General features: G+C 41.9%; 3 protein-coding genes across 3 annotated transcripts; all 3 read right to left on the reverse strand.

Moving 5' to 3' along the window:
* Nucleotides 1-16,173: 16,173 nt before the first annotated feature.
* On the reverse strand, nucleotides 16,174-66,528 carry jag2b (jagged canonical Notch ligand 2b). Its single transcript, XM_084001286.1, has 26 exons — nucleotides 66,185-66,528; nucleotides 65,190-65,507; nucleotides 46,778-46,832; nucleotides 40,051-40,308; nucleotides 38,765-38,825; nucleotides 35,848-35,978; nucleotides 33,468-33,587; nucleotides 33,073-33,186; nucleotides 32,843-32,956; nucleotides 31,000-31,116; nucleotides 30,480-30,526; nucleotides 30,215-30,388; nucleotides 26,584-26,746; nucleotides 26,317-26,478; nucleotides 24,707-24,820; nucleotides 24,452-24,565; nucleotides 23,966-24,079; nucleotides 22,559-22,675; nucleotides 21,981-22,008; nucleotides 21,256-21,341; nucleotides 19,722-19,835; nucleotides 19,509-19,624; nucleotides 18,922-19,179; nucleotides 18,692-18,823; nucleotides 17,966-18,116; nucleotides 16,174-17,838 (listed from the first exon to the last, which is right to left on the reverse strand). Exons 1-26 carry the CDS (start codon nucleotides 66,251-66,253, stop codon nucleotides 17,312-17,314), a joined length of 3,774 nt encoding a protein of 1,257 aa, XP_083857412.1. The 5' UTR covers nucleotides 66,254-66,528; the 3' UTR covers nucleotides 16,174-17,311.
* Nucleotides 66,529-84,352: 17,824 nt separating this feature from the next.
* Nucleotides 84,353-107,416, reverse strand: nudt14 (nudix (nucleoside diphosphate linked moiety X)-type motif 14). Its single transcript, XM_084000639.1, has 5 exons — nucleotides 107,282-107,416; nucleotides 95,646-95,689; nucleotides 88,999-89,063; nucleotides 87,588-87,891; nucleotides 84,353-84,661 (listed from the first exon to the last, which is right to left on the reverse strand). The coding sequence occupies exons 1-5, from the start codon at nucleotides 107,360-107,362 to the stop codon at nucleotides 84,412-84,414; spliced, it is 744 nt and encodes a 247-aa protein (XP_083856765.1). The 5' UTR covers nucleotides 107,363-107,416; the 3' UTR covers nucleotides 84,353-84,411.
* A 13,402-nt stretch (nucleotides 107,417-120,818) lies between these two features.
* On the reverse strand, nucleotides 120,819-243,180 carry ptprk (protein tyrosine phosphatase receptor type K). The gene is made up of 38 exons (XM_084000341.1): nucleotides 242,867-243,180; nucleotides 236,133-236,156; nucleotides 192,946-193,068; nucleotides 184,043-184,203; nucleotides 182,938-182,989; nucleotides 182,783-182,841; nucleotides 177,662-177,743; nucleotides 175,958-176,073; nucleotides 174,841-175,015; nucleotides 166,630-166,742; nucleotides 166,048-166,228; nucleotides 155,778-155,960; nucleotides 155,510-155,629; nucleotides 155,260-155,369; nucleotides 154,949-155,150; nucleotides 154,724-154,829; nucleotides 153,880-153,952; nucleotides 153,488-153,610; nucleotides 152,243-152,317; nucleotides 152,010-152,046; nucleotides 145,639-145,774; nucleotides 139,639-139,799; nucleotides 135,561-135,748; nucleotides 135,163-135,250; nucleotides 134,301-134,377; nucleotides 132,867-132,884; nucleotides 132,265-132,301; nucleotides 132,050-132,147; nucleotides 131,582-131,698; nucleotides 131,202-131,356; nucleotides 130,954-131,089; nucleotides 129,902-130,051; nucleotides 129,280-129,453; nucleotides 127,525-127,656; nucleotides 126,672-126,797; nucleotides 125,812-125,975; nucleotides 125,146-125,281; nucleotides 120,819-123,698 (listed from the first exon to the last, which is right to left on the reverse strand). The coding sequence occupies exons 1-38, from the start codon at nucleotides 242,937-242,939 to the stop codon at nucleotides 123,645-123,647; spliced, it is 4,335 nt and encodes a 1,444-aa protein (XP_083856467.1). The 5' UTR covers nucleotides 242,940-243,180; the 3' UTR covers nucleotides 120,819-123,644.
* Nucleotides 243,181-252,082: the final 8,902 nt, after the last annotated feature.

Genomic DNA, 252,082 nt, shown 5'->3' on the forward strand with positions numbered 1-252,082 from the left:
AGTGATACCAGGGAGTTTCAAGCCAACAGCTGTTGGCAGTCTTACAGCCAAGACATCACTCGCTTGGAATAAATCCAAAAATGTTACATGCACTTGTTAATGACATTTCATTTTTCAATTTTCATTAAGTTTTATCAGTACGGTCCATGAAAATCACATTATAAAGATTATGAACATTACAATTTACTTGATACTTTGTTGGAATTAGAGAAATATTTTATATACAGTCCGCACTCTACTTAAATAGGCTAAAATGCCAGAGGCCATGTTAAAGATCAAGCCCTTCTCTTTTCAGTGTTTATGGTGATTTCCCTGTAACTACCAGTAACTAATCCATTATGTGTGCATTGTATACCACCTGCAGGAGAGAGACCATCAACCAAGGTGCCTTTTTTTTTTTTTTACCTCATCTATATGGAGAGATTACAAACCAAACTGATGCGGCTAAAATCCCACGACAAGCAATCTGTATTAGTAGATGAAATGCATTTCTTCAGTGCAACTCAAAACATAGATATTATCATGTTTTAAAATGTTATCCCAGGCCACAGTTTAAAAATAAACCAGCTCTTTCCACCTCTGTGTGTGTGTGTGTGAGAGAGTGAGTAAAGCAGAAATCCTTCCCTCCTCCCTCCTTTGGCTATAAACTTACTGACCCTCTTTGCTGCAGCAGTAGTGCTCATCTCTGCATTGACTCCCTCTGTGGAGGAAAATCAATAAGCACGGGTCAAAACAGCCACCGAAGGAAGGAGTATTGGTAACACTATAAAACCATCAGTGCAGGATTTACTGAGGATGTAACTGTGCTCTCAGCACAGAGCAGCAGGCCTGGTGTGATTTTTACTTGTATCTATGTTTATTTGAACACGTATGAGCTACCGTACTAGCAAATGTACCAGAGCACAAACACAGGTTTCTAAAGATTTGTTGTTGTACTACTGATGCTGTGTGTTAAAAGGGAGAAACATGAATTCTTTCAAGGTGTGCGATGCTCTCTTCAGGGTTATGACTAAAGCTCCGTCTTTTTCTTAACTGTCCTTATCCTCCTCTTCAACAAAGAGTTTGTCGTCCTTCCCTCAAGCCACCAAAGAAGTCCAAAATAGACACACAGCATCTCAGACTCTGCTTTATTCCTATGGCCACTGAAAAACCGAATCTGGGAAACTTGCATGCCTACATTTATGTTACTAATAGGAAGGAACCTCACTTTATTTGACTCTGTCTAACATTGGTCTCAATTAGCTTGTACTTTCTGAAGAACATGATGGTAGTGGTTATTTTTTCCCTTTGACTTCATCGCTTGCTGTTTTAATTCTGGTATAAACCACATAAAGGTATATTTAATCTAATGTATCTTAAATATTGTAGTTCCAATATTGTACTTGATTTGATTTACATGGGTTTGTTCTTTATCACCAACAATGGATTATTGCTTCTCACTGACAAAGTCAGAGTTTTCCTGTGATCTGTACGTTACCCCTGTTATTTTGAATATTAAAAACAAGTAACATTTGGATAAAGGTTATACAGTAGGAAGATGAGTAAACACATTAACATACACAGGAAACCTCCAATAGGCTCAGTGTGAAGACATCGGCCTTCCTCCTCTCCACACGTCTCTCACCTCTCAGCACTCTTGGCCTTCATCATCAGTGTGCCGCCACAGAGTATCTTTGGCTCCACGCCTGCTGGTGTCCATGCCGCGCTCCTTATCAGGTGTCAGATGTGGGTTTGGTGTCACTGAAGTCCTGTCCATTTCCCTTCACACCCTGCTTTTTGAGCTTTATTGCCGGACCTGAGGAACACAGGGTTATGGCACTCATCACTTTTCAGGACAGGGGGGCAAATAGCAGCCTATAGGTTTTGTCACTGTGTCGAGCAAAGAAATCTGTTTGGATGCCTGTTCAGAAACACGGCAGAAAGTCAAATTAAATATTAACAATTTGTGTCAATTTGTTATAATTACTGTGTGACGTCTTAAACCTTGGCTAGAAAGCACTTTGTGATGTCACCGTGACCTCAGAGTTTGACCTCCAAAATGTAATCAGCTCATCCTGGAGTCCAAGTGAACATTTGTGCCAAAATTTGGAGAAATTCCCTCAAGGCCTTCTAGATATATTGCGTTGGCCAAAATCATGTTTTGTGTGAGGTTGCCATGAGCTTAACCTGTGACCCTTTGACCTTTGGCCTGCAAAATCAAATCAGTTTCTCCTCGGGTGCAGGTGAATGTTTTTACAAAATTTGAATAAGTTCCCTGAAGGTGTTATGAAGATATTGTGTTCGCACGGCCAAATCGTTTTGTGAGTATATCATGACCTTGACCTTTGACCTTTGACTCCAATCACTTTATCCTTGAATCCAACTGAATGTATGTGTAAAATATAAAGAACAACAACAGTCGGACATCCCAAAAGCAATGGGACTCTGGCTCTGGTCTTTGGAAATAAGATCAGGTGCATTTCTTTTGATCATTTTGGAGATGTTTCCACACTTAAATACGAGTTTACCTGTTGTCCATTTGGGTTTTGGCAGGCACACCTGTCTACAGCAGGTAAAAACACATTTCTGCAGCACATTGGCCTCCATCATTTTTAAATGGAGCAGGACTCTTGCTCCAACTAGCCTGTAAAAGAGGTCACTGTGGCTGAGCTCCAGACATCCATCTCTACTCAAATGTTATTAAAGATTCAGAGGTAGAGGCGACACATCATTAAAAATGTTGTATGTAAAAGGCTGAAAGAATCTGGGTTGAACAGGCCTGATCCACATCTAAAGTGGAAACTAAAACTGTTGACCTGTTTTGTAGGTCAAGCGAACGCTAGCACAAGCACACTGAAGTTGTCCCATCCTGAACTGTCTGCAGAGTTTGGAAAGTCCCATATCACATCGTGGGAACGTAAGACATGAAAGCCAGAGGCTCAACACCAGGATAAGGGCTTGAAACGGTTCAGATGCAATGTTGTCTCCTCGACATTATTGGCAATTAGTCGCTGATAAGTGGACAGGAAAGGCTGCAGACAGTGTGTGAATGTCATTAGGGCTTGGGTACATGGCGGTTTCAACTGAATAAAGGCTCAAAAGAAATACGTAACCTTTAATAGAAACTACCAAAACATGCAGAGTGTTTTCATTCTTGTTCCTCAGCCACTATGACTCTTTATATTTATTTATAACTCAAAAGGCCGACAGAATATTAAGAGCCAAATCATTTTTGAGCACTTTAAGAATAATGGACACATTTCAAAGCTACGCAAAGACAATTTTGAGTAAAAAAAAATCTGAGGCAGAGGCAGAGCTGTGCAGCAAAACACAAGAGGCTACAGCTTGTGCCGACAACTGGAGAATGAGCAGAGAAGAAAATGTTCTGTATGACTGATGCAGCTCAAATGCATTAAACTTATCGGAGACATCTGTGGGTTTGTGGGCAGACCCGCCATCCATAATCTCATGACAGCAATGAAAAATCTGGGAATGTACCAAGCTCTGTTATCAATATAGATGGACAAACAAACAAATGAACAAATGTGGAACTTTGATCAGAAACTGCACAGAAACCTTCTGCCGGAGCCGGAGGGCAACAGGGCCCATTCGACCTCAGGTTTACACCTTTAGTATCGCTACTTGTCGGTGCAGGTCCATTTTTTCTTGAGAACATATGAGTAAGTTCATTTGCACAAACAACTTCCTGTTGTTTTTTCAAACGACTTACTCACAGTTAAGTATCAAGTCAGTCTTCCTGAGAATCCGTCAAGGTGATTTAACTCCAATTATGGTAGGAAAAAAAGGCAGAGAGGCCACGTTGTCCGGATGTGATTGTTTCTGTGGTGGTTATGACTTTATTTTGTGTTTCCTAATCATTCTGGTGAGTAGGGGTTAGCCTAGATACCGGGATGAGTTACAGTACTGTCATGAGGAGCATTCTGGGACTTGAGGCCTAAAAAAGCAGTATAAAGATACTTACAAATATTACAGATGGAATTTCTATAAAGTTATTTATTATTGATATGTTTCAGTGTTCAAGCTGGCTGGAGCGAATCAATGCTACCATCTATAATAACGCATCTTATTTTATAGAATGATGTCATTCTTTGCCCATTAGCTGTTGAATGAATGTACTATAATAAATGAAAGTACAACATTTTCTACTGAATGGAATGAAGTCAAAGTATTACTTAGAATAGACTAGAGCTTCAATGGAGTAAAAGTACCAAAATGTTGTACTAAATGACAGTATTGATGATAAGGATGCAAATAAAGGTATAAAAGTAAATGTTATTAATCTAATGGCGCCCCTCCAGTTATTGTCCTAAATGATATGACGTCATATTTCTGAGTTAGGTTTCACGTTGGGTTGAAAGTCAGGTCTGACTTCAAGTTTTGTTTGAAAACACAAGTCTAAACCCCTGAACGCAGATAAACACACACAATTCATCCCGGCTGGGAATCTTGATCATCGGGTGGAATTTTCTCCCTCCCTTTGATGTTTCTCTGACTATTTATACAGCCACCACTTGTTGTCTGGAAAGTGCGAGCCTCTGCTGCAGCGTAGATCCCCACTGTACTCAAGCATATAAACACGGCCCGGGCTCACAACGCTGCCCTCCTTATCGACAGGAACCCAAAGTTCCTCCAGTGGAAATGTCTTTGTTCCCCCTCGGCTGCCACACAATGAGCGCGACTCTCTGGAGTCGGCTGAAGGCATTGCAAGCGAAGGCCTCGGCTCATTCCACGCATAGCACGGCGAAGGCGCTGACCTTGGCAAGAAGCTATTAAAATTGTTCTCCAACGGACCACACATACGTACAGTCACCTTGGCATATGAAAACACGCTCTCGTACGCAGCAAAACACATTTCACTAATAGCTTCTAGGTTAAAAACAAAGGAGTGGAAAGACATAAATTACACTTAAGACTAGGGGAGAATTTTCTATTCATCTATGTAGAGCTCATGTCCCTCTGGCCTCTGCCAAGTATGAAACCTGATCTACAGTTCCATATTTATTTCATCTAAACGGCAACTTACAATTGCTGTTATTTCAATCAAATAGTCTGCTGAGACTGTTTTCTTAAATATCGTCCTTCAATGTCAGACAATAATGTTAAATGCACAATAGAATTTCCAAATTGGATCTTCAAATTGTTCATCCAACCACTATAAGAAATCTTAAATACATTCACTTCAATGTCACATTTGATAAAGAAAAACTTGAATTTCTTTTGATACCATCAATTTCTGGAAATAATTGAATAATCAACTCTGCTATCTGCAAGGAATGCATCAATCGGACTACTGAGTCATTGCAGCAGGATATTTAGTGCCACAGCATACAAACAGAATTTAAATTTGGGAAAAGAAAGTAGTGGTATCACATCAGTAGGTCTTGACTGATCCTAAGATGATTAATAAAATAATTATGAATTAAATATCTACATCAACCTATGTCCTGAATCAACCAGATACTATTCCTATCTACCCATCCTATTCTTACCTATTTTATCTATTGAAGTTAGGACACAGGCACCTGGCACGACATTTGTGACCTAGTGTCGTGCACAAAGTGAAAAACTGCACAACAGATTCAACCAACTGAGACTCTTGAGAATACAAACCAACCTACTTACAGTTTGGGCACAGCCACAGAGGCACACAAACACGCACACCCAAACACACACTCCCACACACATGGATTTTCCCTAATGACTTGCCTCACGGCAGCAGTCAGTCGGAGCTCCACAGAGGATGAAATCCTGTTACAGCTGGCTTTTCATGATGCCTTTAACCGCATTACACTCCCCTCTCAAGTCTAGATCCAATTTCCCTATCAAACAAGCTAACACACACACACAGCCTCACTGTGACAAGGCTGCCTGCTTTTTAATGTCGTCAAAAACAAAGTGTGTTTTTCTTCTGGCAGTATCTCCAGTGGCTGTGGGCTCTCTGGGTAGATGGGAACGGGAACTCAGTCAGACAGACAGGGGACGAACGGAGGAGGACGGAGGGAGGGAGGGGGGATAACTCAGTTGGACTCTGGTGGTTTGCATGCGTGTGTTGTTCTCATGATAATAATAGGTAGCCGACTGAGGACACTGTGTTCATTAGCTTGTTTAGGATTAAGTTGCATTATTGGTTATTATAATACAGGATGTGAATTAGAAGTAAATTAGGTTAAGGCGTGAGAATGGGCCTGTAATGAAGGGGTTAAAGGACTATTTAACCATTTAAAACATGTTAATCTTGCTTTAAAATCTCTGACAGACGTTTGTGGTTTTATTGTTCTCATCTAGCTGAAATGATTAATTTAATACAGTGGCCTAATGACAGAAAAATGTGATCCACTGAACTGATAACGCAGACGTGAGGCATTTAGCTTTTGTTTTTGTTTTTTCTTTGAGGATAAAAAAAAGTAGAGCTGCTCGGTAGTTGGGATGAGCAGTGGAGAATCAGCACAATCAGCTTTACTGACAGCCAGTGATCTTTAAGGGAAGGAGGTGGGTCCATAGGAGGTCACACACACACCCACCCCCTCCACCCTCCAGTCTAGCAGCAGAGAAACCGTCTGTCTGTTAGAAAGGCTGCTGCAGCATCGACGACACGTTCGTCTGGATAAAAGGCCTTCCTTATTAAGTCAGCTGTCACATCGGGCACCTTGCCAAGCGGTACATCCATCCACTTGCTATTCCCAGCTGTGCCCTTATTGCTCTACACACCAACTGCCGACTCCTTGCGTGACCTCAAACAACCTCCAATGAGAGATTTTTTTTTTCTAGTCTCGTTATATTTTTCCCACATTATGATTTTCCACTAAGGCAGATGTTCAAATAGCTTCCCCCCCACTTGTCTGGGCTGCTAATCAGTTTGAAAGGAAAGAAAAAAGCCCAATTATTGTGCGTCCATGCTCGTCTACACTAATGAATACCAATAGTTGCAACCAAGTGTAACTTCAGCATAAGATCCCTCCTAGTCCTAATGAATGAACGGGATCATTGGCCTTAAAGAATGCAATCAATTACCATCACGTGGGACTCCCCGCATAACTTTCAATTATCCTTTCATTTAGTCATTGTAATGGAATTGATTGAGTACAGATGGAGTTGACCCCCGATCAGCTTTCTAAGGTCACGCCTGTCAAGTGTCAAGTTGAGAGAATTGATTAAAGGATCGAATGGGTTTCTGATTAATTGATTTTTTTTTTCTGGAGAGTGTCCCTTTCACACCACCTTCCCATTAACACAGTGAGACATTTAGATGTTCACAGTCTTCTGGCTCGCAGGCGGACAATTTCTTTTAGAGATGGGGATCTTAACATTTTCCTGGTTCATTAACATTTTCGATTTCTAAATCATAATTAAATCGTGCCCCGAGTTCATTCATAGCAGTGAATTTTTCACTAAAGAAAGAGAACATGGTTATTTTGTGGCAAGAGAGAGCAGGGAGTTCAAGAGTTGTCTCTTCCAATGAAATGTCTTTAAGCAAGGCATCAAGCCCCTGCATGCTGTGGTTCACCTGCTGACTCACTAGAAAATAAGAATTTGGGGAAACTTATCACTGCATGAAACTTTTGTTTTCATACTCTCTATGTTCTGGAATAAGGGCTCAATAACTGTAAAACATTTGAATGTGAATCAGAGCTGAAGTGTTTTGAGTTTCACTATGTTGAACATGCTCAATCACTTTCTCTCCTGCATTATTCTCCAACACCCTCACCTGTACTCGACATGGCTCAAGGCAACATGTTTCTGTGACATGCCCGAACCAACTGAGGAATGTGTAATATTACAAAATCTTTTTTTTTTTTGTTCATTCTGGGCCAAGTGAATCAAGGCTGAGTCATACAGGAGTGCCAGTATGAAGAGATCGGCAAAATGGACATACCTAACCCCCGCTCCAATGAATACAGTCAAAGGTATCTCCACTCAAGGTCCACTTAATCATTTGTTCATCATCAGTAGTGGGGGATTACTACTTTGTGGTGTAATTGTGGATTTTTTTCAAAGTAACTTAATGACTTCTCTTACATCATAGTTCAAAAGTTGAGCTTATTGGCATACTCTTGGCCCAGAAACAGCTGTCGATATCACAGAGTCCACTTGTGAGCTGTTCGTTTGATCATATCACAAGATCTTTAATGGCAAGTGAACCACAGCTTTTAACAGAAGTCTGAACACCTACATCTGCTGACAAAAGTCACGCAGCATAATCAAAAGCTCCAGAATACTATACATGAATAGAAATAAAAGGCTTGGGTGTGATATGACAGTAAAATTGTTTCTTCTTTCTGATGTCTAACTCTGTTTTGTTCACAAATGAGGTGTAAATATGTGACCTTTTAACCTGTGTATGAAAGCATGTGCATGTCAATGTTTCCAAATGATGCTGGTATGAATTACAGATGAATGGTTATATGGATCAGGCTTGAGTCATATTTACAATCTTTAACGTCATGCTTAATCAGTCATGAGTCAACTTCACATCCTTTAGGCTAAGTCATACTAATGAGGACAAGTTATCCAAGAGCATTAAAATTTTTGATTGACTTAACGTTACATCTCTAAAACCAATAGCCTATATTAAATCTGGGGAAGACAGATCTACAGTATACCCTCACCTACACCAAGATCATTCAACTAGTGTAGAGATATCTGATACTTGTCAGATTCATACTATAACTTCAAAACCTAATCAAGTAACAATATGATTTGTGCCCATTAATCAGCTGGTGATGCCTATCAGTTGTAACAACACTACTATTATAGTTCAGTATTGTATAATACTCTGAAATGGGGCATTCATATTTTAGGCAGCACCGTAAATCAACACCATGGCAGCATAACAATACAGAAGAAAAGTAATTTGGGCCTTTGAGGCGAGCAGCCCACATTAACATGACTAAACAGAACCAAACACAGTGACTTACAGAGTGCAAGTTAACACAAGCAGCATGTACTCACAGCTGGTGAAGAGGAGCTGTAAATCCTTGGTGAGGACGTTACAGCGGGACTTTACAAAAAACTAGCTAACCGCTAAAAGTAGCTAGCTAGTAGCTACTAAGCGATTATATCCTCAACAGAGCTGCCCTGAAGCGTCATGTCCGCAAAAAAAAAAAAAAGCCACCGAAACAGTGGCAGCAATGGTCACAAAAGTAAGTTTTTACAGATGTATTTCCAGGACGGTTAGAAGACGAATAACGTTGTTGTTGCTCATAGCAACAAAAGAGAAGGTGGGCAGCGACCATGGCAACCACCTATCTGCGACCGCCATATTTGTTCTTCATTAGATGTAAACAAAAATCGTAATAAAGGGTGCGTTTTCTTTTAATACAGTCTATGGTTTGACCTACAGAAAGACTGTCTTGTGAAAGTGTAAGGTAGCGGTTATTTATATCTTCATATTTTATAACACAATATATAGCCAATACACTCTATCCATGCTGCAGCCTGTCACAGTATTGGGTGGTATAATAATAATAGTTATTATTATTATTATTATTATTATTATTATTATTATTATTATTATTATTATTATTATTATTATTATTATTATTATTATTATAAACAGACTGGTTTTATATAGTGCTTTTCAAGATACCCAAGACAGATTCATTCATTCATTCATACATGCCGTGGTGTTGGGCTACCTCTGTAGCCACCGCTGCCCTGGGGCAGAATGACCACCATCAAACATAATACACATTTATTCACATTCACACAAGGCAAGGTGGGTAAGGGATACCACAGGGAAGGATCAGGATTTCCAACCATCAACCCTCTGTCAACCCTGCAGTTATTGGCCAACCCTCTTTACCTTCTGGCCAACTCTCTATAGCTCCTGGATGACCCTTTCTGTTTTCTGCTTTCTGCGCCACCGTCATCTCCAATATGAAAGTCTGTTTGTGTGATTATTTGTGACTTTGTTTTATACATGTATTTTAATGAAACTACATGATAAGTTTAAAGATGAAATGTTTCTTTCATTGAACTACGACTGATAGGCCTCTGAAACTTAATACACGGTCTCCACTGTTTTTCTTTTTAAGGGGTCATGATTGGGAACCACTGCCTAAGTTCAATCGTATTCAGTAGCGTGTAATTTTGTTGTACTGTACATACTGTAACTTACTTCAGAGTAGCTCCTCAGGGTATTTCACACTCACTAGTGTCACTCAGACTGGGAAAGGTGCAAATTGACCTTGCATATCACTGTACATGGTGTTGGGTTGCACTGCACACCGTCACTTGAGCATGTACAAACAGACATGCATGGAATATGTGGAAGCAGACGGAGGAAGGAAAACTACATGCTGAAACCTTTAAAATGCTCAGTCTCTCTTTCTTTTCCTCCATTGTACAAACAACTAACATATTTGAATGTGCATGAATATGCGTGCAGTATCAGTGTGTGTGTGTGTGTGTTGTACAAAAGGATTTCTGGCCCTGAGGTATGGAAGTAGATGCAAATTCACAGTTTGTTTACCCTCCTTTGACCTTTGACCTTTCTCCGTGCCCCACAAAACCCAACATGTGTTTTGTATGACATCGATGGCTGCGATCTCACTAAGGTACAGCAAAGGAAGGAAACAAAGCATAGACCATTAAAAGTGATATTTTTTTTAGATATTATAAAAATATGTCCAAGAATATGCCCCCCCTCACATATGTAACCACTTATCGCTGATAGAAATGTATCTGTTACAGCTTCTCAATTGTATTTTTTGTCGTTGTTGAATTTCCTGCAGCTACATATGAAATATTTACATTCCTAGCTCAAATATTTGACCATCATAACAGTATATAATTTAAATTCAAGCTCATATATAGGCCTACTTACATATATCTAGTTACGCCTCTAAGTGGACCCACCATGTTTACCCACAAATCATTTCACTGTCATCTCAACACATTTGTGTGTTTTGACACATGCACACCACACACACACACACACACACACGTTGAACAGTTGTCCCAGAAAAGCTGCTATGGCACCGCAAGACACTCTGTTGCACTCCCCTCCCCTCCACCGCAGCCATCCCCTCCCCTCTGCCAAGTTATTGCCCCCACCCACCAACCCACCTCCTGGTGCAGTGGGTAGCTACATGTGGGGGGGGGGGTTACTGCAGAGGCAAAACAGACCTGCAGTGCCAGCCAACAGCGCACAAACACACACAGAGACACAGTCAGGACACCGTGGCTTGTTTCTCTGCCTCAGTCAACCCACAATGCCAGCTGCAGCCCGCTGTCCACCAGCACGTGCCAGCTTGATATCCCGTACGGGCCATGTTTGGTGTGTGTGTGTGTGTGCATGTGTGTGTGTGCGTGTGTGTGTGTGTGTGTGTGTGTGTGTGTGTGTGTGTGTGTGTGTGTGTGTGTGTGTGTGTGTGTGTGTGTGTGTGTGTGTGTGTGTGTGTGTGTGTGTGTGTGTGTGTGTGTGTGTGTTTAAAGAGACGAAGGGCTTAGCCTAAAATCCTGTCACCCAGCTGCCTCCACTGTCAGATGGTCCCAGAGACCCACATCAACAGATGTACAGAGCAGCCACAGGGAGCAGAGCACACACAAAATACCATCTCACAGTCAATCATTCTGCTGCAGTTTGCTCGTGTGTATACAGACGACACATGCACATATAAAACAGCCTACAACCTTTTTTTTTTTTTTCCCGCTTTAACACCGTCGGATAAATGAAACAGTCACGGCCGCCACAATGTAGCTGAATGCTTTCGGCCATTTTGAGCTGGGTGGTAGTACTACGTGTTTACAAATGCAGCGCACCGAGATGTCCTTGGCTGTTGCAAGGAGCCACTTTTGGAATCTGGTGTCAGTTTACTGATGCAGTCTGGGATCGGTGGGGGGTGCATTGATGCTGACAGGCACAAAGGAAACTTGGCATCACACTACTTCTACTACTACTACGACTACTACTACTACTACTACTACCCTGTATCAACACTTGTCAATTAATAAATGTTTTATCTTGATTAGCAGATGCTGCAACACAATGGCGAAACCAAAACATTATCTTAAAATGTTTAACTGAATGGGCAGAGGATGGGATTAGAAACAAAAGGAGGTTAAATTCAAGTTAAGTCGAGGAGGTTTATTTTGGCAGTGTCTCTGGAGAGAGCGTGCCATGTGCTACAATGATTGCAAAGGCTTTTTTTTTTTTTTTTTTTTTTTTTACGACAGTCCAGTTTCCAGTTCACCATAACCTTGGGTTTTTTGAATGGTGGGAAGAAATTGGAGCAACCAGATTAAAAACACATGGAAGGGAGGGAATATATCGCTCATTATCCATGTTGAATGTCTGTCTGTTGGTACAGTGGTGCAGTGGTTATAGTGTTGCTGCTTCGTCTCAGCAGGAATGTTCTGGGTTCGATTGCCGAGCTGGTGGCCTTTCTCCGGTTTCCTCCCACAGTCCAGAGCAATGCATACTAGGTTAATTGGCAACTCTGAAATGCCTGTCGGTGAGCGTGTGAGGTTGTTTGTCATGTCGGGCCTGAGATGGACTGGTGATCTGCCCAGGGTACACCCCACCCTCACCCCAGTGTCTGCTGGGATTGGCTCAAACCTCCAGCACCGATAATATATGTAATATTCTAATCTATTTTAATCTAGCTGGACTCTAACCGGACACACAACACAACCAAAAGTATCTAGAGACCTTAACAAAGTATGCAAACATACCACGACTCAGTCCAAAACCACAGGCACTGATGTGCTCGACACTTCTGGGAAGGATTTCACTTTGAGTTTGGAGGCCAGCTCCGGGCATTAGCTTCATTCAGCTGCAAGGGCTTTAGAGGGCTTGACCCCTGATGTGGGGTCATATTTGGCCTGGATCACAATTGGCATTACAGTTCATCCCAAAGGATGCATGGGGTTAAGGTCATGCTGGTCATATTAACCCAACTGTGGAAACCATTTCTTTATGCACTGGAGCACAGTTGTGTGGAAAAACGAAAGGGAAAGTCTGCGCTTATATGAAATTACTCTAATACGTATTTGATTTCCACCATATCTCTTAATAGGATCAATCAAGGCCCAGACAGTGTGGCCAACCCCTTCTTAAAGTGATTTTACAGTCATTCATAAGTTAATACACCCATAAACATTATCAGCTCCCTTCCCCTCTCCCACCATGACTCCAGCACTTCCACAAAGCTCTGTAAGTCGATCCGGCCTTTCCGACAACGGACCGGTCCCATTAGCGCCAGCCATGGGCACCCATGGGAGTCCGGAGGAGAAGCGTCCCCCCCCCCCCCACCACCTCTGCCCAGCATCATAACATTACTCATGAAACATTCACATCTTTATGTGGCCAGGATGATCACGCCAGCCTCCCATTGGCGGAGACTGGATCGGCCCAGAGCAGGAGACGAGGTTCTATTGGTGTGGTGGGGAGCCAGACTGATGGCAGGACGGCGAGGAAACTGGATCGATCGATCAGCCCACATAGACGAGGGCAAGGGCAAGTGCTGTGCTGTGCTGCAGGGTTTCAGAAGACTGCTATTCTCGTGCAAACGACAACAGTTAGAGGTTGAAAGTAGAGCTTGATCTGATTTGAAGTGTGGACATTAAAATAAAAGATTGTTTGAGAAGTTTCCCATCAGCAGAATTAACAGCTATAAGGCTGAGCAGTGCTAAATCTATCTGGAAACTCCTTGTAATGCTGTGGTAGGCAGCTGTGTGGGTAGTTTTGCTTTTATTTGCACAGCTTTTTAAAATACATATAGTTGAGATATCTGTCATAGCCCCCATAGTGCTAGGTTGTGAGACTACGTTCTACTCAAGAAATGGCTGCAGCGAATTGAGAAAATGTGTTGTTTCAACTGTGATCTAACCAGCAATGTAAAGCATCATTGTTTTTTATGAGTCATTATAGTTCATTGATTTATGAACAGGCAGTGAGTAGGTTTACTTGCTTTAAAACATTAGCATTTCGGTTGACTCGCTGCTGATCGTTAGCATCAAAAATAGCAGACTGGCTGCTGTTCTGTGTTAGATGAGGTAAGTATAATTAATAAACCATCCCTTTATGTCTGCCTGGTGCTGGAATAAGCTTCATAAGATCATTTATCACCTTTAAAACTACAGTAATGAAGATAAAGGTGCTAAACACGCCACTGGACTTAGCCTATAAGGGTTGGGTGGCCCTTCTCTGTGGGTCGACGTCTCATCTTTCATATAGTCATTCAATCCATTGTTAGTATAGAAAATATTGATTTTGCAGCATGGTGACACGACATTCAGAGGTCTACTGGTAATCAGATAATGGTTATGTTTTCATTTTACAAAATTGTTGTGTAAATTAACACTAAAAAGCAATCACTACATTTGAATGGCTGACTTCTTAAGGTCATAAGGTCAAGAAGAGACTGCCCTTCTGTTAAAAACAACACCAACAACACGAGTCATCTGTGAAGCTGCTTATGATCCATAGTTCACATTAGGAGGGAGTGGCAGTCAATGAACAGGTCGATAAAACACAGGCCTGAAGATAAGTACTTCCTTAAGGTTGGAGGATGTTCGTCTCACCATGTTTGATGTTGTAACTGCGGCAACAAAACTCCGCTAATCTTATACATGTACTTAATTTAACCCATACCACAATCTTCTCCAGTGTCTTTTATGTGTTAATTGTTGTTACCATGACAATGACAACTGACCGACCTCCATCGGTTCATCGAAGTGTGTGATGCAGGTGGGTGGACCTTTCGCAAACCAAATATTACAAGCGCGATCAAGATGTGTCAAAACTGCTTTTAATAAATAACTGGGATGATTATTTAGAACAATTAAACATCCACTAAAAGAATGGAAACTTTTGTCCGCTTTGTACAAAATTACCTTACGTCCCTTGAAGAATAAAATGTATACAATATGTATTATTCAGCTTTTAACACCAGCAGTGACGCATCTTTAATTATTTATTTTTGCTGTGTCCCATTTACAGAAAATACAATGGCGTTTTGAGACAATGACATGATATGAAAAGGGGTAAAACTTTTGTCATTTTGAAATGAGTTGGTAACTTAAAAAAAAAAACACATTTGCATGGTCGCAAAAAAAAAAAAAATGCATCAGCAAATATTGTTCCCTTCATTAAAGCCTTTAAACCAAACATGAAGCTAATGCATGATGTCCACATTTGACCTACTGACATCCACATTCATGACACTCAAAAGAGTCATGGTGGACATCTTTTCTTTTTTTCTATCGCCTCCATCAGTGTTTTATTCCAGAGATCTCCATGATAGCAAAGTGAGATAAGGAGAGCACTTTACTCAGGCGAATAAAACACGCCACAATACACCACACAACGTTTTAAAGAGTTACTTTCCTTAATAGTGAAAACAAACCAACAACATAAAAAGATGACCATTGATTACACAAAATAGCATTACTCGTTACATTAAGGCACCTGAAACAAAAGGGTTTGTGACGGGTTTAGAAATGGTTTGATGTGTTGTGGAGGAAAAAAGCTATTTAAGGCTATAATATCAGCAGCTGTTCAACAATGCCTGATGAAGTTTTTTTTTTTTTTGCATCTGATCCTGAACAACGAAAAACGGGCGACTAATAAAGAAAGAATCGAGAAACAACTGAAGGTTATAAGGAAAAGCAAACACTGGGATCAAAAGATGTTTCCAGATTACGGCTGGAGTAAATTGCACTTTAGCCACGCCCCTTTTTGCGACATCACTGATAGAGGAGCGGCCATGACGGTTACATAAATCAAAAGTTGGTTAGTTGAAACCAGTGGTTTTTACTGGTGATAGTAAGAACACATAAATAATTTAGACATTTTAGATACTGTAATTGAAGGGAAACTAAGTGCAAAATAATTAGGATGTATCTGCATGAAAAAAAAAAACATAGCTACCGTTACTAACTAAAGACAAAAGAAGAGATTCATTTTGCGCAAAAAGGTAGCATCATAGACGACTTTGTAACATCTGATCATATTTAGAAAAAAGAAACAACCTGTGCTTGATCTTATTTCTACGATCACAGCATCATGATTATATATCCACCGATTTATTTTTCGTAACTAAAACTCACTAAAGAAAATAACCACACCTGCAGGTGTGACTGTTGCCAAAAAAATTAAAAACTAATGAGGTGTGTCCCCCCCCTCCCCCCCTTGACAAACCATTTATAAACCCGTCAGAAATTCCCTCATAGGTGGTACCTCATTGTAAAGGTTCTTAACTGTGGGACTCTGGATATGAAGTGTTATAAAACCTGCCTATTTCGACTGGCATAAATAAAAGGAATGGCATTGTAAAAAAAATAAAAATAATATTAATCATAATAATAATAATAACAATAATAATAATAATAAAAATGTGTGACTTGTCTTTAAGTTACTTATTTCAAATATACACAGCGACTCCTTTAGTATTTACACATATGTACAGAGTATTCATTTCTGTTTTGATCAAATACCTTGTATGGCGTTGCTGTGAAATTGAACTCTCTAAATGTACACTTATATCCCTTTGAGATTTGAGAACAAGGAGGTCAAACTGGGCAGCGCGACTTGGAGCCTCGACACGGCTCTTAGAAAGGCACTTGCTACCAACTCAAATACTGCAAAAAATCCTCAAACAAGAGTTTTTCAGCCAAGACAACTGAGAGACAGGAGAAAAAAAATGGAAGGCCACATAGTAGGCACTGGGGTTTCTGTCCCCTCTCCCCCTCCAGGCCAAATGTTTTGGTAAGGCTGGCGCATGACGGCCACAGGTGGATCGGTGGGCAAAGCTGGACGAGAGACAGAGCAAAGGGAAGGTTTCCTCTGTTGCCGTGGCTGCAACAGTCCATTTCCCCTCAAAGCCCTTCCTTTACTGTCCCTTTAACGTGTCTCAGCCCCTCCCCCACAGACACTGAACAGGAGCCCGCTGACAATTCAACAAAATCATAATCATCTGTAAACAAAAAAAGAAAAAAGAAAAAAACAGAAAAAATCTTTATACAAGTTGTTTTTTCTCCTTTTTGATGATTCATCATTTCTTAAATGGTACAATTCCATAAACAAAAATCGCAGAGCTTCTTTTGCCTCCTGAAAAAATCGTTACGTTTCAGCTCCTTCTGTACACAATTAAAGAAAAATAAGTGAACAGAAGCAAAAAAGGATGTTCACTGTGCTCTAGTCTCCTGAATTAAAAAAAAATATTTCAGGTGACAGTGACAAAAACATGAAACCAAAGCAAAGAATGGCTTATTAAAACACAAAGCCTTTTTTTCTTTCCAAAAGTAGTCCCAAAATAATAGCAGCTGCGTTGCAGCTTCTCTCGCTTCCACATTGCGAGTCCTCTGTTTAAATTTCTTGCACACAGTGGTCTCTGCGGTCTTTCCGACCGGTAAAGACGGCACTGACATTTTTCCAGCGGTTGTCTTTGGGGCTGTAGCCTGGGGTCCGGTGGGGCGCTTTGAGGGATGAACTGGAGCTGTGCAGGGTGCAGATCACACCCCCACTGGACTGCACTGTAGTCTTAGAGTACTTATAACCTGGCTGCTTTCCCGCCTCGGCTCCGCCACACTCCTCGTCGAGCTCAAGCTCGCCTTCCGTCTCCTCCTCCTCCTCCCCATCGTCACACGTCCGATAGGAGGGACCCATGAGCTTTTTGCGCTCCTGCTCAGCCTCCCTGTTGCTTTCTTTCAGCTGCTGCTGACGTCCCACAACGAGAGGGAGGGGCTCCCACTGGTTGTTCACGTTGTCGTCTGCGGCGGATCGTGCGTTCCTCTCGCGCTCTTTTCTCCGCTTGCGCGTCCACCAAACGCAGACAATGATGCAGAAGAGGCAGAGCAAGCAGAAGACCACACACACTAAAGGCACCAGGTAATCTGTTGACATGAAGATGCACACAGAGCGAAGTTAAAGTCAGCTTCAGAGAAACCAGTGGATTACTCAGGAACTGAAAGGGCTCCATAACGAAACCTTGTGGGACACCTTTGTTAATTTATAACTTACCCACTGAGGGGGGCATGACCTGTGTTTCCACTTTGACCTCAGTGACTGCCAGCATTACAGTGCTGTTGTGCCGCCTTGACAAGGAGCCCTCAATGGCGCTGGCTACCTTCTGGATCATAGTGTGGTCTGGTAGATCCTCTGGATGGAAAGACTGAGAAACAAATCAGAGAACAGGGAAGAGATGAGACAAATGGAACAAGAATCATGCTGCATTATAACCTTTTTGCCAAATGAATGAATGTGGACATTTCAAAGTGTGTATAAGTAGTTTTTTAAAAGTCATCCAAAACAAAGGAGGAACAAAGGAGGTGGTGGCTGGGAGATTAGAAAAAGTTAAATTAAGATATGCGTTGGCTCAAGATACAAGCTCATTTTAAAAGGTCACCCTTCGTCTTGAGTTAAGATTGTTTAGCCACCAATGACAAAATGTGTCTCTTTGACCCAAACTTTTGGCAAACTGAAAGAAAAAAAAAAAAAGATTTAATAGGACAGCTTTTGTGAGCAACTGTGTGGCTGTCTGCACAAGTGGCCAAAGAGCAGCTCTAGTTGTTCGGGTATTTGGGTCCCGACCAACTAATTCTGTGCCAGACAAGCTGGGAATAAGAACGAATGACCTCCAACGCTGTGCTCCTTTGCTGAAATGGGGAAGTTTTAATGATGCTGCACGCAGAGAAGTGAGAGAACAGAGGGCACTGTGAGCATCCAAGATCTGGATCTTTCACTTACTATAGCCACCTCTACAGCATCCTGGACTGAATGAGAGAGGTCACAGAGCAGGAGAAGGGCATGGTCTTCTGCCAAGCCTCGGATGTCGGGAAGATACCTCAGCTCGTAGCAGATATTCTCCACCGTTATTCCCTGCACATTCACAGAAACACACACACACACTGATCAGCAAACAATACGACTGGGCGTCTGGAACAAGAAACATTATACGCAAAAAAGACGTGACTCACTGTTGGTACTTTGTCTCTGATGAAAACAAGTGTTATGCGGATGCAGCTGTTGTCCAAATGCCCGCTGTTGGGCTGGCACTTGGTGGTCACTTGTGGAGGTGGGGGTACAGCCATGGCGCAAACCCCCCACTGATGGCATGGTGGAGAGAAGCAGGTGAGGAAGCTGTGCTTCAAGCACTCGCGTCCGGCCGGGCAGGACTGCTGCCCCTGGTCCTGGTCCGACGCCTGGAGCAGGCAGGGACGACGACCACACAGCACCTGGAGACACAGGGTCAAAACTATCACCTTCATGTTACCCCACAAAACTATTTTTTTCTTGTATTGTAATAATGTAATGGTGTTGTTTTTTTAACATGTCATAAAATGCTCAAAATGGACAAAAACAGAAATTGAAATTAGCATATATCACTCTTAGCATATATGTGACTACATCTGGGGCCATTAAGACCACTGTATTAATCACTTGCTGATTGGACATGGGGAAAAAGATAATTAACTAGGTTTAGATAGAGAAACAAATACCCAAACTGACAGTCAAATATAAAGAAGAAGTTTCTAGGTAGCTCTAGTTAGAAAGTTTGTGTTACCTTTGTACAATCCACTTTGCCGTTGATGCAGTGGCAGTTGTTGCACTCTTGTTCCCAGCGGCTGCCATGGGGAAACTGCAACCCACCATAGTGACACGTCTTCCCAACACCTATGACTATAGATAGACACATGTTGATGAAGGTTGTCCGACTCCGCATTGATTATTGACTGAATCAAGTGAAAACAGCAACAACAACAAAAAATCTATTTACACTCTTGACATCTGGTTCCTGTTCGACCGAGCGGGCAGATGCATCGGAAACCATTGATCTCGTCGATGCAGGTGGCTCCGTAGGCGCAAGGGGAAGACTGACATTCGTTTATGTCTGTGAAGGAGAGAGAGCATCGACGTTAGCTCGGACAGTGCTGGCCGACTTTGTTTGCACCCTTCATAACCAAACTGCGACACGGTTAGTGCTCACAGAGCTGGTTGGTGAGCTACTGTAGCTATAGCCGGCTGGAGCATGCTTGTATTTAGTCACAATAGTTTCCTTGCTAGCAGCTAGCTAACTGATAACAGCTTATATTTTCGCCTTCTCTTATATTCTCCCTCTGTGGATCTGTTTAAATGCTGACATAGTGGTTGGGGCTACATGGTGAGAAAAAAAATTCACCTTTTTGTCGTACATTTGCGACTAAAAATTCACCAACCCCTCTTCTGGCTCGTTTTTTAAAAATACAGTGGATTGAAAAAGTATTCATACCCCTTGAACTTTCCACATTTTGTCACATTACAAACTTTAATGTGTTTTATTGGGATTTTATGTGTAAAAAATCTTGAACACCATATATGATTTTCCTTCCACTTAACTGTCTCACTTTGTGTTGGTCTAGCACATAAAACCCCAATAAAATACATTTACGTTTGTGGTTGTAATGTGACAAAATGTAGAAAGGTTTAAGGGGCATGAATACTTTTGCAAGGCACTGTACCTACAATGGCCTTGAGGCACAGCCATAAATCACAAATTAACCTTCTGATAGTTTATTTTGAGTTCTTGAGATCTTCAAGAGGCTTTAAATAGTAAAATGTAACTGTATTTCACAAGAAATCGAGCAAATCTTTGAAAAAAAAAAAACCCCAAAAGGAATAAATCTAATGACCTTTTTGGTCAATCAACCCATGGCTGCCCAGATTTATTTGATGGATCCCATGGGGGAAACAGCAGCCAGTCAAGACCAAAAACCAAAGGCAAAGCAAATTAACAACACATAAATAGTGCACATGTTTAATGATCAACCTCTCTGTCATTAGACCAGCTCTTTGAAAGACATGTGTCCCTCTCCACCACAACCTTTGAGGAGCCCGACCATTGTCACCCAGATTTCACATGAACACGGCCTGGATGAGAATTCTCAAATTCAGGCCTGACAGCAAAGGTGAACGCTATCCGGCCGAAACAAAAGCAGCAGAGAAGAAGAATTTCAGGGTCACTGGGTAATTTGTCTTCAGTGTGTGTTTGTGTGACTGTGTGAGTATGGAGGAGGGACGACCTCTGACCCCCCGAGGCGTTAAAGGACCGAGAAAAAGGAGAGGGCGGCGTCCTGGTCTTGCATTTAGGTGTCAATGTGTCCACCCCCACTGCACCCTTTCTCCTTGGCTCCATCTTCACATCCTCTGAAGGTTTTTTTTATTTTTATAAAAAGGAGTATTGATTTTATATGTGCAAGTTGGGAGGTTTTGCACTTTTGCACTGGATTGAAAAACACGTTAAGTGATCAAGCGATGTTCGTATCAATACTCACTGATTCTGCAGTCAGGTCCAGCAAAACCAGGAGCGCATTCACATCGAAACCAGTTCACCCCGTCCACACAGATACCGCCATTGTAGCTGAGAGAGAGAGAGAAAGGACAGATGTAGATGTATATATATTTTTTTTAAACTGTTAGATGAAGCTGCACAAGAGCTGCATCCTTTCCAGCTGCGACAAAGCCACATCGTTTTGTGTGTGTGTGTGTGTGTGTGTGGAGGTGGGGGTCACAAGGCTCAATTCATCTCATCAATACCAGCCTCCACCTTTCAGATGCTAATAGGCGTGTCCGGCCCCTCCCCTCCCCTCCCTCTCATCATGCCTCTCCTCCAGTCCTCCTCAAAGCCCCGCTCACCCCCGCCCAGGTTGCACGGGAAGAATGGACATGCAGACCCCCCCCCAGCACTCCACCCCCCACCTGCATTCACCATGGGGTAGGTGGGACTCTTGTTGCCCCCCCCACATCACAACCCCAACCCCAAAACCTCTCTCTCTCTCCCTGTTCCTATTCAATCTCAGAGTCCCCCCTCCCCTTGTGCTGAGAGATGCCCCTTTGAGGCTTGATTTAAGCACAACTTCCACTGCTTTTAGCCCCCCTCCCCACTCCCCAGCCTCAATCCTCACCCCCCGCGAGGTCTGTGTGAAGTGTGGAGATGAGGGAGGCAGGGACATGGATATTGGGGTCAGGGATGGGGAGGGGGGCAGGAAACGATACTCACCACGGATGAGGGTTGCAGTCGTTTGTATCTGTTGAGGAGAAAAAGGGAAAAAGACTCAGTGATCGTACAGTTTAAAGAAGCCCACTCCTCAAAACACTGTTAAAGGGATAGTTCAACATTTTGGCAAATTGGCCCATTGCCATAATTGCAATAGTCATAGCAGTAGGTTCGTTACCTTTATTTGTCGGTATAAGCTATTTTTATTTAGATTTCTATTATCTCATAGTGTGGTGAATGTGCAGGTCACAACTTGTCCACGACAGCGTTTTGGAGTTGCTCGATTGTGTATTTGATGAGTTTGATGAGGGAAACCAAGAAATCCCATTAGCCTCCGTAGCCTAGCTCTGAGCAGCTCGCGGCTCTGCTCCGCCATTCTAAAAACAGTTTGCACCGACAATTAAAGGTAACGAACCTACTGCTATGACTATAGCGATTATGGCAATGGGCCAATTTGCCAAAATGTTGAACTATCCCTTTAAAACAGAGTGTATCTGCCTCAAAATGCATTGTAGCAAAGAGCTTTAGGGTGTTTTTTTTGTGTGTGTCAGATGTGTGAATAGTGATGAAGAGGAACTGACTCTGGCCACAAGTGGGGCCTTCCCAGCCTTCCTTGCAGATGCAGGTGAAGGCGTCTCCTCCTCCCACACAGGTCCCACCGTTGGAACAAGGACTGGAGGCGCATGTGCTGTTCTTGGCTGTGGAAAGAGAAAGAGCCAAAGATCACAAAGCTGCAAAACACTGTCAAACAAACAAAACAGATCACACAATAAAGGAGGCATGAAATGTTTATGGTGCTGCAGGAAAACTCAAATACAACTTTGCAAGACATTCTCTGACCTCACTTCCCCTTAAAGTTTTTTGATTTATGCATTTGACTGAGACCCGGACATCTAAACACAACCAACGTCATCTATTTACGATAACGATGGATAGTTTGATTATTCTATATGTAAACTGTACCATGGAAGAAAAATCCTTAATCTGAATTCATCTGAGATGATTTAGGAGCCACATTCTGTGTGGACAGTCCACTTGAAAATGTCATTAATATTATTCAGGCTTTTAATGCAGCTTTAGCATCTATTAGCCTAAATATGGGTCGTTCCCAGGCCTCTGAAGCCATCGCTCATGTCTCTGGATTTAAAACAGGTTCAGTGTTTAAAATAGGTTTGGCCCATAGATGGACATTACAGACAGCTGGAGAAACATCTCAGCAGCTATCGACCTAGCTAGATTTGTTTTAAAAAGACAGCAAAATAGATAGAAATAGTGATAGTAAAAATCATGAAGTATGGTTTACAAAAACATGGCCTCTCTTCCCAGAAGACATGAACACGAAGAAGATAAAAAGCTGAACACATTGTTTGTAATTCCTTCTTTCTCTTTGTTATCTTAAAGATAATGAACATAATTCTTTACTCTTATTCTATCCCTGCTTTCAACCACTCCCTCTCCTCCATTTTCAGTGTAAACATTACCCATTACTTCCAGAAAAGGTGTGTAAATCGTCTCCAGTGTGCTTGGGTTCTGTTCTAATTAAGTATATATATATATATATATATATATATATATATATATATATATATATATATATATATATATATATATATATATATATATATATATATATATATATATATATATATATATGTGTGTTTATATGTGTATATACTTAATGTATATATATTTCTTTACCTTTGTGTATTCATATATACAAGAATGCATGAGTGTGACAATGTATGAATGGTCTCAGTATACTGTATGGGAAATACATAGGCTTGACAGGGCGGAGGGGGTTTGAGTTCATATTGTGCTTATTGTGCTGTTATTATTGTATACAAATGAACAGATGTATTATGTTTAAAGCAAAAAACAATAAAAAAGATGAGAAAGAAAAAGATAATGAACATGTGATATTTACACGTGGCAGATCCCAAATTTAGGTTTTTATTTGGATTCCTATGCACGTCAGTCTGAAGACTCACCTGTGTTGCAGGTGTTGCCTCCCCACCCGGATGGGCAGGCGCAGCGGAAGGCGTCTCCATGGTCGTAGCAGGTGCCTCCGTTACTGCAGGTGGTTGCGTCACACTGGCTCTCACCTGGCGGGGAAAAGAAACCAACACTGAGATCACGTATTGTAAGAACACACACACAGATAGAGGAGTCTTTGTACCTACAGCCATTGGGCTTTTTAATTCTTCTGCAAATGGTGATGAACTGACAGACAAATGCATTTCCCTTTAGGGATTAATGAAGTAATTTGTATTCTTATTCATATACAGTACACACCCTCCTAATTCAATGCGCTGTTATCTAAATTAGTAAGACAAGGCTGATTTGTGTGATCCGACATGTTGAAACCGTGCGTCAGGTGTCAAAACATACACAGACGTATATCACGGTGGAGTCCAGGAGGCACTGTGAGATATGAACATAAACACGCACATTAACACAGAGTCGACATAACTCACGGGAATGGCAGGTCTTGCCCTTCCACTTGTCGGCGCACTCGCAGTAGAAGTCGTTCACCAGGTCGACGCAGTGTCCGCCGTTCTTACAGGGGTTGTGTCTGCACTCGTTGACGTCTGACAGAGAGGGAGGATTTATTTATATTTAGAGCAAAGAAACAGAGAACACAGCAGCAGATGGGACTTTTTTCTTTTTTTTTTTTGTTTAAAATGCTGTAGAAGGAGGACGAGGGGAGGGGAGGGGGGCGATGAACTCACTGTGGTCGCACAGTCGTCCCTCCCAGCCGTCAGGACAGAAGCACTGGAAGGAGTTCACCAGGTCGATGCAGGTCCCTCCGTTTCTACAGGGGTTACTGACGCAGTCGTTTATATCTGAAATAGCAAAGTGGAGGAGGTTAGATCGATGGATTGAGTTCTGTTTGAGCACTTACAAGTTGTATATGATAACTTTTTTTGCACATTATCCATTTGTTAACCACATATCTGGAAATAGTAAGTGTTCATTTTGTATGTGTCAATACCTCCTTATTTGTTCATCTGTAATAATTAAAGGGATAGTTCAACATTTTGGCAAATTGGCCCATTGCCATAATCGCTATAGTCATAGCAGTAGGTTCATTACCTTTAATTGTAGGTGTAAGCTATTTTCAGTACGGCGGAGCGCAGCAGCTGGCTGCTCAGAGCTACGCTATGGAGGCTAATGGAATTTCTTGGTTTCCCTCATTAAACTCATCAAATTCAACATCCCAAAACTCCACAGCGCTTTTGTAGACAAGTTGTGACCTGCACAACCACCACGCTATGAGATAATGACGGAACGATACGAAACGGAGCTGTTTTCGAGGTAAATACAGGGTAAATACGGAGACTGCTTGCTGAAAAACTGTCCCTGAACGCAACGCGCATCAGCGGTTTTGTATGAATTTACCTCGAAAACGGCTCCGTTTCGTATCGTTCCGTCATTATCTCATAGCGTGGTGGTTGTGCAGCTCACAACTTGTCTACAAAAGCGCTGTGGAGTTTTGGGATTTTGTATTTGATGAGTTTGATGAGGGAAACCAAGAAATTCCCTTAGCCTCCATAGCGTAGCTCTGAGCAGCCTGCTGCTGCGCTCCGCTGTACTAAAAATAGCTTACAATTAAAGGTAACGAACCTACTGCTATGACTATAGCAATTATGGCAATGGGCCAATTTGCCAAAATGTTGAACTATCCCTTTAAGGGTGTAAAACTTTAGGAGGAAAGGAAAAAAAACTTTAACTGTAATTTGTTAATTCAAGAGTAGGTTTCCTTTATTAAAGGACAATTCCAGGCAAATTCAACCTGGGGCTATAGTTCCCTTCTATTTTAAACTGTAAAGTGTCTTTGAGCATTTGTAAAAGCGCTTCTAAATAAAATGTATTATTATTATTTAAATATACACTGAGGGGTTTGTTTACTTCAAGCAAGCGGACATGTTTGTGAACGGAGCTATAATAGAAAGTCTCGCGGAGTCTCGCGAGAACTCACGAAGTCTCGCCTAAGAGTCAAGTTGACAGCTAACTTAGTTTACAGGTTGTCTGAAGCTCTCCTGTTCGTTTTATCAATTGACAGCTCTAGTTATTATATATAAACATTAGATATGTTTAATGCTACCTTCAATTATGTGTATAGAACTTTCTTTAATGTGAATGGTTTTAACATTATTATAACACACATTAAGGATTTAACCGTGTTGAGAAATTTGTTGTGTACATTTTCACTGAATTGGAAAGCCGTAATTTCATCATCCAAAAACTAATATCTGAAATTTTTTTTAAAAAGTGACGTCATCGTTCATTGAAAAAAAGTTTTGTCCAACTTCACACTAGTTAAAATCTCTCCACTCACTCTCGTGACAGTAGATGCCACTGAAGCCCGGGTCGCACACGCAGGTGAAGTTGCCCGCCGGTTTGCTGATGCAGCGTCCTCTCGAGCCGCAGACGTTGGAGGAGATGTGTCGCACGCCGGCCGAATCGTTGGTCGCCACGGTAACGGTGCAGCTGTCGATCGCTGTGGGGAAAATAGAAATATTGGTTTTAAATACATAATAATAAAAGCTTTTTTTCTCTCTTTTTCTTCCCAACACATCACGACGCAGCGTGCAGCTCCACTCACCCTGACACGGAGGCGTCGGGCAGCTTTCTTTGAGCCGCTCGCAGGTTTTCCCCTCGTAGCCTTCGGGACAGGCGCAGTAGAAGTCCTGGTAGATGCTGTGACACTTGGCCTCGTTCTCACACGGGTTGGGATCGCAGGCGTCTGAGGGAGACCAGCTGGGGACCTGCAGAAACCAAAGAGAGCCGATATATAAAACTAGACTAGTAGCCGTGTGGAGCCAGCATCACTTTACTGAAGTGACTTTTTGGCGATTAGAAAAGACAGTCAATTAAGCAAAGTGAATTTAAATGAGCAGCGGAGAAAGGAGAGCTCATGTCTGTAGGTGAGAGGCTTAGCTTGGCTCAAGCCACCGTCACCGCCACCGCCGCCGCAAACCGCCGCTGCTCCTCAGAACAAATGGTAAGGTAAGTGCACGAGTGAAGTAAGCCTCAGAAAACTTTCCCCTAAGCTCATCAAGGGGATCCACGCTTTTGGTTTTACATCTCTTGTCCCGCTTAATCTTCAAAGATTACTCCGAGACAAGACGCCTGGCAGAGGAGAGGGAAAGTGAAACCGAGCAGGAGAGAGAGAGAATGATGAGCCATCCGTCGCTAGGGGCAAATATTGACTCTGGTCCAACATCCCGCAGAGACAGAGCGAATAATGTAATAATGATAAATCATCCGTCATACCACCGTGACACAGGGAGGAGGAGGAGGAGGACTGGACGAGAGGCCGTGTGCGGTGGTGACATCTTTTGCCATTTCCACGCGCTGCGATGCAGAGGTCGGAGTGAAAATCTCTCACTTGGTGTAAACAGAAGCCGGCTGGGCATAAACTCTGGGTTGCACCCTTCTCGCCATTTAAGGAGCTGAGCAGAGGAGTCGGCGTAGGGCAACGCGCTGGTGAAGCCTGTGGTCACACGCTGTTTATTTTACCCTAAGTGTCGAGGGCCAGATACATTTTATTTTTTTTCCCCCCTTTACCATTTTGCACGTGTGTGGTCAAGGGAGGGGGAGAGGGGGGGGGTTCGCGTCTCGGGGCAAGTGTGTCTATAAATCTTCAGCACATTAATGTAGTTGTGGCGTGGCTCAGTGCAGCCTAGACAGGTTTTTTTTTTCTCACTGCAGCAGCAAGAGGACGGGAGTTCAGCTGTGGCGGAGGCAACGTCAAAGAATGTAGCTGTGGACGACCGCAAATAAATTCTGCAATAAAACAGACTTGTTGTTGTTGTTGGTGTCATTAAAAGTGACGTTAGTGTCTTTCACAACACGGATATTACAGGATGTTGGAGACATCACTCATCATTAAGTGCTTTCCTCCTTTTCATTCGGCTCCATTTGAAACCAAAGTCGCACTTTCTTTCTTTTTTTACGCTTTTATCGACTTTGAAAGCAGCTTTTTAGGACGAGGTTGATTTGTAACCGGAGAAACGGCGGCAGCTGAGATTTCAACACAAGGTCCATTTAGTAGCATTTTGGTTTCATCTATCGCTTGATCTTCATAATGCAAATGCACTCGGAGACATCGAGGAGCGACGGAAAAGGGTTCATCAGCAAATTCGAGTTGATGCTTTCATTTTCTTTTTGAAGCTCATGCGATATGATCAAAAGCTCCACAACATCTACTAAGTGAACTTTGCAGTGAGATTGTTGAGTCAACACATTAAAAAACAAAATGCTACCAAGTAAAGAAAAGAAAAGTGCATGGCTGCTAAGGTTAGCGTGTTGCTAATTAGCACAAAACACAAAGTGGATTATACAAGTGGACAAAAAAGGACAATGGGGGAGATGAGTGTCTGAACCAAACTTCCATCCAATAGTGGAAAATCAAATCTTTTATAAATTTGTCTGAACTAAGAGAATAAATCTCATCTCGATCTCTCTGTGTGGAGTCTTCTTGAGTATTTCCACCGGGACCCAAATTGCCCTTATTTCTCCTGAAGACATGAATCAAGTCGGGATCGGGCAGAGCGCTATTACACAATCAAACTTTTATAGATCTAATCAGAGAAATATGATGCCGGAGGCGTCGTGGTTTTTGGCACTGCACGGCAGGAATGTACACCGTGCCATAGCAGGCATCAGAGGTCTGTAGTATGTGGGCAGAAATCCAGCGTCACCTCATTCAAAGAGGCTCATATTTATAGTAGAGATGCTAAATCAGGATTGGCTCCTGACCAGCAATGTCCTCCATTCAGGGCCCAAGAGATGCAGTGGAGTGTCGGTTTCCTCACTGCTAACCTACTTTAGCTTCAAACACACACTTCAAATATAAAAAGCGACGACTGCAGCTGGGACACTGATATGTAATAATGAATAATAAAAAAACATTTGAATTACAACACAAGTTTGCCATAAAAAGCTGGGCTGGACTTGACGGAGAGCGTAACACGACCTTTAGATAATCACAGCAATGATGCGGCTCATTGAGGAGTCTGCTATGGACAGTTGGCTCGGATCACAGTGTTGTAATGGTAACTGCAGTTTGTGCATTAGCATGGTATTACAAGTGTGTGTGTGTGTTTTCCAGAATCCAAATGGCTGCCAAGTGAGTATTAATAATCTTTACACAGTATTATCATCACAGTGGTCGGCCCAGAGCTTCAACACAGCTTTCTTTACATTGTGCTGTGTTACTGACATTCGACTAATATCACTAATATAATATATAATATATCACTAATATCTGCCCTTTGTTGGCAATGAAAAATGAAACTATTAACATTGAAATGACAGGTTTTTATAAATCTCCATTTCTATAAACAACACCTCCGTGAAGCTGCTAATTTTGCCCCTTTTCCTGCTGTAACACCTACGAGCACAGACGCTGTAGTTGGACCCGTCACCTGCTCAGGTGCTGCTAAACCGGAAAAACAGCAACTTTCACTTCGCAAGATTGAGCAGCAGCTTCAAAAATAAGTTTGAAAAACACGTAATGACACAGATGGAAGCATCTCAAAGAAAGGCTTTAACACCTTGTCGGGGGCATCGAGCCCTGGGGATGAAATGTGCCGGATCTGTTTTAGCAGCATGAACAAGAAAGTCAAACGTGACTGGTGGTGAAAAAGGGGTCAATCAACTTTTATTACCACCTTTTAGGGGCTTCAAAACCCCAATATGCTGATTATAATAGATAAAGGGTAAATTACTGATGAGTGAAGGGCTGGAAAATTAAGTAATATCTACATCATGCACTGTGTTCTCTTTGGTCATGGACATAAAAACTTTATTTATTTAGTGTTATCATTTACTTAATTTTTTTTTCTATTTTTCATTTTCTATTTCTCTACCTCGCACAAGGTATGTTAATGTAATTTCTTTACTTTGTTTAAATTATTTGTTAGGTCAAGGTGAGGTCATGCTATAAGCCTTTCGGGTTTCCGACCTCACCTGCACATTTTCCGTATCTTCCTCCCTATTAACAGAGATATGTAAATGTATTTGTTCTATTTCATATGTGCAAATAAATAAAGTCTAAAGTCTAAAAAGTCTGTGGTCATGGACACTTTCCTAATTAAAAGAATTTGGTGAATCCATAAAAAAAAATCCTCTCACAGACGAAAAAGCAAAGTTTAAAAATGTTTTTGCATGAGCCTCATTGTGTGTGTGTTCAATTACTGGGATTATTACTGGTGGAACCTGAGACTCACCTCACACAGCTGTCCGCCAAACTCCGGTGGGCATTCGCACACGAAGCCGTCCAGCACTGTGTGGCAATGGCCGTTGTTCTGACACGGTCCGCTGTCGCATTTGTTCCTCTGGATCTCACAGTGAGTGCCCACGAAGCCCGGGAGACACTGACAGTGGTAACTCCTCTCACCCTCCTGGAGCAGAAAACAGAAATACAGGAGGAGTCAAAAAGGATGCAGATAGCGTCCAGATGATAAACTTAAATTCAAATGAAATCCTCCGTACCTTGCATGTTGCTCCATTCAGGCATTGACCATGGCAGCCATTGATTTCTGAAGAGGACACAGGTATTTAATATTAAAAAAAAAAGCCAAGTTCCCATGTAGGAATTGATTCCTGTGCAGAATATAGTTTCATCTTTTGCTTTAGGTGAAATCTACAATGGAAGATGTGCACAGATTAAGTCAAAGCTTGGAAAAAGAAGTAACTAGTGAAGCCAAGGAAGTGCCCGATAGACCTCGTAGATTGTAACTGGGCATGCAGTGGATCCAGAGGGAGGAATTGGACATGCAAGTTGAGTCATGATTGCTGCAGAGCTGGAGCTTCAGTTTCAGCCAAGACCAGGAAAAAAAAGAGGAGCGGGTTACCACATGTGAGGGAAGTGACGCTAAAAAACACCTATGTTGTGTTTCCAGGAAGTGAAGGGAGTTTTTAAAAAAGAGGGAGGTGGGAGGGGGGTTGAGGGAGGCCAGCAAGGAGGAAAAGATGATTTTCAGAGAGTGACTTCTGAGGAGGAAATACTGACTCATGTCACACTTTTGTCCGAACCATCCCGGAAAACAGTTGCAGTGATATCCGCCAATCAAATTTTTGCAAGAGTGAGCGTGCCGACAGGGCTTTCCTGCTGCACACTCATTTGTATCTGTGAAGGCAGGAGGTGAGAAGGAGACCCAGTCCGTCAATTGAGACAAAAAAAAAAAAAACCAAGGAGGGAGGGAGGAAGCACAGAGGAGGAGGAGGAGGAGGAGGAGGAGGGAGAACAGACACTCAGCCTTTGAAGCCTCACAAAAAAACACAACAATGACAGAAATGACACCAAAGCTGAGCCCACATCATGAAGCGACATGCTACTGACAAACATGTTCACTGGTTAGAAGTGACAGAAGCAGCTCTGTTTACTTCTATGGGCTTTTAACCTGCACTTTTTTATTTTTTTTAACTTTATTTAACCAGATAAAGCTTACTGAGATATAGAATCTCTTTTTCAAAAGCGACCTGGCCAAGAGGCAGCAAAATTAAAAGTACAAGCAGTAATACAAATAAATAACAATAGTTCAATAAATAAAAATGAAATCATCAGGGATAGATTGAAGGAAGTGCAACATCTGATTTAAAAACAGTGACAGAGCCCAATGCTTTCCAGTTCCAGTTCAGAATCTTAACAAAGTTATCAAGAGGGATCAGGATCGACAGTTTTAATTTATCTTGCAGAGGGAGCAGCAAAATGAAATGCCTTTTTTTCCCCCCACCAAAAGGCCACCTCCACAATTTTACACTTTACACGTTTTTTTTGCTGCACAGTGTCTCCTGTGGCTGTTTACATAGGCTGGACAAATATGAAAATAGTACATTGCGTCTAATTCACAACCTCCACCTTTATTTCATTCACTACAGATGAGATGAATATTTCAGTGTAGAGTGAAACATCAAATAGAACATTTTTTCTCTCTGAGACCCTTCTCTTTTTTTTTCAAAGCCTTTTGTTGCCATAACAACCACAACAGCTTTTATACAGTGTCAAACAGCAGTTGACATTAAATAAAAAAAAATGTTTTCATTTTCAGTCGTGAACGTTCAACCACAAGTGTGACAACAAAGAAAACCACTGCTGCTCAAATATTCAGAGGAGCGGTGGTGGTGTGTGTGTGTGTGTGTGTGTGTGTGTGTGTGTGGAGGGGGGGGGTTACTCCGCAGGGAGTCCTGCTGTACACACACACACACCTGTCCTCTCTCTCTGAAACCCAACACCCCCCCTACACACACACACACACACACACACACACACCAATCGGCAGGTAAGACAGGAGGCCAATAGCCGCCTGTAAACTGAGATCTGAGCTGGTAAGACGACACTGAACTCCTGGGATCTCTTTCCGATCTCCTCCTCGACACACGCACACATGCACACATGCACGCACGCACGCTCGCTCTCCGCCATCCACCCCACCCCAACTTTGTTTACCAGTCGTAATCCATTTCCTGGCTTCGAGCCGGTCACGTCCGCCTGTCGGGGACGGGGCCGCGATACAGAAACTGAGAGAGCGAGTGCCACCGCCAGCGACAAACAAACAGCCGCATATAGACACACACACTAGTAGCTCATAAAGTCATTGAGGGGAAGAAAAAAAAAAAAAAAAAAAAAAAGCAGTAAGGTGTGGGGGGCAGCTGCCGGCTCGTCCCAGATATTGACAGGTTGTACTCTGGCCATGAGGCTCAGGTTGCTGTGCGCCAAATTTAACTAATTATCCAGAGCAGCGAGCGACTTTTATTGACATTTGTTTGTTTTAGAAAAAGACAGTTTGCCAAAAAACTAAATATTAAACATAAAAATGAGTGTTTGTGTTCATATACTGCGGTAGAAAACTCACCTATCTGACAGGTCTTCCCCTCCCACTGAGGCGGACACAGACACTCAAACCCGTCCTCACGGTCGATACAGGTCCCACCCCGAGCACACGGACTGGACGCACACTCGTCCAAATCTGAGAAAACACACACACAGATACACACACTCATTTAAAGACAGGCGTGACGAGGTATGTCCAGGACGCGAGACATGGGCGTGTGTGTGATGATCGGCAGCGGTGCAGAGACTCACTGTTGGCACAGGTCAGACCGTCCCAGCCGGGCGGACACTGGCATTCGAACCCTGTGGGAACCTCGTGGCATGTCCCCCCGTTGGCGCAGGGACTGGACACACAGGCGTGTTCGGCTGGAGACGGGAGGGCGGGAAGTAAAGGTTATCTCAGGTAAAGGGGTTACAAAAAAAAATGAATGCATGGTTCTGTGGAAATGATATGTAAAGGATAATATGTGGTCTGCTTGAACTTAATAAAAAGAGAATAAAATAAAATAAATAAATAAATAAATGAATGAATGAATAAAACTCCTCCTACATATTCTGCATTTAAACCCTTTTTGAAATGGAGGTAACACTGGGAATAAGAAACTGAAACCTAAGTGTTTTAGTTTGATTCGACGTCTCTCTCTCACCTATCTCACAGGTCTTGCCGGAGTAGCCCTGTGGACAGGCGCAGTAGTACTCATCCGGCTCCGTGTTCATGCAGGTTCCTCCGTTGACGCACGGCTGGTGGCGGCCGCAGTAATTCAGATCTGAGAGAGACCAGGACGAAGATACAGTTAGAGATGATAAGACTGAGTTTATAATCTCTACCCCCAGACCTCAGGTCAGACCCCCGGCTGCACCCGTGCATCATGAGTGGCAATGTGCAGCTTCTTTTTCCCCCTTACAAACCCTATGTGTGTTTTGTTGCAACACTGTGTTTTAACAAGGTGCAACTGGAGCTCAAATCACAGTGTCACTAAGTGAGACGCTTTCTTCCATCATCCTGTATCCTGACTATATCGAGGCTGCTGTCATTTTCATAAATCGAGATTTCTTTAAAAAGGAGAATTTCGGCCATTTTTGACCCCTAAATCGTTTTCCTGATGGTCACCCAGTGTTGGGGGGAGCAAAAAAATGTGACTAAAAATAAACGGTCAAGCAGTGCAGTGGTAATGTCCATAATATCTCCGACCGTTTATTTTTGTAAAGAAACCACCACAACAAGGAAAAAGTGTTTGTTTCTGTGGCGAGGAGAGCAGGCGCTCTGCGATCGGATAGTAATGTCTTTCCAGGATGTTTCAGAGTTCGGCTATCTGAGGTGAGTGACTACATGCAAAAACACAAAGTGTATAGCCTACTGTTTATACTGTACACTATATGAGTTCAGTGGTGTGTCATAAGGATTCCAGTCATGTACCATAGATATTTGATTGATTTTTAAGTGTTTGTTGTGGTTGAAAGAATTGCCCCCATAGTTTAGCGTTGTCGCTATCGCTAGCGCAGTCTCGCCATGGTGTAACTCTGGTTTGCCTGCATCAATTTTAGTCGCGTTTTTTGCTCCCCCCAACACTGGGTGACCATCAGGACAACGATTTAGGGGTCAAAAATTACCGGAATTCTCCTTTAATGTTGTTTCTTGTGCACTTTGCACATAAAAAACTAAATATCGTTCACCCCAGCTTGATAATACCACAGAAAAGTTGCAATCAAAAGCAGGCTAAGATGATAATTTAGCAGTGGAATCATAAGAAACAAAGACACGCCCATATAAACACACTATAAAACCTTCTGATGCATCCAGGTGGACTTCCCTGGAAGCTTGAAGGCAGCCGTCAGCTCTGACAGGAAGTACAGTGTGTTATCGACCACCCTGCTGTGGTGGAGGTATTTACAGGACTCAGCCAGGTGTTAAAACCGGTCTCACTTTCAGTTCTCATTCAGCTATATATGAGTACCGTATGTACTGTATCATATCCACAAATACGCACAGAAATGCGTCATCTTCCTCAGTTTTTTTCCACGCCGCGCTCAAACTAAACCCTACTTGATCCCTGCAGCAGCGTCCCTCAGGCTAAAGGCCAGGTCACCCTAAAGGCTGGTAAATAAATGAGCAGGGATCTGTCTCCACTCGGGATCTTAGGACCCGTTCTCATCCCCTGAAGAGCCCTCGGTGACGAAGGGATGTGGGGGGATCGAGTGTCTGCGCTGCTGCTCGGATCACATAGGCAGTAAAACTATCCAGCTGCTGTTCTTCTTCTTCTTCTCCTACTTCTTCTTCAGCGTCTCAGGGAGAGAATGAGGAGCTGAGACCATTCAGGTGAAGGTGGTCTCTTTAAAATGAATTTAAACTGGAACACACCCTTATGTTTATTAATGAATCCTGTGTCTTTGATGCATAAATCAATCGTTTCAATCAATCATTCTTGCAAAATACATATATTCACACAGTTTTAATAGTGTTTGATCCATTTTTGAAGCAAGGAAAGGCAAAATATCCTTCTTTAGATGATCAGTTTTCTTAATTGTCTCGTCTACAAACTGTAAAATCATATGGAAAATGCCCATTGTGATTCATGACTATGTGACATTGCTTTCTTACATGAAATCTCTGGTTGAAAAGCCACAAAATGTACGTTTTAATGTCATTTACGAAAAGGAAAAGTGGCCAAATCTGCAAATAGGAGATGCTGTAGAACTAAGTGATAATAACCAATGGTTTTACAGTTTGACTGATTCAAAGAGCAACGCTGCAGACGAGGGACCACCTTGTCCGCCGATGAAGGCGTGAGCGGCACGACTGTTACTGTTCTTAACGTGATGATATTTTGCCTTTTCTTTTTCCACTTATTTCTCTCCGAGCAGCTTTTTAACCCGTGACTCATCAAACGCAGGCAGCTGGAGCCGGAGGCGACGTGCGGGATCAAAGTGAGGAGGTCTGTGCCAGCAACTTATGTGGGAGGTGATGAAATTACAAAACCAAGAAGAAAAAAGAAAGGAGGAGAAAAAAAAAAAAAAAAAGATCCATACCTTTATCGCACAGCAGGCCACCCCAGTTCCTCTCACAGTTGCACTGCCAGGGGATGTTGCAGGTCCCGTGAACGCATCCCGGGTAAAGCACACATTCATCACAGAATTGGCCCTGCCAGCCGTAGTTACACCTGTCAAACACAGCAGCCGTCATTCATCATGGTTTCCCGTCCTGTATAATCCCTTCACTTGCTCCCACTCCTTCTCCTTAATGCTTTTTTTCTTACACGGTACACACCCCTAAGCACTTAATGACAGACGGATTAATGTAAATGCGATGACAGCTGGACATTATTTCTGTGTTCTTATGCTTTGAAAAATGTTTCATGTTCTCTATTGAATCAGGTTTAAAGGAAAAGTTCAGTGGATTTATTAAAAAAAAACACTCTAGGCTTCAACATGTCCGTGGTTTCTGCTGTGAAATGACAAGACAACTTTAAAAGAAACTCATTAAAAAGGGAGGATACAATCTTTTCTTATTTATAAATAAATAAAAACTTCCAGTGTCGACTTGGACAACATTTCTGCCCCGATTAAAGACGTAAACAAAAGACGCCTGATCTGTGACGTTCCATTTAATCAGTGAAACATAAACAATCCTGTGGTTTTCCTGTTTTCTGAAAGCAGATCATCCTGTATTGTTTAGTTTTTTTTTTTTTTTTTTTACTCAAGGTCTAAACAGAGTTTCTCCCAACCCGAACCCGCCCAGGCCGTTCCCACTGTTTGCACCTTTCACACAGAAACAGAAACAGAGACAGCGGCGGTGGTGGAATAACGGCGCTGCATTCCCGCCTTGAACAGGGAGCGATATAAAAAGGGGGCTTTGGTGGAGGGTGACATTCCAGGGCAGGAGGGGTTAAGAATACTTCCAGCGGCTTCCGTGCTCGGGGGGTTCGAGTCCTGGTGGGTTGGGGGTGGGGGGGTCGGACTATGAGGGTGGCACGGTGGCTCTGGGTGCAAGTGGCTGGAGACGACGGTGTGTTTACAGTGTTGTATGTGCACACGCCTGCAGCTTCATGACAGCGCCCGGCTATTCCAAGGCTGCGGTGTCGTCGAGCCAGCTGTCTTGTCAATTGACTGCTATTTTGAGGCTTCTCGCAGACGGCACCGCTGCCTCTCACCGAGAAAGAGAGAGACGGAGAGAGACGAGAGACTAGAGACGGAGAGAGAGCCTTCAGAAATCTCTGCCATTCTCGGGGGGCTGGAGAGGTGGAGGGGCGGAGGGTTCAGTGGGGAATACTTGTCATGCTTCTCTCACTGTATATGATTATAGCTTCAGAAGGTCTGACAGCGCCGCGGTGATAACACACACACACACACATATACACAACAGAAAAAAGCTCGAAGGAATCAAACAGCAGGAGATTAATCCTTTGGCCCTATTGATATCATGACTCATCAAACCCTTTACATGTGGAGGCAGGATGCTGCTTTTCACTCCGGATTCCTGCACTCGGGCACGTTGACATGTTGGAAAAGGTGCAAAATGTTCAGAGCAGTGAAGAAAGAAAAAAAAAAAAAAAAAGAAGAAGCGTGCTACACTTCTTACCCAAGTCATCCTTGGGACACGGCAAGCCTCTGACAAATATGCAAGAACAAGTCGAAATGTTTGCTAATAAAAAATGAAAAAAAAAAAAAAAGCCTGAATGCACAATCGTAACAACGGGCAAGTAGCAGCTTTTGTGTTTCTTAAATAAAAGCCAGTGGTGAAGAAAAAAAAGGGGCTCGGCCCATAAAAACAGTGGGGGGAATAAAAAAAGGGAGAGAAAGGAGACAGTATGGGGGGATTTAACGCCAGCTCTCTGTGACCTGAGGCTTCATTAAATTCATGCGGCTGCAGGGAGAAGTCTTTACTGCCGCTGCTCTATTCATGACACTTTTCCTGTTGACTGCAACTTGACATTTCATAAGAATAAGCCTCTTCCCTCTTGTGTCCGCTGACTGGAATAAGGATGCAGCCCGCTGATCGAGGAAGACACAGGGAAAAAAAAAAAAAAAAAAAAAAAATCAAGTTTCCTAAAACTGGTCATCCCCTGTTATTCCCTGGCTCCGAGTCAAAACCTTTAACCTAATAATGGCAGGCAAGTGTCTCTTTGCATCCGGCAGGTGGAAGGAGGAGGAGGGGAAGGTGGGTTTTCCTTTTTTTTCCTTCTTTTTTTTTAACGAATGATGACGGGATGTACCACATCCTGAAAACGCGGAGCATCGGGGGCCATCCCACGTCACTTTATCTTAACTCTGGTTTCCACTTTGGGAAATGTACATAACACAGTGGGATATTCATTTCCTGCGCTGCCCCCTGCCCTTCAAGGAGGACTGCAATGCGGATGGGGAGGGGATATGACAATTCCCAGCACGTTTACAGTGGTCAAACTCACACACACACACACACCGACCGACAGACAACTCTTCCCCCCTTTTCCTTTCCTTTTTTTTTTTTTTTTTCGGGGCCGAGCCGACGAGATGCTTGGTATTCTGCGGAGGATTTCGGGGTGGCTAAAAATACAAGGAGGCAGGCATGGCGTTGCCCTTTTCTTCTGAACCGAGGTGGAGATGCCCACGAGGGAAGGAAAGGCTGACACACACACACACACACACACACACACACACACACACACACACACACACACACACACACAACAGGCTCCGACAAGTGAAGGTGCCTCCGTTTGGCTTTGGAAATCCATCACTCTTTGCACGAAATTAGGTCTAAAAAACATCCCTGCAGCTGCATTTTGGACTTTTCCATTACAAGCAGAACCTCCTCCTCCTCCTCCTCCTCCCCACCAAGGTAAAACAAGGTGCATGAACATTATCAAGGCAGAGTGTTTCCCAAGAAAAAAAACAATACAATAAAAGGATCCTGCAGAAAAAATAAAGTCACATTTCTCAGTATGAAAGATAGAAATCACCGTACTTGCACTCCCCAGGGACGTGGCAGCTGCCGTGTAACAGGTTGCAGCCCTGCTTGCAGATCGCTGGAGAAAAACGAGAACACAAAGAGAAACAATAGGTTGATATTTAAAGCAGAAGTCAGCGATCTGGTCGTTTTGGCTAACTTCTTGTCAGCCGATGGAGTTAGCAGTCCCCGCTCTCGTCCCTACGTCACCACATTCACGCGCATCCCTTGGCTGCACACACAGAGAGGACCGCCCCTTTATGCTGTTCTCTCTCCTCATTGGATAAAAGGTTGTAGGATACAAGGAAAGTTTTCTCCTCGGCTTACAGCAGAGCAGAGTGACTGACAGACCCGTGTTTCAGACCAAACACTCTATGTAAGTGATTGCTGTCGGAAGATACCACTATTTAAGACTTATATTGACACAAATATTCCGCTTACTTCTGCTTTAAATCTCATTTAAGTCTCATGAAGACGTTTTCTGACAGGAGGTGACGGTGCAGAGGTAACAGGAGGAGGAGGAGGAGCTTGTTTGTTTGCCATCTTTTCTAACAAGTGCAACAAGACGTGAGAATTCATGGCACCCTGACCAGGGGGGGTCGAGGGGGACAACTTTACAGCCTTGCATGTACAACACTAACCCCTAACCGCCCTCCTCCTCCCCTCCCTACTTGCACCCTCTTAAAAGCAACCCAGCCCCACTTCTCTGCACTCCCCCCCACCCCCCTCCTTCTTTTCACCCCTTCGTCTCCTAAGGTCAGTTGGGTGATTTATGGAGGCCCCCCACTCTCTCCGACACCACCCACCAGCACCCACGACCCCGACCGACGCTGCTGCATGTTAACATCAACGAGCTGAGCTGTGTCTCCACCTCCACCGTCGTTCCTTAATGGCACTTGGACAAAGACCAAGTAACATACAGGCTTTTAATAACATAACTTATAATGTATAATTAGCAGCAAATAGTCTGATCCCTTGGCACATGACAGATTTACAAATAGATGTATATTTAATGATCTCTTTAATTAGATAATCTACTGATTATATTTTCAGATTGACTGCAAAATCTTGTCCAGTTAAAATGTAATACATAAACATAAAATCACCATTTCACAGAATTTAAAGGTGCCATATTTAAAATCAAAAGTAAAAACAAAAACTGACAAATTTACAGTTAAATCAGCAAATGTTTGTAAGTGTTGACTTTAGTTGATCAATCATTTACATTTCTATTGAATAACTATCAATATATCATTTAAGAAATAGAAATAGAAACTGATAAGACTTTGAAAGATGAGGCTCACCTATCTGGCAGTCGGGGCCCATCCAGCCGTCCAGACACACCTGAGCCCCCGACGGCTCACAGCGATAGTGTCCGAAGTAGTCGTCTCGAGGGACGCACAGCTTGTTGCACTTGTTGCCGTAGTAGTTTTCGTCGCACCGGACCCGGATGCGGTACACGAGGCGAGCCACGGGCCCGTCGTGCATGATGTTCTGCCAGGGGTCGCCGGGGTTGATCATGCCGGCGCGGATGCTGCGTTCGATCAGCAGCTCCTCCTCGTCTGAAACAAAGACGACACAAAGAGGCAAGTGAACATTCTGGTCTGTTTACATCTGTATCATTTCCTCTTCCGCATGAAAACTTAAACATATGAAGACGTATTTGCCTTTTTAACTATCTCCATAGTGGTCTATTAAGTTTAAACAGGCCTCAATCTACTCAAGGGTTTAAGGACAGTCTGAATCCTGTGAAAAACCACAGTCTAATTGTTTGATTCATGGGTTATGAGTGGTTTGATTAAGAGACCAGAGGTTAATGTAACACTGTGAGGTTTCCCTGCAATGACAATTGAAGGCTCAGTCAGTAAGACCATCTTTTTGCACATACAGTACCGTTAAAAGTCACAACCTCCGTTTTCTACCGTCATTAAGGTCCAACCAACTCATTCAAGTCGTCACCCAATCACAGCCTGACATAAAGACCTTCAGGCAATCACCTGTAAGCTGCCAATTCAGCACTGAGAAGAATCCATGACCAAACCAGACCATCTCCAAACCATCCAGTCAGGAGTTTCCCCTCATGAAGACGTATGGTCCTAAAATATTCCAAAAGCACTTAAATCTGCCTCAGTGGTGCTTCCTGCTGCAGTTGGTGTCTCCATGAAGGTGAAGACATCACCCACCAGACTGACAACAATCACATCTAACAAGTCATTCAACTAAGCAACCAGCTGCTTCTCAGCTAAAAACCTGTACTCGGCACCAAACGGCAGATATTTCCCTCAGGAGGTGGTGGAGACCAAACATGGAGCTAAAACAGAGGAAATACTGATCTTATTGTCCACCAGGTCGACAAATTAAAGTTAAAGTTGTTTTGAATGTTTTCTAATAAGTTCACCACTTCAGTTTAAAAAGCCATGACTTCTCTGTGTTCACAACTTGTTATTGAAATTAGGGAGACCCTGTTTGATCAGCTGCCAATCACTACTGGACGATTTTCAATACAAATATAGGACGATTGGTGGTTTCAGTGGCAAAAAATACCCAGGGCGTCATTATTGAAATACATAAAATCTATCGTTTTAGTATCGCTTCGGCTTGCTCCAAAAAAGTACCAGGTACAAGTGGAAAAGCAAAGAAAACGAGTAGAGCAATGCCGTGCTGTACTGCGCTAGTGGAAAAGCACCAATAGTGTAACTTTTGCTTTGTACGGAATTGATGTGGATATGAATCAGGATGTGGGTGGGTTTTCATCTTGATTGAAAAAATTGTAAAAACAAACAAACAAATAAATCACAGTCCATTCATGAACATGATTAATTAGGTTCACACAAACCGTCAGCTGCTGTTTGGCTCAGAAGTTTCCCAGCAGCCACTGCATTAAGTGCGGTGATAAAATGTACTTATCTGAAACACTGACACTGGACAATGATGTGAACTCTCCTTTACTCTGCTGTAAAGTCACTGCCTCACCAGACAAAAAAGCAGTGCATTGTTATTCAGCAGACAGACGCTTTGATATCACGTTGAGTGTGTGTGTGTGTGTGTGTGTGTGTGTGTGTGTGTGTGTGTGTATGTGTGTGTGTGTGTGTTGAAAGTACTGGCTGAATCTTAAGCATGCGATTGAAATTCATCGTCTGCAAATTGATCCATTTTCTGGTGACGGCACACATTACCGGCGTCCCCTCGGCTCTGTGCGTGCACCGTCATGCCGGGAGGTAGGATGCTACCGTTTAGCCTCTCGCACGCCAAACGCTTGCATTAAACACAGTTTGCCTCCGCGGCGCTCTCTCTCTCTCTGCAGCGCCGGCTCGCAGACAGAAAGCAATCTTTATCACAGTGGGATCGAAGCTGGCAAACAATCTCTGTGGAAATAGGGGGTCTGTGATTTCCTTTTTCTTCCACGGCTTTGGACTGCAATGCACCATGGACATTTTGAAGTGAAGTGAGCAAGCAGGAACGCACACACACAAATGCACACACATACACACACACACCTTCCTCTGCTGGGGACTGACACAATGTCAGACAGAATTAAGCAACAATAACAGAAATAACCCCCGGCAGTTGCCAGATAGAGAACAATGGGCTGCGGGCCCAAGCCGGGCTCTGCTACCTCGGTGTCTAAACACTGAGCCCGGCCACCGAGTCCACTCCACTTCCTGCTCGATAAACACAAGGAAAACAGCCGGCTGCCTTTCCTGAGGACACACAAGGGGGAAGGGGGAGAGGAGGCACACCGGAGGACGTGACGCTGGAGGTGAGGAATCTCGGTGACCAGACCGAGCGCGGCGCGGTGGTCGACTCTTACGTAGGACGAGATGCTGCTGACTCAGGTCCCAGGACGAGCGTCAGTCAGTGTCCGACAGATACACACAGTCATGTATTTCAACATCTTATTTCTCTTTGTGCACAATAGAAAACCTCAGGGGGTTTAATGCAATGTCGGTTCACACATACGCAATGTCGATTATTCCTCCTGTTTGAGGAAGAAGGATGGCGGATAAAAGCTCAAGTTGAGTCAAATCTGGAAACATGACACTGCATCTATAACGCACAACAGATTACTGTGCATCTCCACTTCCAGTTACCCATGACCACCTATTACTCAGGATATCACATCTCTGCAAAAACACAGAGTCCCCCCAAAACAGGAGAAACTGTATGTAGGCACTAGGACCATGTAGAAACATATGCAACTTAAGCCAATGGTTTCCTGATCGCACCGCTCTTCTGTCGAGCTCATTCAAACAGCAAAAATAGCAACGTCCAAGACCCTCAACTACCAAAAATGGAGGATTTAAGGAGTTATGTCTTCATGTAGGAATGTAATATCACTTTGTAAACATCTCTGTCTGTCAGTCTGACACCTACTGTACAGTATCGAAAATGATTCTATTGTAAAAACTGTTCAAAATATATGAAGATTTATAAATATGACTCCTTGAACTGTTTGTTCAGGTCCAAATGCTGTGTATTAGGAGCTACAAGGAGGGATCCGTCCTCATCCAGAGAGGAAACACTTCAACATTAACCAAATTTATCCAAAAACCACATGTTCAGGTTCTGGACCTGCAGGTTTCTGTGTCTGGTGGACGTCCAGGTTTCGGTGCCACTGGATATTTAACTAAACATCACATCAGAGAGATAACATAACATAACATAACTGCGAAATGAAAACACAGTCTGTTGTAATGTGATGATGAGGGGAAAGGATAAAACGGCATCCTCTCCAGGTTTCTGCAGCAGCTCCATCACATAACACCACTTCATACCAAAACCTCCACTACACCATCACCACCACGTCCTATAAATAGAGTCCAGAGGCTCAGCTCTGCCTCCTCTCCTGATACCTGATGCCGCCCTGCATGGATCTCATTAGACTCATTATAACGTAACATAACGTGGCACTGGAAACACAGTCAGCAGACTGTTGGGACTAAATCAATCAACTTTAAACTTTTTCTTTAAAAAAAAAGGCATTGACACAGGAACTGTATGTGAAGCACTGATCCAACTTTAACGGTCTCACACAAATTGAATTCAATATCATTTGTAAAGAACAAAATCATGTAGATCACCTGGAAGTGCTTTACAAGATAAAAAGGTCAAGTTCTGATTTTATAAAGAGAAGAACAAGAAGAAGAGTTGTACAGGTGTTGTGTCAGGTAAAAGCTTCAGTCACTGTGACCTCTCAGATGTTTGCGAGTACGAGTCCTCGTCCTGCTCAGAGGTTGAAAGCAGCGTTTGTTCCTTTGCTCCTTGAACCCGTGACATTAAGGTTGAAGTCAGCTGATGCCTGTGGCCTGACAGCAGCTCAATTCAGCTTTTTTTTTTTTTTTAAAGAAAAGAAAGAAACCACATACCAACACCAACACACAGTGCACAACAAGCTGGCTTCAAACAGGTCAGTTTGATTGAGTTTTCAGAAGTTTGGCTTCACGCTGAAAAGAGCCAGTCTGAGCTGAGAATGTGTCTTTCTTATATCCGTCACACTTTACACCCAGAAAACATCTAATTTTTCTTCTTTATAGCCACTTGGCCCGAGACTAAAAGTGCTTCTCGCTGGCAGGAAATCAACCCGGACGAGTAACTGACAGTGTATCAAGCAGAAACATCAGAGCTAATTACTTGAAATGTGCACAATTACTGGAGAAACAGGAGACGACACAACAGTCTAATCAAAAGAGCCATGATGTCAAAATCTATTTCTTCTCCATTGTGTGGACGCGCAAGTGGAAACGCGTTTGATGTTATGGACAAAACAGGATGTGATGACCTCATATAAATAACCACGCAGGTTTGGATTACAGGGGGACAGACGGTATGGGACGGACGGCGTATACGGACACATTCAAGCCCCATGCACCGAGAGGTATTCAGGACTCGTGTAAAAAATGCCATCGAGTCCATCCAGATCAAAGCCACACAGACACACACACACAGACATTTCAGTCCTCAGTGGGTCCTCTTCCTCCCAGACTGGGCTACTGCTCAGACGGGAAAAAGGGGGTTGTCCAGGAGTCCACCCAGCGGACATAAGCAAAGGAAAACAGGATACAGCTGGTCAGCGCCGAGCGCCACAGCCATGAAGAACCAAGGCTCGACTTCTATAGAGGAGGAAGCTGTATGGAGAACAGCATATGCATATTCTACCTGCTGCCTACAGAGATAATATAAAGTAGCAAGACGTCTTCTCACAGAGGCTCAGAATCCAGAATTTAATCATGACGCATTAATATTTCTAATACATAAATGACCATCAGTTTACATGGTTAGTGCCAAAATCCCATTGGCCAACTTGTAGGGTCAATATTGGGGTTATTGTACTGCTGATACCAATACTAATAATTGATTAGATTGGTGGATCCACGGCCGATACTGATGATTTTTAACATGCATGGCAAATGGCGAATGTTATATGTTTCACACACTAGTGTTGTGACGTTCACGAACGAACCGATTCTATTGAACGGCTCGTTAACATGAACGATGGGAACCGAGTCACAGCTGGGAACCGTTCTTTTTTTTCTTTTTTTTTTACATCTCTGTGTGTTCATAACAGTCAATTGAAGCTGCTCCATTGTCTACGTAAGTGGCGTGCAAACTCAGATATTAGTGGGATATCTAATTTTGTATTATTTTGTTCCAAATCTCACCCCATTATTTCCAAGATAGAATGAGTTACCACCAGGCTGGCTTCTTAAAACGTAATAAATATTTAAAAAATCAGTCAAATGAGCCAGTTTTTTGAACGGCTCTTTGAAAGGAACGGCTCACCAAGATCCGGCTCCCCTCAAAGAGCCATAAATCCCATCTCTATCACACACTTTGTAGAAGTTCTACACTTGCAACATGTTGTTTAGTTTGGCCTGTTGCATGGTGACGAAGTGAAGAAGTTGGGGGGTAACTCTGATCTAACTATTATGTATATTTAAAGCAGAAGTGAGTGATATATTTGTGTTAATATAAGTCTTAAATAGTTATATCTTCCGACAGCAATCACTTACATAGAGTGTTTGGACTGAAACACGGGTCTGTCAGTCCCTCTGCTCTGCTCTGAGCCGAAGAGAAAACATTTATCGTATCCTACAGTTTTTATCCAATGAGGAGAGAGAACGGCATGCAGGGCTGTGTGTGCAGCCAAGGAACGCCGTGAATGTGGTGACGTAGCGACGAGGACTGTTATGGTGCGTTCAAGGAAACTCGTATTTTTCCGACCGTGAAGTGGTACCAGTTCGATCTGGTACGAGTTCACCGGTCGGAAGTTACGAGTGGCCGTTATAGTGACTTTCACCGGTAAAACAGGTCGGACAAACACGAGTGGGTTGCCTGGAACTCTACAAAGTCGTAAGTTGTGACTTGAAGCTGTAATTTACGATTTCAAAAGCCTGCCTGGAACGCAGCATTAGCGAAAACGACCGGATCACTCACTTCTGCTTTAATGTAAATCAGATGATAATTATCAGCACAAGATCAATCAGGGCATCCCTAGTCTAAACTGTCTTTCTGCAGACATTTTATAATCAATGTGTGTCACATAATGAATCTATCTGAGGAAGAAACAGTCTATTAGAAAGTTTATTTTATGTATATAATAATACTACTTTTTAAAATATGTATTCATTTGATAGGGGCAATTTCAAAGCAACGGTCTGATACTTATGTGTTGCACCAAGAGTTTATAGCTTTATCTTGTTCTCTAATCAGGCTTTAACATGTGTCATATACGTAGTTAAGACGGTCAAAACAGATAAATATAACTTATCTCTACAATAGCCACTCTGAATATACAAATAACAGCACAACAAGCTTCACATATCCAAACAGAAAGAACGCATAGCCTTCAGCCGGTAGCTAACCTTCATTAGAGAGAGTGAGCTACAGTTGGTGATTCGCTCTATAAAATAAAAATACACTGATGAATAAAGTCCAGTGTGCCCTGAGGAACTTGTCCTCTGTCTAGATGCAGCTTGTAGGACACAAACCGCAGCACTGAGTGAGATGTTGTGTGTTGAGTTCAGGACTTACTGCCTCGTGTAGCGTTGTCCCAGTCCCAGGCCTCCACAATCAACGTGTACGTCCTCTGCAAACACAAAGACAGGAGGAGAAAAAAGAAAAACAGTCAGGTGACATTGTGGATAAAACAGCATCTTTTTTTTTGTTCCACACTACAGCCATAAAACATATCAAGAAAGCATATCAAGGTGCATGTGTGTATGTGAATATATCTAAGGCAGAATATTGATCACAAAAAAGGTCATACTGACACATGCACCACACTACAACAACCCTCACACCTGCAGCTCCTCTACAAACATCACACACACACACGATGGTACAAAAATCGATTTCACTGTTACTACAGAGTCCTGTAACTTTGCTCCGCTGCCCGGACGTGCTCTTGAGTTACGCAGCCGCTGAAACCCGAGGATTCAGAGATGAAAGAGGGAGATAGAAGAGGATGGAGGTGAAGAGAAGCTGGAGAGGAGAGGATGTGAGGGAACCTGATGTGATATCATGGAGTTCAAAGGCCACGGATACACAGAGAGTTGTGTTCAAAGTGAAAGTTAATTAAAGCTTAATTACTTGCAGACTGTTTTTGTTTTTTTATCCCTGTGTGTGGAGCCTTAAGCTGACTAGATACTGTGTGTTTTTATTAATCTTGTGTGATTTGTTAATTCACACTATAGGTTTTAATCAGCTTTGCCGCACAGCAGAGACTTCAATGTACAGATCATCACACACGGAGCGAGCAGGGAGGCAGGGAGCTGTAGCTTAGCTTGTGCAGGGAAACAGCCTGGATGTAAAAGTGCAAAACTGTGGTTTAACTGAAGGATTTGTGCATGTAAGATTGAGGTGATGATGACATCTCAGTGTGGATCTGTTGCATGTGAGAAATGTCCCATGTGTAAAGCTGCTGCATCAAACAATGCAGCTGTTACCTGACGAGATGCTATGTTTGGCTGCAGCAGATTATGGTTCTTACTGAGACCCAGACGTGATGGTTTTACGCTCAGACCACCGACTCGACCTCGACCTGTTTTCTCAAACACACTCGAGTCTCTTCTATTCCAATTTTTTTTTGCTCTTTTATCTGAACAAAATGAAGAAAAAAACAACAAAAAAGAAACGTTAAGGAGGGGAAAATGAAAACTCCCTCCATAAAGGGGGTCGCTGTGCCAACATGAGCTGCGACATAAACTCTGTCTGGCTTTGTCCTTGGTTGTCAGACAGGGAGGTAAATCAGTAGCTAAGGGGATTATCTGGTTTCACACCAAGTTATGCTGCACTGTCCACCAGCACGACACAAACAGTGCATTGATGAATGTGAACTCATCAGGACATTAACCAACAACAAGCCTAATGATCTATTGGATTTTTGTAAATGTTAAATACAAATTTCAGCTTTTCTATGAAGTCATCTGTATTGACCTTTAGTAAAACGCCATTAGCAGCAACTAACAATCTCAGATACCAATTAACCTGCTGATTATTTTCTCAATTAATCAAATTTTTAAAACCTGTCAGACTGAGTAAAAAAAAAAAAAAAAATCCACATCTCAATTTCCTGAAACCTCAGGTGACATATTGAAATGACAGATTGTAAAAGTGGCTGCTGAGGTGACAGGTGTCCCACTGACCCCACCGGACGGCCATCTTTAATTAGCAAGTTCTCCATCAGGTCAGATCTGCACTGAACGACACAAACCAATGTCAGATACAGAGAGTGTGTTTGCGTTTTTAGTTTCTGATGTTCCTACTGTTATTATGTGTTTTATAGCGTTTTTACAGTGTTGTGTGTTTTATTTTATTGTATATATTGTTGAATTGGTGCTTTAATCTGATCTGGGTGTAATACGTTTTCCCGCATGGGGTTAATGAAGTAAATCTAAATCTTATTTTAATTGATCAAAAGTCTTTAAACATTACATTTCTGATCATAAAGGTCATAACTAAGTATCATTTAGTCACATTTAAGAAGACAGACAACTTACCGGTACTATAAGGTGTTGTTGGAAAAATAACCCAGAAGATTTATCGCGAGTCGATTCTCAATAATTGATTGACTATTCACATTACCGGATTTGTTATTACTGTGTTCAGGCTCAGAATGGACTAATTCATTTAAAATCATGCAATTGATGAATATAACAAAATATTTGAATGCAACAAGCTTTTATTATGTTAATTTACGATAAAAAATTAATTGGCACTTTATGTAACCGGAGCTTTTTGCACAACTAGTCCGTGTAAACAACACACACTCACGCACGGAAACTAACCAAACTAACCAGCATCACAGGAGTAAATCTAGCTGGTGTGCTGCTCACTGCTAGGCAACCAGCTGACCTAAATAGCATTCATTACGTCATCAGCAGTGACAGTTGTAGTAGCCACAGTGTGACTGCTGTGACCTCCACTGTAAAGTCATTGATAGGACGTTGTTGGTCTGGGAGGCGGCGGAGGAAAGACGAAGAAGGAAAAAAAAAAAAAAAGCATTAGGCGAGTAGTGGAGGGAGTTTGCGGTTGAATGAAGTGGGAGAGAGAAATCACAGGGAGGAAGGGGGGGGGGATTGTAAAATGTGTGTATGTGTGTGTGTGTGTCTGTGTTGTTGATCTGGGGGACCAACAAGCTGGTAGGCTGGTTGCTGCTGGGCTGTGGGATTAAGTAGGCTTGTCTGGCTGTGGGTGGTGGTGGTGGTGGCGGTGGCGGTGGCGGGAGGAGGAAGGGGAGGGGAGTGTTATTGTGGAAGACCACGGGTGACAAGAGAAGGGGATGGAAGATGACGGGACAGGGGGGTGAGCTAAAAGGGATCGGGTCAGAGTTTGGACGACGGCGGTGCAGGCAGACGTATGAGACTGTAGCGGAAGGAAGGAAGGAAGGAAGGAAGGAAGGAAGGAAGGAAGGAAGGAAGGAAGGAGGAGGAGGCAAAGATGGAGAGAGAGAAAAAGCGAAGTTAGAAAGCCTGAGGGACTACCTATAACATCACAAATACATAGATTTATATGTAATTGTATAAAATTGTGTTGTACTCTACAAAATATGAATTGTATTGTAATATGTATGTAAATGTTTTGTAAATGCTTTGGCAACAACACATTTTTGTTCATGCCAATAAAGCTGTTTGAATTTAAATTGAGTTGAATTGAGAGAGGGGTGAGGTAGAGGGGAGGCGGTGGTGGTGGTGGTGGCTACGGGGGTGATGATGCTCGTGCTGCTGTTGCCGGAAGCTGTGCCAAACCCGTCCACCAACCGACCGACCCTCCGACTGCAGACGCACAACAGATGCGGCCTCAAAGATGAGATTATTTGACATGAACGTGGATCATCCCACGATATGTAGCTCGGCTTCTGACCTTTCCACCCATCCCCCCCTCCTCCCCCTCCTCCCCCCTGCACCACCACCACCACCACAAAGGGGTGGGCTAGCTGGCTGCCCCAGTCTGAGCATGGTGGTTTGTGTGTCTATGCCAATGCACACAAGAGGAACTACCGGGCGGTGGTCGGTGCACACATGGCTGGAGGTCTCCATCTTTTAAAAAAAAAAAAAAAAAAAAAAGGGGATGATGTCCGTCTGTGTCGCAGACAAATCTCATCAGATAGAACAGGTGGCCAAATTTTATTGTTGTTAAAAGTTGTTATTTTTTTCTATTGCTATATTTTATTGTTGTTTTTAATCTTCGTGCATTAGTCTCCATGTTACTCTACACACTTTTTCAATCAATCAAAAATGTAAAGCACTTTGAACGGCATTTATTTGCTTTGAATGGTGCTATATAAATACAATTTTATTGATTGATTGATATTGTAACCTGCACTTTTTTTTGGAGGGGTTTTACCCAGAAGCCCCCTGGTCGGTCGGTCCGGTCGCTCGCTCGCATGCCTACATGTTGTAAAATGTTTGGTTAAATAGTCCCCTGAGTCATTGTGTGTCGGGGCTCGAGCAAAGCCACGGACTAGTCTGGTTTCCCACAGACCATCCCAGTCTGTGATTAGCTGGATTAAGTGACAGCTGCCCAAATGGTTGGAACAAGATAGATGGATGGGCAAGGGAGGGGAGGGAGGGGAGGGATAAAGGGGAGGAGTGGGGGAGGGAAGAGGAGGTGGGGGCTACTGAACAAAGACCCTTGTCCCAACACGGTAACTCACCCCCAATCCCAATCAAAACCATTGTCCATGAAGAGACACAGTCAGCACGGGGACAATTAGTGTCAGCATGTGTGCGACCGAGCCGACAGTCGGTTACATGACTGGAGTCAAAAAAGAAAAGAAAAAAGAAGCAGAAAACAAAAGCAGACGGTTTGTTCCCGTGGTAGGAGCTTCTCGTCTTTCATCTACCTGTGGAAAAACTTTATTTACCTGCTTTTTTTATTGTTTTTTTCCCTGTCAATACAAAAAAAAAAAACACGTCAACAACACCATCAGAGACTACGAAGAATCCTCCGTCAGTCAAATCTCTCTCCAAAACCCAACCTGGCCCTTCCTCTGGTGGATTAGAGGATTTACCAAGAGAAATCCTAGTTTTCCAAGTGGAGCAGGGGGGCACGGCGGAGAGAAAGAAACTGGATGTTTATGTGTCGGGCGCCGAAGTGAGTCCGTGTCCGTTTGAAATGACGCAACACGCTCGACTTTTATCTTTCAAAAATGCACCGAAAACCTCAGATCTTCCTTTAAAAAAAAAAAAACCAGGTGAAGAAGGAGACGATCTTCATGTCGGTGGAGGATGATGGTGGTGATGAGCCACAGGTGAAGGTTCCCACGCCTGGTGAGCGAGTGGAAGGTGGACTCTGATTGGGTGGAGGGGTGGAGGGGGGTTGGGGGGGTTTTTGGGGGTAAACAGGGAGAGGTGGCAGTGGGAAGAAGAGGAAAGCTGGGGTCACTAAGCCTGGGATCTGCACGCTTCCTTTTTCAAAAGAGGGGTCAGCCCCTCTGCATGTGGGGCGATGTGCGCGTTTGCATTCGAAGAATACCCAAAGAATGTGAGATCCAGGCCTGGTGTGTAATCCCAGGCCTGATCCCAGACCTGGCAACAATTCGGCATCTGCACCGACCGGCCCAAACTCAGGTTTGATTGACTCATTCCAAGGAGGGAGGGGACGGGGGGAACGTCAGGATGGAGCTTTGGGAATTTTCTCCCTCCGACAACCTCACAGATGAGCTCTCTCCCCGTGAGTAACCTTGAGCCGTCGGTTTCCCACGTCACTGAGAGGTGACCCGAACGCAGCACCTCCCCGTTTCCCAGCTCCTCCGCTGGGATCTCCGCTGACATCTCCTGATTTATTGCCTTCTGATGGGACGTGAGGTCATCACGATTCATCCCGTGGCCAGTAATCACCGCATGTAATCTTTCATTAATCTGTGATGTCAATCCCAGCTTTTGGTTTTACTTGGGCTGAGTCTACGCTATGTTCCAGTGAGGGGCATCAAGCTGTGAGGAAGGAAAGAAGGAAAGAAGGAAGGGGTCGCCGAAACGTCCACCATCCTCAGACACCGATCTTTAAAAAAGGAGCGGAAAAATCTGGATGAAACCCAGCGGCACTCGATCACTCCTAATGTGGATTAATGGGTAATGGTCGTCTCAGTGTGAGGGATGATAGAATGAGAGATGGCGCCATAAAATTAATGAGTTAATCAACTCTGAAATGCCCAGTCGCATCTTTTATTCGAATTAGTCGTTAAGGCTAAGTGGAAGTGAAATAATTAAGCGTCATTAACTCCTAATGATACCCAGGGTCATTAATGCACGGGACCAGGAGGAGGCTGAACGTCACAAAGATGTAAAATCTCTCCTGGTCCAGCTCCTCAATCTGTTCAGAGGCGAAGATCAAAGACCTCCGGTTGGCAAAACGTGGCCACCATGTTGGCAGACGGAGAAGAACAAGTTGGACGGGTTCTGACTCTTCCATACATCCACACTGAGCATCGCTGCTCTGATTCTACGTTATGAAGGTTTGCTGGGTTTGTCCACCTGGATCCAAACTATGAATCTGTGCAACATCATTTAGTCTCATCTGTCAATTTTCCATTTCTCCTCACTTCATGACCTGAAGCTGGAACTTTATTGGACCAATGAGCCGCCAAACGCTGCAACAGGATCAGTTTTAGATCTGTACTCTGCTTCTATTCATATCATCACTAAGTTCAAACATTAGTTTCACCTCATAATCAATGCAAATAATCCGATCCAATGATTGTGTTTGATGGTGAAAGCAGGAAAACATCAACATGCCGCTGACTTTTCCAAAACTACAGTTATTTTCATCATTAATCCACTATTTCTGTTATTCTCTAATCATTCTGACATAATAAAGTTTCTAAAAGAAATAATCATAATAGTAGGAAAATCAGCAAATAATCTCATTAGAGACACTGTAAACTGTTCATTTCTGACAAATGTAGGAACAATTTCAATTTCAGTTCCTTATAACGATATTCGATATTTTGCAAAAATGAAACTAAGAAAAAGATCAATTCCTCTTATTTGAGAAGCTTGAATAAGTGCATATTTGGTATTTTTGCTCAACAATCAAAACTAATGATCAAAGTGATGTACAGTATATAATTAAATCTGCAGACCTCCACCTCCTGCAGCTGCACCGACTCTTCCTCTCCTCCCCTCAACAAGCGCAGAGAGCAGCGCTGGCTCTCAGGTATGCACCAAACTAAACACACACATCTTATTTACAGCAGCGTCTCCACCTCGTTAATGAACCTCTGCAAGACGAGTCCAGTCCAACGCAGTCCAGCGCCTCTGACCTGTGACCCCACAAGCGCGAGGCCGACTTCCACTACTACTACTACTAATACTACTACTACTACGGCTTCATGTGTGGCTGAGCAGGCAGGTTACACACAGTCATATCTCTGCTGGGTACACAGGGAGCGAGGGCTGCACACAAGCTGCCTGCCAGAGCCCAGTGCCAAGAGATGTCGCACTGAAGGCAAGGCATTTGGCTGGCTGGTGTGTACCGGCTGCACACACACACACACACACGGCCCATTGAGCATGCTGCTACTATGCCAACAAGGTCATTACCCATGCACTTCCAATTCAACAAACCCCTCCCCCTCCTGGTGCTAATTAAGCAGCATGATCCAAGACTATGCAACACGTAAAACAAACACCAACACATTTGCATAGAAAACTAAATGACTTCACATGAAACAAACACACACACACACAAGACGCATCAAGAGTCGACATCACACACTTGAACACAAACTGAAGCCGCATGGTGGCGACAAACAAAGACACTGAACCGAGCTCGGGTTCTTTAATAATTAAACAGGGTGAAATAAAAAGCACTTTATTTATGCATTTGTTGCGTTTTATGTGAGAATACAAGGCCAAAGCATGTGACATGAAGGTTAAACCTCGCACATATTTGTCAATGACTTTCTGAGGCGGGGCGATTACGGCAATCGACGTGCTTCAGAAACATTAACGGGGCTAATTCCCCGATCCAGAGCAACAGGGCGCCTGACTGCAGAGCGACGCGGCGGCACCGCCTCTGGCTGAGCCCACCCCATTATCATTTCAAACAGGTTCAACAGAACAGTGACAATTTAACTGCCCATGTAATGACATGCTTTAATTACCCCCACAAGGAGCCTCCAGCACCTGCACACCATTCATTTAACAAGAGGCAGGGGACGCAGCGGACCACAGCAACGCCGCACCAACACTGTATTTAAAAAACGGAAACGCGGACACATCTCGCTGCTACGCACGTCTGGTGCACAGGTTCCAGCTTCAACCTACATTCTGAGATCACTGCATTTACTTTAAAGCCAATTAGGTGACAATATACACTGTTTTTAAATAAAAATTAAACATGTTCAAACCAGCTCTATAACTGGTGCTTCTTCTGTGATATCAACCAGTTGTGCTGCAAAGTAATTGATACATTATATTTAAGAGGATGTCTCAGTTTTATATTTAATGTGCACGTGTCAGGGTGCACTAGTGGTGATATTAAAAGGCACCAACATGATGTTAAAGCGTCCTCAGTTTAAACCCAGAGGCCACTGTTGTGCATCTTTCCCCCTCGTCATTTCCTGTCATTCCTATATTTTACAAACCGTTAAATAAACAGCACGCAAAGCCCAGAAGATTGCGTGTTAAAAATGTTCCCAACAAACTCTGCATGGGAAAAACAACGTGATTGCAGAGATCCTGCAGAGATAAACACACAAAGTGGAGCTTTCGTGTGGCGCCGGAGTTCAGACTCAGGAGAGCCAACTCAGGGCAGGTGTCTTTTTTATCACGCCTGCTGCGACTGCACCCACAGGAATACCTGCAGCATCACAACACGCTGGCTGTTCCTGCTAGAACAGACAAGACGAGCCGTCCTCTTCAAAACACTAAGGCACCGAGTCGTCTCATTATCAACATGACGGGCAGATTCAGGTCATATGTTGCAGATTTCTACTTGGTTTTCACAGCACCACTATGTGCAACCAGCAGCGTCCACACGTCTTAACGACTAGAGCTCAACTCAATCTGATGGCGGCGTCGACACCAACAACCTACGTCACAGCATCTTCCTTAAAATCCTGCCAATGCAACAAACTCATGCACAAGCCACACCTGTGAAAATGTGCCAACAGCCACACAACACATTATTTTCTTAAACCAGCCAGCACATTACATCCAACTAAGGTCTCCATGACACCCGCAACACATTTAAATGTTGGTTTAAACATTGAATGAAACCACACGCGCCATGACAGGCTCCTCCTTTGTTTAAACTGTGGTTTGCAGTGAGGCACCGACCTGAGCAGGAATAATGAGTTTATTTTCATACACTGTGGCTGCAAGCTGCATCTCTCTATCGAGGGCCGCCACTAACAATTATTTTCATTATCGATTCATCTGACAATTATTTAAACGATTAATCGATTACCATAGTTGTTGGGTCAATAAAATGTTAAAAGTCCTCAAATGTCTTGTTTTGTCCACAAACCAAAGAGATACTCAGTATATTGTCATAAAGGAATAAAGAAACCAGAAATATCCAGCATTAAAGAAGCTGAAATGAGAGAATTTTGGCTTTTTTCCCTTATCAAAATAGTTGAAGATTAATTTAATAATCGATTTTTGTTGCAGCTCTAATCTCATCCACTTCAGACAAAGACTTGTGGGTACGATGCAGATAGAAATCAAGGTTGTAAAAGCTCCACTATAAGGGTAACTATAGAGAACAGTGTTGACATTATAACTCATTATGTATTGCATTGCTGAGGTTAGCATACTAACCACTAGCAATGAACAAGTCTTAACTGAGTAGATTCTTCTCTCTTACACTACATCGTATTGATTTGAAGTATTAATTAGACAGGTGACCACTTCTAACACTTTTAAAATGAGACACGCATTGGGCTGATTATTGTATTGTAACAGGTCCAAGTGTGTGATGTGTTCCCACGGGCAACATCATCACCTATCATGGCAGACGGGTCTGGTTGGCAGCGAACGAGGGGATTAAAGAAACTCAGATAAGTTTCTGTGACACGTCTGATCTTAAAGCAACTGTTGATTTCCATGAAGTTGGGAGACGCAGTTTGGGATGAACAGCTCTGCTTGTTATCTAGGTAAGGAGGCCAGTACCGCAGGGAAACTGGTGCATTTTGGCCCAGACAGAGAAAGTGTGCCCAAAATTAGCAGGAAAAAGTCACAGGAATCAAAAACTACCAGGCTGAGCATGAACACTGAACCTGCTCTGATTTCCAATAGATGGTTTGTTTGGTTTGTTGACCCACTAATCACACACACACACACACAAAAAAAGGGCAAATTATTGTTCCAACTAAAAAGATATCGTAAAACAAAATCATCTCCCCGAGGCGACGTTTATGAAAAACAGCTCTTAAAAGCTGTTGCGTCCCGTTTGTACACGCTGTGCCTGATGCAGAAATCACAGCGTGAACAAAACAAAGTGTTCTCGGAGGAAATCCCTGCTGCCTCCTTCCACCGACACGACACCGCAACAACACAGATCCATTTAATATTAAAATAACGCGGTCCGAGTCGGACTTGTGATGACAAGAGTTCAGTCTACGCAGGGTTTCCAACAGGGCAGCTGTCCAGATCGCACAGTCCCACACTACACTGCATCTTTGTTAATGAGCGAAGCAACAACACAGACGTCTGTCAGACTTGTAAACTCCGGCGAAAGGAAGGACAGAAATGTGCAGTGTCTGAAGGGGGGGAAAGGTCGTCAGGGGCATGATGGTCATCAGTTTCCTACTACTACTACTACTGCTACTGCTACTACAATTGTTCCCAGTATGAGGTTGCACAAGCGCAATAATAATTGTACTATAACTTTTAGTACGTTCCATTACCTTTATGTTACAGATGCTGCGAGCAATTCTCAGTGTGCGTAAATCAGTTAGTCAGTGTGTGTTTGTGCAGAGATCAGAAGCCAAAATGTCATCCACTGTGCCAGGTTATAAATAATTCCCATAAAACAGCACGTAATAAAAAGGTTACTCCAAGACACAGAGCCATCACAACCTACTCACAATCATCAGGACACATCTACGATACTAATTTAATTTCCTAATTACATTAAAAGGGATTGAATGTAAACCTCTTACAATGCTGAAATATGGATGTTAGATAGATTTAATGCTGCTTTGTTTTTTAGTGTGCGCGTTACTATGACTGCACACTGTTGCACTACTTGCAGGTTTATTCTCACATTTTTGCTTCAGTGGAACAATAAAAAAAAGAGAGGATATATAAAATAAGAGGAAAAATCGTGACATTTCAAGGTCAGCTTTTCATCTCCTGATGCAGCAATAGCTATAATTCTTCAAAGTGCAGCACTTGGCAACTTCTTTGTTGGATATTGACCAAATCTCACACCTTTACTCAGACTGGGGAAGCTGGATCTCCCCGACTGTCCTTCAAAAGTCTGTGTAGAAAAGCAAAACGCTCAGAATCACAATGATGCACTGCTCTCAACCTACAAAAAACCAGAGGCAGATGGACTCTTCTCCACTGGAAAGAGGGACGCTAACTTAACAGGATGTTCTTAGACTACGCCGTGCACTTACATCCTTGTGCATGTCCAATTTACAGCCGTGAAATAAAAAAAATGCGACCCTATGCAGAAAAAAACGGAGCTTCCATTGCACCAAGGGGAGTTGAGCCTGACTGGCTAATTGCATAATCAATACAGTGCTGAGCTGCAAACACAGGTGAGACCCGAGTGAGTGGCTTTCCACGCAGCAGCCCTGGGACCAGAAGAGGAAGGGATGGGGGGGGACAGCGCTGACAGAGAGGGAAGATAATTGTTTACTGGAGGCCTATGTAGCCGTCTCCTAGCAACAGCTCTCACAAGCTCCGTATCAGGTGTGGCAAACCATGGCAGCCTCCGTTAGCCTCTGGTTCTGCAAGTGTGTATGTGTGTGTTCAAAATACAGCTTCTCCTTTAGCTGCAGAGCAGGAGGAGAGGGTTTTGGAGATGAACAGTATAGAGTCAAACTGTCCTACTTCCCCCTTGTACCAATATTAACCACTGCACTGCATCCCCCCCCTCCCATTAGTATATGTAGCCCAGGTCTTTCAGGTTTTCTCATCAGCACGAACTGCGAGCGTTAGCATGGAAAACAACCAGAAACAACAGTGGAAAGAAATGAAGACAGCAGCTGACCTGATGTGCATTTGTGATGTGAAAATTTCCCAAAATTCAACTAAAACCCCAGAGGCTACATAGCTACACCTACGAAGATGAGATTAAAAGAAAAAACATGCGGTAGGTCGTCTTCTGTTAGGAGGATTTTTGTTGAATACCGGTGCCAGAATAATAAAAAAAAAAAGGTGCAGTGCCGGTGGTGGTGAACATTTTCAGCTACTCCACCACAAAATTTGGATGCGCCGATTTTTTTTAGCCCATTCAAATCCCCGTCTGTACAGCTTCTGTACACAAAACCAAAGGCCAATGAACCTTTTCTAGAACATTTTGTGCCGAGTGATTTAATCCTTTTAAAGGTAGACGACTGTGTAGAAGTATCATCACACCCCATTCACTGGGATTCACTCTTTGATAAAGCATTATGAGTTAAGAGGTTGGTATTTAATAGTCACTGACTGACACCAATTCTGATTGTGTGTTAGAGGATGTGTCTGTCAAATCCTATTAAAACTTCATTTTTCACAAAAATACATATGTCATTTCATGTGTGCAATGGGATCAAACGCATTAATGCCTTAAGGACAGTGTCACTGTGTTATTCATTGCGATTGAGGTTTGGCAGCTATTCACACTATATGTTTGTACGTCAGAAAAGATGAAGTACAGAACAGTCAAGAGCCATTTCATTTTGATCATGCTGAATCCCTAAAGCCCACCAGCCACACCGTTCAATCATGGTTGACACGTAGAAGCATAAAATAATTATTAATTAGTGAAAGTTAAAAGGTCGGACTAGTCTTCTCTTGAATAGAAATAACTTGATACAGCTTTCCTTTGACTTGGTACATAAAAGATGTGCACGTTGGTGCTTGACAGCAGCAGAGAGAGAGAAAAAAAAAGTTATGATAGCAACACTGTGTGTGTTCAGCGTGCACGTGGGCAGCGCTGCAGGCCAAATCCATTCAAAAAAAGTTTGAGTTTGTTCCAGGAAAAACAGTTTTCAGCAGGTCTGTGCAGATTAACATGTTGCTTAAACTTTTGACGTGATCAGCGTTGCGAGTCTGGCTGCACGCTAAAAAGGAGTGTTTGAGCTGCAGACCACCCCGACCAAATTTGGTGCCGACTCTTAATCCATTGATCATTGATAGACGGCAGATCGCAGGGCGTTTTAAAAATGCTAGTTCAAAAGCAACCGCAACAATTTCAACAATTCAGCTTCTTGATGTGGTTGGTGTCTGTTGCAGATCATCCACAGGTCCGAGGCTAACGACATGCATCCATTTACTAGCTGAGCGAGAACCGTCGTCTGATATCCAAGTGGAGGGCAGATACAGTTACAGGCTCACAGGCTCACATCAAACGGACGTCCGGCTGATGTTGCTGAGGGGCAGGGAGGGTGAGAGAGAGTGAGAGAGAGTGAGAGAGAGGCAGAGAAATTCCACCGGCAATTTCATTAGTGATCAAATGGAAGTGAGACGTGTCTCTGTCCGCCTTCTCCTTCTCCTGAAGTGCACACACAGCACAGGCCAACAAAATGGAAACTCAATCAAATCGGACAAACGAGGTCTTAACTTGGTCAGCTGGATGCTGGTGGATTGCCATTAATATTTGACTTCCAGGCACATGTTCACATGCTCTTGCAATGAAAGTCATCCAGTGTCTTAATAGTAAGAATAAATCAGATGACAACGTGAAAATCACGTCCCACTCACTTCTCTCAAAAGGTTGGTTTTAGGCCATCAGGAAGCTGTTTCTGACCACAAGCTCTAACAACCCACATCGCCAGCAACAAATGGCAGATGCAGTTAGACATTCATTGGTGATCATAGTGGAGCATTTAGCAACCTGAGAGTCAAATGACACGAATATGGACCAAACACACAGCTAAAAGAGTGAATATGGTCCTGCATACCAGGTGTCCAGAAACAGGGTTTGAATAAACGGTAGCGCGGATAATGTTGCCACTTCTGGATGTGCGAACAATCGTATACTATGTTTGATAACAACTTAATCAAAACTTAACGCCTAGGATCCATTGGCGTCACCAAGTTTTCTTGCCGGTCTTGCGCGTCACCAAAACGGACATTTTGGCAGGCGGGAACACAGCTGCGTTTGTTGACTGAAGAGGCACAAAAGGAGGATTAACACCATTTAAAACACCGACAGACCTGCCCCAAGTTGTTCTCCATCTTGCTCCCCATTGGACAGTGTCCTCTCGTCTGATGGATTTGTTTGCATAAAAGTTGAATTGTGGTCAACCCTCGGATGCGCCACGAATACTCACACGGCCGCGCCACCTACCCAAAATGCTTTACGGCGGCGCCAGCAACAGTTTGACACGCTCCATAGGAAATGAACAGGGATGCGTGACGCGCTGAACACAACAATCGCCAGTGGATCCCATGCGTAGCACGACTTGCCACACAGAGTAAAATAAGCTAACATTAGCCACGCTAACAGTAAAAAGAAACATTCACATTAGCCACAGTTGTGAGAGTGTAGAGCTAGTTATGTTAGCATACCAACTTGCTTAACTAAATATAATAAATGTAATGCTACTGTTAAAATGTTTAGTGCTAAACATTGTAATTTTACCACTAGCATTTTAGCACTGTGGTGTTAACAATAAGATAAAAGCACCACCGTGCCCAAGCGAGCTTACTGTATTGCTAACGTGTTGCTGCAAACACTTTCTTTTAGCGAGCCGGGCTGTTCTGTCTGTATAAAATTAACATAAGAGGATGAAAACCAGTGTTATTTCTATCATTTAAAAAAAAAAGAAAAAAGAAACTGAAATATTGAACTACCGTCTCAAACCATAGCACAATTTTCAAAGAAGGTCCACAAAAAGCTAATTGATAATGCAGAACACTTAGCATGTTGTAAGATAGCCAAAAGTCTGGTCCTTTCATTAGTTGGCTGCAGATTAAAGATTCAATTAGGCTCATTGTTTAAACTCCATAAAACGGAGTCTCTCTTATTGGGGGTTTTAAAAACTCTGTTGCACTGCATTTTTCACTGCTCAAACAAATCCCCTCAGCTTCAAAAGTTTGGATTACAATATCAATGACAACTTAATAATAGACTTAAAAAACCCTTAAGGAGAAAAGCAGCAGCAGCAACGAACATTTACTGTAAATTCAGAGCTGTAGAGAGGAACAGAGGAGGATGAGCTCAGAGGTGGCAGCAGCATCAGTAGTCAGTCTCTTTACTGGCAAGACTGAGCCTGGAGGATTTCCAAAGAATGGATGAGCATCGTGCAATCTGAGTAATATCAGCCATTAGCGACTGCATCACACTGGTGTGATAATAACTGGACCAATGATGCCTCTGTCTCCTCCTCACAGAAAGCAGCACCTATTCCCAGAAATGCATGGACCACACTCTGTGCTAAAGCTAAGCCAGGAGATGACAAGTGCTCTTTGAGAATTGGCTGGAGTGTCAATTCACAAAATTAAAAAATGCATAAAAAAAAAAGAAAAAAAAAAGAAGGTATTTTCCTAACAGGATTTCAAGGTCAATTTGAAACTCACCGTCTCCTCTGGTTGGAAACGGTTCAATATGAACTGCACTGATGCTGGAAAAATAAGGTAAAAGCAGCCAAGTCTTCTGACTTTTGACTGAAATAAGATACAGCAACTCTCCAATGCCCAACCTGATCAACTTGTACACACTTGCACAGCCAAGATGCCATGCATGCCATTATTATAGCAGCTTTTTCAGGGGAATTAATAAAGTGTTTCCTCGGAAAATGATCGTGCAGTGCATTCATCGGGGGGTTCATTTTCATTATCTTCCTCATCCCAATGACATATCACATTTTTAAGAGATACAGAAAATGCACAGCTCGACTTTCATTTTCGTTTTTGTTTCAGACGCTGGCTTGAGGATGACAGAGGAGCCCAGCCCTCACTGGTTTCCATGGGGCTCAAAATGGGCATTAGGCCAGAAGACACAGCCAATAGTACACTGCATCTTTGTTTCTTCAGTGAGGAAAGCGACAACGCCACAGCCAGTGACCCCGCAGGCTTGTTGTGACATCTGGCACTGGAATAGTGCACCGTTATCAGCCTGCGCCACTTAACAGTAAGACAACACACCAGAATAACCCTCTTCACCTCTGCCTCGAGGTGTCAGTCAGTGCTTCAAATAAGAGACTCCCAGTGCTTCATACAGTGAGTGGTGGTGAACATGAGACGCGTGATGTTTTGTACACACATAACATCAAAAATACACAAGGTGGGCTGCAGAAAATTGGTTTGCTAGGGTTGTAAATGTTGCCCCTAACCACCTCCCCACCTGGAGGGCTGAACAATAGCTCCCCCCCTCATTAAATATATGGCCTTTACAGTGTGAAATCGCACCTGAAGCTCAAAAACATTAGCAGGGGCTGCTGTTAATTGACTTGAGGCGACACACAGCTGTGTGACACCCTGAAATCATTAAATACAACAAAAGACAAAAAAACCTGAATAAAATGCGATGCCTTGGACACAGATGATGACAAAAACACACGTCCTTGCTTTCTGTAGCTCACAGTGAGCTGCTGATTATCAGGACCCACCCATTGTGGAAATCAAGGTTTATGTTCATCGGAGTTCAACAGAATTCAGTCATTTCAACATTTTTACCGATAAATTTCTAACAAATTCCCTAAGATTTTCCTCCTAATAGAGCTGCACGCATCTTATCATGTTCCTATTAACTACTATTAATTGTTCAAGTGTCTTATCTGACCTATAATCAAAGATAACCAACAGATATTCAGTTTACTGTTAAAGAAGTTAGATACGAATCAATTGCTTTCACAAACTGCTCAAATGATTTGATGAATGTTTCCATAAATCATCTAATCTAACTCTGCAGATAGCAATCGTTTCATTCTCAATTAATCTGATGATTACTTTCTTGCTGAAGTGAGAAACCACGTTGAAGAAAATGTTGAAATTTCACAATGACAAGATGACCCGACTTCAAACCCCCCTAAAATTTGCTGCAGATATTCTGTTCATCAACAGATCATTTTAGCTTGATACGCATCCATTCAGGTCAGAACAGCCTTTAAATCCTATTATAAGTCCAGACACTTCATCTTTGTACTCTCACTTTTACTACTTCATTCAAAATCTGTATAAAAGCAGGTAGCAGCATCTTAAAATCATCATACCACACTGTACATTCACTAAGAATAAAATCTCATATAATCAAAATTACAAGTGCAGCCCTCCAAAAAACCAACAACTACTAATGTGTTCAGAGCTACACTCCACGTACTTAGCATATTTTTCCTGCCTGTTCACCTTATTCACATGCCTAATCCATCAACTATCACTCATCTGCAGTCAGACGAGCTTAATTGCCCTGGAGGGGCCACCAGGGGCCACCTGGCACCCACAGCAGGAGAGGAAGCTGTGGGGGGGGAGTTGAGGGTGGTGGGGGTTGGGGGGGGCGAGGTGTCAAAACCAGCCACCAGTGTTCAACCCAAACCGCTGCCCCGAGGCGCCGCTCACTTCAGCTGAACACCGACTTCCCACTCGCAGAATAATGTCACTCATTCATCACTATAATAGAGAATTAATTGGAGCATCCATCCAACAACTGGGCTGTGCCTGCAGATACAGCACGTGGCCTTGTCGTACCGCACGTCACACCAGCCTCAGATATTCAAACCAGAAACATAAACGTAAACTTATTTCCATATTAAAATCCGCTTCTAACAGCTGCTTTGTCTCCTGTTTCCCCACAATCATCCAACAAAAAGGGATTCAGACCCGTCTGAAAAGGCCACGTCTGAATAAACCAAATTCGACTTGATGGGATTGTCTTGTGATGAAATTACCCTCGTGAGTCAGCATAATGTCATGTTTGGAAGTGAACAAGCTTTACTTTAGCCGTTTCTCCACACCAGAAGTAGCGGAGTTCCCTCCTCCAGGGGTCTACATATCAAAGCGTTTCCCCCAGTCTAATTACCCTATCATGGCCCTGGCAGGTGCAGGCTGGAGGACTGGAACAAAGCCAGCCCTCATATATCAGGGCAACTTTAAAAGATGACCCAGATGACACTGCAAACCACTGTAGCTGCAATCGGATCCTTGGGAAGCACGCAATCGTTTAGCTGTGATGTGTGTCAATTCTCATAAGGACAGGATGCTGCAAGGAGCCCCCCCCTCCCCTCCCCTCACTCCCTTTATTGTAATGAGGCCTATCTTCTCAAGGAAAAGGAACATGCACATGACCCAAGACCTCAAACTAATCATTAAGGAGGTGTGGTAAATTTGGCATCGGTCGTGTCCCATTATGGATGAAAAAAATTAAACTTTTCTACCGAGCCCCTCCTGCCAAAGTCTTCCACCAAAGAAGAAAGTTGCTACCAGTCAATCAACTAACAAGTTCTTCAAAAGAAAATTCACCTGCGTCATGTTTCCAGCAGAAACCCCCAAACAAACTGACCAGCTCCAGCTTCTCCAAACAGAATGAACTACTTTTAATACTTTTATGATAAACTGACTGTTGATCAGACACAACAGGACAATGATGAAATCTTAGGAGAATTATTTTGAAAGGGTGACCCCTTCATCCATACCAATGCTGCTGTGGTGAACTGGGTACAAGCAGGATGGCAGAGTGGCTCCTCATCACTACTCACTAATGGCTGTATGTCATGTTCCCTTTGGTTTGTGTGTGTACAGATGCACAGAGAAGTAAATATTCAATCACCCATATTTTTCAGGAGGTTTTGTTCCCAGTTAATCTGGGTGGGGGGGTCAGGAAACAATCAAGAAATCGCACTCACCGGCCACGCAAACTGGAAAGGGATCACAATCTTGCCAGCGTCGTCGAGTTTATTCTGGTTGTTCTTTGCGCTCCTAAAATGAAACATATTTCCACCGAGAACTTGCGTAGATCCAGCTCCAAACGTGCACTGGCCGGGGGTGGTGACGGTCTGGTACTCCTTCAGGCACACTTTGAAGTAAGTGTCGCACTCGTCTCGAGTGCAGCGCAGGTCCTGGGAGCCCCTGGAGCCGTCGCAGCACTCCCCGTCCGCCAACTCGCCGTTTACATTCTCCACGGAGATCAGCTGCAGCTCGAAATAGCCGGTTGACTGGGACACCTAGAAACAACATGTTTAAAAAAGAAAAGAAAATAAAGACCAACATTAAATATAGGGCCTTTAAAAAAAAAAAAAAAAACAGGCTGCAGTGTGATTCAAGTGGACTTTAAATTGGTGCGTAAAGTGGCCAATTAATAACCCATATAAGGTGCATCATGTAGGCGCCATGAAGGTGCAAACATAATTAATTAGTTGCATCATGAAGGGAGCACGTGAACAGCCTCCTCTCTCTCTCTTTTTTTTATTTCCAGGTTACAGGGGTACCATGACCCGCTGCAGCAGCAACAGCAGCAGCCAATTGATCCAATGCAACTTCCAACTTATTTGGTCCAGGCCTCGTTCTCCCTCCAAAATAAAAGAGGAAATAAATAAAAACACAAGGAGGGGAGCTGGAGGCACTGGAGCCAAAATGGAAGAGTAAAAAAAAAAAGAAAAAAAAAAGCCTCGTATCAATTGCTCAGACTTCAATCTTGTCATGGTAACATGATCACATGCTCCACAACTGACGGCTACGTAATTCAATTATCGATTAATGTGATGCGAATATGCAGCGCCGGAGAGCAAATACATCTGCCCACGCCCACCAACTTTTGACATTGGTAATTTAAATTTATTTATATGCTAAAATAAAAATAATCAAGAAAATATTGGATGGGAAATAAGAGGCTTCTTCTTACCTCCGTCCATAACGTCAACAGCAGGCACACTATTGGGAAGCAATTCCTAATCCTGGTGCGATTCCACATGCCTCCGATTAATTAGAGTGACATAGGGGGGGAGAAGCGATAAGAAAAGACAAACAGCCGCGGAGCCGGCGACTAGTTCCTCCTCTCCTGACATGCAAAAAAATAAAATAATCACATGCGCGTTTTCTCCAGCCACCGTCTGCGTCCAAAGATTTCACCGAGGCATTACATGCGTTTGTGTGTGCGGTGTGTCTGTCTGTGTATGTGTATGTGTGGTGTGCGTGTGTGTGTGAGAGGGAGAGAGAGAGAGAGCAGGCGGATTGCAGCGCAGCGACGGTCCATGCACAGGAGGATCCCTCCGTCAAATCTCTCCACACAGCAACTGAGATGTTTCGTAGCCACAGCCTGAGGAGAGGATGTCTGCTTTGATTGGCAGCTACGCAAACCACTTACAAATTGGCCTGCGGGCAGTCTCTGAGCCAACCGGATTAAGGGGCGGACAATAGTATAATAACCCCCACCAACCCTCCTCCTCCTCCTCCTCCTATTGCTCCTCCACCACCACCTCCTCCTCCTCTTCACCCTCTTCCTCCTCCTCCCGAAAAAAAACTTGAATTTCTATTGAGCTGCATTTGAGCAAACAAAGCCAAAGTAGTCCACTTTAATTCAACGCAGCAGCAAATATATCACAATGAGCTGAGCTGCTGTTTAAATATCGTTTATAATTTTATTTAATTCTTCTTTTTGCACCTATATAAACTTTATAGTTCCGGTGTTTAAATAAGAGTTGACAGGTTAAAATATAAACCTGCAGGTACAATGCATTTTTGTGGTTTGGACTGTTTCCTGGAGACTGACACGTGATTTGATCATGATAATGTGATAATGCTTTTTACCTTATATTAACAGTAGACATGGGACACTGGTTGTGAAAGCCCCTTGGTGTGGTTTTAATGAATTTTAAGCATGCAAGTGGATTTTTCATCATCAATCTAGTTTATTTTCATTGTAACAATGATTAAAAACCGAAGGATAAGTGTATTAATGGTAATTTATAATCTGTAAGATCTATAAATCCTCTTGCAAACAACAGATCACCTGCTTGTGCAACATTAATGTTCATTTAAAAGTAAAACTGCCCCCAACGACGCAGCACTTTTTCATCAATAAGGAGACTCTCCTCAGCTCAACCCATCCATTGCAGCAGATTAGAGCGCCCTCTACTGTCTGTGCACCACTCACCACCAGTTATGGTTCTCTCACCTTAAAAATTATAAATGTATATTTAAGTAGGTTGTAAAGCCACTCATCTCAATCATCTTATAAGATAGATATCACATGCATGTTGATGTGTTTCTGTCTCTCACTTTATACATCTTTTATTTTGTATTCAATTGTATATTTTATCCTACATTGTGTTGAGTTTCTTTACCACACCAAGTTTATATCCCAGATTTAATTTTATCCCCTATAATACACAATGTATTGCATATTTATACTCTAGTGTTTCTCATGTCAGTGCAGACCCGGTTGACCTCAGCTCATCTCCATACACATGTACAACAAGATGTCCACCTCCTGTGGATCGGCTTCCCCAGCAACAAGTGCCTTTATTTGTCCTGTGCATGATCGGGTGACCTGGCTGAGCCTTGTTGACAGATGGACGGTCATTACTGTGGCTGCATCCACTTGTGTGACCACGCTGGTGTTTTTGGCATGTTTTAGCTGTCATGTAGTAACCTTTGTGTTAAATGTGTGATTACCATTTTTCAAAGCTCCTGATAGAGATGTGCAGATCATGTTTAAATGTGCATAGTATGATTTAATAGTGTGTTAATGTTACATCTAGAGTATGATAAACTGTTTTAGCAAGATTTTATGACTAAACATTGCTTGACAGTGACTCTGTTAATAAATGCACACAATCCACACCTTCACACAGGTACAATTAGTTCTTTAACATCTTAACTGAAATACAGAAGCCATATTAAAACTAATTTTCTTCATATAGAGCCAGTGGCAGCAGCTCTGTTATGTAATTACTTTGACTTGGTGTAACAGTATAGAGGTTTTGGAACAGGTTTTGATTGCAAATACTATAAACTGCAGAAATTAGAGATTGTTTTACTTTCATTTAAGTAAAAATACAACTCATTTTCTTTTTATAACTATTATTAGAGCTGTATCTTTGGCTAATATACATATTCAGTGTATCAGCACAACATTGCACTAATTAATGCTCCAATAAACATGAGAAAGGGGAGATTGCCCTGCACCGCACAGATTAGATCCTCACATTGGTGCCGCTGGTGTCAGGAAATGAGTCCATGAAGAAAGGAAGGAGTTCCACCGCACACAATGTGGTCATTTCAATACAAGTTGCTTAACTTTTATTAATAAATCAGTATTGAAATGACCACATTGTGTGCGGTGGAACTGCAAAGACAGTGGACAGCTCACAGTAATTCTTGTTTACAAAGGTAACAACTATGGCAACCACACCAAGTTTTTCCTTGAACATGCCTGCTGAGGTGTAGGAGAAGTTGAACATGCCACCAGGAGACACGGCACTCACAGTGTGACAAGCACAACAAGAGAGAGAGAGGGAGAGAGAGCTGCCAATCAAAGTGTGTGTGACAGCAGCCCTCCCCTCTCCTCTCCTCATGTCTCTGTCTCCTTCTCATCAGGCGACTGCCAGCCCGTCAGATAGGACCTGAAGGAGGCGGCCGATAGCGCTGAGCCGCTGCAGCCGCTTTGACTGGAACATTTCACACGCTGTCACAAGTACATGTGAGTGCCTTAAGTTGGATCGCACCTTGTAAAGGGCCTCAGGTGGTGAAGGCACAATGTGTACGAGTGGATATATGTGTGTGAGAGCGAGCGAGTGAGTGAGTGAATGTGTGAGTCTGTGTCTGTGTGTTTGTGCAGCGAGCCTCCAGAAATAGTAATGTTGGTCAGTCGGTCAGTCCACAACTTTGGTCCAGACTCAAATGTCCCGTCTTCTTTTCCATAGACTGAGTTTAGACATTCATGGAGCCCAGAGGTTGAGGCCTATGAGTTTAGTGACCCCATGACCTTTCTTGTTAGGGCATCATGAGGTTTAAATTTCTGGTTGAGTCAAATTATTCAATGCTATTCTCCTTTTAAACTTGTGATCCTTCAGCTTTTCCTCTAACACCACTATCTGATCAAATTTCTTTTATTATTTCCACTGTTCTATCTTGTTTGTGGCCAAATATCCTCAAAATTAATGATCTTCCCATCAGCCATAGCCGTGCTTTGAAATTTAGTGCTAATTATGTAGAAAATGTTAATAAGATGAACTAAGAGAGTCAACATTTAATAATCTGTATTGCCCACAGTTGTGGAAACTTGCCTTTGGCTTCACAAGCTAGTTAAAGCACATCATTGTGATTCACGAACAATAAATGCTGTGATAAAACTAGCATAACATGCACCGTCCAAACTTACTAATATCAGTGTGTATGATGCTTATGAGTTCAGAAAAGTTATTGTATTTGATATAGAGGACCGTCTTTGTTGCTGTTGCAGCATTTTAAGGGCGTGTAAACATTGGCCTGCTAACAACCAGCTCTTTGTGGTAGCATTATCACTGCGACCACGTTAGCATGCTGATGTTAGCCACAAAGACATGCTAACATGGCTGTAGATTCTGGTTTTGTCTGGTTTGCACATGGGCTGTCTGAATATAATTTTTTGTGTGTGCTGAATGTATATTTTAAGAATTTTTTTTATTATACCCCTGCCCATAAAATCGAAAGCCCTCAGCACAAAGCCCATGTCGAGGTGGAATTGCCTCTGTAGAAGCATTTAGGCCATAATGGTTCTCTAATATGAGCCTCTCCATTGAAACCGTGACTAATGTAATTTGTTAAGCATCTCTGTAAGCCTGAGTGATCCACCACAGGAACCTGGACACCATTTTTTTTGCCTTAATATATGAAATTAATCAACACGAACCGTTAAATTTATGCAGCAAACAAATATGACCACAATTGAAATTGCAATTTTAAATCTCACAGTTTTTACGAGGCTCCGCTCTTTCACATTTGCCGTGGATGATGTCTAACATGTCATAAAAGGCTAATATTAATCTAATATCTCCTGAATACATTGTCTACCAAAAGGGGCCTCGGGTGGTGTGTGTGCCTACCTTGTCTTCCTGTTTGCATACACCACATGCATGTGTGTGTGAGGCGCAGAGAGAGGAGTGTGTGTGCAGGAGGAGAGGGGATTATGAGTGGGAGCGCTGTGGGGGGTTTGCAAGCCTCCAGGGGGGAGGTGAAGTGGATTTCTTCTCTCATCCATTTTTCATGGCTTTTCTCCTTTCAGATCTCCAGGCTCTGTACATACGGCTGACGGGTCGACTCGCTTTTATCTTTAAGCATCTTTCGGGGGACGCAGCGTGTGTGTGTCTGGTGGTGTTCGGGGGGTGTAGATGGCGACGGCATGGGTCAAGGTTGAGACGTTCTGTTTTTCATCAAGCTCCATAATGACTACCTCAACCGCATCGGCTACTAAGATGATGCTCATTTGCTGATGTCTTCTGGGTTTTAATTGTGTCTTCCTCTAATGGTTAAACCACGGGATACTGAATTCTAAATATTTAGTGGTGTTTTCCATGGTGCAGATGGATAGATGAGTGTTATGAAGCCTCATCTCAAAGCAATATCATGGAGCTCAGTCCTCATGGACCATTGATAAACAGTACTGTTAAATAGCAGTTTATTTCCCCTGAGGATTAATTCGAACACACAGGTCTTTTAAAAGGGGGCTGTGAATAATTAATGACCTCGATTGGTGACCTCTAGGGTTCATTGACTCAACTTGACTGGAGTTTCTTGGGGAGGAAGTTATTGAGCACAAAGGTTCAATAGAAATTAGCTAGATGAGCATCACGAAAAATACTGGGATAATAAAACAGCACTGTCCTTTTGTGTGTATTTGGGCTTTGAGGGTTATGTGCAGACAAAGGTGGGTGAATCCGAAAATACACCTAATGTTTCAGGCTATTTTTGAAAAGCAAGAAATGCTAATAACAACAGAAAAACAACAAATTCATCAACTTTTCTGTTTTAGTTTTGGTCTAAATTTAAAAATTGGCCCATATAATTTCTCTTTGTCTAGCCCAAAATCTATATTTCATGGTTGAGGAAGAGGAAACATAAGGGGAGTGAGAGTGAAATCAATTGCCATCAAGTGAACTGAGGATGTCACGGTTATTTGACTTGTGCATTTTTAAACAAATGAAGATATTTAGGTATCAGCAGTTACAAGAAAAAACTGCCCAACAGGAACCATGTGTGCACATCTCACTTCCTTCATTATTCAAATAAAGGAAAGTTGAACAGAAAGTGTTGTAGCTGAGGTTGAAGGTTAAATCCTTAATCATAGTTGAACCTTCGGGGAAAGAATGGGGAAACTGGCAGAGGAATGTAGCTTTTCTGGTGGTGACAATGCAATAGAGGTGGCACAAGGGAGGACAAAGTTTACAGTGCAGCTATGCGACAACAAACATAAACCAACGGCTAACTGAGAATGCTAATTGGCTAACTTACTAAGATGGTTTAAACTCACAAGGACCTGTTAATGTGAAAATTCAGTGTAACATTTAAAAAAAAACATTGTTAGACTTGTAGCAGACCTAAGATGCAATATATGCTTTGTGCTCTCTTTTTCCATTTCTTGCTCCACAATATTATGGAAAACAACAAATTATGAGCAATATTTTTCTCTTATTTTCATTGTTTGACCGTCACTGACAGTTTACATGGAAACATGGCTGTTTAGAGTTAGCCTCTGGCTGATAACGTTTTTTATTTATTTATAAAATTGTCTAAATCATATAATATATATATATCATAATTAAGAGTGAATTAAAGCTGACGTCTGTAAACTCATGTGGCAAGATTTTTGTCACTATAATTTCCAAAAAAAAAGGGGGTAGGTGGTTTTCTTTGTCTGTTCATAGCAACGCAAATGTTTGTGCTCCACCTACAACCACAAAATCAACATCCTTTAGCCAAAGTGGTTGTGTTAACCCAGTATAATCATTAGTGAATGAAGATTAAGAGCGTAGCTTGTGCACTTGCCAAACTGCTAAGTGCACTAGAGAGAGGAGAAAGTAGCCTACATCATTTGAACACCAAACATACCACATACTCAACTTCCCATATCAAAAATACAACCCCAAGTTCCTTTTGAAGGCATTTTTCTCATAGCTAACTCTATCTTATGATTTTACCTACCTTCTCTTACAATACACCATAACAACTATTAGTACTTTATTAGTAACAAATATTAAAAATAGCAGATTTAGAGCCTGGAATTAAACTAAGATCATCTAGATTTTCAGTAAACAAGCTCCTTCAGTAGTTGACTGAACTATCAATTGTGTGGAAAAGGTATTCCTGCTGCGATAAGACGAGACATGTAGTCACCACCGACACCAAAGTGCACCTCTCTCATACCCTTATGTTCTGCTCTGCTGATAGTGCTGCATGCATTTGTGTTTTCTCATGCAGAGAGCTCAGATTTCATACAGTACATGCCAGCCTGTGGGTGACATGTTACTGTTGAGAGTGGAAGAAAAGTGACAGGCATTTCCAAACTATCTGGAAATGCATAGTTTGGTTTCAGGATCACTGGGCCAACAGGGAAACAGTCACGCTAACCAACACACGTACACACACACACACATTTATGGAAAAGCACAGTTACAATGTTAACCAGTTGGACAAGTTAATGACACGTCTTGCTTTTCTTGCTCATACTTTCTAACTGATTTTTGCAGCGGCAGTCCCCATTTAACCTTTTAGACGCATGACAACAAAATAAATGGTTCAGGACGGGTTTAATTTTGGGTATTCTCTGTCAAGGCCTTGCAACACTGAATATTCACTGTTTATACTGTGTTGTTACAAACGCAGTGATTATCTCCAACATTGTACACATGTTTGGGCAGGAAAAAAACTGCAAGGACTCCATCCTAAAGTCATTTGAACCCAGATTATTGTTTCGTTTCGCTTTCCTTCTATCGGGAATACAGGTCTTTAAGAGATGAGATGTGATGTTGATGCCCAGATTTCCTAAATGCTGCTTGTCCTCCCATAAATCAGATTCAAAGATATGATTAAAGAGGATACATTCCTGTCAGTGTGCTAACATGACAGATGATATTTTACTATTTGCCTCTTTCCTCATATGGAGAAACCTGACTGCCCTAAGCCCTCCAATCCATCCCAGCATCCGCAGCACAGGACCTCATAAATATACACTGCTGATAAGGCTGCAAAAAAAAAATAGAGCAGCAAAACCTTTACGGCCGGCTCCATATTAGCCCTTTAAAACAGAAACAGGTTGCGAGTACTCACCTGGTTCCTATCTTGGATTGTTTATCAGTTTGGACCAGTCCCTCCTCTGCTCTTCCTCAAAGCACAATGCCATGTTAATCCAAGGTTACGACCTAGCTGCTCAAGCGTTGAGGGCAGAGGAGCAGAACATCTTGTAGTAATTTCAAGCGTAGGTTTGGTGAAACAGTAAGGGGGAAAAAAAGACATGATGGATGACTTGATCTGATCGGGAGATTTAGCTGTGTTTGCTGATACACCTCAACCTCAGGGTGAGTCATAGGATAGATCTGAGGAATGAAGAGGTGACTAACTCAAAGGGTTTTCCGGACTTTTCTCCTTTCAATTGATCTGTTGGTTCGTCACTTCCAGACTGAAATATCCCAACCATCTTTGGATGGGCTGCTGTGACATGTAGCACATACATTCATGATTCCCAGAGGATGAAACATTACAGTCAATTAGCTATGGTCACCTGAATGAGGTTGATCCCTTAGGATTGGTGATGATGTCCACTCTGTCCAGATGAATTCACTTCTCAGGTAGGGCTTTTTCACTTGTTTTAAAAGGATAGTTCAACATTTTGGCAAATTGGCCCCTTGCCATAATCCCAATAGTCATAGCAGTAGGTTTGTTACCTTTATTTGTCGGTGCAAGCTATTTTTAGAACGGCGGAGCAGAGCCGTGAGCTGCTCAGAGCTACGCTACGGAGGCTAATGAAACTTCTTGGTTTCCCTCATCAAACTCATCAAATAGACAATCCAACAACTCCAAAACGCTCTGGTGGACAAGTTGTGACCTGCACCTTCACCACGCTATGAGATAATAACAGAACATTACGAAACACAGTTGTTTTCGAGGTAAATTCATGCAAAACAGGGGCAGTTTTTCGGCAAGAAGTCTCTGCATTTGCCTCAAAAACCACTCTGTCTTGTAACGTTCCATTATTATCTTATATGGTGAATGTGCAGGTCACAACTTGTCCACCAGAGCGTTTTGGAGTTGTTGGATAGTGTATTTGATGAGTTTGATGAGGGAAACCAAGAAATCCCATTAGCCTCTGTAGCGTAGCTCTGAGCAGCTCATGGCTCTGCTCTGCCGCTCTAAAAATTAAAGGTAACAAACCTACTGCTAAAACTACAGGGATTACGGCAATGGGCCAATTTGCCAAAATGTTGAACTATCCTTTTAACACCTGCAAAACTAATAAAAAGCATGACGGTCTTATCCAACTTGGCATACAGGTCAAAAAAGCTGAGTACTCCTTGTTCAACATGATTCTACAACAGTCAAAATGGTTGTGCGATGTCAGCGGAGAAATCTGTTTTAATTGTCTGTGAGACAAGGCAACAGTAGAAAATAGGCTTCAGTACACAAAAGACAGACATTTGTGATGAAGATAAAGAAGACAACAAGGTAGACAAAGGTTAAAAAGCACACGTCCTTACCATATGTATGTAGTCTCATTTGCATACAGATGGAGAGTGTGTCAGAGTGTGCTGGAATCACTCGGGCTTTGTGCACCTCAGTGTGTCCTCTGACTGCAGTGGTGCATCTTGTCTTTCCTTCAAAGGGCAGGTTTTTTGAGCTTCCACCTGTGAATGGACTGCATTCAGAGAAGAAGGGATGGTAATCCATCTGCCGTGGTGATCCCCACACACACACACATATAACCAGATGGTCTCTGGAGAACACAGGCATCCCCATGTGTCCAGTTACAACATGAAAGCAGCTGGGACACAACTTAAGTTTCCCACCACCTTTCTAAAGACACATGGGTGGAGGACGTATTCACCAAAGTGTTGGGTCATACTCACTAACCCGGTTAGAAATAAGGAAGATTCATGTAAGGAACTACTCACCAGCTCCACCTTCACTTCCTCTCTAGATGATCGGTCTACCAGTCCAACAGCTCAGTTCAGAGTGAAATATCTCAACATGTAGTGGATGGGCTGCTCTAGATTTTGGTACAGATATGCTTTACTGACCTCAAAGATGCAGCAATTAATTGCAAAGCATTTGAGTGTCTTTTAACTTATTTGGTCACCACCTGCTCCAGAGTTAATGTCAGTAGATAGTGGGTGAACACACTGTTGTAGCATTTAGCAGCTAAAAAGTTCAATATTTAGGTTGGAGTTGGTCGGAAATATTGATCTTAAAGTGTGAGAGAATATTGGATGTGACAAAGCATGACTTACTATTGACATTTCTTTCTTTTTTTTTACTGTATGTGTGGATACTTGTGTTAGAATGACTTTTTACTTACAGGTCAGGTGAACAAAGAAGCAGGGGGTCCTTAAACAGGACATTACACCCAGGCTAACCTCTGCTCCACTAACTTCTGTAAGTTGATGCTATTTCTCATCAGCATTTCTTTTTGAAAAGATTAAAGTGTGTTCCTGAGGCTCAATTTCTATTTCCTCATCCTTTACATCCACTACAACCTTTGAGATATTAACAAAGCAAAACATTTTCCTACAAATAAATAAAATAAAAATAGCTTGGTTTCATCTATATATATAAGAATAATAAATAAGTATTTTATCCAATTGTTTAGTTGTAATCTCTTGTTTGAGTTTCACAGAGATGATAAACCCTTTTGATTTAACAACGTCCACATCCTTGCCTCTTGCACAGTGCTTTACATTTGGTGTCCAACTGAGAGATGAATCTAAAAAAACATAAAAAATGTGTCTGTAATTTGCTTTATACATACATTTTTAGTCTTGTTTGTGGCCTGAATTTGGAAAAAAGTGTGATTTTTGTTTAAAAAGAGCAGAATCATCCAGATCCCTCTACATTTCTATATGTTGCCAAGTCATTTTAGGTTGGGAATCTCAAATTTCAACCCACAGATAACACAGTATTCTAATAGAAACAGCCCCATACCTTCGCTACCTTCACCTCAACCCCTGTTTAAAACCCACCCAGCAACAGCAGAGAGATGCAGAGGCAGGCAGAGGATATAAAGTGCTTCTCTTTCAGGCTTAATGTTATCAAGGTCAGAAGCTACACAGGTACATTAAATAAAGACCTGTATAGTATCTAGTCCGATGTTTGCAGAGTGCACTACTCACATCGAAAAGTGTTGTGATATTCAGGTGTGAGGGAGTGTGAGTGTGACCTGTTGCCATTTTGTTCCCAAGCAACATGCTTTTAAGATGCATCTGTGTGAGTGTGTGTTTGTGTGGTACTGGCATTTGAAAAAGAGAAAGGATTTCAAGTAAAAGCCATCTACAAAGACAGGTGACAATTGATACTGAACAAATTATTAGGTATTTCAAAAATGAAGACGACTTCCGGTCTGAATGTGTAGAGTTCAAAGAATTTTTAAACAATGACGCTGTAAAAAAAAATGTTCTTCCTGTTTCCTCACATACACAGACACCTCAGCTGAACCACCTCAGATAAAAATCACCTCCGCAGTACAACAGCTTCTATTCTGCCACTTGCTAAATGTGAGAACTTTGGCTTTCATTGCTGGGAAAACCAAATCAAGATGACCATCGAGATCGCGCTGCAGCTTATCTCGCACACAGGGAGATTCTTTGCATAAATGTGTCGTCTCATTTCCTGATCCACATCAAGCTCATGGTCTTATCAGGATGCGTTTGTTCAAGAGAGGTGATGTATATCAACGCACTGCATAAAGGCTGCTGGCAGATTTATGTAAGCAGCAGCAGGGGAAGCGCTGCAGATTGAGTTAATCACAGAAAAAAACTTGCTGATGTCTGTTCTTTCAATTTCCTATGGAAGTAAAGGAAACTGTGATTTCAAGCCCCACCACTTAGCATTCACAAACAGCACACAAACATTTGCCAAATTGTTGCACCTAAATGGACATTTTTTGTGCTTATTAAAGTACGTTGTTTGTCGTAACTCTCCTATGAGGACACATATCTTATTCAGGTATCTGCTTACACAACAGGACATATCTTTCTATTGATAAATTTGGACAAAGGTGTTAATGACACTCAATTTACAACGCTTTTGATATGGTTTGCAATCACAAAAAGGTTGAATTTAGAAAATAAAATAAGTACATCCTATTGCTCTTTTATATAGAGATCATATATTGTCCATAATGTGTACATGGATCCCTTATAAGGTCAAGCCTGCAATTAAAAACATAGGTTAGTGAGTAATTTAGCAACATGACAGTATAGGGGCAGTATATAAATACATAAAATATCACAGGTTAGGTTTCAAACACAACACAGTGACACCTATGAAACTGTATAGCAGCCTGTGATGTGACAAAAATGAAAATGTGAATAAGACAACAACAAAAAAGTAGGACAGTTTTTCTATAAAGATATATATATAAAAAAGAAAAGACATTAATAATACAAACAGCAACTTTAAGACATAAAAGAAAAAGTAGATATTTTGGCATCAAACCCATTTTATTTCAACTTAATGCAGTTTAATCCAATACAGTTAGTGCACATGCAAAGTACCATATTTAAATATATACTGTATGTATGTACCAAGTCTCATGTTTTAAAAGTTAGATATTTCAACAGTTAGGTAATAAATTAACAAAACCCAAACATTACTGAAAACACTGCCCACAATTATACACTTTTAATAAAGCTTAAAATACATGATAAATTCATAAAACTGCAATGATCCTGTTTGTACTTCTTTTTTCCCCCAGAAAATGTTTTTTGAAAAACACAAATTCAGTGTTAAGACACCAGAAATGAAAATAAAAGTCACAATTGGACAAATTTCTTAACGTCTTTACTGTGAGAAAAATTCATAATAATAATTCTTTCACTTAAAGGTATTATGTGTAGGATTTTCAATAAATATTACACTACCTAATGGATTAATTATGTTGGTGCGCTTTATAGTCAGTCTAAGCTGCTTCGTAGCAGCAAATCTGATTGTTGCTTCTGGATATTCAGCTGCCGTTCTGCAAATAAAACACGCAAAAGTCAGCGGACTCCATCCAAAAGAATAAAAAATAAAATCAAAAGTGCTTTTCCTATAGGATTCATGAGCAAATCAAGAATCTGTAAATGTTCAATGAAACAAGGGAATACTGAGAAGATCCTATCTGCTCTAAATTAGAGAATACTACACATAGCACCTTTAAAAAAAACCAACGTTTTCATGATAAACTGCAGCTCAGCTTATGATCACTGATAATACAGTATGAAATTGTCAAACAGTACACAAACATTAACAAAACAAAACAAAAAAAGTAAAAACAAAGAAACAATCACAGTTGAAGAAGCAACTACAGCAATAGCCATGGGGGGGAACATCTATAAAAAAATCAGGTACTGATGGATTAAGTTTTCTGTCACGAAGAACCACCGCGTGTTGACATGTCCGACCGACGTGTGGCTGAGAATTTGATATGTCAACGCCTTAGAAGCAAGCGAACGCACACTAAGTATCATATCGTCATGTGCCTGAGTGATGGAGGTAGAAATGTCCGACGCTGGGCTCTAATGGTTAAAAGTCCAGCACAGGCAGGAATGAATTATACAACCATGTATTTACCTCACGTGTTAGTCTCTGTCGCTGTGTACTGAACAGAAGTAGCATATGGCTTACCGGTGGCTCAGTCTGCAACTTCACTCTGTCAAAAGTGCATTTAGTTTTGTCGCAGAGGGAAAGCCCCGCGTGTGATTGAGGTAAACTTAAAGAGAGGAGTTCAATACTTTTAGTAAATGTGCTTATTTCATTTTCTTGTTGGTTGTTGGGAGTTAAATGAGAGAGTTGCTGTCTGTACAATAAATATGACTCTACAGCCAGGAAATGGCTAAATTAGCCTAAAGACTGGAAACAGGAGGAAAAAGCTAGCTGTATATCATGTTTTTTTTTTTTAAATTCGTACAAAAACTAAAGTGTAAAAACAACTTTTTGCCACTTTATGGGCAATTATAAAAAGTTTTTTTTTTTTTTTTTTGGCATTTTGCCTTTATTTGACAGTTCACAGTGCAGAAACAGAGAAGGATGAAATAGAGTCGCCTGGCTAGGAATCTATTTATCGTACAAACACGAGAGTGGAATCAATCTCATCATCTCACTTTCGCAAAAAACAACAACAGAATAACTGCATTTCTTAAAATGTCAAACTTTTCCTTTAAGTTCTCAACGAACACTGCCGATCGCCCAGATTACTGACTTTTAATGCTGCTCCCATTAGACTGAATTCAACACTATGAGAGTGTGAAGTTTGGCTTTAAACTCAAATGTTACTATTCCATGCAGAAAGACAGACAGAAATGTTAAATTGAATAAGATACCGATGTAGCCAGCCACTTTTAAACAGCTTATAAAACTAATAAAAAAATGCTCGAGTACAAAATAGACTGCAGGTCTGATAAAGTAGATCAACTTGTGAATCTTCGACAAAAATAAAAGTACAGGCCTGCCATGAACTTAAGTTTTTAACCCTATTCTTAAGAACTTCTCTACAGACCCTGGCTGAACCAGCTGAACCTGAAGTGCTGCCACATGACTCCTGTTTCTTTTTTGGCAACTGAATCCAGCTTCAGTCACAACATTACATACAGATGTCTCTCGGTCTGTCAATCACATATGCTACTCTGCGTTTTGTGTAATGTTTATATAATGCACACAACTTCCAGATAAGAGTTGGGAGGGAAGCAGCGGACAAACTCACACAAGCCGACGTAGAAGACGACACGGTGTTGACATCGCTCAACGTTTGATCCAAAAGAGAAGTCACGTGGCAGCGCTCCACATCTGACAGGCACATAAAGTTACAGACTGGCCTTGAAAGTTTCAAATGGCTTTTTTTTTTTTTAGTTTGTTTGTCACATTTTAGGTCGAGCCAAATCAGACGCACATGGCCTCATTTCAGCAGAAGATAAAGTACCTGGGGTTGTTTTTATTCGTTTCTGTCAACGTTTGCGATGGTCATGGCTAACCCCTGTGAAATCAGATCAGACGTGGGCGATGAATAATCTTCTCAAGAGTCATTTCGAGACCAAAAAAAAAAAAAAAAAACCTCCACAACAGGTTCATCTCGTACCAGACAAGAACTAGACGATGGAAAACTGTGAGCACCATTGGAAATCTGTCAGTGAGGTTCTTCATTGAACTACTGAGATCCACGTGGACCTCGTTCACCTGAAGACTAAAGAAGATATCATCATCACATGGAAGATGGGGGGTGAAATAAGGAGAATAAGGAGGATAAGGTGCCAAATAAATGACTTTCTGAAAGGTACAAACAAACATTATAAAGATATAGATATAGTGGCTGGTTATCATGACGCAGTGTGTGTTTTTTCTTTAAAAAAAAAAAGCCCTGTTAGTTTCGTTTCATGATTTTCCAAAGGTGCTTTCCACATTTTTCCAAAGTGTCCTGATGTCGACACCAGCAACACAAGGACAATGTGACAATGAAGTGTTGGACATCGATTATTACTCAGGTCTGGACACCTCGTTACTCCTGAGAGAATAGGAATCCGTTTAGCGTCAACAGACATGAACATAAAGTAATTAATAAAAAAATAATTCAAGCAGTTCCAGCAAACGAGACAATCCTACATCAAGAGATGATCTTCAGCGATTGGGCGTTAGGGGGGTTGGATCAATATGGCTTCAGGGTCTTGTGCATATTTTTGCCTACACAGTTTGGGGGCAGAAATGACTCGTCAGATATTTGACTCAGTGTGTGAAACCAAACACATTTAGTTTGATTCGTTAAAAATGTAATTTGTTTTGTGCAGATGAGGGCGATGCGTTCAGAGACAACCGCACTGAGATGCCTGAAGATGAAGCTCGGTCGACTCAGTCGAGACGAGGACGACACCGAACGATGACAGAAAACCACCACGGAAAAGAAAAGAAAAAGTCAAAAAACACAATGTTTTATGAGTAAATGAGGACAAATTGATTGTCAGCTGTTCCTCAGGCTCAAAAAACAAACAGAGAAGAACAAATGAATACTGAACTCATCCTTAGCTTAACCATGATCAGCTTTCACACCAGAGAAGAAAGTCTGTGTGAAGGAAAATGAATTGACGATAAATATCAACACTGGGAATAGAATTAGTTTTTGTTTCATAAGACTTCAAAAGTGTTTATTTTTTAACACCTTTTAATATTTTTAAGGTGTTATTAGCATTGCACTTAAAATTCTTGTAAATAATAACCAGCTATCATTAACATACAGCATTTTTCTTCATCTATCTATTCTAGATCAGCAAAACCATCAAGTTATTCAACAACTCTGCTGGTGCACCAAGAAGAGCTGAACTCTCTGATTTCAGTTTTTGTGCAGTTTTCTCATTATCCAACTGGAGTTATGAGCAAATAATGAGATTTTTTTTTTTTAAGTGAGCAGTAATTTTCTAAAAAGACAAGGCTTTGCTTCAGTACTTGCATATTTCTAGCCAAAGAGGGGGAAAAAAGGAAGGAGGAGAGGATTTTCGTCTAGTCACATATTAAATAATAAATGAAGTACCAGCCCTTTTTTGAATGAAGAAAAAATACTAACATGTCCTATAAGAAGAGTAAGAACTGTTGCCTATTTAGCTGTAAGTGATTTGTTGAAATATAAGATTATAATAACATGCTGGTCATCATCACATTCAGAGATTTTTTTTTCTTTTTTCCCCTGAATATGACCAAAGGTTTGATGATTTTTGGACCTGAGATTTTGGCAAACTGCTGTTGAGATTAACTTTGTGTATTACACTGGACCCTCCCGAATGAATTATGATTAAAGGCAATCTGTTAGATGGTTGAACTCCTTCCAAACAAGCTCCTGAACCGGCATTGTGTTCAAAATGTAACCTTAACATGCCAAGGGATAAAATTAACTCCCTAGAAATGACAACATGATAAAAAAAAAAAAAGAAAATAGAGAGAGGATTTAACCTTTGAAGACTTGCTGTATTTTCCAGTTGAAAGTGTGAAAGAAAAATGCAATAGAGGGTAAAAAGAAATTCCTCTTCATAAAAAAACGTGTATCTATGTCAAAGGGAATTCAGGTCGTTCACTGACATTTTAGAGACAAAACATCCGACAGACTGTAACCCACTGCAGCTCTTTGAATCCCTAAACTAAAACTAAACGTGAGGACGCCATGTGAAGCGCATCCCAGCGTGTTAATGTCGTCTACTAACCTAAGTACAGTATGTTTCAAATCAGGATTGTGCTTGAGTACAATGACACACTGAAAACAGAAATTAGGCCCTCGGTGCAGAGGTAGGTGTATGCTTTCGTTCTTTCTTTCTTTTCTTTTTTTTTTTTTTTTTTTTCCTTTTTCATTTCTGTGCGGTGAATTAATAAGTCTGCTAAATACAGTATGTCGACTGGTTTGACTTTGATGAAGGATTTCCAACAGAGTGAAGAGTTGAGTTCAGTGACACTGAGTGATTGTTTAGCCCGGGGTACATGTGATAAGTATTGCTTAAAGGCTGTGGATCAGAGATAATTAATTGAGGCATGCCTGAACAAGTGGTGGTTAAAACACCGAACACCTCCGTCGTTACAAGGCCCCGCAATTGACTAGCATAGTTTTTGCATTACTGGATCATGGCTTAAAGGAATACTCCACTGATTTTTTATTTTTATTTTTTAGCCTCACCTCTGTGTCCCAATCCTATTTCTAATTCGCGCCCCTTCACCTCCCCATACGCCTAGCTTCAGCAAGGGGCCAGGGTGTAGAAATATTCCCCTATGAAAATGAGACACAACTAGTTTACCACAATTCATCATCATCTGCACCATAATAAACCGACATCAGTTTAATTTCAGGACTATCTGTGCAAATCAGCAACAACGATGCAACATACAGCCTATCTTTAAGAAAGATTTTCTGTAGTGGATGTCATAATTTTAAAATCCTTACATTTATGTGTCTCTTTGGTTGCGTACGCAGCCATCTTGCTGGTGTATTCTGGGAAATTTGTCACACACCTCTGTTTGTAGTCTGAAAAAGATCAGCTTAGCCCAACCCCTTCATTTAAAAAGAAGCGGGATACCTGTACCCCTGATGTGGAAACACTAACTAAGGGGTCGGGCTAAGGAGCAGAAATAGGACTGGGACGTTTGCAAAAAGCAGCCACTGTTCATCTGCTGTGTGTCTTTATCATATCAGATCCAACAATCGTCTTGTCGGGCAAATCGCTGTTGTTGCATGTTAGCTTGTTAGCAAACCGGAGCTAACCAGGAGCATAAAGCTCATTAGCGTCGTCGTGGCTTAATGCCAAGTTCACGTCACATAGGGTGAATGGTGGAGAAAGGAAACGTTAACATATCTTAGGGACTAATGTTCATAATTATGATGTGACATGAACGCAGCATGAAACACAGTTTGCATTGAACAGTGGGGTTTTTGCAAGAGTGGTTAAATTAAGCCTGAGGAATCATAAAGGTTTTGTTTACCCCTGCAGGCTCTAATGTATCTTGAAGGTGACATTCAGCATCTGCAATAAAAAAAAACCAGTGGAGCATTCCTTTAAATCAAGGGCAGGCAAATGAAATCAGTGATATCCAGCCATTTGTAACGGATGGCACAGTAAATGAAACAAAGTGCCAGTGGCAACCAGCTATGGCAAGATTGTTTTTTTTTTGTTATTTTTAGGAAAAAGATTAAGACCACATAAAATTAGAAAAAAAAAAGAAAAAGAAAAAGGTAAACAGGACAAAACTTAAAGATACTTGCTGGCAACAAGACGAGGGGCCCACCCTTCATCATGTACCAGTACGCAAAAAAAATAAAATAAAAGGCAACACAGGATGAAGAGCCAGAGGGGGCGGGGCGGGGGGAGGAGGGGATGTGCTGGGCCAGTGTTTGATTCAATTTGGAATAAATGGTAGAAAGTGGGTTGGTTAATTTAATACTAGTTACACATTGGTGGAGATCTTGTACTTGGGTGACATGTTATTGTGGAACCAGATGAAGCTAAAAATGACGCCCATGGTTTTTTGTATGCGCTCGTTGTAGGCGAACGTCATGGCCTCGTGCAGCGGGACTTTGACCACCTCGATAAGCTCCCCCTCCCGGGGCTCACCTCCGCCTGCGCTCACGCAGTTGTCGTCGGACACCTCGGCGTAAAACATGGTCTGCTTGGCACCCGTTACACCGACCCCCGACCTGGCGAGAGAGGAAAACATGGAAATATTTTTATTTTTTATGTATTTATTTGAAAGGGACAATACACATTAATGAACAATCAGTATGTGAATACAAATGTAAATGTGTCGGAGTTAGCAAGCCTGCTAATTTACATCCGCAGTCCCTTGGCAGGTAATAGACAAACAGACAGAGGAATAAGAGGTAGAGTTAAAAGAGTTAAACAGTAATCACATCATATACACATTCATACGTAGACATAAAGTGCATGTCAGCTTGAATTCTATAAAGTGCCGGGTATAAAGTGCCAGTTTTTAAATTGAAAGTGCAAGTTTAAATAGATAGAGTGCATGAATAAATGGATGGATCCAAATGCGATGGCCCTCTCCTGCTGCATAGAGTGGACTAAGACATTTGAGACTTAGAGGCCGGTATATACGTAGATCCCATTCTATCACACATACATACAAAGACAAATAAAAGATAAATGGTGAGATAATTATTAGTGATACATCATAATAACTTTTTTATTTATTATTTACAATTGTCAATTTCCTTAAAATGTGACATCTTAGTTCATCAGATCATTCCAGCTGTTGAGTATTACACACTCTCTGAGCACTTTGTTAGGAACACCTGTACACCTGCTTTTTTCACACAGTTATCTGATCATCCAATCATGTGGCTGAGTGGATAATTACACGCTCTGATGAATGTGGATCTCAACTGAGGTACGCAGATGGTAGATGTAACCATGTTGCGGATGTTTTCATGGCTCGCTCCGGACCCCTTAATACCAATCAATCATGGTTTGAATGACACAGCGGAGCCTGCCTGGGTATTGTTGCTGATCATGTGCATCCCCCTTTTATGGCCAAATTGACATTTTGATGATGTGTGATAATACACTTTGTATCAAATCCAGTAAAACACCTTTGTACAGCTGCAGTCTGCAGAAATGAATTCCTAATGATTTATTTCCCCCAAGAGGAAAGAGATGATTTGACGTGACAGTTCCTACTATTCAAAGAAACTACAGAAATGAGAATAAGAATCTGACAAAGCAGATTTCACTATTTTGCCGTTTTAAATGCAACATTTTTGTTTTCATGCTGCTAAAAACACGTTCTTTTAGACTTGTTGCAGGTATATGAACTTCTGCATGTTAATTTTTCCAAGCAGGTCTGGAGACAGCCTCAGACATTTTCTTTGTCCTACCCTGGTAGCTACATTCATGGAAATTCTGGAGTTGCAATGTGACTCACAGAAACGACAACTCCTAAATCCACTTTTTTTTCTTTCTTTTTTTTAAATCAATGTGAGAAAACTGTCTCACACTGCTGCACTGTTTGATTTATCTACTGTGTTGCTGAGCAGATAAAGAGTCTGGCTGCCAGGCAATCTGTCACTTTCACTTTCACATGTACTTTCATTAAAATGCTGGTAGAGACAGGCTCATATATGAAAGCTGTAATTCTTCTCCTTGACTTATGATATGCAGAAGAACACCAGTATTCGCTGTTAAAAGTCTCTCTGCTATTTAAAACCCAACTGTATCAGTCTGCCGCGGAGGTGTGTGACCTTGCGTTGCCTGCTATTAGCGAGGAGCTTCACCATCCAGTCGGCTCCTGTCAAACACACCCTCATCGGTGCCATGAGGGTTAAGACGATACCCATCTCTTTAATAGCAGCCGCCCACACATAACAATGGCCATAGACGACACCAACACAGCTGGAGGAGGCGAGCGAGTCAAATCAAAAGCGCAGTTATGAGGAGCATCAGTCAAAGCTGTCCAGGTGCTGCCGTCTGATGTGGGACTTTCTGTCTCTGTCTGACACTTAAAACTGCGTCGTCTCGCTGTAGGTCATTAAAGATACAGTACACTCACAAAAGATGGATAGTTTTCATCTCGTAACCGCACCACTTTTACTTTATTGTTTTGGGACTTCCTCCAAAAGACTGTCAGCCACTGACTTCAGGGTGTATCTCATAAGTTTTAAGTTCTACGTAAATGCACAGGTCCCTCTGTTTAGATCATGTGCCAGTGAAGGCAGCTTAAATTAACTTTATAGTGTGTCACAATCTCAGGACCGATCCTGGTTCGCTCATTGGCTACGTTGGTAAACCCCCTCAGCTACAGCTCGTCCATATGTCTGAATTCCTGTCGAACGTGATAAAAATGTCACTCAACCAGTTACTTCTTCACACGAGACGCAAGAGTGTGTGATGCGCACAAATCAATGCACACACACCCTCTTGCACGCTAGTGTGGGAGAAAGAATAAACGACAGATTTAGCCACATTAGCCATATAAATAATATATTTATTTATTTAACATGAAAGCTGCCAGCTCTACTACAGGGATATGATATTTCCACTTTAACCTATAAGGCTCAGATTAGATCTGATTGTCAGGTGTCAGTGAACACAACACCTGCTGAAAAGAGGCTGGAGATGTCAGACTGGATGATGCTGCAGGAATGGTTCAATAACTAAATGACAGCATTTGAGTGTTTGATTGTTTGGATTACAGATGGAAAGTAGCTAGTAAGCAAAATCCGATACAAATCCGGCATCTTCTCTCATCTCAAGACTAATGTTATTTTGTACATTGTCCCTGATACAAATAAACTTATTAAACTAAACCAAACTGAGACTTTTGATAAATGATTTTAAAATGGGCCTTTTCATTGGATTTCACACCTCTAAGTTCACTTTAAAGAAACAAAGCAGCTAATGTAGGTTATAACTGAGTGAACATGGCATAAAGAAGATAAAAAATGATATACTGCATGGAAAATTATACAAAATAGGACAATAGGAAATTAATTGTTGAGGGAGATGAAATCCGGGCTGTAATTACAGCAGATGTTCAGTAGACAATGGAAAGCACTGGGGATGGACGGGTTCATGAGTAAAAAAGCTCTGTTTCGTTAACCCTCTGACCTGTAGGAAGTAATCCTCTTCAGCTTCGAGGCAGGCACGTCGTAGCCACACTCCTCCAGCACCTCCTGCCGAGCGATCTCCTCCAGGGAGAGGTCGGGTTTGTCCACCAGCCCGGCGCAGAGCTCGTAGGTGATCCCCGCCGAGGCTGGGGGCCACTGAGAGGAGCTGTCCCCCCCCTCTCCCCCCGAGGCCGACTGGCCCTCCTGAGACTCGGGGGCTGCTGCTTCGGCGGCGCCCTCCTCGGTTTTCTCGGCAGACTGAGGCGGCTGCGTTTTGGCTTTTTCCCACTCGTTCATGTATACAGCTGGTGACAGAGAGGAAAGATAGGGTTTATTGTTACACCTGAGGTTATGCTTATTATTACATCCAAAAACTTTACAACTTTACATTATGAGGACTTACAGAGGCAGAATATTGAGTTTTTTTTTACACATATCTGATAATTTCTCAAGTCATTTTGACAAATAAGTAAAAAAGAAAAGAAAGGAAAAGAGAGTAAAATTGTGACATTAAACCGAGGAAGCCTCTTGGTGAAATGTATCTACAACCAAGATCAGCTTTTCTTGGACGATCGTGACCTGAATTACTCGACTCCTCACAGATATTTTCATCTTTCAGTGATTCATAAACGGAAACATTATATCCACAGATCAATAATGACAAATATCTTGCACAAATATTGCTTCTTCAAAGTTTCCCTCATTCAGCTGTAAATATAATCTGAGAAATGTTCTTTTTTCACTCCTTTCATAGATTTATAGAAAGTTAAAACCAGTGTTAAACAATCCGTTCAGTATCAGTATCAGGTGCTATCAGGGTCTCCAGCAGAGATTTATAAGGGAGGTTTCCTGCCTCACCTGAAATAAGCATTTCTCCTAATGTCACATATGTTGTACTTAGCATTTATGCTAATTCATTTCCTGTGGGGAAACCCCACAATATGTTTCTTTGCATTTCTTTTCTGATGTCAGTAACAACTGACAAATATATTGTACACTGAGTTTATAAATGAACTCCATTCTTGGCCGTGGACCAGCTGATTTCTTTGAGATAAAGGACAGATTTTTTCTCTCCCTACAGCAATGAGAGAGGAGAGGAAAAAAGAAATATATCAGTGCCCAGACTTCCTTGAATTTAGCACACTGCGGTGTGGAACAGTCCCTGGCGACTTCTAACAAAGGAGGTTAGGCTGCTTTGTAACTGGGCCTCTTGCGGTCTATTTATGAGTGTGCATTGTTACTCAGATCCAGTTGAATAAACAGGGATTGTAATGTGCTGCTTTTTTAGTGAAAAGTGCCCACAGGATATATAACAATCTAGATCTTGATCTAGTGACAAGAAGAAAATTGAATAAACTGTACTGTACAGTTGTGCTAGTGTGTGTGTGTGTGTTCGTGTGGTGGAGACCTACCTGGGCGGAACTGCTTGACAAGGACAAAACAGTGTGAGGTGGTGTTGAAGATCAGCACTGATACGCTGAGGGAAAGAGAAACACATTAAATAAACATCACGCTCTGACAACTTTTTCCTTAAATATACCTCAGACTGAATGAAACATCACTGAGGTGATAATCTCTTCCCTCCATATCTGAGACTTCAGCTTCACACAGACAGTAATTCACGGCTGGATCACCTTTAAAGAATTCCTTATAATGAAATGAATCATCAGTTATCAGGAAGAAGAGAGTAGGAAGCAGATCCACAGAGAGTCTCTTGTTCTGGATCTGGGAAAATAAATCTCTTTAGCTTCACCAAAAGATGATATGAGATTGTAAATGATATGAGGGTGGCACGGTGGTACAGTGGGTAGCGCTGTTATTCCCCCAATGTTCTTCCTATGCCTGTGTGGGGTTTCCTTTGGGTGCTCCAGCTTCCTCACACGGAACAAAGACATGCAGGTACGTAGGTGTGAATATGAGCGTGAATGATTGTTTGTCTCTGTGTGATAAACTAGGAACCTGCTCAGGATAAACCCTGCCTCTCTCCTGTTGCCCCAAGGTACTGAAAGATATGTGATGTAGCTAATTGATGGGTATGTTAAAGGGATAGTTCAATGTTTTGTCAAATTGGCCCATTGCCATAATCCCTATAGTTTTAGGAGTAGGTTCGTTACCTTTAATAGTCGGTGCAAGCTATTTTTAGAACGGCGGAGCAGAGCCACGAGCTGCTCAGATCTACGCTACGGAGGCTAATGGGATTTCTTGGTTTCCCTCGTCAAACTCATCAAATACACAATCCAACAACACTCTCGTGGACAAGTTGTGACCTGCACATTCACCACGCTATGAGATAATAACAGAATGTTACGAGACAGAGTTGTTTTAGAGGTAAATTCATGCAAAACCGCTGTTGCGCGTTCCCGTCTGGAACAGTTTTTTGGCAAGCAGTCTCTGCACTTACCTCGAAAACAACTCTGTCTCGAAAAACAAATGGAATTTATGTAATTTTAAAGTATATTGGTTTAAAATGCAGCTAAAATGTATGAAATTAAACTATAAGCAATTGAACAAACATATTCTTTTGGAGCAACAGACTTATTGAATGATCCATAATGCCAATGTATACAATGGCCATATTACGCACTATCCTATTTCCCAGCAACCCTCCAGGAAAGAAGCAACTGTATCACATTTGCTTCCTGGATTCTTGTCAGTACATGACACGTAACACTTCATTTAAATACATTTTGAACTGTGTGAGTGACTAAGCACTGAAACTAAAATAGAAACTAGAACCCCTTTGAAAAATGTGGACTATTTTGAAATAAGAGGATCTCATCACTGCAGACTGAACTGATGAGTCTCTGTGAGCAGGATGAGGAGACAGAATAGGGACGAGGGTCAGCGTGACCAGCTTCTCCACTGACATACAGTGACTTGTACACACACAGGTGGTTCACTACTGTGTGTGTGCACATGAGTGTGACTGTCGCTGCCAGTGGAGACTCTGGGCCTGGGGTCTGTGTTGGGAAAGCGGATGTGTCTGAGGCGGCAGGAAGCCCTGCCCTGTCTTTCCCATGGTGAGAGGGAACCAGGGAGATTGCTACTCCAGCTTGATTCAGGCTGCAGCGCCGGGGGCAGTGATTTAATAACCGTTTGACACACATGTACTGTACAGCACGTGAAACGGAGCAGCATGTACCATCGTTAGCTGACCTGGTTTTATCCTTGCTTAATAATTTCTCATCATTGACTGGAGTCTGCTTTCCATCTGCAGTTAACGCCTGTTTAGCAACTTCCAACATGTTCCAGGTGTCATGTTACCTTCAGGTAAAGTGACTTGTAATTCATGTTTCTGCAGCTGCAGACACATTTATGATCCACTGAGCTAAGTGAATCATTTCTGATATCGCTGCTGCTTGCAATGTGAGCAGAATGAGTCAATTTTGTCTGATGCTTCAAGAAGTGATTATCACATCATGTATCAGTGTCTGAAGCCATGAAATCCATGGAGGAAACAGAGGTTTAGGGGTGGGTTTTCACTGATTACAATTTTGTCATATCTTCACATCTTTCAAAAAGTGTGAAATGACTACAAGGATGAAAAAGACATCGTTTTTAGGGTGAGACGGTGGAGACCTGACACCGCCATCTTGCAATGTGGCCCTTAAAAATATGTGAAAACAAACCGATTAGTTGTTTTCTGTAAACCGATGCCTTCAGGGCCTCAAACCCAGACCAACAAAGTATGGAAAGCATACAAACTTTAAAGCATTGCTAAAAATACCACAACTTAAGTTTTTTGTGCATAGATGATGTTAAAATGGCCAATGAAAATCGGTCTGAAAATTTTAGTTTCAAAATCCTGTCAACATTGACGGAATGAAAACCCACCACCCATGTGCTTGACAGTCTGCAGCTGGAGCGGGAGGATCGTCTCCACTGTAGAGAACACAATAGAATATGGATACGATAATATGGTAGATTTAGCCCAAAAGTGGGCCACACAAGCCTGAGGCATGAGAGCTGTCCCTTGAGGTCTGGGTTTTGTAGTGCTGTTCCACACCATTACTGCTGTTCTACAGCTTCCTGCTGAAAAAAAAAATCTAATGGTTAAACCAAGAAGCAGGCTAAACGGACGCTCAGGACTCTTCATGCACCGTTAAGCTTTCTCTGCAGGGCTTCTGAATGGACAGCAGGAAAAAGTGGGTTATGGCTGAGAAACGAGGAGCAGGACTGAGGTGAGAGATGAATCCTACATGAAGTTCTTCACATCAGGACAGGATGCTGGTGTGCTGGGTTCATTCATCTGATCCATAACTGGAACTGAGGCAATGGCTCAGCCAATCCATCTGTAGATGTACTGGTGTAGTGGCTTGTAATTTTTGTAACTAAACGTGATGCGTTCATGATTGAGTCATCACGGCCTGAAATTTCTAATTTGATCAATGGAGCGATTTGTGATCAAGTATTCATTTGATCCATCATGAAAAATGGCATTATCAATCTCAGAGTGTGCCAAGTTACTCCATTTGACTTACCAAAAAACCCCAAAAATAAATCAAACTCAAACTCCTCATCTCTGGATATGAATCCATTTGGGGCTGACGGATCCTTGCATCTCCTGTTCTTTTTGGTCAGGATCCTCCATAATTACAAGCAAAACACATTTATCATTACTTAACTGTGCAGAAACACATCTTCTTCCATTAAATAAACCCTGAGAGATTCTGAAAACATCTGGTGAGAACCAGAGGGGCTTTAAACTGACTGTGCTTTACAAATTGATCCAAACTCCTCCAAAACATGAAGTACACGATGTGTATCCTCCACAGGCATTGCTGACTTTCTTTTTTACTCAAACTGAATATCATAGACGTGAACCGAGACACATGATGAGCAAACTGAGACCACAAAATATGCAAATGACTCGATCTTTCCTCTTAAATTTCTTGTGCTGGCTCTCATTAAAAGTCACTTCCAGTAATAAACAAGCAACCCTCTGCAAACTCTCCCATAAACACATAGGTGTCAAAACAACATGGTGATGGGAATTTGCAAATGTTCTATGAGTGTTTTTTGTAAACTTAGAGAAAACTTAAAGGGATAGTTCACCCTAGAATGATATTTCGCTCATTATCTACTCACCCTCATGTCGACTAAGGGCTGGAAGAAGTTTCGGAGCCCACCGTCCCTTCTCTGAGTTACAGGGGGTCTTAGCGTAGCAGTGCATTTCAATGCCATGGTAGCAAAGGGACACCAGAGCTCTTCGTAAAAAAAACACACACAAAAAAACATCCAAATACCTCCATGATGCTCGTATGTAATGTCCGTCTTGTGCTGAAGCCCCAAATTGCGGAATTGTCCCGAAAAAAATTAAATAAGTCCACATTCCAAGCATGTTTGTAGCATTAGCTCCCAGTGTTGTTGTCCGGTCTTCCGCTGCCAGCGCGCATGCGCAAGAGCACATGAGAGCACTGAGACCGACTCGAGTCTCAGTGCGAACGTTGCGCATGCGCGCTGGCAGCGGAAGACCGGACAACAACACTGGGAGCTAATGCTACAAACATGCTTGGAATGTGGACTTATTTAATTTTTTTCGGGACAATTCCGCAATTTGGGGCTTCAGCACAAGACGGACATTACATACGAGCATCATGGAGGTATTTGGATGTTTTTTTGTGTGTGTTTTTTTTACGAAGAGCTCTGGTGTCCCTTTGCTACCATGGCATTGAAATGCACTGCTACGCTAAGACCCCCTGTAACTCAGAGAAGGGACGGTGGGCTCCGAAACTTCTTCCAGCCCTTAGTCGACATGAGGGTGAGTAGATAATGAGCGAAATATCATTCTAGGGTGAACTATCCCTTTAAGACTGTGTCACGACAAGACTTTAGTGAAATATGTTCTTTTTGGATATTTCACCTTCCAACAAATCCTGTTTAATGGATGACATCTAAAGGTGCAGCCAAGAACCGATTGGGGACTTCAACATTTCATCACCGTTTTTTGATGCAGCAAATTCAGGCCAGGATCTCCTTATCAGAGCTCATCACACATGAGATGGAAAACAATGGATTAGCTCTTTCCCTTCCCCTGTGGAGGAATTTAGTGCCCCAAATAAAGGAGTTCAACTTTTCTCAGGGTGAGAGTGGTGGTAGGACTGGAGTGCCCTCAGTGGTAAAGGAAGCGTTGTACCTATTGACTGTGAATAAAGATGCCTGCAGCCCCTGTGACATCACCCAGAGGTTTCTGAAGAGTGGTTTTAATTCTCTCATCGCCCGTCTTGCCTTGAACCTTCGGCAACTTCACATTTGAAGCCAAGACATGCCAACTTGTGGCAAGCATCAAGCTGCCACTCAAAGAAGTCCAGCTTTTGATATTTCTAATTTGGCTTCACATGGTTGGCTGTACCAGATCATCACTGCAAAGAGGAGTTGAGTTGAGCTCCTAATTAACTACCCTACCTTCAAACCTTAATGATCTAGAGTCTTCCAGAGAAACTGCATAAATCTGATTGCAAACTCACATCGCAAGTGTCCAAACCTCTTCCCACATCACATCAGGGAACTCCTTTGATGGAAAAGCTGGAGGACAAGCCTGAAAAACAGAGGATGGATGTCTGGCTTGTCCATAATGTTGTCATTGGACTCACAGCCAGACAAGTGGTGGGAAATAAAAGGACTGATGAATGATGCTGAAGTCACTGTGACCATCAGAACTGGTATTGACAACTTGATGAACCACTAAAGCTTAATTTACCTTCTCAATTGTCAATTCAAGTGCCAAAGGTGTCCAAAAGATTTTTCAAATAACAGACACAAAGAAGAAAACTCATACTGCCAAGATCAAGAAGAAACTAATATTTGTTTAGACATTCACCAAATTCAATATTTCCAGTCACTGTCAGGATGTTTTCAACCTCATGTGGTATTTGCTCCGATTTGTCTTTCACATTTCTGATGTACCAGAAAATTACAGACCAATATGACGCCTGCTGGGAAGAAAATGTCACGCACACTTTCACAAAAATGCAAAACAGTCCTGCATGCATTCAGTGCACGCTTGTGGGGGGAATAACACTTTGGCAGAATTTGCACCTGAGGAATAGCTGGATGTTCCCGCGGGCTGTTTTCTCTTTACTGCTTTTGTCCCGGTGGAACTATCTTTTTTCTCGGGGACCTCTTTTTGGGGTCAGGGGTGGAGGAAAGAGGGGTTTTAAATGACCTGAGACTTACCTCGGGGGCATTGTGATGCCCTGAGCAAAAACAGAGCGTAGGAACCGAGGCTTTGACACAAACGTGTGATATTTCTCTTACAGCGTCCCCTGTGAAGCTCAGACATTTATAGCCATTTCCATGTAGAATAACAGGGAGCGAGAGCCCAAAAAAACAAGCTCTGTTTGGGTTGACCGTCCTCCCAGTGTAGGACCGATGAGGTATAAAAACACAATGGGGAGGGGATGTTAATTACAGCTACAGGTGATAACACACAAGTTTCCTTCTTTGACTTTCTGTTAAAGTGCCCACACAGGATGCTTCATTATTACATTTATATATTTTATGCTGCAGCAGAAGGCCTTCCATTTATCATCAAATCTCTACGCCAGCTGCATTGCAAAAAAAAAAAAAAAAAAAAAAGCATCCAATGGGAAAGGATGGAGAGAAGAAATAAGATTTAGAGCTACACAGAGACTACAGGTCAGGATTGGTGCAAATCAAGCTCTTTAGCACTTAGATCACCACATTCATCCTCATCCGCTGATCCCTGAGAGCCAGATCGGATTCGGCCGCTGTGCAGACAAGCTCTCCAGATTGCAATATGTCTCCTGACATGATGAACATGCTGATGTGTTTACATCTCAGACATATTTCATTGGCACACTGTCATCCTTCAGAGGTGATGTCTGCCTTGGCTGTGGAGAATCAAACCCTGCTCTGATACATACCTACTGTACATCAATGTTTCTTACTCGGTCTGAGTTTGCAGAGATAAACGGACACTTTGTTTATTTTCTTTATTTTAACAGCATTTATGTTTGTGTGTTCATGTGTGGAAACATAATGAGTTGAAAGCAGTTCTGCTTCCATCCATCCAATAGTGAGTAAAATGTGTTTTTACCTGTCATGGGTTCGCATGAAGTCCCAGGATTTCTTTGTGCCATTCTGTGAAGGGAAAAAAAAACACAATTAAAAAAGCAGAAGTAAACACAATCAAAGACCCTTTGAACCCTCTGACACTTAGTGGAATAAGATGCACTCAGTGTACCACAACGTCTCACTCCCTTTGTTGCATATTATTACTTTTAAGGCGGGATGTCAAATCATATGATTTATTTAACGTGATTACTGTAAAGGCAACAGCTGCCCCAGTGTCGATGCCTGCTTGGGCACGTTAAAGTAAAACCATGCACCACACCTTATGAAAACATCTGCGGAGTCAAAGCGAAAGAAAAGCGCCAATGACTGTTCTTAAACTTTATCAAACATAGTTCAACAACAAGCACATGAAAGAAAATCTATATTCTTTAGTGTTTATAAAGCTGTAAAGCCATATTACATTACTTTGCATTAGTGTTTTACACAGCGTAGAAGATTCCTGATGACTAAACGCTGGAACATGTCCTGTCTGAAATCATTCAACTTCAGCGACAGACGTTGTTGTAACCGAGTGTTTTTCATGCCCCATGGTCACATCGTCATCACAACAACCAGACGTGAAGCAGAACACCCCACGAGTAAATTTCCAGTACAATCAAGTACAATCCAACCGCCGACACAGGTGTGTGTAAGTCTGATCTGATCTGGCACACAGAGATGTGAAATGAGCAGAGAAAGAAGACACACTGGTTGCCTGAAGAGATGGTCCTGATGGTGTGGTCTACTCTCATTCATACCAGGTGCACAGAGGTATGTGCTAAATTAAAATGATTAGGCATTAATTATTATTTTTTTTGGCAACGATAGTGGCTCAGTCTGCAAAAAAGACTGACAAGCATTGGATTTTAATGAAAAACATTTGCTTTTAAACATCATCTGTGACAGATTTATGTAAAAATCATTTTTTTCCCCATTCTTGTTATAGAAATAAACTGGTGGCCAATCAGATGAAGAGGTGCTAGAAACAGGCACTTTACACCACTGAGCCAGAACATCATGGCGACCAGCCTAATATGCTGTTGGTCCCTCAGCGTGTCGCTAAAGCAGCTCTGACCCACCGAGGTCTGGGCTCCACCAGGACCTCTGAGGGAGCCTGTGGTATCTGGCATCAGGACATGAGCAGCAGATGCTACAAGTCCAATAAGATGCACCAGCAGCTCAGATCTATCCCAGCACTTCCCCCCAACACCCCGGGTTGTTCCTGCTCTGGCCAGAGATGCTTAGTTTAGCAAAGTCAAGTCTTAATGTTCATATTTACTGGGAAAACAACTGAAATACTATACCTAGCATCGCTGAGCATGTAACACTTTATGATCTGTTATTATTTTTCATCTTTATCCCCATTTTCCCCCCTTTTTTTAATTGTGTTTTTGTTTTGTTGTCCTGCAAGCACTTTATAATTTAGATATCTGTTGACTTTCTGTACACAAGTCTCAACATTTATTGCTACATAACCAACATTTGCCACATGTATACTTGTTATGTGTGATATTCACAAATACCAATTAAGTATTAATCATAAAAAAAGGAAAAACAACTAAAATATATAGGACTTTTCCTTTGTAGGCAATTGGTTCATCATTGCAACTTTACTTCACAAAAACACTTTTAACTCCTGTTAGAGCAGCATTTGCTACAAACTGCAGTTGCATTGTCTTTAAGGACATTAGGACATTATTCACCCTTGATAAAATAAAAAGAGAATATACTTGTGAACAGTTTTTAAAGATTTATACTGGTATGAGCCGGTGGAGTTAGAGGAACCATGTGATGGCAAAAACAGAGACAAAACTGCACCCAGTATAATTGGACTTTTACTTTTTAGCGTTCACATCTTAAGTGAATTAAACGTACTCATTAAGTTAAGCACCTACTCCTGTCTCCACATTACATGCTGTATAAATATGGTAAAGTTGGCCTACATTTTCTATGCCTGAGGAAATATGGCCTTGATTCAAATTTAGGCTACATCGCTCTCTCTCCGCCCACGAGCTCTTTCAGACGCAGAGATGACAGCTTTACAAGAAAAGGCTTATTTCACCTACAATGGTGTGCGAGTCCGTTTCAGCACCACCCAAGAAATGGGAGGGGGGTGAAATGGCGAGCTAATTGCACTGATAGAATCAAACATAATAGAGCTACTGTTGTAGCAACAGGATCCGAGTTAGGATGTGCCGCTGTGCCAAAGATGTACTTAGAGCTGCAACGGACCACGTTTAGATTTTTATCTAAAGGGAATAAAAACCATTCGATCCAGGTTGAAGCACAATTAACTGATTGTTTGCGTCCTTGCCTCCAACACTTTGTGATGCGTGCAAACTTTTTCCCTTTGTCAAACATGACTAAGAACTGAATGGAAGCCTTTTATAAATCCTGCTGGTTTAGAAATACTACACGTTGCAATAAAACATCTGTTGAAACATCTGCACAATGATCATTTAACCAAGTGCCCTCAAAGTGGAACTCAATGATACAACCTCGTCAACAAAAAGCTCATGTTTGTGTTTCAGAAACTTGGTCCGTTGAATGTTGGGCAGTTTTGTTTGATATATGTCTTTAAAAATCATGTGATTATGAAAATTGTTGCATTGCAAATAACTGTTTGCCCGACAATTTCAGCTCTACACTTAACTTTCAAATTGTAGTATTTACAGCAGGGACGTTGCCTTGTGTTCATCATCTTTACATTTTCAGGCAGCTCCTCCCTACAACAGATTACCTGCTTGCCACATGAATCACTGAATTAAGTAGCATTTTCAAGTGGCTATTATAATTAAGACTAAAATTACAGAGATGATGAGAGTATAATACAGTCACGAAGTGCATTTAGGGAGAAAGCCCTGCAATGTTTGGTTTAATTCATCATCAGTAAAAAAAATCCCACTAATCCCACAGATTTCTACCCAGTTCCTGTTAAAGTTGGCCTACAGATACATCTAATGGGAAATCCAACGGCTGGTGCACGACCCAACAGGTCACAAGCAGCACGGGACCTCGATGTGAAGCCAAGCTAGCATAATGCTGCTCATGCATCATTAAGTATCATAGTTGTGGCGTGAAATGAGAGCAGGAAGCCGAAGCTTGTGGACGTTTAGTTATGGTGTCATTTTTAAGTAGTGTAAAAGCCACAGGATGAGACTTCTAAACCACATTCATAGAGCACATGGTGGGGTTGGTTGATGGGTATGATGATGAAAATGATACAGTCACTAGATCTCATCCCAGTTGCACACCTCAGCACTCTCCACCACTGTTAAAGAGGGAATATCTCTTGCAAAGCAGCGTGTGGCGTTCACAGACCTGGAGAATCAATGCTCCGGCCTCACTGAGACACTTTGTGTTGATCTTTCCTGTAATTCATCGTCCGTCTGTTTGTGCGTCAGGCTCTGGGAAGAATTTGCATTCAGAGCTGAGAAAACACTCTCAGCTCTAATTCTTTATTTTCCATCCAGGTATTTTCATTTTAGTTGGCCATTCTGCTTCTTTAATACAATTTAAATGCTGATATAAAATAAATTTAACAGTTACAGATTGTGCAACTGTTTCAATAACCAATTGATATTAAGTAAAATTGATCAAACATTAACTCGTAACTCAAATCTAAAATGTGAAGATTTGTTGTTTTTCTTTGTCAAACATGACGCACACTGAACATATTTGGGGTTTGAACAGCTGGTCAAATAAAGCATGTAATCTGAATATATCTCTGACAGTTCTGGGAAATGAGAACAAGCTTTTTCCATGATTTTCAGTCATTTTATAGACAAGAGGAAGATCTTCATTCATTAATCCAGAAAATAACCTGCGGATTAATCGATGATTAGTTATTTTCTCTACATCTTTTCATAGTAGCCCTTACAGTGAAGGGATTCAATATTTATGTAGCCTAACTAAGCCTATTGTAAAATGTAAACAAGAAAATTGATGCTTATTGGATGAAACTGGATTAGATTAGATCAGATAAAACTGGTGATATATTTTGTGCAATAGTGATGGAATTTATTTTGCACATTTTCTTTACATGAATCAAAACTGCAGGTTCATGCTCCTTATGCTGCAGACAGATGTGCTTCCTGTCCCGACGGTCGACCATCAGTTCAAAACGGTGCGATCACATCATCACGCCATCACAGACGCTCCGAGTCCGCACACATTCAACTGGTGTAGCGGCTTCTACAAAAATCCTGTCATGTCAACAAAAGTGTGCGTGCGAGGGAGCGACTCTCGCACGCACATCATTCCTCCGTGAGGCCACGCCGGCCGCGCCCCTCTCACTTTTCATCGAGGAAAGCGAAAGGCGTGTGTGTGTGTGATAAATCACTTGTCATTACTGAGGCGAGGAGCCACTTCTCGTGTCCTGATGCTGTGTGAGGAGGAGGAGGAGGAGGAGTGATTGAATAATGTATGAGGAGGAGCAGTTTTCTTGTCAATGAATGGATTTTTACATCACAAAATCTTCCACTTAGAGGTTTTCATTTTGTAATGACAATCATTGTGATGCTGCAGTGAATCTACATTGCAGCAGGAAACCCTATAGGATACATTAAATCCATTAACAGGATACAGTGGGACCATACAGACACAGGTAAGTAGTTAAAGTGTCTTATATAAGGCGCCGCTACTGTCTTGTTTCTCTGTAAGTAACTGTATTAATAAACGTCCATTAGTGAGAAAGCTGCTCTGTGTTGAATAAAGCAGAAACAAACACAAGGTTTGTGGTTCTGAATCGTTGCAGTAGAGTCAAACAACTGACAGTTCCCATCACTTCTTGCCTGACCGCAGTACATGACACAGACATCATGGTTCACCATGAAGCCAGCCTATTGTTCGGAGGTATTTATTGATCACCGATTGCTCTATAGCTCAGCCCCAGTGGCCGTGCAGCAGCAGCAGCAGGAGCAGGGGGGGATCCAGATGTGGGTTTACCAGTGGCGGCTATTAACATGTCAGCTCAGAGGACACATTTAAATAAGACAACTTTGAAGTTACTGAGAGTCACATTTCTCCTGTTTAGAGGCAGTAAACCATCTCCCACCACGACCACTCACAGTCCAGTACATCTCAGAGCAGTCAGCTGAACTCAGAGACCAAACCAATGTTACAGAGCAGCATTAAAGGTCCACTTATAGACATTATATACATTTATTTAATGTTAATAATACTCAAGTGTTGTCAACACTTTACACTAACTTCTGTTGTACACTTATTCTGGAGACTTCAAATGAGTGTTGAGCTGAAACATAAAGTTGAAGAAGTTGTTCTTTAACTTTGCTTCCTTCCACAGGCGACGTGAGCTATAACAATCAGGCAATTAATCAGTTAGTTGATTTATAAATCAAACTCACAGGATCACAAGGGCAATAAATGATTAAGCTTTTTGAATGTGATGATTTGTCATTTCTTTATCTTACATGACACCAAAGAGAATTTATTATAGGATTGGACTGTTGGACAGAGAAAAGAGAAAAGAGACAAAACAATAAAATCTAATTTGCAGATTAACTATTAATGATCATGATTGATGGTTGCCGGGCAAATTGACAGACTTTCTCGACACTTGTTAGAGTCTAAACAGAAATAGGATGCTGTCCTTCCCGTATAAATACAAGCCACAGTCTACAGACATTTTTGGCTACAGCAGACGTCACAGTGCAAGGTGTGAAAACCTGACAGAAACATCACACACAAGAAAAGCAAAACGAGTCAAGGAAAGTCAGACAGAGAGATTCAAGAAACATGCCGTCCCTCCACAATAAAGTTACAGGATAAGAAAAAAAAAGTGGTTTTCATATTGAAAAATAACAGCACCAATGATAAAACAGTATGAATGTATCACCACACACACACACACACATATATATACACACACACACCTTCCCTCTCTAGTGTCCTGTCACCACTCACAGATGGTGGGGTTCTCCTCATTACTCGGGCCACTTGCTGAGAGAAGGGGGGCGGGGACGGCTTGAATGGCCCAGGGGAGACGGGGGAATCATGGCCGACATGGATTACGACAGAGAGATTAGCCCATGGGGAGAGGGAGAGAGACATAGAGACAGAGACAGAGGACGTGAGAGAGAGAGAGGGAGAGAGAGAGGGAGAGAGGAAGGGAAGCAGGGACAGGCTCCACACAGGACCTTGAAATTAATGTGGTCCCTCTGGCTTTGGGCATCAGAAACGCTCCCGTGTGAATGGCCATTGTAGGAAGGGATGTATGGTCTTGATCTTTTAGGTACTTAAAGTCTAATAACCATCACACACACACACACATATACACACATACACACCTCCTGTGCTGACTACACTATAAAGCTGGCAGCTGCAGCAGGAAGAGAAAAAAAAATCAACTACCTCCTCAAACACAATGGCACTCTTTGATTCTCAACATGCGCTCTCCAATTTTTTTTTCTTTTTCTTTTTTTCATATAGTGGATCGGCTCCACTCTCACCAGCCTCGGCACAGACAAAGACAAAGACACGAGTATCATCAACGCGCTGCGACCGGTGAACTAATGATCAGCAAAGGTCTGAACACAATGACCAAACAATGACCAGAAATTAAAAAAAAAAAAAAAAAAAAGCGTGTGCACCTGCATGAAGTGATGGAGCTGCAGCAGTTTTAAATGTGTAAGTGCCAAACACTACAACAGCGTCAAGGACACACTCTTCCAAGTGCACGCCGCAGCCCACGTGATGTGACCGTGTGTGTCCTCCAGTGAAATCCACAGAAAGCAGCAAAACTTCAAATCAAATAAAGTCAGTTTACACGCCGGTGTCCCTCCAATCAGAGCCGGACCACTCAGAGGAGCCGTCCACAACGGCCTGGCTGGCTTTTATTTCTTCTTTCTGTTTTAACCTTGTTCTCAAAGCGTTGAGGGGCACTGATGTGACAGATTCACTTCAAATACATGCATGTATGGATTCACAACAACATGTTACATCTGATTTATCTATTAAATGTCGATCGATGGTCGAGAGGTGCAAAGTTTAGTGTCGATTATTCGCTCAAGGACGGACAAAAGTCATTAAATCAGCAGTAATTCTCAAGATTGATTATTTGCTTCTGTCACTTTTCAAGCAAAACAAAACAATCAGATGGTTCGAGGTTTCTCAAATGTGACTTTGCTGCTTTATTGACCCTACAATAAAGTAGACTGGATATATTTGCCGGGTGACCAAACTTTGGACGTGTTTTCTACACCAAAAGTTTGACTGAAAATGATCTGCAGCTTTTCAACACCATTATCTATAAACAAATTAAATAATTACACAAATAAGAGCATAATTAAATAACTAATTTACAGATGAATCTATGATGAAAATAATGATTAGCTGTTAGACGAGGCTCATATTAGTATCATAATATAATAAAATTGATGATGAAATTGGAAACTAATCTAAAATGAAACGTAACAATCAGAATTTGCTGACTTCAAACTGTTTTTGTACGAGATACAGCTGAATAAAAGTAACAAACGATCTCCACCCACAGAAAACACACACACACACACACACACACACACACACACACCAACGAGGGTCATTTTACTGCCACGACTCGAGCTCCAGCCAATAAACAACTATTCATGTGGGAAAGTGTGTGTTTTAATAATAGCTCTCTTATTCATTGAAGGAGCGAGGGGCCGCCGATCGTAAGCTACACGAGATCCGTAATTACAGATGAATAATTCAAATCTTTATAATGAATAAATGGAAGACAATTATCCTGCTCCAAGTATCAACCTGTGATTCAACGTGAGCACCAGGCAACGGAGATGAGAGGGGTTTCCCCGAGTCAACAAGGGACAATCACCTGCTTTGTGGAGCGAGGCGCGGCGAGGGGGAGGAGACAAAACACACACACACACACACACACACAACGATGAAGAGGGCCTCTTACGCGTGACACCTACTTTTAAAGTGTGAGTAGATTTCAGATATTGACCAGCGGCCGAGCTGCAGATGCAGAGTCGTGAACATGAAAAGATTCAGGGGGGAGAAGAGATGCTCCCTCCTCGGTGGGACTGAAAAGCCTTTTTATGGGGTGAAGAGGGAGGGAGGGAGGGAGGGAGAGGTGAGGGAGGGAAGGAGGAGGGAGGAGGGAGGGGTTCATGAGCAAAACCCCTCCTGAGCTGTGGAGGAGAGATGATGAGGATGAAAGGGAGAGAGAGAGAGTCCAACGTTGTCTCTTTTGTCGTCCATCTGCTGTCTTAACCCGTTCCGCCATTCTCCTGACAAGCTTAACCCCCCTCCACCCCCCATAGGTCCTGTCACAGGTGTGAGACTCAGTACTTAAAGGGATACTTCACCCAAAATCGATAATTCACCAATTTTCTACTCACCGTCAGGCCAAGGAAGGGTTTGGAGAACTTTCAGAGTCATCAAAACACTTTTTGGAGTTCCAGGGGGGGTCCGGCTGGCAACGGGTTTTCATATAATGGCGGCGGATAGAGTTCACTTTTAAATCGTCCAAAACACACGCTACGAAACATCCAAATACCTCCATACTGCTCGTCAGTACTGACCCAAGTGTCCTGAAGCCGCCACATGAAAAAGTTGTTCAGAAAGAATTGATTTGATCTCTGTTTTTAGCCTTGTTGTAGCAGTAGCTCCCAGTGGCTGTGAGAGATTTGCTGCGAGATGTTCTTCCGTGTTTACATCACACATCCAATGGTTTATAACAACGAACGAACATCTTGCAGCAAATCTCCAACAACTTTTTCATGTGGCGGCTTCAGGACACTTGGGTCAGTACAGACGAGCAGTATGGAGGTATCTGGATGTTTCATAGTGTGTGTTTTGGACGATTCAAAAGTGAACTCTATCCGCCGCCATTATGTGAAAATCCGTTGCCAGCCGGACCCCCCCTGGAACTCCTAAAGCGTTTTGAAGACTCTGAACGTTCTCCAAACTCTTCCTTGGCATGACGGTGAGTAGATGATTGGTGATTTATCGATTTTGGGTGAACTATCCCTTTAAGTTTTTCAATTACCGGTACAATAAAGTCAACCTGATGACAAATGAGCATCATCTTGCACCAGTTGCAGCTCCTTTTCCTCTCACTTTGAAGCCGAACTCTGCCAGAACTTAAAAATAACAGCGTGAGTGTGACCTCAGCAACACGAGGTTGAACAACATCTTCTTATCAGAGACAATGAGACGTAATGAGCAGGACGACGGAGCATTTTTCTCTTTCTGAGAACCAGTTACATCACAGTGATTCCTTTGTGCGACTGTCACTGTTCAGATCCTACAAAAAAACAAAAAAAAACAGAAGCCAACCAACTCCATAACCCAGGAACAGAGAAAATTGCACAAATATTTTGAAAACTTAAAAATAGTTTGGTCTTGGACTCCTGCCTATGTTTGGGTGAGGCAACGTTTCTCACTTTGCTGGAGACCATCAGGACACACACAGTCATCATCACACTTTGATTTCTTTCCGTTTAAAGACCGAGAAAACCTAAAAAAAAAAAACAAGTTTATACTGTGATGACTTCATGAGTTATAGGCTAACGTCATTTACTATTTACTGCTCAAACACCACGGGCACTGGTTGCTGTGAAATGTGACAGCTTTTGGGCTTGTTTGATAAAAATGTAAAGTTAAGAAGATTTCAGTCATACAAGATCCACTCATGCCACCGTGACCTGGATAGGAAGCCAAAAATGGGACGGATGGATAGTGACCGGCTCTGAACACAACACTGAATGTGGTGGCATGGTTCAATACAGAGATGAAGAAGACATAAGGGGCTTCTGCTTAGTCTATACAGGAAACGCTGCAAAAGCATATCAGAAATGGACTTTTAGACGATAATGACGTTAACTTCTCATTCGTTTTCTTCCAAAAATGATTATATACTGTACATGTTGAGATGAGATATCCTTGCCAGCTGTCCATATTTACAAGATTAACTCCAATACTGTACTGCATATATTGGTGCAACATTTTCCAACACATCTATATACACAAGGCTACAAAAATAATGCAAATAATACAAGGGATGTATGGTCCAAGCTGTTCTCACATGGCACCAGCATTGACGTAACTTCCATCTGAAATGATATATTTGTCCTTCACAGTGTGGACCCCTCTGTAATCATATTTATGTAAGCTAACATGAGGATATGGACTGCTGTGGCACTAAAAGTCTGAGTCACATGGACATTTGCAACCCTAGTAAAGCCAGTATCAACATAGACACAATGAATATTATTATTCTGACCACTGATTCAGTCACCTGTTATAATGTCCCACAGACCAAGCAAGGTGATATTTACAGATGTCTCAATTTGCCTGCGCTCCAGTGCACAATCCAAACATATAAAGAAGACTATCATTGTTGAGGATAAAGTTTGAATCTGCATTTATTTGCCATTTTTGCCTGAAAAAACAGCTGCTGCTGATCTCATCCTTGCAAAGTCAACTAATTGCTGCAGCTCTATTCTGTCATTATTGTGTAGTAATCACATATCTACAGTGCTTCAATTCTATTATAGTGTAAATTGACAGTTCACCTCCTGTCAAACACCTCTGACCTACAGACCCCTGCACCAACCAGTAGTGTTGTCGTACGTCTCGTCTCAGTCTCGGTCGAGCTGCTGGACTCTGGATTTTTTTCTCAGTCAAGACCACAGCTGCAGTGACATCTTTTTTACATACCTGCAAATGTCTCTCTGTCACTCGCTGACTTTGGTTTATGTAATGTAATTCAATAACTTTAAGATAATCAAAATTGTTCTACAAAAGTATCTGCTTGCGTAACCAGCTGTCAACTTGGTTGCACTGGAGTCAACAGTGAGAAGAGACTTCAGCAGGTTCTGTGCTGCTGTGTCCTTCTGTTCAATCCAAACTATGTCTCAATTAAATATGGTATAGATTTTGCATAAAATGATCTTCTCTTTTTAGCTGAGGAATAGTAATGTAAATATCAAGCCACATGATTATGATGAGTACTGGGGCACTGAATACAGTTGAAAAAGGTCTCGCTCCCCCTCAGAGTCTTGGTCTTGACTCGGTCTCGGGTTAGATGGTCTTGACCACAACACTACAACTCCTCTGACCTGCAGACCCCTGCATCACCAACCAACCAACCAGCCTGCACTCACTCTCTACTAACATGCTAATCATGGACCAGCTAACTAACTAACTAACAGTCGGACAACATCTCAGCTTGGCTCGTAACACTGCAAACCCGTGTTATGTTACGCACAACTCCTTACACTAATGTAAAGCATGTGCTAACATTAACGTGATGCTCATCCTTAAAAAAAAAAAAAACACCCTCTGCAGCAGCGACCGTTAGCATCGTTAGCTTCTGCTAGCTCCCCCTCTTTAGCCGTGTCGGGTTAACGAGAACTACAGCGGACCACCGTTAAAACCAACAGTGTTTGTGTGGAAAAACAAAAGCAAACACTTCGGTTGTGTCACTGCGGCTCACAGTGATGACAATTGTTGCTGTCAACGTCTTGTGTCTAAGGTCATAATTCATTCATGTTATGCTAGCCTGCTAGCATAATGAATGGGAGGCAGGAGGAGGGGGGGTTGGGCTAGTAGCCTACAGCATCCAGCAGCCTCCTGTCTGCCACAGCTCACCTGGTTGTAGTGAACCCTGAACGGTTTCAGGTAGTCGGACTCTGTGCACGGAACCACTTCAATGTTGTTAATCTCCTCCATGGTTGAACCGGGGTCGGTGGTCGGTGGCGGCTCGGCGACGGTTTGGTCTGTCACCGCTCACTAACTGACAGTGGAGGAATGTCTACGGAAGCCGACAGAGGACATGAGAGTCGACCTGCGAGGATGGCGAGAGTGGAAATGAGCAAAAGAGAAGAAGGATGATAGGTTGTTGTTTTTTTTCTCCAATGTTTTTATTGGCTTTTCGTTTGTTATTACATCACAAAAACAAATAACATTAACAAGTGGACCACAATAACATAGGTCAGGGGTCTTCGACGTTTTCCAAGCGAGACCCCCCAACTGATGGAGAGATGGAGCAGGGACCCCCCCCTACTACTATACTATTTTTCCCCCCGAATATTTGTATAGGCTTTTCGTTTGTTATTTCATTGCAAAAGAAAATTACATGAACAATTGAACCACAATAACATAGGTCACAAATCAGCAAATGATCATTCAGACGCACACACACAATAAACTTGCACAAATTACAGTGGTGTAGTCTATGTGATATGCAGGTGTACAAAGTATACCCACTTGAAATGCATTAATATTTCAACAAAACTATCTAACTGATACAGGTATGAACAGTGTACAAACATAAAAAGCATGGAGATTCCTGTACTGTATACCCACTTTAACAAATTAGACTACAGCACTGACAAATTACAGACAAATTAATTGCAATGCCTTGAAATAAAATATTTTAATCAATGTGAATGTAAAGGTGATCTCACTTAATGTCACATTATTTTTCTCTATCACATACAATAAATCATCTTTTGAGAGAAGAAATGTTTATTACATTACTCATTTTTCTCTTCTTTTTTCAGCATCCTGAGGTTGCAAACCATATGAGAAGTTGCTATGAAGTAAACACAACTTAAAACATTAAGTGCATAAACTATAATAGTATTTTGTACAGTTTTATTTCCACCCAGCTATTATGCATACACCTGCTCAACCTGTATAAATGCAGCTGGAATCTGTGGCTGAATCAGTTGTTAAAATGATCAAATTCTAACTAATTGCAGACACATATGATAACCAGTAAATGTAGGAAAAAGACAAGCCCTACTGTAATGGGTGATGCATCTGATCTCACCATTGTGTTTTGGTGTTTTTAAGTGCCACTGATTGGCTCAGGGGAAGCACCAGTAGTGGGCCAAATGATGGTGATGTCATCGTTACTAATTGTCCTAGAGGAAGAGAGCATTATTCACAAAGGGCATAATGTTTATTGTTTCTGTGTTCAGCTTTACAAGAAGGGGGTGTACAATTATTATGATCTGCTCTTACGTAAATCTAAAAGATTTCATTGAGATGATTTTTTTCAATGTTACACTTTGTAATCAAAATTGAATTTAAACACTCCAACAATTTCTGTGGTTATTTCATTGGTGTGGTCATTGTCATTGTCAGGATTTTTAAGAGCCGGGGAGGGAGTTAAAAGCTTCAGAAAAAGATTGTTTTATCAAACCACACCTTCCAAAGTGAAGAACAAAATTTCCTTCCGCAACATCCGCAAGATTCAGACAAGTTTGACATTTTGGGTTCCTTATTTTCTCGATAAGAGTTAGTCGAGGAGATTAATAACTTTGCATGAAGACGCTGTCAGGATTCCTTGTTTGAAAGTGATAAAGGTCAGTTAAGGTCAACCTGGAGTCTGCAGGTTTTCCTCCGGATACTCTGACTTCCTCCAACAATCTACAGACATGCAGGTTAGGTCAATTGGCGACTCCAAGGTGTGAATGTCTGTATATGTCAGCCCAGTTATAGACCAATGAGCTGTCCAGGATGTACCCCACCCTCACCTGGTAATGACCCCAGCAACCCCACAGCTCTAAAAGGACAAAGCAGTACGTCTGATGAATGAATGAACAATCATAATGATGCAGAATCACCTGCAAAATGACTGCAGAGTACCGAAGAGATGAGAGGGAATAATAAGACCCACAAAACAGCCATAAAGAGACACAAAACAAAGAAACGGAGGTGCGATATCACCAAAAAAAGATTTGGAAAAAGATCAAAAAGATGCTAAAAATAACACAGAAGCCTAAAAATGAGCATGAAGACCAAACCTGCTACTTTAATCCTGTTGTTTGTGTCTGTTTTAGTCAGAGGAGACCAATAGATAAGGGGTTGGGGGGTCTTTTACCTGTATGTGCCCAGGGACCCATTTTCTCATCCATCCATCCATTTATATAACATACTGATTAATGAGGTTGTAGCATTACTCTTTTGACAACTGAGATGTATTTGATGTGAGTCTAAGTTAAGTTGCTTGACTCTTCAGTTCACATGATGTCATCGTGATGAGAGGATCAGCATCCTCTCCATGCTGCTGAGTAATGACTAAGAGATTGGTGTGGTAGCTCTTTCTCAGCAACCCAGCCTTGAAGGGTGAGGCTGCATGATGTCACCCTCTCACATCAATAACAGCCTTATAATGGAAAACAATCTGCAGAGCTCCAATCTCGGCGGAGCTGACTTCCTCCAACAAATGAGCACCAGTCCGCCGCCCACTACACAAGGACAGGACGTAACACTTTTGCAAGCTGATTTACATCTAAATAAATACAGGCCTAGACGAAACAATATGTAGACCCAAAAGAGGAACCGGCGTCTCTCTTTTGGGCACGTCCAATTTATATTGCCCAATCCGGCCAAGCTGGAGCGCACGATAAGACGGGAGGGACTGCTGAGTTGAAGTATTGTACAAGGGTCACCCTGCTCTGGTTTATTGCCATTCTCAGAAAAGTGGACACAAAGAAACTACAGCAGAAGAATGAGAGAATAAAATGACACCACAGAATAAAGAAGTTCATGGATGCTGCATGCTAAGAAACAGCACAGGGAATCAATATCAATGTGCATCCACCACATTTTTATGCAATAAAAATCTTAATTTTTGCTCCAATCTGACATTTATAGAGAAAATACAGAAAATCTTGACAAATATACATGTGGTTCCTTCAGATACAGAGATACAATATGTACAGGAATGAAAGCCTTAAACTTTGCTGAACATCAGCAACACATCGGACACTAGAATTACAGGCAACGTAAGTCCCATTGTTCTTGAATGCATCCTGAATATAGAGAGTGGACTTAGTCACCTGAAGAAACTGAGGATGGTGAACTTTCCCTTACACCGGCTCCTCTCCAGGGCCTCATCTGGGCATCACCCACAAAAAGGCCTCCCAAAGAAAAAAGTCTTATCAGTGTCTCTGCCGGGTCCTGGGGTTGCCCATAACGTGTTAATCCCATCCTTCCATGAACATGCGTGTGCAGGGTCCATGTCAGTCACGACCAATTACCGTTTGCAGGCGTCTGACGCAGCCCAGACCTCCCTGAGCTTAGTGCAACCCTAAAACCTGGAGCCTCCTGAAGCTACCGGACCCTCTCTTCCTGTCTGTCCACACTGCTGCTGCTGCTGCTGCTGCTCTGTCTTTTTTGTTTTTCTAAAGTCTTTCTGTCTCTTTCGTCCTGTTTCTTTTTGCTTCATGAAATCAGACCTGTTTAAGTTTAAAAGTTTAATATTTTTCATCAAATCTTCCTAAAATACTGATATGGTTTATTAAATATGAATATGGTCAAGCTGATTGGAGGCATATGACCTAATAAAACCTCTAGTCTACATGAACCGCAGTAGCTCGGAGAACCATTTGTGGAAACTTTGAATTAACCCATATTATAAAAGAAAAAGTCAGTGGTCTATCCATAGCATAGTTTATCAGCAGGGGTCAAGCAGGGATTGGGGACAGGACCTCAGGGAATGCACTTAGCCAAGGTGGCTGCTGCAGCCTCTGTTAGCGGGCTCAGGGTGTGGGTCAAGACGGCCGGTGTCCTCCCGTCCAGCAGTCTGGACGTTCAGCCGCCACTCGCCTCGTCCAGGAGACGCTCCCAAATCCTCCCACGCGAGCTTGGATTTCAAAATAGCGCCAGGTGTCAAAAGGGCACGGGATATCTCAGCACTGAAATCTGTGTGTTGTGTGGGTTGAGGTGTGTGAGGTGTTGATGGAGGATCCACGGTGAAGACACGGCGCTGTCAGGACGGAAGTTTATCTAGTTCCACATTGGCTGATCAGGCACGAGGTTTACTTCGGGACTTGAGGCTTGAACTTCAGTCAAATTTAAGATCAATAATTTTAGTATATCAATGGATTACATGATGAAATTAAAATTAGGAGTCATTAGGAGTCCTTCTGACGATATTTAGACCCATTCGAGTGCTGCGTATCCATATAGTGGGAGTGATCAGGGCGCTGAAATGCAGCCTAGAATTTGCTACTGCTATTTTTGTGCAACATGGCTGAATATTTGTCAGATTTCCACAGCCCCCGGATGATGATAACAGAACGAGTTTCGCGTCAGATAATGCGTTATTTAGAGGCTGCATTTCGGTGCCCCGATCACTCCCACTATATGGATATACACGGCTCTCGACTGGATCTAAATATCGTCGCAAGGACTCCTAATGACACCAAAGTTATATGGGTGAGTATTTTAGTAGTGTAGTGTTTTTTATGCCAGAAAAAGGTTCAGGTTGTAAAAAACGGCACTTCTCCTTTAACTGTTAACCGGTGTAGACAATTTGACACGCATAAACAACAAACATACACCATAACAAGGTAGATTTCAGCAGCTATTGGATCAGCTGGTGACAGTTGGCAGTAACTCAATTCAATGGGAAAATGTTGCAATCATCATTTCTGGTAAGTTCACAACGACTGTATTAGATTTGAGACAACACTAGTCTCTCCAAATTCACACACTATAGAAGTGTAGACTACTCAATTTCAGAAGGTCAGAAGTCAGTTTGTGTTACCTAGCAACAGTCTCCTGTTGTGAAACTATTTGCATAACCAAATTAGGTATGATGTGATATCATATATTTATATATAATAGCAGATATTGTGAGTTAATTACGTTGATTACATGTTTTTAAGTGAACCTTCAGCAGCCTCCATGTGGCATACGCTCAGCAGCTCCATCAGTGGTCTACCTCTCTTCCCAGCGGGGCCTTAAATAAGTGAATCCGATCTCTGTCGCAACTGCCTCATGAGGAGAAACTCCCTCCTCCTTTGCTACTCTCAAGGCCATTGTAATGGAAAACCTCGTCTGTCAGGCCCCGTATATTTTTAGGAAAAGCTATTATTGTTCTGTTCCCTTGTTGCTTGCGTGCCCCAGGATGTGTTCCCCCGAACAAGGTCAGAATTCCTGTTTTGTCATCATTATTCTACCAGAGAATAGGCACCTCACCCGCAGCGCTCTCTGTTTCGCTGGGGTTCCTGCTACTTGTTTGTCTTCCATGGATACAAATAGACCTGAAATGGCATTTTGGTGGAAGCTCAGTAAAGCTATTGTGGCAGAGAGATTCACTCAAACTCAGCTGGAAGTTGCACCCGCGTCATTTGCTACGGAAGTATCAGATTTTCAGGAGATACAAAAATGATTGTAGATACACTTAATCAATTAATAAATCAATCCTAGACAACAATATTACTCTGGTGCCAGTTTTGTATACAGATGTATGCAGATACTCAATAATCAAATCACAAATTTTCACATTTTATTAATTCATTTTTCCCTTTGTTTAGCTGTTAATGTTGTGTCAGTCAAGAAAAAATGAACTTCTGTTATTGTTTGCTAGCTAGAATCAGACTAATATGTGATCAAACCCCCAAAATAATCAATATTGCTAAAGATATATAGTCTTTGTTTCCTTCATGATAGCCCTGATAATTTGAGGTTTAAATATTTATTCAAATTCTGCAGCAAAAGATATAATTTCATACCTTTTTGATGGCAGCCATTATATATCTTCCAAGTTTAATTAAGTGTGTTTTACTGCCTCATATTTCATTTTTACGGGGTCTTTTCATCTGGCTTTGAGCACCCATGTCTCCATGGAACAAAGCAGACATGAAGGGAACTTTAAAGTTAGTCCCTTTTTTTTGTTGTATTTTCCTGCTAATGAGACGTAATGTGTCTGCACAAAATTAAACCTCTGGACTGGATGGTTTGTGAAGCTGCTGCTGCTGCTGGGACCATTGAAGCCTGATAACATGGGACAGCTGCTGCGCCTCCTCGGCCCCCCTGCTGAGAGGGAGCCTATTTTAACAAGCCAGACCCATTGTCTTTTCCCAAGAATGACCAGAGAATGTGGCAACTCCTTGGGTCAGTCTTTATGAGTGTGTATGTGGTGTGTGTGTGTGTGCTGGTGATTAGGGTGAGGGGTGGGACGTGGTTGTGTCCTTGTCATTCGCATCACTATGGGAGCACATGCCATCAGAGCTAATTACCTGCCTGGAAGGACCAATTAAGACGCCTCTAATGCCCCCTAACAAGATAACCTCCACTCTGCAGAAGGCCCACAGAGGTGCAGGGTGAGTGGGAGTGGGGAGCGGGGGTCAGATGGGCACAAGAGCTCGATGGGGACATGAACAGTGACATTTGAAGTCGACTGTGTAGAGAGTTTCACACAGTTCAACCAGAGTCATCGTCACAAGAGGATACCAAGTGCTCCATGCTTTTAGTCACAGGGATGAAACATCATTCTGTTCATTAAAGTATGTTTTTCTTCGTTTTAAAGTGGATTACTTACGAGTTTTGCAACAAAATGAGTTTGGCATCAGTCTTGCATCCTGTCTTTTCTCCGGAGCTCCAAGATTTTCCCTACTCTCTCTTCTTTTCTGGCCTCTTCTTCCTCTGCTGTGATGAAAACACAAAGAACAGTGAGTTAGCTAGCTTTTTATGGCTATAGGCCAGAGGTGTTACCAAAAAGCGCTATGTGTTGTCGTAAGGGTGATCAGGTGTTGTGCCCTGTGGCGGACTGCTCAGCATTTTCATCCCTTGCTCCAAATCACGGATGTTGAGACGATGTCCTGCATTTTGATTTGGTTTACTGTAGGTTTAGGTAGGTTTAGACTATCTGAGTCGAAATGCGTTGGTTGTCCCCAATGTTAGAATAAAGGACTTAACATACTTCAGAGTGCCTCGGACTTCTCTGTGACAGCCTGTTTCCCCATTTTTGTCCCAAAGAGCACCTGATTTTCCCCATTTTTCACATTTTTTGACCCAACTGCAGCACTCTCAAGAACCTTTTGGTTTAGGTTCAAGATTCAAGATTCAAGATTCAAGATTCAAGATTCAAGATTCATTTATTTGCCATTTTATGTTTAAACATAATTGGAACGTTCTGTGGTGATGTGTGTGTGTTCATTTCTTTTCACATAAATAAATAAGTGCAGGACAGGACAGGACAGTGATTTTTTGTAAGTTCAAATTTATAAGCGCTTGGTGTCATTACCTTATTATAAGGTCATAAAAGTCAAACCTTATTCCAGGGAAACGGTTTTTGATTTTTTTTTATATATGTATAATAAGCAAGCTCGTTCCACCTCATAAATGATGGACCCACCTATACCAAGTAAGTCGTAAACTCGTAAAAGAAGTGTTATGATGATAATAGCTGTAGTTGCGGTCACTGTAATTTCAGAGGTTTGATTGTGTCGCACAAAAGCAGGACACCTGGTTACCCCAACAACCGCTGTGTCAATGCAAGATATAGTTTTGAGGTTTTTGTATTTTTCTAGTCTATAACAATGCTTAATGCATTTAAAGATGTATAAAGCTTCCTCAGCCTTATAATGCATCACTCTACCTTCAAATACAGGCACAGTTTCTTCCTCAGCATCGACCGGAGATGAAGCTGCATCACTGAATGAAACAGAGGAAGCTCCTCAGTGCACACTCTGTGTCTTTTGTTCAACCTGAAGTGACTTTACGTTTATTTAGCTGCAGAAGAGGAAGGGACATTTTCACGGTCTTGCCGTCTCCAAAGCTCCAAGATGTGACTGACATGGACAGTGTCCAGGGGTCATTTGAAAGGTCAAACAGTCTCCGAGAGGGAGGGGGGCATGACTGTCCACTCCTGAAGGGCTGACGTCAGGGGTCAAAGTGGACCGTCACCCTCGAGTGAGCCATCGAGGAGGGTGGGGGGGCGAGTTCCTCCCCCTTCCTCCCCCGGGAACAACGGCTGCTGTCAAACTGGATAGAGGACACATGGGGGTGTCCAGGCAGGGGTTAAGTTTGACCGAGGCGGCATTTGGGTCTCCTGACCTTTTCCCTTGAGGTCAACTCAATTTCATTTCAATCGATCCGCTGACAGATTTTTCATTACTTACACGTATGAAACTCGTTTGCTCATTAGCTCATACCACAACAATACAAATAGGAATTAGATTTTTTTTCCCCACTCAAGTTTTTTTGTAAGTTCAAAAGGATGGTCTCATTTATAAGCGCTTGGTGTCATTACCTTATTATAAGGTCATAAAAGTCAAACATTATTCCAGGGAAACGGTTTTTGATTTCTTTTAATAGATGTATAATCAGCAAGCTCGTTCCACCTCATAAATGATGGACCCACCTATACCAAGTAAGTCGTAAACACGTAAAAGAAATGTTATGATGATAATAGCTGTAGTTATCTCCATTTGCAGTCACTGTAATTTCAGAGTAATTTCCCGCTCAATAGAAATAACTGAGTATAAAACATGAGAGTAGCATTTTGTTAAATTGGATGGAGAATGGATTGAACTACTTCAAAGTACATTTTCCAGTTGTTCAGACGTTTGACTCAAACCCCATAAATGTCAACTTCATAGAAACTTCAATAGGATTCATCCTCTGGAAATCATGAATGCTTGTAAAAGATTTATCAGCAAGACAACAAGAAAAAAACAGACAAACTGGTGAGATCATTCATTCTGGCCCCAGTAAACATCCTCATACAGCCACAATGTAGCTAAAAAATCTATAGAAATACACAAACATGAATTCTGAAACCTGAATTGTGTTAAATGTATAGTCTGTATGTATAATGTCTGGTCTGATGTTGATGTCTGTTTATGTATGTTAAATGTATAACTGATGTCTGTTGCCACACAGTAGGCTACTATGTGCTGCTACTATGCTGTGCTGAAAGCAAATTCTGCCGACTTGTTGTGCAGTCCTTAATAAATGAATTGAATTGAATTGAATTAGAGAAATTAGTTGCTCCAACAACTGTATATGAATCAATGTGACTGTATGTGAATGTCTAATGAAACTTTTGGTTTTCTAATGTCATGTTAAACGTTGTGTAATATTAGAGTAGAGTAGAGGTGAGCATCTTGTATTGATTCAATAAGGGCCAGTACATTTTTATTTTTCAGGACAATCTTGTATTTTACGGGATGATCCAACATTATTTTCTCTTTATTCATCATGAGAAATCATATTTTAGGTATCCCAGTGTAATTTAGGCAAATAGGCAAACCCAAGGCCACATGGCCTCAGTGCTCTCTGAGGGAAGCTGTGGCAGGTATGATAAGGTTTAATTTAGTCATAGATAGTCAAAGATTAGGCAACTGAGTTTTTTTTTATTTTGTGGGCCTTACAGGGCCTAGAAATGTCATCCCCTTTTCTCCCCCTATGCAACAACCCTGTACAATACATACATGATGTTATACATACATATTGCATCCTACTTTGTTAATTTAGGACTTATATCAGCTGGATGGGATCACAGACTAGATTCCCATATTCCTACAATATTTGTATTTCCTCTGTCCATATACATCACCTCCATACAGTTACCTTTTGTCTGTGCATTTGGTGACATGTTTAATGTCACCTGTTCCTTACCTATAACACAAAACTGTAACCCTAAAGTCTAATTTTAGCCCTAATCACTATACCTAGCCCTTACTGCAAAAAGTGGAGCATTAAGCAATTCAATTACAGTAGAGTTTAATTAGTAAAGGCTTACATTGGTAAGTTTTATGTTTACTTTGTATCTAAATCATGTAAGTATAAAGTAAAGATCATGAAGGCATCACCCACATGACAGGCACAATGAAACACTGTTTCCCCTCTGACTGACAAATGCAACAGCTGATTGAGATTTTGATCAAATTAGGTGGCGACACATTGTCACCGCACCAAAGGCCTAATTCTGTAAAGTGGAACATTTGTCCTCTGGCGACCTGGTTATAATTTGTTTATGTGGAGATCCAGGAGCCATATTTCACCTTAGTAACCTCATCAGTGTCGCTCACCAACATCAGTGAGAAAGGAAGGTGCAATTGGTTTTAGAAGATGGCAAAATGGATTGGCGTCCATTTGTGTTCAAGTAAAAAACAACCACCTGCCAGACTCACTGCTACAAAGAGGATATGCACTTTATTCAAACAGAAAGGACCCATTTCTATCTGTAATCCTGGAAATAAGAATAGAAACTTCAGAAGATCCTATGATTATGTATACGAACATCATTTGTCAAAAATTTTAAACCAATACAGAACTGGACCCACTGGTTAAAGTAAGAACAACTGTGTATTTATCTTATTACAGGAACTGAAGTCTTACATAGATTACATTTCATAAATAATCCCAATTTTGATATTTATTGATGGCGTCTACAATGATAATGTTAATAATAATCTATGTAAATTCAAACTTGGATCATTTTGCAATGGACTTTGTTGTCCAGTTGGTCGAATGAGGTGCAACATGAGACAACTCAAATGGTCTGACATCAAACAAATTAAAACAGCATTTCGTTTACAGTCCCTATTTAAAGAAGGTCAAAGTTCAACACAGAGTTCACTTGCAGCAAACCAACAACCGCTGCGCTGACAGACTGCCGACACCTTCAGTCTGCAGTCATTCTCCTCCATTGTCCTTCCCTTCCTTTGACCTTGGCGGCCATAAGTCCAGTCTTTGTTCACGAGTCTTATCATAATTATCAAACTGTAATGCTTGGGTCCAGCTGTGACAGCATCACTCACACAGTTAGGTGGGGGAAGATAACAGCAGCACAGTTTAAACAGCGTTGGACTTTTACTTCAAGTCCCGAGGGAGGATTTGTATTGAAGCCAAAACACAATGTATCTATTCTTAAAGGCATTACTGTATATGTTGACAACACGTAATGCTGTCAGTAAGAGCTGCAGTCTGAATATGCTGCAGTTATAGTGTTGATCAAGACAAAGACAATATGAAGGCGTTTTTAAATATACCGTATATATATAAAACACATTTTATCTAAGGAAACAATGGTGACCCCACTAAACAATATGTGTCAACATAATAGAATGAGATGCAACAGATAAAAGCTTTATGAACACATACAGAGTTACTGGAGTATGCTGAAGCACATGCAGTTATTTAGTTATTTCATGAAGGTCTGAAGAAAGTCAAGAGTCAGCTGTGAGGGATTTACAATTTACATTCTCCATCCATTGTAAAAGCAACGCTACATGTCTAATTTACCTTAAAATGATAGTTTAAGACATTTCATTCACTTCTAACAAGGAGAATGACCTTTATTGCCACTGACACAGCGTCCCCTGCTGACCTGCTATTGCACTCTGTAACTTTGGTTGCCTCCACATTTTAATTTTAGCTACTGATGGTCTCTAAATATTCTGCAGCTGAGACAATCCGAGGCATCATTAGGAAGGAAGAAGGTTGGGAACTGGTGCTTTAGCAAACAAAGATACAAACCTCAAAAAAAAAAAAAAAAAATCTAATGATTACTCAAAGACCTTCCTCTTTTTAAAGGTTATCATTAAGATGGGAACTTAACCCAAAGATCCACTCACAGCAAAATTTTGAGAGGCTTTGGAACACATTATTTCACAAGCCCATAGTGCCATCTGCTGTTTAATGACTGTACAACATGAGAGAGGAGGGTGACTAGTGAAGTGGTAGTGAGTAGGGACTAGTTTGGGATTGGGCTGTGCTGTGCTGTGCTGTGGTTACAATGTAGGCTATGTACGAGTGGGAATAAGAACACAAACAGGGTGGGTGAAAATATAAAAACAGAAAATATTGAAATGTGATGTGCAGTAGGCCTATATCTTTTTTTAAAAATCAGAAATCCCTCTTTGTTTATTTCCGGTGCTGTCAGTACATTTTAACATGTGACATCATCTCAGAAAGAAATCAGAACAGTGAATTACTGGAAATAAAAGTCTATTAAACATAGGCCAGGCTAACTAAAGACAGTTTAACGTATTGGATGAAGTCACTCAGGAAGTGAGTGTATCCGGTTTGTATTTACATTTCTCAGAGCAACTAATCTGTTTGAGAGACTATAGATTATTTTATTTTATTACAGTATTGTTTTAAGAATAGAGTTATAAATCACATCCTTTTGCACTCTCCAAGTCGGTTGGTGGCGGTAATGCACCATAACGTTGTTTGCCAGCCGCCGATTTTTAGAAAGAAGAACTCAACCCGGATCCAGGCTGACGTCACTTCCTGTTTATGTTAGCAGCGCTCAGTTGTTGTGTGTTTGACGCTCTCAGTTTACTGTCTACCGACCTGTTTTCTGCTCTTTTTAATGCCTTGGACACCACTGTAAACCACTCTCAGTTTAATCGACCAGTGTCGACCACACAGACTTGTCAAAATGTTTAGTCTGCGCTCCTCCATTGACTGTAAACACCTGCCTGATGATCAGCTGCTCCTCCGCCTCATTTACCCATAATGGTAGGCTACATTTAAGTGCAGTCTTCTTGCTGCCCTGGAAACCCGACTAGTACGCACCATGGGGATTGATTATTAAATCAGCTATGGGAGCTTCAGCTTACCACAGTGCTCGGACTTTTTTCAGCGCAGCCGGTGTTCCTCCGCAGCCATGTGTGGTGTTCAGGCAGCCAACAACGTGGTCTCTTATAGATAATATGAAGACTTCTGGGGAAATGGCTGGTCATATGGCTCATTTTGTTAGTCATCCTGACAACATCTACCCAGAGTTCAGACTAGGAGGCAGAGCTGCAGTCCTACACGCCCCTCTGCAGACTTCCATCCCTCCTTACACCCCATAGAAACTGTGTCTGTGCCCCAAGAGGCTATAGGCCTAAGCCCTTTAAATCTAGAGGTGCATTGCAACCTAGTAAAAATCAAAATCAACTGCTTTAGCAAACCAAACCAAAAGTATGTTAGAAAAACGAAAATTGATCACCAAATTGATGCCTACCGTCCCTTCACTGCCATCTTCTGTTTAGTTATGGTGTTGCATTGAAAGGGGAGAGCTTTAGTAGGCTACTACTCCCTCACTCCAACACAGGTGTTTTCAGGTGTTGTGGCTGATGAGACTCTTCAGGCTGGAGGTGGAGGTCCTGCATTAGGTGTCTTCACAGCTGCAATCAACCTCACAGGAGAGGAAGGGGACAGTTTAGAGAACTTCTTATCAGCCAGAATGAGAAATGAACTTTTTTTTTTTTTTTTAATGATTGTAAACACTTAACAGACCAGTCGCAGCAGATTTAATTAAAGAAGTGGTCTTTATTACAGCAAAGAAGCCAAACATTACAGACAAGAATAATTATGAACCATGAATATCAATTCTATACTCGGACTGGCCTCTCATCCAGAAACCAGCTTCATTCACTACTCTTCAAGGGCCATTACTTCAGATTCATTAAAGGAGGAATTATGGGCACTTCACCGCGTGATGTTTAATTCCCGTTAACACAACAACTCATCAAACCATTTTGTTTCTCTCTCAGTGTGGCCTCTGTGTTTTCTCTCCCCGTCTTTGGGGGATAAAACTTAAAAAGTTCCTCCAACAGAATAAACTTCTCTATTCAGTGGAAACTAATTTTTTTTTAAACAATATCTGTGAAAATCTTTTGAATCCTCCAGGTCCAGGAGTACAATCTCTGACTTTATATCTACAACAGAACTCATGTTCTGACATTGCATCCATCATCTAAACCTCTACTGTTCATCCAACAGTAGAGCCTTTTAGAGCACTCATATGATAGTCTATTTACAATAACATCCTTAAGAGTAGGGCATGTCTTGTTCCATCCAAGTGGAACAGCTAACATTTTATTTACAATAAACTATTTTTTTTTTTCATTATTAATATTTTTGAAATTTTCCCAAATCAGTTTGCGCACACAAACAGAAACAGGTCTGGTATTCAGTAAGCCTGTGAAGCCTCACAAAGAATTCATGAAGCACTCTGATGAAGTAAAACACGCTGAGTCATGGTCCAAAAAGGTTTTCAAAACATTGATCGTCCATGAGAACGCATTCAACAAAGCCCTGGTTTGCGATCTAAGATGTTAAAATACAAGGAAATTCAAATGATCAGGCACAATAAATGTTTTTTTTTTGTTCTGTTTTGTTTCACAGTCCTGCATGTTTTTTTTTTTGCTCACTTAAGCCTGTTTGCATCACTGAGTCAGTGTGTATCCAGGGATAATGGTGAGCAGGATATGAGGATGGAGATAAACAGCTTATCCCAACTAAGACATTAAGAGGGATAGGAGCTATTATCCAAAATACTGTGCATGTAAACGCACCGATGTTCTACAGACCACAAACAGAGCGATGGGCTTGTACACAAATAAACCACGGTAACATCACAGAGAGTTTCATTAAGTGAAAACAAGACAATACTACTGAATTCCACCTAAATACTGAAAAGTTACTTCTAATGCTTCAATATACAGCTTCGATCAGGGAGGGGGGGGGGGGGTTCTTAAACTCTTCTTCGTGGACCCAAATTGAGTAGATGTAGCCTCCCACCTGGACTTCAGGCTCCGGAGGAAACTGACTCGCGGCCCATTTTGCGTCCGAAAACCGGCGGTTTAAGAAACGTTGGTGGTCGAGTAAACATGGAATGAAGAATGATTGTTCTTACAAGCAATGCAAGTAAACAAACAATAAATACAAACAATGTGCTTTATCCATATAGACATATTTACATAAAGTCTTTGGCTTATGAATAAACATCAGCTGCAAAATAATAACAAAAAAAAAAACATAAACAAAGAGAAAAGTGTTGGCCACCAGAGCGCAAAAAACAAATGAAGCCTGGGGTCAGTTCACTTCCAATTCCCTTCAAACCATAAATGGAAATGAGAGTTAATTCTCAGCTGATTTCTCCTGTTTTTTAACCGTTTCATATTTGCCTTTTTTTTTTTTTTTGAAAAAATATCCCATTTGTGAATTGGCTGAATTGAAAGTGCATTGGGCCCAGCCCTGAAATGAAACATGATTAAGCTAATGTCACATGGCTGAACAAAAAAAAAAAAAAAAAAATCTGTTAAATGTTCAGTTTGTACAATTCAATCGGGTACAAAGAAAACTTCAAAACTTCTATCCAGTAGAGCAGGTAAATGATAATACAAAAGCAACCAGAGCTCAGAAATCAACTCTGCAGGAAACAGAAACATAAACAATGATACATATCACACTTTGTGTGTTTTTTTTAACGTATACATTTTAGTGAAAATCCTACAACATTTTTCAAGTTGTCACTTCATGATATTGTAAAAAAAAATTAAACAATACAAAGAAAAAATAAGCCTAATACTCTGCATGTAAACTTTCTGTTTTTGTTTCATGATCAGTTTTGTTCCTAAGACAATACTTTTTCTAAAAAGCAAACTTATATTGACGTATAGGTTGTTTTCTGTTGTGTAACCGATGTAAAATGGGAACAAAGTGGCTCTTTAAATACTCAAATATGTAATAATGATTTGACCTGGTTCAGAAACATAAGCTGAAGGAGACGATGCTGCTGATGTGTGTGGAGTAGAAAACAGAAGCATTCACAGAGTTTGGCCAGGCTGCGACTGTTGAAGTGTCTTGTTCTCTTGTACAAAAAGTACCGGCTGCAAATACTCAAACACGTCACCACGACGGGACGCCCGACACTGTGAAGCAGGGAGGGTGGCGCCGCTGGAAACTTTTAAACTTGCGCTTGTGTTTGCAGCTTGCGAAGGGGACGGGATGGGAGGAAGGGAGGGAGACACCTACAGTGCACATGGAGAACTGCAGGCGAGTCCATGCGAGGGAAGGAGAGGGAGAGGGAGAGGGAGAGGGAGAGGGAGAGGGGGGGGCGCTGTTGTGGTGAGAGGCTAAACATTTAGACGGGGCCCGGCTCATACAGGGGCCCGCTGGCACTCAAAGAAGCTGTACAATAAGCGTAAAGGAGTAAAAAAAGGAGCGACACCACCTCCTCCTCCTCAGCTCCTGGTGTTTCCCTTTAGTTTCACGACACCGCAGAAGGAGACGCCTCCTCTCGAGCCGTTGTTATGATGCATGATGGATGCTACAGAGCGGCCGCCACAGAGGGGAGTCGGGACCAAGCAAAAGCAAAGAATCAAACACGGGGGAAGTGAAAAGATGTTCTCCTCTTCCTCTTCCTCCTCCTCTTCTTCTTCTTCTTCTTCTTCACCTCCTTATGTCTCCTTGTTTTCCTTTAGGAGGACTCGATGAACTCCAGCGCCAGGTCGTAGCAGAACCGATACTGCTCCTGTAAACACACACACAGAGTTCAGAGTTTTTATAATTACAGTACCACACCAATTACCTTCATATATCACTAAAAATTTAAAAGTAGACATACAGTATTTAACCATGTATTATTGATATGATTTATCATGGAGGTGCTTCCCGGTACTTTTACACTTATAGGTGGCTGTTAAAGGGATAGTTCAACATTTTGGCAAATTGGCCCATTGCCATAATCCCTATAGTTTTAGCAGTAAGTTTGTTACCTTTAATTGTCGGTGCAAGCTATTTATAGAACGGCGGAGCAGAGCCGCGAGCTGCTCAGAGCTACGCTAAGGAGGCTCATGGGATTTCCTGGTTTCCCTCATCAAACTCATCAAATACCCAATCCAACTACTCTAAAACGCTCTCACATACCCCTTTCCCACTGGCCAAAAAACCGTGGCAGTGGGAAAGGCGCACCGAGCCGCGTCGACAAACGACTCGCCAAGCGACGCGGGTTAAAATCGCCTTTAATCGGCTCGGCTCTGCTCGGCTTGCAGTGGGAACGCCAGACCCGCGTCAACCCGCTAATTTACGTGATGACACTGAACGTTACGTGACGCTACGTCATCGCGCCGGTCTCGTCTCATATCACGTACCAAAACAAAGCTCTGCTCCGCTCTGCTCTCATCCGAGACTGGATCAAAAGATCAGAGAACACTGACCAAAAACGATAGAAAAAACGAAAAGAAAAGAAGCGACAGTCTGTTTAACTGATGTGTTGTGCCGCGGACGTCCGTCATCCGGCCGCAGCAGACTCTCTGTCCTCCGCGGTCCTGGTGCTCCAGGTCAGCCAGCCAGAGGGTCTGCCTCGGCGGACGGACACTCCGCGGCGGGCGGCTGTGGCATGACACTGTGTGTCTCTTGCACCGCGGATGAGAGCGGGGCGACTGGTTTATGCTCTGTCTGATCCCTCAGCGGGGGGTCAGACTCGGCTCATTTTGGTCAATGGGAAAGGGGCCAAATGCCGATTGTTAGCGGGTCGACCCGCGTTTAAAAAACCCGCGTCGACCCGCTAATTTTAGTGGGAAAACGGCTATAGACAAGTTGTGAGCTGCACATTCACCACGCTATGAGATAAAAACGACGTTTTGTAGTTTGTAGGTAACAAACCTACTAGGACTATAGGTATTATGGCAATAGGCCAGTTTGCCAAAATGTTGAACTATCCCTTTAATAAGCCAGAAGAGACTAATGGAGCTATAATAAGAGAATAATAAGCTTCCTTCTTCAGTCAAGAGTCTGATGTTTTAAAAATGGCTGCCAGATAGTTATGTGGGGATCTTTATTCAGATTATTGATTCATATGATTTTTCCTTAGATTGTCTCTGAAAAACTCTGATCTGATGGATGTTTCTACAAATATTTAAATGTTGTAAATTAATCAAACTAAATGTTTGGGTTTGTGTCTCTCGTCTCTAACTCACCGGAGTGTCCACCATGTTGGGTTTGCTGTTCCTCAGGGTCTTCACAGCGTGGAAGACGTCGACCACGCTCTGTCTCTTGGCCATCTCGCACACGATGCTGCAGGCACAGAACACGCCACTACGCCCACCTCCGTTTCTGCACAAACACACACAAGTAAATACAGAGATATATGACTAAATGGACAGTTTAATATTTCATTTGTCGTTCTTGTTGCGATCTCTCTCTCTTTCTCACACACACACAAACACACAAAGTTGTTGTCACTGACTCTGGCTTTGCAGATAACAAACCATCCAGCTTGACAGTAAATGTTGAGCCTGATCAGAGACAAAGAGTTTCTGCTGAAGGAGAAGCCTTTCATGAGTCATTAGCACTTCTTTTTTTACAATCAGACATGAGACAAGAGCCAAGACGACTGGTACCATTCCTCCTGTGAATACAACTATTTATCACAGCGCTGCTTCAGTCTCGTTATATGACTCGGCGAATTTGGCAACATTTTGGGTTCTGTTACTCGACAACTTAATTGTTTTCTTCACAGAGTAAACAGACTGGAGCTCTTTTGTTCCAGACTTAGATGGTGACAGATTTGTTTTTTTTACATAACTAGAGAATAAAGTGCATCGGTGTAGGTTTTGTGTGTGTTTGTGTGTGTGTGGACTCACAGGCAGTGAACTATGGTTCTTCCTTCTCCCTCCTCTCCCTCGCGTTGCCACTGGTCCACCTGCAGGATCAGCTTCAGGAAGGAGCGCTTGGAGGCGGGGACTTCTCTGTGCCCCGCCCACCCCAGGTACTGGAACTGACGGACCATCAGGTAGCCTTCCTGAGGCTGAGACACGGAGCAATGAGCAGTGATTAGACATGACCACAGCCTTATCTTGACTGGTTGGATGTATGTATGTCTGTATATTTTCTTTAAAGGGATAGTTCAACATTTTGGCAAACTGGCCATCCAACAACTACAAAACGCTCTTGTGGACAAGTTGTGACCTGCACATTCACCACGCTATGAGATAATAACGGAACGTTACAAGACGTAGTTGTTTTCGAGGTAAATGCAGAGTCTGCTTGCTGGAAAAACTGCCCCCGACGGGAACGTGCATCAGCAGTTTTGCATGAATTTGCCTCTAAAACAACTCTGTCTCGTAACATTCTGTTATTATCTCATAGCGTGGTGAATGTGCAGGTCACAACTTGTCCACCAGAGCGTTTTGGAGTTGTTGGATTGTGTATTTGATGAGTTTGATGAGGGAAACCAAGAATTCCCATTAGTATCTGTAGCGTAGCTCTGAACAGCTCACGGCTCTGCTCCGCCGTTCTAAAAATAGCTTGCACCGACAATTAAAGGTAACGAAGCTACTCCTAAAACTATAGGGATTATGGCAGTAGGCCAATTTGCCAAAATGTTGAACTATCCCTTTAACATTTATATTAACGCTATGGCAGCAGGAGAACAGAAACTCCCGCTGCAGCTGTGTAACTGTACAGAAACCACAATATAACAACACAACGTGAGTCCACTGACCCTGGTGAGGTTGCAGACTCTGAAGAGTCGACTGATCACGTCACAGTCCATCGAGCAGCTCATACACTCCACTTGGACCGGGCCGTAGCGCAGCATGCCCTCCTCTGGCCAGTACTGAGGACAACCCTGAGGAGAGACAGTTACAGCATGAGACAACCAGATATACGCTGCAGCAGAGACAGAGAGACGCTGCTGTTCCCATCTTTTTAATGTTTTATAAAAAGCCTTTTATTACATATTTCTGGATGTAGTGACTAAACATCATGTTCTTGAGTGTAATTCATTTCCTATCACATAAGAACGACTCCACAAATCATTCCAGTAGCTTCATAACAGCACTTCAGTGTTAAACAGTACAATTACTCATATCTTCTGGTTATATTTAAGGATGATGAATATATCTGAGGAGCTCTCCTCTCTATTATCCTGAGTTATTACTGTTGGAGATATCAGGCCTTGGTTCTGCCATTCGTTGTGAGTCTATAAATAAGGGTATACACTGTTGCTAATAAGGTTGGAATACATTTGTTTTACCTCTTCTCATGAAAAAAATGTGACAATGTGATTTATTCTTGATAGATAAATTGTATGTCTTCTCAAAACTGGTAACTGGGATATGAGATCTTTGCACCTGGTCAAAGGTGAATACTGATGTGTAAAAATAGGAATAAAAAGAGAAATGTGTCTGAAAATGAAATTATTCCAACTTTATGGGAAACAGTGAATGAAGCCTGAATAGATGTCGGCGAGTGAAAGTTATTTCCAAAACATCAGCTCCTTAGAATCTATAAGAATAATCATCTTTGACATTTAAACTACATGATATCATCAGGACATTAGTCAAGTGAATTACCTGAGCCAGGTCGATCTCGTTCAGCATCACCAGACTGGTGCATCCATAGTCGTAAACCAGACGCCAGAAGTCTTTGACGGTGTTGGGCAAAGGATGCTGGGTAACGATGAATGCAGCAGGCTGTCTGTAGCTCTGCAGAGAAACAGCAAAACCGATATCAGGACTTTGGCTCACACAGAGACGTCATTCAATCCAGTTTAACTTTTTATTAACAACCTTTACCTAAATCTTTATCACACCTCTCTCTCTCACACACACACACACAAACACACACACACACACGGCGATACACAAACGGCCGAGCAGAGTGAGACTGAGCTGGTGGACCACGACACATCGAGCACACGGTTCGGTCACATGATCATGCAGAGGGCTTATAAAATGTGGGGAGGGTGAGGGTGAGGAGCATGCATTACATTACATAGACAAATACGCCACACACACACGCACATACACACACACACTACATCTAGATCTACATCTACATTTAATAAAGTCAGTTTTCTTCATGTTCAGTCAATCCAGGTCAAATATCTGACAAGAAAAAAAATATTTTCTTTTGACGTGATGAACTGACTGAAGTGAGAGTGAACTGAATGGAAATGTGCAGCCAGATATGTGACATGGGTGTGAATGACTGAGGCAGTGTTAACATGAGGGGAGTCTAATGTGAGGGTCCAGGGGGGTCGGGGTCGGGGTGGGGTATGGGGTCACGTTTAGGATTCAGGGTGTTACGATCAATGGTTTGGGCTAAACATGAACCTGGTGGCGGAACGACACTGAAGCCATGAAACAAATCCAGTATTGGAGATCCGACATAAAAAATCCCATTACCTGGAACTCTTCTGACAGCTTGGTTAGAGAGAGGCCAAAGATAAGTTTAACTTCACTAAACTTTAATAAAAGGTGAATTTGTTTTGTTTTTTTTGTAATAGATTTATGGAATGAATTCCATAGGTTTTACAGCATTTACAATATTTTTGTGCTCCAACAGCTTTGTTGGAGAGAAGCCAGGTTACTTTCGACACCATGCAAATAAATATTACACATCATTATGAACTGACAAACCTACAACCCACCCTTACTGCTCCTCCTTTTCTTTTCCTCCCTCTCCGATGGCTTTAAGAGAAAGGCTAATCAACGTTAACCTCCCCCCTGCCATCTTACCGTATATCTCTACCTGCTCAATGAGGTTTTTTTTTTTTTTTCAGGTCATGGAACAAAGGCAACATGCTGGGACGGTGTTATCAACAAGTTGCCGTTGTAGTAAAGCAATGTTTGGGGTGGCGGCCAGAGAAGCTAATGGTCTTTTCAGAACCTGGATTTGTCTCTAGCCTTCTGCTGCTAAAAACCACAAACACAGCATCACACAAACAGGGAGGGGAGTCTGTGTGCGTGTGCATGTGTGTGTGCACGTGTGCGAGTGTAGGTATATAAACATCTGTAGAAAGTTGTAACATGTGTTTCTCTTCATCCTCTTATAAAGAGTCTGTATCATTTTCAACAAATTTGTTACACTGCAGTTTGGGACAACGGACGTTAAGATGCTTTGATTTATTTACTTTTTCACACTGGTCAAACTGTGTTCAAAGCAAAAACATCTGCTCGACTAAAAAATAAAAAAAACTATTTCCACATGGACTCATCAAAAAAAGAAAACGGGCTGAAATGTCCCAAACTACTCCTGCTTGATGTGTTGAAAATAACACAACCTTATTATTATTATATGTGCGTACGAGTGCATCATAGACTTACATCCATCAGAGCAGCGTTGATGTAGTTGCTGCTTTCTCCGTCTATCGTAATGAGGAAGGGAAGGCATCTGTCGGGAGGAAGGCCGTCCATAAAGCGGTTCTTATCCTGGTTTCTAGGCAACAATGCGATGCTGCAGTCTTCAGGCTGGGGCTGAGGGGTCACCGAGTTTAATGTCTGAACAAAGAGAGAGACGATAAAATGAATTAATATGGAGGTTTATGTTCTTAAAAATGCTATAACATTCACATTCTTGTTGGGATTATAATGTGAATCCCAAGAAGATGAGAAAATATCCTCAAATCATTCAAAAGAAATCAAAAGAAGTGGTTTCTGACTGGATTGAGAAGGTGATTCTTTCACCAAAACGTGGCTAAATATACATCATCATCCAAAAAACAGTGGATTTAGCCTTATGTTGAAGAAGCTGTTTGTATAGAACATGTGATGAAGAGCAGGGAGGTGGATTATGCTGCAGGAGTGAGTCAGTGAGTTTCTATAAATTACATTTTGATAGATTTTTCTTCTTTGCTTCTGAATCACAGTCTTTTATGAACATGTTTCAAGCCAACAGCAGGTAAATTGTCTGATACCCACAATACATATCTGTGTCGCTAGTTTTTACCTGGAACTCGTCCTTTATGTGTGATGAGTTGGTCTGGGAGTCGATGCGGATCAGCTCATAAAACGCAGCTTTGAACTCGCACACTGGTATGGCTGTTTCTCCACACAGACAAGCCTCTAGTATGGCGTCGTGGATGAATATGTACTGCTCCTGAGGACATATAAATTCAAGGCATATTATCATATCCACACAAATATTTCATAAAGATACTGGTAAATAATAATAATAAGCACACACAACCGGTCACATGGAGAACACAGATATCTGTGATACCAGATGAAAGTGAGAGCACAAACACATGGCTGATGGCAGATGGAGCTATGAATGACATGGGGTGATGTGATTACTGTGAAAGTTTGAGCTGCGTCACTTCTAAGTTTGTCTGAACAAGAAAATGTATTTTCAGCTTCGATTCAGAGAGTAAACTATGATTAAACTGTGTCTGAGCTGTTGCTGCAGCCTAATTTAACAATATAAATATAGATGATTGGCATTAAAAATTCATACAGTATGTGGCATTTATAATTATGATTTAAACATAGACAAAAAGGCTGTGAAGGGGTTTAAAGAGCTTGTGATCAAAATATAAAAGCAACAAAAGTATTTGAGTATTCAATCAAACTGCAACTATTATTACTTAAAAGTAGGTAGGAATGTGTTTGTATCTGTATCTATGCCAGCTCTGCTAGAAAAATACGGGATGGAGTCACTTTATTGAAATCACAATGTAATTCTCCATCATACCACTAGATGGGGCCAAAGTTAAATATTTTCAAATCTTTGAAAAGTGTGGTTTGATGCATGAGGATGAATTTCTTACCAAGAAACCTCTACTATATTAAATTGTATGTTTGCTGTGTTTCTGCAGCGGGATGATGTGTTTATGAGCAGGTGGTGAATACACGGCTCAGTGCAGCGACTCCAGCCGGCGCTGTGCTCGCTGCTCGGTGGCTGAGTCTTACAGTGAGGGTTTATTCAGTAGGTTACAGTACGGTCTCTACAGTACGGTCTCTAAGACGAGGATGCGGATGGAGGATGGGTAATGCAGTCACCTCAGTCTGTACCATGTTGATCCTCCTGGAGCGAAGAGCCTTCACACAGTTGTAGATGTCAACCACTCCTTCTCTCTCGGCCATGTCCAACATGATGTCAATGACTATGAAGCAGCCTGTACGCCCTGCTCCGGCACTGCAGACACAGAGGACACGTATCACTATGTATGTATGTATATTTGTAAAGAGGATATTAATTATATGTGGTTGCATGATTACATATAGGTGTGGCAGTGCTATGCTCATACCTGCAGTGGACCACGATCGGCCCAGCAGAGGGTGGATTGGAGATTTTAACTCTGCGGATGAAGGAAAGAAGTCCCGTGGCGTGATATGGGACTCCGTGATCAGGCCAGCCTGTGAAGTGGAACTGCTTGACCTCCCGCACCTCGTTGAAACCACGCTGAATAAACATAAAAACAACTTTAGGTTACTTTTCATAATTCCTTTTTAAAAGTTAATATGTTATTTTGTCCACTTGGTGAATATAACATCTGTACATGTAAAAAATACAGCCAAAAATTTTAACACTACTGCAAGTGAGCTTAAAAACAATAAATTAAAAATGTTTAAACCTTTATTTCACAGATATTATACAAAAAAAAGTTTCAAAATAACTACCACTCACCCTCTCCAGTGTAAATGTGCGAACCACATATTCAGCGAGAGGTTCAACCTCCACAAACGTCACCTTGAAGTCGCCGTACACCTCTGCATCATCTGGCCAATACTTATAGCACTTGACCTGTTCAATATCAAAACTTAAGTTACTATTTAATTAAATGCAGTCTGACAGATGTGATTAAAAAAACACGTCTTAAGTCCACGGTCAAGTGGCACTTTGTCAATAAAAACGGCAGCTGAGGTGTGCATCTGGTTATGGATATTTATATCAATAAAATACTGAGAGAATATCTTACAGCCACACAGCTGCTTCAGTCTGTTACATAAATCTACTTTTCTAAAAAAAAAAAAAACATATTTTTTTTGTATCTGGTTGTCCATCTGGTACAAAATGTCAAAGGGGAAGAAAATAAAACAATGAATGCTGGGAAAGAAGAAGGAAAAAACCCCCGAAAAAACAACAACAACTTACCCTTCCAACCTCCACCAGATTGGTTACCATGACGATGCAGGCCGACTGTTCCTGCCACACCATCCTCCAGAAGTCGTACACGGTCTCGTGAACGGGACCTGCACACAGACACACAAAGGCACAGACTCAGTAGTTTGTATGAAGTAAGAAAAACAGCTTTTATTACTGATGTGCTGTGTGTTTTGGTTCAGTGTTGTGTTGTTAAGTGTTTTTACCTTGAGTGGCGATGTAGTGACTTGGTCTCTGGTAGCCCTGAGAACACAACAGCACAACACGACAGCTCAATATGTATGAAAAGTGGATGTTTCATGTTAAAAATAGAGACTCGTCCCACCCAACTTGGAAAAAAAAACATTTTAACAACAAAATTGTCACAACTCATCCTGCTCAGACAGAATCAGGAACTACATTGAATGAATTTGTCTTTTTCTGGTGACGTGTTTGTTCTATTCATTACAGAGTTGTCTAGAGATGACACCTAAGACTTTTACAACTGTCAGATGTGCTAAGAGCTTGGACAACCTGAATGGGATTTCTTCAGAGTTGTAAAGAAAAAACATTAAGACTACACATCAGAGAAGTTACAGCTCACAGTGAGATGTGAGGACGACTGGTGGGAGGAGGGCAATACAAGGTGAAGGAGTGAAATATCTCATGCAGCAGAGGCCCCCAGCAACTCAGAAGAATGTACCGTACATACACCGTGACTCGATGCATCATGTGAGGATTGAATGAATCGATGTTCAGGCTGAACAGGTGTAAAAAAAAGTCTGATAGAGGGGCGTGAATGGATGAAAGAGTCCACAGTGATACTTACATCCCTGTACAGCCAAATCTACAGCCCAAGCCACAGGCAGAAAGAACAAGTGGAAGAAGAAAGGAAAGAAAGAAAGCACAACAATGTCAGTGAGTGTCAATCAGAAAAAGAAAAAGTTGCATTGACATAATGGGAGTTTGAACAGAAAACAGACGTGCAGAAAATAAATGATCTAAAAAGTAGAATTAGACTGAAAAGAAGGGACACTTCCTGTTGTGGTGCGACCATCTGAGGTTTATAAGTCACTTAAATTAACTATATTGTTTCTGATATTGCAGGTTTTAATGTTAGGGGTCACTACAGTTTATATTCAGTACATTAAACCATTTCACTGTGGTCATACTGTACCAACAGATTATGTGCTGGACAGACCAGGGAGTGTCCTCTCTATTCATCCTTATTCTATCTTACTGTGAGCAGTGGCATGCATGTAACAGTTAATGATCATATAGAAGAACATGTTATAAGCATATCAGCATTAAAAAAAAAGCACAACCAGCATGCAGATGATTGTTGTACAGGTGACAGCAGAGTGCAGAGTGGAGATGGATGGATATTTCGACCGGCATGAACAGACAACCAATAAGAGATGAATGATGACTGGAGATGGAGATGTAATGGATGAGAAGATGGTTGCATTGACGGCTGCAGTAAAAGCAGCAACTTGAAGAGACTAGAAGACTCATAACGCTCTCTTTTGTCTTTTGTCTGTTCACAAAATGAAGCTACTTAACTTAGCTTATCTCAGCACAAAGACTGGAAGCAGCTTGTCTGTGTCTGTCCTAAGATAAGAAAATCCACCTAGCAGCACCTTTAGAGCCACTGTTAACATCATGTATCTTGTTTTTTTAATCTGTGCTGCTCACGCTGGAATTTTCTTTTGCCCCAGTCACGGCGACTGTCTGGAGTTACACTTGGCTTGTTCTCCAGATTAGACAAATAAGATATCATGTGTGAATCCTCCAGCTTCAGAGGTGTTTTGTTAACTCTGGACAGATGCAGGCTGTTTCTGCTGTTTCTGCTGCCTTTAGTATCCAGGAAGCTCTCTCTCTAAAACAACGAGTCCGAACATGACACCTTATCTCTGTGCAGCTCTTAGCGACACATGGTTGTCATTTGCATTTTTTTTTTTAACTGAGCAATCCTAAAGATAACTTAAAGAACAACAACTATTTAATCTAACTGATGAATGAATGGAGAGACTTGGGGGTGGGGAGGGGCAGCAGGACCGACAGCTGAGAGAGAGACAGATGCACAGTATCTATGTAATGATAATGTTTTTCGGTGGGTGGCTGGATGCGTAAAAAAATGGCACGATGGATGGATGACGAGTAGACGCAATAAAGGTATAGAGGCCTGACATACGAGCGAGGGAGTGTGGTTTCGTTGGTTTCGTTGGGAGCCAATAGTAGCATTCGATGCGTTTCCACTTACATCGATGTAGTTGGCGTTGATGTAGTCGGAGGAGGGGTCGTCTTCTATGGGCTGAAGAATAACCCTTGAGTGGTCATCTACAGAAATACACAGGGAGAGAGAGAGAGAGAGAGAGAGAGAGAGGGAGAGTAAGAGAAAGAGAGATGGGAATATAGAGAGAAGATTTGTTAGATGGCAGCAAATGTTTTTTTCTCTTTTTGCACTTGGTTTGATGATGTAGATGTTGAATATTTTCGCGGATCAATCAGGATTAAGCCATATTTGAACTTTAACCTCCTCCTCCTGGTCCTGTTTTCATGTGATCATTCTTTTTGCTTATCCACTTATTATAAACACCTATAATTTGCCTCTTCTGGGGTCTTAAGAGGACAGATGTGACGCAGATGCATTGACTGTGCTCTGTCAACACGTACATAAAATTGTCCAACCACATCGTCATGGCCTAATATTTTTCAGGCAAGGGAGCAACAAAACTAAGTCTGTGACATTGAACTAAGTGTGTCTGAGCGATGCCCCAAAAGCCGAGTCTCTTCTGAGTGTGGGGGAACAGCGGGACACAGGGGAGCACTTCAGATCTCCGAAGCAGAGACTAATGGCCGTCCCAAGGTAACGGCAGGAAACTAAAGGTGACTGAGCTTTTTGCAGTTATTGCCCATTGACTGTGGAGCAACCTCTCACAAAGTCTCACAGAGGCCAAATCAGTGCACATCTCTAAAAAAGCATCTCGACTTCTCACTTTTTAATTAATTACTTTGCATGCTTTCTTTAACCTCCCGTTTCCTTTCTCTTCTTCCAGTGAAGCACTCAGTAATTTCTTGTTTGATGAGTGATATGTCAAAATAAAACACTCTTGCTTGCTTACATGCTATTATGTTCCCGTAGCGGTTCTTGGTGCGGTTCTGCTCCTTCTTGGCCACATCCCAGGAGGCCGACTGGCCCTCAAAGAAGCTCTGTATCACCAACAACACACGGCAAAATATGAAAGAAAATTACACGTCATAGATCCTCAGATCTCATTCTGAGAGAAAATATGGGCTGGAATTATTGGTTTTCTCTGGTGGGTGTTTGTTTCCCCCCATGGGTAAATGAATGTTAGAAAAGGTTAGAAAACACTTACGAGATACTTGTGGGTTTTAGCACATAGGCAATCAATCGTTATTACTTATCATCAAAGCAAGCTTCACACATTTACACAATCAGATTATCTTAATAGTGTCTCGATGGCACTGGGAATTAAAGTACTGTTAATAATAATCTTACTTCATATTCCTCCTTAAAGCCGTAGCTGTCAGATGTTTTCATCAGGTTGATGTGCTGCAGGAGGTCGGCCACTCGGATGGCAGGGTGGAGCTGTCCCGTCTGATAAGGAGACTCAGTTCCCTCGCAGTGATACCGAGGAACGTCCAGAAGCCTGCTGTTCTCCGCCGCAGAGGCGCTGTGGTTCTCGTCTAGAGGGAGCGGGAGGGAAGGAGCTCAGGTTAATGGCTGATTCACCGAAAAACTCTGGGTTGTTTGCTTGTTTATTCATTAAACCAGAATGGATCTAACCCGATCTGAGCGATTAATCATACAGTGAGAGGTTTTCAGTTACGGTAAGCTAGGTAAATACTCTAGAGATGACAGATGTCCTTGTATTTTTGTTTTTTTTGCAAAATCAGTAAAAGCTTTCTGTCTCTGATCTATTATCATGAGGAAATTCAGCTTTTTTTCCCCCAGGAAAATCAAACGAACCATTTGTCAGTTTGTTTTCTCGGTTCAGATACTCACCTGTGATAGGAACTACGTGTCAAAGCAGCGTAAAAAAGAAAAGAGCAAAAAACATTTAGTCAGACTGCAGGGAAAGAGGACTTGTTAGTCTGACTCACACTGCACAAAGGGTTTAGTTTTGTACACAAAGGATGAGTAAAAAAAAAAGTCACACAACAATGAAGCCAACAATGACCAATGATGGGTCTGTAATAACATAAAACACACAAAACTACAGCTCCTACCAACTTAAAGGGATAGTTCACCCAAAATTCAAATTTCACTCATTATCTACTCACCCTCATGTCAACTAAGAGCTGTGAGAATTTTCAGAGTCCTCCGTTCCTTCTCTGAGTTACGGGGGGGTCTGCGCAGCAGTATTTGTCCATATAATGGTTGTGAATGGACACCAGAGCTCTTCGTCCAAAAAGACACACCAAAAAACATCCAAATACCTCCATACTGCTCGTCTGTAATGTCCCTCTAGTATTGAAGCCCCGACATGAGAAATTGTTCCGCCGGTCAGTGCAAATCACGTGAGATTTGCACTTACACAGGCAGAGCAGTGAACTGAGACACTGGGAGCTTCCGCTACAAACAAGCTTAAAATATAGACTTATTTAATTTTTTTCGGAACAATTTCTCATGTCGGGGCTTCAATACAAGAGGGACATTACAGACGAGCAGTATGGAGGTATTTGGATGTTTTTTGGTGTGTCTTTTTGGACGAAGAGCTCTGGTGTCCATTCACAACCATTATATGGACAAATACTGCTGCGCGGACCCCCCGTAACTCAGAGAAGGAACGGAGGACTCTGAAAATTCTCACAGCTCTTAGTTGACATGAGGGTGAGTAGATAATGAGTGAAATTTGAATTTTGGGTGAACTATCCCTTTAAAATGAGCTCTAAAGTCCACAACACTGCCCTCTACTGGTAACATCCACCAGGAGTTACAACCACAATATCAACTACAGCTTCAAATGTCTATTGCAGAGCTTTCTACACCTTCCACACTCATTTTGAGTCTAAAAAGCTTCGATAAATTTGAATATTTAAAAAAAATCAGCCACATTAACGAGTCCTAACATCCAAGCAAACACCTGCCAGTCAATGTGCAAACGAGACAATTGATTTGTAAACCCCAGATAATAAAGAGCATCAGTGCAGAGAGGAACAGATTTAATTATGAAAATAATTAACTTTGCACCTCGGAAACGAGAATATAGGAAGAGTATTTAAGTTGTATGTAATTGTAAAAGGTTCACGTTGTTGGAGGATTTCCAGGTGAACGTGTCTGTGCTGCAGGAGTTAATGTGAGTTGGCAGTGTTAATGTCCAGACTGACAGGTTGTATAATGGAGTAGCTTGAGGTTGCAGCACAACCGACTGATTTCATCTTCACCGTTGTTTATTAACTGACACTGTTTATTTCATCCGACCGATGCTTTTCTCTGCTCCGAGGACACGTTCACTCATTAATGACCGTTAAAGGTTTGTTAAGCCCTCGTCAGGCCAATTAACGGTAAACTTGACCCGACACTGCCTCTTAATTCGTTACTTCTTGCGACTTCTCCCCACTCTGTGATGTGATTGGCCGGGACAGATTGTAACTGCAGCCTTCACTCCAAATTAGAGGCAACGAAACAGTTCATTAACACGGTTTGGTTGCGTTGCGGATTGTCGAGGCCTTCTGGACATGCTCGAACTCCACCACACATCATAGTCGCAGTGCCAACAACGCCAGACTAAACTTAAGATAAACACATTGCAGTTGCAGCGCTGGAGCCGGAGAAAACATCCCAACTTGGCAAAAAAAACTACAGCTTTCACGACTCAGACTGGGGCATCAGCAGCAAAAACAAGCCTTGGGAATAACACAGATGGTCGATACTGGAGCAGACTCCACTCCTAGATCCAGAGCACAGACAAAACTTCTGCCAAAGACACGGAGCTGTAGGCACTAAGTTGTTCACTGTCTCTTGATGTCACAGATTTTTTATCGGCACTCGTTTTCATGCGGCGATGTGACAAACTGTCTTCCTCCCTTTAAAGCCCCGGTTTCTGACGTTTTTCGGGACAGGAGATGGCATGCCTTAAAACAACTCAAAACTCTGGAAATAATGAGGTCTCTGAGGGAGAATGATGGTAATTACTGTGAATATCAATAACGCTCAGTAGGAAACAGAATCCATGGGCTGGGATTGGGAATGACTGAACCTAGGGAAAACACCGGATGACAGATGAAGTGCTTGGCTGTTGGAGTTGTTCGTACCGGGCATGTTTTACACAGAAAGTTGGCAGTGGTAGGCGAAGAAAGATAAAAGATGAAGACTGGGTTTTAGCTCTCCTTATATATTCTAATTCTAATTACACACACACACACTGCCTTTGCACCAAATCTTGCTGTATTTCTTATACATGTTGTTCTGTTTAAACCCCAATTGTAGGGATTAACGATTCTCTATTTACGATAACATTGCAGTTAAATGTTTGGGACTTCTTATTGTAGCTAAAAGCGGGGAAACATGGTGGTACAGACGCTTCACACAAGCCAAACGATGCACCTGCACAAACACTGATGTCAGAGGGTCAAAGCAGGAGGACGCTACAGTACAGGACGTAGCGGAGGCTTTGACCGTGTGATGATGCACGGGGACATAAAGGACAGGGCAACAAGCACAGGGGGGCTTCATGACGATGACGGGTGGATGACTACAGGGCGTTAACTGGCGACAGATGCGATACATCCAACCATGCTAGAGGTCTCACCTAACACGGCGGTGGGGACCAGAGGATCGTTGGGCACTGCAGAAGGAAACATGGTCAGGAAATACTCTCAGGCTCGACATTTACTGAAACATACATGAGGATCCAAAGGTGCTTCATTTAAATGCTCCCACAGCAGAACAAAGGGAGCAGAGCGTAGCCTCAGATGATGACTTAAACATTCAGATTTTTTTTTCAGCCCACTCATTGATTTCTTTTTTAAACAGAGATCATTCAAAGCTGTTTCAGATATCAAATACACTTCGTCTTCCACTGGTTTTTGTTCTTGGATTTTCAAACTGAAAACCTAATCAGGCTGAATCTGAATGAGTTCCTGTAACTAGAGCTGAGAATATTGGCTGATTAATTGATTTAGATGATCGACAGACTAATTAATCAGCAGCTGTTTTCCTCTGCAACTATTTTGATAAATTATTCATTGTTTTTGTAATTTTCCTGGCAAAAACACCAAACATAACACACTTCCCAGCTTCTTCAGCGTGAGGATTGGATTTGCTGCTTTTCTCGCGTTTCATATCAGATCACATGAGGCCTGTAATCAAAGCTTTTGTGTAAAAAAAAAACACTTTGGAGCCTGATCCGATTCTGTGTAAACAGCTGTTGTAGTGATATGCAGATCCTAAACTGCTTTGCACAGACAGAATCAGGAGACTTAGAGGTTTCAAACAATGATTTGTCAGTGCTGTGTAGAGGAAGACTGAGTCTGGTACAGACCAAAACAAATCTGAAGTTGCAGGAATACCAAGGCCAGACTCTACCCAGATTAAAAATGTATCAAATTAGCCGCCTTCCTTAAAAACCTACATCTGTTGTTGTAGTTGTGAGAGTCCATGAACGTCACAGCCATCGGGTCTTCTCCGTGCAGAGTGCTCTGGTCGGCGTAGCTGCGATCCATGGCGTTCACCATGTGTGTCATCTCCTGCCGCGTCGTTCCGATGGCGTCTTTACGTTTTTTAGCCAGTTTCCTGTGAGGAGGGGGGGCAGAGACAGACTGAGTCAGGGATCTTACCAACAAACACACGGACATCAGCGAGTCTGCAGCCCACAGCTCCACTTTACTTTGTCTTGTGTGTGGAATAAATCTTCAAATTCTTAAGTGTAGCATGACTTTAGGTATCTCTTTTTTTTTTTGTTACGGTAAAGCTGGGGGCTGCAGGCCTCTGATTCAAGATGCAGAGTTTAAAAACCAACAAGAAAGAAAACAGGAGAAAAGAAGAAACCTCGGGAGAAGAGAAAAAGAGAGGAAGGACAGAGGAGAGATCAAGCAAGGAAGGTAGAGGAGAGGCTGTGTTTGTAAATGGCAGCATTAAACAGGTTTGGCTATAGGAACAAAGGGAAAAATTGCAGCTAATTCAGACCAGGGGAAATGACCTATGACCTACAGACCAGTAGCAAAAGGGAAAACGTGTTATCATACTTGGTACCATAGATGAGCTGTCAGATGAAAGCCACCAAGTTTTAGTGTAAACTCAGTTTCTGTTGATTTTTGTAATTTCACAAGCTTTCAGAATAAAAGCTTTTAATAGAGCAAATAAAAACATAATGGCAAATAAACAAAAACAGGAAAGAAAATCACCAAAATATGAAATATTTAGTTTTCATCCGACAGCAAAGATAGGAAAAAACCCCATTAAAACAGCAGCAGGGGAATGACTTGTGCTCTACAGCAGCCCAGAGGAAACCATTTACTACGAGTACAGCACGGTTATCATTATATGAATAGTGGGACTCGAGGTCCTGTCGTAAAGTCTACACATCCAGGTATCCTTTTCAGGTTTCACTCTCTCAGTGTGTGCAATGCAATCCATGAAAATCCCAGGAGAAATATCTGTAGAGGACTTGATACTTCGAGCATGACAGAGCATGCAGGAACATTATGTACCCAGAGCCATAGATATACATCAGTTAAGACAACATCACGGCCGGTGGACAAACAATCTTTGTGTTTTTATTCTCAGGGAAAAGTGAGTTCCTCTCTTGTGTGGATAAAATTTGAGTCCCAACATAAATGTATTATTCTCTGCAGGTGGGACACAACATAGCGGGATTGATATAGAAATCCATTTCTGACCGTTGCCTAACTGATATAATGTATGGCTCTGACTTCTTCCCAGACAGAATGCATGCTGGATTTTTCTTGTTTCTTTTTTAGGTTGTATATTTTACCTCTTGACCCCAAAATACACCAACTCCACCTCTAAGACCACACACACACGCACACACGAGATACACACTCACACACTCGGTAGGAACACAGGTTTAACCGCTGACCAAGTGTAGCTGTTTCGGTGTGTGGGTGTTTGTGTGCGTATCGTTGTCGAACAGAAAACAGAGAAAGAAGACGTTTGGATTATAAACCACCATATGCTCTGCACTGTCCACACAGCACAAAAAAAGGGAGACAGAGAAACAGAGATACAGAGATGGGTGTGACCAGAACTAGAATGGATCTCTATTTGAGTTTATTATGTATTATTTTGAATATTAGATTGAGTAAATAATGTGATTTTTCAATTATCCTCATGATAAACCAGAATTATCATATAATATGCACAGTTTATCCAAAGATCTGAGACTAATTGAAAGAAGTTTAACTCCATATTATGTTGTATTATGTTAATGATGAGACTTTCTTTTACTTAGATATGATACACATTGCTGGTAATACTTCTGAATTTGTACGTTTTAGAATTGAAAATGCACTAAATAGTTCCCACCTCTTTGAAAAGGCAGTTATAAGTTCAAGGATCTACTTTGATCACCACCCGCTGAGAGAGACGACAGGAGGAGGCAGAGCAGAGAAGGAAGTATACCCAGATCAACAAGAAAAAAACCATCACGAGAACTCGACCCGACACACAAAATTCAGATTCAGGACACGTGTCCCCAAAGAGGAAGTGGACCGGTTCGGACCCATTGTCAAGAGGAGACACACTGAGCACGTGTAGCAGCAGCAGCAGTAGCAGCAGAGGAACCATGATACCTGTGACTTGATGGGCGGATGGATGGATCACATGACTACATGCACACAAAGAGCTACAAGTCACAAGTGCAGCATTCTTTTTTCAAATAACACGCTTAGGCCAGTGTCGTCCCACTCTGGCCCGCTTTGGTCTGGTTTAGGGGCCAACTTTGGCCTTCGTTGAGTCTGCTTCAGAGCAACTTTGGAGCATGTAGAGGACACCGGGGCTGAGGTCAATTCACTGTCAGTTCAGTCCCTTTAAAAGGTGCCGACACCTCATTTTTTTTTGCAAACGATTCTGCATTTGTAATTTTTTAGACAACGAACCATCAACTTTCTATTGATAGAAACAAACATTTATATTATTTGGAATTGTAAATGGATAAAAAATGTGGGAAATAAGGGCAATCCTGAACTGACTGACATGAGAGTGAATTGACCCCCACCCTGGCAAGGCATCAATGAGGGATGGCTTTGGCTGGTTGGTCAGAGCTGAAAATGTGTTTTGTCTTGAAAAAAGTATACTGCATCTTTAAAAATAACAACAACTAGCCACTAAAGAATTCGCCCAATAAGATAACAGCAGCTGGGTGAGCTGATTGTTGATTGGTTGTTTACTTACAGGTAATAAGAGTATGAATAGTAGGTCCTCCTGGGGGGGTTGTGAGCCAATCAGAAAGCAAAAAATGAGACACAAGGGTCATGAATATGCAAATTAGGACAATACTGTCCTGTTCCCAACCAGCAACAACAGAAACAGAAGAAAACACCTTTTGATTGCTACAACTTGAGGGTCATGCAAGGGGTTGTTGTAATTACTATGGGCCCTATGTCTTTAGACAACTCAACTCTAATGATGCTGAATAAATACTACTAAAATAAAAACAAACTATCAGTACTGACCTATCAACATGCAGTCTCTCCTTTTACCTCTGGGGGTGCTATATTTAAAAAATATTCATGCAATATTTTCAAGCTGCATTAACCCTAATTAAGAGATTTAGCCGTCTTCACTTTCACTGACACCTAACGTCTGATCTGTAACACCACGCAGCTCGCTTCCTGCAAAGCAAGCATGATGTCATTGCGATGTCATCATGTCCCACTATTTTAAAGATGCAGTATTGTTCTGAGTTGTAAAGGTTCAATGACAATGAAGATTGATCTCCCCAGAAACCTTTTGTGGAAGATTAAAAAAAACAAACTACCAGGTAAAAACGTAACTTCATGCTCATGAGAGTGATATAAAAACACAAAACTTTTCATAATACTCTGATCATGTCTGAGTGCCCTTCTGTTGTATCTGATGTGACAGTCTCAGCTACAAATCAGGCCTAATAATGACTGAGTGAGCTTTTTTTCATTTTTTTAAACACAAATCATGTCATACAGTACATAAAAAAAAACTTAGAGCTCTCTTCAAGTGACTCATAGATAACTTTCTTGCCCCGTGCAGAGATATGCAAATGTATTATTTCATCTGGAAACATCTGTCATGACTGATATATGATAATACTTTAAAAATGTTCCCTGCTCATATAACAATAAAAACCCTTTTCAGCTGTTCATGTAGGTAATGTACAGTCTCTTGAGTGTTAGTGATGGGATCAGGTAGTAAAAAGCCGCCTCTGGTCCTGACGCATGAATGCAACTTGAGCTGGTGACAGTTTGGTTCCCAAACAACAACAACAACAACAACAAAAGACACTGGCTTCAGTTCCTCCAGGCTTTGGAGTCCAATTACAACAGTCACCTCCCAAAAATGCATTATCTTTCAATTTGAAACCAATCTCCTGTTATCCAAAGGCTTTAAAAAATCCTCAAGGGACAGATAATGTTCGGTAAAACACGTTACAGTAATCAGGCCACTGGTTATCATTAACAATTACACTTTGACACTAAAGTGGTTGCACGGAGGCTGGATCACATGAATTCATTAAGAGCATTAGAATAAAAATATGCAGGTCATGGGCTGCGAGAGCAAAGATCTTCAGAGAGTTCATTACTGATTGTAATTTAATGCCTCTAATTGTTTTTGATTTGCTGAGTGAGATCATGATTGGTTGGAACTGAGAGACTGTTTGCTCTCTACAGCCTCTGGCAAGTTGCAATACCTCAGTGTTGAGAGGAAATGCTGTTTGGTTTTTTTTTTTCTCCTCGCAGAGAAATCTTCTCAAAGTTGGTACGATGATTCATTTTGAAAAGTCTTGTAACGTGTCCAAGTTACATGGTGGTCAATTAGCACAGCAACTCATTGAAGTCAATGCTTCTTTTAAAAGTGTGATATAAAACAGCCGAAATGAATGTATCTGTCAAATTTAATTCCTAATTATTCTCTTTTTAATGAAGCACTTAGGTTTCCAGAACACCAGTTTTTCACTGAAAGGTCAGAACAAGAGCGGCGTGTGTAGTTATAGTTAATTACCACCCACGGGTTCAATCATGTAGTTGGAAAATCTGCAAATGTAGAAGGATATGCTCATTCAATCTGATGTGGCTTCAGACTAACAAAGATAGACACTGATCAATAAAGCAGGAGCATTATGGAAAACAAAAGCCGTCTACACTTCAGCTTGAAGCTGTGAGGTCCCTCATGGTGTGTCTAATGATGTTTGATATATCGCAGCAACTCATGAATAATGTTGCTTTCACCTTAAACAACACATTTCTTTGGAGGTGAATGTAAAGCACAGGAAATAAATAATAAAAAATAAAATTTTTGTGTCAACCACCAACTTCTGAAGTTTGCAGAAACAGGACAATACACCTGTAAAATACCATCTGAAGAAAAGCATCCTCATGATATGGAGAAATAATTCATGAGGATAAGTCTGCCACATTCATAAAGGTGAGATATTCTTTTTCACACTGTTATCTGCAAACAGCTTGGTTTGATACGAAGACGACGACCTGATGGTGATTGGAGCTGCTGCGTGTGGCCACCACATGGTGGCGCCCTGTACTAAAATAACACCACAGAGGCCGTAAATGTAAAACAGCGACACCAGGACCGACTCTGACACCTCTAAATGCTAAGTAAGAAATGAGAGGCAGTGATTTTGAAATAGTAATTCAGTCTTAATGTTTTGATTTTCTTTTCATGTCTTTTCTCTAAAATGGCTGAAATATACCTCAGTCTCATTCAAGACTTTACACTACAAAGGGAAACCACTGCTGCTGAATTCTCCTAAGTGTGAAGCTGAAGTAATGAAATGTCAGGGGGAATGCGTGTGCACCAGTGGCTTAAAATAATTAATTCTAGGTTTTTATTATTAGATATTTTTGTAGGCTTTGATGTGTTTGTATAAGCCATTAATCTTGGAAAGTTACTTGATCTTGTGCTCAAGGATCTCTTTCACTACGTCTCTTGCACACTCACAATGGAGTCAGCTGTTCTGTGAGGTTGTTTTGTCTGGATTGATTCAACAGCTGTAGCGTACAAGACAAAAAACAAAACAAAACATGACCTCAGATCTTTCTTGCACCACAGCGAGACAATCAGGTTTCTGGTTTTTGGAAAACAAGCCTTCAGCTATTTAGTGTCTTAAAAAACAAGAGCAACCTTCAGGAGGTGATCAAACTGGTTCTGAGGGGAGATCAACGTTAATGGCGGATGGATGGAGGATGGTGTTACTACGGCAAATACTGGACCAACACACAACAAGAGAATGGGGTTCAGGTGCACATTTTGTGTCTGTGTGTTCTTGCATCTGCATGCGTGTTGGAAGTGCACATATTGTTCATGTTCATGTTCATGTTCATGTTCATGTTCATGTTTTCTCTCTTCGTCGAGCTCTGCGTTAACGCTGCTTTAGCGGTCATGGTTAGGTTTTGTCACTCACCTCTTCTTGACCAATAGGATGGCAACCAACACCAGCAGAATAAAGACAAGAACACCAGCACTGATCCCGGCGATCTTTACCACCCGATCCGTCTGTTTCGCCGGGTCAGGAATGACTTCTGGCTCCTCTGTAGCACCTACAACATAATTATGATGGAGGAAAAACATTTTAGAACAGTGGCCCTAACTCATAAGAGCTCATACGGCCAGAATTTTAGACTAATAATGGATTATTTTGTGCTACTAAGTGGACAAACAATCAAAAACATTGGAAACTACATGTATAGACAATATGTAGAAGACTGGTATTTCTACAAGATGCAAAAATGACAGCTATTAAATAAATCAATGGATACATCAAGGCGATATATCGTGAAAATCTGCTAAATGACATTTAAAGAACATCTCAACATAAAGAAATGAAAAATAGCATCATAAGATGTAAAATTAGAACTTTAAGGATGTGAAATGTTGATTTTTGTGGTTCACACTTTCTTCTATCTCGCGCTAACCGTTCAGATAATGCTCACAAACGCACTAAAAGCTTAGCCAGCTTAGCTCTCTTGTTCTGTTTGTTCTTTTCCTGTGTCCATTGCTATTAGAAATCTGTCAGCCAATTTCTTTCAAAGCTGCCAGCCATCTGGGGAATACATGTGTGTTCAATAATATTCAGTTTCCAGTAAATTTCTTTTTCCATGACAGGCTAGATTTTTTTAGCTGTCAATAATCAGGAGAAACCCAACGACTGACAATCAAACATTTAGAGTTGAAAGATCTTCAAAAGCTCTATCATCTGGGTTTTCCTATAGCTGAGTCAGTTTTTCAGTCAAGAACTGCTGGAAAAAAAAAAAAAGAGCGATAATGTTTTTTTTTCTCACAGACCTGCTGTTTCTGTTAAAGATAAAACCACTGAACTAAACTTTCTGGGAAACTTAACATTTAATCTGAGTGTACCTCCTCCACAAATCTGAAATATTTCCTCCCATGCACCGTCTGTAAACTAGCAACACAAATAATATTGTGGGCCTCGGTACAACTTATGCTGGCGTGTTTAACCTGTGGCAATCAAAGAATGCTGCCCAACTGCCTCAGGAATTAACATCTGTCGTTCTCTGAACAAAACGCCCTCACGTCAGGAAAGTGGTGAGTGAGCGTGGTAAGGAACAGATCCTGATGAGCCATTCAAATAGCAAGGGTTACTCAGCCCTGCGCTTGAGATCAGGTAAATATCAAGACTCTAATTATTCCTTGTAAAGCTACGTCAGACAGCATCTTGCCAACAGAAATGCCATGGTAACGATCAGTCACGATGCAGATGGAGACAAAAGTTTTGTTTGAGCAGCTAATTTGGATCATTGTAATATTGAGATTGACAGTAAACAAGCATAATACTTCAGAGACAAAAGTGCTTCTTCCAACATGAGTCATCTCACACTGGAATAGTTAAAGGGATAGTTCAACATTTTGGCAAACTGAGAGAGAGTTTTGGAGTTGTTGGATTTTGTATTTGATGAGGGAAACCAAGAAATCCCATGAGCCTCTGTAGCGTAGCTCTGAGCAGCTCGCAGCTCTGCTCCGCCGTTCTAAAAATAGCTTGCACTGACAATTAAAGGTAACCTACTCCTAAAACTATAGGGATTATGGCAATGACATGTACCAAAATGTTGAACTATCCCTTTGAGTGTGTGTTCATGGTGTGTTTTATTGTAGAGATCAGGATATAGGTATATGGCAAAGAAACATGGCTGTAGATGCTATCAGCTATTTGGGGCTGCACTTAAAGCAACTACAAAGAACTTTTATTTTGTAGTGTCCCAGTATTTTGTCCCACCTCAGTTGGGATGGAGAATATTTTTCTTGCAGTGTGTTTGTGGTGAGCCATCCATAGTATTCTACTGTATTGTATTCCATAGCACTATATTGTATGTTATTCAGAAACTATGCTTATGTCTTTTAACTTTATTGCTATTTTTGGATTATTACGACCTGTGGTTGTGCAACAAAATTTGTTTCACTTCAACTTTCATTTTGTGTTAATTTGGCGACCCGTGTGGACAAAAGCGGTACGTTTCTCTTTGTGGATTCTGTCCCAGTATCAGCGATGACGAAAATATAGCAATGGAATTGAGCTCGTTTTTTACTGGCTAGCATAGCAACAACTCAATGCTAGTTTATACAGTAGCCTGGTCAGGTGCGGCCTGAGTGCTGTAAATCGTTTTGTCCGCTGCCTCCCGAAGGTAAAGAGTTACACTATAAAGAAATAGCTTATCTTTCCACTAATGGCCTCATTTGCTGTTGTAGGTCATACAGAGACATCAGCAGAAACGAGAGACTTTTGCATATTAAAAGTTCTTTATAGAGGCTTTAGACTTTGAGCTAAATGCTAACACACTCACAGTCACAAATAACTAGCATGCTTGTTAACCATGTTCATCATATGCTAATATTTGCTAATCAGCACTGAAGCAGAGCTAATGGGAATGATATTTATCTTATTTTCTTGTTTAGTGTAAAATACTGTGAGAAGGTAGTAACAGACAATCAGTGGGAGCTGACTGTGTTTATTCCTGGGCCTGTTATGTCTCGTGGAGCCGGGGTCAACTGAATCAAAAGCACTCAGCAGCATCCACAGACTCCTGCTTCTCATTCATTTTGTTGTATCATCTGATAGTAAATATTCTGAACCAGTGAACTCTCTGCAGAGCTACTCCACCTCCCAGCTGCAGACACACCAAAGGAAACATTTTAAAAATAAAAATAGACACCATCGTCTTCATACTGTATCCCCAACGAGGGAAATGTTCAACTGACTGTTTCATTGTGTATTTTTTCCAGCATATTTCAGGTTAACCTTGGCACCGCGCTCTTGTCGGGAAAATGTTTTTTGAAATGTGATTTGACTGTAGATGCCCAGTGTCTCTGCACCAGTGTCTCTGTGTTTAACTTGTACTCAAACTCATTTTCTGTTCCTGATGACTTCGGAGGATTGACTGAACTCCCCGAATCCGTCTGTTTGGGATATAACTCGCAAATGGTGTTTTCAGTTCAGACAGACTTTAAAGCCTGTTGATCATGGACAGAAAGTCAACAGAAAAGAACGAGCGAGGGAGAGAGAGAGGTAGCGAGAGCATCTGTTTTCATTCTCCTAAGCTCTACTTAGCGATCTGATCTCATAACGCCAGAACAGTTCATACTGCACCGTAAGAACATTATCATGCATTATGATAATCCAAATAATCCAACACAAAGACATTTGCACAAAACTCCACATAATGCAATACATCTATCAAATAATAATCCACTTCTAAAGCTAAATATCAACAAGATAAACATAATCTGCCCCTCTCTCTTTTCATCTCCCTCAATATTTGTGACCTGGACATATTATTTTGTTATAAAATGTTCCTGCCACTGAAGTCTTTTGAAATGTCCCCATCTCGCCCCATGTCATTATGTAACAACATTACACTGGAGCATAATGTAGGCGTCTTACATATATAGATTTCTCAATTCCACAAAAAGACCACGTTGTCCCTACCGAGCTCTAAACCCATTCGTTCTCACTAAAGAGATAAAAGCAGGTTGTGGATGTATAGTTTCATTTGGAAAACACCAGCAAAATTAGTCGGGGAGTATATTTAACTGCACGTGGATACACATTTGGAGAATTTGCAACAGCAGGGCGGTGTGTGCATGTGTATGTGTGTGTGTTCATCCTAATGAAGCCTCATGTCACCTGGCTTCATGAATACAGAAAACACTACATGAATCAAAGATTATTTACACAAGTTTCTATGTGACCTTTATGACTTTTGCCTTAATGAGGACAAATAAATTACATTTTCATGTTGTCTGAATACTTTAGTTTGTACTAATTAAATTCCTGCTCAGCATTATATTAGAGTCTCAATTCTGATGGGATTTTTTATCCACTTAAATATACAAGTTTATGAAAGAAACTACAGGCTGATACATAATTAATGGATCTTTTTGAACTGAAGAAATATCAATATCAGTAGCAGCTTCAAACATCCAGTATCAGTCAATTATGGTCACTTATGCTGTTTTAAAAAATCTTGGTCAGTTTCTTTTGAATATCTAGTCACCACCAAATCGTACTTCTGTCCCTCTGTGGCATTTTTTTCCAATGCTTTCTGCCTTAATGGCACAAAAATCTGCACCAAATTTGCTGGTGTCAGTTCATTGCTTGTTCATTTGTTTTTTTGTCCTGTGACTGACCGGCCAAGAAACTATTAAGAAAGAGGCACCAAACGAGCGAGTCTGACCTCATAACGTCGGCAGTGGCTCTTAATGTCTGTAAAAATTATCCAGGTCACTACGCTAACAATCTCAACTTACCCACACAGCCACAAACACACACACACACACACATGCACACACCCCAAGGCCACAATGACAATACACAATAGTCTAGATGACCTAATAGGACCACCATCACTTAATCCTCCCTCCCGGACGCACGGTTGGGTGCACACACACACACACACACACACACACACACACACACACACACACACACACACACACACACACACACACACACACACACACACACACACACACACACACACACACACACACACACACACACACACACGCAGAGGGACAGACAGCAAGAGGAAGGGACAGTCGTCTGACCTCTCTGTCCATTAGTGTGTCTTCGTCCCCCCCTCCTCTCCCTTATTAAAAAAATCTAAAATCCTCTCTAAAGTCTCTCAGCCTCACTCAGATGTCCTCGGGCAAGAAGGACACAGCGTCATCTTTTTATAGCAGCTTTCGGGTGAAGCAGCAACCACCTGCTCTCGTCCGTTCAACCAGCAGCAAATCTTGAAACATGATGACTCCGGAAACACAGCGACTTCCCACATTTTTTACCCCCTTATTCTAAAGTGGAAACACGACACCCTGTAGGCACAGTGGGGGTTGAGGGGTTGGGGGTTTTAGGGGGGGGCTGAACCACACCTTTGATCTGTCCCGTGGGATCAGTTCCCAATGAGCCGCCCTGCTCACATCAACAGAGTCACACTGAACTGCACAACCTTAAGAAAACACACATGAACAGAAAGGCCTCCTTTTACGGGCATGTACATTTTTATGTTAACTCCAATTATCTGAATTTATAGAGCAATTCCAGCTATTTTTAACCTTGCCCCTATTTTTATTCATTTGTGTAATGTTTATTTTTATAGGTGCATGAATGTAACATGGACCAGTGCCATATACTGTAGTACTCCAAGCTTGTTTGCAGTGCACTCTCGTTGATGGACCTTTATACAAATTAATCACCACAATGATCGATTTATCTAATTATAAGAGTGATTGAGCTAAAAATTTGATTTTTATTGTTTTTTTATGAATCTCCAGCACTAGAGGTTAAAGCAGGGACCATCAGTCTGTAGAGCTGAAATGCTTAGTAAATTAATCAATCAGTTGACTGACAAAACATGAAATTGGCCATTTTCATAATCAATAATAACTCATTCCAATCATTTTAAAGCCAAACATTTCCATCTCCTTATATGTGCTTTTTTCAGTTTAAAATGTTCATATATTGAATATTTTACGTTTCTCAGGCAAAAGCAATTGATCGATCATAAAAATAATCAATATTTGGAGCCTTAGCTGACTGTTGTCCGTCTGTCAAACAAACAGACGGACGGGCGCCTCTTGCATATATTACGCACAAAGCATTGTTTGCTTTCTAGTTTTGTGTTACTAGTCGAACAAACATTAAAGTGTCCTCACTGCTCTTTGAAGCTTTGTGCCACCAGACACACACGACTCTTCAGGATTGTCGATTTCATTGAAAACATGGTAATGTATTTTTCTGTTTATCCTCGTTCTTGACCCACACAGCTCAACTCTGATCCTACAGCTGCATTTCTGAAAAATCTTTCCTGAAAACAGTGTGTGCACAGCTGTGTGCGTGTGTTTATATGCGTGTGTGTGTGTGCTTGTGCGATGTTGCTCGGGGATTAACTCCACACCATTTAAAACCAGTCTGATAATCTATCAACATATGGCTGCTGGGAAAAAAAAAAAAACTTGACATTTGCAATAAATGTGCACACAAATACACAACATGTATGTTGTATGTTGTGTGTATTCTCTGCACAAACATCATAATAACATCTGTAAAACTCTTAATAGAGAATCAGACATAAACCCTATAAACAAAAACAAAACGCAACACTGAATATGAGATTAATGACAATCATTAACTGAGCAATTTAACAACAGACGATAAACACAGTCGACCAGACAACTGATAATAAATATGGTAAATTATGGAAATATTTTTGTATCATCTGAGCTGAATCTGGAAAGTATCATGGAGCAGTGAGCTCTTACCTTTAGTAGCCAGCCTCAGGCACTGTGTCTTAGTTTCCTGAGGACAGAGAAACAACACCAATGAGTCTCATAACTTGTGTTCAGATTCTGATACATAGATAAGACCTATCTGATTGAAACAAGTGTCTCTTTTAATGTGTGAGTGCATTATATTTGACTCGTAGCAGCTAGCAGGTGAGAGCTGTAAATTCTCTGTGTTTAGTTTGTCCCCAGGTGAATAAATATTTATTTACCCGCTCTGTGCTGCTCACAGCTTGAAGGTAGATGTTGTAGTTCTTCCTCGGAGCCAGAGGTGGATTCCAGAAACCCTGAGGATTAAAGGAAAGTGATGATCAGCTTGATTTAAAAAAAAAGAAAGAAAAGAAACATAGGCATGGATTTTCAAATCCCTAGGAGTGGAGTTCAGTATTTCAGTGTTTGGGGGATACTGTACATGTTTATCCTTACTTGCCCAAACTTTGCCCAGCGGTGGGCTAACGTATCTTAGCATAAATAGTGTAAACACAGTCCAGAGTTAGCTAAATCCATCTACTTTCACATCTGAAGCTGACAAAATAAGATTTTAAATATTTATAACATGTAAAATGTATATTGTAAGAAAGACAATTTGCCATTTTTTATTTAAACCTCTGTATTTATCAAAATGTTGAACTGTTTATTGAACAGATCTCATTTAAATCTAAGTTAAAATGGGAGGGAATGACTATGGAAGTTGTTTTATTGTGGGAAACGTTTTGCAGATACATTTAAACACATACATTATAGTGTATGTGTTCTCTGTGAGCTCTGTTTTAAGCCTGTGAAGACTCTAAGTCATCTAGATCATGTACCGTATCTAAGAGCTAAACAAAGGACACTGGATTTTAAACTGACTGGTGAGGGGCCTCAGGTATTTGAACTCTTTGTGAGGTTGTTGACTTGTTGAGAGTAGTTGTAGTGACTTCTGAGTTGTTTGGTTCACATGAGCGTTGAGGTGTGATCTCTAGTCTACATTGTGCTGTAAGTGGCCTCTGTTTAGTGATCATTGTCCATTTTGATTTTGACGGCTTCTTTGTAGGTGGACAGCTGAGTCCTGAGGAACCAGCTCAAGTCCTGTGTTGTTTCATGCTCTTGTGAAGGTCTGAGGAGTCTTTACTGCACTGAACTGCGTACTACACACTACACTGCTTTGCTTAGGTCTGGACGTTTTGTCCTCAGGGTGGACCAACTTCAGCCTCACAGTGTTTTGGTTTATTACAGCTTTTTTCTCTCTCTGTCTGTCTCTCAATAAATGGAGCAACATTGCCGGTCCTAAAGTTCCTGGAGTATCTGAAAAAACTCAGGAGGATCTTTAACAAACAAAAACATCGCTGTGCACTTCAAGCGCAGAACAAAATACCCAACACGCAGGCAGTGTGGAGTAGTTTCTCAGTTTAAATTTTCACTTTCTATGCAGCATAGGATATGTAGCTGAGGTAAAAAAAAAAAAAAAGACTTGCCTGGTAGGTCTTGTTGTCTCCCACTGTGAAGGGGAGAGGCTCAGGCAGGTTGCTGGGGGACAGTTGGGCGGCATAATAATATGGAGATCCACCGCTGGACGCGCTGTGGTAGGAAACGGGAACCTGAGGAAGAGGATTTATTTCCATTAAACGTAATACGTCAATAAATCTGAGTGAAAAAAAAACAAAACAAAGCAATATAAATTAAGTTAAAGCAAATTGATGCAAATAAAACGCTCCAAAGATCCACAGAGCCAAAAAGTGAGATATCCACTGTAAAAACCAATCTATTTTTGGTAATGAAAACATATGTATGCAAATAAATACATTCATATTAGATTGGTAGTAAAGCCATGGCTTCTTAAATATACATAGGAGAGATTAATAATCACCTCGTAACAGTCAGAGGAAGCTTGGCGTCGTGTCCGCTGAGGATTCACTTCCTCCACCACAATCTGGTACGCGCTGTAGACCGGAGAGAAATACAGGAATCAGTTTAGTGTTCACAAATAAACTCATAAATAAGGCAACAGAACGATAAATGAAACACATCTAAAGTCTCTATTTGAAAAATGGCTTGTTGTCGTTGTTGCGTGTCGTGTTTATATGGCTTTCAGTTAATTACTGACTCCTGATTTCATATTACACCCAGAAAATAACATGTTTGATGTGATTAAAATAATAACCACTTGTTCAAGCTCAACCACTACATCGGTCAAAGATACACTTACAGGAACGCTTCATGCTCTTTGTTTATTTTTGTGGCTTGGTGGTTGCCTTAAAGGGATAGTTCAACATTTTGGAAATTTGGCCCATTGCCATAATCCCTATCGTCATAGCAGTAGGTTCGTTACCTTTATTTGTCGGTGCAAGATATTTTTTAGAACGGCAGAGCCGCAAGCTGCTCAGAGCTACGCTACGGAGGCCAATGGGATTTCTTGGTTTCCCCTCATTAAACTCATCAAATACACAATCCAACAACTCTAAAACGCTCTGGTGGACAAGTTGTGCTGTACATTCACCACGCTATGAGATAATAACAGAACGTTACGAGACGGAGTTGTTTTAGAGGTAAATTCATGCAAAACCGCTGATGCATGTTCCCATTTGGGCAATTTTTTGGCAAGCAGTCGCTTGAAAATGAGAAAATGTTGAATTATTCCTTTAAGTGTAGGACTAAGCTTACAACTAGACAGAAAGCATGTGAATACTAAAGTTAAGAAATGCCTGCAGTACCTTATAGGAGCTCCTTTGGCCTGGGCAGGTTTGAGCAGGACGGTGATGGTCGTTGCAGTTTCATTCAGAAAGGCCTCTGACCCGTCGTACTCATCTATTGTCGGAGCTGCATAGCAAACATCAGAGTCTGAGTAAGTCTTGTACATCTGATTGTGATTTAAAGAAACATTATGGTCTAATAAACAAGATAAAATTAAATTAAAATATCCAATTATTATTTTCTACCTGAAATGTTGGTGGTCACGTTGAGCGTGGTCGCAGGACCAAAGCCTTTGGAGGTGGACGCTCGTATAGAGAGCTGGTATGTGACACCCGGGTGGAGCTGGGAAAACAGGTGATAGGTGGCGTTTGACGGCAGAGACGCTGTGAGGCCCGGTCTCTGGAGAGGCACCGAAGGGTCGAAGGAACGCAAGCCGCTGTAGCTGATCTGTGGAGGTGCAGAGAGACAGAAACTTGTTTTAAACCCTTTTCTCCACCACCACTAAGCATGATGCTCAGTTTGGCTCCTCGTCTCGTACTGGGAGTGCTGGTCGTACCTCATACTGAATGATGATCCCATTGGGTTCGGCTGGTTCCTTCCAGTAAAGAAGGATCCTGTCCTCGAACGGAGTGGCTTTTAGTGACTGACTGGGAACTGGACCTGGGACTGTCATCACACACACACACACAGAGTTGTTGAAATGTTTTGTGTACTCCAACATTTCCATTTTCCATTCCTGAACCCTTTTGCAGAAAAATGTATATTTACATTTTTAAAACTAGATAAATAAAAAGTGTTTGTCGCACCATCTTCATCGGTTTGTATGATGGTTTCGTCGCTTTCTTTCCGGCCCTCTGGATTGGTCAGAATCATCTTCAGGCTGACGTTGGTGTAGGGGGGCAGGTTTCCCACCAGGTGGCGAGGAGCTGAGAAGAAGAAGAGAAGAAGAGAATGAAAAATAAATAAAGGAGCATTCAGTAAGTCTGATATAGTTGACTTATTAGCCATACACTTCTCAGTCTGCTTTGTTTGTGTTGGTGTTTGGCTTTGCCTTTATACAATAAGGCCTGTTACCTTTGGGGTCCATGTCCAAGCAGTCGGCCTTGCTGCGGTTGTTGGCCGTCATGTAGTGGTAACAGATGGTGACGTTAAAGGTGTGACAGCGAGTGATGTTGTAACCCAGCGACTCCCAGTCCACCGCGATCAGACGAGCCCTGGTCTCAGCGATCTTCAGCCTCTTAGGAGTCCGCATGGGTTCTGCAGAAACAGGGAGAAGAACATGGAGAACAAGATCATCTTCAGCTTCAAAGCATCTGCAGAGTTTCTGTTGTTTATCATCGCCGTGCATTTTGAGTATGGAACAAATGTATTTGTGTTGCCAAAAAAGAAAATCCAAGAGTGCTGAGTCAGCAATTTCCCTGGGCAAAACGAGGGTTTTGTGAACATCTGTTTCTGCTCCTCGCCGCCATTCAACTATTTCTCAAATGCGGTAACTTCCACGAGGCACGTATTTGATTTCCACCTTTGATGTGTAATCACAACTGTTATTGTCAATATAATCTACCTGCTCTCCAGCCTGCCTGCAGCTTTAATTACTGTAACTGGCTCATTTAACTGGATCAATAGCCCCCCAGACCTCACCCAACTGTACACACACTCTCACAGGATAGATTGCAGGCGTAAAAACCCCAACCTTTTGCTTTCTGTCTGCTTCCATCAGTCCACTATATTAGAGGCAGTACAGTGTTTACCTACTGGTGCTTTACCCAGGCCGTTCAGCAGTGAGGGGTGGGCCACCTCACATGGAAGAGCTTCGCTTTTCCTTTAGCTGATCTCTGTAGGAAAGCTGTTATCTTCACCAAAACAACCAATCTTAGCAGAAGAGCTATTCCTCCAGCTCAGGGAACTACTTCTCTAACTAGAGGTGATATCGCTCAATCAAGAAAGCTGTTATTACTCCGCAGAACATACAGTGCAACTCCATCAGCGACTCTCACACTCTGCAGTTACCGCTTGATCTACAAAAGGTTAAAGCCGGTGGTGTGCGGTGACTTTTTACAGATAGATAGGCGAGCAGAGCAGACATCTTCTCAAAATTGGAAGCACACTTTAAGGCTACAGAAGTGTAGTTTTCTTCCCTCTCAGAGATACTGACCGGAGATTAGCGAGGCTGAGCCGTTTGTGTTTTCTGTATTTTTTATTTTTTTCCTGGGGGGGGGGGGAGCAGAGATGGAAGAAGGATTTGGAGGTTACTCGAGTTAAAGGACATCTGTTTTATCGGTAAAATGTACTTAAGGTGTCAAAAGTAATTTCGATGTTATAGCTCAGAGGGAGATGGGATATCATGACGGAGAGGAATCTGTTTGCTCAATGCAGCCGATACCAAATATGCCTTGATTACCTCTGACACTGATCGCTCAGATCGACTCTGGACCTGCAGACCGAAGTGGAATCTATGTACGTCTGAGCAAACCGGCGCGGGTTTAATTGAAAGTCGTGTTTGCCGTTCCTTGTCATAAACTGACAAGGTTCTCATTCACAGTCATAATCGTTTCATCACCTGTGGATGTTCCTTCACCACTTTCTGTCTCTGCCTCGCCGTAACCCTCCTGCTTCCTCCTCGTGTCCTTCCAGGACTTTTTTTTTTTTTTTTTTAATAAAAAGCCTCACCTTAAATACAGATGCAAGTGTCTCCCCAACCCCCCTCCTTGTCTCGCTCTCTGTTTTTCTCTGGGTCTTCCGCTCTCAGAGGAGACAACACAAGGACACAAACTTGTCGCTTCTTCTGACAGCCCATTATCTGCCTGTCACTCACACACACACACACGAACCGACACTCACAGGCACGGCCACTCGCACTCGGTGGTTATTACCCAAACACACACACATAGGCATTTCAGGTTGTGACCAAATCAAGATTAAATCTAAGCAGAGCATGTATAGGTGTGTGTGTATATGCTGCTCTTACTTCTCATAATAAAAATACATCGTCAAAGGCAAACGCAACTCTAATGCACACTCACACACAATGAGTTGTAAGGAATACAAACGTGTCAAAGTCATTCAGATGTAAATTGCTCGCTAATGAAGAGACGTATAGCCGAACGAGACAAAACACAAAAGACAGAAAACGAGAGGAAGGAAATGTTGTGAAGACACACGGGCAGGTAATTGTCTGTTGAGCTGCGGCGCAAATATTATTGCTCAACTGTGTGTGTGTGTGTCTGTGTGCGTGTTAATAGCTGAGAGGTCAGAGCATTTCATTTCTGCCTCAACCTGTTATTAGATGGCTGACATTTAAATAGAGCACAGGAGAGAGAGAGAGAGACACGCTGCTTTCTCCACCTGTCTCTCTTCTATCTGTCTCTTCCTCACTTGTCTTGGTCTCTTCCTCTCTGCTCAAATCAATACTTGTGATCCTCACCATAAACCTAGCTATTAGGACGGATACACACACACACACACACACACACACACACACACACATACAAATACACACACATACAAACACACATCCACAGAGTTAGAGCAGTGTAATAAATTGCATTGATTTCAGGGTCTCTTGACGCCAACTCTGTTTCGCACTGATGCGCTTTCAACATAGAATTAAAACAAAATATATGACTGGCTGCCTGTCATATACACAAACAGGTGTGCGCACACAGCACACAAAAACACACACAGACACACACGCACACAGGTTATAAAACGCCCACCCCCAACCTTTCTGACCCATAATGTAATGTTGCTTATCTCTTGTTTTCTGGAGGGTAGTGCAAGCAGGTAGAGCAAGGTGAGGTGAAACAACAAAGGATATGGACAAAAGAAGGAAAGAAAGAAAGAAAGAAAGAAAGAAAGAAAGAAAGAAAGAAAGAAAGAAAGAAAGAAAGAAATGACAGTAGCATAGAAAATGCAGTAAAGAAGAGTGTAAAAACAAAGCGATGCATGGAAAAATGAAGCTGGGGCTGGAGGGAGTGAGAGACAGATAAAGGGAGCAGAGAGAGGAATGAGAGAGTGAGAGATGAGAGAGGAGAAGAGAGAGAGAGAGACCGAGAGGAGGAACGGGGGGAAAGACGATAACTAGTTTGGAGCGCGGCCAGAGTCGAGCGGGACCTGGTCCAACGGTAAGCCACAGAGGCTGCCTTGTCCTTTTCTCCTCCTCCGGTAGACAGACAAACGGCTGGATTCATGTTGGAACTAAAAGGCTTTGTTCTCCACAGATGGAGCTTTGAAAAACAATAACAATACCAATAAACACCAACAATAACACCAAGGACGGCAAGCTTCATATCAGCAGCATCCAGAGGTTGGAATTAAAGAACAGGAAAACAAAAGGAAAAGGAAATAAAACTCAATGAAATTAAACTATACTAAGGTTGAAAAAAAAAAGAAAATAAAACTCTCCTGCAACATGAAGCAGCAGGAAGAGCCAAATATGGTTAAAAAAAAAAAAAAGAGCATAGAGCAGGAAATAGGGAAGCTTAAAGAAAAGCAGAGAAGAAAAGAGCAATGAAAAGGGGAGGGGAGGAAACAGAAAGGGGTGATAGGAGATGCAGCTAAATCCCAGTTAATCTGTCCAATTAGTTCCTGGTAATCCTTCCACTGTCATGAAGAAGACAAATGAAACTCCCTTCATTCATTCTGTATCCCTGCCTTACTCTCTCTGCGTGTCTCCGTCTCTCTCTCTGGACCAGATTTTAAGTACATGAAAGGTGCAAAAAAAGAAAAAAGAAAAAAAGAATTACGCTGCACTCGATTTTTTAATTTGCACTACAGTTTGGCTATGATTTGCCTACGCAGAGGCTAATTATGAAATCAATAACTTTTGGCTGTCTCTGCTCAAGCTTAAAAATGGTATCACTGCAATTTAGCATGGGTGGGGGGTGTTTGAAATGATGAAACGAAGAAAAAGAAAACAAATTACACCTTGTGAGTGATGAATAAAACATTTCAAACAACTACATTTACAAGGAGAGGTTGGTAAAAGCAATGAGGAATAATTAAAAACACTTCTGAGGACACGTCTACAGCTCGTACATGGCCGGAGCTGGTCGTATACTGTACTGTAGGACATTTGCATTCTGCCCAGTGTCAGTTGGTTACAGCCCTTTATCTGTTTGCTTTCCTGCTCTCTGCGCTCACACATACAGCGTTTCAACAAAGCCAGATTCCCAATAAAGCATTTACATATACACATTATTTACATATTTATCTGTTTCTGCTGTCAGACAATGGAACAAGTTTGAAACAGTGACTCAGACATGACCCATTGAGAATAGCTACATCTTTCGAGTAGCAGTCACTTCTTAGTCATTGACAGGCTGCCGCTAAAATTGTCAAAAAAAAAAACACCAACCGACGACTGAGCTGTGATTTCAGCTACATTAACTTGTAAAGTCACAACTTGGAAAGAAAGTTAAAGGCTCGTTCATGTCAGCTGTCAGACAGACGGCTGCCTGTGGAGGGAAAGCCTGACCTTGTGCTTGCAAGTACTGTAGCTTAAAGGGGAACTATGCAAGTCGCTTTTTTTCTCTAAAGCTCCAACTACAGTTTCGTAGTGCATATTTTATGTGCATTTGTTTTCAACGAAACCGACGAGAAGGTAGGCTAATCCATGGAGCGATGTCTACCCAGGTGGGTATTGTTAGGTTAGGAGGTTATGGATTCGTCATCATGCCGCAAAGCAGTCCATGTTCCTCGTTAGACGATATCTGGGACACCAGGCCGGAGGCGCTGATCTTGCAAAGTTGGTTTTCGGCCAAAAGACACTAGGTCAGGGGTGCTCACACTTTTTCAGCCTGAGAGCTACTTTCAAAGTGACCAAGTCAAAATTGGTAGCGCTGCAGCTGCATTTACCGTGCGCCCCTGTCTGTATGTGAACCTGTGTCTGTCTATGTGCGGGCAGAGATGAGAGATGGTGTTTTTTTTAATAACCATGCTAGCGTTTCACCATCTCTCATCTCCGCCAGTCAGCCTCTTAACCTGCCGCCTCTCTCGCGTGCGGGCGCACCGCACGTAAACACACGTGAGGAGAAAAAAAAAATCTTTTTTTTTGGACACTTTTTTTTTTTTTCTGTTAGTGGGAAACACGGATCAAGCTGTGCGTACGCACAACTCTCCGCAATATTCCATTGATAAATCACACCGGACCCAAGAATGGTGCGGACATGAACACACCTCATATTCCACCCCCAGAATGCCTCAGCACAACCATATATGGTCAGCACGTGCATAATTAAGTAGCCATGTGCGCTCTGTGGAGCAGCAACAAAGTAACAACAAAGACAACACCCGGAATGATGCTTCGGCGGACCTGCCCTCGCTTTTGAGGTCGGTTGTGAGAAAAATGCCTACTGTCCAGACAACTGTGTTTTTTTAAATATACTTTTTTTTTTGTTCTTCATCACGCGATCGACCCACACTGTCTTCGATCGACGTAATGAGCACCCCTGCACTAGGTGGAAGGCAGGGAGCCTCCATTCTCCCCATAACAAGTAATTTAACCATCCCAATTACTCTGAAGCTGTTTAGTTATCTTGCATAGTTCCTATTTAAAACATTGTTAGGTGCTGTTTTGTAAAAGTTGCTAAAAGCATCTGAGAAATCGTCAACAAAAGGTGTTTAATTATTATTATTTTGACAGAGCAACAGCCGACCAGTGGGGAAACTCTAACATTTGGGTTCGTTGGCCAATAGTTTAACTTGGTCACTCAGTCAGTCAGTCAGTGAAATTCACATTTCTACAACAAATGGTCATGTTGTTGCAGTCCAGCCAAAAAGATGCAATTTCAAACATTTTAAGAATTTAGTGTATGTCACTGAGAAGCAGAAGTTGAAGGAAAATTATGGCAATGTTCTGTATTTTTGTAATACACCATGGAGACATCAAATCTCTTGCTACATTCTGACCTTTCTAGGTCGTCAGTGGCTCTCGACAGACACCAAAACCCACTGGCTTCACATACACTGCAATTTCTAAATAGGACTCTGGACACAGTGGGTTTTAACAAATGTTAGCCAGGTGCATTTGTGGGGGACAATTTTCTGTGGTGAATTAAGACAAATTTGGTTTGTTGACAGCAGCATAATGGTGTGGGACCGATTCAAAACAAACTGCGGTGCCCCATGTTGGTGAAAACAAAGCAACAAGTCATCTAGTGCAGCACTGGGCCTCACTGATGTGTTTTTAATAGTTTTTTTGGCCGACAACAGAGCTCTAAGGCACAGACCAATGAGCCATATCAGGGAACAGGTAATACTTGTTAGGATCAATTCACTGCTGGTTTTGATCTTTTCATGGGATTTGGTGAAGGGCAGAAAAATACAGAATATCATCAGACTTATCGATTCAGAGCACAATCACTCAGACCTGAGAGTATTATGGCAACAGAGTCCACTTCGTTGTATTTGTCCTTTACGTATTTCAACATAATACACATCGCATTTCTCGTGTGAAATGCGCTATGAATAAATTAATGGCATTTCTTTGCTTTGAGTTTTTGCAGACCAGGCAAGTTCACAGCCACATCTTCATTCTCTTGTTGTTAATAATATTTTAAAGTCATTTTTCAGTAATCAATGGGCTCTTTTTTCCTTCTAAGTAGCTGTCATTATTAGTCTTTGAAGTCTATCTTTCTTTCCAGCTACCCCTGAAGCATTTCTTTTAGATTTATACACAGCAGAGTTTAGGTTTTTTTTAACTCAAACTTATGCCTGTGTTAAAGGCGGAGAATTATCCCTGCAAAACAGACCCTCGCCAATTATGTGAACCTTAGAAAGAAAACCATCAACATTTATAGAACATAAACTCCCACAGGCGCACACAAACACAAACGCACAAACACATCATCACTGTAAAATGGACACTCTCGCACTCCAGCCATTACGGAGGCTCTTAAGTCCACTGGGTGCTATTTCAAGGGTCTGACCCTTAAAGCGTCGTCCTGCTGACTGCGTATGTGTGTGTTTTCACATATATAAAGAAGTACATGCAATATATTGTGTGTGATTCCCACAATATCCGGGTTTGTGTGTCTGGAAATGTGTGTTTTGTGATTCCATTCTTCCATTAATCCAAGCGATGCTGAGTTCGTGCAACACAGGAGAAATACTGTGACTCTTCTGAACCGTGTGTGTGTGTATGAGTGTGTGTTGTGTGTACATTTCTCAATACCTCTTAGTGTGTCGCTCTTCAGTGTGTAACTATATGGTTTGTGAGTGTATGTATGTGTGTGTGTGTGTGTCTAACCTGCCATGACCAAGAGGTTTTCAGCAGAAAATTCAGGATTTGGATTAAAAGCTACTTCATCACCTTCTTCTGTCACACACAGACACACAGACACAGACACACACATACACACTCGCTCTCTCTTCACTTCAAGTTGATTATTTTTCACCTTTCAGACAAGAGCAATAAATCACCACAGAGGAAAAATCAAGAAGAGTGGGAGAGAAAAGGAGAGACAGAGGGAGCACGAGGAAGAAGTGGAGATAGGAGAGATAAAATAGTGCAGAGATGAAAAGAGAAGCGATGGGAGAGGAAGAGATGAAATCCTGCCGGGCATCGCATCAGTTGCTCTGCAGCGTGTGTGATGTCTGCTCTGTATTTTATCAACTTTATTGGTTTTTAATTAAACTGTGTTTTTTTTTGCATGGTGATAGATTGGGTTTATGCCTGGTGTTTGTGCACACATCTCACTGTGTGTGTGTGTGTGTGTGTGTGTGTTGTGTGTCTCTGTGTGCACATGTCTTCATTATATTGTGTTGAACTAATTACTCAGTAAACTACAGGTGGTGGGATCAGACAAACCTAACCAAACAGAAAAGGCAAAGGAATCATTACCATTTAAATAACATTTCTACCCCTTGTGTGTGAGACTCACTCTCTCAACAAACAGACACAACGACAAGTGTGGGCGTGTGTGTTTGAATGTGAATGACCCAGTCTAACAACAACAGAAAGAGACAGGTAAGATGATATCACTGCTGTAATAATAGACAATAACGACCTACATTCATTACTTTGTGGTAAACATGAATATCTGATATTATGTTTATTTATAGAATGATGTGAATATGTGAATTATTATGTCTCATTCATGTATTGTTGACATTTCGATGGAAACCAGTCTCATGTCTGTATGCTAAGTAGGAAGCTACAGCTAACACCTGGTTAGCTTAGCATAAAGACTTGAAACATAAAGTCCAAAGGAAACAAAAAGATCCCTACCTTTCACATTACATCTTTGTTTGTTTCATAATCATACAAGAACCAAAGAATACAAACTTCAAGTGACAGTTTTATAGAGGTCGGGGGTTTATGTGCTTTTTCTGGGGTGGCTGTTGTCACTGCATTTGCCTGAAACCACATAGATTTTGTAAAAGTGGACCGACCTTAGACTTCTCCAAAATATCCAATTTCCTTCCTGTATCATCATGCACAGTTAGTGAAAAAGCATTTCCCATGTAAACATACAACTACCCTAAAATGAAAAGGCATATTTCTCAAAATGTTGAACAATGTTGTTAAGGCCGATATTACTCTGTTTGTTGACATTGTAAGTTTAGTCTTTACAGAACTTTTCCTAGTATATCTGTGCAGGTCTATCTTTATTCTTTTTGTTTTATAAAGAAATGTGTTGAAACTGTGGTTGGCTAATGTCGCTGAGTGGTAGCACTTTAAAACCTCTATAACTAGACTTGAAACTATGTAATTATCAGCTGTGACGGTGGGACAGGGATTGTTTTAAAGCGAGGCGCCGGGAACTTCCACAGAGGAAGTTTGGAGCACTTTGGCAGGTGTTAATTTGTCTGTCGACGAGATACGAGCAGGAAACTTAACAGGTGTGCAGTTGTCATCAAAACGAAGAGCTGAGGTCAAAGGGGGGTGGGCTCTGACCCATGAGTGGTAATAACGTAGTAATACCACTGAGTAATCATGGGTCAGCACATCAGCATTAAGACGGGTGTGGAGTTGTGTGAGGATGTTTGCTGCAGTGTCAGTCCCTGAGCTGTGGCAGTAGAAGTAGAAAACGCTCCGAGGGCCATAAAAGATTTAGATTTTTCCCCAGATTCCCTGAAACATGATGATTTTCTAGTGGGTATACAAAAGATGATTCAGATATACAGAATGATTTGGTGTTATTCTCTAAATTCATGAGCCTATGTCCCTTCTGTGGTCTGATATATCAACACATTAAATGTGTTCCTCCTCCTGTGTGAGTGAGGAGGAGAAGATTAATTTCCTTTTCCTGTCAAACAGGAAACTGTTCAATACATGAGTCGCCTGAACAAGTCTATGACTTCCTCTCTGTCAATAAACACACACGCACATGCATACAGATTCATTCAAACACACACACACGCATACACACAGGTTGGCAGGCATCATTCAAGCCCCATGGTTATGAGTTTTCATCTCTCTTTCATTTCCATTCTCCAGTTTCATCATTCTCTCGTACTCTCTTCCCCCGCTCCTATTCTCTCCTCTCTTTCTTTTCCAACCTTATTGTTTTTCATCATCTCTCCATCGCTCCCTTGTTCGGTTTCTCATTCAAGCTCATTGCTTTTCTTTCTGTCTCTTTCTCTCTCGTATCAACCCCTCTCTCTCTCGCGCGCACTTTGTCTCTCTCCCCGAGGCTAGCTGTGTTTATATTTCAGTCGTTTATTTCTACAAATGTCAGACAGTGTTACTGCCCTCCGTCTATTGATCCACAGAGAGAGAAAGAGATGGAGAGGGAGAGCGAGAGAGAGGCAGGGGGAAAGTGGGGAAAGGCAGTGACAGGGAACAAAGTAGAAAGAGAGGTACAGGGGGAGGAATGGGAGATATGAGAGAAAGGAGGAGCACCAGCGAGAAAGCAGGAATGAGGTGAGAGAAGAAGGGGAAAAAAAGCAGGATAAAAAATGAGAAAGGTGGAGGGAGCCTCCAGTATTTTAATCACTCTTTCTCTCAGATCACTGAGCAACCACTGACTGACTCAGGCTCTCCCCTCCTTTCTTCTCCAATTCTATCCCTCGCTACATCTCTCCTCTCCGCTCGCTGTCTGCTCCGAGTACAAATATCACTCCACCAGCTGAAATATAGATACCGAGATAAAAAAGAACAACAGTAGATGGATGGACAGATCGATAGACAATCACACGGGCAGAAAAAAAGCTGTGTGCACAAGTCGACTCAACTAAGTTTCCGGCATTGTTTCTTTTTTTTGTGTTGTTGTAGAATCCAGTTCATCATGTTTTAGGTGATTGTACAAAACAAAAAAAAGCATTAAACAATAATGGTGTGTTGTGTTGACATAAGTGACTCACTTCAGCTTTATTTGAACATCGCATTTCTCTGGCCTACCTGCACATTTGGTTCTGGTGATGAGTGGTGGTCCGGCTTTGCCTGTCCCGCCCTCTCCGGGTCTGGTCAGTAAGACTCTGATCTCGTACTCTGTGTCCGGGTCAAGGTGCCACAACTTATAGTTGGGAGAGTTCACAGCGTGAGTCTCGATCCAGCTGCCTGACGTCATACGGTACTCCACCTGAAGGAGAGAAAATAATGTAGATGTCAATGTAGAGTTAAATTCTTTACCAAGATCTGATACTCTTTGTCTGGTATAGGATTGGCTTAATGAAAAGACTGGTGCCACTCTTCTTCGCTTTGATTAGCATGAGCGAGAAACAGCTTGCCCGACTTATGCTAAAGTTTTAGAAAGATCTGCCAGGGCTGGCTCTATAATTATAATTTCAGAAGTAAAACTTTGGACAAACTGACTGTCTGTCTCCTGGCTGCAGCTTCAGGCTAACTCCCACCAAGAGAACAAAAAAAAGTTGTGTTTCCCAAAATGCGTCATCTGTTTGACGCCACATACTGTGTTGCTACATGTACCAAACGTATTACTGTCATTACCCCTAAACTGCTCATTATACAGAACGTACGTACCTCTTTGAGTATAATTGGTCCATCGCCAAATATGGAGTTGGCATTGAGCTGAATCAGTAGGTACGTAGGGCCCACGCCGAGCAGCTGGGGCGGGGCGATGGGGTGCGGAGGCTCTGAGGAGAGAAAACAAGGGACAAGGTCGTAAAAGACGGTTTCAAAAGTGGCTCAAGAGATGAATGAAACGCACTGAAACAAGGCCACAATGTAACAAAGGAGGGTAGTGGCACAGGGAACAACGTACTCTAGTCTCTGTGATACAAAGCCTCGACAGTGCCGCAGCTCAAAGTCGAACAAATATTTAACACAAACTGACATTGAATAAAGACAACTAAGCTATACAACTATTTCTACAGCAATTATACCATGACCCCAAATCATTAGGGATACATTATGTTTTGTTATCCTGTGAGCAACAGAGAAAGACGAGCGAGTGTGTCCCATTTTGGGTGCCTATATTTCTATTTCTATTTCCAGAAAGATGACAAATACACTTAATGGCTGTGTCGAAACTTCATTGTCCTCACACTAAATGTGTCTCTCTGACTGACTCAGACACTGAACTGAATGATGTCATGTGTTTGTCTGTCAATCTCAGCTCTTGTTTGAACTGCAGCGCAGCACCTCAACACAACTTCATCATTACAATCACCTGATCACAGCGAGTGCACATTGTAATTGCAAACATGTGGTTATATGTATTGATTTTAATATCTATTTAATATCGCAAGTAATAAGTGACTACATTTAATGGGAAATCAACACAGATATTGTATTGACATTTGCAAAAGCAAGAGCAACCAGCGCTCGCTCTGATGATCATCGATCGCCAATAACATCAAACTGGCTGCACCCGATTGCAATGTTATGACATCAGAGCTGTGTGGCCGTGTCATGGTGGAGTAGTTGGCTCTGCGTGCTCATACAGAAGCTGCTGTTTCAATCCTATATTCGGTTCTTTCCCCCCCCTTAACAAAAGATAATTTAATGATCCATTCTGTTTATACGGGACTTTTCCAGGCACTTCACATAATAAGCTTCTTTATATACAGCTTTCATCTGGTATCATCATGCCTTGAAGCTACGATGTTTCACGCACTGATTCGCTCTCCTTTGCTGTGTTGTTGAAGTTATAATGAACTTAATATTAATGTGAACATGCCTTTTACAGCTGCCTCACATCAAAAGCCTTCCACCTTCAAATAAGACACTCACCCGATGGCTTTTTATTGAGAAGCAGCTTCAGAAAGTTTTGATTACAGTGACAAGACGTTTATGTGTGCAGGTGTAATGTTTTGCATCAGGAAGAGGTGCTGCCTCTGAGGAACTGGGGTGAATTTCAAAAGCAATGATATGAAACAAAAAAGGGAGTGAGCACAGATTTATGAGTGATGGATTTTAAACCTATTTCTGTTAAAACCATAATTGATGACCACCCTGAACATGAGGTGCACTCGCCCCTGCTTGTCCTCCTTTGAATCCTCTAATAAATTTCCTCATAAGTTTCATAATATATTGTTATTAGATGAGGGGATTTCAGATAATGAAGTCCATTGGTGCGTAAGCTGAGAACGACAACCAGTGAGTTAACCTCTTACTCTGGTGGTCGCGAACTTGAAATTGGCTTCTTTAACAGTATTTTGTGGTTTATTGAATTGGTTTTCATTTCTTTCTTTACCTGCTGCAACCTCAACTTTTATCTGATGCCATTCGATTCAGATGTGTCAGATCCGTCTCCTCTGGTCTGATTGCAGTCGTGACATTTATGTAAAAGTGACTACAGTACCTTCAACCTCTGCCAAGGAGGCTTTCACCCGTTTCTGTTTGTTGGTTTTTGTTGGTCTGTGCTCAGGACTGCACAGGAAAAGTACAGCTCTGATTTGCACCAAACCTTTTGAAGGGATGGGGCAGGTGGCCACAAAAGACCCCATTACACTTTAGTGCAGATCCAGGAATTTCCTTTCATACACTCCTGAACATTGCAACATAGAGCATTTTTCAAAATTTTTGCCTATTTCTCAGTCAATAATGGATGGACTGGATGTATTTGACATATTTATAGTGCTGAGATCTCTGGGTTTGTACACCTTGGTGCAGATCCAGATAATAATTCAAATGTGGTGGAGGAACATTTCTGGCCTATGCGGGGGTATGTGCTCCGATGAGTGCCATTTTGGGGATTTACTGTGTAATTGCTTATTAACTACATTATAAATAGGTCTGAGTCTAGATTTGGACATTTTTTCCATCAGCATCATGGCTACTTATGGTGCCGTTTGAATCAACCTGATCTGCCATCTTCACCTGCTTTAAGACTGTATATTATAAAGAGAGATGTTAAATTATTAAATCGATTTGATTGCATCTGATTGGCCGAGTAATGATACTCATAATTTTCAACATTAAACACTGCATACTGATGCATTACACATGTAGCTTCAGGAACCAGTGTGTGTGTGTATACTAAATGTGATGGATGCGTGAAGGTTCAGGACCAGTCAGTCAGATCAGAGCTAACTGTCAACCATCTCTGATTGACAAAACCTTAAGCGCAACACACACAACCTTAAAAACACCCTGCATCAAAGGTTCATCTGCTTGACACATACATACACAGATCAACACATGAATTAATCACATATAATCTCCATGCACACACACAGAGACACAAATACACTGCGATCTATCTCACAGACAGTAAATCACGCCGCCTGTATCTCTCTCAGACGCGTTCTCAAAGAAACGCTGCTATCTGAGAAGAGATAGAGGAAAAATATGATTTTTTTTTTTAGGCGATCCAGCTTCAATCATATCATATCAAAGTGAGTATTATCTAAATTATGTGTGTGCGTGCGTGCAATGTGTGTTAGTGTGCATGTTGTTCCATTAATAGTTATATTTTGCATTGCTGTCACCTCGTTTCCTCTTTGTGCGGATGTGAATCTGTGAATCTGACTGTTTGTGTTTACATTTCTGTGTGTGTGTGTGTGTGTGTGTGTGTGTGTGTGTGTGTGTGTGTGTGTGTGTGTGTGTGTGTGTGTGTGTGTGTGTGTGTGTGTGTGTGTGTGTGTGTGTTTTGAATGTGGCTGTCAGAGAGGTGCAGGCTGGGAAGTGTCTTTTTTACCAAGAGATGAAACACTAGTTTGACAGCACATGCGTGTGTGCAAATGCAAAAACACACACACACACAGACACAGCGCACACACACACACACAGAGTTGAATTCAGATAATGAATGTTGAAGTGGCTTCAGAAAACCAACGACGTCAACAACATGTCAGCTCGCAATGCCATCAAATAAACAAAGTAAACAACTCCATGATTAACAAACAAATAAAATAAAAGAAATAAAAGCAAAAACTTGCACAGATTTATTCAAGCATGAAAAGGAAACAGTGGGCTCTCCTGCTCGGGGCTTGTGTGCTCACTTGACTAGATGTTTGTGTGTTATTTAAAAAAAACTATTGAAAATCCAAAAGATAAATAATAGACGTAAAAACGAAGCAGTAAAGAATGTAAAGTGGGTCATTATTTGACTCCAGAGGAAAAACAAGAGCTGGAACGGATTCACGCTTTTGATTTTTCAGATTTTTTTCTGTTTGCTTGTTTGTTTTTTTCATCACTTGTCATTTATACAGTTGACCTAAAAAAAAAAATGAACAAATCATCAATGGTGTTGCTTTTGCGATGGGTTTCCTGTCACTAGCTTCTTTATTATTAATCACACGTGAACTCCTCTCATCATTTGTCATTTTTTGGGTCAAATCTAAATGATAAAAAACAAAACAAATCAACATTTGTGTCGTTTATTATGACCTGACCCATCTTGATTAATCTCTTGTCACTGTCACTGAGACTGAGATATGAGCGTTAAAACAAACTCTCGGGGCATTGATAGGATAGATGATTAAAGATTTAAGATGGAGTAAAAAAAAAAGAAAAGACAGAGAGCGACCAACAGAGAGGAAGTCGTTGGTGACTGGCGCCCACTAGGCATGTTCTCCTCTGTTGTCCATCGTCAGCAACCTTGTCAATAAAGTTTAGCATTCACAGGCCGCTCGCTGCTGACATCACTATGGTACTCACTGGAGGACATGTGACCTCCCGAACTAGAGAGGAGTGGATGAGTGTGTGTGTGTGTTTCAGTCATATCAACAGTGGTAGTAGGTTTTCTCTACTTCCACAGCGCCTCAAGCTCCACCTGTCACTGCAGCTTAGAGTGTGTGAGAGTGTGTGTGTGTGTGTCTGTGTGTGTTTGAATGGTAAAAAGGAGGAAAAGGACAGTTTAGAAGTGAACCATTACAGGTTTAAGACAGTTGTATTACCTCAAGTCAGCTCTGTGTATGTGTGTGTGCATGCAGGTGTGTGACAGTAATATTGCAGGAGCTTTTTAGGCCATGGCTTGTGTGTAATGCAAGCTGGCATGGTGATGTACTGGTGTGTGTGTTTGTTTGTATGTGTGTTTGTGTGTGAGAGATACGAGCTGGCATGATGATGCGCTCTATCACCGTAGGAACCAGAGGGCAAGGCGTTATTAGAGCTCGGCTCTGACCAAACCACTCCTGACACACACATAGTTAAAGTCCACCTCTTTGTCTCTCTGTCACACACACAAACAAACCTATAACAACAACAATTGATAATATATAAAGTAGAGTCTAGTTATTATATTTGATGATTTGCTAAAGTTGGTGAGTTATTTGTTTAAAGGGATAGTTCAACATTTTGCCAAATTGGCCCATTGCCATAATCCCTATAGCAGTAGGTTTGTTACCTTTAACTGTTGGTGCAAGCTATTTTTAGAATAGCAGAGCAGAGCCGCGAGCTGCTCAGAGCTACGCTACGGAGGCTAATGGGATTTCTTGGTTTCCCTCATCAAACTCATCAAATACACAATCCAACAACTCCAAAACGCTCTGGTGGACAAGTTGTGACCTGCACATTCACCACGCTATGAGATAATAATGGAACGTTACGAGACAGAGTTGTTTTAGAGGCAAATGCAGAGACTGTTTGCCAAAAAACTGCCCCCAACCGGAACGAACATCGGCGGTTTTGCATGAATTTACCTCTAAAACAACTCTGTCTCGTAACGTTGTGTTATTATCTCGTAGCGTGGTGAATGTGCAGGTCACAACTTGTCCACCAGAGCGTTTTGGAGTTGTTGGATTGTGTATTTGATGAGTTTGATGAGGGAAACCTAGAAATCCCATTAGCCTCCGTAGCTTAGCTCTGAGCAGCTCGCGGCTCTGCTCCGCCGTTCTAAAAATAGCTTGCACCGCCAATTAAAGGTAACAAACGTACTCCTAAAACTATAGGGATTATAGCAATGGGCCAATTTGCCAAAATGTTGAACTATCCCTTTAAATTAATCAATAATAGTGATCTGGATATCTACGTGGCTTCTGGTTGGACACAGCAAACAATGTGAAGACATCACCTGGCTTTCTAGGATAATGTTATGGATATTTTTGCACACAAAGTAAACAAATGATGAATAATCGTGACAAAAGGATGAACAGGATATTTTCATATTTTTGCTTGCGGTAGAGAGAGAGAAAAAAGAAAATGTCTTCCAGGATGATCTAGGAATCCCGTGTCACACCTCTCGTGTTCCCATGATGCACCTCTGTCTACAAAATGTGCTTCTATTCCATGATCCTGACAGCTCCAGGACACAGGGGGAGAAGATAATCGCACATCTCTGTCATCTACATGTTATAAATATCAATAGAGCGGGCGTGTGCGTACCTGCAGCAAGGCAATCTCACATCGCCCAGCGGACCACTTTCCAGCCTTTGAAGATGAAACCTGGGTTCCTGTCCTACTGCCAAACATTTTTTTTTGTTATGTATACATACAAGTCATATTTTGGCACCTGTCTACAATCCCGTCTTCCACAGAATCCGACCGTATCCCGGATTCCTCCACAAATGTCCCGTCCCTCATCTGTCTCCCTCTCTCTTCAATCTATCTATAAATAAATATTAAAATATTCAGAGTAAAAACATTAGCGATGCAGCTTATCTCTGTCCATATTCATGGCCGTCAATGTCCTGCAGGAACCTCAAATTTCCAACACGCTCACTTTTCAAGAAGTGAAATAAACATATTCCCTGTTTCTTTGATTTCTCTCCGGCTCTCATCTCCCATCTGATATTTCTAATAAATAAACATGAGGCTCCGAACTCCTTGCACATTCATACATGCAGTCCTCATTCTTTTATTGTGATATCTTTCTAACAACCACACTCTGGATCAATATTCATAATCACCAATATCCCTCAGAGCTCCCAAAACCATCTTTTCATAGATTGTGAAAGTGGCTTTTTTTTCTTCTCTCCCCCCTCCCCTCCCTGATGCCTGGCCATGAAACGTACAATGCTCAATGCGTCTTATTGAACCCGCATCTATTTTCATAAATGTAGATTGGTCCTATTCATGTTTAGACACATGTCTCCTGCTCTGCAGATTCCTCATCTCTCTCCTCTTTGCCTTCTCACATTCAAAAAAAAAAAAAAAGGATCTTCATAATAAATAAACATTAGCCATTTAATGTATTCATACTAGCAAGGCAAGGTCCTGCAGAGAAAGAGTGCATCCAAAAGGGCCGTGTTTTCTTTACCAAAGAGGAACCAGAGCTCTTCGTTCCCAGTGTGGGAGTGACACTAACCCTGTTGGCTGTGGTGGAGGTGGCGGTGGCGTTTAGCTCGAGTTGAACCCTTAAACCGGACAATGCACGAGCTCCATTATCTGAGCCACGCTGGCAAAATATTCATATTCATGGTGCTCGCTTCTGCTTTGATTTCTCATTTCTTTCTCCTCTGCCATCTCTTATGCAGAATAATAAACATGGCTCCGCTCATCTGTTTACATATTCAGACATATCCCTGATTCTGATATGGATATTCTCGGGATAATGAGCTGACTATTTACATTTAACTTTTTTTTTTTCCTTCAGCATCTCCTCTCCTCTCTCTGCTCACCCTCCTCTATCTCCCATCCCTCCCTCCCTCCCCTCCTCCTCTCTGTCACTCCCGTATCATTCTTTCTGAATCTCTTCCGCCTCTACCCTCTCTCTCTTTGCCCTCCTCCTCCTCCTCCTCCTCCTCCTCCTCCTCCTCTGTCTCTCACTGGGAGATGAATCGAATATGTAAGCTATTGGATGTGAATGAATAAAGCATCCCGTCTCAAACACACATTGGTGACACCTTATTAACCACATGTCAGCTGCACATGACAGCTGGAGCACACACACGGCTTACACATGTGCACATAGACACTAGTGCAGCTGGGTCACAGCCACACACACACACACACACACACACCTAACACACACAAGGCGGGTGTATATGTACTGTAGACACACACACAAACTCTCCTCATTAGTGTATTTTGTGTTAGTGACTCACATTTTGCCAGTCAGAGACAGTGGATGTGCATTTGATTGGAAAGATGTTTCATATTCTAAAAGTTACATATGATGCAAAGTTATGCATAACACAAAATATATAACTGGGTCAAAAAAACCAACAACTTTGGTCAACAACAGGGTCATAGGAAGAATCAAATTGATTTTAACCATCTAAAGCTCTTCTCTCACTGTCCAATATTAACTTAATGCCATGTCTAGCTTCATATTGACATGTTGTGTAAGACGTGTGGTTCTGTAGAAGAAGAGGCTAATTCCAACTGAATTTAAAGAAGCTGCTTTAACACTGTGTTTATGTGCTAGCATGTCTGGCTAACTAGTTTAGAGTAGCAATGTAGTGTTTATCTCTAAGAAAAAAAGTAATGAGCATAACATTAACCAACCACATTAATAAGTAATGGCTAATGTGGTTGATGTTATATAAAACTAACGTTTGCTTATTTAGCTGACTAGCTAGAGCTGATAAAAGAGAAACTGACTAGAAATAAGAAGCCTTGGTTTGCTAATGGCTGCCACTGTGACTGTAAATATGTGCTGTGTGAAGACAGAAAGTCTTGACAGGCCGAGTGAACAGTCGGCTGGCTTCCAAAAATACTGAGCCACCTTCTTCTTTTTTTTTTACTTTCCACAAAAAGTAATCGAGGACAGCAGATAAAATAATCTCTGGAAAATATTAAATATAAACACAGAGGAGAGAAAACAGGAAAGAACACAAAGTACAAGAGTTGACAGCAAATCAATTAGATAACCTGGGGAATATTTTTTTTTTTTTAAATCCTCACCTCTGACGATAAGACCGGCGAAGTTAGACACCCCGGAGCCGCGTTCTGATTGGGTGACGCAGCGGTACAGATCTTGATCCTGATTAGTGACTTCGTTGAGGTGGAAGGAGGCGGCGAATCGTCGGTGGTTGATGTTTTTGGTCAGAGCCACGGGAATATCTTCTCCATTCCTCCTCTGAATCACAGGCCGGACAAGAGCACAGAGAAGAGAAGAGAAGATCAGGCTGCTGCAGGGGCCTGTGTGCACGGCTACAGTAACTGCCTTGCTCAAGGTCACAAGGCAGCACTGGACCACACACATACACACGCACACACACACACACGCACAGACACTCACACCCCCCTCCTCCTCCTCCTCCTCCTCCTCCTCCACCTCACTGACAGCAGGTTTGAAGGTCATGACTACAATAGAGCCATAATGAAATCAGGAGCTATTAAACTCTTAATCATGTTAGCTGCAAGGATGTATGGCCTGGAGACACTGTGTGTGTATGTGTGTGTGTGTCAGTGTTGGTGGGTGTGTGGATGACACTTTATTATTGGACGTACCAGTCCTGAGGGTGGCACATCTAGTAGTATACTGTTTCATCTCTATGTGTTTGTCTATCTCCACATCATTACACTTGAGGCTTACAAATATGTATTATTTGTACTTTTCTAGTTATTTATGTATCTATTATCTATTCATTTGTTTTGTTTAAAGTGCGTTAACCAACAACACAAAGCAAATCTTCAGTTTCTTGAATATTAAAGAAAGATCTGAGATATCCTGTAAAATTGAGGTGAATTTAACTTTAACTGCTCAAAGAATCGAGAGCAACTTCTTTAAAAAAAGACTATTTATTTGGTGGAAAGTAGATCAAACAAACTGCTGCAACACTTTGCAATAAAATTTTGTAAATATAACTTTTTTTTTCTTTTTTTCTTTTTTAAATAACGATCGATTTTAATTTCCCTCCACCTTTTTTTGGCAGCAGGGAGAAATGTTGAAAAACAAATAAAACCAGAATAACTTGTTATTACAAAAGGCTTAATGTGGAAGATATAGTCATGTACAGCCTACACACCTAAACTACACATATCCATAGTCACTGTTTGTGTGTGTGCGTAGCCATACCTGCAGCCAGAGTTTGTTGCTGGACGTGTCTCGTCCCGTAGCGATGCACTGAAATGTGGCGTTCTGTCCAGCGTTCACCTCCACGTCCCCGAGACGAAGGAAATGGGGAGATTTATCTACAGGGAATAGGGACAAAAGAAGAAAATGAAGGCAAATTATCATTTACAGCCAAGGTTACGTGGCTCTGTGGTTTAAAATGTTTTCGTCTTGTCTCCGTTTGTTCAGAGTGGAAACGAGGTGACGGCGGCCGGAGGGAGTTGAGGATACAAAACGGGGGTCGGGTTATCACAAACACACCGTATACATTTAAGGACATTTTCTAACCCTCGGGGATATGTTCATTATTACTGCGATTAGATTTTTGCTGGAGTCGGATGACACCAACCCGGAGTGCTGCATCGCCACTGGAAGGTAACGTCGCTGTCACATCCTGTTTATGTGATTCCCAGTTTTAACCACTAATATGAAATAAGGCTTTTTTAGACCCTGAAGAATCAGCTCGGCTATGACATTTTTATTCTGGGGAGGTGATTGCAATCATAGATAGTAGTTCCTATGGTGAATGAAAACACACACACACACACATACCAGAGACACACTTGCACACACACACCCACACTGATGCAAGCGTGTGCACACACACAAACCTGTGTGTCCTGAAATGCAGCTGTGAGAATGAATGCTTCCACTGTGGAGACTAAGTACTAATTCCTTTTCAAATACTTGCTCCTTCCTATTAGGAGTGCTGCTCCTCTGCCTTTAAAAGACTGGGGCTCTTCCCTTTTTTAAAGTTTCCTCAGACTCCTGGTGGCTTTCAGTGACAGAAAAATTCATGTCCAGAAATTTCTTTCAGAGGCACACATGGACAACTTTCTGTCCGAGACGAGAACAACAGGGATGCAGGGACCTCACAAACTCCACAAGGAGGAGACGGTTTATTTCTATGACTTATAATCAATAGAATCTATTAAGAAACAAAATTGTCCTCAAAGATTTCAGTGCTGCTGCGAGACAGATGGGCAGAAGGAGTCGTAATTGGTTCCTTTCAGACATGGGGAGCCCTCCAGGAAACCGGCCTTATGGCTTTAGATTAAAAGACACTTGTGTTAACAGTAACAGTTTGTCGTCACGACGACCCCTTCTTTTGGGGATGGGGGTGGGTCGGGAGGGGGTCTCGAACGGCGAGGAAACACTCAAGCAAAAGGAGAAGAAGAAGGCTGGAGACGTAGAGAGAATTTAAAATGGATCGCAGCCCTCATCTCTTTCCTGTCACTATGAGACAAGACAGCTACTGTTCACTGTGTGTGTGTGTGTGTCTGTGTGCAACTGTGTGTGTGTATGTGTGGGTTAAAGAGAGAGAAAGAAAGTGCTGAGTGGTCAAAATCTTCTCTCTCCATGATTGCCCTAATACTGTCTCATTTCCCGCTTCACTCTCTCCTCTTCCCCTCTTTCTCCCTGTTTCTCCTCTTCACAGTCTCTCCCCCTCTTTCTTTCTTTCTCTCCCTCCCTTTTTATTCCTCTAATTTTTCTCTAGGACTCGTCTTTCTCCCCCTCGCTGCATCCCTCCTCTCCTGTGTCACCTTCCCACTTATCTACCCATTCAACTGCAACAGAAACCATCCCAGGTACAGTCTAATTAGTGGCCAAAGCTATCAGCATCTACTCAGCGAACTAGGACTAATTGCTGGCATGCTAATGACTCACCGCATGGGTAGCTGAGCACCTGAATGTCGTCTATGGCGATGAAGCCAGCTTTGCTGTCCGATACCTCTGCTTCAAATATGACCTGAGAAAAAATAGAGAGAGAGCAGTTTGAATTTGGTTTGTTTACGTTTGTGTGTCTTCACAAATAACACATTAATACACAGAAAGTGATTTTTAGACTCGGTAAAATGAACAGTCTGGGTAGTGAGCACTTTAAAAAATACAAAATACAACAGCAGCAAAAAAAAAAAAAACATTGGAAATGCCAGAGGAAACTGAAATTACATAACCTGCAAATCCTCAAACTCTCTGTGGCACTGTTACCACGTCATACACTGCACCGCTGAACTCAGTTTCAGAAGTATTTTAGAAGTAAGCAAAACAGTTGCCAATTAAATTCGCTGTCAAAGTGATAGATCCGATCCGAGCTGTCAGACGACTGACAGCAGCCGGTGATGTGCATAACACCAGTTAAATACAAAGCTGCCGTCCTCACCGCTGCTGGATTTATACATTCTGGCCAACAAGTCAGGAAGGATAAAAAGAAATGCTTCCTGTTGGATCATAGTAATCTCCTTTGGCACACATACAATGTCCACCAATGAAATGATAATAAGTAATGAAACCCAATGCGGTAAGGTAGAAAATGAAGGGTTAGAGCTTATCTATTTGTTTTTCATTCTCTTTCTCCATCCCTGCACTTCCTTATTTTGCTACATGTGCTTCTTTTCTTGATGGAACCCCATTGTGCCTCAATGAGAACTGCACTTTCCTCCATATTATGGTTGCAGGAAATTTCATTTACATTGCAAAAACAGCTTGTGAACAGTGTTAGGCTGTTGTTGAATCTGCACTGGATAGATTACCATTGAATTCTGTGCACGTTCATGTTCCCCAGAGGATGCATCAGGATTTTGATGATCACGTGGATTTTTTCTCTAACATGGCATGTTTGACTTTTACCAGTCACTTCAAAGACTAATTTCCATTAGCACCAGTGGACCATTGGGGGTAACGTTTGCATGCTGAGGTGCAAAGCTAGGATGGTGAACATGGTAAACAACATTCATGGTAAGCATGTGTGTATGTATATGTGTATATCCAGATTGAGTATATGAACTTTTTTTTTAATTTTAGTAATCCTTTAATTTACAGGCCGTTAATTATGTGATAATGTCAAGAAATAGCGAAGAAATAACAATTAATTGCGTTAATGCCAAGAAATAACCTAGAAATCACAGTCAATTTCATGTCCTTGCAACTGACAGTTATTTCTGGGCTATTTCTACTCAATCAATCATTATTTCTTGGCTATATTTCTTGACATTAATGAAATTGACCATTATTTCTAGGCTGTTTGTAGACATTATGATGCAATTAATTGTTATTTATTGGCTATTTCTTGCCATTATCATGCAATTAACAGCCTGTAAATTAAAGGGTTACCAACATTTTTTATATTGTAACTGTGGACCCCCGGATACTAGGATACTAATAGCCTACTAAACATCGGCATGCTAACATTGTAATTGTGAACATATTAGCATGCTAAGAGCTGCTGGCTAGCACGGCTGTGGTTTGATAAACAAATGAAACTCAGCAGAGTCGATTTGTCTGTATTTCAAAAGACAAAAACAAAAGAGGGAATAATGAGTTGTTTCTTGATCTAATAAACAGACAGCATGATGTGGGAAGGGAGGGATGCTCAGCTCGTGGCCCTTAGCTGTGATTTAATACTTCATTGTGGTTGTTTTTTTGTTGCTCACCTTCTTTCTCTGTATTTTGGGCTGAGAGTTAATTCTGCATTCAACAGGTGCCTCCATTTACCACCACCTCAGTTCATCGACTCATTTTCTGAATAGAGACGGTTCTCTCCACTACCCTCATCTATCTCATCCATCTCATCTTCCCTCTCTCCTCCTCGTCCACATGTTGGCCCTCCTACTCCCTCCACTTGTCATCATCCCTCTTTCTAAACATTTCTTTCCCCTAATTTCTCTCTTCCTGCATCTCTCTCTCTCACTCTCTCTCTCGCTTGCTGCCTCTGTTTTCCAACAGTGTTTACTCAGAGAGGAGCACAGTAATGAACAGGAGACGGGGGAGGAGAGGAGAGGAGGGTGCTATCAAAAAGAGAGACAGAGGGAGAAAGAGAGAGCGAGCGGGTGAGCAGTTGTTGTCATTCATCACCTGTAAAAGGAAATCTGCCGTGAACTGTTTACCCATAGCTTATCATCCCCTGCTTGTCACACTCTGCCCCTCTCTGTCTCCCTCCCCTACCAATCTATCTCGTCTCTCTTTCCTATCATCTTTCACTCATGGCTCACTGTGGAGCACAGCAGAGAGACATCAGTTGACTTTTAATACCTTCATTTCTGTCTGTCTGAAGACCGGCCTGCCCGCACGTCTCTCCGCCTCTCCAAGTCTGATGATCGCCACTTGTTATTACACCCACGTTTGTTTCGCTTGGCCGTAACATGACCTAATAATCTCCTCTCCTTTATCTGCACAATTTGGCTACATGAGCAAATGCATGAATTTACTTTTAAAAATCTACTTCTTGCATTTAATTCAGGAAAAATAACCAGAGGAGTTTTAAAGTCAAGTCTAAAGTCAGATGAAACAAGTCCAAGCCAAGTCTCAAGTTGTGTCAAATCAAGTCTCAAGTGCTTGAGGGCATTTCCACAGTAGTTTCTCAGCAGTCAAATCAAAAACAAGACTCATTTTGACTTTTTAACCCAGGCAGGCAGCTCTGTCAATGCTAATGCATTTCTGAAAGCACATTTTGAATGATTCCCCCCAAAAATCTGCGATCATAGAAACCTAGCTGGACTGGCACCATGTGGATATGAAGATGGTCAACTCAGAGAAGATACTGTGTCGCTCATGCAGGTGTCGAACACTCGCTGACTCACCGGCCTCGTCAGCGTGGGGCAGGATTACTGATAGCTTGTGTTTACAAGTTCGCACATGGGCAGAGCGGCTCCGAAACGCTGAAGGCTGACGAATAAGCGGCTGACATATCATCACTCCGGAGTAGGGGCTTGGGTTGTAGCAAACATCCTCTTATCAGCCAATCACATATATCACTTTGATGTATGCACGTATGGGCACTGAATCAAAAATGCTCAAGCCTGCCAGGGGGGGAAGGGGACGTTTTTCATTTTATGTTATAGTCTGAATCCTAAGATGTGTCAGCTGGGCCCAGGCACCTGTCATCTCCAAACACGTACGTTCATGACCCAAAACTTAAAGTACCAATAAAAAAAACAAACAGCTGGGGCGGCTTAATAGATCAAAAACAATCTTTCCAGGTGAAACTCATGCCATCCCACAGTAATATATTTAGATTTTTTATTGTATGGCACATTAAACCAGCAAATCTTATTGCTCATTTTAATCAACAATCATCACAGAGTTGCCAATAGATTGCTATTTGATCAACTAATCATTTAAAGGGATAGTTCAACATTTTGGCAAATTGGCCCATTGCTATAATCCCTGTAGTTTAAGGAGTAGGTTTGTTACCTTTAATTGTCGGTGCAAGCTATTTTTAGAACAGTGGAGCAGAGCAACGAGCTGCTCAAAGCTACGCTATGGAGGCTAATGGGATTTCTTGGTTTCCCTCATCAAACTCATCAAATACACAATCCAACAACTCCAAAACGCTCTGGTGGACAAGTTGTGACCTGCACATTCACCACGCTATGAGATAATAACAGAACGTTACAGAGTTGTTTTAGAGGCAAATTCATGCAAAACTGCTGATGTGCATTCCCGTCGGAGGCAGTTTTTCGGCAAGCAGTCTCTGCATTTGCCTCGAAAACAACTCTGTCTGGTAACGTTGTGTTATTGTCTCATAGCGTGGTGAATGTGCAGGTCACAACTTGTCCACCAGAGCGTTTTGGAGTTGTTGGATTGTGTATTTGATGAGTTTGATGAGGGAAACCAAGAAATCCCATCAGCCTCCGTAGCGTAGCTCTGAGCAGCTCGCGGCTCTGCTCCGTTGTTCTAAAAATAGCTTGCACCGACAATTAAAGGTAACAAACCTACTCCTTAAACTATAGGGATTAAGGCAGTGGCGCTTTAAATCAGTAAACATTTAAATCTGAGGTGGGTTAACTGAACTGATACCTCATGTTCTGTCATGTACTCTCTCATCATGTGATGTTTTCATTCAGAACAAAGCGGAGATCAAGGCAAAACCCTAATTATAAGGTCTGCCTTAATACTGCTGCATGGGTGTGTGTGTGAAACCTTTATATTATCATCTATTCTTGTGTGAGGGTGTGTGTGTGTGGACATGTGTCTTGCCTTCCCCGGTGGAACCAGTCTCATTACAACTCAAGCTAAAGTGCTAACACAGAAACATGTTCCAACATGAAAAAGAATTGCTTCATAACCTCAAATCCAATAACCTGTTTCATAGCCTGAAAAACCTACATAAGCCTCAGCAAACCAGGATGATTATGTTCAATTAAAACATGTTGACACACGAGTTTCACGCCGGTGATCTCCTCCCGTAGTCACTGAGGGGGACTGGGCTCCAGATGGGCCATTTGGAGGATGCTTTCACACTTCGCCTTACAGTAATATTATATGATCCCTGGGCTGTGTTTTAACATGATCAGTGAGTGCGTATGCCTTTGAGGACATCCAGAGACAAGCTCACATTTGTCAGCACCAGCCAACACACACACATATACATACATTGCGATGACTGACATAAATCAAGAAGGAAGAAGATGAGACATACTATCAGCTCCCTCTGTGAACCATCATGTTAAACTGAAACAGGTGTTTAGTAAAAACACATAAAAGGCATAAAAATATCGACAACCATATGTGTGTCTGCTGACTGGTGAGCAAACACACAAACATGTAAACACACCCCCCACCTACTCTTCCCCCAGTGTCTTTCTAGCCTATTCGTCACCTCCTGAGCCTCAGTCAACACAAATAAATCAGCCGCCTGCCTCACAGCATGCGCATGTGTTTGTATTTGTGTGCGCATTGTGTTGGTTGTGGTCACATGCAACACAACTGGGCGTAAACTATTATGCAAATGATTAAAACTAATCACGTATGAACACACGGCTGTTAGGTTGTAAGGTCAGGAGTTACCTGGTATTCATTAGGCCAAAAGGTGGAGACGGCCAATTCAGCCTTCAGCCAGTCTTTACCTGAACCGCAAACAACAAGATTCAAGTCAACACAATGGAATAAAATCACAACAGTGTCAGAATAAGTTACGAGTGAGTGCAGGTCTGCGGCTTTACCAGTGTAGGTGGTCACGTTCCATATGGGGTTGGCCAGAGGACCCTTGTTAACCTTGAAAAAAAACACAAACACAACATCTTTGCACAATGGTAACACACAGTCGGCTGTATTTAGTGGTCTATTGACAGAGGTTACCTTGAATATATTCAATTACACTATAATAATAATAATAATGTACATAATTGGCTGTTGTGAGCTGGTGTTTCTGCCTCTGTGGGGGGTCAGGGTCCACTACAGTGTAGATCTCTCAGCTACACAATGTGTTTTTCCCCCCAAGGACCCTTCAGCAGCGAAGACGCTTTCAGAAATGTTTCTGTGACCTTAAGTGATCACGTTTATGAGCAGTCAGAAGCGGTAAATGGTAAAACCAGTAAAAAAGTGCAATCTTCTCTTAACCTTTACAAGCAAAGTGTTTTCTAACAACTCCCACAAATTGCAAGAAAACGTGAAGCGGAGGGAAAGAGGATGAGAAGACACAAGTTTCTTCTGAGAGGGAAATACTGTACATGTGTCAGTTTGTCAGATATGTCCAAAGCACGTTTTCCAATATGAACAATATATTCTTAATCAATCTTAAGATAAGCATTAAAACAAGGTATAGGTTTGCTGTTTTCAATATTTCAGTGCAAAACGGACTTTCAATGCTAAATTAGACGTAAATACAAAAAGTCTTTGTTAAGTCGAAGCAGTCAGAAACATCTGTCGCATTAACTTGTGGTTGTTGCTCCATGAAATCCAGACCACATTTCCCATAAACCCTCATTTGTTTTGTCCCAACTAGAGAGTCTCTCCACTGTGACCCAGACAAACAGAAAACTTTAACTCACCACTTCAGTTCCTAAGAGTAAAACAATCTTTTGCTTTGTAAAAAGACAAAAGACGGAACCATGACATCAAACCCTGCCTTATATAATGTTAATTGTGTTGGACAGGGGCTGGTAAATGGGTTTACATTTGGTCTTGTTTCATGCTAATGTGTTCATGTTTCACATTTAACAAGGTACGGGCATTTTTTTTTCTGCTGGAAGCTATACAAAACTGAAGCAGTGAGATCAGGCTGAGATGAATAAATCACTCTGTTTCTATTGTGTTGATGCTTCGTACCTTCACCAGGACGTTCAGGGTACCGGGGCTGGAGCCGTCGGGGCTGGTGAGCAGATAGTTGAAGTCGATACAGTGGGTATCATTCTCCTTCATGACTGGCAGCTGAAATCTGGCCTTTTCACCCACGTCGTACTGAGAGACGTCCACATACATGTAGGAACCTTGACACGGAGACAAAGACAAAAGAGAAGGTCACGAAAGATTAAAGAAAAGAATAGAAAATAAACATCAACTACATCACATATAATTTGAGGGTCGACCGGGTTCAGGTTGTTTTTTTGGGGGGAATCTGACCTGAATCACGACCCGTTCATTCCCTCATTCTTTTGTTGTTTTTTTTGTTGGCAACCTTTTGTTGCTTGTGCGCCACATACCAGCCGAAGTTTGCGGCTTGAACAGACTAGCAATGGTGCCCTCTGAGGAGGTTGTTAGTGTAAAGACACAGTCAGTATTGTGACTGGACTTGTCAAAGACTAGGCTGTGTGCCCACGGCTTGCGACAGATAACTGCAACAGTTCTCTTCTGTGAAGGAAGGCCGAGTGAAGTGTGGGAATAAAAGTATAAAAAAGGCAATACTGTATGTTGTACAGTTCTGAAACTACTAACAGTTCAATATACTGCAGCTCATATTTATTATTAACTCCTCCTCTTAAGTGGTTAAGACTACTTGTCAGGTTTGTGAATTCACTAGTTTATTGAGACTTTAAACCCTCGTCGTCTGTTTTGTCTTTTGTGGTGGGAAACAACATATCCTGTTGACTGCATGCTCTGTTTCTGCAGATGGTTTTGGTGTCTTTTTGCACAACCTTGTGGTGCCTGTCACTTCACTCTATTTCACTGTAGATCCTGTAGTGCATGTGACAAATAAACATCCTCGAATCTAAGTCGACACTTTTCTCTCACTGTATCTCTCTGACAGTTGGCTCCATCAAGTATTACATGCAAGTCCATGCGTGTTGTTTCCAGTATGTGCCAGGACCAATTACATTCACCGAACTGGGAAACCAGGATATTCTCCAGAGAAAACATTGTGGCTTTGGCTCCAACCACCTTTAGGAATAGGAATCGAACCTATAACCAACTATGATTTAGTGCAGGACCCAAAATAAACAGGAATCCCTGCTCTCAGCTGCCCCTTCCCACCTGCTTTGGTGTTTCCTCTCCAACAAACTCTCTACTAAGCAGTGAATTTCTTGTCATGGAAACAAAGCCTTTATTCATTCCTTTTATGTTTGCATGTTCTTTTTTTTTTTTTTTACTCCGGTCTGTTTCTCTCTCATTCCTTTTGGGCTTACCATACAAGCATCAGTCCCCCCACAGACACATAAAACAAACCCATGTTCCTATGACTTTGTCATTTGTTTCTCCTTTGTGATTGTTAGGCTGTTTCTTAGCTTGCCAACCACAAATAAACATGGGGGATGGGAGAAGGGAAGGGAAGGGAAGAGAAGAGAAGAGAAGAGAAGAGAAGAGAAGAGAAGAGAAGAGAAGAGAAGAGAAGAGAAGAGAAGAGAAGAGAAGAGAAGAGAAGAGAAGAGAAGAGAAGAGAAGAGAAGAGAAGAGAAGAACTTCTTTTTATAGTCTTCATAAAAGCCACCCAATTTTGTTTTTTCCTCCTCTCCTTTTTTTCTTTTACCTCTTCTTTCTTCCCTCTCCCCTGGAAATTGTGCAGTTTCCAGGTGATAATGGTTCGAGCCAACGTGTGAATGTGAAAGCGGAGATACCCATCAACAAAATCAAAATTAGTGAAGCCCGATTGAATCCATGTAAAGCCGTCAACTCAGCTCGCTGCCAAAATGGCACGGGGCGTATGGATACCAGTCAGTCCCTGCAGTTTGCACATGGTCCCTTTCACCGCATTCAAATTCACATTCGTATTTTCCACACCATGCAATATATCATTACCTGCAGGTTTCCAGCAGTGTGACATGATTAGTTGCATTTTTCACAGCTATCCTTGGGGCCAATGTTGTTATGCTTTACTTATTTTCTTTGCATTATGTTATTCCTGTCTCTGCTGAATTCAAATATAATATCCATTTCGTTTTTTTTTTTTGTTTTTTTTACTCATACGGTTGGGACAGCGAGTATACTGTACCTTATATACCTACAGTGAGTTGAGTGCAGGAAATGGAGCTCAACATAATACATAATCTGGCTGTGCCGACAGGACAGTCAGTCGGCCCATCCAGATGTTCCCGTAATCAGCTCAGACCTCAACCAGATGTTGTTCCAATGAAATATGATGAAATGTGATATTTTCCTGCCTGATGTTTAATCTCACATTAGCTCATCATAAACTGAGAGGAGGAGGTAGCCATGATTATGTGCGACTGAGTTTGTAGAAGTGAGTGGAACAAGGGTTGAACCAATAGATTGATAAACTGATTAGTCAATTTTAGATTGTTGTTCTGACAAAACATGCAAACATATAGATTACATGAAACTCAGAGGAGCCTTTGTCAGTATTTTTTTTATTATCTATGGGCTTCACAATTAGCTGAATCACTGAAATTATAACTGATGGATTAATCATTCATGTTGCTGTTAGTTGCAGCTTTAGATAGAATAAAAAATACAACAGAAGATAATAAATCATTATCAAATACAAAAGGACTTAATCAAACAAAACAGAGCAGAAGGGAATAAGATGGGATCATATATAATTAAACTGAATCAAAGTGAATCAAATGAGAAAAAAAAAATCTATACAACTGAATATAATACAACACAATACCCGTGCTCCAGAAGCACAAACACAGCACTTCATCCTGGCTGGTTAATTCTATTTACAAATTATACCATACACAATATACACTATACAATGGGCTGGAGGACAATGGTGATTATCAGTTATTGTTTAGCTAATCTACTGTGAGAAAAGACTTTTCTCTGCAGAATAGAGCCAAACATAACAGGCTTTCAACTGGTGCATACAGACATACAGCCACACACACATATACGCACACACACACACACACAGACCAGCCTTTCACTATACCAGACACTGTATCCTAGTTATTGGTTTGGCACCTCTCCTCTCCACCCGTCCCCCCACCTTAACACACACACGCACACACATAGACAAACAAACACAAACACAAACACACAGCCATTGCCTGCCATTGAAGTATTATAATAATCCTACTTCCTGGTTCTGAAAGACATCAGAAATGACTTAGGTCCAAACAGGAGCAAAGCCAAACAAGACGAGGCCAAAAAACGATCCTCCCTCTCTGTCTCTCTCTCTCAGACACTGTAATTTAAATCCATCCAAAATGAACACAAGATGGATGTCACTCCTGTTTCTTCATTTTTTTGGCACCGATGCGAAGATGGTGACACTAGAAAAGTGTCTTTAAGATGGCTGCCAAGATGGTGTGCCAGCTAAAAATACTCTTCTAACACTCAGAGCCCCAGATATGTCACAACAACGTATAACAACATGGAAAAATATCACCTTTAGCACTTCGGCTAATCGGAAAAACTGCATGCTGCGAAATTATACCAACAAATCAATTAGGTATAGGTAAAAAAAATAGTGAATAATATTTATCTCCTAGGCTACAATCTCAGTGTAGAAGACAGCTAATCTGAGACATAAATAGCGATTGGAAAATAGGAGTATTGAAAGACTGACAGTGATAGAGGATGCATGGCGTGGCGTGCTAAAGAAAACAGACTTTGCGATGCCAAGAACATCTGACACCTGAAGTCTGCCAGTTTCTAAAATGGCTGTTGTCTTTTGAAGCGACCAAAAGTCTAAAATGGCCGCTAATAGAATGACGACACAATATAACCACGAGGCTAAAAATACCCCCTGTGACAGCCTTAAGACCCAGATATGTCACGTAACAACAACAGAAGCAGCAGTGTGGTAGACGGGGGGGACAGTCGTCTTCAGCTAAACAATAACAGCCTGCTAATGGGAGGTTACAGCTTCAGCACCGTGCCAAATAAATTAGCAGTAGAATACCTAACAGGAGTAAACATCAATGTGCAAACTGCAGAAACATGGCTCCCCGCTGGTGTTTTTTTGTTTTTTTTGCTTGAAAAAATATTCAAATGTTTAACCCATTTAGACCGGGACAGCATTACCGCATTTCTACCATTAAAACCGGGGGCGCTGTTGCGTCATTCTACCTTTCAAACCGGGAAAGCGGATACGTCATTTTGTAGTCTTTGTAGTTTTTTCCGCCTATTTCCGGTCTCTTGGCCAATGAAATGCATCAGAATACACGTAGGAGCGTCGCAATGCCACATGGGACTTTAAAAAAAAAAAAAAAAAAACTTTGAAATCATGGCGGAAGACGGAGGGAGCTCCGAAGTGAGTGAAAAAAGCGATCTTGATGAAAACTATTCACTCAGTTTTATTGCTGATCCGGACTTTGAACCCTTGGAACCAATTGACTGGTATTTATGGACGAAGAATATGTTTTTAGACGACGAAGATGAGGACGATGATTTTGTAGGTTTTGAAACCGAGTAGGACGAATAATTACCACCCTAACGTAACTACTCCTCGAAGGCGATTCAACCGCACCCCAGGGGCGAAAGTCACCTGCAGATGCAACACCGATCACCGATGGAGGTATTTATTATTGTTTATTATTATTACAGTAGGCTAATGAGAGCTACCGTATGTCTATTTCTTCCTATGTTGTATCATGTTTACATCTTGCTAATGGGCATGTATTCGTATTATGCATAGGATTTTTATTCAGTCATCATCACATACAGTACTAGTATAAACAGTAACGTTAGCTTACAGTCCAATGTAATTTCAATATAGATGGTAGGCCTCTATTATGCATAGGATTTTTATTCAACTGTAAACAGTAGCTTACAGTCCAATGTAATTTACAATATAGACAGTAGCCTACATGTCACATAGTCACAACACATGAGAATTATGAATATTATGTGTTATATGAATATATAAATATTATGTTTTATATGAATATTATGTTTTATATTATGCTTTCATACAAGGTAGCTTACCTGTGTCTATATTTTTTCAGGTATCTACACCTCCAGAACAACCAGGCAGCAGATGTGAACAGAGATGACAAGCTCTGGAAAATGTGCTGGTTCCTGAACTACCTCACTGACCAATCCCAGGCACTTATTCTTGTACTGACACTTTATTTATTTTTACATTTTTGATTGAAAATAGTGCTGCTTGGGGCAGTGTTTAGCCCCATGTGTTGAGGCTATGGTTCTCACTGCCATTTCCTGTCAACTCTCCTGTTCAATAAAGGCGAAAAAGCCTTTTTTTCTCAATTTGCTGAGTTTGTTGATTTTTTTAAAAACTTTATTGAAGGTTTGGACAAATAAACTCAACTTCTCATGAAAGCCACAGGTATAAGCTCTCAAATACTTTTTGAATTTCATTTCTATCTGCTACAGAGCCTGAGAAATCAATTATTTAGTAGGCGTTGACACTTATGTTGAATTTCCAGAAAAACTTCAGGTTTTAGGGGGTTATTTTAAAATCGTCCATAGGTTTTACAGGCATTTTTTCCAGGCGTTTTAGGCCTAAATGGGTTAATTGAAATGTTTTTTTTCTTCTTTTATCTACTCATTGCTGTTACTGTTCCAGTTGTGGTGCTCTACAAACTATTTTACTTTTTCTATTACACTGCTCATCGGCTAAATCTATAATTAATAAAACACAGGGTGGAGACATTTAAAATATAATGTAATCCAATATCAGTGTTGTGAAGCTTAATGCTCACGTCTGGCAGAGATTTTTTAATGATCATTTTTAGGTCACTGTGTTTGTGTTGCTGTTGCTGTTGCTGATCCATCATTATTCGATCATTATTAAAACATCCAGTGGACTGGGGGGACCGGCTCTGCTGCACTTCTAATGCTTTATTAGACGGTACACAGTGGAAAACAAGAGGAAAAAAAAGGGGGGGAGGCATGGAGAGAATGGCATGCCAAATAGGTTTAGAGTGGTAACTGGCTGACAACATTATGAGTCAAGAGTATCCGCTGCTTTAGCCCACAGAGCCACAGAGCCCCAGCCCATGAATGTTCAACTGGCACCGCGTACAATGCCAGCGTAGCATCATCCAGACCCGGCCACGGTGAGCGGCGCCAGCATCAACCCTCAGAGAGATTACATAGACCAGTTTTTATCTCTATTACAAAAAGAAAAAGAAAAACTGCCAAACCGGTCCCTGCAGTGCACACTAGACGTTGCCTTAAGCACAAATGGTGATGAGCAACTGGGTCGAATCAATGTGGGTTATAAGGAACAAAAGAACAACTGTTAGCTGACCCGTCCGACGACTCTAAAGTGATTGGCTCCTTCACTTGTGCCGATATCTTCGACGATGTATATGTGACCTATTGAACTAGTGATTAGCTAAATCAACTCAGCCCCCTTAAGGTCTTTCAGGGGCCAGACACTCCTTACAACCCCCCCCCCCCCCCCCCCAACACACACACAAAGGGAGTAGGTATTCCTTTGTTTACAGGGGTCAAAAGCCAAAAAGGTTTAGTGCCATTGCTCTAAATCCTGCCATGCCCTGAGGGAGAAAAAAGAAGGAGGGAGGGGGGGTAGCCAGACCAAAGTACCTCCAAATTACTGGTGGCTAGGATTTCCTGAGAAAACAACCACTCTAATAATAGATATTACCCATGTGTCCTTGGGCAAAGCATTTCAGCTACCAACTCGCCCCCCCACCCCTCCCCTTCACCCGATTCCTCCAACTCCGTCCAAATACAAAAACCTCGCCAAGTGATGTATCTGTAATCCCCCTCCGGCTACCTCGTCTTCCACCCCCTGCACCACTGTCCTGCACCCTGCTGGCATTATTAACACATCAAATGTCAGGTCCTTTAGGCGAGGGCTCTGAACCAACCCCCCCTTAACCCCCCCTCACCCTTCAGCAACCAACTTCCCCAAACCATTAACCTGCTCGTGGCCCTGCTCGTTCCAGCAGCCTCTACAGGTGTTAATGCTATGCTAATGCCAGCCATTATACCTCTGTGCTCTTGGGCAAGGTATTTAACCTCTTCAAACTGCCAACTCTGCCCTCGCTGCATAGTGACACCTCTTGGTATTAATAACACTAAATGCTACAGTTTGGCTTCGTACCACTGGGCAAAGGCACCCGGCTCTGGTGTCATTGCTTAAATATATGCAAGACCACATGCGTGAGACGGCAACACACACAGTTTTGGGAGGAAGTGTAAGTGTAAGTGTGTGTGTGTGTGTGTGTGTGTGTGTGTGTGTGTGTGTGTGTGTGTGTGTGTGTGTGTGTGTGTGTGTGTGTGTGTTTGATTGTGTGAAAATCGCAAAGAGCTGGTGTTGAACCGAACCTTTCTCTAAATGTCAGTGACGCCGGGTTGTCATGATGATAAGCATGAGAGATAAATAACAGCATTACATTGTCATGGTAACAAAGTCATAATCTTTCACAACAGAAAGATAGGAGAGGACAGGGAAAAGAGAAGAGAAGAGAGGAGAGGAGAGGAGAGGAGAGGAGAAGAGAGGAGACGAGAGGAGAGCAGAGGAAAGGAGAGGAGAGGAGAGGAGAGGGAAAGAAGGGAAAGGAAAGGAAAGGAAAGGAGAGGAAAGGGAAGGGAAGGAAATGTGAGGAGAGGAGAGGGGAGGAAAGGAAAGGAAAGGAAAGGAAAGGAAAGGAAAAGGAAAGGAAAGGAAAGGAAAGGGAAGGAAAGGAAAGGAAAGGAGATGAGAGGAGAGGAGAGGAGAGGAGAGGAGAGGAGAGGAAAGGAAAGGAAAGGAAAGGAAAGGAAAGGAAAGGAAAGGAAAGGAAAGGAAAGGAAAGGAAAGGAAAGGAAAGGAAAGGAGCAGTGAGGCGTTAAGAGGAAAGTAAAGAAGATGAGAGAAACAAAGATGACGAGGCAAGGGGAGACAGGAGGAGAGGAAAGGAGGAAGCAGAAAGTGGAAGAAAGGAGGAGATGAAAGGACGAGAGAGGAGTTGACAGAAAAGGACAAAAAAGGGAAACTGGACATAAAAGAAATGAACGAACTCCAAAGTGTTTGTGTCTCTTTATATTTTCCACATGGCCTCCTCTTAGTTAACGCCACTGCTCAGACATGAGACATTTTTACTTTGTGGATTTAATTTGGTAAAGTCAGTTCCTATCTCAACATTGCATAGCTGGTTATTGTTATAACATTTTGCTTTTAACATTGTAAAGTAGGCAACCTTCCCTGTTCCCTGCCATTGATTAATGACCTCATATTCTGTTAATTAGACCCTCAGCCCTGAGGCAGAAAGATTTAATTTCCCCTTCATCATCATCATGGAGGGAAAAAAACAACTGATTAAAGAGGAGAGGAGAGGAGAGGAGAGGAGAGGAGAGGAGAGGAGAGGAGAGGAGAGGAGAGGAGAGGAGATGGAGAGGAGAGCTTGGAAAAAGAGGTGCAAAGTGAAAGATGTGGATGGAGATGTATTTGCTGGTGCCAATACATCAGTGGAACAACACTCAAAAGTCTTTTCAAAGCACCGCTGATGTTAAAGTAGTGGAAAATCTCCAACAACATGTACGGTTTATTATAAAAAAAAAAGTACTTGTTCTGCAGAAAACTTGGCCCTTGAAACTGATATGTTATATGATTACACATAGACCGTTAATACAGAGCCATCAACTTGTATGAATTTGTATGTGCATTTCTGTGATCTTTCATTTCTTTATTTTTTTTTGGATTATGCTGGTTTAATCTAAAATTATTTGATAACCTAACAATATGTTTTTGTCTTATTTTGAAAGATAACTACTAACTATAGCTGTAAAATAAATGCAACTAGGAGGTTATATCGCTTACTCATGTGAGTAAATTCCTAAAGAAGAGATGGTTTGGTGGGTGGTTTGGTGGGTGGGTGGGTGACAGTGGAAGCAGAGAGGAAATCAGCCGTTACCTTGTGGCAGGTCTGGGGAGACGTAGGGCACGTCCTGGGTGTTGATGTGTGTCCAGTCAAAGTCATCGTAGGGATCCTGCTGGTAATCACACTGGGAGAAGCCCTCGTCAAACGTACAGCTTCCTGCAAAGAGAAAACACACTCAGATTTAGTTTACCTCCTCGGATCAATGAATACGGACTAGATTAAAGACTTTTTTTTAATTTTTTTTTATTAATGCGACGCATATTCCTCCCCGGTCTCATCGTGTAAAAACTTCAGCTTCTTCCCTGTTGTTTGTCAGTGCGTGTGTTTGTCTCAGCTCATTAACAAAGCACCAGGAGTCTGAGCTCCGACAGTCATCACTCAAGGCCAGTCAGGATCACCTCTGACTCAACCATCAGGGCCTTCAGCTGATCATCTGAGCCCCAGCGCCGCGGCCTCGGGACAGCCATGTGTGAGCTGGCCCGCCCGTGGCTCCGCCTAAAACAGGAAGTCGCGCTAATACAGAGAGACGCCGCTTGTCCCTGACGGCCAGCCGCACCAATCAACTTGCAATGATATGCGGCTTGTGCTGGCAATATCGCTATTAGGAATACAGCATTTTAGCCATCTGATTCACTGACCCAGCAGCGAGGCACAGCTCTTGTTAATAAAATGGCTGCGAGAGATGTGGCTAAGAAAAGCCACAGTGCCATCTGATTCAAGTCACTGGTGGTTAGTGGTCAGTCGCCCACATGTGTCCTCTATGCCCTTCTTGACAGTGGATAAGTAGGAGTGCATGATATGGAGAAAATATTCTATACTTAATAAACTGTTGAAAACATATATTGGATGGATATGGATATATCTACTTGGTTACATTGACTAACTCAAATATTGTGCTATATTAACACATAGTTAATATTTGATGTTTGGATTACTATTGATAGTTAAGTAAACACATAATTCAAGTCATACATAGAGTTAATATTTGATGTTTGGATTACTATTGATACTTAAATAATTTGAAATGTTAACATGATGAACAAAAAAATTAAATCCCTTTCCGCCAGTTGAGCAATAACATACAGAAGATGTAACACAAGCCTGGACGGCTGAACAGTTATTTCAATATTGCAACTAACAATGATCTTCAATTCAATTCCTTTCTGGATTAGCTTGATATTTGGTTTATAAATTGCTCATCACAATTTTCGAAAGCCCAAAACACCTGCTCCACGAGGCTTGTTTGATTCATTTAGCAATCAAAATCCAAAGCTTTTCAATTCATCATCATCTATTACGATTCAAGCTTGAATGGTTCCATCACAATATCGCGATCAAATTGGGCTAAAACTCAATTCATTCTGGGAAAAAAGCCCACATGTGAACCTGCATAACTGAAAGTCCATTCTTTAATGACTGACCTCCTTTGGAAAAACATTTAACATTTAAACTAGCTGAAAAACTTGCTGAAAATCAAATGTTGGCAAAACAAGCCAACACAAACAAACTAAGAAGATATTGTGGAACTTTCCTGGAGCTTTTTTTTTGGAGAGCTGCTAAGAAAAAACACAGAAAAACCGCTAAAATAGAAGGCATACAAGAGCAAGCCACCATGAAACACTATCAGCAACCAGCACTGCAGCAACATAAATCTCCCCGCATTCAGTTGGCTGTACAGCTTTGCTACGTTTGTCCTAGAGCGAGCTGCGGCGGCGGCTGTGATGGAGAACAGAGCGACAGGCCCTCAGATACCCCACTGATCTGAGCTCCCGCTACAGAGGCATACCAAGAGGTGACAGCCGCCGCCAGAGGAGAAACAAGTTAACATCAAACTAAGTGACTGTCTTCTGCTGCCGGCTGTATGGCTGGCTGTGACTCACAGCCTCAGAGATGCATTGGATCACATTCCTCTTGGCGTCATTCTTGAAACCAGCCTCTCCTCGTGCAATTCACTTCACTCCCATTCAATTCAATTACAGTGGGTACTAGTTTCATTTGGACGGTTTCACGCGAGATTCACGCGTGAGTCACGGGAGGCTCACGCGGATTTTTTGTGGAGGAGTAATTGTGTTTTCACCAGAAGCTGCAATGTGCCCAAACAACCGCCAGGTGGCATCTGTGAGCAGCAGATCGCCTCTATAAGACAGCAGCACGGAGCAGTGAACACGAATGGGGAATGCAATATAATAATAATACAGTATAGTTTTTCCATGAGAAAAATGTAACGACGGCAGCTATACGTCTCACTCTCTTTTATCGATCCTCTTGTCAGCTCCAAACACACCCATCTGCACCGCGATTACGGACCACAGCGTGGTTTTCTACACAGCAGTTAATTAACTCAGTGGGTGATGCTGCCGGTGTGTTTTTAAAATGAGCCAACTACTGTAGGCTACAGTAGTGTTCATTCCCCACCTTGTTTGACTGAGAGTGTAGCTGGATGATTTCTCATGAATGAACGGGCAATAGCCTACCGTAAAACACCAAATAAAGGCCCGGGCGTTTAATTGCTTAAATCGCTCAAATCAACAGGCGTTTATTAGGGACCTGCGTTTATTTGGGACCTGCGTTTATTAATTGTGTTCAGCCTGGACCTCCTTCTGGGGAAAGAGGCTTCACTGTGTGGCGGCATGCGGCGGTGGAATGATACGTGCGTTCCTCAAGGCATTACTAGCCTACAGCCGGGGCGGACTTGTTCTCTGTCTCGCTGACCTCCGCGGTCCTGGCCCGCCTGCACAGGTATCAGGAGACTGAGACCCCCCGTCATGTCGGTCCTCCGCCCTTACTGATCCGCAAGTTGCAAAAACCCTGCGGACGCCCAGTCTCTCCACTCCTCTCCCCACTTCAGCAGCTGTGTTGGCTCGCTCCACCGTCCTTTTTTTTTTTGATTGAATGAAGTAGGCCTATAACTAATAATAATGCAACGTATAGCCTAACTAAATACGCGTATGAGTAATCAGAGAACAGTAGGCTGTTTACGCTACTTTTAAAAGTCATTTAAAACGAGGAGCGAGCCGAGCCGACACTGTGCAGCCCAGGACAGGTGCTGAAGTGAGGATGAGAGGAGTGTACAGACCGGGCAGGAGCAACCAGCCCAGAGGCGATCACTGATATAGCCTATATGTGCGGCTATATACCGTATGTGTGTGTTTGTGTAATGCAGGGGTGCTTTAAAAAAACACAGTTGTCTGGACAGCAGGCATTTTTCTCACAACCAACCTCAAAGCGAGGGCAGGTCCGCCGAAGCATCATTCCGCCCGTTGTCTTTGTTGTCACTTTGTTGTCGCTCCACAGAGCGCACATGGCTACTTAATTATGCACGTGCTGACCATATATGGTTGTGAGGCATTCTGGGGGTGGAATATGAGGTGTGTTCATGTCCGCACCATTCTTGGGTCCGGTGTGATGTATCAATGGAATATTGCGGAGAGTTGTGCGTACGCACAGCTTGATCAGTGTTTCCCACAGAAAAAATAAATAAATAAATAAATGTGTCCACGGCACGTGTGTTTACGTGCGGGCACCGCACGCGAGAGAGGCGGCAGGTTGAGAGGCTGACTGGCGGAGATGAGAGATGGTGCATGGTTATTAAAAAAAAACACCATCTCTGATCTCTGCCTGCACATAGACAGACACAGGTTCACATACAGACAGGGGCGCACGGCAAATGCAGCTGCAGCGCTATTAAACTAGAGCAACAGCAACTCTCATATTTAAATTGTGTTTTATATTGATTTCATATATTTCACTGATTGCAATTAGGCTATAGAATGCTAGTGTGTGTTTTATTGAAAGTGAGGCTATAGGTGAAAATCGCTACAGTGTGGTTTATATGCAGCGGTATGTAGGACCATAGACACATCAGCGACACATTAGCACCTTCATTTATCTCTGATCAATAGGTGTGCTTGTGGATACTTCACTCAAGTAGGCTACAGCCCTGCCCCCCACAGAACTTCACACAGCTGTTCAGTCAGCTTAGAAAAACCGGTTCTTACAATAGCTACCTCTCCTCACACTTTTCATAAGCCGGAGGACAAAACTGTAGGCTTCATTGTTTCGTTTCATTTCGTTAAGTGAAAATCATCTCTGAATTATGGAACTAAAAATAAAATAGGCCTATCTTTAAAAAAAAAAAGATCCTATGATATTTAGCCTAATTGCATTATTTTTATTCAAATGTGACTGAGACCTTTATCTACCTAAACAGAGGGTAACATGAATAAATATCCTGTTTTGTATTTTTCTGGAAACTGTTACATTATGTAACGTGACCGCGGCACCCCCCCTCTCCCTCCCGAATTGGGCATATTATGATAAATATAACTGTAGATGAAAACAATAATTGAAGAAAAAAATAAGCTATTGTCGGCCCGAGGTATAAATGCCCAGAAATCGAATGTTTCATTTGTGTAAGTTGTAGCTTCAGAAACCATCACACATGGAAAAGTCACGGACTGAGAGACCTGTAGTTTTAATGTAAACAAATTACGTAAGAAAAACACAAACGCCTGTGTGAGACCATCTGGGTGGTTCTAGTGTTAACATTAGCCTAATGAAGAATGAAGAAAACACGTTACAAATGAACTATGACCGAATTGACAGCAGAAACAGTGTGCACTTATCTCAAGGAAATTTAAATCGAATGCAACTGTTACTTGTAATCCAAGATGCTTCAGCCTCTTGGATGAGAGGTGAAACCTAGACAAATAACCAAGTCCAGTTGCATTCGATTTAAATTTCCTTGAGATAACTATGACCGGGAGTCCGGGACAAACGAGAATATTCACAGGCTTAGTGCATGTGCACACGCCGGCCGGAGTCAACTCGCAACAATGTAGCTTTCCCTCGATTAAAGTAGTTCTGTCATCTCCCACTTTGTACCGGATAAGAGACAGCACCCGACAGATATGCTAAATGTTTGGATGCAACAAAGTCAGTTAACAAAATCAGCATCTAATCTGTCCCTTCAAGAGCAGCTGCTGACAGATGTGCATTATTGCTCCGCTCGTGAGTCCAGCAGCATCGGGTCCAGGCTGCTGGCATGGACGTAGCGCTTGTGGGCTGTGAGTGGATTGTTACATTCACCAGAACTTGCAGAACTCAAACTACTCAAACTTGGAGCCACCCAGCCAGGCTACAGGAGAGATCAAAAATATGCAGGGGACCCCCAAAAGGCTGAGAACCACTGATCCTGTTGAACGTAGGCTACTGTAACCACTGTGAAACAATAAAAAAAACAACATTGATCTGATTGACCGGCGTAGCGGTCCCTCTCTCCATCCACTCTCTAGCTCTCTCGACCACAGCTGCAAATTAAGTACCTATGGCATATGAACAGCGCCACTCTCCATTGCAGCTACGTTGTGGTCAAACGTGGAATTACCCCCAAATCTTTTGAGCTGCATCTCAGTACGATGCTTCCACCTAGTGGCTACAGTGTGACCTACAATTTCACGCAACGCGTGAATCACGCTTTCCGTGAGGGAAACGTCCAAATGAAACTAGTACCCACTGTAAGTCTCTGTCACAGCAAGTTTACCTCCAGTTATAATGCGAAAAACGCAGAGACATGTAGAGGGCATTGTGCGCCACCAATTCCTCCACTTCGAAATGTTATATTATGGATTAAACTTGGATGTACGCAATCTAATTTACTGATGTCTAACAAATGCACAAGTGTGTGTGTAAAAACTCCATGACTTCCTGTCTCCCACAGTTTGTGTGTCAGTTTACATCTTGCCGTCAGGTCACACTCTGCATGGGTTCAAAGAGCAAAGTGTGCAACTCCAGTGTGTATGTTTGCATGTGCTGCAGATACAAACCAGTATACTACATCTACACTGTCAATATATCACTAATAATACTACACTGTAGGTGTGTCTGCTGCTTGTAGAAAAGGGAGACAATGTCAGAGCTAGGGGTAACGGTGTTAGCATGTAAATATTCTACAAATATCTTGCTGCTGTTTCAGAAGGTTTCACACCGACCTTGTTTGCTCTGGACTTTCAGACTTTTCTGTTTGATCCAAAACAAAGATGATACAGATGTGAATTTGGTCCAACCAAAGACCAGAGGTAGTCTTGGTCCGGACTTTCGCACCTTTAACAGGAAGTTACGGTGGTTAGCCGACGATAAAGCCTCCGCATGACGAGGATGTTTATCAGAATCTGGACTAGGCTTGCAAATTGGGCATGGTATTGATGCTTATGGTAGCAATGGCATAAAGTATAATTATCGTTGCCACAATGCAAACTTGTTTCATTTTCCTAGATCACTACTATAATAATTTTCCTAGATCGCTACTTTGCTATAATAATTTTCCTTTCCTAGACTAACTTAAAACTTTATCTATTTTCTTTTTCTTTTACTTTTATTTGCTCTTGCTTTTAACTCTGTTTTTAGTGTTTTGTTTGTTTTTATTCTGTCTTATGCTTCTTTTTTTAATGTTTTGCCATTATGTAAAGCACATTGAGTTGCCTTGGTATGAAATGCGCTATATAAATAAAGATGCCTTGCCTTGCCTTGCCTAGATAGCCACTTAACTGTAAAAATTTGAGTAGAGATTTGGTGACATGACTACGCCATACACACTGCTGTTTCTAAACCACTCAATGTCAAGTGTAGGGAGGTCCATATGTCATAAAAAGTCCTTTGGTGCTCTCACATTGATGCATCAAAACCAACCAGATCAAAGGCAGATGATGTAGCAAAAACAAAACAACCTTGGTTCAAACTTTCAGGGGTGAAAACGCCCTAAATCACTCCAGCTTCCATGTCTGAACAGTGGTAGCTTTCACTACCTCGTCTATACAACCACTCCAACATACAGGCAGCATACCTCCAGTGGGTTGAGCACAGTCACAGCAGCACCAGAGGACTCTTTGTAGGAGTTGCTGAGTGCTGTCGTTGAGGAATATTTAATGATGTTAGCTTGACTGTTTAATTAATATGGTTTACATACTGTGATGAGACAAAACTAATGTTTGCCAGACATCAGTAGCCAATATAAAATGTACTAATCTGGATGATGACAGGGTTGATATCTTTGTGGAAAGTTTTGACGAAGGCCAGAGTGAAGCCTATCTCTGTGGGTTTAACTTTCAGTGGTAATCTATTGGGGAGCTGCTGTCTGACATTGCAGAGCCACTTAACCTTACTTTACCTGCAGAAGCATTCAGTTTGGCCTTGTTTAACCTTGCTGAAGCTCCAGTGTCAAAGCTTTTTTTTATGCCATTTCATTTATGCCTCTGAAAGCAGTATACAGTGTGCAGCAAAATTGGATTTTAAACCCACCGTGTTTAAAATATGTGCTGTGGGCTTTTAACTGTGTACACAGACACACAGCGAGTTCCACTCAGCTCTGATATACTAGTGCCGCAGTAGAGGAGGAATTTTGCCTTGGTTTAGCGGTGGTGAAGAAAGAAAGAAAGAAAAACATGTCCTTGTTTTAAATTCTGCTTTTTGACTGGTTTAAAAGAACATTTCTCACTCGTGTAGCATTCCTCTCTTTTCATCTGCACACCTCTGATAGACATTTGCTTTCAGCGGCGAATGCACCAAACAAAAAAGGCTGTGTGTTCCCGTGTTTGTGCGCGTGCAGAGTAGCGGTTTGTACGGAAACTGAATATGTGTGAAGCTGTCTGCACGTACGCACAAACACATGCACGCAGCTCACTCAAGTTCTCAGTTAACAGTTTTCCCTTTCCCCAATGTCCTGCCAACTTAAACCAACACACACACGCACATCACACACACATCAACAGACACATGGATCTTACAGTAAATCCTTGTTGCCAATAATGAGAAGAGCAGACCTTGAACACTTACTTTTTTACCTCTGTTGCAAAAAAGACTATGTCAGGAGCCCTTGTCTTGTCCAAATGGTGCACTGAGTTCAAATCCATCTGTCTATAAATATATTTCACTCTGTTTTTAAGTAGCTACGGTGACTAAAAATACAACGATTACTGAACTCTTCTCTGATTCGGGGCTGGTAACTTGTTAATTGCCTATATATGCAAGATTGGCATTCATTTGGAGTTGTATTCTGTCCGTTTTCAGCTTGAGGTTTCTCCAACTTTTCCCCTGTTAAAGGGTTTTCTTGGGAGTTTTTCCTCAGTGGATGTGAGGGTCTAAGGTAGAAGATGTTGTCATGATGCTGTGTGAAGCCCTTTGAGAAAAACTGTTTGTAAAAACAGGCTATACAAATAATATTGCCTTGCCTCGCCTCGCCTTGCCTTGCCTCTTAGCTCCAATTGTGGTGACCACCAAATCCTGAGGAAAATATTTTGGCTTTTCAGCTGCTAAATGCTTCACTGTGTTCACCAGGTAGTCACAAAACTTTGTTTGTCTGCTGTTTGGTGCTGAGGAGGCAATGTACCGTGAGTTTTTAGAGTCGTTTTGCAGGACAATGAGCTTGAAGATGCTCCTGAGAGGAAGGGATCATCTGTTGTCCATGAGTGACCTCCTTTTGATAACACACACCTATTTAAATCCAATGAATGCTATTACGAATATATTGATGAGAATAGCATCAAACGTCCCAGGTTATGTATCTGTACAGTGTCTTTCTCCATGTCTTAACTGTATAATATGATTTGAATTTGTTAAATCTACAGCAGTTTTCAAAGTATGTGCAGGCTTGTGTGTCCAGATGGGTCATTATTGCCTCCCTCCCCTCCATTCACAAGGACACAGAGAGACACAGAGAGGCCGACGACTGCATGCTAATCACTTCCTAATCAGCTTCTGTGATTGGCTGCCTCGCTAATGAAATAATGGCGACTCATTTGCATAATAAAATAATTAGAAGGACTTGATAAAGGCTCAAGGGCAGAGAGAGGAAAACCACACACGCAAACGCGACTACACTCACTCGCACACTCACACATGCACTCAGAGTGACACGGGACCAGCCGCAGTCCTTTTCTGGAAAAAGATTGTTGAACGGCATCAGACACAACATCTGCCACCGTCACTCAGAATCCCGACCTCCACCTCCAGGAGGTGAAGTCCAACAAAAAAGTGGCTTTTGAACCGAAAACTGCTCAGTTACACGGGTGAAGACGGGCCTCAGGGGTTCCTCGGCAAGAAATAAATGAATGAATAAATAAATAATAAAAAACCAGAGGAGCACGTCCACTCTTCGGTTATTAGCTTTGATCTAGATTAGTAGTTGACAGCGCAGCAAGAATGTGTAACAATAGCTGGTTTGATTAGCTTTCCCCTTTCTCCAGTGAGATCTAACCGATCTGCAGAATAGGCAGTATTAAATCAGATCTAACAGCTAAGGTCTGCTCACATGGAGACACAATGAAATCAAATGACAGCCTCTTTTTTTTTCAGCAAATCTATATTGATGGAAAAAAAATAAAATACATGAAAACTAGGAAATGGTTGATTATGAAATCTAAGTCAGAGCTTGTGCCCTTGTGTAAAACATCTCCCGTCTGTGAGTATTTTATTTTTTAGAACAACAACAGCAGCAGTGCACGATGTGAGGCCTTGATGTTGTTAGCTCACTTCTAAATGAATAGCTATACGTTGCCTCATCTGTCACAACCGGCTCTGCTTCACAAGCTAATGCGCTGTTTGTACAGCTCCGACGCCGCCTCGTGTGTTGCACCCACTGAATATCACTTTTCATTACAACATTGCTTAACAATTTTTTGTTTAATTCAAGCCTGCTATTTAATCACATCGACGTTTGAAGTTATTATTACCAGGAGGGATTTAACGGTGGCTTCCTCCAAGGACCTCGCCGTCCTGGATGCTCATAACTTGTATTTTATTAAAGAGATGATGAGATTAATGTAAGGAAAATGGCTCAAGGTGACAGTCCCGTGAACTGTGAAATTATAATACAGCGGTATAGTTTGAGAGCAAATACGTTAACAGCAGAGCCCTGCGTGTGAGATACGGCGCCGCAAAAATGTGAGATATGAACGATAATGCAGGTTCAGCGGAGTCTTTAGATAACATCAGCTGAACTTTCATGACACCCTTGTCTGCTCAAGGAAAACTTTCTTCTCCTCCGCAACTTTCGTCTCTGTCCACGTGCCAATCAGATGACTGATCCTCATCACAGCTTTGCCCTGATCGCAATCCAAGTAATCTGAAAGACTGATTAGAACAAATAGTACTTCCAACGACCCCTTGTTTTTTTCCTCTAATGTGCATACAGCACAACATAAACTCCTGTTTGTGCTCTTGTCTTTCTCACCACCATGTCTGTCTAGTATTTCTCAGCAGAGCTCTGTTTCAGTCTGCAGGCAGAGATGCTATCACCAGAGAGCAGATAAGACAGGATGAGTGAGAGAGACTGGAATAGATGGAAAGAGTACAAAGAAATGGAGAGAAAGAGAGAGAAGGGGGAAGAAAACACTTTCAGAAAAAGAAATGGGGAAATTAATTTTTGGGGGGGGATCATAATACCGTTGTTGATTATATGATAAAGTGAATGCATAGCGTTTTGTCTTCTCTTTCTTCTGTTGCCTTTTGTCTAAGACTGTTCCTGTTGCTTCATCATTTGCTGTATTAATAGCAAGAAGAGAAGAGAAGAGAAGAGAAGAGAAGAGAAGAGAAGAGAAGAGAAGAGAAGAGAAGAGAAGAGAAGAGAAGAGAAGAGAAGAGCTCCATTTTGCAAACGGAAATCATTTTCAAGGACAATAATTACATTTACATCATTAAAATCCAATTCCAACCACCAGTAATCCTGTTTCCCTTTAAATCATTCCAATTTTGGCCAAGTCCAGTTAATAATTACGATTGCTGACCCGGATTTGCAATCACATGAGGCTTTGTGGGACATTTTATACCCGTGAAACATTGCTAAGTTTTTGGCTCAAACAATTGAAGAAGACTTAAAAGAGGAGGAGAAGGAAGGGAAGATGGAGAACTAATACAAGGATCTATTTGCACTCATACTACACTGTCCTCTGACTTTGACTCTTCCACTCTGTGCTGTCCTGTATTATACTTTGTCCTCCTGTTGCTGTTTGTTGTTTTTAATCTATGCGCATGTGTATCACTGAGGAGGCTTGACGCTGTCCGCCTCAAGGACACTAATAAAGTTGTACCTTATCATTTACTTTCTCTGTGTCGCCTCCACTTTTCTGTTTTTTTTTGTTCTCTCTCTCTAACTCTGCCTCTGGTTCTCTCTCTCCCTCACTGAGAATAGGTGAAATTAGCCTGAAATGATACAAGGTGACATCAGAGAGGCTTGACACACACACACACACACACACTCACACACATACACACACAAACTCTCTCGTCACGCTTCAGTGGCCCTTGCAGCGCAGCGCGACGCCATCAAAGCCAAGACCCATATACACACACACACCTCGCCTGTTAAACATACACACTGGCATGCGCAATCACACAACCAAATACACACGACTTCCACAGCAACACACAAACACACACACACACACACAGAGACAGACGCACACATGCACACTCGGAGCGGTAGTTTAATTGGAAGTGCTGAAGGCTGAAGAATTTCTCCTTCATCTCACGATGCTGTAATTGAATCTGAGACGTGTGTGTGTGTGTGTGTGTGTGTGTGTGTGTGTGTGTGTGTGTGTGTGTGTGTGTGTGTGTGTGTGTGTGTGTGTGTGTGTGTGTGTGCGTGCGTGTGTTCAGCTGATTCAGGAGTTTCCATTGACAGTATCAGTAAAACAGAAATGTGTGTTTTTCCTTCTGTAAGGAGCCTTTCTGTCCTTCCATCCCTGACTATCTCCTCCCCTAGCCCTGCTCCACTCTCGGGGTTAATGCAGCTTTTTTTCAATTCAAATTCAAACTCAAGCAGTTTTTCAAGCACCACATTATTTTCCACAAACTGATGATTTTTTTTGTTGTAACAGGCTCTTCAGTGAAAGGCTGCCATGACCTCCATCTGCGCACACTGGTATTTCATTGACCAACAACGTCTGTAAGGAGTCTGTTCTCGGACTAAGTGCGGTTGACTCAGAGCTGTGATTCTTTAAAAAAAAAAAAAAAAAAAAAAAAAAAACGCTGTGTTGCCATTAAATAAATCACTCGCTGTGCTTTCAGTGCTCTTTCTGTGTTTGTGAAAAACTGTGTATTGCCTCTGACCTTACATGGAAATCTGCTGTTGAACGAGGCTTTAAAAAAGAACTTAAATGTACGACTCTTGTTTGGACAAACTGCAAAACAAAAAGCACCAGTACACAATGAGGCATGCACGACTTCACCAACGACCGGCCGTCACAGTTTGAACAGGAAAAGAGGGAACTGAGCTGTGAGGAACTGTCTTTTGATGCTACACTGGACTCTTTTCACATGGCAACCTTATCATTAAAAGCTTCAATCTGAAAATGGAAAATAAGTCTCTCAATTTTTCCAGGGATGTTGCATCACCTGTGGTCTGGAAAAGCTCAAGATATCGCCCGGAGCTGGACTGGTGCACACTTCATGTGGATAAAAAGACACGTCAGCTGTACAAAAAAAAAAGAAAGAAAGAAAAGTGTGCTGGTACAAGGCGGAACCCAATCATTGTGGTCATGCCTGATTAATCTATCAACCTTATCAAGAAAAAGGGTGGAAGAGATGCTAATAACAAATACAGCTCCAGAGTGAATGTGTTGCCAAAACTAACACTAATTCCAATGATGTGAAATTGATGTAGGCAGCAAATAGTCGTAGTCATTTTTAAAAGCTGGAACAAATGAACGTTTTTCATTGATTAACAATTTAGAAAGCGTTCTGGATTGATTTTCTGATTACTGCCAGCCAGGTCAGTTAGTCATCATTAAAGCATTGGCTAGGTATGTACTGTATTAGAACTAGACCGATACTGATAAATGAATATGCATGAATGTAATTATGTTAATATAAAAATGCTGCCAAAGGATGCAGATTGCAAACAGCATCAATATTAGTATCAGTTAGTGTGTTGTTTATTTTTAATATTTGATTAAACACTGGAGGATCAGGAAACAGAGGAGTTATGAATGTCTATCTGAAGTTCCCGCTTTTTATGTATCTGCTTGAAATTTAGACATTTAAAGGGACAACGAGGAGTTTGTATTTGGTTATAAAAAAGTCTCATATTAATGTGGATGGATCTACGTTACCCACTTGTTAATGGGTTTTCGATAAATATATCATTTTGTCTTTATCGTTATTTTGTCTTCGAACCTCCGACTTTCATTCTTGATCAATGAAAACATTCTTGGCAAATGCTATCGCTTTCGTCCGTCTTGCACCGGTTCAAGAATTTCACCGTGTGCACGGAGGCTCATGGGAAATGTAGTGTGAAAACACTTTGCTTTCCAAAACTCCTCGTTGTCCCTTTAAGACGACAAATCTAAATTCTCTCTAATTCCTCATGGTAGAGACGTGACTGAACAACCAACATGACCTGTTGATAATCAGAGCAGCACATAAACACTAAATACAGCACAGCTCTGAGGGAATAGCTGCTTTCTCTGTATTTCTTTCTTTGTCTGACCACAATGGTCGGTACACGAGTGTGTGTGTGTATGTGCGTGTGCCGAGATAGCCGTTAGCACTGTTAGCAGGGGTCGAAACCTTTCATAGACGCTATCTTCATGACATTCACCTCTCTCCTGTGTTTTCCCTCTCCATCCTCTTATGCTCTCTGTCTATCTCTCCATCGTTAATCTCTATTACTATTCAAATGCTGACATTTAAAGCAACTTCACATGCTGACTGACTCTGACTGGCCGCCAGATAAGGCAGGAGAAAAGAGGACGGCGGCGGCGGCAGTAGAGGAGGAGGAGGAGGTGAGGACGATGGAGAGGAGAGCTTGTCGTTCACAGGGAAAATTGGGAAATCCTCCTCACCTCTCCTTTACCCCCCCCTTCACGCCTCCCAGTGTGTGAATGAGTTCACCCATAAGCCCCGGGGGGAGTCGGATTTCACTCGTTCTCAGGGAAGCTGAACCATCCCCTCCTTCTTTTTTGTGTGTTTGTTCACCCATTTACCTCTCCCCGCACCCACGTCTCTGTTTACCGTCTCTCTCTCCCTGTCCTCCCCCTTTTCTTTTCAGTCACGGTCGGTGTGGGATATCTGCACTGTAGGTGTCCATTTAACAATTCACTATAAAACATAGTCTTTTTTGGGGAAGTACTGACACACTTCAACTTTTTGTCAAATGTGCAAAGTCAACTTTTCTTTCCTTTTTTTTCAGCCGAGCTGAAGCAGACAGAAAAGTTTTATGGTTGGCAATTAAGTCTTAAGGTGACTCTGGACATTGGTATCCCGTAACGTCACCGAAAGAGTTACCCATAAACCATCTCACCCCCATCAGATCCCATGTCAGTGTGTGTCATTTTGAATGAGGCAGGGGGGAGTAATTACCGAAACCCTCAGACGGCACTCAGCCTCGGCTCAGAACTGAGAGCACAGCTGGTATTTTCTTGTAAGTTAAAATCCCCAAACAACAAGTTTCGACTGGCTGCTTCCCTTCCACCCTCCGCCGCACACTTGACCTCAGAAATGCTGACTGGCTGACTCACTCCAGACTCTCAGCCTGTGTAAACTTTAACCATCGTATGACTCAAAGGGGGAAAAATCCTGGAAGCAATTAATATTTTATTGATAAGTCTTCTAGCCAAGCATCGAAACACAATGTGAGTGATGTGTGATTCATTAGACGTGAATCCATCTAGGTTTTGCAGTACAATTAATCACATGAGTTTAGTTTCTCATAATTAAAATGAACATTATCGAAGTGACAATTGAAGTGTGTGCTCTGCTTATAGAAAACGCTGCTGCTGCGTATCGAACCAGCCACTAGGGGGCGGTCATTTGCGAACCATAAGAATGATTCATGCAGCAGCGTTTCAGTATAAAAAAGGAACAACAGAGAGTGGATGGTATGCAAAACAACAATGAAATGTGTAAAGCAGAAGGTGGAGAGTTAGTCACTCGAAATGACTAATCATCATCTGTTGCCTAGTATTTTAGATTTAGATTTAGGCCAAGTAAATGTTAATCAAGCGCAAATTATATGCAAAAGAATGCACATTAACGTTTTGGTACAGATGGACTTGTATTTTGTTTTGAATAGATGCCCTGTGAATTAGTACCAGTCTTATTTTCAGCAATTTAGCCACAAAATCCCTTTATTTAGAATTTAAAGTATAATAAAAACATTTTGCCCCTAAATCCAATGATGTTTGTGATCTTAATATTGATCAAAATAATCGTTTTATGGTCATTTTTGCCATGGCTGTGCTGCCCTGCCTATACTGTACTCAGCTCAGTGACACTTTTCAAAGAGAACATGGGGCTACCTTTACACAAAAGGAGCCTGGACTGTTCAGGGATCGATACGGGGACAGAATGGGGTCACGGTGATTGTTGAAGGTTGATGTGGCTGCATGTGGGTGGAGCCGCGAGTCCCACACCTGTGTGTACCCACATGTTCCCGGTGCCAGCAAAAGCTTCTTTACACTGTTACTCTAAACCATTCATCATGTTCCCTGATAGCTGAGTGATAAATAACCAGGAGAATACAATCAAATAATGCTCTATCCATTGTGGAGGATTTGAATGGGCCAATCACAGGGCAGACAGGAGGCAGTTTGTTTCTGAGCCAATCGGGGCACAGCTGAGGTTTTGGACTCAAAAGCAGGTCTGGTGTGGACGAGATAAGAGCAGAACAAACACACATTAAACACCAACCCCCACAGACATGCACACACACACACACACTCACACTAACAGACACACTAGGTAAGTAAGGCCAGATGGAGAAGGAAAGAGGAAAAAATGGGGGGAAAACAAAAGGCAAAGAGAGTGAAGATGTAGGAAAAGAGGAAGAAAAGTAAAAGATGAGGAAGAGGAGGAAACCCTACTGTGAGTTAAGAAAAAAATCCCACCCGAGAGCTATAAGCAGGTTAAATCTGAAGCAGCTAGCTTAGCAAGTCAGCACAGGGGCCGGTGACACACTGAACTGCCTGGCTGACTTCTCCAATTGTCCAGCAAGCCGGTTCGCAGGCTTGCCGACTGATTTACTGACTGACTGGCGGGTCGGATTTACTCTATCCCGTGTTTGTGCAGCAGAAGCACTTCAGTTGTTCAGCCTGTCGGACAAAAAAGCAGTTCTCCGCACTGACACACAAAGAACAACCTGAAACAGCACTAATACTGGAGAGACCGACAGAGACGGGGAGAGAAAAGACAGAGACAAACAAATAAACACACATAAAAATAAAAAATAAAAGCCTCTAAAACATCTAACTTCAAAAGAAGAATAAAGGGCCTAAAATAACAATTGGAAAATGTTTCTGGGACTTCTGAAACCAATAGAAATCAAATATGAAAAAAGAAAAAAAGAAAAATCTGAAATAGAAAAAAAAATAATGTGTCAACGAAGCTCTTTTATCTGCGGTTGTGACACAGTTCTGTCGAACAACAAAAGATACCTAACGATAGCATTTACTGTCCTGGAGGAAATTTACTCTTCACAGCAGCAGCGCAGAAAAAGGGCCGTATTACACACAGCTAGTGGAAAATCATAGAGACCCAAACAAAGGGAATAACATACAAGTGGGAATAACATGCTAGCGGGCCAGACAGCTCCTTGCTCCGAGACTGTCTGCACAGCTAAACATACATTACACATTTCTGTTAGCCTGTCAAAGATAGCGGCAGCGCTGAGGGGGCAAAGACTGGTATGTCTGCTATGGTAACAGGTATAAATGAAGACCACGGCGGCGTGTCAACAAGCCGCGGTCCACCGAGCCTGATGTGTATAGATGTAAAAAAAAAAAACTACATGCAACAATATTTACAGCTGTGTTGACACTGGAGTACGGCTGTTTACTTCCAGAGACTGTATGTGTTTATTAAACAGGAATTCTGTTTAATGCAACCTGTATGTTATATGTTTGTTGTTGCTGTTGTTTTCTAACTTTGCGAATTTATAGCTAACATCTGGGCAGATGAGTCAGAGATAGAACAAGCTATGAATGCATTGCATTTCAAGTGTGGCCTTCATGTGCTAAACATATTGTCGTTGTGACCTTGTTTGGTTGCAGGATTGATCACAGTCAACCTTGGACAGAGCCTGGTCTTGAGACTCTGGTTTAAAGAGGAACTATGCAGGATTTTTTAAGGTTAATTATGCTGCACTTTTACCTGAATTGAACAGCTTTGGAGTAATTGTGATGCTTTAATGAGTGACATGTAACTTTTTAGCAGAGAGAATGGAGGTGTTCTGCCTTCCATGCAGTGTCTCTTGGCTGAAAACCAACTTTGTAAGATCAGCGCCGCCGCTCCAGTGTCCCAGCTGTCATGCCATCGTATATGATATATAACGTTATGTACCGCTCTATTGATTGATTTCTCGCCAGCTTCATTGTAAACAAATGCACATTGCCGGGAGGAGGGTTAGCAAAACAGTGGAAAAGCGACCAGACTTGCATAGTTCCCCTTTAATAAACTATGATGTACCATGTTCTTTGGTGAGGGGGCTGCACTGGCCTGCAGGGCTGATGAGGGCCGACCTCTGATGGTCTCCTCCCAAAAACTCAAGCCCTGTCTTGTCTTAAACTTTGACATTTTGGTTCAACTTTGACCTATTGCATTTCCTGCAGTTGTGCTTCAGGCCTCACGTGACTCCGTAGGTGTGTCACTGCTGTGTCTGGTGATTACGAAAGATGTCGGCGAGATGGGTTAGTCACACAAATCAAACATGAAATGCCATATAAAATTACTGGCAGTGGCAGGTAGGACTTTTTAAGTGCCCGAGAGGAACCGGCTGTAATTACTTCAGTTTGTTTTGCAGTTCATGCATGTAGTGAGTCAAGTCTGGCCCTGTTTATTATATAGAAATGATCAGCACAACTACAAACGTAAACCCACAGACGTAATAAATCAGACTTTTCCCCCTCAAGCGCAAATTGCATGTGTGTTGCATCTCATGTTGTAATAACCACGGCTCGTCTTCAAAGCCACTACAGGAATGTGAACGCACGACTACTTTCGCTTCTGTCTCTCCGTCCACAAACACACAAGTGAGACACAAACGGAGAGAGCGCACATACCGCAGAGTGTGCATGAATATGAGTGTGTACGTTGTCACCTTCAGCAGTAAAATGTGGTCAAACGTCACTTATGGGCTGGAAAAAAGAGGGATGTGAGACAGAGAGAGAGAGAGAGAGAGAGAGGGAGGGAGGAAGAAAGGGCAAAATAAATGCTACCGAGACCTCCTCTCCTCCTCCCTCCAGGTTCACAGTGTGTGTGCGTTTGAGAGTGTGTGTGTGGTAAATGAGTTTTGGGAGTTGTCGTCTCTTTACGATGGCTGTAACTGGCCCGAGGACAGCTGTTATTACACTTTACAACAGGGAAATACTGTATATGAGTGAGTGTGTGTGCGTGAGTGTGTGTATGTGCATCGCAGAAGGAAACGGAGAATCATTACGGTCGTACACTTGATACTTGTGTCCTTGTGTGGGTTTAATGATAAGGAAAATGAAAGATGTTTTACATGGGCCTCATTTGGAAAAACGAGCCGTTTTGAGCAAATGGTGTTAATTCACCTTGATTCAATTATTCACTCATGTCTAGTTTTACTAAACTATTGTGCTTCTGTGTGTATGTGTGTGTATGTTTAAGTATGTGTGTCTGGGAGCTAAGGAGTGGCTCCTGGGAGGGAGAGGCCAGTTACCTACAGGGGAGTGGTCTTTTAATAGAAAACACTGTATGTGTGTGTGTGGTGTCTGTCTGCTTCTGTGTGTGTGTGTGTGTCTATTGTTAAGTGACAAAGCTTTGAGCAGGAAATGAGTAGAACCAGTTTCTGCCTTACATTCAGGTTACAGAGCATTGCCTCGGGCTTTCTCTCTCTTTTACACTCACAGGTTTTCCTAGCTATTCTTCTAGGACGTTGCATTGACTTCCATTCATTGTGGACGCTCTGACACAGACCTTGACCGTAACCGATTCATACTCAACCCTAACCTTAACCTTCATTTGACTCACATCATACTTCTAACCTTAATCAAACCTCATAAAGACCAAGTCTCTGGTCCAAGGTCGGTGTTTTTATGGGTCCCACAGAAAGGCGACAAAAACACACACAGAACGACACACACCCACAAGTCACCAGACACCATTGTTGAACGTGTCCTTCCTCTTTGTCTCTCCGTCTGCACATATTGAGGTCAATGGACAGATATATGGTCTGGTTTGAGGCTTAATGGTCAGAGACATGACTGGAGGGTTGCTGGTTTGAATCTCTGCAAATATATGTGCACTTTCTCTCTCCCACACACACACACACACAAAAAAAACACTAGGCAATAAGCAGTGGTTGTCTCTGAGTTGTTGAGCACAGGGCAGTCTGTGGTGTTGAGCGAAAGCCGTGACCTCTGGGTCAGTCAAATCATGTCCGTCTTTCTTTAGGAAAAACTCGGAGGCCCTGGATGTCAGAGCGGAGGCGCGTCTCTTTATTTAAGCTGCCAGAGGAAAACAGTTTGAGCACTATCTATTATTTCAAAGGTCAGAATCTAAAGCAGAGTAAAAAAATCAACACCTGTTAGAGCAAAGGAAACTCAACCATTGACTGCGATGAATTAAAATCATTCATTAAATGATTAAATGATCTGCATCCGACATTTTTATCGCTTCCTGGTTCATCAGTGTTGTTTTTCTAAACAGCAACACCGCCATAATTTCTTATGCACTTACAGTGTTGCAACTAATGATTATTTCTTTTTATAAATGATTCATTTGCCATTTACTTTTATGATTAATTGGTTAATATTTTGTTCAATTCATCATTTTGTTCGAAAAACAGAAAAATAACATCACCATCATTATTCAGATTACAATCACATAGTATTGGAACAGACAAACACAGGAAACTGGATGAATCCTCATTGGAGTAGATGGGACTACTCCACACTGCCAACTTTCTATAATCTTCCAGAAGCAGTTGAGGGTTAGTGGGGATCATGTGAAACCCTTTGTAAAGCCACTTATGGCAGGGATGCCCTATTTAAAAAAAAAAAAAAAAAAGTGTAGATATACTTGTTTCCTGTCAGTGTTGAAACAGATATCATTGTCACTTCTACTCCAGCTGACAGCAAACACTGTCTCCTGTAAGCAGAAAATGTTCCCTGACCTTCACAGAAAAGCCTGAACATTAATTTTGGGGACAGCGGAGCATGAATGACTCTGTTCCAGCTTTCTGGAAAATGATTGTGGGGAAAATGTCGAAACACACACACACACACACACACACACACACACACACACACACACAATTCTTTCAAAACTGGTAACTTAAAAAAGAAAAGGAAAAGAAAAGAAAAAGCCCTGGCCTTGACAAGAGTGTGTGTGCACTGCAAAAATCTGCGTTTTTCTATGAATGCAAAACTGGACTTGCATGGCTCTGGTTAAATAGATGTAAGAGTGAAGTGAGGAAAAAAAAAGAAAACACTTCCTCAAGGATGGCGACCATGCAGCTGACCCTGAAATGTCCATTCCATGGGGAGTGTGTGTAGACATTTGGAGGGGCTGTGGCCTATTGCTCCAGGGCGTCAGACCCTGCTTTATCAAGCATGGACCCACACTCATATCGGACCCTTTAATGATAAAGTCATGGGAAGAGATATAGAGGAAGGACAGACACCGCTGAAGCATAATACTATGACCTACCATCTTGACACGAACACTGCAGCTACACACAGCCAGTTAGCTCACAGTACACTCTTCATACGAACATAGATGACACCCGTGACATTGCATTCGTGCAGCACAAGAAGCCTATAGTGCTCTCACAAGGAGTCTTGTCCCAAGCTGTGAGCTGAATACGTGTCCTAGCTGAGAAATCAGGGACTTTTTGTTGTTGTTGTTGATGAAAACGCACATGCCCTGAACATCCTGAATGTCTGTTTCCAAGTACAATAGTCAAATTGAATCCTCATTTTTTCTGATTAAAAGCATGCCAATTTGTTAAAAGGTAGGAGTTTATTAATATTCAGTTAAATGGTATCACTATAGAAGCCCCTCTGGGATTGACGATGATCGCCAACACAAAGCAGCTCAATGTTCAAACATCTCTGCATTCTTTTTAAAAAAACAACACAAAGCACCACTTTTTCATATGTATCATCAAATTAACAAACTAATTCATATGCTGCTTTTCAATTACTGCAAATTGAAGCCATTTAATTACTTAACACATTATCTTATTTTAGTGCTGCCATGGCTGCGGTCTCCAGCAAGGCTGATTGATTAGTGTTCTGACAGGGCATGAAGAGGTCACCAGAGATACGCCGCTAAATAAAGATGACAGCAAACAAGGAATCAAATGTGAAGCTGCAAAGTCACCGTGCATCAGGGTGTCAGGTGTTGATTGTTATATACACACACAAACCTCCTGGACTTAAAGGGATAGTTCAACATTTTGGCAAATTGGCCCATTGCCACAATCCCTATAGTTTTAGGAGTAGGTTTGTTACCTTTAATTGTCGGTGCAAGCTATTTTTAGAATGGCAGAGCGGAGCCGTGAGCTGCTCAGAGCTATACACTACGGAGGATAATGGGATCATCAAACTAATCAAATAAACAAGAGCGTGTGAGTTGTTGGATTGTGTATTTGATGAGTTTGATGAGTGAAACCAAGAAATCCCATTGGCCTCTGTAGCGTAGCTCTGAGAAGCTCACGGCTCTGCTCCGCCGTTCTAAAAATAGCTTGCACCGACAATTAAAGGTAACGAACCTACTCCTAAGACTATAGTTTATGGCAATGGGCCAATTTGCCAAAATGTTGAACTATCCCTTTAAGTCATCTAGTTTGTTTTCTGAGATTTAACGTTTGGGTTTGTTTCCAGTTTACCTGAAGTGACTGAGTGAAACAAATCAAGCATGGCACAGCCAGCTGACTTCACATGGGGAATCAAGGATACTGTAACATTATTGTGTTACTTTGTGAGCAGAAACGACCGGCGAAACATTCGCTCCAGTTGAAACAAAGTTCAGTCGCTGCTTATGGCCACCCTCGTGAGTGTTGTCCTACATCTTTGAAACTTTCCCACAGCATTGTCCTTTCCACCCTTGTCTCTGTCACACATACACACACACACACTCTGTTCCTTTTGTTTCATTATACATGCACACACATTCACAATCTTTCACTCCCATTGTGCCACGTTGCGGCGACACTGTGTGCCAAGTAATTAACGCTGTTTGCGCTTGTTCTGTGAACAGTTTGGAGCCTTGATAATGGAAAACAAGTGCAGACTGGCTGCATTTTTATTCATCCCATCTATGTATTTGTAACCTTGCCGATCTTTCCATCCATCCATCCCTCCTCCTCCTCCTCTTGATCACTCATCCCTCCCAGGATGACCACTAAACACCCTCACACACAAACACACACACTCCATCACTTCCCTCCTCCTCCTCCCTTCATGTCGGTGGCATCGCTCACTGCAGCCAGGCAGAAAATGCTGGTTCCTCTCTGGTTTGTCGCACAAGGAAACCATTGGTTGTGATACAACAACCCAACAATCACTGCTCTGTTTGGTTGTTGACTTGTGTCTGGGCCGAACGCACAGGCACAGACACACACACTTGCACAAAAGCAAACCCGGCTACTTTCTCTGAAGCGCGCACACCACACGCACACGCACACGGAGGCCAGTCCAGAGCGCAGTCTTTTTCTTGCTCATGTTAATGTAAGTAATCAAAGTGGACAGGGGGCTTTGTAATGCTGAGAGTGAGGCAGAGAGAGAGGGAGGAGGGAGGAGGGAGAGGGGGGGAGAGAGGGATCATCTCCTTTAACTGTCCACTCCTCTCTGCCTCCTGTCCTGCAGGCGAGGGGGAAGGGAGAGAGGGACCAGGAGGAGGAGGAGGAGGAGGAGGAGGAAGACTGATAGCGACACAGAGAGGAAACGCAGACGTGATGAAAGAGAAGATCAAACCAGTTCCTCCACTTTACCAGCATTAACAGACACATTCAACCCTCAAACTGGGATTTTTTTTACATTATCGTTCACTCCTTTAAGAATAAACAAATCCCCCGGCGCTGCACAATGCCGACCATTTACTCAACATTTACTCCATAAAACTCCGGAGGAGGACTGTAATTTCCCTCCGTATCACTGTCTGCACCATATTAGCGCTAAAAGCATCAGCTCGCAGGCGGCTGAGGATCCATCCTTTGATTTACAACAAAACACACAGAAGCTGCTTTAAAAGAGTGGCTACACAACAAACACACACATTTACAGGAGAATTGGACTGCAGAGCGTTTTTTTTGGCAGGTGAGTTTGAGCGGTGTGGCGGCTGCTGCTGGTTTTTTGGACGGACTCTGATCATGACCGCTGCTTCGCTGGGAAGAGATGCAACCACAAAATGTATATGTGTGTGTGTTATGTTGTTGTGTGTTATTATGCCATGCCCACAGGAGCAGAAGGCCGTAGAATGAGGCCTCAGAAATGTGCGTGTGCTTCCGCATGCATGTCAATGTGTGTGTGTGTGTGTGTGTTGTGCCATGGGCATTGTGTAAAATCCACTCAAACAAACAACTTGAAGAGTATAAAACAGCTTCCTTGGACCGAATACGTAGCCATGGGCAATGTGGTGGTGGTGGAGTGTGTGTGTGTGTGTGGGTGCGTGAGTGTGCGCATATGTGTGTTGGCCTGAGGCAGTAAGAGAGTGTGTGCATGTGTGTGTGTGAGGAATGGATTGCTTCATGCCTGGACGGACATGAAAGGTAGAAAGAGACAGAGAGAGAGAGCATGCCCACACACACACACACGCACACAGAAACTAACACACACACACACACACACAGAGCAAACAGGAAAAGCCTTTCTCCATAATGTTCATATATGGATGCGTGAACATTACAAACAGAAAATTGAATGCACCCGTCTCCTTTTCTGTGTGAACCCAGAAGACACAGACGCACCGACATGTGTGAACAATGTGAGTTTTTCAGTGTTTTCTCGGGTGAGCGAGGTGAGAGGAGACCATTATTCATACTTTACCTCCTTTGGGTTTAAGTTATTATTTTTGTGGAGATTTCAAGAACAAATAGAAACTATTTTTACTACACGTATCATCATTTCATTATGAGTTATATTTAGGCTAAAAAAGAAAAATTACTATGTTTTTTGCCCTAATTCTTGATCTTAACACACTGTTGTGTTGTGTTGTGTATGAGACAGTAACAACAGATGCTTGTGATGCCTAATGTGGAAATATCATAAAACATTTTTAATTTGACTGCAATTGGTGATGATGTGTTTGTTGCCAATTCATCTGACATTTATTTTTATAATATTAATAAATGTAAGAAGAAAGAAAAGAAGCGTCCATAAGGACTGCTACAGATTGATGTCTGAGCAACTCAACCAGAGATATTACAATGATACAAAACAATAAAATGCACATAATCTACACATATATCACAAATGTTTGGTGCACAACTTGAATTGTTTGTCTGTCATTGATAAATATCATTATAATGGAATGGTTTTGGATTAATGAAGCATATGTTGCAGAAAAGCTTTATTTAGAGATAATCTGTAGGCTTCAAATTTCTGCATCTAACTTTTTTTTTTCAGAGATTTGTGTGGCCAGACTTTCCACTTTCCACTGGATGAGTGTGGAGGAGAAATAATGTGACGTCAAGAACAACTGGTACCAGAGCAGAAACATCCCAACTCTTCTCGCTGCAGTCTAAACCACAAGTGTCAGACTACAAAAAAAAAAAAACATGCTCTCCTTGGCCTGGACTCACAAAAAGGCAGCTCAGAACAAGTCCAACATGATGTTAACATCAGAAATGTAAAAGTGGTTTGTGTATTTTTTTGTGTGTTTTTGTGTGTTGCCCATTACAGTAGACTCTCCCACCGTCAGCAGTAGTGTTAACTTTGCATTTAAAGTAGGACTAGCCAGTTAGGAGCAGCAGCACCACCTAAGCATAGGGACAGTTGGTGTGTGTGTGTGTGTGTGTACGTGTGTGTTCATATATCTGCTCTCACTGATCTTTAGAATATTAAATGGGTAAATCTGTCTGTAACAGCAGAAAGGCTGAATGGAGCACATTCCTCTATACTGAGGCTGATTTCATTATAGATAAATCAGATTCATCTATTCCATCTCTCTTTCCTTCTATCTGTCGCTCCCTTTCCATTCCTCCCCCCTTTCTTCCTCTCTATGTTTTCCTTTTCCCCAATTCTTGCTCTCTCTTCCATTCTTTTTAGACCCTTCTCTTCCCTTTACTTTTTTTTTCTTTTTTTTTTACCCTATCTGTCTTTCTCAATATCTGTCATTCCCTGTATCGGTCTCGTTGTCTGTGTAATATAATGAGTATCCACACAGATGAAGAGGAGGAATGAGAGAGGAGAGGAGAGGAGAGGAGAGGAGAGGAGAGGAGAGGAGAGGAGAGGAGAGGAGAGGAGAAGAGAAGAGAAGAGAAGAGAAGAGAAGAGAAGAGAAGAGAAGAGAAGAGAAGAGAAGAGAAGAGAAGAGAAGAGAAGAGAAGAGAAGAGAAGAGAAGAGAAGAGAAGAGAAAGCAGTGGACAGTCGAAAGAGGAACTAGGGGGGAAAAGAGGGGACCATAAAAAAAGAAGTGCTGCGTTAAAAAGCTGAGTCCACCAGAGCAGTCACAACAAATTCATCTCTCTCTCCCTCTCTTTCTCTCTCTCTCATTCTTTCTCTCCCTCTCTCCCACTGATACAAGCTGGCCTCAGTAATACAATAAAGGACTTGGCTCAGCTCTGCGTGTCTGCATGCATGAAAGTGTGTGTACGAGTGTGTGTGTGTGTGTGTGTGTGTGTGTGTGTGTGTGTGTGTGTGTGTGTGTGTGTGTGTGTGTGTGTGTGTGTGTGTGTGTAAGGTAGACGACACCTCTTACTCCCTACTCTCTGTCTCATCATTGCAGCTGTTCCACAGAGGTGTGTTTCAATATATCACCCTGTCACACACACACACACACACACACACACACAGCCCCTGCTTAATAAGCGGTATTCAGAGCTCCTGGGTTTATAGAAGCTGAAACTGCACTCCTGCACAAAACTGGAACCTTTCTTTCTTTCCTCCATTTCTTTCTTTCTTTTCTTTCTTTCCTCCCTCCCTTCCTCTCTTCTACCTGCTTTGCTGCTTCTTTTCTATGTTTCCATTTCTCGCATGTTTTCATATTTCTTTTCCTACTTCCATTTATTCCTTTCATTGGAAGGTGCAGCGTTGCACTTGTAATTTCTTCTCTTTCCTTTTATTCCCCTATCAATTCTCTTTCTTGACCCTAAATTCCTCCTATTTTTTACTTCCTACATACTCCAGACAAACATTCGGTTGAGTTACCTGAAGCCGGCTGATGTTTTGTACAAAAAGATTTAGAAAAACCAGCAGACCAAAGAACATTGATTATTCTTTTCAGTCGTGTTTCAAATGAAAAATGTCCAAAAAAGAAAAATCACTGGTTACAGCTCCTCGGATGTGAAGATTTGCTGCTTTGTGGCTGAGTGGAAATTTAAAATTTTTCGACATTTTACACCCAAAGTGAATAATCAATAATGGAAATGACTGTTAGCTGCAGCTCTAAACACGAATAACCCAAGAAAATGATTATGATGATATCTAAGGGACACAATGTCAAAATACTATAATACACTTTTCTCTGTCGCACTACACAATGAGCAGTCTGTCAGTGAGCCAATGTTTGTCACACGAGGATACAACAGGAAGCAAAAAGAAGAAGAGGAGAAGGAGCTGGAGGAGGAAAGTGGACACCTGGATGAGTCCTGGGGCTCTGCAGGGAGGGGGGTGGGTGGAGGGGGGGGGGCAGCTTCTTTCAGCTGTCCTCTCGCACGGGTGTGTATGTGCCGCTATGTGTGTGTGTGTTTGTGTGTGTATGCTCCATATGTGCATTTGTGCTGGAGGAGTTGAACAGGGGGTCATGCCAGATGGACATACACAGACACACAGACACACACACACACACACACACACACACACACACACACACACACACACACACACACACAGATGACAGATTCCACCCACTAGCATCATGTAGCCACAATCCAGCAGCTCTCCTGCTCCTGCGTGCTGTTCCTGCTTCAGTCTTCTCACTTTCAGAGCTCTAACATATGAACAGAAGGAGATTCTGCTCACGAAAGCTGAAGCGAGATTTTCTCTTCCAATTCCGGAAAATAACCCCCCGCTCAGTTAACACATATATGTATAAGATGCGTCGCTCCTGTTCTCAAGATGTCCTGCTGACTGCAGCTGTTTTGAACCTTCACAGATTCTCTGTTGTCATCTACCTGAACATGACAAACAGGTGTTCTGCCTGTGATTGCAGATGAGAAACACCTGCTGTAACATCACAAGCTGGGACGTCGCCAGGACAACAACAACATGCCGATGCTCGACGTTAGAGCCTACACGGAGCGATGCAGCGCGCCTCTAATGCAAATTCATTTAGTTTTGAATTCAGAAAAAGGCCCTTATGTTGGACTGTGATTACTCATGGAAGGACTCAGCTTCAACTAGCAACATCAGGAAATGGTGAAAAATGACTTTTGCATTATCCAACAGCAGCAGGCGGTGTCCAATCCCATTCAAAAATCCCAAAGTAGTTGTTTTATTTTTACACAGGTCTAAGAAAGCAGCAAATATTCATGTTTTAGAAGCTGGAACCAGTGTATTAAAGGGATAGTTCAGGATAGTTGCGAGTGGCAAGCTGCTCAGAGCTTCGCTACGGAGGCTCATGGGATTTCTTGGTTTCCCTCATCAAACTCATCAAATAGACAATCCAACAACTCCAAAACGCTCTGGTGGACAAGTTGTGACCTGCACATTCACACAGAGTTGTTTTCGAGGTAAATGCAGAGACTGCTTGCCAGAAAACTGTCCCTGAAGGCAACGCGCATCAGCGGTTTTGAATGAAATTTACCTCTAAAACAACTCCGTCAATGGGCCAATTTGCCAAAATGTTGAACTATCCCTTTAACAAGACTCAAAACTCGATCGAATCATTGGCTGATTGGCTGTGGCAGCTCTACTGGTTGATGACAAATCATTACATCATGTATGATTAACAAAACAACAACCTAAAATTGGACTTTATGCGGTTCTGCTGATTGTCACGTCTACACAACAGCGTTTTTTGTTAAGAGTGGATCCTGCAAAGCTCTCAGAGGCAAATTGTGTCTATTGACCCCAATCAACCTCTCACTCTCGACACACACACTTTCACTGAGCACACACACACACACACACACTCCCAGACGCACATTCTCTCACTCTCTCTCACACACACTCCACTTAATATCCTCACCACTCCACTCGCCACTCCATTCCTCACCCAGTAAACTAGCTGAATGTGTGTGTGTGTAATACGAGGTGAGAGGTTAAATGATGGCCATTAAGATTCATCTCTGAGTTCACTACCAGCAAACCAAATTCCCACACACACACACACACATATGCACACACGACAGCATCAGATGAGTGCGGTCTCTCTGTCAGAGTGCAGCAATTGTCTCTCGTCCTCTTCTGTTTGTCTCTAGCCTGTCATTTAGGCCAGCCCAACTCACTGAATGCATAATGAATGCAGTAATTGTAGCACTAAAGCGCCTCTAAAAAAAAAACTGAGATCACAACAAGCTTCTCTCATTTTGGAGGTTTTTAAGCGAGAGGTGAATGTTTATAATTCATGTATAAATCCCTTTTTGTGCAGCTGACCGTCTCTTTGTGGCTGTGCTGCGACACGCCGTCTAAACATTTCATCACACTCACTCTCTCTAAACCGACGCTGCCTCCTGGGATGAATAAAGAGTGATGAGGTGGAGAGGGAAGAATAAAGTGATGATTGAAGTCATTCCGTCTTCACACCTACAGACTGGAAATCGTCGGCCAATTTCCGAGTTTCGCTGTGTTTACGGCACAAAAAGTGTGCGTTTTGAGTTGTGTGTTTCTCTCTGACAAATTGACTGCCTGACTAACAAGGAAGTAACTGGCTGACTGACAAACTGTCTCATTTTCTACAATCTGAACTTTTACACACAAACGCACACTAACGAACGCAAACACAAACACACACAAGACACGAGAAGCGCACACAGAGCAGGATGACTGAGTGGACCCTGTGTCAATCCCAGCATGCCTCTGTGCCACGAGGCAGGAGATTCTGTCATCACCACAGTGACTGTCAGGACGCATCATCGGTAGCCGTGGCAACTAATTAAGACCTGCCCGTCAGGCCTGCGGTCAGCGTGGAAACTTCTACAAACACATTAACTACTGACTGACTATAAAACACACACACACACTCTCTCTAGCCCAAGCTACTGTACCTGCCAGTCGGCATCGCATCAACATACACAGTGCATTAGTCACCACGCCTCACCAGTCATTAGTCACCCACACACACTCTTCACCGATTCATTTTTAATCCTTACGGAGACGATACACATGTGGAACCTATTGGTGCCATTTTATTTTCATTGCTCATCAGATATTTGATCACATGAGTCCTGGCAGTTTTACACAAGTTTCTGTTATGTATCACACTTCATCACACTGTTTGGTTTAATGTGAACTCATGATGGAGGAAGTAAGAACGCCATTTAGATTGTTTATTGTTAAGTTTGAGCGCATTACTCATACGTATTAGTCAACTGTAAGAACATGAATCAGATGGCATTTTGATAATGCTTTAACCTTGAAGGAAAAATAGTCAATATTTGCTGGTTCCAGCTTGTTAAATGTGAATATTTAGCATTTTTCTGAGCTTAGCTGCAAACTTGGGCTTTCTAGTCACATAAAATAAGATATTTGAAGATGTAACCTTGGGCTAAAGACTCACTGCATTGATGGACCATGAAAATAAATGTTTACAAAATCTTAATTTGTGAAGTAACTTGTAACTCATTTTTTTTTAGTGGAGTTAAAGGTACACTAACATTCAAGTACCTTAATATGTGGCCTTAAATACAGTACTTGATGTACTCGGTTTTTACACCATTGGAGCAGATGATTCAATTTCTTAAATTTCTTTTGATGATGATGGACTACTTCCTGTCTGTCACTACGGCTCTCTCTCTCTCTCTCTCTCAATGCAAACTAATGTCTGTCGTTCAGTTAACAACATTAAAATCAGGCTTCAGCCTCAGTTGCTTTTGCCTCTTACACACTAATACTAGTGACTGTCCACATCCGTCCACACCACATTAAGCAGCGATGCGGGTTCACCGATGGAAAGCGGTGCATATTTGTGTGTGTGTGTGTGTGTGTGGTCAGTAATGAGGTGTGACGACGAGTGCGTGTCAGTGAAAGTTGAGTGATCGGCATAATGAGCAACAGAACGTAGAGGAAAAGAGAGGAGGGCAGAGAGAAAGAGAAGAAAGACAGGAGATGTGTAGCAAAAAGAGGAGCGGGATGTATTAATTTATTTTTCATAACGATTGATTACACATCTAAAGGCAGATTGTGTGTGTGTCTCTGTGTGAGTTTGATGCTGCTGGATATGTGAACTGACATCTGAAGAATGAGAAGTCGGGAATGGTGTCGATAATGTAATCTAACAATTAAAGGGCAACTGAACACTACATCTTTTTTTTCTTCTTTTTTTTGAAGTTTATCAATGACATCATTTTCGACATAAATCGATCTCAGCCCCATTAGTAAAACAATTTTCACTTTGTCCACAGAAAACCAAAGTCTCCTCTCTAGACCTCCCCAAAAATCTGGCACAGTGAAACCTGAATCAGGCCGTGTCACGTCGTTTCATTAACTTGTGGAGGAGACATTAAGTGCTCTTTGGAAATGTTTAAATGTGATAATTACCGGCTGATTTTCAATGGACGAGGCCAACGTTTTACTTTGGGGAGTGATGGTCAAAGTATTACTCCAGGTTACTGCAACCTGGCATACGACACAAGCCTTGATTTCACATTTCTCAGATTTATGCGAGTTTAAAAAAAATAAATAAAAAGAAGTTGGCTTGGCTGAGTGAGGTTAAGTCATCTTTACCTTTATTTACATCTCCCTCATTTAATTTTAAACAGCTTTAGCCAAAAACCTGAAGAATGTGAAACTGAATCAGGCCCCTGAAAGACAAACAGTGATTTCAGAGCAGAAACCGACCAATCACTGCTCTGGATTCCAGCCAATTAGCAATGTAAACACACACAGACACACACACACACACACACACACACACACACATGAGAACAAAGAACAAAGTCCAGTTCTCATGTCCCCTCTGTGTGAATGTAGGTTAACAACTTGTATTCATCCTGTTTGTGCAGGTCAAACAGCAGCATAACCATAACTCCAAATTAAAACGCTTGCAGTGCATTCTGGTCTTTTTTTTCTTCTCCTTCCTCTCCCATATGGTTGGAAGTGAGTGTGTCTGAGAGTGTTAAATCCAAACCGGGCACAGATTGATGGGAAGGAAAAACTCGCCTTACAGAGCAAGATCAGACAAAGAAAATCCGGGCCCTGCATCCTATCAGACGAGCATAACTTTCACTCCCTCCCTCCCTCTGTCTCGCTCCTCTGTTGTTATCAGCAGATATGGAGGAGGTAAGGAATGAAAGAGTGCAGCTGCAAGTGTTTGTTGTGTCAGTCCGCCCCGGTCCGCGCTGTTCTCGCGTAGTTCCTTATCACACTTCAAGCAGCTCTTGCTCCCTCTCCCACGCACTTTTCTCTACCCACTTCTATTCTATATCATTTACTCCCATTTCATTCTGCTCCGTTTCGTAAAGGATTACAGTCCAAGCCTGTGCCACTCAGGTTAGGAGGCTGTAACGCACATCTAAATAGCATCTTATCGCGGTTATGAGCCATCTGCAGCACGTCGGCCGCCTCTTTTCTCCCCTACTTTCTTAAATTCCGTGCAGAAGGAAACGTTATTACAAAACAAATCGCTTTCATATCCATGTCCGCGGTATATTGAGAGGAAATGTTAAGCTGCAGGACCAAATACTGCTGACACTGACACTCACAGAAATACTTTCTGCTGGATTTATACATCAAAATCTGAATCACAAATCTGAAGAAAAAAAATCTCTATATAGCTGTTATAGGGTTTCATCACATTACAATAAAAAAGAGGTAAAGAAATTGCAACTTTGCAAAGCTAACAGCCATAGGAGACTGGTAGCAACAGTCCTGGTTGTTGTGGTGGTGGTGGGATTCAACAGAGACTTCATCACTCAATTCACTTCCCATGCACAGGGTTTTAAGGAGATCTGATTCGCTTACATATCCGCCTGCCACGGTACACTGTCAAATACTGTACACTTAGTTCAAAACAGATGACAGCACTTGTTTAAAGGGATAGTTCAACATTTTGGCAAATTGGCCCATTGCCATAATGCTTATAGTCTTACCTACTCCTAAAACTATAGGGATTATGGCTATGGGCCAGTTTGCCAAAATGTTGCACTATCCCTTTAAAGCAGTTTCATAAGGTGATTTAAGAGTATAGATTACAAACTAGTTGTAACAACGGGAGGAAGCCCTGAAATCAACCTACTTGAAGAAGCCAACAAAAAGAAAAATGTTTTTGCAGTCACAAGATACAGTATGCATTAGCGCATGAAGCCACGCTTCATTAGTTTGTAATAATACACCAAAAAATCACATCGCAGCAGCCAAGAAAGTAGATTAAAAGTCCACTTTAGAAGTCAGGACAGCTTGTGCTTATCAAAAATGAAAACTTAGTCTTCTGTCAAGCCCACTCTTTGTTCCCAGTGTCATTTAGAGAGAGTTTGGTTTTCTAAATTGTTCTCCCAAGTAGGTGGAGGTTTCACACTGTTCTCGGATGCGTTGGTTGCAAGCAACATCAGGCTGTGGATTTCTCTCTCTCTTGTTTAAAAAGGCAACATGATTAACGTGACTCATCTTCTCTGGAAACCCAGGAGACAAGAGCTGCATTTTGAGTGACTCAAAAAACCATCCTACGAACATTTCATTTGCATCAAACTATTCATTTTACATCGGCCAAGATCCCCTTCACTTTCCCCCAGAGTAACTCCAAGGCTGTAAAAGTGGTATTTCTGACACATCCAAGGTTTCATTAAAAATCCTCGATGGTGAGCTGGAGTGAAATGTTCAAACCCGTGTCATCAAATAGAAATATTCTACATGGTCTTGTGTATCACCTTATTATGTATGTATTTTATGACTAAAAAACCCATCAAACCCCTTGTTCTGCATCTTTTATGTGTTTTGTGTGTATTTGTATTATAATTGTGTGTGTTTGTATTAACACAGCCACAAAAAGCTGTTTAAATCTCTGAAAATCTACAACTTTTCAATGAAAAAACTTATCCACATCACAAAGCCTAGTCTGTTTGAACTTAAAAAAAAAAAAAAAATCAGTATAAACCGATGAAATCTGGTATCCGTGAGTGAGTGAAGTGAAATAATACACCAAAGAACAAAGTGTCCACCTACTTACATTATGTAAGCTGAGCTGTTGATAAAACAACAACTTCTAAATCATCAGATAAGAGGTCGTTTCACCCCTCCCAAAAAACATATTCAGCCTTATCTGTCAGCTTAGCTGTGGGCATAAACACCGGTGAGGTGCTGCTCCATCTTTGTCATTATGGACGTGTTTATAATCTATTGTTGTTTCCAAACAATGCTTACAGCAGCTTGTAACCACTGGCTTTACTACAGGAATGTTAACCCTAACCCAGACCCCAAGGAAAAGGACTTTGACATTGAAACATGTACGTATGCCTTTACCAGCCCCACTTCAAGTTGTGTCATATAAGAGAGCATCCCTATGGGACGGATGCTGTCCAATAGACTCTATCCTATTATTAGCAACACCAGATAGACCCTCTAATAGCAGATTATTTCTGCTGTAAGCCTATATGCATCAAAATCCCTGCTGTGACCTGTTTTATTCAGTCCACACTGATGAGCCTTAACATCAACAGCTCAACGTCTTCACCAGTGACGATGAAAGAGTTAAGTGTAGTTCACAAGTAGAAGTGAATTCAGTAAAAAAAACCTGAAGTCACTCTCCATCCCCTCCTCTACTGCTGCCTCCATTAAAGTTTCTCCCTCTCCCCCCCTCTTTCAATCTCTCTTGCTCTCTTTGGACCACTAACCTTGATTCACTGTTCTACTCGACTCTGCCTCGGGCTGGGACATGCATCCTCGCACACGCACGCACGCACACACACACGTGTACAGAAGGGCACATTTACAAGCAAACACACAGCGGCGCATGCAGAATTGGGAGACCTACACATGTATCTGACCATGGTAAAGTAGAAGCGGTTAGTTTGGGGCCGGTGTGAGGGGAAAGTGTGGCTAACCGAAACCACATGTGGCTGACTCGCTCGCTCGCTCGCCTGCCTGCTCACTTGCTCGCTCCCTCGCTCTCGCTCTCCGTCCAGAGGTATGTAAGCCTCTGGAGTGTGTGAGTAAGTGTGTGAGGGGGAGGTGTGATACAGAGCAAACTGCAGAAAGAGAGGCAGAGTGAGCTCATGGCTCGACTTTAACCTTTATTTATCCAGGGAACAGCGGTGTCGAGAGCAGACATGCCGTTTTCTCGCTGTGCAGCCATACATTCACAGGGGAGGTGCTCTACTGTAACCACTGTTTTCTACTGGGGGGGTGTAGCTGCATGTGCCACTAGACTGGTCAAAGGGTTAAGTTGCTCTGCTCAAGGTCAGAGTTACTAATACTGTACATGAAAGCTACTAAATCCACTTCATAGGTAAGAAAATGCTGTTTATGTGTGACACGACAGATGCTACAGATCTCAATGTCTGCATCCATATATTAAACTGTTTAATCGCTGCTCTGAGTTTGAACGTACAGCTCATCATATACTCAAAGGGAGCTCCATGAATTGTATTTCTGCACCTCTTAATTACTAGAATTTCATTGGGAGTCATAAATGTGTCCACTAAACAACAATAGCACTGTAATGGGACTGCTGCTGCAGACAAACTGGAATATTAAAGGGATAGTTAAACATTTTGGCAAATTGGCCCATTGCCAGAATCCCTATAGTATTAGGAGTACGGTACGTTATTATCGGTGCAAGCTATTTTTAGAATGGTGGAGCAGAGCCGCTAGCTGCTCAGAGCTACGCTACGGAGGCTAATGGGATTTCTTGGTTTCCCTCATCAAACTCATCAAATACACAATCCAACAACTCCAAAACGCTCTGGTGGACAAGTTGTGACCTGCACATTCACCACGCTATGAGATAATAACAGAACATTACGAGACAGAGTTGTTTTCGAGGCAAATGCAGAGACTGCTTGCTGAAAAACTGCCCCCAACGGAAATGTGCATCAGCGGTTTTGCATGAATTTGCCTCTAAAACAACTCCGTCTCTTAACGTTCTGTTATTATTTCATAGCGTGGTGAATGTGCACGTCACAACTTGTCCATGAGAGCATTTTTGGAGTTGTTGGATCCACCGTTCTAAAAATGCACAGACAATTAAAGGTAATGAACCTACTCCTGAAACTATAGGGATTATAGCAATGGGCCAATTTGCCAAAATGTTGAACTACCCCTTTAAAACATGTCGGTGAAACTTCCTGCACTGCATCATGATCAGTGGTGATGTCAATGTGCAAAAAAACCCGACAACCTGGATCTTATTCCCACAAATGTGGCTTTTCCCTTTTAAGAGTCCTGGCCTCTGTTTTTCACCCGAATGCATGAGGTACAATTTGCAGCATGACACAACTTCCTGACATGTTTAACCAATTAAAACCAACGGCACACACTTGCGACTTGTGCGTGAGTGCAGCAGAGCCCCCCGCAATTTATCAACAATTTACGAGTGACAAACATTTTGTGAAAGCGCTGCCATGTAAGCGAGTGGTTGCAGATCTCCCCCGGGTAGCGTGACTCCTGTAAAAACGCTGCATGCATGCTGGTTGATTTCAAATAAACTTGGATTTCTTTACATGAGTCATTTTTTTAACGTTTATGTCTCCGAAAGCAAAAATCCCTTTTTGTTTTTTTGCATTGGGATTTCATTCCGGGTCAACGCGCTGGCAAATGATAACAATAATGAGCAGAGATAGAAGCTGTTTATACCACGAAACATCAACACGCAAAGACTGCAGTGGTCAGGTCTCACAACAACCTGTACTTAACTTCACACGGCTCACTTTGTAATGAGGGACTAACCCTGCAAGACAGAGCGACGCTGTGTGTTAAGGTAGTTTTGTGTGTGCATGTGTGTATCTGTGTGTATGTGTGTGTGTATCTGTGTGTGTGCGTGAGGTTGAGTGTAAGAGACAGTTTGTGTCATGGGGAGGCAGAGCTGTATCTGCTAACCGTTACTCCAACAAGACAGCTCGCTTGGCTCACACACACACTGACACACGCACACAATAAACACACATGAGATGCACACAGAGACACTTCATTTACCTTTGGCCCAATATAGACATAGTGACAGTTAACCTAGCCACTTAATACAAAGAGACAGTTTCTCCTACAAAGACTTATATTCGTCGGGAGGGGAGGGTGTGTGTGTGTGTGTGTGTGTGTGAGTCAGAGTAAATCTGGCTGAACTGAAAACAGAGCAGAGAGAAAACACTAACAAAAGCATTCCAGAAAGTGGGTGAGAGAGATAGCGAGACGGAGGAGAAGAGGGACGCAGAGCAAGGGAGACGGAGGGGGTGAGAGTGTTTTGTGCCAGCGTGACCCTGTAGAGAAAAATTTGTTCTTTGGTTTCTGAGATAAAACATTGATTGTTTTCTATAACAGCTTTGTTAACTCACATCAACTTGGCCGGATGAAGTAAATGACAATATCTCTTGTTTCGGTTTCCATTGTGTGATTTTTACTGTTGCCTTGAGTGAGTTTTCATTAAAGTTACTGCAGCAGATTCACAATTATTGTTCCCACATGCTTCCTCTGGGAAGGCAGATGTGAGGGTTGTCTTATATTGGGGATCTCTGAAAGTCTAAAGATATTCATTTTAATAACTTTTATGCCATTAAATGGCTCGGTTGGATCACTGGCAATTCATCAATATTGGATTTATAACTTCAGGAACCTGTGATGGACATTTTAAGGTTTAATCAATATTGAAACTAGTGGTTTTTGCAGCTCTTTAACATTAGTCTTTGCATTTCTGTCTTCATGTAGGGTGATTAAATGGTTGGTCGAACTTTTAATTATTTGCCATTGGTTGTTGTAATGACCGTCAGTTCCCAGATGTTAAATTGTTAAAAGATATTTAACATAAATGCGACTCATTGTCAAGTTTTTTTTTTTCATTTTAGATGAACATGTTGGGTCGTTGCTCCAGGTACAATTACATTTTCCACCTTAAACATGATCCTCTCACTTTATCCCTGTAACACAACACCATTCAGTCTGGATTTGGGAACATGAAGTCCCACCCTTGTTTTTGTTGTGGGGGAAACTGGAGAAACGTGGAGAAGAGGAGGTGGGGTAAGAACGGGCAGGAGGAGGAGGAGGAGAAGGAGTGAGAAAGAGAGAGAAAGAAAGGGGGGAGGGTGTGATAAACGTTGGGTTGCTTTGTTGAGGTTAGTGGGCCATAAATTCCAAGGAAAGGGAGGGATGGAGGAGAGGAGAGGAGAGGAGAGGAGAGGAGAGGAGAGGAGAGGAGAGGAGAGGAGAGGAGACAGGAGAAGAGAGGAGGAGACAGGAGAGGAGTTTGTTTGACTAAACTGACTGATTTTGTTCGACTCCACCAGACACGGTGGAGTCTGCGTAGTATCAACATCGCAGGGGGAGTGTGTGTGTGTGTGTGTGTGTGTGTGTGTGTGTGTGTGTGTGTGTGTGTGTGTGTGTGTGTGTGTGTGTGTGTGTGTGTGTGTGTGTGTGTGTGTGTGTGTGTGTGTGTGTGTAGCCAGTATCAGCCTTACAGAAAAATCAAACACCTTCACATTAAGAATCTCGAGGCGTCCTCCCAATGAAAACATCACACGTCCTATTTTGGTGTTTTTCTTGGTTCACATGTTGCTCCACAGCTGCGTCCACTGGGAATTCCACTGCTCCGCTTTCTTATCACTTCCAGTGGAAAGGACACACTGTATGCACCGTTTGCAAGCTTTCTCTGTCTAATCGGGGCGGCAGAGCTCACGGTCAGCGTTTCCCACAAGAATTTATTCAGTGCTGCTCACTTAAAAGCACAAGTGCCTTGGGGAGTTATGGTCCCAGTAGGTGTTCCAGCCCTACGACCGTGAAAAAACAATTGTTTAGGTTCATGAATGCATAGAAATAAATCTGAATGGCCGGGTGTTTGGACAGTATAGGGGGGGTTGAACGGCAGCAGACAGCGCAGGCCTCTCTCTGTAAGCTAAAGCTGTTGGAGGTGCCGTGTATTTGAATCCTGATGTAGGCCAGATGTTTACATATCATCCCCAACCTTTTCTTGATCCCTGAGAAGTATGCCGCTCGGTTATAACGTCTCATTTATGACGACAAAGCCTCAGTGGATAAGGTTACAAGTCTGCCGTTAATACTATACTCACATGCCTGTGTGTATTTTTGGTCGCTGTTATCACTGCTCCTCTCGATACAAGGCCATAAAGTGAAGTGTGTCTCCAATGGAAGCGATAAGAAACCAAACCTACCGTCCTTGCTTTGTCTTCAGCTTCGGGGACGATAACATGAGGCTTCATTAGCCTGAATTAGATAAATCAAGTGTGCATAAGTGGGTATCACTATTTACAATTGCAGTAATCAATGTCAGAAAATATCTCATACTTGTATAAAAAATGTAAATCCTAAAATAAGCAATTATTTGTCTAAACCTTTAGGCCTTATAAAGTGATTTAAGTAATTATTCAATAATCAAATTTCTGGTCATTAACTAGCGATTAATCATTTGGTTTTAACTGTTTCATCACATTTAATGAAATAGAGGCGAGTTCAACTTGATAGCTGGAGGATATTGAATTATGATGGCAGATAACTTAGGTCAATATCTTTAATTGATGCAGCACTTCATTTATATAATGAGAATACTTTGTGTCTACTATGATAAACTTGCTACTGAAGTTCCTCTACATGACTTTTTTTCTCAGACAGTGTTTCTGATACGGAGGCTGAGACGGACCAACCAGAGATCTGACAGACAGACAGATGTTCAACATTCAAATGTCTGTCTCCAAACTCCCACACACCGCCTGTCTGTTACAGTGATTGACTGTAGGTGCGTACACTTGTGCGCGATCGCTGTCAGACTGACCATGTGTCTGCAGTCATCTAGTCATCTGCAGACAGGAGGGACACACACACACACATAGACACAAGCTGGATGGCGGCAGGCAGAGAGACGGACACAGATTAGGACGGCAGAAAGACAGACAGATAGATAGAAAAAAAGAAAAACACTGTGTAACATCATTTAGAAAGGGGAAGATAGAGCTCGGGAATATCTGCCAGAAGATTTAAATCTCTGCTCACACAGACAGACGGAGCGCCAGCACCAGCGCCGTGGTGATGTGAAGATACATAGTCGGGGATGGAGATGATAATCTTAATGGACCGGTCATCTGTCTGTAAGCCGCTAAATTCTCTCACATACACATACTACGCGCAAGGGGTTTATATATCTCGAAAGCTTTCTGCTGCTCTTGAACTGAAATCAGCTTTAAGAGCGCAGGAGAGTGGAGTTATTGGAGAGGAACGTAAGGACGGTGAAAACAGAGCTCCTGTCTTTTTGATATGACTTCATACATACATACAAGGCAGAGACTGACTGCAGCAGAACGTCCTCTGGGCTTTTATCATGAAGCTACACACAGAGATCAGGAATGAAACTGTGGTATGCTGCTCATAGGTTGCTCATGGCTATGTGTTTGTGTGTGTGTGTATTCGGCTTCAAGATGGATGTCTCTTTAACTGTACTAATGTAAACCACTTCAGCGACTGCCCATGGCTACACACACACACAAACACACAGGCTTTACCAGGCCTTTGGCTATGTATACAGTATCCAGTCCTTCTGAAACCTAACACAAAGACAGTCAATCCAACATAAACTACAAACACATTCTCACAACTCATTTATAGAATGTGTTTCTTTGCCCCTTAGTGTAACATTAACCTCCATAACTCATTTCTAACCTTAACCCTCAAGGCCAATTTATACTCCAGTATTGAATCAATGCCACAAGTGCAGCCATGTACGCTTTCCCAGAAACTGATGTGCACCTCCCTGGAGATGTAACTACAACCACAACTGTGATTGGTCAGCTTGGTAGCCCGTCTTATCCATGATATAGCCTTGACCCTCTTACACAGAGATCCTGCTATTCTGCCATTAAGAGGACCCCTCATTATGGCGCCTTTGCTTGTTTTCTGTGAACCCAACAACATGCATCCATTTTACATAGGTCTCTGTGTTATTTGAATGAACTAGGGCTGTCAGAACAAACTCCGGTATTCGAACAGAAATCAAAATTTAAAATAAAATGAAAACATTCGAAAGTGGAAACTGATATTTGAACGTGTGCCTTCCGCAACGACGCAAATTAATGTTGATAAAACAAACAATTTTGTTGTTGTGCCTGACGTAGAGCTGCATCTTCAAATTTACAAGTGGAGTTTTTTGTTACGTAATTGTCCGTTCATTGGGCTGTGGCGGTGCGCTTACGTGTTCCCACACCACACACACCCTTTTTTTTTTTATTGATGCACGGACCACTTACATGTCGATCCGTGGAGAGCTATCGGGAAGGGATCAAGGGATCAAATGTGATTTGGTTGGAATGCCCTTTAGTGGACGCAGGACATAATAATAAGCTGGTATAGGAGTCTATAATGAGCTAAAAAAAACAAAAAAACATAAAAAATTCAGGAAAAAAACTTGAATATTTAACATAAGAAGCTTTAGAAATTCATATCTGTTTTGGGGGGAAGACTGACAGCCCTAGAATGAACCAGGCTTTACCTGCCCCGTCTTGATCCACAAGAAAAACCAAGAGCAGTACAGAGTTGCCCTTTTAAGGGCTTTTATTTCAAGTTTGACTCATGGCTAAATCTTAGCCTAACCTTTAAATACCACACCTTTATTGTCTCTACCTCATCTGCAAACTATCAGCTATGAACTAGCAGAACAATCTGGGTAGTTTTAGTTTCAGGGATTGAGTCTGGGCGAGCTCTTCTGATCTTAGTGAGAGCAGATGTAGAACCTGCCAGAACCTTGTTCAAGACCCTGTCCTGCTTAATATGAACTGACAGTATTTATGCCCTGCTGGGCTTTCATTAGGTCTCTATTAGTTCATTATTAAATTATTTGTGTTTTCAAGCATAGCACTGCAAAAGCCTATGTCTGACTCCCCGGCACATGCAGAAAAAAATATAGAAAAAATAAACCAAGCTTCTTCTTGCACTTTCTGAGGATTAACTACAATATGACCTTGTGTACAACCTAACCTACAGAGGAATTTCATTTCCTTTCATTTCTAAAATAAAGTATAAACACTGTATTTGCTCAGACTTTTGTCAACAGTTACACAGTGATCTCTCAGTCTGTCTGTCTCGGCTGTGTGAAGCGTCTGCGGTGTATTTTACCAACCTGTCACTTTCACAACAAACAAAAAAACAAAAAAACAAGCCGCTCATTAACATCCAGACGCTGTGAGTGTTTGTGCGTGTGTGAAAGAGAGACGGAGAGGGAATAAAGATAGAGGGTACGTGTGAGAGGATGTGTGGCGTGGCTGAAGTGGACTCTTGTGAGAAGGAGGGAAGAGAAGAGAAGAGAAGAGAAGAGAAGAGAAGAGAAGAGAAGAGAAGAGAAGAGAAGAGAAGAGAAGAGAAGAGAAGAGGTACTTGGCTAGTGAAGGAACAAAGTCACTCGGAGCTCCTTTATTAAAGAGCAGGCTTGACTAAACAAACAGCACCTGGAAACTTCAAACCTCCCCAACAGCTGTCTCACTACAGACAGACAGAGACAGACCAAGACGTGGTGGGAAACACACAGACAAATGGCAAATAGATTAACTGACAGTCAGGCTGGCAGAGTCACAAAGGCAGACAACAGCAAACCAGTACAAGGGCGCTTCAAATATTTCATCAATTCAATTAAAGTTTGTCAATGTAAGAATTATTTCTGGGGAGCAAAGCGGCTGTGGAGACGTGACCTGGATGAACTGAAACTATTTCAACATTGAATCAAATAGTTTCAGCGAGAATCAAATAGTTAATCGACGTTTTCATACAATCAAAATACTGAGCAAATTATACTTCAATACTTGCTAAAGTAATAAGACTTTGTACTGGTCTGTCAAGTTGAGCTGGTTTTAATTACACAACCCACGGTTAAATGAGCACCACGTCAGACCGGGATGGTTAGTAAAGACACCGAGTTAGAAGACGGGATGACTATAGATGACACAACCACCGATTAAATCACTACAATGGACATCTACACATTTAAAGAGATAATTCAACATTTTGGCAAATTGGCCCATTGCCGTAATCCCTATAGTTTTAGGAGTAGCTTCGTTACCTTTAATTGTCGGTGCAAGCTATTTTTAGAACGGCAGAGTAGAGCCGCAAGCTGCTCAGAGCTACGCTACGGAGGCTCATGGGATTTCTTTGTTTCCCTCATCAAACTTATCAAATACACAATCCAACAACTCTGTGCTCTTGTGGACAATGAGATAAAAACGAACCGTTACGAGACAGAGTTGTTTTCAAGATAAATTCCAAAACGCTCTGGTGGACAAGTTGTGACCTGCACATTCACCACGCTATGAGATAATAACGGAACGTTACGAGATGTTGATTTTGACGTTGAGCTGATTTTGAGGCAAATGCAGAGACTGCTTGCCGAAAAACTGCTCCCGACGGGCACGTGCATCAGCGGTTTTGCATGAATTTATCTTGAAAACAACTCTGTCTCGTAACGGTTTGTTTTTATCTCATTGTCCACAAGAGCACAGAGTTGTTGGATTGTGTATTTGATGAGTTTGATGAGGGAAACCAAGAAATCCCATTAGCCTCCGTAGCGTAGCTCTGAGCAGCTCACGGCTCTGCTCCGCCGTTCTAAAAATAGCTTACACCGACAATTAAAGGTAATGAAGCTACTCCTAAAACCAAAGGGATTATGGCAATGGGCCAATTTCCCAAAATGTTGAACTATCCCTTTAAGTTAGGTGGTCAGTAGTTTTAATGACAACAAAGACTAAAACAACAACAACAGTGATGATGATGGCGGTAACAGATGAAGCTCAGCTCTTGGCTGGCCGGTCATAACTCACCCTTCTCAGCGCGCCCCATGTGAGCTGGGTCCAGTAGAAGCAGAGCAAAGAATAACAAGACAAGAGTTAGATTGGAAAGCATGCACAGACCAACACAAGTGTGCATGCTAGATGCAGTGTGTGTGTGTTTTTTCTTTTTTTAAGATTCAGCATCACCCCTCTGTGGATCCACAAGAGTAAAGTGCACTTAACTTTGATAATAACATTACACAAGCTACCTCTACTCATCCATAATGCTGGGCTTTTGCATACGGCTGAGTACTGAACGTCTATATCTATTATGGAACCAAAATGAATGTGTCCTCAGTACCACAGCGTCTATCAAAGGATGTTTGCTCTTGATTTACTCCTACTACTTCAATCTTTGATCAGACACTTTCTGATCTGAGTCATACATTGGCCAATTTTAGACTGGCTTTATTTAGACAAAGTGTTGAGATTCTCTGTAGTTTATATCGAAAGGCCTTTCACTTGGAAAAATGATTGTTTTTAATGTATCACATGCATCAGGGTTATGAGATTTCAAGCAATACTGTTGAAAATACAAAGCTGTTTAGTTTGAAGACAAAGTATGAGGCGTGGTTTGTTGTTTTTTTGCAGGTAAATGGCCAAAAACACTGAACCAAGTCATGATATAATAAAGCACAGCACCTATAAAATAGCTTTCAAGCGCTTTGAAATGTTCAAGCTTTATTGTCTCGTTGCATGTATACAGCAATACTTGAGAGCCATTCTCCGTAGAAACATTGCACAGCAGCAAGAAAATGAACCAAACGCCTCAGAAATAATGTGAAACAAAAGCACAAACACATAATAATAAATGTATACAACCTCTCATTTAGCACAGCCACACTTCAACTGGTGCTAAAAAAAGTGCTGTGAACAATCAGTTGACTAGGTTTTCACAAACTTTAGCTTTAAACCAACACATGTCCGACCTCAACCTTTACCCCCTGCTTCACCTCAACCCCCGGTTCCCCTAAAAATAATCATTTTCCCAAGACTGTCGTCACCTGCCTGCTCCCAGTCTCCTCACACACACACACACACACACGCACAGGCCATGTCTCCATTACATACATCATTATCATCACACACAAGACTACACAACTGGTGCCGAGGCTGTTCACATTTGTGTCTGTGTGTGAATGTGAGGCTAGAAATGTGTGTGCGCACTGTAATGTAATTAATCAGCTGAGAGTGTTGATTACTTAATCTGTCATTAGCCAGCCGTGTGTGTAAGAGCGTGCGTGCAGGAATATGAGTGTGTATGCGAGGTGGCAGTGTGTTTCAAGGCCCCCTTGTACCGACAGCTGTGACCAGAGCCAAACAGGGCAGAGCAGAGATTGATGATACTGGACTAATACCATCATTCATCAGGGATGTGATATTTCAGGGATTCTGGATTTGTTTTGGATGTGCTGCCTCGCTTCATTTCCACTGGGACTGTGCTATCTCCTTGGTTCACTTCCTGCTCGCTGACTGATGATTTACACCCATCGTGTACCAGTGCCTAAAGGTTAATCCTCACAATAGCAGCAGGTACTTTCCCATTTGTCTGAATTGTGCATGAAATATCCGCTGGGGAAGAACAAATATTCAACTCCAAGTTATGACGGAAATGTTGTCATGTTGCCACTCACTGGTACAAGCTTCTCTCTCATAATCCCTAGTTTTAGCAGTAGGTTTGTTACCTTTATATGTCGGTGCAAGCTGTTTTTTGGAGCAGAGCAGTGAGATGCTCAGAGCTACGCTACGGAGGCTCATGGGATTTCTTGGTTTCCCTCATCAAATACACAATCCAACAACTCAAACACTCTCATGGACAAGTTGTGACCTGCACATTCACCACGCTATGAGATAATAACGGAACGTTAGGAGACAGAGTTGTTTTAGAGGTAAATGCAGAGACTGCTTGCCGGAAAACTGCCCCCAACAGGAACGTGCATCAGTGGTTTTGCATGAATTTACCTCTAAAACAACTATCTCATAGCGTGGTGAATGTGCAGGTCACAACTTGTCCACCAGAGCGTTTTGGAGTTGTTGGATTGTGTATTTGATTAGTTTGATGAGGGAAACCAAGAAATCCCATTAGCCTCCGTAGCGTAGCTCTGAGCAGCTCACAGCTCTGCTCCGCCGTTCTAAAAATAGCTTGTACCGACAATTAAAGGTAACAAACCTACTCCTAAAACTATAGGGATTATGGCAATGAGCCAATTTGTCAAAACTCTCCCTTTAAGAGAAAGTGCAACATTTCAAGAAAACCTTGCACTTACAAGAAGTTTCATCTTAAAATGTAGTAGGGTAGAAAAGCATCAAAATTTTTAAAGTCTAGGGGAGGCAAAAACTGAAGGGGGGGGAAACAAGTCATCACAGAAACACCATGATGTATCAGCATCACTGGTGCTCAATTAACTGTGCCCTTTTAAATGTGGCCTCGGGGACGTAGCCAGGTTCATGCCCACATGCCATACATTCATTTAAGATCCGTGTCCTGCTCTGATAACAACATGTCTGCTGGTTAGCGGGGTTTCCTGGTGGTATGTCGTTCTCCGTGATGTCTGGAAACCTGAGTCTCAACCTGTGTCAATCATGTCATGTTCTCACTCTCCCTCACGCTTCTTAACTCTCTGACAGCAGCGAGAGGTTGCGCCGTCGCTATGTGTCGCTAATCCACTTTTCAACGCAGACCCTCAAATTCATTCACAGACACACACAAACACACACACACTCGTGCACACACACATATACTAATGAGGGATTAGCTAATGAATTCTCTCAACAGATTAATTACATTTTATACACACACGCTTGTGTGCACGCAGACTTCATCCCCAAACGGCTGAAGAAATGAGCCAGTGCTTTCAAATACTTTTTTTCTTTTTCTTTCAGAAATCTATGGCTAAATTGAAATCCGCAGGAACAGATTGGCTCTGGGCAAAGTGGCATTTCATTTGAAGAGAAGACATTAAGATGGATCTGAAGGATGGCGAAGTCAAGCATTACTTTTAACGAGTAAATAAATAAAGCGGCCTTTGATTTGGCGCCATTTTACATGGCATGAGTAGAATGAGGCATTCTCACGTGAATCTAAATGAGAGGCAAACATTTCACTGTACTGTGGAGGGCTTAAAAGCATCGGCCTCCCTCTGCCTCTCTTTCTCTTTATGTGACAGCAACACACACACAGAGAGACACACACAGACACACTCGCACTCCCTCCTGCTGTTTTCACAGTCTCATGAGCGATGGAGATGCCCATGGCCAAAAACCGATGGTTGCAATTCTTGTTTTTTTTCATTTTTCCTCCTCCCTCTCACTATCACTCCCTTTCACTTCAGAAAACAGACAATTTCATTTCATCTTCCAAATGGTGCAGAAAAGTAATTATAATTTAACCAACTTGGTTTTAATACTCAAAATACTAAAATAATTTACAATTATAATTAAACCAGCTCAGATTTGGCGCTCAGTGGCAGCGGCAGTCTTCTAATTCGTCTGGAGACTCTAATGGAAAACAATTATTTCACTTCATTAAGATTAAAGACGCTGGGAATCTGTGTCACAACTCGATCAGAGAGGAGACAGATTTAGAAAGTTGTCACATTAACATAAAGTCAGCTACTGACTTTGTAGAGGCAACGAGACGCGTGCTCATTCACAATTATTACACTGCCTTTAAAAAGCGATAAGGCAAAAACAAAACTGCAGCGAAACAGCATGATAAGAGGAGACGAGAGAGACTTATTTACATAAATGCCATAATCTGTAAGTTTAACTTTCTAAATGGGAAACTGGGAGATAGCGACAGAAATGAGACAGAATTAGAGGAAAAACATCTTAACACAAACTCTAAATGACTTTGTGGAGACGTGATGGACAGTTTTCCATCACTGCCACTGATTTTTTTTTTCTCGTCCTCGTCAGTGAAACAGGAACTGATGCTGCGTCTCTCCTGTGATTCGCTGTGAGTTCATTTCATCATCGACTTGACTTCCGATCTGACAATCACCACTTTTTTCTTTTTTTTTCTCCCTCAGTGGCTGTTCACACTGCCTGCATTAATGATCTGCTTATTAACCCTATCCCCTCCATCAGTTGCACATTTTATTGAAATTAGATTCAAGTGCTGTCAGTGGTAGAAACGACTATGCTAATCCATAAAATCTGCCATCCCCGGCACTCTCTCTGCATTAAGGCTGTTGTGACAAGTACTGTATATCCAGTTTTTTACAGTACACACAGAAGAGACATGGGAACTGCATAGTCCTTTTATAGAAAACAATCATTTCCCAGCTTTATGCTATAGTTGCTATTACTGTAGCAGCCCATCTACTTCTTATTCTGCAACACAAACAACACAAACTTCTGTTTTTAACCCCATTCCCAAGCTAATGATAGCCCACCTCCCACACTATGCAAAGCCCCATCCAGTCGGTAGTATTTACTTGCAAATTAACAGCACTCAAATTCCCAAAGAGGCCTCAAAGAAATTCCACACATTTGTTACCCATAGGACCAAATGGCCACAAGGGAGGGGGAGAGGGAAGGTGGGGGTAGCTGTGGGGGTGGGGGGTTGCAATAAAACGCTCACAGACGACGAAGTAGCCTAGTAATTAATGTGTAATTTCTATGCAAATCATTAACAGGCCCAGGCGAACGCTGGAGCAGAAAACGACATTGTTTTACTATTTCTGGTTATTTCCTGCGCGCAAATGGAGCGTGATGTGTCCTTTATTGGAGCCTTATATGGTTTTGGTGTGATTTTTGGAGGTCAACTTTCAAACAGCTGTAGGAGTCTCTCTCTCTCCCTCTGTCTCTGTCTCTTTCTCTCCCCCCTCTCCCTCTCTCTCTCTCTCTTCTCTCTCTATGCTGGAGTTTGGAGTCGAACAACAGCTGAATGCGGAAATAAAACGCACAGCAGTTACGCAGACCGAGACACAGGTAGAGAGAGTTTGCTCGCGCGCAGACCGAGAGAGAGCTGCAGATTATTCTGTGCTGGGATCGGACCTGCGTGCTTCGGCAACGCTGCTGCAGGATAACTTCCCTGACGAGTTCATTTAGAGGACTTTTGCAAAAGGAAAAAAAAAAAAAGAAAAGAAAAGAAGCATCGTCCGGAGTGCACCAAGCAGCTCTGTTGCAGCCTTTTCCCCCACACAGTGCACACGCGTTTCTGCAGACTAGACGGACGGAAAGGAGGCAAATGGCAACACTTTCCGATGCGGGTTAGTGTTTAAACTTGTGTCCGGGAGCAACCTTGAGCCCAGCAGAAAGGCTTCCCATGCATTCCCAGACAAATCAACCATTACTTGCATATCACGGTCATTTCATTTACTACATACAGCGACCGTTCAACCACGACTATCGGAGTTTAGATTTCAACCCCAGCACCCTGCTGATGGTCCGTAAAATCACGCCTAACATTACAGATTCCCCTGATTTACAGTTTGTCGTGTGATGAAACCGGAGTCTTCAGAGTAAAAGTAACCGGTCCTTTGCATCTCTTCTTCTCAAGTTAAATCTCAGGGATGCGAGCGCCAGACTTTCTTCATCAAACAGGCGATCTGCATACAGGCTATATCCCCCCAACCATTAGGTTTTATTGCACGCAGCGCGAATAAAGTTGCAGTAAGAGGATCATTCGCTCCGCAAAGAGCGAAGAGCTCGCGGCGCTTGCGAAGCGAACCGACCGCTGCCTCATACAAAAGAACAACAGGAAAGACTTTTAACCCAAAGAGGATTAATGCATATAAATAACAAACAGCCCTAAGTGCATTTAAATAAAAATAAAGACAGTGTTAAACTCTCGTGAATACCGCGTATCAATGCACCAAACCAGAGCAGAATCAGAGCATGGAAACACCAAAAAGTGCAAGATCAATGCAGCAAATAAAGAGAATATCAGTCATCATCATGGTAGGCTACTACATGCATATCACAGCCTCGTTATTACAGGTCCATCTCTGTGCACACTGTAACTTTTTCTCCATTCATGCGCAGCTCGCGGGGCTGCACGGCTCCACGGTGGACGATGATTCCCCTCAGTGTTCATACAAGCTCTATGCTCTGCTTACAATGTATGTTGGTCGCCTGCACCCCAATAAAAACATAAACATGTTGCCTGATGCAAGTAATTGCAGCTTGTGTTTTTTTCCCCCGTATCAGACCAGCTTCTTTTCTTTTCCTCTCTCTTTTTTTTTTTTTTTTTTTTTAAATATTTGCGCAGAAAATCTTGCGTCCTGAAATGCAACATAAACACCCAAACGGACATGTTGCAACTTAGTTTTAAACATTAAAGACGGGGAGTTCACGGTCCGAGCAGCAGGACCGTGGTTAGTCATGTTTGAGGTTACAAGTTCGGCGCAGCCTACTTGGCAAACAGGGTAAATTCAAAAAGAGCTGACAAGCTCATCACCAGGGTGCACATCGGCCACGAAAGAAGAACAAATCACATTTAACAGCAACCAAGAGCATCTATAGCTACTCCCAGGAAAGTGACTGTCACCCATCCGAGGGTGTTTGAACACAGCACAGAAGAGGCAAAACAGGCACGACGGTGTTTTAACACAGAGGTGAACTTTTCCCCGACACCTAAACACACCTGTCGGGGATTCATACGCGTACAGTGGTGGAGAAAAAATGGACATAAGCTTCTCGTGTGTGAACTTTCCTTCCCCCGCACCGACAACACTCACTGAAGTCCGTGTTTCCCCCCGTAGCACTCGAGCTCTTACCTGTCGGTATTTGACCGGAGACTGTCGAAAAGAGAAGCAGGAGTCCCACGCAAACAGAGAAAAGTGTATCCATGTTTTAAAACGTGGCCGTGCCAGAGTCTGTAACAGTTTTCCCCCCCGCCGGAAAAGTTTTCTTTTTTCCCCCCGTTCCTCCTGCGACTTTCTCCGTCCTCTTCTCCGTCTTCGGTCTTCTTTATTTTCTCTCTTTAGTGAGTTATTATTCCTCCTGCTGTCGTGGACCCATTCTCTCCTTTCTCCGCTTTCTCTCCTTTTCGCTTCCTACGGGCTCTCGCGGACACTACACTTTGTTTCACGCGCAGTGAGTGAGCGCGAGCGAGCGAGTGAGGGAGAGAGAGAGAGAGGGAGAGAGAGGGAGGGAGCGCGAGCGCAGCAGAGAAAGTGCGTGACGTCACGAGGTAGGAGTTGGAAAAAAAACGCAAATTGAAAATAAACAATGCCACAAAACGTGAATTTATTGTTATAATGTTGTTATATTTTTTCCCTGTAGGTTATCCTTACATTATCACTGCCTCATAACAAAAGTTTTCCCTCATTATGGCATAAAAGGTTTGGTTGGTTTACTTGGGTCTCCATAGGTGGATTTATCATAAATTTTAAGGTTTAGGATCTGACTTGTTTTAGTTTATAATGTGATTTTCTGGTTTTTCCTGTATGAAGAAATTAATACAGAAAATCACAAGAAAAAGTAATAATAATCCATCACATTTCATAATCAATAGCCTATGTCCAACAACATAAAAAAATATATATATAATAATTAATTGTTAGAGGCCTATCTTATAAATTCGTACCCAACTTTACAACATTAAAATATCTAAACTGGATAAATATTAAATATTTTAGTAAGTTATATCCTTAAATCATTACAATTACAGCTATATAGTGAAATCTGTGATTAGTGAATGATTACCAATGAAAACGTGACAAATATTCATTATATAGATTATATTGTTGTTTATAGGGTTATTTGTCCTGATAGTGTATCAAAAAGTAAAATGTTTTATATAATATGACCCCCTGGATGTGGCGATTTAATGTAATGAGTAGGTTTTCAGTTACTTTAAGTAAATTTTTCTGCCATTCTTCTTGCAGAAGACATTTCTTCACAAGTTAAGTTTTGAATGCATGGCTTTTACTTCAAATGATTGTTATGTATGAATGATGCTTTTTTTCTTCCACTAGGCTATGTATTTTGTCAGTTTTGTTGCAACCCTTTGTATTTCTTTCATTATGTAGGGTGCCGTGTATTAAGAGTTGTACACACTATACAGTGCAGAACAGTAGCAAATCATTTGCTGACATTTTCCACCCTCATACTGAATTATACTTACAGTGTAAACCTTGAAAAGTCTGCCTTGTGAATATTGTACTTAATTATGGTCTTGCCAGCAAAGCAAATTTGAATTTGAGAAAGGGAGCTGAGGTAGAGAGATAAGAGGAGAGAGCTGGATTCATTATCTGTTGACCTTTTTCTTTCTGTAAGAATGACAAACTCATAGGCTGAATGTAAAATAAGTTCACGGTTATGTAATAATATGGTGGAGGCAGAGATTAGGAGTAGTTATTTTTCCCCTCATACTGTTTACTCATCATTAACTACTCATGGTTTGACTTAGGCAGCGCTACAACATATCAGAAATGTTGATAAAACTAATTTCATATGGCGTATTCAAATTCCATATCTCTGTCCACGCCTGGAAAAAAAAAAAAGGAAAAAGGATAAAACTGTGAAATCTGAAACTGCAAATGTAAAACTGAGAAACTATAACCACATACTTTGATATGGAAATGCAGTCATGCTGATAAACAGGGACGGCTTTGGAGAAGCTGGGCCCTGCGACAGCATCTCAACAACAGCTTTGACGCAGAAATATTTATGATTCCAGCACAATCCAGGGCCCCTGACCGGTTGTGGGCCCCCCCACCTCCATAAGTATCTAACCAGCCCCCATTCCCAAACCAAACACACCCCTGGTAGTGAAACATTATAGTGGATTATGATGCAGAATAGAAACAACTCATATCCTGCTCATGTCAGATTCATGCAGATAAAAAGAGAGGCGAACTCAGGTATGTTACATCACGTAGTTGCGCTTATGTTAATTTCTCTAAATTTAACTCATGAACAAAAAAGGAGGAAGAGGACAAAAATCATTTTCTTTCAAAGACAGAAACCAGAGCTTGAATCTGCAACGTCATCACTGTGTAGAGCCAGAAGGTGCTGCTTCCTCTTGATTTAAAGGAGACCTTGAGGATGGTTGGTGGACTGTGAACATAACTGTACCTTTTTATTTTGCGTGAAAACCTTTCTATCAAAGTGATTTGAAATACTGCAGCCCTCTGGCTGAAGGATGACCTTTACATCTCTTGTTTCACCAAAAAAAAATGGCACACGTTAGCAGTCCGTTTTTTATGTTCATATCATGGTGGGCGTATACTATACTGTTTCTGTACGCTCAAATCACATCACCTGACCACATTTCACCATCTGCCAATAGTCGTGACAGCCCAGCTTGTCGGAGTGAGGCTGGATGAAATCATGACAGGCCTTCCAAAGAGGCAAAATAGATGCTTTTGATTTGGTTCACAGCTGAGATAAAAAAAATAAATAAATAAAAAAAATGTGGTGTGGATGGAAATGTATGAGCAGGGAACAGGTGTGGATCTTCTCACTGTGTTTTGTCTCTTTTAGTGCCACCTTGCCAAAAAAAAAAAAAAACAGAAAAAAAATGTGTAGGCTACAATCTTCATCCCCGAGTTTCTGGCTGTGGGAAACGAGAATATTCACATAGACAAACTTTGGTCACCGCGGAGACAGTAAATTAATTTCCAGACTCTCACAGTTGCTGCTGCAGGGACGGTTGGTGTGCTGGTAATTGCAGGTGTTTCCCTACTGCTCCTAAGAGTGAATGTGACTGTCTGGCCTGGAATTGTAAAGTGTCCTGCAAATAAACCTGGATGATGTCCTGTCACCAAATATCACTCCGATGCTTCCTCTCTTGCTTCAAAATGCGGATTTAATTTGCTATTTGTAACACAGTGCAGGTTCCCCCATCATTACACGCAGCACTGTTGCAGGTATCAGGTTGTTATTTACAGTTATTTCCTCATACACACTGCTGTCATAACATACTTGTGTATATACGCTGATGCAGGCAGCTTTTACATCTGCAGCTGTGTGTACAGTGGGCTTGAACCACCCAAGTAAACCTATACTCTAAAAAACAGAGGTGATTTAGAATGGGTATATACACTGTGAATGCAACTCTGTAAAGCATGTAGATGAACAGATCTATTCAGTCCAGCATGTGACAGATATGCACTGAAGTGGATTTTACTGTTAAGATTCTCCATTTCTTGTGTTTTTTCAGGAGTGCTTGTGCAAACATTGTATTTCACAGTATGCATCCAGCTCTGCAGCGATTTGAAGATGTTTGTATCTCCTCCACCATTGTATTTTTTGTTTGTTTTAGTTTTTTTTTCATTCACATCAAACAAAACTATCATGTTGCAACTCTTATCTAGCTTCAGGTGGCAAAAACCGACAGCGGAAAAAAAGTGGCAGGTAGTCATTGCTTTGTAATAACAGATCTGGTTGACTGAAAGTTGGGTTATTTTTTCTTAAAAAGTGCTGGAAATGGACAGCAAGAATGAAAAAGATTCTTTTTTTTCTTATATGGAACCACCAGATGACCCTGATGCTGGTACATTGTTCATGTACAGGCAATTTCCAGCCATCTTACCTGTCACAGCACTTCTTCACCAGTGACTCAGTGCAATTCAGAGACCGACTGTGCAGTCCAGTGTCTGGTCTACGATGGATTGTGGAAAAGACTCTTCCACCTCCTCCTCCTCCTCTTTCAGTCCCAATCTATCACCAGAAAAACACACACACACCACCAATCCATAGATCTCTATAAAACACTTTCTGTGACACAAAATTTCAACCTCACTTAGATTCAGTTCAACACAATAAGGGCAAGGTTAAAGGGACTACGAGGAGTTTCGGATTTCACACTACATTTCCCATGAGCCTCAGCGTGCATGGTGAAATTCTTGGACCGGCACAAGACGGACGAAAGTGAAAACATTTCCCAAGAATGTTTTCATTAATAAAGAATGAAAGTCGGAGGTTTGAAGACGATCAGATACCGTCGTAGTTCCGACCATAAACGATGCCAACTAGCAATCCGGAGGCGTTATTCCCATGACCCGCCAGGCAGCGTCCGGGAAACCGAAACTGGGAAATTCTGGGCGAGTTGACCACTAAATAATAATATCAAACTAACTATAAAGACAAAGCGAAATATTTATCGAAAATGGACCCATTAACAAGTGGGTAACGTAGATTCATCCACCTTAATATGAGATCTTTTATAATCAAAAGCAAACTTCTCAGGGTCTCTTTAAAGAAATAGAAGAAATAATTTGCTACTACTACATGGCTAGCCGACTGCCAGACACTCACGTTTGGAAATCAGCACTTACACGCTGATAAATGAAGTAAATTACAACTCACAATTTCATCAGCTTTCTTGCATGACAGACTCTTTAGTGATGATCAAATCTTCAAGTGCTTGATAATGTATTTATATTTAAACCCGATTAATGGAACGGCTGATATTTTATTTCATCACCTCTTGCGTCGCATTAAATTGTGAATTGTCTAATAAAGATGTAACAGCAAGGGATGCTGAATTAACAAATGTATAAATAAAGTGCACTCAACCCTGTTAATAAGTACAAATAAATATGGTCAGATTATGCTTGTTAAACTGAAACAGACAGGCTTCTACTCCCTTGTTTCTTTATTAATGGCTGCAGTTTTTTTGAGGTTTGGCCCTATCAACCTGTTGGTCTGTTTGTGTGAATCTCAGAAACCGGAGGACAGATTGCCATGAAATCTTCTACAGACATTCCCAGAGGATGAATCTCACTGACTTTCCCTCTTGTGCCACAGTTCTCTGGGGTTTTTTTTGTTATTTGTTTTGAATTGAAGCATCTGAGCAACTATTTGTAAGATTGCTGTGAAAATTTGGCACAATGTGATCCCCAGAGGGTGAGTTGTAATAACTTTGATCCCCCCCTTGACTTTACTTGGCAACCTTATTACCTGCAAAACTAATGATATTGGCAAGCGTTAGCATGATCACACACCAAACTGCAGATTATGAACATGGTAAGATTTACTGTACATCTGCTAAAGATGTTAACTGTGAATGTGTTAGCATGCTAACATTATCAGCTGACTCAGCGCACAGCCTCACAGAGCTGCTTACAGTCCTGTTTTCACACACAGCTGGTGCCTCAGATGTAGAAACTACCACCTCTCTTTTTTTTTCCCAGTGTCCCTCTGGCCTATGATTGATCGACAGCTCTGTGACCCTCTTGTTATGTTGCACCCACCTGTTACGGTAGGACAACTGTTTTCTGCTCAGTCGCTCTGCTTTATTCTGCGAAAAGTCAAGACTAACCTTCCCTGTTGTCCTCTTGGTTCAGGTACATTCAGAAGGCTGAATTTTAAATAAGTGGAGAAAATGGAAATGTAAAATTCATCGGGCTGCACTATAGGCACTAGCCTTGTCTTTCTGTTTTGGATAAAGCTTTGACTTGTGACATCATTATAATGTAGCATATGAAATAGTCTTGACTCCAGTAATGAGAAATGTGAACTTGAGTGTGAATAGACACATAACTGTAACTTGTACTTTTCTTTTAATGCTACAACCTTCACTCCGATGCGATGAATATGGAGTCCTTCGAATCCTCGGAGTCTTTGAATGTTTGAGTCGCTGTGTAAAAAATAAACTTGCTGAATTAAATTTATTATACAGAGAACCTGGCATTAGATACTCCAGGAATTTTGCTCTCAAATGTGATAACTATAATTTATCAAAACAGAAGGAACGCAATGAGATCTATAACTAAAGCCAGGGAATAGAAAATAATTCATGACATTAAAATGGCAAAAATCAAAGCAGAACGGACCAATCAATACATGGTTAAATAAAATAGGGATACAGCTCGAGTATTAGTAAAATTAGGTTGATGGGAAAAGACCAACACAATTAGCCATAAGACACTTAAAAGCTCCTTTCAGCCGAGTTGAAATGCAGAGTTGAATGACAACAATTCTCTGTGGATTTTCTTCCAATACAATATTGATCCATTGCTGATACACAAATATTGACTCGTGGAGCTTTGGTGAGAGGACCCTGTTTGTATATGTTGGCGAGCTTGTATTATTGAGGATTAATGTGAATTACTAAGGACTGAATTTCACCTCAGGCACCACACTGGACCTAGAAATATTTTAGGACAAGGACACAGTACCCTTGTAGCATGCCAATTTGTTGGAGTTAGTCTGTCCTCTGTAATTATGTGACACGAAAAACACACAGATTAACCCATTCAAAGATAACAGTTTGTTTTCTTAGAAGAAGAAGAGATAAATTCACAAAAAAACAACATGCAGTGAGTACAGATGTGACAGGGGAAGGCTAGCTGGTTTAGCAGCCCCTAAATAAAAAAGAGGAATAAATGAAGAGGAGAAAAATACAGAGTGAATGAATGTGAAGAGACTTCTGAAGGCCAAAAGCCTCAAAAGCACAGTGGGTTGAAAAGAAGTAGAAATAACATCTAAATAAAAACAAAAAGGGAATGGACAAACATAGCAAAACTTTCCCTTCAAAACAGATAAATAAATAAAAGAAGGAACAGATTTATTTCTTTTAAAGTCTATTGAGCAGGTCAGAAGCATTACACTCTTTCTGAAAGCGGAGCTTTAAAAAAAAAAAAGGACTTTCAATCTGAAACGTTGCAATCTAAGGAATTTAGCTCTTCGTGATTCCTATTCAATCACTTGTAAGAGAGCAGGAGGTTAGTTAGAGATTTCAGTACATACATACATCGACATACAAAAAATAAAACCAACACTTTTGTTCATGTTGTACAAAGAGAGTTTGTTGTTGCAAATCCAAGCTAGGACTACAGTCTTTGTAAGCAGGTCACTATCAAATCTTTATCGGTCTGAAAGCTGCTGATTAAAACGATACGACAAGTGAACATGTTCTCGTCACAGCTGTGTCAGTAGCAGTTTGAGATACACGGTATGAATTATATTATAGTGAAAGCCTAATTATAGACTTAATTGTCTATAATTCAAGACTTCAAGTGAGTCTTGGAAGTAAATATTATACTTATTTTATATTTAAATCCAAATCTTATAGTATATCTGACTCAAGATGGCAGTTATGAATCAGATTTGTACATTTTTATTTATTCAGTAAATTCCAACAACAATAAAATATTCTGCATGGAACTGAGGAGCCAGGGAGAAAAAAGGAGAGAAGAGAATAGTTTCTTCTTGCAGACGGAGTTGGCAAAGCTCCACGTTAACACACACAAACACACACACACAGAGTCAAAGTTTGGTGTCTGTGTGTGAGAGATATGCATGTTCATATTCAGTCTGAAGGTCGCAGCTATGGTAGGGAAACTGCTCTGTGTGTGTGTGTGTGTGTGTGAGAAAGTGTATGTGTTTATACTGGAGAAAAGACAGATAGGCAGAGAGAGAGAGTCCGTGTGCGTTATTTCACTCATGCAAACTCAGGTCTGAGGTATGCAACCTGGTGTGGGAGTGCGTAAACACACATGCGCACAAATATGCACTCCTGCATACTCGGAGCACTTTCTCAACAGACACGCGATTATTTAGAAACATACTTGAAGCCTGTTTTTCAGCTCGTCATTCGCCGCGGTACGTATAACACTGTGGGCACTGTGCTCACCAGATGTTGCCAAGTTGTCAAAGGGAAACTCGAAAAGATTCTGATGAAGCCGCCGATTATCTGTACATTCATTTCCCTTTAAAGAAAGGCTCCCCGAAAAAAATATTTGAAAAGCAATTTTGTTATATCAGGAGGAAGATCACGGCTCGGTCTGTCAACTCCACTGCCTGTCATTCTGTGAACTTATCTGGGAATCGAAGATAAAGCCAACAGCTATTCATTGTCTTCTGTGCAGGGAAAAATGTTTCCCCACAGTGACTACAACTTTGTTCCGAAAAAAAAAAAGTTGTGTCGTTTTTAATTTTGTGTCATTTCTCGATAATGTTTTTCCTCAAGGAAACAAACTGCAGTGCATCCAGTTTATGTCCGCCAACAGAAGACCTTCTTGATATAGCTGCATTCAACACAAATTGTATGGCCTTTTATGTTTGGTTTGCTGCACTGCCGATGGATGAAGAGGGCAAGAGGAATGATTCACATCACAAACAAGCAGGATGTTTTTAACCAACTGGTAGATAATCAGATACTGAAATGCGTCCAAGGAGCCTCTTCACATTATAGAGGGCCAGTAGTTTATTTTATCCCTCAACATTTATATTCTGTGCCTCCCTGCCAATGTACTGTATGTGTTTATGCTCACAGAAACTCTGTTACATGGCCAAGAAGGTTTAAATTTAACTCAGAACATATAGTCCTTGTTGCACAAAAGTTGCTTTCTAAGTACTGCTTCTTTTGATAATGTCTTAATTGCACTTTTTAAAACTTGCATTGTGTTGTTGTGCAAAATGCTCGGATTCCTTATAATAACAGCTTTAATGACTATGGCGCTTCACACGTACTGTAGGCTACTGGGCTGAGCCATGAGTGGAAATGGTCGGCCCACACTTCAACTGTAGCCCTTTTCTTTTGCCTCTCACATTTGCTCACTGTGCTCAGATCCAGGCCAAGCACACGCACACACACACAGTTGGTTGTGTCTTTTGTTTCAGCGGCTGGCTTTGCTAAAAAAGCTGTGACCCTGCTTTATAGTGATAATCTTCAAAACGAGTGTCCTGCTTTGCTGTCGATGAGGAGGATTTTTCCCTGGGTTCAGACCAACACTGGCACTTTTACAGGAGACGATACAGGAAATGAAAAACCCTCATGAAGTGGACACCAGCAGCAAATATTAGATTAAATCACTTGCTATTACTGCTGTTAAGTGATAAATAATATACATTATTCTGTGTGGAAAGAGCTATGGCTGTCATATTGAGCTGTAAAGATTAGGGATAGGCCTAGTGTGTGTGTGTGTGTGTGTGCATGTGTGTGTTTCTGGTCCATCTTGGCCTATAAGGCTGGCACTGCCCACTTGTCTGATCTGCTGTTACCATGACAATGCCAACCATGCCAGGCCAACACCATA

This window comes from Trachurus trachurus (genome assembly GCF_905171665.1).
Source record: "Trachurus trachurus genome assembly, chromosome: 24".
Taxonomy (NCBI): Eukaryota; Metazoa; Chordata; class Actinopteri; order Carangiformes; family Carangidae; genus Trachurus; species Trachurus trachurus.

What these genes read in the sequence shown, in the direction of transcription:
- ptprk (XM_084000341.1), bottom strand. Translation starts at nt 242,939, where the DNA reads ATGGATACACTTTTCTCTGTTTGCGTGGGACTCCTGCTTCTCTTTTCG. An exon ending in CTCCCCAGACCTGCCACAAG is followed by an intron (nt 184,204 to 192,945) that starts GTAACGGCTGAT and finishes CTCCGTGTCAAG; the next exon opens with GTTCCTACATGTATGTGGAC. An exon ending in GAACGTGACCACCTACACTG is followed by an intron (nt 182,842 to 182,937) that starts GTAAAGCCGCAG and finishes TTTGCGGTTCAG; the next exon opens with GTAAAGACTGGCTGAAGGCT.
- jag2b (XM_084001286.1), bottom strand. Translation starts at nt 66,253, where the DNA reads ATGTGGAATCGCACCAGGATTAGGAATTGCTTCCCAATAGTGTGCCTG. An exon ending in GGGCAAGACCTGCCATTCCC is followed by an intron (nt 24,080 to 24,451) that starts GTGAGTTATGTC and finishes TTTCCCCGCCAG; the next exon opens with GTGAGAGCCAGTGTGACGCA. An exon ending in TGGACCTGACTGCAGAATCA is followed by an intron (nt 19,836 to 21,255) that starts GTGAGTATTGAT and finishes TCTCCTTCACAG; the next exon opens with ACATAAACGAATGTCAGTCT.
- nudt14 (XM_084000639.1), bottom strand. Translation starts at nt 107,362, where the DNA reads ATGGAGGAGATTAACAACATTGAAGTGGTTCCGTGCACAGAGTCCGAC. An exon ending in TTCATGCGAACCCATGACAG is followed by an intron (nt 89,064 to 95,645) that starts GTAAAAACACAT and finishes TCTTTCCCTCAG; the next exon opens with CGTATCAGTGCTGATCTTCA. An exon ending in AAGAGGATTACTTCCTACAG is followed by an intron (nt 84,662 to 87,587) that starts GTCAGAGGGTTA and finishes CTCTCTCGCCAG; the next exon opens with GTCGGGGGTCGGTGTAACGG.